Below are 240,690 nucleotides of genomic sequence, written 5' to 3' on the forward strand. Positions count from 1 at the left end.
AGTAGTCAAAATGAACAAATTCTGTTCATTGATTTATTGGGAGGTCAATCTTATATTTTAATGAATTACTTCAAAAACCTCGTGTGACCCACATGAGTGTTTACATTCCAATCAATAACCCCTTAACAACTCATGTTAAAATTGCAGACGAAAGTTTATGTTATTAAAATGACAATATTCGGCAAATGAATATTCCACTCATATTACATATCAGTTACATAAATAGACTTGAATAGCGAATTCTGATCGCAGATCAGGAAATACAATGCTGACATTCAATCTCAGAAGCTTCACGACAAACCTAACAACAAGCAGTTCACAAAACAGCTTAAAACTAGCGATATAAAAGAAAGAAATATTTTTATTTTGTTACAAGTATCATGCATTCAAAGTTTAAAAGTAGCATTATCTTAGAGAATTGTCAATTAATACACGCGGATGAATATGATTTTATTTTCTAATTCGCTCTGCTTAACCGAAAATAAATTATTTATCACCTAATAAGAGTTGTGAAACCTTCAGTCTTAGGCAGAATAAACAACAACACTCAAGTAGGATAAAGGCCTTCGCATTGTTTCAATATCGTTGTATACAAATCAATACAAATAATAACTGGTATTTCTGTGAGTTAGATGGATCCATATATCATAATCTCTGGACATGCAATCATGGAAGCTCACAACCTGCGGAATAAACTATTATATCGATTATTTACAAGTTGATTCAAACAAACAAACACTTTTTCGCTAACAACCAATCAATGGATGCGAAAATATGGCTTAATAAAAACATTACTTTGGGGTGGGCGGGTGGGATACGATGTGTTCAATGCAATGCGAAGTCCTCGAGTGGCGATTTACCCGCCTTTCCATATCAATACCGGCGAGCACGAAATATTCGTGCTAACTATGTCATACCTCACTTAACCGGACAATTATAACTCTTAACCTGCAATAAATACATTTAATCAATGAAAATGCTATTTTAGCGATGTCGATTACCGGATACGTCAGAGCGTATTACAAATCTGACTGTCGAGTAGTGGAATATATACATGTCGGACTGTTTCGGCTAAATCATTTACATCAATGTTTAAATAAACAACAGGTACTGTGCCGCTATGATAATGTGAGAGTGACGTTGCAATTTTTGTGTACACAAAAGTTTACAATCTTTGTCTGAATAGGTAAAACAGGGTATTTAGAAGTGAATATGATTTAAAATCAGAAATAGAATTTGAAAAGTCTCGATGGCAAAGTTGGTTAAGTCACTAGGATGCCATACAAGTTAAATTGTATCATGAGTTCGAGCCACACAAGTTGTCAAACCTTTTTTTCCTTTTTCTTTCCCATTTTCATTTTTACATGAGATGCAAATTAATTGGAATATAAAGGCAGTTTTGTTATAATTTCGAATAATTTATATATACCGGAAATAATAATTTTTATTCTGTGTAGTGTGTAATATATATTAGTAGTACTTTTGCAGCGCATAAGTTTTTCATGCCAACTTAACTATAGTTGAAACAATTTATGTACATGTATGCATTCCGTATCAGGCGTATCAGGTTGCACCAACTTGCTAGGTATAGCAACATTTAAAAACAAAAGTGAAATGAGAAGTTAATAGAAAATAACACAGCGCTAATAATCTTTACAAGAAAAAAAGAAAATCTTAATCGATTGATAATTATACAAAAAAATTTGGGACCGAACCTGGCTGTCTTGCATTGATATGTAACTAAAAATTTACCACACAACTTAACCTACTGCGTTACGCCGCTAGTTGGTAGATTTGTCGATATTTTAATGTATATGGCAAGCCTGCTTGACTTAAGATATTAAACACAATATGATAACTGTTTTACACCGTTAAAGTGGACTTGACCACCGCGTCACTAAATAATTATCCGAAACGCACAGTATATCCACAGTATATCATGAACAAAATACCTCGAAATTAATAAGGATCCTGTATGGACATTTTAAAATTTGAATCATTTTAGTTTATTCGGACTGCGACTGTTAAACGTCTCCGTGGTTCAGGGTTAACACGCTAGTTTAGGGTGTGAGAAGAAGGGGGTTCAAATCCCTTTTTTTAAAGTGCTTTTTTTAAGGAAGTAGTCACGATATGCAAGGATAAAGTGTGGCTGTCATAAAAAATGAACATAAATGATTTTTGATGCAACTCTAGCCATGCAAAATTCCGTATGTATCAAACTCAAACTGTTATAGTAAAAAATCCAAAGGCAGTCGCTGCAACTCGGTGCCCTGCAATGTGAATTTTAGTTTGATCAAAATAAATTTATAACAGGAAAATACATAGAGGATATTAAATGAGTGTCAGTTCAATACTGCATTTATCGCACTCGTTGAATAAAATTATTTTATGAGAGCCTCTGGTGAGCATAATGTTATTTTATTCAACGAGTGCAATAAATTCAGTAATTAATGAGCTGCACGAATCTAATATTCTTTTCACTATGTTTTTATAACGCTGATGACGTCACGTCAAAATGTATGCACGACCGTGCAATACCATAATTTACGGAGTCGCAAAATCGGCACGGGTGTGTGATGACTAATAGAAAGAGCATCGAAACACGAGGCTATCTGATTTGTACGAGGGGGCCTAGCCCCCGAACATGAATCAAATTGCAGAGTGTTTTGATGTTCCTTCTCTTTTGTATCATAGTCTAATATAAAATCACGCTCCCTGTTGTTACAATATGAAACCCCAGAAAAAGGAAACAATGACCGAGCATCTGAAAATGACATTTCTATCGCTTTCCCTTTCTCTCCCGTCACAATAAGTAACCCAAGCATATACAAGTAGAGATTTTGATGCTAAAGCATCAAGTCGCCGGATAGAAAATACTGTATTATCATAAATATAAAAAAAATCAGTTTAATTAATGGTTCAGGTATAAAGAAAAGAGGAACAATATGTTGAGTAACTGGTTATTCACAATAAAACATCATATATGAAGCAAACTTGCTTAGCAATATTGTCAAGGAACTGCTATGATTATTAAATAAGCAAGTATTTCGTTAGTTTACGTAACGTATTGTAATTTATGCTAAAGATTTTATTGATAGTATAGATTTCGATATCAAATCAAATAATATTGCTCGATGACGTACAGGTGGTAAGTAGGACGTCAAGTTGTGACCTAGTAGGCCAAATTCAAATCTTTGAAAATCCCTTTTGCAGTTTTCATAAAACTAATTTTTTTATTATTTCTTTTAACTATATGAAACATAAGTTGATAAATCGTGTTTCATTTCTAGCATTTTTTATTTCATAATTTTGATTAATTTTGTAAGGCGACTGATATTCTTGTAATTCTACTTGTAATTCTATCTTATACATATACCGTTATACCAGACATCGAAATCCGTTTTGTATATCCGATAATTACCGCCAAATAATCAAAGGTCATCGAATATTTGAAAATATATATGATGAAACAATGCAATTCTACCGTAAAATTGGTATCTGCATACATTTTTTTGCGCTATCGAAAAAATAAATTACTTAGTTGAAATCAATATTCCTGTCGTTACATACCATATAGTAAACGTTTAATTGCCTTTCATTTCGATAAAATATTAACAAAAAGATATTTTATTAGTTTTCTTTATTATGTATCTTGTATCATAGTTTGAGTACCTTTCTGTTGAAAAAAGTGTCAGAGTTAAATCGTATACATATACATGCACAGTGCGGTAACTGGAGTGCGGGTATCAGTTACCCGCACTCCAGATAATGCCCGTGGATTGGTTCATTTTTGCCGGGGTTTACATATTGTGACGGTAGAGAAAAGGGAAAGGGACAGAACTATCATATTCAAATGCTCGTTTATTGGTTATTTTTTCTGGGGTTTCATATTATGACAACAGGGAACGTGTTGTCATGTTTGACTATGATACAAAAGAGAAAGAACACCAAAAACACTCGGCAATCTGATTTATACTCGGGGGCTACGCCCCCTCGTACAAATCAGATAGCCTCGTGTTTCGGTGCTCTTTCTATTACTTATACGATCCGTCATACAGTTTTGGTAACCTGCGCGACGGAAATCGACGGAATATAACGAATACGACGATTACCACTATTTATTTCAATTAATGTGCCTCTTTAGCATAAATCTATTTTGTGATGTTCAACCTTTACTAAACTATTGAACGTTAACCCTGTACCAAAAAAAAAAAAAAAAAAAAAAAAAAATGAAAAGGTTTTGAAAATTTATTTAATTCTTTAATGTGCTAATTATGAGTATACAGACCTTTCTAATGATATAAAATATGAAACTGATTAATGAAAGATAACTTTGTAAATATTCATACATTTGCATCTCATTAGCCACCATACCGTTTTCCAACTATTATGTCTTATCAGCAATCTGTTACTATAATAGATTCTATAACACTAACATACAATGTGTAGTCACGTGATTCTTACAATAGAACAGGGAGAATATGTTCCTAATTAGATAAAATATTGAAAGATAATAGGTCTCATAAGATATAAACAAAACTAATAATTTAAATGTGTCATTTCAAATATCATTCATGATTTATCAATCATAAAATAGCAACGCTTGACACTTAGAAAATAGTAAAAAGTATCCCTAAATTCAATGACTGGTCCAAAGGGATACGTTATTAATTCATTTTATGAAAATTGTAATGTTGCTTTTTATATTTGTATATTTCATTTCATTTAGCAACGTTACTTTATTATTGAATTTTTAAGATTATGAAAAATAATTGTGGTCCGTAAATGTTCAGTAATTGATTTGCTTTTATATTCAGATTTTAAGGCCTTCTCCTACCATAGATCTAGATATAATATTGAACTGTTACAAATATAGTCGCCGGTTTCTACCGGCGACTTATAAACATGTAGTCACGTGATTCTTACGAAAGACCAGGGAGCATTTGTTTATAATTAGATAAAATAATGTAATATAAAAGGTCTCATAAAAATAAACAACCAAATAATTCTAAAGTGTCATTTCAAATATCATTCATGATTTATTTATTATAAAATAGCAATGCTTGACACATAGAAAAAAGTAAAAGTATCTCTAATATTCAATGACTGATCCTTAGGGATACGATATTGATTCATTTTATGAAAATTGTAATGTTGCTTTTTAAGACGTCAATATGTGCAAATTTCATTCTACTAAGCTAGTTATCATATGTTTGATTTTTTGTGATTACTGAAAAATAATTGTTGTCTTTAATTGTTCAATGATTGATATGCTTTTATTTTCAGATTTTAAGGGCTTCTCCTACCATAGGTATAATATTAAACTATAACAAATGTAGTCGCCGGTTTCTACCGGCGACTTATTAGCCAATCAATAGGCATGCTCTGGAGTGCGGGTAACTAATACAGTAATACTTGCACCCCAGTAAGTGCACTGTGCATGTACACGATTTAACTTTGACACTTTTTCAACAGAAAGGCCTCTAAACATTGATACAAATACAGATATTCAGTACGATTTAGATTAATACCATAGAACTTGCAGCCCTTTGGTATATGGTATACTACTTCTAGACCTGTAAACCAAAATAAAAGCGACATCTTAAGTATGGTCTAAACTTGGTCTTTTAAATATTCACGGTGCAATCAGGGCCGTAAAAAACCGGAGAGACCTACGGAAGAGACAAGTTGTATGATACAACAATTCGTAAAAATGGGCGACTTAATTTTTTGCCAAAGATTTATAAAGAGTGCAATTAATTGTTTGAATATCTTTCTGCAAAATTCTCTAGTCATAGAGCAACACGAATGACCGTTTCGTTAAACTAAACTACTTTTATAAATAGATTTTTCGGACTTTCAAAATAAGAAGCCCCACAGTACTCCTGTAGCAGGGCCTCACTGGGCTGATGTATATACCCGTCTGGACATGACATTGTTCCGGGGTGTGATACACTGAAAATTCTTTGCTAAGCCTTCCAGCACGTTCATATTGTTGCAGTCTTAAGATGGAAACGGTGCTACAATAACAAAAGTAAAATCTTATTTATGGCGTTCTGTGGGCAGGTTTTATACCTTGTATACATGTATTGTTGAAACCCATGAGCAAATCGAGGCATTCTGGTAGACATTTTAAAAACATTCTTACACAAAATGTTTTTTCTCATCTGCTGACAGAGTCAAAATAGAATCTTTACAACAGGGTTATTTTAAATACCGACCTTCTTATTTAGAGTCATATGTATGGAAAGCATTGGCTGTCTTATTATTATAGAAATAAATGTTGTTATGTCACTCTTTCTTTATACAATTTGCACTCATGAATATATTATGTGGAAGCATCCATATATGAATTCAACTGAACAATATATGATGCTACTGTGTTTAATTTTACATGATGCCAACCTATCATTATATGTTTTACATTTATAAATATATTATGTGGTAGCATCATTATACAGTGTAAATTTATCGATATATGTCAATCTTTCATTATACGATGTGAATCTATCATTATAAACTATGCCAATATAAATTTATTATGTGGTAGCATCATAATATAGATCTAGTGTCAATTTATCGATATATGTCAATCTTTCATTATGAAAAATAATTGTTGTGATACGGTGTGAATCTATCATTATAAACTATGCCAATGTAAATATATTACATGTATGTGGTGGCATCATTATGTAGAGTCAATTTATCAATGTTTCATGCCAAGCTTGCATTATATGGTTGAAACTACTATTTTACGATATTATGTGGTAGCATTTTGACCCTATATTAAGGATGATTCCACACAATATAGTCGTAAATGAACATCGTACAACGATAGATTGACATCATAAAAGGACACAATGACATCATATATTGATAAGTTGACTGTTTATACATACATGTAATATATTGATATGTTAACCTTTATAACAGTGTATAAGAATATTATTATTTTGAAGACATTGTTATTAATATGAAGACATTATTATTAATACGTTGTAATCATTATACATAATTAAGATGTTGTACTTGCTGAAGTAACTCGAGTTCTTATTGAAATATGCGAATATTCAATTTACACTTCAGTTCCTAGGCTGTAAACATGCAAACTATAATCAGATATTTAATTTGCTGGCTTCCTTTATTTGAATTTGCTTTCTAGAATTAATTTGACTTACAGTGTTTCAGTATTTATTTTACAAAAATGATGGTAATTTCAGTCCCATGCTGCTTTCGAAACAGCAGTTTGCAAAGCACACTTATAATTCAGAGTTACTTAAGTTTTTGCGGTAGAATAAGCCCTTTTAATCAACGGGGAATAATTGTTAAAAATGTAAAAAATAATAACCGCTCCTTGAACGGTGTTCACAAATCTGATTCTACGAAACTTAATCCGATCATGTGGAGGTTAATGACTACCAAATATTTCCCCCTATATATAACGTGTAGTAAAACGGCTAAATCCGCCGCAATCAGTATGCCACATGCGTACCTTTTCTGACAGATCATCAAAAATGAGTTGATTTTAAAAAGAATAAAATTGATATGTTTCACATTATGCAAGAGAGAACATGTTCGTTGTTGTTGTATTAGTGGAGCGGGAAATAAGGTCTCTCCTGTCAAAATAGTGCAAATTGTGATACAAGCATGAAACTTTCAGGAAATCATCTTTAGACTAAAGAGATTCCAAAAGAGAAGTGGGCCCAAAAATATCTCTGCTCACCCAAGATGGCCGCCATTTTCAAAATGGCCGCCATATAAATTTGTCATACATATTAGCTCATTCAGTGAAATTTTTGTACAGACCTGAAACTTACACCAAAGCATGTATAAAGTTTCTCCTTTACAAAAATTCAAATCTTGAACAAAATCAGCGTTCATACCTCTCCAGAATTCAAGATGGCGTCCAATATGGCCGCCGATTTTATGCAAAACTGATATATCTCTTTTGTCATATAATATATATCACAAATTATGCATATTTCGATAGAAGTGTGTAAACATATAAAAAATTATCAAATTTTATGTAAACCACAATGTAAGTCAAGCTTTTTAAGTTATTTATCCAAAACATATTGTTAAAAATATTAAAGAAAAAGTGCCAATATTTGCATATTTCTCTAACATGGTTTTCTAGGTCTTTGTACAAAACTCAAAAGTTACTTAGTTCCTTACAGTGTATATGATATTTTATTAACACTATGTGTTTATTGTAAAGATATAATCTGTAGGTTTTATATTTTGCCAAAGTGGTTGGGGTAAATATATCTGATAATTGAAAAACAAATACAACGAAGTTTGTAAGTTAATTTTATTTCTTTGCTTTTTGATAAACTTTCTATGAATTCTTAGGAAAGTATTTTCTGTTATTTTTTTTGTCTTCATTCAGGTCTAGAGGGTGTGCTAAAATGCACATACATTCATGTGTATACAGTCAGTTGTAAAATTTGTTTCCAAGATATAACTTGTTTCAATATTTTTAATATTATCAGTTAATTGTGACGACATTTGACTGAATATACATCAACAAAACATGCGTTAAATATTGTCTTAATTACGAATACAATTAAATCCTTAACAGTTTCTTTACGAAAAGATAAAAATCACTTTAAAGTCAAAACAATGAGAAAAATGAATTTTGCGTCTTACTGAAGGTCGTTACAGTACGATACAAAGTAATATCTACTTTCATGTCACTGTAATAAAGAATAAGCACTGTTTATAGAATAACATTTCTAGACATGGTATTTTCAAAAGATACAAAGTAAAATTAAGACTGATACATCATATGATCTATGTGTAGTGAAATAAGTATATCAATAACTTCGCTTTGACCAACATATATTTGCTGATGATTTGAAATATAAACTAAATGTCTGTCAAAGATTATTCAAATTTCATGTTATCCATTAAACAATCCTTGACCACTCACCTAAGATCCACTGCAGGAAAATTGCCATAACTCTTTAAAACAGAAGTAAGATAAGATCATGTTAGGAGTATGAATTTTTTTCACCACATACAGTTATGATTTATGAACTATTTGTGAAGGTTCGCTTCAAAGGAAACATACCCAATATCTAGGTACTCATAGGAACTGTTTCACACAAGAAAAACTCATATAAAGTGTAATTATATTTCTATATGAGTCCATATGAACTTAGTGATTAGGTCCTATGCCAATAATTCATAATTTTTATCGAGTATCACAGAGTGAATTTTCATAATAATTTTTTTGCTCTGGGAACTTTAAGTTTGGAGAAGATTTTAAAAACAGTTTTAAGGCCATGCAAACATTAGTAACATACCAGGGTGCCATTTTAGACTGCAGGAGCATGATTTATAGGCCTGCCAATGGCTGCCATGAGGGGCACTAAGTTTTGAAAGACTTATATAGGAAATCACATGTAAGCCCTCTTTTGGAGAACTACAATGCCTAGAACTTAGATATTCAACATACCAGTAATATTGTCAAGTAGAGAAGACCTCTTTAAAAGTTACATAAAACTCTCTGTTCGTCACTTAGTGTACATAAATTTTACATAGTAAAATGTTTTAAAAGTCTTCTCAAAAAGCAGAATGCACAGAGCATAGATACTATGCGTGTGCCATCATCTTGTGTCATGAATCTTGCTCATAGAGCCACCCGCGGGATTATTAGACTTGTTTTAGGAAAACAAAATAAGAGAATTTCTAGTGTTAAACTAAATGCAATAAAAAATTGAATGATGTCCTGCCAAGTTAAAAGGTTTAAAATGGAATATACTCATTTTTACACAGACATTGTAATAAAATTTGTATTTCTCTACAAATTACATTAAACCAAAAAAAATTATGTACCATCAGAATTTAATACTCTACAAATATATAATAAATCAATGGAAAAGATTGGGTCAAAAATTTAATCATGCCCAGGGGTCTCACTAAGTTTTAATGGATCTCATATAGGAATATAAATAAAATTATTTAAGTCCTCTTATGATAAAAATTCGAGAAACCCTTGATATTTAAGCCTGTTTTCTTTAAAAGGGCATCCTTACAAATCATATAATGTTAATGACAAAATTGATACACCCAATAACCTACGTTTATAAAGAATTGTGACCTTTCCCCAACAATGGTGTGTGACTTAGGGTCATCATTGCCCTGTTATTGAAATACAAAATAGATATAAAAAATTATGAATTACCATTATTTTATTTTAAATCATGTAGCCTAGGTCAGGTGATATCATTGATATATCTGTTTCACAACACATAGAATGAGATGATGTGATAGTAGCCTTTTTATATATGCAATAATTATTATCTTATTGAGTTAGCTTTAAAGCCTTTTTTCATATTTTCAATATGAAATTGTGAAGGAGTTAATAATATGCGTCAATGGACAACCTTATTCATGTGCATGTTTGCTCTTTAAAGCATGTTTATTTACTTATTGTCTTCTTATGTCTTTACAATTAACAATTAATTAACAATATCAAGATATTGAAACCACTAATATCACGCAACCAAATTTAATAACTGAGTGTATACTAATGAATGTATGTGCATTTATTGATAATTAAGCTCACCTACTTGACCCAAAGAAAGACATATATTTTATAGCTTCCTACACAATCAAACTAACATAAATTTTTTATAAACCAGTCAGTGTAAATTTTGTTGGTTTTCTATTGTAATTATAGGATAAATTTACCCCACCCTCTTTGACAAAATATAAAACCTACAGTTTTTATGGTTCTCTTATATGTTAACAACAAACCCCTTTTTTGAATTGAATTAAAAATAAGAAATAAAGTTTTTTTTTCTAATTCTGCATATAGAGTTAGAAAACCAAAGAGATTTTTTTCTTGATATCTTTAAAGATATTTTAGACATAAACTTAAAAAACTTTACTTTCATTATGATTCACATATAATTTGATTATGTTTGATATGTTTAAACACTTTTTTATAGAAAAAAACATAATTTGTCCTACAATTTATACTATAGAAGTTATATAACAGTTAAGCGTAAATTCGGCGGCCATATTGGACGCCATCTTGGATTGAGAAGAGGTATGAACGCAGAAAATTGTAAGATTTAAATTTTTGTAAAGGAGACACTTTATACATGCTATGGTGTAAGTTTCAGGTCTTTACAAAAATTTTGACTGAATGAGTTATTTATGTACGTCAAATTTATATGGCGGCCATTTTGAAAATGGCGGCCATCTTGAATGAGCAGAGATATTTTTGGGCCCACTTCACTTTTGAAATCTATGTGGTCTTAAGATGATTTCCTGAAAGTTTCATGCTTGTATCACAATTTGCACTATTTTCTCAATTTCCCGCCCACTATATATAGAGAATGAAACAGCTTTTTTCAAGGCAGGGTATCACGATGTTTGATCGAATTTTTTCCATGAGGTGATTTTTACGTCCGCAACGAAAGGGATCAGTGAGTATTAAACAGCGACCTCTTTCGTAAGAAAACGCACTACAAAAATTGGTTCCCCGCTTCGTTTTTATTTGTTTGGGTCGTCAGACCATACAAATAATGGTAGAGAAATTTCAGAGTTTAATGCTATTAATTGCAAATGCCGAAAGAAGTCCACTTTTTTGAAGCGGTTACTTCCCTTAATATGTACACTAACGCCGAAATATTCAGCGATGTCGACTAGCGAATTCTTCACAAACCGAGTAGTGTAGATTATATATAATATAGAATATATAGATTCTACATGTCGGACTGTTCTGGCGAGAATATTTTCGCTAAATTATTTACTTCAATTTTAAACAACAGGTTTATCCTGACCAAAATACCTCGAAATTAATAAGGATTACAAACCCAAAATGCAATGGAAGTTCTAAATTTAGAATGACTTGATGTTATTCAGACATTGTTTGTATAACTTTTAACGCGCTCGCTTAGTCAGTGAGAGGTCTGGAGTTCAAATCCCAGTCGAGAAAACTTTTTTTTTTAAATTCTTTTTTTAGTGTCTTTGTTAAGGAACTAGCAATGATATGCAAGGATGAAGTGTGGCTGTCGTAAAAAAACGAACATAAATGATTTTTTGATGCAACTCTCGTTATGCAGAATTCCGTATGTATCAAACTCTGGTGCCTTGCAAAATGAATTATACTACATTAAAATAAACTTATACAGGAAAATACATACAGATATACAGTACGATTTAGATTGCAAAGATCATAAAATACCACAGAACTTGCAGCCCTTTGATTCTTTATTAATACACATACTTCAAGTAAGCTCAGGGATTATTAACATTGTGTTAAACAACAGTTAAAGTCCTTACAAGCGCTAATTTTTCTTCAGGCTGTTCACATATAAATTCACCGTGGCTGAAGGGTTTTCGAGCTCGCTTAGGTAGCGAGAGGTCTAGAGTTCAAATCCCAGTAAAGGCAACTAATTATTTTTTAAATTGTTTAGGTCAAATACACATTGGATTAAACGTCAGTGTTGCAATTAGTTTTATAGCCAATTTACTGCAATTAAAACACTGGAAAGCATTGGTGGCACTTTCTTACATTCTGAGACCCAAACAAATTCAGCGCCTTCTGTGCTTTGATTTGATAACGTCAACATAATTATGAAGTATGAAGACGATTTTTTAATGAGTCAATGTTAAGCAGCATTTTATACTGCGAATGATGTTTCGATTGTATTGATTAAATGCTGAACATTTTATCACAAATGAATTAACACATATTTCGAAGCGTCCATACGCTTGATACCTAATGTTGATTTTAATGTGTGATTTTGAATTAAAATGTATGAAGAAATCATACCAATTTTCAGAATGGAACAAGAAAAACATGTACAAAAATAAAATTAACGTATTTCAAAATATCTTTAAAATTATAAAGATACGACATACACTGAGTCAAAATCTACCCGCAAAAGTAATCAAAGCACAGGTAATCTGAGGTAACTCCTTTAAAAGTAAAGAAAAATATAAATGAGAACAACAAACAAACAAAACAATTTATTTCGTACTCATTTTTTTAAGGCTCAGTTTATTTTTTACCGTCTTGTAATTCTTTTCTTTCTATTATTGTGAATGTCGTTTTAGCTCAAAGAAAAACATTTAAGTTATTGAAATTTGTTCCAATCGTAATTTTAATTGAAAATTTATAGATGACAATGTTTTTTCGAAACAAAATATCCGAATCAACAGATTTGCAACACATGTTGAAATAACGAAAGAAACCTTAAATCCGAAAAAAAACGAAAGAGAGCCTTCTTATCTAATATACTTTTGCAAACATTTATTATAAACAAACCATTCAATCGTTAGCGGTTAAATAAATACTTCATTAATATATATGTAAAGACATGAAAATTATAAACTTTGTGTATAACTGATAATACCAGATAAATTCGTTTTCTTGTGCGCTTTGCGAATGAGTAAACGGGAAAGTGGACGAAGTTGAAAGTGGTGGTTTTCACTAAAGTGTGACAAAATCTGTAACTCGATCGCGAAAACAGCGTAAAATAATCTGTAGGATACACTTATAATGTATAAGAGAAGGCATGGTTAAACAGAACTTAAGTATTTAGAGTTGTATTAAGGTCATCCTTTAGAAAATATTTACATCCCGGAAATTAATACAAACCAATGAAATTTTTAAATGTCTAATTTGAATAAAAAAGAATTAATAAACTGTATGAGAAGCTGCGTTCCCTATTACGGGACATGTTTAGTCGGTCCTTTCTAAAAAACTGCCTATATATATTTTTTGTGACCACCTATAGTGTAAAGAACTTTAAACATGACTTTTATGCTTTATATCAAGTCAAAACTGTTTATTTTATATATTCAAAGAGACTTTGTAACAATTTTGCAAAAATCTAATAGAAAATTTGATCATAGTATATGTTTGAATTGAATGTAAAATAACTTAATAAATATGTAAGTGGTAGATATATCGTTTTCAGACAATCAAAAAATTAGACGCGTGTATCTTTATGTTACAAAATGAGTTGGTTAGAGTGACCTCTTCTGATAGCACTGCAAATGGCGTAAGGGTTCAGTAACGGTTAAAAAGGTAGGTACATGCTGCGCTTATAGTAAAGTCGGTTACAATGACTTCTCACGATATAATTATGCCCCCATTTCGAAGAAAAGGGGGTATATTGCTTCGGTCCGTCGGTCCGTCGGTCTGTAGACCAAATGGTTTCCGAGTGATAACTAAAGAACCCTTAGGCCTAGGAACTTCAAACTTGGTATGGTGATTGGCCATGACCAGTAGATGACCCCTATTGAGTTTGGGGTCAAGGGGTCAAAAGTCAAGGTCACATTGACCTCTTGGGTAAAAACGGTTTCTGATCAATAACAAAAGAACCCTTAGGCCTAGGAACTTCAAACTTGTTATGGTGATTGGTTATGACCAGCAGATGACCCCTATTGATTTTGGGGTTAAGGGGTCAAAGGTCAAGGTCACATTGACCTTGTAGGTAGAAACGGTTTCCAATCAATTACGAAAGAACCCTTAGGCCTAGGGACTTCAAACTTGGTATGGTGATTGGTCATGACCAGCAGATAACACCTATTGATTTTGGGGTCAAGGGGTCAAAGGGCAAGGTCACATTGACCTTGTAGGTAAAAAAGCTTTCCAATCAAAAACTTAAGAACCTTTAGGCCTAGGAACTTCAAACTTGGTATGGTGATTGGTCATGACCGGCAGATGACCGATTGATTTTTGGGTCAAGGGGTCAAAGGTTAAGGTCACATTGACCTTGTAGGTAAAAACGGTTTCCGATCAATTAACTAAAAACGCTTAGGCCTAGGAACTTCAAACTTTGTATGATGATTGGTCGTGACCAGCAGATTACCCCTATTGAGTTTTTGGTCAAGGGGTTAAAGGTCAAGGTCACATTGACCTTGTAAGTAAAAACGGTTTCTGATCAATAACTTAAGAACGCTAAGACCTAGGAACAACTTCAAACTTGGTATGGTGATTTGTCATAACCAGCAGATTACCCCTATTGATTTTTGGATCAATGGGTCAAAGGTCAAGGTCTTATTGACATTGTAAGTAAAAACGGTTTCTGATCAATAACTAAAGAACGCTTCGGCCTAGGAACTTGGCATAACTTGGCATGGTGATTGGTCATGACCAGCAGATGACCCCTATTGATTTTGGGGTCAAAGGTCAAGGTCACATGTTAACTGATTATTCGGAACATCTAAGACAATATTTCTTGCTGTCATAAAATCTAATCCTAATATTGCATCTTCCTCTATGTCAGAAACTATAAAAGAATTTGTTGAACTTTCACCATTCAATTTCAGATCTAAATATACCCTACCTTTAATTTCTAACGGTTTTCCAGAAGCATTTACAATGTTCGTAACAAACGGTTCTAAATTTAGTGGAAACTAACATCTATCTATAAAACTTGAAGAAATCATCGAAAGTGTTGAACAAGTATCAATTAAACAATTAGCTTTGATGTCATTTATTGTAGCTTCAATAAATAACCCTGAACCACACGAATTAGACGAGTTTTCACAATCTTTTTCCAACACATTAATTTTTTGTTTCGATCTGCCACTGAACTTTCGACAATTGAATTTATTATGACCTTCCTGACCACACTCATAACATTTCAAAGACTTTGCATTTGACCCATAAGCAAATGTTCTTGAAGACATTTTATTATTTTGATTTCGCTTTGATGTATCTATGTTTCCTTTATCAAAAGTTTAAATATTATTTTGGCGTCTAAACATTGATAACATATTCTTCATTTCCTCTACTTATTTTGTCAGGCTATCTAACTTGTCATCTTGATTTTTCGGACTATCATATTCGTCAAAATTTAATTTTCTCATAATTTTTTATAACCATGGGTTTCATTGGATTTTCGTTCCGCTCTGTTGAAAGCCTCAAGCCCAACAGCATGTCTTACTGCTTCATTCAAGCTAGTAGGACGAGCTTGTTTAATTCTAAGCCTCATATCTGCGTTGACCAAAGAATCTTTAAACTGTTCTTTCGCTAAAGTTTCTTTCACATCTGATGGTGCTGAAGGGTATGCTAAATTAGTCAAACGTTTTATGTCCTGTCCCATTTCAGATAAAGATTCTTTAGCTTTTTGTCTTCTTTCATGTAGTTGAATTCTATATAATTCAGTTTGATTGGGTGGTGAAAACCTTTCTTGTAATGCTAATACAAGTTCATCATAATTGGGTGATTTGCTTGTCAGATTTCCAAATACACCTTGAGCTTGACCTCTTAATGAAACAGATAAATAAAGTCCCTTTTCTTTGTTTGTCAATTGATTTATTTCTGAACATGCTTCAAAATGCGTTTTATAATCTATCCATGAGCTAGTTCCATCAAACGTAGCTGGCTTCACCATAGCACTTCGTTTTGAATTTGAGTTTTTAGGGTCAGGTTTTATTTCTGTTGAATTTGAAGTATCCATTTGTATGTTGCTGTGTAAGGACTCTGTTTTATTTGCTGGTTGTGATTTTCTCTTTCGAAAAGTAACAAATCGATCTCTCGGATAATTTGAATCAGAGCAACAAGAAGATTCTGTAAACCTTTGTTTTTCAACTAATGGGGTTAAGACACTTTCTATTTTAAAGGGCTTTTTATCTGGGGCCGGTGGTAATAAACGTCGCCTTCTTTCTAAAAGAGGTGTTGCATATTTTCTTGTTAAAAATAAAGGTGTCGACGTTTGTTTGTCTTCATAGTTTGAGTCATATTGATTTTGAAAAGACAACTACATACTGTCAATCTGTTTTTCAAGTATTGATATTTCATTTTGCAATTTCAAAGCTCCATTTTGGTGCTGTAATTCTCTAAGTTTTTCGTGTAACAAAGTAAGCTCTATATCATAACTATAATCTTTACTCTCAGCCATTTTAACGAAATTTATTTTAACGTGTGAGTCTAGATAATGGTGTTTCTATCTATATTATCCCACCGTCGCTGCCACCAATTTTTGTAACGTGTACCAACCGGATGTGCAACGAATATATAATAAATTTTTCTTTGGGCTATCTGCCGTTTGATTAGAAACAAATGATTATGAATTTATCATATACCATAAACAATCAGCTTGAATCAATACTCCAAAATACCCTATTAAATTATCAAAAGTCACAATATAGTAAAAATGTTTACAATATAACACTATAAAATTATTGAAAACTATAGATATCACGCTGCAACCCGATAATTTCCTATAGTCCAGCAACTACCTCTCTATCTATGAAGCGAGGCTTCTATTTAGATAGAAAGATAAGCTACTGGCAGGGATTTACTACAAAGTACCAACTATTTTATCTATACAAACTTATTTGTTATAAGTATACCTCTGGTTTTTTAATATCTATATGTTACCAATCCCCTGATAGCGAAGCTTTCAGGAAATGTGGTGGTCTAATCAATTGAACATGACATAAAATGTAATTTGTAACTTAGAATAATTCCTATTTCTTGACTTAACACGAATAACAAATTAAATAAAATCTTTCAAAGTTGACGGTGTCATATTGATACCATTAAAATATACCTTTTTACTCAATTATTGTACATATTTATTGTTTTTTTTTTTTTTTTTTTTTTTTTTTTTTTTTTTCCGAATTGTATTTTTATGTAAAATAATAATCAATAAATTTGATCTGTGTTTATAAATAATTGTCATTCATTTTGGAAAAAAAATATTTATCTGTAACGATATCAATTAATATCTTCTCCAAAACCGGGGAGACCGAACAATAAACGTGTGATGCTATTCGCCGGTTTCTAGTGAATGCCGGTCAATATAAACCGGAAGAGACCGGGAATTACCGATACAGACCGGCGAATAGTACATCCCTCTATGAATAGATTTTCGGACTTTCACAATGTTAAGGTCATGACTCTATTTACAGCTTTCGGGTACATATGTATACCATGTACTAAAACGCGGACGCCAATAAAGAAACGAGAAAATGATGCAATTAGCTAAAAACGATGGAGTTAATGAAAAGTGTACATTCTTTTAAAATAAATAGAAAATTTGAGAAAAATATATTTTGAGCTTATTTATTGATACAAATTCTTTATTTGATGAAAGTTCTTCACTTACTGATAAAGATCATTAAAATCCCTATTGATCCTTCAGGGTACATGTTTTGCGTCTATATAATACTTTGATGTTTGTTTACCATTATCTTTGACTACAATATATTATTTAAAACATAATGAAAATTCATATTTATGACCCAAAAGTGCGGTCGTTTGTCTGATGTTAAAAAGTGCATATGTACCTGTTTAACTCACTTTGGGGTCGAAATTGGACCCAAAATGCGTAACGCACTCTGGAGTCGGACCCCCAAAATACGTTCGACCCCAAAGTGCGGTGTTTCAAAGCATGTTAGAGGATAATGACAATATAACGATAATGAAAATGTAAAATTGAATAAGCAATTTCAAAATAAGAACATGGAAATTGTTTTGGTCATGTTAGGTTGATGTTTTCTTGCAACCATTTTCCAAATGTGGGACGATTAGGAAGTGTACTTCACACATGTATTTAAAAATGATAAGGCAAATAATGAAGTCTGTCTGTCTAAAAAGTATATAATCATGACAGTATATGTAGTTCTATATGCTATGTTTAATATTCAAATTGTAACATTTTTGATACAAAAACACCTCTAAATGTTTGTAGATTAGTCTGTCTCAAAACTTAAATGTGCTGAATCAACGGCTATAACATCACAGGGTTATAGGAAACTATAACAGATGATACCGATATAATTAATATGCCTGAATTATGATAATGTTATATGGAATATTTTGTTGAACTAAATGATTTAAAATAAAATGTGTTTAACATCTAGTCTTTAAATTTTCTTATTTTTTATTATGGCATGAACATTTGGAACATTTTGAACAATATACCTTTAAATATTCGTAATGTTAATAACCTTAAATGTTTTAAAGAAAAATACAAAGCATATCTTGATGTTCATATGAATGAATGAGTGAGTGAAGGAATGAATAAATATATGAACAAACGAATGAACGAACGAACGAATGATGCAGTATACGTATATGTTTAACAAATTGTTGAGTGCCTGTCGAAAGTATTTGAGTTGTTTTATTCTAAAAATTACATATTATACATTCATTTTTCTACCTATGCATGTCCTGTTGTTGTTGTTTTCTATTTCAGAAGGCCACATTGGAAATAAGATATATATGATTGTTATTGTATGTTCTTAATGTGTAACCTTCTTTAAATAAAGATATTATTATTATTACTACTATTAAGTATGACCTTTCTATACACATTTATTTGTTTTTTAAAATGCATTTATTTATATTCAAAAATGTTTTCACTGAAATATAATTCTTTGATGTATAAAGTTATAAGTTATATTGTCACAAAACAGCTTAAATTTGTATTTAGGTAAAAACGAATGTGTTTTCTCTATGTCATTTAAGTTTCAATAATTTATGGTATACAATGGTGCATTATATACAGGAAGTAATTTGTATATAAGCAATAGTAGATATAATGTGTATTTTATTTTTAGGTACATTGAACAGCCACTAAAAAACTTTCTTTACCATGCGTTTTATTTATAAACATATGGACAGTTGTACATTAATAAAAACCTCTACCAGTGTATAACAACAAACTTATCCGCGCTTGGTATAGCTGTTGTTGTAGAGTTTGTTGAGATATGCCGAAGTCCAAGTTCTGTCCCACACGTTTGCATAACCACCTGAATAAATATTATAAAACAAATGATAGTTTTCGACAACAATAGCAATTCATTTCTGTAAACCCAAATATACGAGTAATTTATAAAAAAAGATACGTGGAAAACAAGCACATGACTACGCTTTATAGGGAGTCAAAGCTGGCGGAAAATATGGCAAAAAATAAAAGGAAAGTGACGATAAATAACACGTCATCCCTAGTTAGTTTCTTTCTATATAAAACATGAAAAATATTAATAATTTCGAAACTGCACGTCAAAGACAAATGTACGTGATGTTATTTTACCTGAAATCCGTTCGGTTCACATTGCAGAAATACACCAGCCACTGTTGAACCCCCGAACGTTGCCGTAGAAGCCGCTATTGCAGCATAACGGGGAATTCTAGGACAGTTCTTCATGACCTTTTAATGAAAGTTATTGGTTACTTTGTACATTATAATCGACTTACTCGGAATAGAATATGTTAAGTTAGCCCAGCTAACTCACGATTTCTTACACTTTTACTGTAAGAATCCTTAAAATAAGAGCAAATGGTTTATTAATCAATTTGGAAAGGTACTGAACCATAAAGCTATATGTGTACCGGGGTTAGATGGGACAAGCTTAGCTTTAACAAAGGGAAATACTTAGTTGCTTAAACACTAGATTGTACATAATCTAGCATCACCTTAATTGCAAGATGTATACTGAAGGCAGAGATCCAAGTTAAATAAATAAGATGTAAGACTCAATAAGTCCACTGTGTAATTGAATTGTTATTGGAGTCAAAGACAACCATGTTCACAATCATTAAAAATATATATATACATATACAGGAGAGGTGAATAAGTAAGCTGTAATTTGCTATTCAACTTAAAAATATTGATGACATTCCTTACATTTACTCCTGAAGCCCACTGTGTGACTGAAGGAGCACCGCAATACTCCTGAATAAGGGCCTCGCTAGGTTGGTGGGTACCGTCCGGGCATGGTTGAGTGCCAGGATGTGATACGCTTACTCCCTTTGCTAGACTTTCCAATACATTGAGATTGTTACATCCTTTTGATACAATTTGTTCTGCAAATTTCAATATACGTATTAAATGACCTTTATTATAATGCTGTGGGAGCAGGTTGATTGTCGCCGACATCGAAAATTATTATTATTATTTTATTTAACATCCGCAAACAAATATTCGCGTGTCAATGTGCATAATGCTCGAATTCAGCGAAAATCATTTGTTCGCGAATATCTGTTTCATACAGTATCTCAACAGCATAAAGACTTCTTAGTGTTGTTGAAAACATTTTATAGGAAGTAATGCCATTAGTTTGTTTATTTTACAAATTTGTTACAAATATTACATGTGTATTTCTGCTATTTCTACATTGATTTGAAAACAAAGATCTAAACTGATTTTCTTGTATTGTATAAGATAACGAATCTCATGTTAAATTGAATAAAAAAAAGTTATATCATTATATAAAATAGATATTTTACCTGTTGTTGTTGCTAATGTTGTTGTTGTTGTTGTGGATTCAGTTTTTTGGGTTGGAGAGGAAGTTGATGGTTTTTGTGTAGTAGTTATTGTTGTTGTTCTTACAGTTGTAGGTTTGGGCGCATGCGTTAATGCGGATTTGAAATATTGAGCTAAAATATGTACAATGGTAGTGTAGCATTTTTCCAGTTTATTGCTTAGATAGATAACATGCATGTGAGCTGTGAACGTTCCGAATTGAATTGAATTATTAGGAGTATATCAGGCACATATCCATCCTAACATAATCATGCCTCGAGTTTGATCTAGACATAATTTGGATATCTCAATTCCAAACCTGTTTTTATTGCGGACATGGTTGTAAGCAAAACAACAACAAATAACTGCTATCGAAACGAGTAATTGCAATTACATTTTTGAACTGTTTTTAAGAGAAGTTGTAATTTACGAACCCAAGACATGAAATGTACATGTATTGACAATATCTTGTTAATATATAAATGTGCTGATACGGCATTAAAGTCCTTTTTAACAAACATTTTTAAAAAAAATGTATTTTGTAAATAAAAATGCAACACTATTTTGTCATCCCAACGAGTTTGCATTAAATTAATTGAATAACCGTCTTATTGCTAGGTACTGATTGTAACTAAGCTAGTGTGCAGGTCAACAAGGCCGATGGTTCATTCAGCTAGCTGTCTGCTTGTACCAGAGTGCACCAGAAGTCTTCTTCAACAATAAAGTTAGAATGTCGCCAACTCGCCCATATGGCTAATATATCATCCATATTGTCTGTGTAACTTAAAATACTCCATACTTACAACATGTAGTTTGATCACAGTTCGTTGCGTAACAGCATTGCCTACACACACCGGTATGTGGAGCTGAACATATCTGATGATTGAATTAAGAACACATAGAATAAGATAAAGATGTTTTGAGAGGGGAATCTATGGTGGTTGTTTTACGCCATGTCGTATTTTCGCTCCTTCGCCTCAAAATGCGAAAATGCGAAAACACGAAGGGACGACAAATTTGGACTTTGTCGTTCGCTTTTTTTTCGGAATTTCGAGGCAAAAAATCGGAAATACGACACATAAAATATATTCTCTTTGCAATACTTTAGATATGAATGTTATGATATCAGTTAAAGTTAATGATAGATAAACCTTTAGCATCATATTAAATAAGAACGGAAAATATCAATAAAATGCATGATTATTGTTGCCTTAACAGGTTTTGTTTACCATCTTATTGGAGGGAGAAAACTGTCGTTTTTTTCTAAGTGTAAAGTGACAATATCACAAGGCATGTTAGAATTCTTTTAAAATATTACGCTCGGAAATATATGATTTATAATTACGCTTACGTATTGTTTATATCTCACCCCGAACATATTGTATATAAATATATATGTATATATATATAATATATGATTATTCTGATGCACATATAATTTCTTTATTATTGTATTAATACATTTAAAATGAACTTAGTTTTGTCTGTAATGAGATTTTAGAATTGTTACATATTGTATGTAATAACATCCACTATTATCTCATTTAATAAGAGATAAAAACACGGCAGGATAGGCCTGGAAGGTGATAATTAATCGTCCCGCATGATGAATAATGGCCCGACGACTTCAGCCCGAGAGTAGAGTTCTATTCAGGACCGATTATCACCTGACCCATGTAAGACTTGTATTAAGAGATTAATACACGACAGGAGAGGGCCGGAAGGTGATAATCGGCCCGCAAAATGAATAATGGGCTCGAGGGCTTTAGCCCGAGGGCCATTATTCATTCAGGGCCGATTATCACCTTCCGGCCCTACTCTGACGTGTATTTATTAATGTCATTAATACACATGGTAGATCTTACAGTAGCATTTAAAAAATGTGTTTGTACTAAATACGCTTAAACTCTCATAATCAAAATAAAGCGATTCGTGCTGACAACCTTCTTTCACTTTTAACTGTTTGATGACGTTAAATATGACGTCATTGTTTCAGTTTGTGCACGTGCACATGTTCTGCGGTCGGCCCCGGGCCACAAACTCATAAAATGTCACGTGACACTCATAATCAGTTGAAATCATAGGTAATTTTGTTACTATATATAGTAACAAGTGTATTAATAAAATTTTATATATTTATCATAATTATGATGTTTACTTACATGTTGTTGTACGCAGTCATATGTGAAGAGGTATTCACCATGATTTGACTTACGAACTCTAGTTATACAGGACTGAAATGATATTAAACATGTTTCTCTCGTCTAAAGAAGACAAATCAGTATCGTTATATAAATGTTAAAGGTTGTTTTTTTATTATAAAAAGTTTAAGTAAATATTTTTGCAAAATTCATTGCCGACTAACATTTTCTTTTGACTATTTACTTTCATTCCATGATTACGGTGGTAACATTTTTAAACAACTGCAAAGCAAATGCACAGTGTGAAGATTCCTTTTGCCTGTACTGTTGAACTGTATCATTATCAAAACTCCTGAAGCAAATGAAGTAACATGTAACATACATCATGACAATGAACGAACTTCGTACATTCTGATGGGTGTCTCACATCATGGCATTGTCGACATTTCAGTGATGCCCCTTGTACTGTTACACCGGTCGTAACTGAAAGATAATTATATTTCTTTTATCTAAAAATATGATATCTTACCTACTTCATCACTTAGTTATGTTTTAATGCTTTGATGTTTGCTTACCTTACAACAGTGTGTCCTTCCCTTCTACGTACGTTGCATATTTGTACCTGTTGCTAGTTTCTTCAAAATCTGTCTCCATATATTATGTTTCCATAATATTTCTTGTTGGTCACAGTAATGTCTCGCACATGCATAACGCCAGTGTATAACAACCGTAAAAATAGCTTATGTAAAGCGTGTGTATGGGATAAGGCATTCAAGAATATGAAATCTTTGTAGGAGCTCATTTGTCTCGGAGCACATTTGTCTCACGAAGTGTGACCCATGTGTTCGTAAACATTTTTATTTACGACAAATTGGAAATGAGACAGATGTGTTCGACACACAATAGAAAGGACACTCAAAGCACATTTGTCTCACATTTTTCCATACAATTATTTTAAATGTTATAATTATGCCAATCTGTATACCGGCTATCAGCCCTTGTTCTGTGTTTTCTGTATTTATAATAACGGTTTTAGGTCACTTCCGGTCTGTCAAAAAACTACCTGCTTCTGCATAGGAGCCATAAATTAAATTAAAGAATATCTCTGTTCTGCATGTCACAATGAAAATTTCTACAAGAGCAGCATCCAGAACCTAAACACATATGCAGCAAGTCTTTTCTTATCGTTATTCATTGTGGTACGTTTATTTTCAATGCTTAAAGTTTTATAGATGATTTAGGGCACTAGAAATATTTTAGCAAAAACAAGGTAGTATCTACGGTGGCATAAAGGGGACATAGAATTTTCTTACTTATTACCTGCGCACACGAGAGCTCTTACGTGGCCACGTGATACTATTACGTGCGCGCGCGATAGTTATTACGTGCGCACGCGGATATGTATAATTTCGCATTTGAACCCTGACCGGGATCCTCGCATGAATAGTTCGACGCCCCGTGTATGTGTTGAATCTACAGGGCTTAGGGGCAGGTGGTTTTTTGAAATCACTCGGTCACTGAGTCCCTTAAATGATATATGGAAGAAAATAAGAAGACCATTACAGACGTATTTTGTTTTCATCAGAAATATATGTATAAAAATCGTCATTTTCCAATAATTGCGGCTTTCAGATCCGCCATTGAAAAAGCACTTCAACATGGAGGAGTTCCTAAAATAATCCGGGTAATGCCATAATTATGGAAAATCGGGCCACTTAGAATCAGGCAAGACACGACATTCCGATGAGACACGAAGCGAGGCACGGTATTGTAACACGAGATCTTGCAACACGAGATCTTGCAATGTCGATATACCACATACCACGAGATTTCAGAAATGAATAAATTTTTACTTTTTAAGATAGGGCAAATATGAATCTATTAATATTCAAGTAATGATTTCTGAGAAAGTAAGATGCTTGTAACGCACAGAAATTCGCGATAATGATGAAAAAATGCGTCATAAAAGTAGCAAAATGTAAACGAAGTAGTATTTTGACTTCAATACAAAATTCTAAATCACTTCAACTGTACAAACAGCAAAAAGCAGCAGATGAAAAATGCTTGAGGTAATTAGCTAATGAGTATTTGTTGGCTATAAAGTGTACCAAACATTTAAAACTTCTGGGGAATACAAATAAAAGCATTTCTAAGGCATAATGGGCCGTGATTTTATGTAGACTATAAAGGGAATACTACTTAGTGGTACTCGTATATGACTTGGAATCATTTTTTTGTCTAACGTCGACGAACGAGATGCGAAGCGAGACGCGAGATTTCGGCGAGATGCGAAACGAGTCACGATATTGTATCATTCAATATCAACCGATTATGGTGTTCCGTTCGGACATAAGTAACATTTTTGTCTCCGAACTTAAGTAACAATTTTGTCTCCTTGAACAGCTATGCACAATGGTACAAAGGTGAAATTGAGATGGTACGATGATACGATGATTAAAACACGATAGCACGATTGTGAAATCACGATGATGCGATGACACGATAGAGAAAATAAAATCGCGTTTTCATCATCAATCCATCACAGTTTTATCATATCGTACCATCGTATTTTCACCATAGTATCATAATGTTTTCATCATCGAGCCTTCGTTGTTTCACCATCGTACAGTCGTTGTTTGACAATCGTACAGTCGTTGTTTCACGTTCGTACCATTGTGTTTTCACCAACGTACCATCGTGCCATCGCGCTGTTGCAATTGTACGGGATTTAGTATGTCTACCGTAGTATACGCCTTCAGGTTAAGCCAATCAATTTCTTGAATTAGAGATCATATTATAATTAATAGTTCATTAATAGTTCATTAAGATTTTCATAAAGAAAGCATAAGCAAACTTATTGATGATTACACTTGACATGAGTTAAAACGGCGAACCTCGATCCTAAAAAAGAATTTCTGCCGTCTGGAAATATGTGACAAATAATTCATAAAAAATGACATGAGACAAATGTGCTTTCCTGTCCCTTAAAAACACACGAGACAAATGTGCTTTCTTGTCCCTTAAAAAACTTGATCGGAGCACATTTGTCACACAAATGAGGTTTTTGGGGAAGACATTTGAGGTCCCATTTGTCTCATGTGAGACAAATGAGACCGCATCGGTCTTACGTAAGACAAATGTGCTCCGAGACAAATGTGCTCTTACAAAGCTTCAGTATGTTCAGCTTCAGTTAAGTAAAACATGAGTTTACATTTCAAATGTGTGTAATTCCGATGGGTACAAAATATAAAGTTGTAAAATTAATTTGGTTACAGAAGATCAAAGCTGGTATTTATTTGAGACAACAAAATATTACATATTCCAACAGGTGCAGCTATTTTTTTTAAATAAGATATGAGGTTATCCTTATCCAGAAAATGTCAATTAAAACGTTTCTGTTTAATAGCTAAATATATATATAGTTAAAGAAGATATAACAGAAGAAAATACAATTTACCGATTAGAAGAAGAAACAGAACGCCGACTTTCGCCATTTTACTGTTCCTTATTGATAATATATTAGTAGGTCAAATCCGTTGGCATAGATTTCTCTACTTATATCAAATGTGGATATGGAGACCGTGAAGGGACATGACTTGACTCATGACTTTCTTGTCTGTCAGCTTGTTAAGAAATGCACGATTCAGAGTCATTATATTACATTTACAACTACAAGATTTTAACTGTAGTACCTTTTTCTATCTCATAATTTTGAACATTTCATAAAATTAACATCATGACACAAATTATGCGCTTGTTGATGCCTATATTATACCTTTTTTTAACCTTTATTGACACTAGACAACAAACAAGAAAGCATTTGTGAAAATTACACCACCAGCAATAAATATAATGTTAGTCTTCATCATTTTTATAACTTATAACTTTTATAACACATCAGCATGAGTATGATAATTATTATACTGGTGAAATGCAAGTACTGTCCTAAGATGATAATTTGGTCTTAACAGTACATGAGAAAGTCCAAAAACGGGGCTGTCTGGATTATGATCCGATTTCGTAAAAGTAAACACTTACATTAATAATAATAATAATGATAATAATAATAATAATAATAATAATAATAATAGAAATAATAATAATAATAAAAATAATAATAACATAATTATTATACTATATAGCATTATTTTTACAGTATCGTTGGTGTATGACCGTTATGGCTCTGTCGGTAGATCGAAGTTATTAGCACTTTTAGTGTTTTCTACTCATGGGTTCGAACCCCACTTAGTGCCATTTTATAACCAGTTTTTTTCTTCTTGCTCTGTTTTTTATCATTATTGTTTATTTATTTTTCGTTTTTCTTTTTGTTTTCATCTTACAATATATGTTTTATAGTATATATTTATTTTTTTGATTTTATGCTATTTTCTTTTTGTATTTTTTAATCGCAGTGTAATAAAATATTCGATCTCATATTCATGTATGTATATGAAAAAAACTTTTTCTGAACAATTGACTGTTTTCTAAGGTAAAAAAGAAGTGTCTTACCAGATTCTTCTGCCTGTACGGGTAAAACACATTACTGACACGGTTGCTCTACCTACTGCGCTAACAAAACATATCATAACGTGTAATTTTATTTTCATTTTTATAGGTTATGGCATTGATCTGCCTGACCTATTTTTGGCATTGTTATTGGTCTTTGTTTTGTAAACAAAGTCTCAAGTTATCATCCTAGGACAGTAAAACACATATTAACTGATAGATACAGGACTTATTTACATTAAAGTTAATCAAGAAAAAACCTAAAATGAACGTTTGTCTCTTTCTATATTCCGTTGTTTTTACATTGACACGATTCTTGAGGTCAATTAACTATAAGAACTCAGTTGGTTAATTCGTGATTTATATTTCTTGTGTAACAAATGCCAAACTGTTTTTCTATAAAATAGTTACTTTTTAATTGGTTTTTAAATCATTTGATTTGCACAAAGTGCAAATTTGTTAATTTATTTTCTTTTGATTATATGATTATAAACCAGTTTTTATCACTATTGTCAAAATAAACAATGGTCTTAACAATTTAAGCGTTTGATTCATATTTGAAATTGCAAAAATGCTTTTGTGTCCCTTCAATGAGAAAAATACTATAGACCTACATGTTTTAATTTCCGACAAGTATTTTATTCTTGTGTTTTTTTGCAGGAAGCATATTGATATTGTTGTCATATTACGAATTGTATGGCCATATATCCCCGGCTATCGCGTCGTTTAAATCATCTCCTCAATATTGTTTTTTCTCTTATATCAGTTATTAATTTGGTCTTGATTATGACACCACTTATACTGATACACGTTCCCTGTTGTAACAATATAAAACCCCAGAAAAAAGCAACCAATAAACCAGTAGTAGAATGTGGCAATTCTATTGTTATTCCTGTCTCTGTCCTCACAAAAGTAAACCCAAGAAAAATGAGTCAATCAATTGGCATGCTCTGGAGTGCGGGTAACTAATACCTGCACTCCAGTTAACGCCCTGTGCATGTATGTGTCTGAAACAATTTCAACAGAAAGGTCCCCAAACTATGATACAATAAATGTTGATGATTTTCATAGAAACTTGTTAAAAATTTAATGATTTTTCGGTGAAAATGATATAGTTTAGTTTTACTACAGATAAGATCAAAGTGCTGAAGGCACTAAAAGTACCGGATAAACTAGTGACTTTAAGTAACACAATTTCACTCCAGTTTCACAGGTAAATTAATTCTTTACGTCAGGTTTTACGTCTTTATATCAGTATACCTTTGCGTTTTGAGACTTTTTCTTTTGAAAATAATCCAACCGAGTAAAATAAGCCCTGTTTTAGGAGCAACTAATTAAATAAGTAGCATACCTGATTTCTCTTTCATAAATTTGCTTTATCAAATTTTATTCTATTCAAATATTCAGAACATTCTGTCTACTACTTGAAATATTCCTGGGTATAAATACAAGGGTGCGTTTTGTTTTGTGAATCTAGTTATCCTGACGATAAAGATTTTGCAAGCAATCTGGTGTACCTCTCTTATTTTTTAGTGCCAACACTCAGTATTAGATTCCAAAGAAACTGTCTGAGGGGACCTTTTACGTTTAATTACGGTATAATCACTATAACCGAAATACTTACGAATTATTTGTTATGCTTGTAGCTGTGAAAATTTTCATTCATGTGTTTAAAATACTAAAGAAAGTAGCTTTATAAATTTTCGAAACGATATCCAGTATTTCCGAAAGAATTTACAAAGGATTTTGATACACTATCTCATACATCTTCGTATTACGAGTACTATCCACCTTTTTCCAAGACATACATAATTATGAAAAACAAGATAAAAAACGAATGGTAGCATTAAACGAACGCAACACCTACACGACCAAGCCAGAAAGGGTGAAAGCTTAGTTATCCATGAAAAAATACTTCAGGCTTTCAAATGGCAAATAACAAGACAAAACAAAAGAAAAACAGAAAGAGAGAAAGAATAGATAAAAGAAGAGTTAAAAAGACAGGAAAAGTAAAGATTTCAGTGCTATATAGCAGGGAAAGTAAAGATTTCAGTGCTATATAGCAGGAAAAGTAGGGTTCTTCTCTTAATTTATGCAATCAAATGCACCAGATCGATATTTATCCATTGCATTCTTTGAAACAAATCACTCGTGTCTTAACAATATAGTCGAGAAATGAACCTGAGTTTTTTTTTATCAAATCAAAATATTAACAAAACTATTTACAATTAGTATGTCATGATAAAACAGACTATTAGGAGTAAAAACTCAGGTAAAGATATGCACCGCCCCTCTTCCAAGTTTGTATACAGTCTAGGAATTGGAAGTGTTTTAAAATATAGTTTAAGCAATGGTTGTTGTATGAGATGAGGTTAATATCTTACCGAGTTCTTAAAATTACTTTTACTTACCTGTGCTTTACTTTTGTCTTGCAAGTATCATGATTTTGTTTGTTCGTTTTATTTGAAAGAAAGTTTGGGTCTAAAAACTACAATTATATGTTATATGTTTTAAGTTTACTAGTATTTCAATAGTAACGACAATAACCCTGCTGTGGTAGCTCGAGTGTGTCGTGGACTGCGTCCTGTGAATTTTGTCGTCGCCTTGTTGATCTTTATTCTTCTTTTGTTTACTCTTATCCTGCTTTCAATTTCTTTTCCACCGGGAAGCTTCAATATATCGATAACATTAAAGCAGAGATCAATTGACCCATAACTAATACAGAAATTTTTCAAGATATCTGCTTAAGCATACAATCAATACTGATGACAATAATATTTATACAGCCAGGGTGTAACTCTTTTCCGACCTTCTTGATAATGTTCATCGTGTGCTATTAAATTTTGCATGGAACAGGTATTAATTTCCTATAGTTGTGAATATCCTGATCAAAAAACGTAGTAATCAAAATGTAAAATGATAAAAATACAATTTCAGATCTATCTACTCTAGCAATGCACATCGATTTTTTCTTGTAGAATATATAGTATATGCACTAGACGCACATGAAAAATATTAAATAATAAAGTTGATGTCTTAATGTCCTATTATGTGGCCCGGTTCATTCCTTATGTAGCCAGTGCTTTCAGTGCTTTGAGCAGAGTAAAAGAGAAAACGAAAGCGTTTTCTTTGTATTGTGCAAGTGTGTGCGTGTGATTTTTGATGCTTACAATACTCAAGGCCTTGTTCGTTGTGCAAAAGGTATAACGGTGTATTTTCTTAACGGATGTCAGATAAACCAGTGACCTTTGAAAACCCATCACACTGTCTTGATAAAAGAAAACTTAGCCAACAAAAATAATACATAATATTTATTAATTACACGGTCGCACTCAATTTAGAATATTTTAAAGTTTGTATGTCAGTTTCCATCTCTGTACGTTTAGCCAACTTCATCATTGTAACAGAGTAAATATACATGATTACAACAATACAATGCTTTAAATGTATTGAAATTGCTTTTGAATAATTTTTCTCACAAGAACATATGTTCAAAACAAGAAATTTAAAAAAACAAATCCATAGTTTGCTCTTAAATTGGTATATTCCGCTTTCGCATTCCGTTGCTCCGATACACAAAGAAATACTCCGTTTCGCTTTTAAGTCATCCCGAGACTCGTGACGTGACCGTTGTTTATGTTCAGATTTGCAAACGCTTTTCCTACGAAATTGGAAAAATATATATTTTAAACGAATTGCCAAGCCAAAGAACACATATCAATGTATCACTGATTCAGTTTGAATGCCCCTTGCACGCAGGTAACAAAAATTATCGGTTCGTTCTTTGTGACATTCGACCATACCTCAGTGGAGAACCTTTAAAGCTCAGTGACATGTTGTACATCAGAAAAGCTATTTTTATTAGAAAATTGGAAAACAGTGTGATTTTGTTAAAACAAAAAAAAAAAAAAAAAAAAAACACAACACAACACAAGCTAAAAATCCCCTTTTGCTGCAATGACGAATACATTTAATAGACACTGCGTACCAGTCGCACGATCTATAAATGGAATCTACCTCAGTTTATGCCGGTATGCTCGAAAGATTTTCTTGGCTCGCGTGGACGTACGAGATGCGAAGACGCGAGATTCCGATGAGATGCGTCACGAGTCACGATATTGTATCTTTCAAATATTGCCTGATTACGGTGTTCTGTTTGGACATAAGTTACATCTTTTGTCTTCCTGAACCGCTATGCACGATGTTACAATGGTGAAAACACATTGGTACGATGATGAAAACACGGCGACACGATGATGTAACAACGTTGCCACGCTAATGGAGAAATCACTATGATGCAATGACAAATACGATTGTGAAAATAGTAATTATCGTACCATCGTATTTTCAACATCATAACATCGAGTTTTCACCATCGTACCATCACGTTTTCATCATCGTGTCTTCATTGTTTCACCAGAGTACCATCGTTGTTTTGCTACCGTACAATCGTCGTTTCACGTTCTTACCATCGCGTTTTTATCATCGTACCATCGTGCCATTGCGCTTTCACCATTGTGCCATCGTGAACGGGATTCCGTATGTTTCAGTGTAAGCCTCCACATTCAGCCATTTATATTTCTTGAGATATTAAAATTAATAGTTCAACTGTAGGTTTCATTAGCAAATCTAATGAAATCAGAATCAAAAACACCAGTTTCATCTGTTCTTTGTCTTGTACTTGTACTATAGTTAGCTATCTCTTTGATAGCGTTAGCTATATTTCCAGTTTTCATTGTTTATGACCTCATTTCTTTTCTCTAATATAAGTGACTTCCAATAAATAGGGTAAAGCTAGTGACCAGTAACAACGACAAAACGACCAAACTATAAGCACCGAACAAAACTATTTTCCTTGCACAAAAATATCCCTCCTAAACTGATTTTAGACAAAGATCATTTAAATAAGAAGATGCAAAAGATGTAGGGTATGGAAAGTTTAAATGTGTTGTCATAATTTTTGTTAAATATATTTTGTTAGCAACTAAATTGTATCAATTTTAAAAAAAGAAAACAATTGCTCACAGTGTTTGACTTTGCAACTCATTTATTAGATAATATATTAAGACCAAGACCTTATAATCCCTTTCACCCCTTCTATATTGAAGTGTTGTATGGCAATTAAACACAGAAATGTGATATTTTGTGAAAAATGTCTACTGATAGCAAAATAGCAATACTCATTCTAATCAAAATATATCTGAGATATAAAATTATATACCAGAAATCATACTATATAGTACATGAACATGTACTGAATAATGATCTTCACAACTCGATGATATCGTGCATCCTAATGTCAGATCAGATCACTATTTTCAAATGCACATTAAAGTATTATAACCTTCCTGTTGATATTCGTAATTCTCAAAAAATGACCAAAAATTCTCTATACAAAATTAAACAGGACAGAAAAGATACCTACTTTTGTAGCGTCTTCCCTCAACAACTGGTTTGTCCAAATCTTAACTCATATATGATACCAGTAATTTTCTAGTTATTTTTAGCTCACCTGTCACAAAGTGACAGGGTGAGCTTTTGTGATCGCTTTTCGTCCGGCGTCCGTCCGTCGTCCGTCCGTAAACTTTTACTTTAAATGACATCTCCTCATAAACCACTAAGCCAATTTCATCCAAACTTCACAGGAATGTTCCTTTGGTGGTCACCTTTAAAATTTGTTCAAAAAATTTAATTCCATGCAGAACTCTGGTTGCCATGGCAACCGAAAGAAAAAACTTTAAATATCTTCTTTAAAAAAAAACATAAAGATAGAGCTTAGATATTTGGCATGAAACATCTTCTAGTGAGTGTCTACCATGTTTGTTCAAATAAAAGCCTTATTGTCAAAATTGGCCCCGCCCCAGGGGGTCATTGATTTTCCCTATATGGATATAGTAAAAACTTAAAAAAATTCTTTTAAAGAACCCAAAAAGCTAGAGCTAAGATATTTAGCATGAAACATGTCCTAATGGATGTCTACCAAATTTGTTCAAATAAAAGCCCTGGGGTCAAAATTGGCCCCGCCCTGGGGGTCATTGATTTTCTCTATATGCATATAGTAAAAACTTAAAAAATCTTCTTTTAAAGAACCTAAAGAGCTATGGCTAAGATATTGAGCTTCAAACATGTTCTAATAGGTGTCTACCAAGTTTGTTCAAATAAAAGCCCTCGGGTCAAAATTGGCCCCGCCCCAGTGGGTCATTGATTTTCCCTATATGCATATAGTAAAATCTTAAAAAATCTTCTTTTAAAGAACTCAAAGAGCTATGGCTAAGATATTTAGCATCAAACATGTTCTAATAGGTGTCTACCAAGTTTGTTCAAATAAAAGCCCTGGGTCAAAATTGGCACCGCCCGGGGTCATTTATTTTCCTTAAATGTGTATAGCAAAAACTTAAAAAATCTTCTTTGAAAAAAACCCAAATAGCTAGAGTTAAGATATTAAGCATGAAACATCTTTTAGTGAGTGTCTACAAAGTTTGTTCAAATTAAAGACATGGGGGCAAAATTGGCCCTGCCCCGGGGGGTAATTGATTTTCTTTATATGTGTATAGCAAAAACTTAAAATCTTCTTTGAAAAAAACCAAATAGCTAGAGTTAAGATATTAAGCATGAAATATCTTCTAGTAAGTGTATACAAAGTTTGTTCAAATAAAAGCCCTGCGGTCAAAACTGGCCCGGTCCCAGGGGTGTCATTGTTTTTTTCTATATGTGTATATTAAAAACTTAAAAAAGATCTTCTTTTAAAAAGCCCAATGAGCTAGAGCTTAGATGTTTAGCATGAAACATCTTATGGGTGTCTACCAAGTTTATGCAAATAAAAGCCCTTGGGTTAAATTGGAGCTGCAACGTGTGGGGGGTCTATATACAGGTGAGCGACCTCAGGACCATCATGGCCCTCTTGTTTCTTTTGTTGCTAGTTTAAGGTTTGATTTAATTTGGTTTTAAGTAATTATTTAAACATACATATATGTATGTATGTGTAAATGATTGTTCGAACACATTACCTTCGATAAAAGAAATTTATTTATTTATTGAAATGCTAGTAAAATACATATATGCATGCACATTTTATTGTTTAATCAATGTTTGCTCAAAAAAAATAATGTTATGTACCGGTATTTACGACAAATTCAAAGTAATCAACATGATTCATCAGGGGGACAAACATAATTTAAATATTTTGAAGAAAGTAATTAAGCATAATAAACACAATAATATCATTTTCGATATATATCTATTTATTTATTAAAACCTTATACATTAAACAGAACATAATGATAACAAAAACTATCATTTTTAATAACTTGAAAATTATGAAGCATTTGGTCATCGAAAAATATCAAGAACAATAAAGACTGTTTACGTTCTATGAGTCAGGGTACTTGTTAGCTTGGTGTTGTTATAAATCATTTTTTCTGTTAAAAAATTATTTTGGAAACAAATTTGTCAATACTTTTTTACATTTTAATTTATCATTGTATTATTAAATGCATATATAGTTTATTCTAGATGTTCAATGCTGTTGTTTCTATATTTAGTAAAATGAGCCGCGTCACGACAAAACGAACATAATGGGTTTGCGACTAGCATGGATCCAGACCACCCTGCGCATTCCGTGCAGTCTGATCAGGATCCATGCTGTCCGCTTACCAATCCCATTACAAATAGAGAAACTGGTAGTGAACAGCATGGATCCTGATCAGACTGCGCGGATGCGTAGGTAGGTCTGGATACATGCCAGTCGCAAACGCAATATGTTGGTTTTGTCGTGACGCGTCTCACTTTAAATTTATACACAAAATCCACAATGTTTTGGACATCTTAATTGAGCGAGACTGTAGCCGGCCCCTGCACTTGGATCACAGTACCCAAAGTATTTCATATCATCACAAGTAAATCCAGCGTCCGCTGAATCTACACAATGTTGTTGCGGTGTTGTTGTCTTCATTAAACCTGATTCAGAAGAAATAATGATGTCATAACTTAGTAATACTATTTCAACAAACACAGTTAAATTTGTAATAATTGCACATAAACATAACGTTTTTTGACTTCATACAGTTTGCGAAGTTTTTTGTAAAGCCCCGTCATCTCCCGAAAATGCATCCACAAATTCCATAAAACCTAGTATGTGTAATTATAGCGAGAAGTTAGTCATTTGATACAGATTAAAAATTGTATTTCTGTAGTCTTTGTGAAATTTCAATGAGCGTATGACTGTCTTTGAAAAATTTTCAAATGTTATGTTTCTTTAATAGTTATGAACTTTCATATAATCTTCAAAATAAATTGACCTATGGAGTGTAAAATTTTTCTTTACGTACTCGATCAGCTACTGAGAAAATAGAAAAAAATGAAAGTGACCAGCGAGTAATTTGAGACAGTGAATATGTACGTCAAAAACTAATAAAGGCAGGTTAATAATGACGTCACGTTTAGTGATGATGACATAAAATGTTTACTGTGTGATGAAGTGGCAGTTGCTCCAGCAGTTGTCGTTCGTTCTGTAGTTGTTGTGGTTTGTGTAGACATAGACACATGGGCGGTTGTCGCTGTTGTTGTTGTTATATTAGGTATAAATTTGGCTGAATTATAAAACAAGCTTTTCAACACAAATATACAATGTATAACAATTGTGGGTTTTTGTCAACTTTTCTAAAAATCAAAAAAGATCAGAAAGTGGTAAGTTTTAGATCTAAATATTAAACAAAAGCTTCTTTTTAATACTTCAAACATAGTTAAAAACATGTTATAGAACATTTTAATTAAAATGCTACCAATAATATAAATAAGCAAATTACGTACAACATGAATGTTTGTCACAAAGGTTTCCATGACAGCATTCTTTACACACGTGTTCTTCATGATGTCCGTGATGATCCGGTTTATGATGGTGATGATTCCAGTCATCACATACCTACACTTGCAACAACAAAAAACTGTCGTGACGCTTTTTATGCGCGTTCTTTAAAACATGTGTATTTCACGTCACTGCCTGTCCGATAAATAATTTGAGAAGGAATGAGTCGTGGTTTATGTGTCTTGGTTGGGCAATTGCCCAAGTACAGATAACCATTGCCTTGAACAACAAAATTACTATAAAATGCTTTGACATCAGTCTTAAGATTTGATGTGAATGTTAGTAATTGCTAGAAAATGAACTCTCTTAATTTATAGCTCAATAAATCAAAGGTCAAGGTCACGGTGGTATCGGTCCGGCCACTTTTTTTTACAGTCATAAGAGTGAACGTGTAGGCTGTCCATGGCTAATAATTGATGACCCCTATTTATTTTGAGGTCATTCGGTTAAAGGTCAATGCCGCAGTAAAGTGGATATATTTCAGTTTAGAAAAAAACAACAACAACAGAACTTAGCGGGGACATTGCCCATCAGCAATAGGCCTAAATCTATCAACCTTTATAGGAACATTTCAAATGCCTGAAGAATCAATTGACTCTGTGGTCATAAGGTCATGGTCACAGTGACGCATGAAACGGTAAGATCAAGAACAAGTTTCCTCTGTTTGTGGCTTAAATAATATTATATATACATTGTATGATACGAATCAATATAATGTTTAAATTTCATAAATTATTTATGAAAGTATATAAATATGCCATTGTGAAAAGTAATGAAATATAGACATACGCGTCCTTTAGACTTTCTTTATTCCATAATTTGATAATCTAATCTTGAGAAAGGCATGTTCTGTTCAACATGAAATACAAGTATTACATGTCTCTCATTTTACCATGCACAGGCAGTTCCTATATATAATGACCTTGTTTCTTGAGTGATGTTTGTATATATATACTTACAGCAATAACATTGCAAGAATAACTGAAAACATATTGTCCGTGCGTGTGGTGCACATCGGTCACACAAAACTGAAATCAAATAAAATCGTATTCAAAATGAAACATTTTCTCCCGTATACTGATTTTTCAACGGCGAACTCAAATAAATTTACATCACAACTAGTTATCTATTTCGCGGCAGTTCCCTCACAGGTAGATTGTGTATATTATTACGAAATTCGTCAAAGAGTTTTTAAAAGTTGCACCCACCCACTAGATTACTCAATTGAAAGTGAAAGTAAACTTTAGAAATAAAATCAGATATACTGCAAAAAACAGTTGCGTAAATGCAACTTATGCAGATAGCAGTTCAGGACATCGCAAAGTAAGTTATTTTGAAGTAATAAATTATATCGTGGTTTAATAAGAATTATAGAAGTTTACATCGTTTAAATGTATTACTTTTTCAGACTTTTAAATAAACGCAAAAGCATGTTTGGGTATTATATTTTTTCTGAAAGGAAACTGGTAAATAGTAGAGGGAATGAGCGCCGAGGACTAGTTCAACATGCTTAAACATAAGATAGATTACAACAAAGGAATGATACTTTGTCAAATAAAGACTCCTAAATATTTCTTTAGGTATTGTCTCTAACACTCTTTACACATGACTTTAAAATAATAAAAGAAGACAAAATTTGTTTGATGTTAAAATTATTTTGACATAACTCACTGCCTGGCAAGGTGCATGTGTCATGCATTCTGTGGGGTGATGGACTTGGTCACATTGCCGGCACATCATGGTATGGCCTGGTGCGACCACCTGAATCACTGTAACACACAAAATGCCATGCATGTATATTTATAGATAGAACAATGTGCTTATGTTTCTAGACTGAAGTGAACTATTCGTATTGCGCTTCTCCTTATTTTAAATACATGTCATTCTTTAAAAATTAATTAATTGACAACGTAAAAATGAAAAATGTCATAGTAGGTCATTTTTTAATCTTTTTTATTTAATGCTTTTATAAAATATAAAATTATATTTGATAATTTCACAGTGAAAATTATCAAAATATCATTTCACACTTTTCAATGATGCGACTTTTTAAGATTTTCCCCATGCGGTACCACAATTTTATTATTGTTGACAATTTTGACATTGTCAGGGCTGTTTAGAGAAAAGCAAAGCTGAAATAGATAAATAACTGAAATTTCAAAAGTAATAAAAAAAAGACAACTTACTTCAAATCATTCAAATTACAAATCACCAAATATCAACTCTAAATTTTTGTTCATTTTTAAATTCTGATAAATACAAATTTCTTTCATGTGTAAAACTGCTTTTCATGAGATTTGGCATATTTGAGTATCCTTCGAGCAATTAAAGCCTAATAACTTGAAAATCAATGATGACAGACCTCTGCCAGAAGAATAAGTAAACAACACGGCGTTCGTGTGGCAGCCTTTCACTGTCAACACTCATTTATTGTCTGTAACAATCGTTGAATAAGTTTTATTTCTTCTAAAAAGATGTATGGCTACGGCACTCGTTAGAATACAGTTTTTAGAGCTCACTCGATGAAATATAATTTCATCTCACACACAAACAAACAAATATACTCTATATAATAATATGGAGTCTAACAATATCTTTGTTATGTATCTCCAGGATATACTGTTTTCTGTTATATGCTTATGTCGTGTCCAAAATGAAATTCGATGCACTGTTTAAGTTGCTTAGTTAAAATTTTATGTTATAATAAAAAAAAGTAAGTAAGTTATTCAGACTTTTATAGAATTATAGAAGTTTACAACGTTTAAATGTATCACTTTTTCCGTTTTATGACTTTTTAATATACGCAAATGCATGTTTTGGTATTACTGGTATTTTTTTTCTGAAAGGAAACTGGTAAAAAGTACAGTCCTCGGCTCGCATTCCTTCTACTATTTAGCAACTTAAACAGCGCATAGAATTTGCAACAAAAATATAGATGATTGCCTGGTAATCCTAAAGTATACTTAGCGGCTTTGTAAAGCCACTTTTGAACGTTTTGATACCCACTGTTACGTACACAAATGTCTCGGTGCTAAGTCCTTATGTTCTAATACAAAGAAACTTAATCCTCATTCAGAGTGAGTTATGAAAGGCCTTTTAAGGATAGCAGAGTCCTAATTACTCTAATTGTAAGAACTCCAAAATATTGCTCCATATTATATAGAGGATATTTGTTTGTGTGTGATATGAAATTTAATTTCATCGAGTGAGCTTTAACTGTATTCTAACGAGTGGCGTAGCCATACATCTTTTAGGATGTATAAATGACTTATTATGACTTTTTTATTTCATGCTTTTCAGGGGAATACTGATTTATCCCAGAAAATTATTGTTATTAGTAGTAGTATTCTTATACGCCACACATGAGAATACTGTTTTTAAAGCTCACTCCTCTATATAAAGTTTGATGGTTCCACTTAGCATTATGTATATATATTATAATATAGAATGTATAGCATTATTATACATATATATATAAATATATAAATATATCAAGTTTTACACGCGGACGCTAGAACAAACAGGTCCTTCAGAAAAAGGTAATCAAAATGTACATAAAACTGTCCACAAAAGAAGATTCTGACATATGGTCAATGAGTAACTTTTTTGAAACTGTAAACTGAAAAATAAAAGTTATATAATTTTGAGGGTTGGGAGTTTAAAACTACTTAATATACTAAATATTTCAATTTCCAATTTATACTTTGTTTTAAACTAAGAGTACTCACGAGAGGTTAAAAATAAAACAGTCAGAAGCATATCCGTGTTGTGCTTTTGATGTTCACACCCTATACACATTATGTTATCTTCAAAATAGTTCCCAATATGACTGAAAATCTGTATAGGTTCACATTATATGAACCTTCAGATAAGCTCGTTTGTGAAATAAAAGACAAGGACATTTTCTGCATTTCTCAAGTTTGCGTGAAAATACACAAAGTGTTAAGTTCGTCAGTTTTGAACAGGGCGTCAGCATGTATATTTTATTTTTGTTCATAGTATATATGTTCTATTGATGTGAAACTTAATTATTTACTTATTTACTAATTTCAAAGTAAAGTGAATTAATATAAATTATAAGTCACGGTTCAATATTTTCAAACTATTATCTTTCTTCTTTTTTGAACGCTGTCGGTGTCCCTCCGAGTTTTGATATATCAATATCTGAACTAAGCAACATCGTTCACGGGTTAATATATTATCAAATTAAAATCGTTCAAGACAGATACGTATACTTTTACATTACTCCATACGATTTCATCTATATAAATATCTTTGTCCATTTGCTTTATTTCATGGATTCAGTATGGTGACTTTTTGATATGTTTGGTGTTGACAGTTTTTGAAACTTTCAGTGACTTATTTTAACTGTTTAACTATTAGACTTTTATAGAATAATATATCAAACAGCGTTTTATACAGATTAGACATTTGGGGAACTATTCTGGTCTATGGCGATATCGGCGAACTTCCGCTGCAGACATTATCTAGTAACGTTTGCCGAGTGGAAAAGCCTCGATTAAGTTAGGTGCTTATGGCAACCTCGAAGAGCATAACGGTAACGCAAGCATCTTCAAATAGTGGTTTTAAAAACTTTTGCCGAAAGAACTTCAAAATTATTGGTAATTTTCTCCCTGTCCTATTATTGTTGGAGCATGCCAGGAATTAGTGTTACAAGTACCAAGCGAATGTACAATGTAACTATATTTTTTTTCTTTGGGCTTTCTGCCGTTTGATTAGATACAAATGATTGATAAATGGTCAAATATCATAAACAATCAAGTCAAATAAATAATAGCGGTTTTCTCAAATAAACTCTAAAATTCTTACTTAAGTGAGCAAGTAAACAATATTTTCACAGCCTAATAAAACACTCATTTAACCAATATAATATAACTATCTAGCCGCAAACCCAATAATTACCTATAGTCCATCAACTACCTCCCTATCCATGAAGCGAGGTTTCTATCGGATAGGAAGATAAGCTGCTGATAGGGATTTATAACAAAGTTCCAGCTAGAATATATAAAATATTTATATTGTTTTTTATATGTCTCGATTTTTAATACTTATACGTTACCAATTCCCTGATAGCGAGGCTTTCAGAAAATGTGGAGGTTTATAAGTACCCGGAGTCCAATGCAATTTTGCAAACTTTAATATAACGACACTATATCCATGAAGCGAGGCTTCAGTTGAAAATATTTACTTTGGCCAATTAATCTTTTATATGCTTCAATTAGATATAGCTCTATGTATGAAGCGAGGCTTCTGTTACATAAAAGAACCTGGTCCCGTTGAATTCCTCTGCAGACTATATTAATGTGTTTGGTTTATTTACCCTCGCCACCAGTATAAAACCATATGGGCGAGTATACTGAGTAATTTTTTTTATATTTTTTTTATTTTTGTTTTGATGCGTTTATTTAAGGTCGCCGCCGGAAAGCCCATATGGGCGACCGTACACTCAAGTCGGGCCATTCTAGAGCATCTCGCCGAGATTTTTCGTCGATTTTTTTCCAGCTTTATTGGTGGAGGAAGATCCCAGGTGCCCCTCCGGGCATTTATTATTTCAGGCACGAGCGGGCACCTGGGTAGAACCACCGACCTTCCGTTAGCCAGCTGGATGGCTTCCTCACATGAAAGAATCCGACCCGAGTGAGGATCGAACCTACAGTGGTGAGGGACCTGTGATCTCAAGTCAGCGACTTTAACCATTCGGGCACGGAGGCCTGTTAAATTTGCATTAGTGGCCGTATTTATACCTGCTGAGATTATCGCTCGAGCAAGACTTTATTTCATTGGCTGATTAGAATGATCATAATCATTGAGACGTTTATTACATTATACGATTTCAAACGTTCATTGAAAAGACTTATACCAAACGTATATTGTAAAGTACCGTAAACTAAAATACATTGTTGCAATATAAACAAATAACATTAGAGTTAAGTAACACTAAAGTCATTCAGTAAACGATACTATTTATTCAAAACAAGCAAATTATAAATATGTCTAATCGTTACATGAACTATTATCCCATTATTTGCATTATTAAGTATTATAAAGTTCCCACTTAAATTGACCTTCCTAAAACCTTGCCCATTACCATCAATCTTAATACTAGTATAAGATTCGCGAAGGAACTTTTCCTGAATGGGACTCTTAGCGCGTTCAAAAACAATTATTTAAGACGTAAAATTTGACTCATTCAAGTATATTGATAGCCTATGGTTTGGTTAAAACATATTTATTTAAGCTTAATTGCGAAACAAGTTCCTGCAACTTATATTAATCACTTTCGAATAACTTATGATAAAGAGTAGGCAAAATAATTGCATTCGCAACCTTATAAAAAATAGAATAAATAGACATAGACGCCGAGGCAATATCAACTTCCGGTAGGGTCCCATTTCACGATATCCTTATCCCGAAATTATTTAATTAATCCAGAAATTTGATTTTAAGTTAATTGAATATATTATCCGACGGGTGGGTTCAAGTTTGATATTAAATAAAACATGAAAGCGTCATATTTCAAACTAAAAATTAGTGTATAGAAGTGTTGAGTAATAGCGTAAATGCGTATATGTATGTAAAATAAATTCTGTCACTGAGCTCGCTATGAGACTTGCATTACTATATTTTCCAAATAACAAAGCGAGTTCTATACACTATTACTGTTTTATGGCACTATCAACAAAAATATGAATTTTGTTTAGGCATGAACCTGTATTTGAATCACTCTACCCTCAATGAATGAAATTCTTAAAACTTTTACTGGTGTAATTGTATACAAGTAAATGAGAGATTTTTGTTCATCTGGTTGTCCATCTAGTCCATCTCCTGTATCTGCCAAAGTCTGATCTCTGTTTCTCAGTGTAATGTAAAACTTTTTCTGTTTAGCAGGGTCTTTTAGTCTTGCTGTATTATTTTTTTTCAATGCTTTTTTGATTTCTTTGTGTTTTTTTCCGAAGATGGATTCTTACTTTTGCTGGTAAAAGATGATGATCACTAGCAAATTTGCTCCTCTGCAAACAACCACATTCTCAACATTCTGTTAATAATGATGTGATCTATTTGGTTACTGTCTCTGCTATTTGGTGATACTCATGTCTTTTTGTTTATTGTTTCTAAGTTGGAAAAGTGAAAAAGTGTTCCGCCAATGACACAGTTGTTTAATTCACATATAACTGCTACCCTTACTCCATCTTTAGTAATGGAACCACAGCCATAATTTCCCATAGATCATTCTCTTCACTCATTTGAGCAACCAACTTGGGCATTTAAATCTCCAATAATCAAAATTATGTCATGTACTGGCACTTTATCAATGGCTGTTTGAAGATGTTGGTAAAATTGTCAAATTGTTCTTCCTCTGCGTCGTTTGTAGGAGCATACTAGTAACAGACAAAGATTGATGATTTTGCATATCTGCCATTAAATCTTGCTTATTTTAGTCTTTCATTTATTAGAAGCCATTAAATAAGACTTTTCTTTACCTTAGGTGCCATGATGGTAGCTACATCTTCTCTATGGTTGTTTTCTTCTCTTCCTGAATATACTATAGTGTTTCCGGAGTTGGTTGTTATCATCCCATTTCCATTCCATCTGCTCTCACTTAAGTATTTGGATGTTGTATTTGCCTTGCGAGTATGTAATCATTAATACAGTTAAAATGATTGCCTTGCACGTATGATTTCGTTTGTTTTCTTTTTCTTTTAATGGACTCAAAAATGTGTTACTAATTAGTAACCATATATTATGCAAATGATTGCCTTGCGGTCATGTTATCACTAGTAAAGTTACAAATGATTGCCTTGCCAGTATACTATTACAGATACAAATGATTGCTTTGTGAGTATATAATCACTAGAACAGTTACAAATGGTTGTCTTGCAAGTATATAATCACTAAATTTTCAATTTCTCGTCATTATTTCTCCAACAGTATTACACATTCAACTCAAATGTGACGTATGGATACGTCAAAGGAATGCACAGGCCAAGTTCGAATTTGGTCATGGTTCAATGATGGTTTGCAGAGTAATGCCCCTTTCACTTTGAAAATAATATACAATTTTCAGTTTCTGTCCATTATCTCCCAAACAGTGTTACACATTCAACTCAAATTTGATATATGGATATGTCAAATAAAGTCACAGGTCAATTTCGAATTTGGTCATTGTTCAATGATTTTTGGCAGAGTTATGTCCCTTTCACTTCGAAAATAATATGAAATTTTCAGTTTCCCTTCATTATCTCCTCTAGGGTATTTCACATTCAACTCAAAATTGACATATGGATACGTCAACCAAATGGGCATGTCAAGATTAAATTTTGTCATGGTTCTTGGCAGAGTTATGCCCCGTTTACTTTAAAAAAGAGGAAATTTTCATTTCCCATTCATTATCTCCCCAACAGCTGTACATATTCAAATCAAATTAAAGATATGGATATGGATATGTCATAAGAATACTTTGGTCGATTTCGAATTTGGTCATGGTTTGATGATATCTGACACAGTTATATCTCTTTAACTTTGAAACAGATCAGAATTTTTTAGTTTCCGTTCATTTTCTCTCCCAATGGTTGTACACATTCATCTCAAATTTGATATCTTAGGAATAAGCAGTTCAAGTTTAAATTTGGTCGTGGTTCAATGATTTAGGACAAAGTTATCCCTCTTGAATGTTGGAAAAATTTTGAATTTTCAGTTTCAGTACTTTTGTTGAAATGTATATAGCCATTACTTTGGCTACAAATATGCAATATGCAATTTACAACACTGAATAGTTTCAGTGCATTGAGCTCTGTATAAAAATGGCTTATGTAAAACTGGAATAGTTTTAAGGGCTTTGAACTTGAAATGAAAAAAAAGTGTGCAAACAAATTTGGAACTTAATATCATAACATCTGAAATTTGGCTGCATGCAGGGGCATTCGTGGCGTGAAGACTCATTTCTAGTTTATTTAAATTTAAGACATGAGTTTTGAACATGAAAGGGGTTCATTGAAAGAGTCCCACTGAGGCCCAAAACCAAGGAAATTTGAAAATCGTATAACTAGATCAATTTGAACACTTAAAGGCAGACACAGGCAAAAGTTTCAATTTTCTTCGTTTTGAGATTTTCATTCATCTTTCTCTAAATGTCCTCAAAATTAATAAAATAGGCAGTCATAGGAACAAAATTTTATAAAGAATAAAATTCTGGTTTCCTAACTTGACCCGCGTGGGTCAGGGTAGAGCATAAAGAATTCACAGAAATTGCCACAGTGAACTATGGAAACATTAAAGAACATATCATCATATCAAATGAATGACTTAGACTTGTTTCAATTAATTCAATGTTCACAAAATATGTTATTGTAACTGCCAGGGTTTGTTCAAGTCATATGGCTTGATTAAAAAAATCGGTGATTATGTCAGCGGTAAATTTCGTTATCCATCCACCTTATTCATTATCCCTCATGTACAGACACAATCAAACCGAGTCTGCAATTCTTATGTTATTTTGTTGTGATTAATGCTTCCGAGGGTTCACTTTGTTTCCAGAATTTTTTTTTTCGTTCATTACATCTAGATATATTTACGCTTCAAACCCAAAATAAATAGAATTTAAACAGAATTTCATGCTTGGACTTTAGAAAATGTCATTTTAGCGTGATTTGAGTACATTAAATCATTGTGATATTTTTGTCATTTATTTGCCTGAGTATCCCTTTAAAACATAATAATAACGTTAAAGGAATAAATTCATGTTTATACACGAGTTATTGGAATAAATCAACATAAAATGGTAAACAAGTTCTCAGAACAATTCTAGTCCTGTACTAAAGTGAAGTCCACTTGAGGTTAAATATTGTGAAATGTAAAATTTACTTTATTATTGTTATAGTAATAGCTGCCCAGTAGAAATACAGCTATAGACCAATGGAAACTTGTTGAAAGAAATTGGATGACGATAAGTTAAGTAAATAATGACATTAAAATTATTGTATGGTTTGAAAAAAGATATTCTTTCATCATATAATTGTCAATCGCTGTTGCCTTAAATACGTTTTCTTGGAATAATCTTCATTTCTGCGAATCGCTTTTATTTTTCTTATAAGGGAATGTTGACAATATGTTTGTCTTTGATGTAGCTTTTACAAATTCATAATTGTATACTGTTTGTTTTTTTGGCTTTGAACATCCGGATATAAATTAAATAAGTTCATCTAAATTGAGACAAATTTAGTTCATAATAAACTTGTTGCCTTGATTCACCTTTCTTTTAGGTTTATTTGCTCTGATAAAATGTTTTGATGACATGATTGTAAATATTTATGTTCATCTTCTTTCATACACTTATATATATACAAGGGATGTATGTATTGCTAAATCTATCTGCAGACTTCAAATTTCGAGAGAGCTCAAAAGTGCTCATTTCATGCTCTCGAAGTACACCCCATGGCTAGAAATGCAAAATTTCATCTGATGTACCCACATCTTGAAGGCGTCACGATACGCTGATTTGGGCACTGTAATAAGGTACTGATGAATGGCAGATCCAAGTGCTTGTCGGGACTTGTATTTCAAGGAAGCATTTCAATTTCGGAAACAGAAAGAAACAAGTTTGCTTCTTTAAAAAGAAGCATGCGAGAGGTATTTTTGCTGCTGTAGAAGATTTGTTTAATTCGAAAATATTTGGGGATATTATATGGCATAAAAGACACAATGAATGGTTATAAATTACAATTATAAAACAAAATAGAATTTATTATATATATTGCAATTAAAGTTTGTTTTACACTTCATCTTTTTTAATGTTTTAAAATATTATATGCCGGAGTAATAGACTTTTTTTTCTTGGCGCATTAGGGATACTTTTTCTACAAATAAAATGTAAAATTACTTAATGTAAATTAAATGATATATATCATTTAAAATTTGTATTTTAAATTCAGTTCCCTTTGTAGAAAAAGTATATAATTATATATTAAAAGTAGTATCAAAATAAAAGTTTCTAGTAAAGTTCAATAAGCAAGTTTTCGGTCACTGTTTTGTTAAATATAATGAAGCATTTCCTCTACATTTTCCAAAACGGGTATAAAGTATGATAATCAAACAATTTTAGTCCTGGGTTTGCATAAAAAATGTTAATATAATTTGATTGGAATAAACAGTATATACTGTTATATACTGTTATACTGTTATATACTGTTTATTGGAATAAACAGTTTATAAAGTTGCATGCCTCCAACCACAATATTAGAAGAAAATCAAACTTGAGGTTGAATTTGTGCCATTTGCGCAAAAAAATCTCCCTTTGCGTTATTAAGACATACCGGTTCAATACACGGTTCACTCGGTCATATAATATATTTTTTTGTTGTTTGTTTCATTGTACGCCTTTTCCCAACAGTATTTTAGTCATATAGGCGGGTAGTTTCCTAACCATGGATAGTTACACCAGTACTAGACAACCTTCCTCCACGCTAAACTAACAAAAAAAGCATCTCTCGGGGATCGAACCCACGCCAGAGAGTTAACTTGATAAAAAGTCATAAACTCTAACCCCTCGACCACGGAGGCGGTATATAATGTACATGTTGATATTGTAGCTATAATGTTTACTGTAACTATTTATCAGAACATGAAATAGTATAGAAAACAATACGGTAACCGATTTATACAATTTAAAAGATTCAACGGAATGAAACATCAACGTAGTGTTAAGTAACGTAAATAAATGATATTTTCCGATTTTTCTATGTACCGACTTGCTCACTTCGATGTTAATTTTTCGTTTAAGTTAAGTCGTATTTTGAAAAGGGGCATGCGCAAAACAATTTTTGTAGACTGCTCCTAATGATTTTACGCTTAAAATGAGATTCATCACTGCAATAAGATACGCAAAAATGATTTAGATTTAGATTTTATTCCAAATACATGTGGGTATTATACCCATGAGCACACAGCATATATACAAACATACATACATACATACATACATACATAAACATAATATCAAGGTCATTAAACATATACAACATATATTTAACATTTACTGTATATTTGAGTCATAAGTTTGCTTTAATATGAACAGAATAACATATTACAGCAAGGTTTAAATGAAGCACAGGTTTTGCATAATGGTATCAATTAAGTTACATTACATTTACCTTCCTAGGTACTATAATTTACGAATATTCAACATTTGTTCTTAATTCAAACATTTTAAAGATAAACATTGATAATTTTCTTATACCATTTTCATTTTGAGATGTTAACAATTCAATAAATTTTGGTATATTTGTTTTTTTCCAATAATATTTATCTATGAGCTGTTTTCTCAGAACATTGTATTGTGGACATTCTAATAATACATGAAATTCATCTTCTAGTTTTAAGCAAATACTACATTTTCTTTCATTATAAGGAATTGCTTCAGGTTTATGCCATCTACCAGTTTCTACTTTTAATCTATGCGAAGAAGTCCTGAAACGTGATAAAGATTTCCTAAATTTTTCAATATTAACCATTGACAAATATGACTTAAAACCAAAATCACAAAATAATACATAACTTCTTGCTCTTAGTTGCATACCAATTTTGTATAAATGTATCTGTTCATCTTTGTTTTACTACTGCTACAAATAAATTTATATCACCAACGCCCTGATTAATCCATACTTCATTGAAACCTAAAGATTGTAACAAAATCGTAACAGACTTAGCCCAGGACTTTGAATTCGGTTAAAGTTCTAAATTTCTACACATAAGATCATATACAATTTTGACATATTTTGTACTACTTAACTGAACAACTTTTAACCAGTATTATATAACATTAATAGCTCTCATTATTTTTAAAGATGTCCTTCCAAGTTCACCATAGATAAAATTGTTTTGTGTTTGTCTTTTAACTCCTAACAACTTCTTACAATACTTTAAATGAATATTTTCTAATACATGACTATCAAGTAAACCCCATATTTGTGATCCATAGTTAAAAATTGGTAAAATAAGTTTATCAAATAAATCCAGTTTATGTTTAACTGACATACAAGGGAATCTTATCAGCTCTTTTTCAAGTTTATACAACGCCTTCAATGCTTGTCCAGAGAGTATTTCAAAAGTCATATTAAAAGATCCACCGACAGAAAAAACAATGCCTAGATATGTAAACTTTTTAACTATTTCAGTTGACTGACCTTTATAATAAAAATTCAAATTCTGTCTAAGTCTACCCCCCTTTTTAAAAATCAAAACCTTTGTCTTTGTACAGTTAACACTTAATTTCCACCTATCACAATATATTTCTAATAATCTTAATCCTTTTTGTAAGCCCTCCTCTGTTTCAGACATAATCATATGGATGCCGCCAGCCGCACAGTCAGTCTGAACACTATGGAGAGGTCTGATGACCTCTCCAATCACATGGGGCAAGGTCTGGAGGATACGGGGGTGAGGCAAAACAGTTACTTTTTCTTTTTACAAAAACGCCAAAACTATTGCGGAGGTATGAGCGGGGTCATGTACAGGACGGATATGCTTAAAACCAGTGACAGGGCGTCGTTTCTTATAATACTTTCTCAGTTTCTTAAGCACTTCGTCTTTGTAGTACTTTCCAGTGATACTTTTGCCCTTTTTCACCAGCACAATTATTGCGACACCTTCAGAAAGGAAGAAAATTGCATACAAAACCTTCCTTGCACTTGCAGACCGTTTGGCAATTATTGGGCGTTTGTTGTGATAAGTGGCTCAGATTTTGCTGCAAACTTTCTGTTGGGCTTAAAATAATGGCACAAGTTTCATCACCTGTGACGACATTGGCAAACTAATGGGTTTTTTTGTCATATAAATAAATTAAAAAAAAAAACCCTGATATTTTCCGTATTTTATTGATAATAGAAAGGACAAAACTTTCTGTCTGTGTTTTTCCCATTGCCTGAAAAGTAGGATGATACATCTTCTTAATAAACATACTTATAATAGTATGATCATCAGACACAGTTGACATGTATGACTCTTCAATGACTACCTGTATTCTACCAACTCATGACTTTCTTTAAAATCCTAAAAATGTTTTTTGAAGTAGGTAAAATATTTTATGATTATATCAGTTTAACGATCATACACTAAATTTCAGAATAAAGCTTTATTATATACATACACGTATATTAAAAGAGATTATTGTCGTAACTTTTCATGGTGTTCTTTTTCCAAATGATTAAACCGAGGTCTTTCAATTTTTTTTCATTTTTCAAAATATAATTAAATAAAAAAAAGAAGAAAAATCATAAGCAAATTTACATTTAATTTTATCTTGACAATTATGTACAAAATCCACATGTTTTTTGACATCGTTTCTGTGCAAGAGCGTAGCCAGCACCAGCATTAGGATTACAATATCCAAAATAGGTCATATCTGCACATGTAAATGTTGGGTCATCATGGTCCGCACATATTGTAGTTGTATTTACCACTAAAATTTAACAAAACAAATAAAGATTTCGTAAAATATGTAACATCAACATGATTTTAATCATAATGGTGGATAATTTACATTGTAATCGGATTTGTACTATCGTATTGCACTTACTGTCCATTTATTGAAGTAATTGTCGGTGCATATTTATTCCGAAGTGTATTGAAATCATGGATTAGAAACAACATGTCTATATGAGCATTTACATTATACATTATACAAGTGTGAATTGAGCATATTTAAGTCTTTCAAAAATATTTTATTGCAAAAGGTAAAATTCATTATAATTATAGAAGATTGTTCTATGAGGTTATATTCTAGAACTCCACATCAAACATAGAAATACAGAAAATTAATCTGGAAACCACTGTTTATACTAATTCACACCATACAAACAAAGAAAATATATGATAAGAACGAACTTGCCAGCTTATATAATGTATATAATATCAAGAAGTCGTTTTCTTCTAAATTTATTTCTAAATAATGTAGTGAATCAAAATTAATCCAACATGATGCCTGAAAATGAACGTAACATTGGCTGTGTTATCATAAATATAAAACGTTTACTCGTATTAGTTGTTGCTGAAGGATTTGATGCATGTGATGTTATCATAGATAAAGTTGATGCTGTTGTTGATGCAGGAGCCACTGTTGTAGTTGCTGGTCCCCTATAATAGGCTGCAATTAAAGTTAACATATTGACAAGACTTTCATTGCTTCATATTTAACACTATATGAAACTTCTAAATGTTTGTGATAAGAAGAAAATAACACATTTGTTAATAAAGCAAGACTCTCGCTCAAAATTGACAGACAAACGAAGACTTCTGTCACACGGGACTTTGCACACTTTTATAACTACAATATTCTCTTTGGTTTAATACCAATAAGAAAGTTGTGGGTGAAAAACAAAAAACAAAAAAACAAAAAAATCGCTTCACTATTAAGCTGTATAATGTAGAACTTACGACATAATGACTTCTCGCAGCCGGTATATGCACAACACTGCTTGCATACGATAGGACCATATTCATTAAAATGATTGTGAGGATGACCAGAACACTCCTGTAGATAATAACAAAATACTTATATTAGATTTTGAAGTACTTTATATCGGACTGTATCAATATGTCCAACCAAGTTACAGTTTAATACTTTCACAGACCTGACTCAAAATAGGTTAAGTGGGAAAGAGCAGGACAGAACATTGTTAATCAATCATGAAAGACTGAATGATTTTAGCAATTTTAGTAAAGGATCATTTCTGTAGAGTTTTATTTGAATTTAACTAGCAAGTTAGGAAGAAATATCATTTCAAGATGATTTCTGTTTTTTATTTATGGTGAACATTTTGTTCTTTAGATTAGAACCAGCTTAGCAATGTTTGTAAACGACAACCTATGGATCATTACTGTACAGTTTATAACAAACTAATAATTAGTTCAAAGTTTTTTTCTATATTACGCTCCGCTGGACATCTTGTAAAGCAGCAGACCAGATCCATTTGAGCAATATCTGCAGATGGCCACATAAGGATCATCATTCTTGTATAGTTTCATCAAAATTTAAGTAGTTGAGAAGATGTCGTTTAAAAGTGTTTTTTTTTTCTTTTTCATTTTAAGCTCATCATATCATCTTGTTCAGCGGCAGTTTTTGTGAGGACCACTTACGGATCATTTCCATTAATGTCATCACTATTGGCCAAGCGACTTAGGCGAAATTGTCATTCAAAGCTAATTTCTTTTTTAAGCTCTGGCGGCTATCTTGATCATAAGGTCTAGGCAAGTGTTGTAAAAACTTTCTAATAAGTATTATTCCACAAGTTCATTAAAATCTGCCAAGTGGTTGACGTGCGAATATCGTTTTCAGGTTTGTTTCTATTTTAGCTTTGTTCCGGAAACGACTATTAGAGCAATTTCAGTAAATTATCATCCCTGTGTAGTTTCATAACTATTAGTCAAGTGACTGAGGAGGAAATATCTTTTAAGGCTGCTTATTTTTTTTTGTTTTGTTTTATTTGGAGGCCATTTTTAACAACAGACCATTGTTCATTTGATGATAACTTGTTACCTAATGCTTATTACTGCGTAAAGTTTATCAAAATCTACAGAGTGATTGTGGAGATGAATTGTTTGATTTTCTCTTACAGCTTTTTTGTTCAACGGTCTGAAACCATTTGAGTTATTGTTATAGAGGACCACACAATGGGCTCAATCACTGTTGCCCGAGCTTTTTAGGGGGAGATGTTAAAAACAGATGACAGACGCCTGACAAGTGACTATTACAATAGATCACCTTGGGAACCTTGTGCTGGAAAGAACATGAAAGTAAATAGTTCTTTCTTTTCTCACTTAAAAAGATGAACACTTAAAAGTATGATTTCAACTTACTTTTTCATCTCCGCATCCAAATCTGAACCAATTCACACCATTAAGCTGATGCACCTCTACAAAGCAATACTGTAAGAAAGAATGTAAGCGAAAAATTAAGGTTTTACATCGTATTTATTTTAAGTTTTGTGTGCAATATAATTTAATGAATTGATGTGTTACATATAAAAAAGTTGCGCCAAAACCATAATGAATTTAAAGTGATCGAAAATGACAGATAACAAGCGCCTTGATCAGAAACAACGATTTTTAGCTCACCTGTCACAAAGTCATGGCAGCCAAAAGAAAAAACTTTAAAAATCTTCTTTTAAAGAACCCAAAGAGCTAGAGCTAAGATATTTAGCATGAAACATGTTCTAATAAAAGCCCTGGGGTCAAAATTGGCCCTGCCCCGGGGGTCATTGATTTTCCTTATATGTGTATGGCAAAAACTTAAAAATCTTCTTTGAAAAAAACCAAATAGCTAGAGTTTTGATATAAAGAATGAAACATCTTCTAGTAAGTGTCTACAAAGTTTGTTTAAATAAAATCCCTGGGGTTAAAACTGGCCCTGCCCCAGAGGTGTCATTGTTTTTTTTACTATATGTGTATCTTCTTTTAAAAAAACCAATGAGCTAGAGGTTATATTTTAAGCAGGAAACATCTTTTTGTTGGTGTCTACCAAGTTTGTCCAAATAAAAGCCCTTGGGTTTAAATTGGCCCTGCCAAAGGGGGGGGGGGGCGAAGGTTATTGTTTTTCATTATATGTGTGTAGTAAAAACTTAACATCATGAAACATCTTCTAATGGGTGTCTTCCAAGTTTGCTCAAATTAAAGCATTGGGGTATAAACTGGCCTCGCTCCGGGGGCCTATATACAGGTGAGCGACCTCAGGGCCATCATGGCCCTCCTGTTATTTTTACTCTCACAATTAATGTTAATCTAAATTATTATTATAATCTATTTAAATATGATATATTTCTTTTTGGCAAAATGTGTACGACAAATTGCCAAATTTGAATAAATTTTGTTTTAAAATCAATATTATTACCCCTTGACAATGGTGATAATGTGTGCATCTATTTGGATGTAAGACAGGGTTACATGATAGACACGATCTAGAATTCCCAGGTGCCGGAACAACCTGAAACACTGCAATAACAAAAATCTTATTCGTGATGATAACCAATGAATTACTACTTATGACTGACTACACAGTTATCTTCTTTGGGGTAAAACAGAATTGTAACACAAATACACAAATCTTTAAAAAAAGAGTTGTTTATAATATCCGAAATGACAATTGTAGATATGTTTCCCATAATGTCGAGATGTCGTGTTTCTATAAAATTTTCGATTATTATTTAGATGATTTAGACATTTATATTGAACATAGTAATTATGCATTTATACGTTGATATTTTGTTAGGTTATCACTTGTATACATATGTGACGTTAAATTGATAGTTTACGTCACGTTTATTTCTGATGTGACATAAAGTCATATCATATTCTGATTGTATGCAAATATTGAATAGATTCAATTTTAACGTGACATGTACGTCTAACACGGTATATATTGCAAATAAAGACTGTTTAAAGCAATGAATGTAAATTACACCTTTTCACTCATTGTTCAAATATTTAAAAAAAAATTTTAGCTCTTGAAAAAACAAACAAAACAAAAACTGACACAAGATATAATGATAAAAAATAAAAACAAAAAAAAAAGACATTAAAAAACTTACAGCAGAATAGCATGAATACTACTACACAAAGCGCCATCTTGCTTAGCTGAAAGTCAAGTTGTAACAAATTAAATGATAAGCTAGCCTACTGATCACGTAAAATCGCGCCATCTTGCACGGACAATTCTAAAACAGGGAATGCACAGCAATTATGGTTCTACCCAGTGTAAAATCTGACGAATGGTAATAAAATTATATATTACATTTGGATAAACTTATGATTTTCAAATACAGCTCTAAAATCGCATTTTCTGATTGAATTATTGGTATGATTAAAAGAAATGACAATATTATATGTGTTAAACTGAAGTTGAGCGTGTATGTTATATGTTCATCAGTTATATACGTATATATACTGGTATAATATTATAATAGCATATAATATATAGCACTGATTATAAAGTTGATAAAGTGTTTAATTTAATAAAACCACCAGTTGCCTACTGATTATTACGGTAGAGTAGTAGTGCCAAGTGTATGTCTTTTACTTGAAATTTCGAGTTACTTATCTCGACTTATTAACTCGAAATTTCGACTAAGTAACTCGAAATTTCGAATTAATAAAAAAAACACACCTGACACTAATGCTCCTCCGTAGATTATACATTCAGTACAAACGATATATTAATTTTCGATGTCCATCTAAACAATAGTGTAATTATATTTCAAAACTCAGAATTTTAAACATTTTTCCCAACATAAATATAAAAAAATGTGAATTCTTGCATATACACGGTATACTTAGGTATACAATAACGGAAAAGAACGAATATAATCACGTGAGCGTCCCTCCTTGCTTCATTTTTTTTATGCAATGACGGCCCCGTTTATAAGAACATAATTTTCAAATGACATCACACTAGCAAGTGTAAAGAATGTTTTTCCTTATAAAAACGATAGAAAACGTAACGTGGAATTACTGAATTCTACTTTTGCTTTGCTGCAAGAATAGCGCATCTTTTTCGTGCATTAACATCTGTAGAAGCCCTGGACTTTAATATTAAATAACTCGTCCTGTGGACTCGGGCTTTGAACGAGTTTCCGTACATCTGCGGACAAATATTCATCGTCTACGGAAGTCCTGAAGGGACATATTTATCATTTAAAGATTATTACTTATGACATTATTTCTAATCTTTGAGACGATGAGAGAGAATATTAGTTACAAAACGGAATCTATGGAAGAATATTTATTACTTATTATATATATCTCATTTCAGTTGAATATATCATACATGTGTTACATGTAATAAATACATAGGTGATAAATAATAGGTAATATATATGTTCTTCTAGAGCATCCGTATGCATACCCTCTCATGTTCTCCTCATCGTCTCAATGTAAACAATTTCCCGCCAAAAATAGCGCGGTTTAATATTGAATATAAGTAATTAATGTCATAAGTTATAAACAATAGGTAATAAGTAATTATTTTTAAATAATAAATGTCCCTCCAGGGCTTCCGTAACAAATACTTATTTTGAATAGAAAAGAATTAAAAGGGAAAAAAAATGAAAATCAAAAAATAATCAAAAAAGTCTTACTGTTAAATATTCAGCCACATTAAATGTTTGGAAATTAAAAATAGTTTAAGGAAAGATAAGGGGTCATGGCCTTCCTTTGGCTAATTTGAACTCATCATAGTTTGTTGAAAGTAATTAACCTTTAACCAGTGTGGTGTCCGTGTAGATGTAAACGTCCCCGTTGACTTATATCTGTTTATAACATCAACAGGTTATGAAAATCTAGCAGGAAGTAAAACACATGTTGTTTCACAGTGTTAGTCTTTATCAGCTTTTGTTTAACCTTCCAGGTCAGAGCAATAGTTTGTCAGGTCACGTGTCATCCTTACATATTCAACAGTTTACTTTGTGTGAACCATCTAAAATAAACAAACCAGCATATATAAAGAGAGAAAAAATAAAGTCATACACTTTATGCGTATTTTATTTTGACTACATTTTACATAGTAACTATTACAATAAGATCTGTCATTTATCAACTGTAATTGTCATTTATCAGACAGCCAGGTAGGCTGTAATTGTTATTTTATCAGACAGCAAGGTAGGCTGTAATTGTTATTTATCAGACAGCCAGGTAGGCTGTAATTGTTATTTATCAGACAACCAGGTAGGCTGTATTTGTTATTTTATCAGACAGCCAGGTAGGCTGTAATTGTTATTTATCAGACAGCCAGGTAGGCTGTAATTGTCATTTATCAGACAGCCAGGTAGGCTGTAATTGTCATTTATCAGACAGCCATGTAGGCTGTAATTGTTATTTTATCAGACAGCCAGGTAGGCTGTAATTGTTATTTTATCAGACAACCAGGTAGGCTGTAATTGTCATTTATCAGACAGCCAGGTAGGCTGTTATTGATATTTTATCAGACAGCCAGGTAGACTGTAATTGTTATTTATCAGACAGCCAGGTAGGCTGTAATTGTCATTTATCAGACAGCCAGGTAGGCTGTAATTGTTATTTATCAGACAACCAGGTAGGCTGTAATTGTTATTTTATCAGACAACCAGGTAGGCTGTAATTGTTATTAATCAGACAGCCAGGTAGGCTGTAATTGTTATGTTATCAGACAGCCAGGTAGGCTGTAATTGTTATTTTATCAGACAGCCAGGTAGGCTGTAATTGTTATTTATCAGACAGCCAGGTAGGCTGCAATTGTTATGTTATCAGACAGCCAGGTAGGCTGTAATTGTTATTTTATCAGACAGCCAGGTAGGGTGTAATTGTTATTTATCAGACAGCCAGGTAGGCTGTAATTGTTATGTTATCAAACAGCCAGGTAGGCTGTAATTGTTATTTTATCAGACAGCCAGGTAGGCTGTAATTGTTATTTTTGTGTCCTGTTACAAATTTCGAAAAATTTCTTGTTTACCTTCACTTGCTTCTTTTGGATATACATGTAGTTATTTAGTATTGTGTATGTAAATGTAAATACAACTTCTTTCTTGTACATTTTTGAAAAAAATATTTCACATTAAGCACTTCTTACTTCCGATGATATGTACCTAATTTGCTTAAAATCTGCTTGTAAAATATTACTTAATTTGCCATTCCTATAAACAAGAAAAAAGTTCATTTCTGAGGCATAATTAGTCTTTAAGCATTTACAGAAATGTACATACTGGATGTTCTTTTTAGAATCTGAGTAGCATTTTTTATTAACAATGTCTTTAACTAGTATACACTACTCGAAATATCCAAATATGAAATACACGATGTGAAAAAATGAATATATATACGAAAGTGCAATAAAGCTGGTTTAAACATATTTATTTAAGCTCGATTTTGAAACAAGTTCTTGCAACTTATATGAATCACTTTCGAGTCCGCTTCCTGGAACCAACCAGTACTAGTGTCAAATGAAGAATCATGGTCGTGACCCGAGTAGGGCTCGAACTCATTATCAATGGGTTGAGAGGCATACACCTAAACCACCAGTCCACCGCTCCCCTTTAAAACAAATTCATTCAAAGGGAAAAAAAGAACAACAGCAATTTTATGATACACAAAAACAAAATAAAGCAACAGATTGAAATAATTTGAATAAATCAATTTTGCCTGATGGCCTTGACCCCAGTGATGTCCTTGATATAACAGTGTGGGGTTGTAAAGCTCTACTGTGTCTATATTCTATATATGTATTTCAAATTTGATAAAGGTTTACTAGGTGATGTTCAACATGAAATACATGAACTCTATCTAGCCTTTATGATAACAATTGAAACGAATTTCTTATCTTCATGTTTATAATTTTTCATGCAGGTTTTCATCAATGATTAAATTGAACTACACTGTATAGCTACACTTATAAAATTAAATATTGTATACCAGATTTGATCTTATTTAAACCTAATCACACACTGAAGTTTTACAACTAAGAAGAAGAGGCTCATTCTTGCTTATTGTAGTGGTAAATTTGATTGTATATAAATAAGTAACCTACAAAATATTATACTAGTACTTCAAATATTTCAAATCCAAAAATAACCAAAATAAAAAATTGTGTTTTTAACTAGTACAATCTAAACTCTGCACGCTGTAGAGTTGGTAGCAAATAGTTTTTACAAGTTCACTTCATAAATTTATCACACACCCGTGCCGATTTTGCGACTCCGTAAATATGGTATTGCACGGCCGTGCATATATTTTGACGTGACGTCATTAGTGTTATACAAACATAGTGTAAAGAGCGCTAAATGTTAGCGTTATACTATAGGCGCATCAATGAAAAATGGCTCTCATTTAACTTTAAACGGTCTTTATTTTGGGTATGTGATAAATAGAATATTAAATTCGTGTAAGTTCCATACTGGTGTAAGTTCCATACTGAATTTATTGCACTTGTTAAATAAAATGACATTATGCTCGCCAGAGGCTCGCATTAAATAATTTTATTCAACTCGTGCAATATCCTCTATGTAAGTGATTTGAGTTACCCCCTCTCTCCTTTAAAGCAGGGTAACGCTCTCAGTAGGGTCGACCAGGATATGATACATGTCGAATATTTATACTTAACGCATTATAGTTTTTCCCCCTATTTTACACAAGAACACTGAAAAGTCTACAATGTAGGAATAAAATTTGGTGGTCACGAGGTACAATTCAAAAGCAATTATGATTGGTTGTTAATAAACTGATAGTTTTACCATTAAAAGCATTTTCAAACTTTTTATACTTAAAGTGTCTGGTCATGTCCTCACGCTGATATTTTGAAGGGCAAATTATTGTCATCTTAACTATTGTAAACTCCGGGTTTGATAACTGGATACGTTCAGTTAGATATAAATGAGCATTTTGAAACGCAGATTTCAACATTTTGAAAGAAGGTGACCTACAAATGCTCGATAATTCAGCTGGCAAACTATTCTTTCAACATTAAGATTGCTCACCGCCCTTTTTATTCTTTTAAAGTACAATTTTTCAATTCCTTTATTAGGGCTTTGGTTAAAATAATGTGTGTATTGCGTAACACATTTACTCGCCGCTTTCTCTGACTGTTATTTCCATAATACGTAGCCAATCAAATATGCCGTTTCGATGTAAAGTCATTTAAGCAAATTGACCTTGAAGGAGATTCACAAATAGACTTCAATCTTCCCCTCGGTACGTGCACATGGACAAGGCAGATGATTTAAGAACCACTTATACCTGTAAGATGGTAAGTTTGCTTGCTTTCTTCAACTCAGGGTTACCTTATACTTAGTCTGCATAAAGTCAACTGCCGATGTCCTGACTAAAGCCGGGGATGTGGCCCTAATATGTTGCAATGACGAAGAGGAAAGTGTGCTAGGATATGTGAGCCCGTAGCATTGATTTACGTCTTTAAAGGCAGGCCCTTTGCTGGACAAATCTTCTCCTCTTTCATTTTGTTCAGGTTGCTTTACATTTAGGTTTTCATTGGCCGCTGTACTTTGGCACAAAATTCATATCTGTGACTATAACTCCGTAAAGAAATGGCATGGATGAGAATTACCACAACTTGGTATTTCAAAATAACCTTTTCAATGCATGACTGGTAACTGGTACGTACTTGAAGGCGAATTTTTATCCTTAACGGGCGGATGGACGTAAATCAATCAATCAATCTATCCGTCCGTCCGTATGTACGTACGTACATCATACATACACAATATGTTCAAGTCAAGCGGAGAAACACTTTGATATTCAGATTTAGATTCAGTTTTTGAGATCTTTATAATTAAGAAATCTTGTCATGCATGCAGTAAGACACAAGGAAATAGATCTATCATTACCCATGTATACTTAGAAGTTAAAATTAAACTTGTTTGATAAAGGAATCTTTATAATTAAGAAATCTTGTCATGCATGCAGTAAGACACAAGGAAATAGATCTATCATTACCCATCTTTATAATTAAGAAATCTTGTCATGCATGCAGTAAGACACAAGGAAATAGATCTATCATTACCCATGTATACTTAGAAGTTAAAATTAAACTTGTTTGATAAAGGAATCTGTAAAAGATAAAAAACAGTCGCACGAGGACATAGTTTTATTTGTAACATGATCCATTGTAACGAAAAAAACAACTCCCTTGCTGATGTTAACACCTGAAAAAAGAGCACACATAATAAATGTACGGCATAAATTAAAAGAAAAACCGTTATATCTTTATTTTGTCTTTTGTTTTAACTACGAAAATCATAACAAATGATATAAACGACATCATACGATATATATTATTATATTATTACAGGAATTATCACCGAATTATTTATGGAATAAATTTGGTATAGATCTTTACACAACTCTGCCGTTTAGACATCAAAAGTTACGTACAAATCTCTATTCATTTCCGCTAGTATCAATAATTTTGTCGCTGCTTCACGTTTTATATTTATTATGAATATAGGTAAGAAAAGAAGTGTTACATTCTACATGTATATATAATCTTGTATGACGTTTTGACCAAAAACAAACCATCAACTGTTTTGTACTAGTATTTCAAAATTTGGCGCTATTTTCGGTTACTTTCAATGGCCTGATGCGTGTCGATGCTGTTTTTCTCGCATGAAAACTATTTTACGTTTCAACGCTATTGTTTCAGTGTAACCTAAAGTAATTTTTATTTATACAAAACATAATGTGGTTTGCATGTTATTTAACCAGTTTTAATATCTTGAATTATATTGATAGATAATACACGATATGAAGTGTTGCGATAGAAATGCGTTACAGTGTACATGTATGTGTGATCGCATGTCCGTACATGCATGCTATGTTTTCAATTATGTTAGCTATAATAATGAACTTATGCACGTACGTCTGTGTATGTTAGCTATAATAATGAACTTATGCACGTACGTCTGTGTATGTTAGCTATAATAATGAACTTATGCACGTACGTCTGTGTATGTTAGCTATAATAATGAACTTATGCACGTACGTCTGTGTATGTTAGCTATAATAATGAAATTATGCACGTACGTCTGTGAATGTATAAGTAAGTGTATAGTTTACGCCTTAGTATTGTATTTCTTCGAGATTATACAGAATTAAAAGAAAAACTGACACAAAAGTCTCAAACATCGCTAAATTGAATTTTTATTTCATAATCAAAATAAAAGTGACAAGCATAATTGATACAAATTAAAACTCAAATGCTTTAAGATTTGGAGATTTCGCTTATTTACTGAAGATATTAATTTAGGAGTAGAACAAATATACTACAAGTTATTTTTCTACAATATCAGCAAAACACACTAGTTAGTTAAACAGTTTCGGTGCTGCCAACATAACCGTTTTCTTGTAACATAAGCAAATAAGTGTTTTATTAATCAATTAAGGTTATGTTAAAAACACAGTGTATCTGACAGTGCCAACAAACGTGCGCAATGTTAGTTAAAGAATTAAATAAACGAAGCAAACAAAAATGGTAGCTGTTAGGATGACGCAATAGTGTGTTTAAACATGTGTGTGTTTAAATGGTGTCGCGCACAGATGCTTGGGTGTCAGAGATCCTGCCCCCAATGCGATACCCCCCTTCAAACACTCTATCAAAACTATTTTAATATTTAAACACGAATGGGAAATCTTTTACAAACAATAAAAATGGTTTTCAAACAATTTTCACATTAATTATATGAAATCAAGTCTAAATAAAGTAGATTGCAGACTCCATTGGGCTGCCTTCGATTGCACACTTTCGACACGGGTAACAATCGAACAAGGTAGAGTTGAGTATTACGTCATCAGTTTTGCGTACCTGAGTTACGCGGGTTGGACACTGCCTATCAGCTGGGTAATAAGTGTTAAAAATGGCGACAAACAACGTTGAACAGGAGTAAGTGAGAGGATTTTTATACTTTTTCTGCTTTTGTTTGTTAATAGAATCTAAAATAGCCTTTGAATTTATCTTTACTTTATTTATTCATATAAAATATTTAAAGTAATTCAAGCACTATTTCCTCCGCCAAAAGGTGCAAATAATTCCCTGGGCGCAGCCATATTTGTTTACAACCCGATCAACTCGTGCTTGTTCGAGTGCTATTAAAGGTACGCATGCGCATATGAGCTTTTCCGGTATCGACACTACTTACACGGGTTAGGCAATTGAAGGTAAAGACAATTACCTTGGTATAATAAAACCTTTAAAGATCATTATCAAATAAACCTTACCGTGACTTTTCCGGCGTAAATCAATAGAAAATAGAATTATCTCCTAGATTTTTATTCTATATAATGTACAATAAAAATGTTTGAATTTGACTTTCGGGTTTGAATCAAATGAGATGTATAAATGTTTATTCTGATTGCATCTAGGAGATAACTCTATTTTCTATTGATTTACACCAAAGTTTATTAAATAATGATTTATAAAGGTTTTACTATACTAGGGTAATCGTGTTTACATTGAGAGGTATTTTTTCATATATGTTAAAATTGTTTGAAAATCAATTTATAATTTTTATCGTTGTAATAGATGTCCCATTCGTGTTTAAATATTAAAATAGTTTTGATAGAGTTTTTACAGGAGCGTATCACATTGGGGGTAGGATCTGACCCCAGGTGTCTTTGGTGTCGCGCTAATGTGGATTACCCTCATTCATCTTAAAACTGTATGTATCTGAATTATGTGACTTAAAATTTTGATGAAGAATATTATTATTAAATAAATTCGTGATTATTTTTTTGTATTATTGCATTAAAATCAATACAAGGATTGTATCATAGTTTAGGGACCTTTCTTTTGAAATTGCGTATACATACATGCACAGTGCGTTAACTGGAGTGCAAATATTAGTTACCCGTACTTCAGCGCATGTCAATTAATTGGTTCATTTTTGTTGGAGTCGGCAGAGAAAGGGAAAGCGATAGAAATATCATATACAGATGCTCGTTCATTGGTTACTAGTACTTTTTCATGGGGTTTCATATTTTGACAAAAGGAACGTGTCTTTATATTTTACTATGATACAAAACATAAAGAGCATCGAAACACTCGACAATCTGATTAATACTCAGGGGCTACGCCTCCTCCTACAATGGTTCGATGCTCTTTCTATTACTTAGAGTTCGTTAATCAACTCTTTCTATGTGTACGTATTATTTTACTTTTCCAATATTTTGCAAACTTGGTGGGTTACGATAATAAGCAATATCTCCAAATTTATCAAAGCATTGGTCTGTAATTTAAAATTAATTTGCACGACATTTTCATTTAAATGTTATACCGTGTATATCCATTAACACCGGAATTATCTTGAAAAGTAAGCAATACCGTGGAAATTCTCGCACATTTTTTTCAGTTTAGTAATAAAAAAATATTGGCCAGTTTACTTACTGCGTTGGAAATTCTGTCAGGTATCAGTCATTTATTTGACAATTCTGCGTTTCTTTTTGCACGGATCGTGCGTTATTTTCATATTCCGGCGTTACGGGATATACCCGGTGTATTAAGATGTGTTCGTGGAAACTCTTTTAAGGCGTTAGGAAATTAAGTTATAATTTACCTTATTCATAATTTGGCTTGGTGTATTAATTGAAACAATAAAGACAAGTTTATATTGTTAAGTACTTCTTAATATTAAAAATAAACCTATATTTTTATGTTTATACATTTCACTTTAAGTAGACTAACCTTTACTAGCAAAGTTTGCATGTCTTTTTGCATGTTGTTTTAGCCAGAGAAAACCCTGCACCTGAATCTGGGGAACAGAACCCATAACGCTCAATATCGGCACAAGGTAATGTTTGTTGATCACTGTCCACGCAATCAGCGCTACCAGACGTAACGTCAACGTTCACAATGGCAGGTGTTATGTCAACAGAATCTAAAAGATATTTTTTTTTGCACGAAATGTGAGCAGTGATGTTTTATAAGAAGCTGTCATGTAGCCACTATATGATGAAAAATAAAATAACTCACTTGTTAACATACAACTTAACCACATGATGATATACAACTTACGTGTAAAGACCACATGGTGATAAATAACTTACATGTAGAACTACACGATGATTAAAAGAAACTTACGTGTAGACACCACATTAGGATAAAAAAACTTCAGTGTAGACACCACACGAGGATGAAGAACTTACGTGTAAAATTACTTGTAAACACCATTTGATGATAAAAAAAACTTACGTTGAGACATAACATGTTGATAAACAATTTACTTGTAGACACTACATGGTGATCAAAAACTTACGCGAAAACACTACATGAGAATAAATAATTTACATGTTGAACCACATGATGAAAAATAACTAATGCATAAACACCACATGATGATAAAAAAAATCACGTGTAGACATCTAGTTGGTAAACAATTTACCTGTAGACACCACATCTTGATAAAAAAACTTACTTGTAGATACCGCATGAAGATAAATTACTTCAGTGGAGACACCACTTGAGGATAAATAACTTTCGAGTAAAACCACATGATGTTAAATAACTTACGTGTAAACACCATATGACGATATATATCTTACTGTAGACACCACATGGTGACAAATAATTTACATGTCGAACAACATGATGCTTAATAACTTACTTGTAAACATCATATTATGATAAAAAATACGTGAATACATAACATGATGATAAACAACTTACGTGTAGACACCACATTGTGATGAAAAAAACCTTTCGAGTAGACACCACATTATGATAAATAACTTCACTGTTGACATCGCATGACGATAAACAATTTAAATGTAGAACCACTCCATGAAATATAACTTACGGGAAGACACCACATGATAATAAAAAAACCTTTCGACTAGACCCCAAATGATGAAGAATAACTTACGTGTATTCACCACGTGGTGAAGTATAGAACTTACGTGATTAAATAGAGCGTATGCGTAGGCTTTACATGAAAATAAAAAAAATCTAAGGTGTAGTCACCATATGAAGAAAGTTGAATTATGTGTAGACAAAACATGCTGTTATAAGGCAATTAAGTGTAGACACCACGTGGTGAAGAATAACTTACGTGTAGCATATTTAAAACAATTACACACAACCTGTGTTATATATTTTGCAACAATCTTCTTTTGTCTTAAGATGAACGAGAAAATATGATACCTTTAGAAAATGTTTTACCATGATACCTTTAGAAATGTTTTACCATGATACCTTTAGAAAATGTTTTACCAGTTACAATAACGACTGGACGTTGTGTTGTAGGCGCCGCGGTTACGGGACTCAAGTTTCCGGATGGACTGCAAAAGCCACAGTGCTTTGCACATTTCTCGTGTGCGATGGCATATGCCACAGAGGACTGGTCTGAACAGAAATTATACTTATCAAATTCTGCACACCGGAACGTCGCAGTTTCATAGTCTCTACATCCATTATCTATATAGAAATACAAAAAGACAATGTGAAAATACAAACGGTCTAAATGATCAAACAGGACAACTTATAGAAAGTTTCCTATATGTCAGAATTTGCCTTTTGTTTTTTGGCTGCGTTTTAAGGGACATATTTTAATACCGTATATCACTTTCTAATTATGCTAGCAATTAAAGATCATGTATACCTCCCCTTGCACTATATAATGAAGACAAGCATTTGACTAGCTTTAAGTAAGTAGGATACTAAATCCCTTTACGTGAAGCGAATGAAACGCACAACTTTGTAACTTCACTAAATCAGGCCATATTTATCTGTTTCCTCCAAAGTAAAAATTTCGATCAAATTCGACTCAACACTTCAAATGCGAAGCTTAATACATTTTTTCATTCACTATTACATTGGTGCCGTGTCCAGGATTTTTCATTAACTTACAATAAATATAATTTGTTTACTTTACTCAACGTTTTATTTCATGGAGTCATCCATTATGATTGCCTTGCCAAGTGCATTATATAAGAAGTGATTTGATTGGCACTTATCAATTATGATAAACGAATCGATTTTTATATTATCTTTATGAATAACCAATCAACTGTTTGTTTATTGTCTGGAAGCAAATAAATAGCCGAAACTTGTCATTGATAGTTAGTTCGGTGCTGTACAAGGCTCAAGCCTTGACTTTAAAGAAAAACACCGGTCTTAGAGTAAACACTTTCAAGTGTTAATATAAATCAAGTGTTTCTATCAATTTATTCATAAAGCTGTACTATTCATAGATAGGAATCTTACATTTACTTTAAACTTATTTAACAAGGTTAGCTTTTAAAAAAGCTAGTAGCGACTCGCATCGTTATTTTATTCCAGGGGCGTGTTTAAATGTAACAAGAGCTGTCACAGGAGACAGCGAAGCTCGACTAATAAAATACTGGACGCAGTAAGGAGGACAAAACTATGAAAGAAAAATCAATTATGTATAATTATGTATTAAGTAATAGTAAAAAAAATAATATTTGTTAACATAAATTCCAAGATCAAGGGGAATAATTCTAGAAATAGTCATGCTAGAGTTATGGACCTTTTCACACAACATTTGTGTAATGATAAGAAATATATATTTGAAGTTTGAAGTAGATACCTTAAAAAGTAAAGAAGTTATTATATTTCTTAAAGAAAATCCTAAGTTCAAAGAGAGATAAATCTGTAAATATTGCTTTAAGAGTTATGAACCTTGTCACATAAAATGTAATTGATGATAAGGAATAAGTATTTGAAGTTTGAGGTAGATACCTTTAAAAATAAAAAAGTTATAATAAAAAATAACATTTTTCTAGTAAAAAAATCTAAGTTTATGGGGAGTTAATTCTTGCAATATTGGTGCTAGAGTTATGAACCTTCTCACATAAGATGTGGATGATGATTACGTAAATATATTTGAAGTATGAAGTTGATCTCTTTAGAAATAAATAAGTAACAGTAAAAAATATTTTTTATGGAAAATTCTAAGTTCAAAGGGAGATAAATCTGAAAATATTGGTGCTAGAGTTATGAACCTTGTCACATAATATGGGGATGATGATAAGGTAAATATATTTGAAGTATGAGGTCGATCCCTTAAGAAGTAAAGAAGAAACAGTAAGAAATAGTATTTTTTAAGGAAAATTCTAAGTTCAAGGGGAGATAAATCTGTAAATATTGGTGCTAGAGTTATGAACCTTGTCACATAAGATGTGGTTGATGATAAGGAACATATATTTGAAGTTGATACCTTAAGAAATGACAAAGTTATAGTGAAAAATATTTTACTGCACCAAAACTTTAATCTAAAATCTGGACGCGGACGCGAACGCCGACGCCGACGCCGGGGCGAGTAGGACAGCTCTCCATATACTTCGTATAGTCGAGCTAAAAATGACAGTTCTGTACCCGAAGAGACTCCAGCGAACATCAAAATAAAAGTGACATATAAAGTTACGGAAGCCAGTTCTCTCAGTTTAACAAAGGGGAATATGAGTATATATGAAGATGCGTGTAAACAGATAGAATGAAGTCCCTATGTCTATGCACATTTACTATATGGCCTGTTGACCTTGACCAAAAATGTTAGATAGGTAGAATTCATAAAGATGCCTCTTTATACAAAGTTAAGTTGTAATATGTTATTTAGTATTGGTATGAGTGACAGACACAAGTCCTATACAGGAATATATTACTGCAGAACTCTCTTGGGTGTGGGCGAATTTAGATTCATGTGGAATGATTATTTGATTTGTACAAGTTCTCAAGTCTCATAAATCCCGGTCAAAATAGACCGGGAGAGACCGGAAGCGACCGGACCGGAGAATAGTATATCCCAGTAAATACATACACAAAATACCGGAAAGGATAAAATTACCGGAAAAAAAGAAAAAGAAAATATGCACAGAACCAGATGCACACTTATGTTAATTAACCAATTAATTGTTAATTATTTAACTTACTACAGAGAAAACAGGTGAAATCGCTAAATCAAAAGTCAGTGTAAATATGATTTATTGAAAAGAATTCATGAAAACAAATATTTTATCATCATTATCATCTTTGCGCTCAAAGCAATACTTGTTCCTTTTTAAAAATGGCGTGAAAATTGAAGGTTTTTTGACGCTATGTAAGATCAAATTTGATTGGCTTAATTATTTTGGATTCCAGCCCAGACAGATAAATTTTGTAGAAAGCTGGAAGCCAAGCTTAGATTAAATTTTTGGATGGATTCGGAGTTTTAGGTTGTTTCTCAGTAAAATCCTAACGTAATACCGGCTCGCCGTGGCGAGCCGGCATAAACTTTCATTATATTATATAAACAATTGGGACTTGATTAAAAGATTATTGTTTATTTAAAATTACTTAGTTGTTATTTGTATCCCAACAACAAATACGCGGAAAACATGTTCCTTATTACGGCCAAATTGTGATCGCTATATGTCCGAACGAATCTCATTTAAAACTGCCACTATTATATTCTGAAGAACAGTAATCTTATCGCACTTTAAAATTATTTAACCGTGAATAAACTAACACAATGGCAACAATAAATTTCTTCAAACTATAAGTATGTAAATACTATTACATTGTATATATTTAATTAAAGTGACCACATAATATCTAAACTTGATCACCGCTGTACCCAATTTAATTTTTTTCAAGTAAACTATTTAACTATAAAACATGGTGGCACATTTCTGCCACCAGATAACTTGATAACTAATTAGTTGATTAAGATGTTAACTAGTTACGTAACACGTTAACTTCTTAATTTACTAGTAAGTTAAGAGATTTACTAGTTACTTAGCTAGTTAACCTCTTAATTAAATAGTCAGTTAAGTGATTAATTTGTTACGTATTTACGAAGCTGATAACTAAGTAGTTATTTAAGAGGTACACTAGTTACGTAACTAGTTAACCTCTATATCAACTTATAAGTTATCAGGTTATCTGGTGGCAGAAATATGCAACCATAATAAAAAAAATGCATTAATAATGAAATTCACAAGACAATTTTCGACAATAATAGCTATGAAATATTTAATAGTAAAAAGATATAGTGTTAAAACCACCTGTAGTTATTTGAGCTGGGACAGATGTTGCTCCGTGGTCTATATACTTTGCTGAAATAGAAACATACTTATAAGCTTAAACACACTTATCTTTTGATGGAATCAACAAATGAACGCAAAACATTGTCATTCAAATAATGAGAGAAATCACATGATTGTTCTTAATTTTTGAAATAGATGAATTTCTTCATTTTCACGGCGCGTCAGCTACCTATAACAATAGAATCACCAGCAACAACGGCTCCTCAGCTTGCTATAACAATGACATCACCAACCAACAACTGCTCATCACCTGGCTAAAACAATAACATCACCAACCAACAACTGCTCATCAGCTGGCTATTACAATGACATCACCAACCAACAACTGCTCATCAACTGGCTATAACAATGACATCACGAACCAAAAACTGCTCATCAACTGGCTATAACAATGACATCATCAACCAACAACTGCTCATCGCCTGTATATAACAATGACATCACCAACCAACAACTGCTCATCACCTGTATATCACAATGACATCACCAACCAACAACTGCTCATCTCCTGGCTATAACAATGACATCACCAACCAACAACTGCTCATCAACTGGCTATAACAATGACATCACCAACCAACAACTGCTCATCAACTGGCTATAACAATGACATCACCAACCAACAACTGCTCACCACCTGTATATAACAATGACATCACCAACCAACAACTGCTTGTCACCTGGCTATAACAATGACATCACCAACCAACAACTGCTCATCACCTGTATATAACAATGACATCACCAACCAACAACTGCTTGTCACCTGGCTAAAACAATAACATCACCAACCAACAACTGCTCATCAACTGGCTATAACAATAACATCACCAACCAACAACTGCTTGTCACCTGGCTATAACAATAACATCACCAACCAACAACTGCTTGTCACCTGGCTAAAACAATAACATCACCAACCAACAACTGCTCATCACCTGTATATAACAATGACATCACCAACCAACAACTGCTCATCACCTGGCTATAACAATGACATCACCAACCAACAACTGCTCATCACCTGGCTATAACAATGACATCACCAACCAACAACTGCTTGTCACCTGGCTATAACAATGACATCACCAACCAACAACTGCTCATCGCCTGTATATAACAATGACATCACCAACCAACAACTGCTCATCACCTGGCTATAACAATAACATCACCAACCAACAACTGCTCATCACCTGGCTAAAACAATGGCATCACCAACCAACAACTGAACATCAGCTAGCTATAAAAATGACATCACCAACCAACAACTGCTTGTCACCTGGCTATAACAATGGCAACACCAACCGACAACTGCTCATCACCAGGCTATAACAATAACATCACCAACTAACAACTGCTCATCAGCTGGCTATCATAGGAACTCGAGAACGGGACCGCAGATTGCGGCGTATATTTTCGATCGTGTAACGGTTTTTAAAAACGTTTCTATTACATCTATATATCTTTTAGTATTATCCGAGTGTATGGACTCAGAAAATATATTATCAATTGAACCCAATCTGTATCTTTTAAAACTGGTCAAATTTTACGGTATTATAAAGAGTCAAGGAGTGACATCCGCCATTTGCCGCAACGTTTTCGGCATGAGTTTTTCCCCTTTGGCTACAATTGATTACTATTTTCTCAGAATTTTGTTCGCGTTATTTTTGTCAACTATCAGGTATCGTCCGGATATAACGTGAACGGTTTATTGTTTACACGTGTTGACATGTATAGGCGGCATTATAACGGGCGTATGCGTGTATTGATTTGTTTAAATGGAGAAAACAGACACTTTAGTAATATGGTCCAACTGATTTTGCCTAACTGAAAAAAGGAATTTTAAAACATAATCCATAGATAAATATTTTAGGTACTCATCTTGTATTCATTACTAGAAAAATTAAAACAAAAATCAAGCATATCAAGGGGGATAACTTACACCGAACGTTGCGGCAAATGGCGGATGTCACTCCTTTTCTTTTTTCAATATACCGTAAATTTGACTGATTTTTAAATTAGCAGATTATATTATATTGAGATTAGATCATTAAAGACTACCCGCTCGCATAATATGAAAAGATATTTAAAGGTCGGACAAACTATATGTAAAGCCGGTAAGGATTCGGATTTATGCGCCGCAATATGCGGTCCTGTTCCAGAGTTCCTATGCTGGCTATAACAATAACATCACCGACCAAAAACTGCTCGTCACCTGGTTATAACAATGGCATCACCAACCAACAACTGCTCATCAGCTGGCTATAACAATGGCATCGCCAACCAACAACTGCTCATCAGCTGGCTGAAACAATGGCATCATAAACCAAAAACTGCTCATTACCTGGCTATAACAATGACATAACCAACCAACAACTGCTCATCATCTGGCTATTACAATGACACCACCAGCCAACATCTGCTCGTCAGCTTGCTATAACAATGTCACCAACCAACAACTGCTCATCAACTGGCTATAACAATTACATCTCCAGTCAACAACTGCTTATCGCCTGGCTATAACAATGACATCACCAACTAACAACTGCTAATTAGATGGCTATGACAATGACATCACCAACCAACAACTGCTCATCATCTGGCTATAACAATAACATCACCAACCAACAACTGCTCGTCAGCTGGCGATAACAATAACATCACCAGCTAACAACTGCTCATCACCTGGCTATAACAATGACATCACCAACCAAAAACTGCTCATCAGCTGGCAATAACAACAGAATCACCAGCCAACAACTACACATCAGCTGGCTATAACAAAAGAATCACCAACCAACAACTGCTCATCAGCTGGCTATAAAATTGACATCACCAACCAACAACTGCTCGTCAGCTGGCTATTACAATAACAACACCAACCAAAAACTTCTCATCAGCTTGCTATAACAATGACATCACCAGCCAATGATGTTCAGCAACTGGTTATAACAATGACATCACGAACCAACAACTGCTCATCAACTGGCTAGTACAATCACATCACCAGCCGACAACTGCTCATCAGCTGGCTATAACAATGGCATCATAAACCAAAAACTGCTCATCACCTGGGTATATCAATGGCATCACCAAACCATCAACTGCTCATCAGCTGGCTGAAACAATGGCATCATAAACCAAAAACTGCTCATTACCTGGCTATAACAATGACATAACCAACCAACAACTGCTAGTCAGCTGGATATAACAATAACATCACCAACAAAAAACTTCTCCATAGCTGGCTATAACAATGACATCACCAGCCAATGATGCTCATCAGCTGGCTATAACAATTACATCACCAGCCATTAACAGCTCATAAGCTGGCCATAACAATGACATCACCAACCAACAACTGCTCGTCAGCTGTCTATTACAATGACTTACAAACCAAACCCTGCTCATCACCTGGCCCTAACAATAACATCACCAACCAACAACTGCTCATCAGCTGGTTATTACAATGACATCACCAACCAACAACTGCTCGTCAGCTGGCGATAACAATGACATCGTCAGCTATCAACTACTCGTCAGCTTGCTATCGCAATGGCATCACCAACTAACGACTGCTCATCACCCCGCTATAACAATGGCATCACAAACAAACAACTGCTCATCACCTGGCTATAAAAATGACATCATATACCAAAAACTGCTCATCAGCTGGCTATATAAATGAGATCACCAGCCATCAACTGCTCATCGGCTGGCTCTAACAATGACATCACCAACCAACATTTGCACGTCAGCTGGCTGATACAATGACTAACTAACAAAACCCTGCTCATCACCTGGCTATAACAATAACATCACCAACCAACAACTGCTCATCATCTGGATATTACAATGACACCACCAGCCAACATCTGCTCGTCAGCTTGCTATAACAATGACGTCACCAACCAACAACTGCTCATCAAATGGCTATAACATTTACATCTCCAGTCAACAACTGCTTATCGCCTGGCTATAACAATTACATCACCAACCAACAACTGCTTATTAGCTTTCTATAACAATTACATAACCAACCACAACTACTCATCACCTTGCTATAACAATTACATCACCAGCAAACAATTGCTCGTCAGCTGGCTATAACAGAGACATCACTAACCAAACCCTGCTCATCATCTGGCTATAACAATGACATCACCAACCAACAACTGCCCATCACCTGGCTATAACAATGACATCACCAACTAACAACTGCTCATCAGCTGGCAATTACATTGACTGACTAACCAAACCCTGCTCATCACCTTGCTATAACAATAACATCACCAACCAACAACTGCTCATCAACTAGCTTTAACAATGACATCACTAACCAAACCCTGCTTATCACCTTGCTATAACAATGACATCACCAACCAACAACTGCTCATCAGCTGGCCATAACAATGACATCACCAGGCAACAACTGCTCATCAGCTGGCTATTACAATAACATCACCAACCAACAACTGCTCATCAGCTGGCTATTACAATAACATCACCAACCAACAACTGCTCATCAGCTGGCTATTACAATAACATCACCAACCAAGAACTGCTCATCAGCTGGCCATAACAATGACACCACCAGCCAACAACTGCTCATCAGCTGGCTATTACAATAACATCACCAACCAACAACATGAATAACAATCACCAACCAACCTCATCACTGCTCATGACCTGGCTATAACAATGACAATAACACCAACCAAGAACTGCTCATCAGCTGGCCATAACAATGACATCACCAACCAACAACTGCTCATCAGCTGTCATCAGCTGGCTATTACAATAACATCACCAACCAACAACAACTGCTCATCAGCTGGCTATAACATCACATAACAACATCACCAACCAAAAACTGCTCATCAGCTGGCAATAACAATGCTACATCACCAAGCTAACAAAACTGCTCATCACCTGGCTATTACAATAACATCACCAACCAACAACAACTGCTCTTCAGCTGGCTATTCTACAATGACATCACCAACCAAAAACTGCTCATCAGCTGGCAATAACAATAACATCACCAGCCAACAACTGCTCATCAGCTGGCTATTACAATAACATCACCAACCAACAACTGCTCTTCAGCTGGCTATTACAATGGCATCACCAACCAACAACTGCTCATCAGCTGGCAATAACAATAACATCACCAGCTAACAACTGCTCATCACCTGGCTATAACAATGTCATTACCAACCAACAACTGCTCATCACCTTGCTATAACAATGACATCACCAACCAAAAACTGCTCATCAGCTGGCTATAACAATAGAATCACCAGCCAACAACTACACATCTCCTGGCTATAACAAAAGAATCACCAACCAACAACTGCTCATCAGCTGGCTATAACATTGACATCACCAACCAACAACTGCTCGTCAGCTGGCTATAACAATAACAACACCAACCAAAAACTTCTCATCAGCTTGCTATAACAATGAAATCACCAGCCAATGATGTTCAGCAGCTGGTTATAACAATGACATCAAAAACCAACAACTGCTCATCAACTGGCTAGTACAACCACATCACCAGCCAACAACTGCTCGTCAGCTGGCTATAGCAATGACATCGTCAGCCATCATCTGCTCGTCAGCTTGCTATAACAATGACGTCACCAACCAACAATTGTTCATCACCTGGCTATAACAATTACATCTCCAGTCAACAACTGCTCATCGCCTGTATATAGCAATGACATTACCAACCAACAACTGCTCATCAGCTGGCCATAACAATGACATCACCAGCCAACAACTGCTCGTCAGCTGGCTATAGCAATGACATCGTCAGCCATCAACTGCTCGTCAGCTTGCTATAACAATGACGTCACCAACCAACAATTGTTCATCATCTGGCTATAATAATGACATCAACAGTCAACAACTGCTCATCGCCTGTATATAACAATGACATCACCAACCAACAACTGCTTGTCACCTGTATATAACAATGACATCACCAACCAACAACTGCTCATCAGCTGGCCATAACAATGACATCACGAACCAACAACTGGTCATCAACTGCTATAACAATGACATCACCAACCAACAATTGCTCATCACCTGTATATAACAATGACATCACCAACCAACAACTGCTCATCGCCTGTATATAACAATGACATCACCAACCAACAACTGCTCATCGCCTGTATATAACAATGACATCACCAACCAACAACTGCTCATCGCCTGTATATAACAATGACATCACCAACCAACAACTGCTCATCGCCTGTATATTACAATGACATCACCAACCAACAACTACTCATCGCCTGTATATAACAATGACATCACCAACCAACAACTGCTCATCGCCTGTAATAACAATGACATCACCAACCAACAACTGCTCATCGCCTATATATAACAATGACATCACCAACCAACAACTGCTCATCGCCTGTATATAACAATGACATCACCAACCAACAACTGCTCATCGCCTGTATATAACAATGACATCACCAACCAACAACTGCTTGTCACCTGTATATAACAATGACATCACCAACCAACAACTGCTCATCAGCTGGCCATAACAATGACATCACGAACCAACAACTGGTCATCAACTGGCTATAACAATGACATCACCAACCAACAACTGCTCATCGCCTGTATATAACAATGACATCACCAACCAAGAACTGCTCATCGCCTGTATATAACAATGACATCACCAACCAACAACTGCTCATGACCTGGCTATAACAATGACATCACCAACCAACAACTGCTCATCACCTGGCTATAACAATAAAATCACCAACCAACAACTGTTCATCACCTGGCTATAACAATGACATCACCAACCAACAACTGCTCATCAGCTTGTTTTAACATATTTATTATTTTTTTCATTTTATTTATAATAAATGTTTGTTCCTGTGCAGATCATCACTTTTTTTACATTTGTACAAGTATTACATTATTAAAGCCTTATGTTTATTTCGTAAAAATAGTGGTCAAGAACGTCATTTTGAATAGCGTAATAACCAGAACTTACCAACATTACTATAAGCCCTAGTATGTCTACAAATTCAGCAAGTAACTAATGATACAGTTGTTTAGGCAGTAGCGGATAGCTAAGGAGATCGGCGCTGCTTATGTCTTAAATAATGATATTCAGAAAATCAAATTGATACCTTTCAGTAGTCAAACTACTTCCCTTTTTAAAATAAAATGTTTTTTTAGCAGTATCTTTGACATTACATGTAGTACTCTTTGTTTATGTTTGGCATATAGTTCAGTTAGTAGCGGATAGCTTTGGGGAGTATGGGATAGGTAGGTGAAGGTAAATGAGGGTGAATCTCAAAATGTTCTAAATTTCGTATTTACAAAGTACATGTCACAGAAATATGTTCTGGAGTTACTGGAATGAAAAATGTTACATTTGATAGTAATCTTTCAAATTTTTCTACATGTAAACCAAGGATATATATTATATTACACATGATTTTATAACAATGTTTATTCAGATCAATGATTAGCATTTTCTCTTAAAACAAAACACAGACAAATCAAACAAAATCATATTAAACATCAGTTCTGGAGTTTTATGTCCATGGCACTTCCGTCTGACATAATGGGAAGTGTGTCAGATAACATATGAACAGTGTCATCCAAATTATCAACAATAAGTGTTTAAAAAACAAGGTATAACAATGCCACCATCTTTTTTTATTTTAAATTGTCCACTGGAAAACTGGGAACTAGTTCACCTGTTGCAGTGACAAAGATTGATTTTTCCACCACTGTTAAGTACATTGCTAAAGCAACTTGCTAAAATCTTTGGTGCACGGCCAATAGGTAGCCCTGCAATATCAGACAACATTAAGTTTCTTTGTTTATCTGTAATCAAAGTGTATGTTTTTCAAATGATGTTTAATATTATTTATTAATAATGATGGTATATTCAAAGTATAAATACAACTGAGTTATAATTATAAAAAGATAGAATAAATAATATTATAACATTTAAACTGGGATATTTTTTGTTAAAAGTGTGCTTTTAATCCACTTTTGACGGCGTTTTGACAGATAAAGTAAATTTTGAGACCACCCCCAAAAGTAAAATCCGTTACTGACAGAAGCACTTGCTATTCATTTTCAACAATCTTTAGTGTCAGTACGTGTTATATCTGTAGAAGCTTTTGAAAAATTATAAATAAATGATTTTTACACCAAATCATGTCAATATTTCATTACTTTACTAGGTGTTGATAAATAGTTTTCTGTTTGTTTCTTTTGAAAGCGCTTATAAACAGTCTCACGGTGACAACATCCGGTTACTCTCGTTCTGATTTATGTAAGAAAAACTCGCTGTGCAATTTGAAATAAATAAAACAAAATTAGCGACGGATGGGAAATATATCAATCTTTTTGATGGCATAATTGTATCATTTTGAAACAGGCATATTTGATGGAAAGGAGCATTGTTACTACCATGTTATCCGTTATACCCTAAAATCCGCTACTGCCTAAACAACTGTAACATTACTACAATTTGTAACGCAATGGTTAGTTAGACTACAAATTACGAAAGCGTCCTGGTGCCAATTCATAATGTTCTATCACTTACAAAGTCCTGCGTAGGAGTTTAAAAGTCCTGCGTAGGAGTTACAAACTCCTAATTAGGCTTTTTTATCTCCTACGTAGGAGATTATTTTTTTTATAGAACATTATGAATTGGCACCAGGACGCTTCCGTAACAAATAGTTATCAATGGATTTTTTTCTGAACGCACCCATTGTTTACAATACATGACCGGTTAAGGATATTATATGTAATAGTTATAGAATATATACGAGGACTTTACCGGCTGGTATCAGCGCATGGGGCGAAAACAAGGGTCAATCATAGAAAATTAATCGAGACGGAACGTCGAGATTAATTTCCATGATTGACCCTTTTTTGTCGCCCCATGCGCTGATACCAACCATCCGTCGAGATTAATTTCCATGATTGACCCTTTTTTGTCGCCCCATGCGCTGATACCAACCAGTGAAGTCCGAGTATTTATTCTGTAACTGTTTTATCGCATGACCATCACGACTTTTTTCTTCTCTCGTAATATTTGCTTTATTTAAACATATAAATATTTTAAGAAATACCCACAGAAATACAATCATTAGATGCCGTTGAAGGAACTTGACATTAATAACCATTTCACGAGGTACATGTAAGTTGATGCATTTTTTCTAAATGCGAAATAATAATCATCTTTCCAGCTCATTTTCAAAATATAATTTAGGACATATTGTCGATAAGTATCCCGGTGTATATTTCAGAGGTAACAATGTAGTGATTTTTATTTAAAGGCACATTATGCCTCAGAACTCCTTTTTTATTAAATTCTTTAGAAATGTAAAGCACATGTTTAAAATGTTTTAATAATGGATTTAGAACATGTAGGATCTTTAACAGCTAAAGAAAGTAGTGCGTGCTGAATGTGCAGTAATGTGTTGTAAAGGTAGCAAAATGTAAATACACATGTAAATAGTATTTAAATTTGACTTCCATACAAAATACTAATTCATTATTATTGTATCAATTGCAATTTGCCAGCAAAGCAAAAGATAGTTCATTTATATGGCAGATCAGTTTTTTTGTGAAACTTGTAACAAGACACCAAATATTTAAAATTTTGAGAAATAAAAATGATAGCATTTCTGACGCATAATGTGCCTTTAACACTACTTACATCTAATAATAATTACGCTAGAATATTATGTTCATATACGTGTAGTGATGTACTGAATGATTAACTGGTCTGAATCTCCTGTAAAACGAAGGCATTATTTAAAGCAAAAAAAAAAACAGAATAATTTAATCATTGTTTGAGATTTGTCCACGAGGTCAGGATGTAGAAAATGGCGATTACTTTCCACTGGAGTCAACATCTTTATAATAACTGCATTTTCAGGTTTTGAAAAAAAAGATCGAGATGATATATAAATATTTTTAAAAAAGCTCTGTAAATCGTGTAATGTTTTGTTTTGCTCTTTTTCAGGTATGCTCACTTTATTATTTGATATAAATAATAAACTGGGCATGCGCGAGAAAGTGTACTGATACCTCATTTAGAGCACCCCAAAGCGTACTGATACCTCATTTAGATCACCCCAAAGTTTTCCAATACCGAAATTTAGAGAACGCCTATCTTCAAAGGAAAGTTGTGGCGGTCATGCGATAATCATAGCAACAAAGGAATGCAATTTCAACGGTCAGCTGGGTTTTTTTTCTTTATATATAATGAGTTAAGCAATTCACAATTATGCATATAATGTGAACAATTTTGCTTTTGGCCGTGTCTGAACATTCAGAAACTAAAAAACTTTTGTCTGTAAATCTATAATTTGAAAAAAAGAGTTTGTAAATATTAATAATGATTGGTTAACAACATAGTGTTGTGTGACTTACTACATGTGTGCAGATCACAGCCAGTTGCATGGCAGCACTCCTGACAAACATGTGTCCCTTCATTTCTTTTCCCACGGCGCCTCTTGCCGACAAGATCGGGCGATGCATGGTGATGGTGTCCACAAGTCTTTAAAACAAAGAACTTAAGAATCAAGTTGAAAACTTTTCATATGGTAATTGAATTATTATACTTTTCATTTTGTCAAGTCTGCGTGATTCAATTTAATGTATATGTATTAGAAAAAAGGTACCATGTGTTCGATATATTATCAACTTTTTAAACATCCAAGTTTGTGGATGAATAATTGGCTCCAAATTAAAAAACCAAATAAACTTGTCATTCTACATGAACTATATTAATGATGTATAAACACACAGTTTCTTATTTCGTACAAACGTAAACATCTTAATCAACCAAAACTAGTAGAATTACTCGAAAGATAAACATTATTGTATGCTCTAACTTAAGTATACCTCTCCCTCGTGTTTGCAGCCATAGTTAAAACTGTGCGTGCCATCTGCCATTTTAAACACATCAGTAACACATACTTCCTAAAACAAATAAATAAAGTTATGAATCAAATAAATATATTAATAAATGACGAAAAAGATCCATTAAAACAAACAAACGTTGAAACAGTTAAACTTTAGATTTAACTAAACATGTATTTATGGCATAGAAAAATAAAGTATATTGGAGGGAACGTATTGCTTTCGTGAATGCAAGCTTAAAGATTAAATACAAGATTCCTACCCCATGACCACAGTGAAGTTTAAACTGATGACAGTCACCTGGTCCCTTCACATTCTTACATTGCCGACACATGACAGATCCATGAGCACCAAATGTCTGGTGAACGAGCAAAACTGAAAAGTTGAAATGTTAAGCCTTAAATGGTATTCCCTTCAAGAAAAGAAATTTGAAAATCACCGAGCCAACTACTTTATGAGAGCTATAGCATCTAAAAATGAGCAAGAAGTTTGTTCATTAATGGATTAAAGGATTTGTCACAGAAGGTCAGAACTTTTTTTCAATAAGCTGTTTAATTTTAATGTGATGCTCAGTTTCAACATAAGTCTTGTCTTGTAAGACGTAGCGTTGTCACTAAACATAAAATACTTGTCATCGCTTTACTTTGGCGCCTATACGATACATGTTCAACTTTTGTTACACTTTCTTACAAATATACTTATAAGTGATGTTCTTAATGTCGAAACAACTTGAAAGTAGAACAATGAAAAGAAATTGATTTCTGAAAAAAAAAAGAATAACAATAAAAAAAAAAAAAAAAAAGCAACAAATTTCGCATAGTTATAGATTCTGGGTAAGTTACTAGTTTACACAAAAGTTGGGTAGCCCATATATATGGATGGAACATTTACTAACTTACCAAAAGTATTTCAGTGATTATTGATGTTGAGATAACAACATAATTATTGTCATACCTACTGTACAATAAGAATGTTTGATCTCAACATCGCCTGTTCTCTAAACCATAAAGGTGGTATATAAGGAGAACACATTTATTTCAGTTCTATCTTCAAAATAATTTTTACTAGTATCGGTAATATGCAAGTTCCACCAACATAGTTAACGTTGCCAATCACGTATCTTCTCCGATAAGTATCTTGATTATATGTATATGGGTTTAAGGGACGACCATTTCTCCGAATAGACGCCTAACAATATCAAAACTAAAAATACATTTATTAACTGTTATGCATATTTCTTAGATCTGGAAACATCATACATTTTACAAATATGTTTTAATATCTTATTAACAGAATATTTTAATTTTTATGTAAAAGCCAGTTTTAGTACTTCTTTGACTGTGTTTTCGCGTAGTATAGTCAAACTGCCATATACATGTATCTATCGATAAACAATATTTTATTTTTCAACTGTGTAAATTTGTGGTTGAAATGCTTATTTTGAATTGAAACAAAAAGTATTTGGAATTTATTTCCTTTAAAATTTAAGTGAAATAACAGTTATGCAGAAACATCCCACGTACATCATTTTAGTGTTTTTAATGTAGTTCTTGAAGTTATGCCTCTCTATACTTGACTATATTTATCGCATATATCACATTAGCAGATAGACTATCCGTATTTTATACCCGGAATGACATACGTATAATGAATTAGGATCGGACGTAGAGTTTGAATTTATTAAAATGGTCATTATCTTGATAAGATTACCGTGACCTGTACTTAACGTTAATGAATTGTACTAAATCATATAACTCTTGACAAGGAAGCCCTTCGTAAGATTTCGATCAAGCAAAATCCAGCCAAAAGTCTCGGTTAATAATCCTATTACATGTGTTCTTTGATTTTCAATTCAAGGTAAAGTCGAAAAACAAAATATGATGTCTGAATTGTCTGCTCAGTATTCCCTATTTCTCAATATTTGGACTTCGAAAGTCAATAAGGTGGTAATGTTATTAGTTCAACCGTAAAGAAAAATCATTTCAAAATTTGTGCTCATAAATGTTCTCACGAAACTTGAGTTTGAGATAACCATTGTAAACTTTTATTTGAGGTACACGGTCACTTATCTGGTGCTTGACTTTATCTTCGGAACAAAGAAAGCTATATTTTTTGCGCCCCAGAGGTGACCACTTTTTCTTTTCTTGATATTTACTTTATAGTTTTTTCCTATTATCAAACATGTATCTTTTTACCGTGTCATTTGTTACATTCTCTATTACCAGCCAAAAGATATTCTATAAATTAAATACTACATTGACTTTTATATTATTTATGCTGTCAATTTGTTAACATTTCTGTTATTGCGACTTCTATATTGTTCTATGCAAGGACATATAAATAAAATATAATTAAACTAAAATAACCTTTATAGTATTTTATTTATATGTCCATGCATATAACAATAAAGATACAAATGGATTGGGTCATGGGTTATAGCAACATAGTACCGGTTAATGACAAGTCGCAACAACAGAAATGTTAAGTTAACAGCATAAATAAGTAGCATTTGCCCTCCGGTTAGCTCAATAAGTAGAGCGTTGGTCTCTGAATCGGGCGGCCCGGATTGGATTCTCGGACGGTGCAGGTCAGTTTCGTTATGATTGATCATGAAATCCTTTCTGCAGTCATATGAACTGTAACTCTGTTCTGACATGTACAGAAGTTTCAATTCCTTGCGAAAGTTGAAGACAACTTATACTGGTAAACTACTTTACAGCCTGTCCAGGAACAATGCGGTGGTTGAACTATACTCTTGTAAGTTCAATGTGGTTTACTGTCGTGATCCGGAGTGAAAGCTACAGACAACACCTGAAGTAGCCTTCGATTCAAATAAAAGGATCACTTATACCCAGTATCTCAATTCTAACTCGCTATCTATAAGTAATTTAGATTGGAATTGCGTTTGGATCGAATTAATATTTTATAGCACTGGACCATTTGGTCTGCTTCACTGTTTTCTACTAACATAATATGAAAACTAAATAGAAGTTAATGATTCTAGTAAATAAAATCTCCAAATTGATCAACACAAAAAAGAGTCAAAATATATTTCTGTTACTCTAATTATAGTAACTTCACATATAGAAGGCATAATACATGTATATCTTCTTCATGTATAACTTACACTTAACTCAACATAAAAAACATATACTTACAACATGTAAAAATGAACAATATGGTGGCGGTATCCATCTTTCCTGCAATCATGATGGACGACTTTTAACAAAGTATGACCTGAATTGTTGCACCTTATCTGATAAGGTTAACTGTTTAGTGTAATTAAGTTTAAACACAGTCTAAAGTAGAAATTATGCTATAGATGCAATATAGGGAGGGCATGAGTTTATTTCTTCTTTTTTTCAATATGGTTTAACACAGCATGTCAGAAATTTTTGAACACCTCAGATAAATTTAAAATCCTCGTCCAAAATACAAATAAACGACCTCCAATCTCTTCATGATAATAACAATGATAATAATGATGAAATCTTTATTTAAAAAAGTAACATGTAAGTGTGCAAATCTAAATGAAAATCAAAATACATCTTATTTTTATATAGCCTTTCAAAGAAAGAAATGTTTTTTGTCTTAAAAATAGTTAGAGTTTAAGTTAAATAATAACACACTAACGGCACATATGAAAAAATCGAGATTTGTCTGTGCGTGATATATATACCTCTTTAGTCTATTATGTTATTATGTAATAGCTTATATTGTCATGTTATTCATGAGCTGAGTATTAAATAAACATGTAAACTAAAAAAAATTAAAATCAAGTAACTATGTACTAAATTATTCATTCATCAAGTAATTAGTTTACCAATTTGTAATTGAGTAACTGAGTTCCAGATATGGTGACTTGATTTATTGTACTGATTGAATACATAGGAGTGGTGGATAAGGAAAACATGTAAGGTTCTTTCACCTTTTTGATATAAGCAAACGATTAGTCATCGTTAAAGTTTTTTATACTACCTGTCGAAGTCAGAAATGCAGAAAGCATCTGCATAATTAAGAAAAAACTAAATTCTACAATTTCAAAAGTACCTATATACTATTACCACGTTATACGTAAGTCCCAAATCTTATACACGCGTCTTAGAACCCATTGCAGCATTCTTGAGGATCTCTTTTCTTAAAGCATTATTGATGATCCCTTCTGTCACTGCGGTGAGATTGAAGATTCATGTCACATTTCTTTTAATTATAATCAATTTTCCCTTCAGAGGACAGCTTCAATAAATAACAACAGTAACATTGTCAACATTACTCTACATGGCGACATAGGCCTCAGCGAGGAAGCAAATACAAAAGTATTTATACTTGTACATAAATACATCTCTAGCACAAAGCGGTTTTGTCTTGCCTAACTCGTTATATATGTGCTGCATAATTCAACATTCTTTTAAATTCATTTTTTTACTATATCATCATGTTTTATACTTTGCCGCTTGTGTAACGATAATAGTAAGATACTAGGTCTTATATCTAAGATAAAAATACTTCTGATTATCATCTCACTCAATGGCAATGGCCACATCTCGCTCTCTGACCTCTATCCCTATAACTATCTTTCTATCTACTATAATTCTTGTGTATTTATAGATTAAACATCAATAAGTAGACCATATTTGTTTTTATTCTATGCTTTTCAGTGGAATACTGATTTATCCGTGAAAATTATATTTGATAATTTCACAGTGAAAATTTCCAAAATATAATTTCACACTTTTCAATAACGAAACTACTTTTTCAAGTTTTTCCCCATGTGGTACCTCAATTTTATTTTTGCTGACAATTCTGACCTTGCCAGAGCTATTTAGAGAAATGCAAAGCTAAACTTGATAAATAACTTGAATTTCAAAAGTAATAAAAAGAAGAAAACTTACTTCAATTAATCTAAATTACCAATCACCAAATATTGTCTTGAAATTTTCGTTTCATTTTTACAGTCTGAAAAATACAATTCCTTTCACATGCAAATTTAAGTATCCTACAAGCAATAACTGCCAAATGTAATATGAAAACTTGAAACGCAATGGCAGCCATCAGCCCGAAGAATAAGTTAACAACATAGCGTTCGTATAGCAGCCTTTCAACAATTCCATGTTTTCCTATTTCCTAGACGCTTTTTGAATGTTTACACATCTGTCAACGCTTATTTATTGTCTGTAAAAATCCTTAAATAAGTTTTCTTTCTTCTAAAAGATATATGACTAACTAATCCAAATGATATCCCTCTGAATTAAACACAATTATTTTCTTCCAGTGAAATACAAAACTTTTATAAATAGCGGCCGCTTACATTTCACAAGGCCAGGTCCAATATAAATTCGCAGTAAGTAACGGAAATAAGGTCGGATGACTTTTTCTTCTACTAAAATTAATTGTTTTTATTATTAAAACAATCGATTTATCACATTCTTTTAATAAAATGAATAATATCACTGCCATTTAACGTTGATTTTCGGACTTATTTTTCAGCTCAAGACTTCTTGTTTTTTATGAGAAATCCGACTAAAATGAGGCTACCAGATTTTAATATTAAAGTTAACTTTAAGAAAATTTCGTTTTAACTTGTTTTTAAGCATAAAATAAATAGAAAATGTGTTTGTTTGTTGTGTAAGATGTAATTCTATTTCATCTCTCGAACTTTAAAAACAGTATTCTCACTCGTGGATTTTAAAGCCCGCTCGATGAAATAAATTTCATCTTACACACAAGCAAACAAATATCCTCTATATACTTAAAACCGACCTTTTTTATTACGTACCTCCTTATATATGCAATTCACACAATAGTTGTTATTTTCACTTTATTCTTCGTTTGTTGTATTTTCATTACTTATTTCATTCTTTTTATGTGTAATTATGTAATCATTTCATGTGAGTAACTAGTGTACTTGTGCGTTCTGTTACACCCCAGTTACACAGAGCCATCGGTGATTGATCGGTAGTTTTTTTAGCCAACTTATGGAGTGAACCGATGACAACGTATTTATCATCGATATCACCTATTGGTCACCAATCTGTTTTCCGCCTATCAACTGCTATTGGGGAAAGATAAGTTTCATCGGTGAAAAATTACCGATTGGGATTTTTAAACACGTCTAAAATTCTCGATCGGTGAAAATATTTTAAAAATTACCGACGGCAACCTATATCACGAGATGTGCAACCTCTTAATCACCGATATCGCCGATCGGACAAAAATAACCAAATATGAATCACCGGCAATATCTGACGGAAAGTGTTTAACCACTGATGACTAGCTATCAAACACCGATTAATCAGCGTTACGCCCGATTTAGCTCCGATTTACAAACGATAAAAACCAAAAGTATTTCAGTATTTAATCATCGACCCATTCCTGTTTGAGTTTGCTGTCTGTCACCGATGGCCGTTTACACAGAAAACCAGAAATAAAATCACGCATGACAACCGATCATAACAGCGAGTAAATTTAAAATTAAATGACCGATTGGGGACCGACCGTCTGTGTAACTGGGCCCTACATTATAACTTGCTATACATTAACAATTTACAGGAAAGAAATCTACATAAGTCTTTGACTTCCTTTTCAATCCTGTTTTATGTAATGTTGTTGAATCATAATTGTATATGTTTGTATTATATGAAATAAAAACTGTTTAAACCAAGTAATTTAACATGATGAGTAACTTGTTTTGAAGGATACTAGTTATTTTACTCACCAGAATGCATGATATTGTCATAAAAACGTATAGAAAGTTGATATTTTTATAACATTTGAAGTGTGAAATCAGTATTTCATCATTATTTAAAAATGTACCGATTAAGACGTTTAAATTGTTGTTTGTAAAACGAAGAAACAAGATTTATCGAAACGGTATTATCTTCGGAACATAACTGTGCACTGACCTGTATAATTTCTGAGACATGTATTTATCATATATGGGAATTTCTTATATGTGATCTTTTCCACTATGTCTAAAGTTGAATGCCATTTGAAGGCCCGTAAAATTTTACAAACATGATTGTACAAAATTACATTTAAGTTTATAACTGCATTTGTGATATTTTGAACAGTATCTTAAATAGGTCAACACAAAGCTGAACATATATATCGATCAGGCACTGACTGACCTAACGTTGATAAGTCCATTGTCATGGCGTTAAATTTTGATGTTCTATAAAACAATTTTTAAAAACTTTAAACTCTTATCAACAGAAGGAATAGAAATATTGTAAAGACTTTATGAACTTGTAATTACATCATTAATGTAAACGCAGAAGTACATATAATTCAGCGTCTACTTAAGAAATCATTTATATTTGTCATGTTCTTCTTAATGATATATTTTATATTTATAATTTAAGAGGTAACTGTCTAAAATAACATGAAAATATTTTTTTGTATGGTTATATCTAATAGTTTGTTACCACAAGGGAGCCCGATTTCAATAACACGGTGTGATTACTAACCGATTTATATTTATTGCTCCGGAGATATTTGCGTTTACTACTTTTTTGTCCATAGGCTTTTATCAATTAATCCCATCGATTTACAGCTAAAAATAAATTCGGAGTCAAAAACTCCTACCGATTTCTATTATGTAGACATATATTGGTTCCCCCTTCTGTGATTTTTAATTGTACATGAATTCGAAAGCTTTAAATAGGTAGATGACATTAACATTGTAAAAGTCCGAAAATCTATTTACAGAAGTAGTTCAAGTCTTAACAAAATGGTAATTCGTGTCGCGTTATGGTAATAAATAAAACCCCTGTCACACTAGGGCGGCGTTCTCACGGCGTCCAAAGAAAATTTAGAACGCCGAAGTAAGCGCAGTAAGATCGCAAACATCGCCGTAGCATCGCCACAGCATCGCAGTGGCATCGCATAGAACGCCGACCAACGGCGCGCATTTTGAGCAGGCTCAAAACAAACGCCGTCATTCGGCGTTCTGATAAAAGCGCAGTGGTATCGCAGTAAACAACTCAGTAGCATCTCCTACAACGCAACAGGAACGCCGTGAAAGCGCAGAAGGATCGCCGAATGAATGCCATGGTTAGCCACGGCGCTTGTACGGAGATTGTGCGGCGTCTCTACAGCGCCTTTAATACGTGTATACGGCGCTAGCACGGCGTTTGTACGGAGCTTTATTTTTCTAAAGCGCTCTTAAACCCCTGTCACACTAGGGCAGCGTTCTCACGGCGTCCAAAGAAAATTAAGAACGCCGAAGTAAGCGCAGTAAGATCGCAAACATCGCCGTAGCATTGCCACGGCATCGCAGTGGCATCGCATAGAACGCCGACCGACGGCGCGCATTTTGAGCAGGCTCAAAACAAACGCCGTCATTCGGCGTTCTGATAAAAGCGCAGTGGTATCGCAGTTAAGACGCCGTAGCAACTCAGTAGCATCTCCTACAACGCAACAGGAACGCCGTGAAAGCGCAGAAGGACCGCCGAATGAATGCCATGGTTAGCGACGGCGCTTGTACGGAGATTGTGCTGCGTCTCTACACAGCCTTTACTACGTGTATACGGCGCTTGCACGGCGTTTGTACGGAGCTTTATTTTTCTAAAGCGCTCTTACTGCGACTTTACGACAGTCACGGCGACCATTGCGTTCTCAAGGCGATTCTACTGCGTTCATCTGAAATTGCAGAATACAGCACAGTAAAATCACTACTTAATACCACTCTGGAATAAAGATCACCCCTGCATTAAGACCAATTTTTAAAAGAACGGAATTTTCTGTTCTTTATGTTAATGGTATCAAGATCCACAATTAAGACCACTACACTTATCCACTTTTAAGACCGCCAGTTTCACTTCCAATTCATTGTTTTATTTATCTGTCACCACTATTGAGATTACTGATATTCCAGTCAGTACCTATTCAGATCACCAGTTTATTTTTATTCATCTGCTTGAATTCTCTAAAGCATGACACTTTGATGAAACAATGTGTTTCAACTGTTATGATTAGAAAATAAAATTGAATGAAGGTAAGAAAATAAACTTCAGAGTGATTTAATGCTATTTTCTGCAATTTCATTTTGTGAAAAAAATATTTCTTTAATCAATAGGTGAATTATAATCAGTTTATAGTAATATAAAAAATATGAAGGTTATAATATAATTGTTTTAACATGTTTACACATAAAATTCAAATAAAGTGGTCATGAAATATATGCTTTGATAATTATATCTATATCCATAATTAGGACAATCCGCAATTAAGATCACTGTGACTTTAGTCCATTCCTTTTTGTGGGGTTCCACTGTATATATAAAACGTGTTTGCAAGTAAATTTCCTTTTAATCATGGATGATGAACGGCAGCAAGAATGTAGTTGTAGCAGGTTCACGACTATTCAGAATCAGTTAACGCTGGTATATGAAGCATGATTTAAGCGCAGTGTGAACGCCGCGAGAGCGCCGTGTAAGCGCTGTGAAAGCGCAGTGGAAGTGCTGTGAAAGCGCAGTGGAAGCGCATAAAACGCAGAAGAAGCGCAGTCCGAACGCAGACAATCGCCAATTAGAACGCCGTAGGAACGCGTTTTAACGCTGTTGAAGCTCCGTAGCAACGCCATGATCGCCCTAAAGACGCCGTGAAGTCTCCATGTCATCAAAAATATCAGATTTTTCTTGCGATGTCGCGGCGCTTTGCTAAATTAAACAACGCCGTGCAATCGCAGTAAAAGCGCAGTCTAGTGTGACAGGGCCTTTACTGCGACTTTACGACACTGTCACGGCGACCATTGTGTTCTCAAGGCGATTCTACTGCGTTCATCTGAAATTGCAGAATACAGCACAGTAAAATCACTACTTAATACCACTCTGGAATAAAGATCACCCCTGCATTAAGACCAATTTTTAAAAGAACGGAATTTTCTGTTCTTTATGTTAATGGTATCAAGATCCACAATTAAGACCACTACACTTATCCACTTTTAAGACCGCCAGTTTCACTTCCAATTCATTGTTTTATTTATCTGTCACCACTATTGAGATTACTGATATTCCAGTCAGTACCTATTCAGATCACCAGTTTATTTTATTTATCTGCTTGAATTCTCTAAAGCATGACACTTTGATGAAACAATGTGTTTCAACTGTTATGATTAGAAAATTGAATGAAGGTAAGAAAATAAACTTCAGAGTGATTTAATGCTATTTTCTGCAATTTTATTTTGTGAAAAAATATTTCTTTAATTAATAGGTGAATTATAATCAGTTTATAGTAATATAAAAAATTATGAAGGATATAATATAATTGTTTTAACATGTTTACACATAAAATTCAAATAGAGTGGTCATGAAATATATGCTTTGATAATTATATCTATATCCATAATTAGGACCATCCGCAATTAAGATCACTGTGACTTTAGTCCATTCCTTTTTGTGGGGTTCCACTGTATATATAAAACGTGTTTGCAAGTAAATTTCCTTTTAATCATGGATGATGAACGGCAGCAAGAATGTAGTTGTAGCAGGTTCACGACTATTCAGAATCAGTTAACGCTGGTATACGAAGCATGATTTAAGCGCAGTGTGAACGCCGCGAGAGCGCCGTGTAAGCGCTGTGAAAGCGCAGTGGAAGCGCTGTGAAAGCGCAGTAGAAGCGCATAAAACGCAGAAGAAGCGCAGTCCGAACGCAGACAATCGCCAATTAGAACGCCGTAGGAACGCGTTTTAACGCTGTTGAAGCTCTGTAGCAACGCCATGATCGCCCTAAAGACGCCGTGAAGTCTCCATGTCATCAAAAATATCAGATTTTTCTTGCGATGTCGCGGCGCTTTGCTAAATTTAACAACGCCGTGCAAACGCAGTAAAAGCGCAGTCTAGTGTGATAGGGCCTTTAACGGACTGAAGAATTTTGCAGGCAATGAAATGCAAACATATTCAACAATAAATTGCGCTCTTTATACATTTATCGAAAAAATTTAAGAAGACCAATTTTACGAATTGTTATATCGTGTGATTTTGAAATTGACTTTTCTGTAGGTTCTGTCCTGTATATATATATATATATAAGTCCTTTCTTTTTACGGCCCTGATTGCTCGTAATCGACCTTTATTTCTCGAAATTTCTCTGTAAGAAGTTGATTATATTATGTTTAAAGGCAATCGGTTTTATGGTGGTTTTGAGGGAATGTTGATTTGCCGAACACTGTGACATTTTAACAACAGAAACTTTCGTCTGCAGTTTGAACGTGAGGTGTTATGTTTTTAGGAATGTTAACACAGAGGGTTTTGAAGCAATTAAACTAATTATTTTTTGATCTCCCAATAAATCAATTAACATTATACATATTACAAATGTCAATTAACTTTTATATCTTTGACTCCCACGAACATGATGTTAGTGAATTTCCTCATACCGGTCTAAACTTCAGGTGACAGTCTTCAATTATATTGATAAATAATGTATCAGCATATAACGTGTATAACGTGGTTTTTTTCCATTCCAAATCTTAATCCCAGGTATTAAAAAAATACATTTTTTTAATTTGACATTAAACAAATGCATGTAATACTATTTTATTAGTCCCTTTTGTTACCACATTAACTTGTATTTGTATATTTGTAACAACTATAATAATGAATGAAAAAAACAACAACAGAATTTGTTAATTTTGACTTTTGTTTTGTATGTTCCAAAGAAATTACATTTAATGTTCTAATCTCTAGCAAACCTACCAAAATTCATGATGAACAATGTCTTTTGTCCTCCCGATTATCTATGATTTACAATTCTGGTAAAATCCAATTAACACTTTATAAGAATATCTAGTCATCAGATGTCTACAAGTTCACCGTCATTTGCTGCATGTCTTGCTTGGACGCCCTTTGATGCTTTGCATCAATGCTTTTCTTGTTATATCATGATATACCATTTGCCGCGAAACATGCAAAGGACATTTTGAAAAGTAAAGTCGATGAAAGTTTTTCTTTTGGCTTACATATAGATTTTTATATTTCCATGATTTTGTAGAAAATGAGCAGGATTATAGGTGAAAAAGAATATATAGATGCTTTGATATTTTTATCATTTTATATTACTGACTACAGTAGTGACACTGTTGCAATACTGTCATGTCACATTACATTTACAAGTCTTGTAAGTCATTTTTGTATTCAATGGAATTACTTTCCTTAATTGGTTGGCATCATTGAAAGCATATATTTTTGAAAATTTGATATCTGGTCCCTCTCTAATGGACAGTGCATACGAAAGTATAATTATGCAAAAAATGACTTACAAAACATTCGGAATAATGTACATGTACAATAGTACCTAATCTGAATATAACATGACCTGTGCGTAGAAATGATTTGGGAAGGTATCAATAATGAGCGCATTTATTTTTTGCGCGGAGCTTCTCAATTGCTGCATTGCAGCAACATTTGTACTTGTTGACGAAGATTTGCATTACTCAAATACAACATCTGAGAAGCAATTGAGTTAATAAATATACAGTGTAAACTACCTACCTAAACCGGAAACACTGAATTCCGGAATTCTTTACAAATCATTGTTTTTGTTGTTTTTTGTGGTCCCGATTATCTCTTTCTTTTTATTGTACAAAAAAAAGCCGGAAATGTTATGTTTAATCTACTTTTTTAATTTGTCCTTTTATTTTCATTTTGTTGAACATAAAACATCACAATAAAACTTTATAGCTTATTTAATTACCTCCCTGGCCGTCAAATAAGTGATAATAAACTCAGGATGAGATAATAAATATATATCTTACAGCGAGTTCAGAAGACGACTGTTGCAACAGATATGCACCTTATATAATGCTGCAACTTTAAAAGGCTCTAAACGATGTTTTTCGGAAACTACTTAGCCCTGGATACTTTCAATTTGAAATTGATTATAAAAAAGAATCATAATCACAAAAGCACAACAGATTAAAAACAAAATCTATGTTTAATAGATTGACAATGATAAGGCAAAGAAAACATACTGATTCTACGACACATTGAACGTGTATAGAGAAAGATAATTTGAAGATTTCATAATGAAGTCCCGTTTTAATTTTTTATACAACTGATGGGTTTTAACTATTTTTTGGTGACAAAAATCATCTCAGATGAGTGAATGAGATGTTTACAAATGACGCAGATCTTTGCAATTTTCAATGGAAAGACGTCCAAAACTTGATAACATTCACTGTCTGTTGGGCAAATATCCTTCACATAATATTCATTGTTATCAAATGATGATACATTCATATATATGATGTTAAAATAAAATAGTAAATATACTGTCCATCCATTTTTCGTGTTTCCGAGCTTACATTTGGATACTTATGTGGCTTGACTATACTTTCTCTTTAATGTCATTCATTTCATAAGACTTTTATATGACTATTTTCCTTTATGTGGCTAAAATTAACAATAGAGAGAACAATAGAGTAGCAACTCGTTTCGTTAGAACATACGTCCGTCTGTTCATCTATCACACAAATAATCCGGACTCCTCCTACTGGTGTAAATTCATCCGAACTTTACAGAAATGATCAGTAGTATCAAGTCTAGTTGTGCATATCATTGGCGTTTTCCAGTTCAATGATTTTTGTCAGAGTTAGACCTTTAATGACTTCTATTTTTTAAGTTTGAATAAAAAGGCGTTATGGTCCGTTAATGATTTTTTGTTGCCTCTTACACAGTAGCTGATAATGGTACAAAGTAGTTACGGCTCGCTTTTTTGTCGTCAGTATGTCTGTACATCCGTCTGTCTGTCGCAAAACTTGTCCAGACGAAACATCAAAAACTACCGGTACAATTTCATCCGAACTTTACAAGAATGTTAAGTTTAGTTTGCATATCGTGGGCATTTCCCCCATTTCAGTATTCCATTAGAGTTTGGCCCCTTTAATTAAATTTTTTTTTAATGTTGTCCGACTCTTTCTGAAAAGTTATGTAATTTAAATTGAACCTTTACAGGGATGATCCAAGCTAAATTATTTTTATATTGCAGAATTTTTCCCCGGGTTTTAAATTTTTTTTGGGCGCTATAATTATTGTTTAATCCTTTAAAGTAGCACGATTTTTTAAGGGATACTTTTTTCATCTATTACTGTCTGTCTTTTTAATCTGCCCTTTCTACACAAAATTTTGTCCCAAATTTTAATTTTTAAAGATGGTGAAATTTCATTCAACCTTACGGGAAAATTAACATCCCCCAAATCAGCTTTTGCAAACGTAAAAATTTTTCTTTTAAATTTTTTGGGCAAGTAATCCCTTTATTCTTTTTTATTATCTCTTTTTTTTATAATTGCAATTTGATGAAAATTTACGGGTTGGGGAAATTAATATTTTTCCATTGAAATGTTTTGCTTTTGGGTATAGCCCCGAATAAATACTTTTTGGTTTTTTTTTTAGTTTTGTCCCCCTGCCAACAGCATTAACGTAAGTACCCGCGATATTCAGGAACAAATGGTAAACACCCCAAACTGCATAATTGAGTTCATCAGGCGACACAGGTGATATTGATTTTCTAAAGGTTCCAACCCTGTAAATAAATTTTATGACATCAACCCGGGCAGTTTAAAAATTTTTTATTTTTAGAGCAGTAATTTTTAAAGGGTGCATCTAAAAAGGACCCAAATTTTTTCCTCATCAAAAAAGGGGGTTTTACTTAATTTTGGGGCAATGAATCTTGTAAAAAGGTTTAAACCCTCCTTTATTCCTTTTGGGTCTTTTATTATACAAAGTTTTTATTTCTTATTTAAGAAGAACTCGTAGATAATAAATTTAGTATCGTTTTATTTCAATGAGCCTGTGACTTTAAATACAAGCATAACAACATCTGTTTGTCTGAGCAACACAGCCTGCAATGTATTTAAGTAAGACATAAAATATGTTTGACCTTAAACAGATACCCACAGGTGCAATAGCTTAAGAAAATTAAATTTATTGTAAACAAATTATAGCCCAATATCAGGTATTTTGACATGTTGAACTATATCTTAATATATTATACTATGTTTAAAGACTGATTGTTCAAAGTAATGAATTTTTATTTGGAAATTGGTAAATATTCTTTTAAGTTCAACAGTTAATTTTGTACGCACTTTTGTTGCGAAGTAGTTTAATTAGGATCTCTTACTCTTCACACATATAGGTTAAGATCTAACTAGAAACGTTGGATTCGTTTAATTGGCTGTTCTAATGTGTCCGTTCATATACTAATGTGCTATTGAGGTCTTTTTTAACCAGTAAAGCTGTAAAGTCACAACATACCATTTACAGTATCGGTATCACTTTATTTCCAACCAATATAAATACAACTCACATCGATCTAACAGAATTGGCACGTTTTCCTGCATCGAAGTTGGGCGAATGAGTAACCAGCCCCTGAAGCAGGATCACAAAATCCAAACCGTAACATGTCAGCACAAGTTAAAGAAGGATCATCATCATCCTTACACGAATCAGTCGGTGCTGTCACATTTACCTCCGCAACCATAGGTGTCACAGAATCAGGGTTAGTTGTCGTCCAGTCCATTGCTGAAAAATCATTTCTTTTAATTTTACAGTTATTATTGCTTCTATCTATATTTAATTCATTAAAAAAATAAAACGTTACCAAAATAATTATATACAGGAGCCATATTAACATGGCCATCCCCCGCCGAATGTGTTTGCTCATTGGAAGAATATATATGTAGTAGAGCAGAACAATTCAATTTTAAGAGGTCTTTTGGAAATGAAAACTGATGCCGAAGTGATAACAGATTTGAAACCTATGTGAATACTGATGGCTGAAAATAACAAAGGGCAATAAATGAAAAATATTTCAGGGTAGGATATCATTCTTGTGTGCTGCACACCTCCTCAATGAGTTCTATTCATCTATGAAGTTTCAAGTTGATACCTCTAACACTTTTTAAGATAAGCTCCGGACAAAAAGTATGAAAAATAACAAAGGGCAATAACTCAAAAATATAATGAGTAGAATTATCATTCTTGTGCACAGCATTCCTCATCAATAAGATAAATCCACCTATGAAGTTTCCATGTTGACTTCTTAAAGACTTTTTGAGTTATGCTCTACACAGGTAAAAAATAAGGACAATAACTAAAAAATTATGAAGGGTAGAGTTATCACTCTTATGCACTGCACACCTCCTGAGTGAGATATATCCAGCTATGGGCGCATTCCTCCTCAATAAGATCTATCCACCCATGAAGTTTCCATGTTGACATCTCAAAGACTTTTTGAGTTATGCTTCACTCTGGTGAAAAATTAGGTATGAAAAAAGAACAAAGGGCAATAACTCAAAAATTATTAAGGGGAGAGTTATCACTCTTGTGCACTGCACATCTCCTGAGTGAGATATATCCACCCAATGAAGTTTCATATTGATATACCAATGGCTTTTGAGTATTGCTCTGGCAAAAATTAAGTTTGAAAAAGAACAAAGAACAATAACTAAAAAATTATGCGGGATAGAGTTACCATTCTTGTGCACTGAACTCCTCCTCAGTATGATCTATCATCATATGAAGTTTCAAGTTTATACTTCAAACACTTTTTGAGATATGTTCCGGACAAAAATGTCGGACGGAAAGACGGATGTTCTAACAGGAGAGTAATAATGTGGCTACTCTATTGTTCTCTCTATTGTTCTTTTTAGCCACGCAAAAGAAAATAGCCACATAAAAACATTACGGAATGAATGACATCAAAGGGAAAGAACAGTTACCTATTGTCCCTCTAGCCACATAATTACTGTCCTGTGAGTGCGGACGGACGGAAGGATGGACGGACAGAAGGATGGACGGACGTTCTAACGGGATGGTAATTATGTGGCTACTCTATTGTTCTCTCTATTGTTCTTTTATAGCCACGAAAAAGAAAATAGCCACATAAAAGCATTACGGAATGAATGACATCAAAGAGAAAGAACAGTTACATATTTTCCCTCTAGCCACATTATCATTGTACCGTGAGAGCGGAAGAACGGACGGACGGAGACAATTTCTTTATCCCCCGCCGCCTTTCGGCGGGGGATAATTAAACATTGCTTAGGTCATTTTGTGTATGCCAAGTCAACAAAAATATTCTTACCGTAATGCAATTATAATAGCAAGTATAATCAACATGATTAAAAAATTTTATGCACCACTTAAAAGTTAGAGCATACTGGTTTAGTCCGTCCATCCGTCCACCCGTACGTCACTGTCACCACTTTCTTGTCAGACCAAGAACGAATTTAAGGAGGAATAAGTCGTGGTTTATGTAAATTGGTAAGAATATGTCCATGACCAGTAGATGACCTTTCTGATTTTCAGGTCAACAGGTCAAAGAGCAATGTTACCCTAGCATTAAACAGTAGTCCGACCAATAACTACAAGTACAGAACACCTTGTCTTATAGTCCTAAGATTCGGTTTGGGGGGTTGTTCATGAACTGTAGATGATTGCTTTTGATTTTCAGGTCAGTAGATCCAAGGTCAAAAGCACCATGGTCTTGACCACTATAAGCTTGGCTGACTAATAACTTGAAAACTTTAAGGTTGACAGTCATTAAGACCATTTTGTGTAGAGACTGGTCATGGCTGACAGAAAACTCGAGGAAGTTCTGGCGTACTGAGCTAAGATTCAATGTTGAAGTTGGTTATGAGTAGTAAATGACAATGTAGTTTTTGAGGCAAGGCTACAATGGCCTTGACCAGGAAAAGCTTTTCCTAACGAACGCTTTGGCTACCAGTCATACGCTGCAACATAAAAATCAATCATGAGTAGTAGACGAGTTCAATGTCTCAATACGACTTGAAGCTAGTGCGGCTAATAACAACAAGTTTTGTGATGACTCATATAGTTTTTAAGCTTAGAATGTCAAAGGTCAATGTAACTGTGTCATTTAACACTAAAAGCGTGTCGGATCAATAAGGATGATTATGACTAGATGACACCTGTTAATTTGAGATCAACTGAAAGTTTATAGGAATAATATCAGAGCACCTTTTTCTACACAGTCCTTTTGTATAGTGAGAGGTTGTTCATATATAACACTTAGATGACTTATCATCTTTAAATTTCCAGGTCATTAGGTCAAAAGTCTATGTATCAGTGGCACTATGTGTAAATTCCTTGTCCCATCAATCAACCAAGAATATGTAAGTATAAATTCTTTATCCTTCTACTCGTCTTTTGTTTGACAAAAGGAATTGTGAAAAGAATGCAGTGTACAACGATGATAACTCAAAACTTAAAAGATTTAAGGTAGGAGTGCAGTTTCTTAGACTCTGAAATTCATAAATGTTGTGCTTTATCGTCCTTTATCGTTTTTTGGCATATTTTTCAGGATAATAAGTTGAACAGAATATCAACTTGATAGTTAATAATATTAAAAATAAAAAAAAAACTAATGAAATTAGAATGTAAATTATTTATTGAGCATGATATATTCATTATTTCCGAATATAATCCCTGCATGTCAATCCTTATATACATAGATAAATTTTATAATGACTTTTGTATAATCTCAATAAAATCCGATAGAAAAAATATTTTATTGTAAAACTCGTTTTTACTGCAAAACCCGTTGTGATCAAATTGCAATAAAATTATGTCAACGCAACGAGTTTTGCAATAAAGTTATTAGAAAACTCGTTTTTATTGCAAAACTGGTTGTAACAAGGCTCTGTTGTGACATTGCCATCGCCTGTGTTTGATTTAATGTCACAAGGTCAAGGTCACACTTGCATGAAATACTTTACTTATTGTCAGTTTGTGAATTTTTTTAGTTTTTATACAATGAATAAATATTTATAAGGTATTAACAGTGGATTTTTTTATAAATATACATAAGTATGTAAAAATGTCACTGTAACAGCAAATGAAAAGGGGTCGTGAGTTTCCTATGGCCGATATTATTAAATTTTGAGTATGTTATGATAATATCGCGTCTATTTTTATTTTCTTTGTGACGATATGATTAAGAAAAATATACATTTTAGCAATATATAAAGATAATCTTACTTATTGTCAAAGCTGGAATATCTGTCAATGGCGCCATGGAAGTTGCAGCGGGAGTTGTTGTAGTTGACGCCGGCGCCATGGTAGTCGGAGCGGGAGTTGTTGTGATTGGCGCTGGTGCCAGGGTGGATGTAGCTGGGACCTTTGATGTAGCTTCCGGTGCCACTGTGTTTGCCGAAGTAGTAGTAGTGGCGGCAGGTCCAAACGGATTACAAAAACCGCAATACTTTGCGCATTTCTCGTGCGCAATAGCATAAGCCACAGACGTGGTGTCTGTGCAGAAATTATACTTTGATAGTTCAGAACACTTGAATGTTTCACTTTCGTAATTTCGACAGCCATTATCTGTGTTTACGAAAAACATTATTGTCATGAGATCCTGCACAAATAACGAAGGCTTAAGAAAATTGTAAATTAATGATAGATTTTTACTGGAATTTCTACTGGAACTATAAGCTTGTTTCTAGCAAGTCGTTTCAAATAAAGACGATAACTGTCTTGTATAATCTGACTGTTGATAAAATAAAAACATTAATGTAAGAATCTCTGGACGCGTGGGTTCAAACCTCGTCGTGGACAAGTCGTTGAATCCTTTAGCATGAATCTTTATACCCATTGATTAGTACTAGTTGGTTCCAAAGACGTTTCAAAAGAGTGTTTAAGCTCATATATTTCTACACAATCAAACTAACAAACTAAGTTGCACATGTGCAGTATACTTGAAACTTTTTGAGATATACCACGTGGCTTATTAAAACTCTTAAGCTGATGCAATTAGGTATAAATCTGGCGTGATTCACCAAAATAATAATAGGTTAATGCAATAGTACAAAGGAAATATCAACCGTTATCTTAGTTTACAGTAAATATACACATGCAAAGGCATAACAATTTAGCGACAGAAGAAATTAATTGACTTCCTTTTTAGTAAAACTCAAGATAACTGTTATTAAAATACTATGTTTTAACAAATCGAAACATAAAATATCAAACGTTCATTTTACCCATTAATGCGAATAAAATAACAATCAGTGTTATTACGATGAACATTTCTTCAAGAGTTATGATAATTTTATCGTACCGTTTACCGTGGTAGTGGTCATTGATGCTGTTGTGGTCATCGATGCTGGTGTTGTTGTCCGGCTGAAATATTTTGCTGAAATAGAAATGAAATGCAGAATAAAAAACAGCTACGGTATTAGCTGAAACTGGCTGAATTGATAAATAAATATAGAAGATGTACTTACAGCAAGCATTTTCCTCGTGAGCCTGGCAGTTATGAAGAGTGCAGCAATCTCTACAAACAACAGCACCGTGTTCATGAGGTGCTCTTTTTTTACCAACTATCTCATTACGATGCTGCTCACATTCCTACAAAATTAAACTATCATATCGTTGAAATAATTAAAACAATATCAGCATCCTAACTTTGTGACTTTCATATCCATTTAACTAAATCAGACATTGTCAATAAAGTTTAACTTCAATAATATGATTATATAAATACGCGCTTCAGCAATAATCCAGTGTCCTTGATAAATGAAAAGGTAGCATAAGCACAAATCACTAATTCAGACAATAGTTGTACGTCTATTAAAGCCAAACTAGAACGCAGCATAATGTACAATATTTGAAAATAAATACAGACGATTCTTGAAACCATATTACCAGACTTTCATCAATGAATACTAAATATAAATAAAAACGCAGCCTTTAACATATCCAATGTTTTGTAATTATAATGACATTGTATTATAAATATGTGTTCGTTGCACCCGTCTCTTTTTCATTCCGATAAATAGATATTCGCCGACAATTATCGGGCTGACATAGACTTCTGATTTTCATAGGAATAGGGATGGTGATCGATTACTGTCACATATAATCGATTCCTAATAAATTACATGTATACATTTTATATGATTAATTAATAATCGATTATACTGATAAGGCTCTGTAATGGAATACTTTCGATTACTTTGGCATATGTAATCATAATTACGTACTGATTACATTCTATTACATACTTCAATCTGTCAACTTTATTTTTATATCATATATATTATATGTATATATGTGTTTTATATACAGTTTATAAATATATAGTTATATCTTACAATTAACACTTTCTGTGCAAATTTATTTTAACAAATACATATAGACAATAAATTAAATTCAAACGAAGGAAAGAAGAACAAACTATTATCTTTTTTAAAGTAAGTGTAATGTCAAGTTCTTGAATCCTCAAGGACAGATCCTGCACGAATAATATAATATTTAGCTAAGGCACAATTTAGCATGTCACATATATTATATCCTGAACATTGAATGCTATTTAATTTAAGTGTGCCTTCTGATGGAAATGGGTCTGGAATTTCAACTGATTAACTGAATACAAAAGTAAATATTCTTTTTTTTCAGATTTGTATCAATATACCTCTTTCTTGTACTAATACATTAGGAATAGTTATACTCCACATTTCTTATTGAATATTTTAAAAATCGCTTCAAACTGTATACATATGTGTAATAACTTTATGTGTGGAAATTATTTTCGCTCTTTTAACAATTAAGATAAGTACGTTACAATGATAACTGCCCTTGTCGGGTAGAGGCATGGATTTTCAGCTCTCGTTATTTTTCGGAATAGTGTGTTTGTTTTTTTTTTATTTTATTCATTTTTTTTTTTTTTCATTTTACGCCTTTTTCCAACAGTATTTCGGTCATATAGGCGGTCGGAATAATGTGTAAAACAAAAGGAATTTTAGTGATATTTTGTTGATGTTTGGACAACCTTATAATTAATATCATGCTACCGAAAATTGAAAACGAATTTCACTTTTTGTTTACATGTTCACAATATTCTGACCTTCGCAAAAAATATCTTAGACGCTTCTATTATAAATGGCCTACATTACAGAAACTTAGTAATTCATTATTGTCCGAATCTAAAATAATTGTAAGAGATCTTTCTAAATATTTAAATATTTAATTAGAAAATAGTTTTACAGAACTTCAAACTTGTCATTATTATAAATTCATGTTTTACATTGTATTTTAGTGCTCCTTGAAAAGTCCATGTATTCTGCCGTACAAATATGGACTTTTTAGCCGTTGAATATGATGTAATGAAAAAATTAATATTGTCCGAGGCGATGGCCGAGGTGAATATTAATTTTCAGTACACATCACATTATATTCAACAGCTAAAAAGTACATATCTGTTTTATTATATAATTTATAAATAGCTTTTTTATGGCTTATGAAATTTGCCGAAATCGTTATTTTTCAGCTTGTCTACTTTTTCCATAATTTAGCCCTTTCTTTTAAGTGAGCGCATTGGCACGCTAATTCATATTTTTCTTTAAAATGTTAAAAGACAGTAACTGAAATAGACTAATTTGACTCTTATTTACGAGTCATTCAATGTTGTTTTCTGAATAATAATAACAAACTCACGTCATGTTCTCGCGTCAGAATATATTCTGAAAATCTATTTTTAGGGAAAAAACAGTGAATATACTCTGATATTGACCTGTTATTTTTTTACAAAAAGCTGCTTGTTAGGCAATCAGGGAAATGCATTTCAAAGTTATTAAAGTTCACGAGATGAAATAAAATTACATCTTACACAACAAACAGACAAATTTTCTTTTTATTTTATGCTTAAAAACAAGTTAAAACGAAATTTCCATAATTTTAACGTTAATATTAAAACTGTTTCCCCCATTGAGAGCCCCATTTATTCGGAATTTCTCATTAAAAAAAAGAAGTCTTGAGCTGAAAAATAAGTCCGCCAATCAACATTAAATGACGGTGATATTTATTAATTTTATTAAAAAAATATGAATGATCGCTTGTTTTGATAATAAAAACAAACAATTCTTGTAGGAGAAAAAGTCCAACCATCCATCAATATTTCTGTTACTTAGTGCGAATTTATATTAGACCTGGCTTTGTAAATTGTAAGCGGCAGCCATTTTTTAAAGTTGTGTATTTCATGGGAGGAAAATAATTGTGTAAGATTCAGAGGGATATAATTTGGATTTGTTAGTCATACACATTTTTAAAAGAAAGAAAACTTATTTGAGGATTGCAACAGACAAAAAATAAGTGTTGACAGATGTGAAAACATTCAGAAAAGGAGCTAGGAAAATGGAAAACTTGGAAACCTGCTCAAGAACGCTGGGTTGATTTAACTTATTCTTCGAGTTATGGCTGTCAATGCTTTCAATTTTTCATAAAGCATACGGCAGTTATTGCTCGTAGGATACTTTAATATGCCCAACTGTCATCAAGAGCAGTTTTGCATGGGGAAGGAATGTATTTTTGAGACTGTCAAAATGAAACAAAAAAAACGAAATTTGGTGATCGGTATTTCATGAATTTGAATGAATAGAAGTAAGTTTTCTTCTTTTTATTACTTTTGACATTTAAGTTATTTATCAATTTCAATTTTGCTTGTTCTTTAAACAGCCTGACATTGTCAGAATTGTCAGCAAAAATAAAATTGAGGTACCACATGGGGAAAATCTTAAAAAAGTAGTTTCGTCATTGAAAAGAGTGAAATTATATTTTGATAATTTTCACTGTGAAATTACCAAATATAATTTTCACAGATAAATCAGTAATCCACTGAAAAGCATAAAATAAATTATAATATACAAATATGGACTTTTTAGCTGGTGAATATGATGGGATATGTACTAAACAAATCGCCTAGGTCAGTATAAATTTTTCAGTACATATCCCATCATATTCACCAACTATAAAGTCCATATCTGTTTTATAATATAATTTATAAATGTCTGTCAATGCATACGACGAAAATAAAAAATTGTGCTAAATTTCAGCTTGTTTACTTTTTCCCTATCTTTTAAATGGGCGCATTGGCTTGTTAGCTAATCAGGGAAAGGCATTTCAAAGCTATTTATAGATTATATAATAAAACATATTATATTGTATGTTTAACGCAATAAAATTATTTGAGTTTGAGTCAGACTGTCACGCGCCTTTACAATTAAAACACTATCAGCCCGCTTGGACAAGTAAAAAATTGTCAACACGCTCAAATAATTAAGATATTGTTAGCACATTTCCACAATAAAGACATTGTCTGCTCGCTTCAGCAATCGAAACATTGTCAAAACTTTTTAACAATAAATACACTGTCAGCTCGCTGGAACATTGTCAGGTCGCTTGAACAATTTAGATACATGTATTGTCAATACTTTTGAACAATTTAGACATTGTCAGCGCGCTTCAACATGTTAAACTTTAACGATAAAACATCGTCAATACACTCAGAACATTGTCTATATGTTTCAACAATTAACACATTGTCAGCAGGGTCTTGCCAGGACACTTCAACATGATCGTACTGGGGATAGATGTTAGAACACAGTAAAAGTTAATGGTACTCCACTGAGGTTTTATTTTTGACATGATGGGACTGAAAATATTTTTTCCAGATAAATGTACCATTTGATGTAGGATACCACTAATCTTTGTGCAAAATTGCAGATCATTCGCGCACTTCGTTTTTCAAGAATAATTATTCAAATTGTAAAAAAATGACCCAAAATGAAAAGCGTCGAAACGCTTTTCACTCAAATCGGGCTAAGAAAAGCATAAAAATACGATTTTCAATTTGTTTCAAAGTGTATTTCTTTGCATATATATTTCTGTTTAAAGAGCCCCAGCTCATTAATGTAAGAAATTTAAATTTTATGTTTTTAGGCTTTTATACATCAGTGGAGTCCCTTTAAGATGTCATACCAAATAAATGAATAAATAAAATAGCGGTGAAAATTCCATGAAGATTATAAATTCTTGGCACACAACAGACAACAATGCATAAATATTTTCGTTGTACAGCTGCAGTACACAGAAAAATGACTTGCTAAAAGCAAGAAACATGTATCTATACACCAAAGTTATACTCACATGTGCAGGTTTACACGTGTAGAGAAACAAATATTCGTTGTGTATGAAATGCACTTCTGTCACACATGACTGTAATACAAACATACAAAAAGAACCCGTCATTATAAGCAATTTAATGTCGACTACTTATTTTGTAAGTGTTTAATAAATACTGGTATTTGTCATTTCCATTTCCGGTTTATAAATATTATCATATAACGTAACCTGCTATTGTTATAGTACTGTTTCTATTGTAGTTATTGGAGAGGTCATCAGACCTCTCCATAGTGTTCAGACTGATTGCTGGCAGCATCCATTTTTGCGTATCTGATTATAGTAAACGAGTCTCATTTTAAGCGTAAAATCATTAGGAACAGTCTACAAAAATTGTTTTGCGCATGCCCCATTTCAAAATACGGCTTAACTTAAACGAAAAATTAACATCGAAGTGAACAAATCGGTACATAGAAAAATTGGAAAAAATCATTTACGTTACTTAGCACTACGTGGATGTTTCATTCCGTTTAATCTTTTAAACTATATAAATCGATTACCGTATTGTTTTCTGAATAACGTTTTACTATTTCATGTTCCGATAAATAGTAACAGTGAACATTATAGCTACAATATCACCATGCACTATTATATGACCGAGTGAACCGTGTATTGAACCGGTATGACTAAATAACGCAACGGAGATTTTTTGGCGCAAATGGCACAAATTTTACCTCAAGTTTGATTTTCTTCTAATATTGTGGTTGGAGGCATGTAGCTTTATATACTGTTTATTCCAATAAACAGTATATAACAGTATAACAGTATATAACAGTATATAAATAACACATGGGTTTGTGGGTAACAGTAAAAATATCATCCCGAGGAAAATACTGTTACCCGAGGCGTAGCCGAGGGTAACAGTATTTTTACGAGGGATGATATTTTTACTGTTACTCACAAACCCATGTGTTATTTATTTTATTACCCCGAACAAAAATACTGAGATGATCTGAAATTGTCAACTAAATCTAACTGTAACAAAAATAAACCAAGAGTAACAATAACTAAACTGTCCTTACCTTTTAAGTTTTAAGTGTAATTTACTGTAGGCCTACTTGAGAAGTTTTCTTTTTCTTTTATTCTTTAAGCAAGTGATGATATTTACAAATCATAAACATACAATAAGCTAGGTTTTATTTAGGAAACAAAACACTAACCCATTTACACGGTTATGATCTGTGAAATCTGTTCCTTCTGTTTCCAGAATATTCTTAGCACGGTTTTTGACAAAATAACGATGATATCCTTAGTCCACCATATCTGTAACGTTTCACTGATTAAATTTGTTAAATAATCCTTTGTTGCATGTTTAAATCGTCTGCATGTTCCAGTTTGACACATAATTATTTACATTGCAATTGCTTCCGTTGAAAACGGATGTTCACTTTTTGACTTTTCAACCAAAAGGTATTTTATACGCGAAAAGCACACCAGGGTGCACACAACTAAATTTTATGAGTGTCATAGTGACTCCCGAGGAGAAATTGATGTCCTATCGGGGTTTAACGTTGAAAATAAGAATGAATCGAGAAAAAATGGCGGCCATTTTATTTCATTTTATTTAGGAAATAGACCACGTGACCCGTTAAAAATACTGTTACCTATGTAACAGTACAAAATTCTTAGTCACGTGGTACACTTGCATTAACAGTAAAAATAACTCCCAGAGGGCTATGGGAAATAAGCATTACGAAAAAAGTGAGGGGTAATAATATATACTGTTTATTCCAATCAAATGATATAAACATTTTTTAAAATACTTTATACCCGTTTTGGAAAATGTAGAGGAAATGTTTCCTTATACTTAACAAAACAGTAACCGAAAATTTGCTTATTGAACTTTACAAGAAACTTTTATTTTGATACTACTTTTAAAATATATATACTTTTCCTACAAAGGAAACTGAATTTAAAATACAAATGTAAATAATATATTTCATTAATTTTAGTAATTTTACAATTTTTTTGTAGAAAAAAAAGTATCCCTAATGCGCCAAGAAAAAAGTCCATTTCTCCGGCATATAATCTTTCAAAACATTAAAAAAGATGAAGTGTAAAACAAACTTTCATTGCAATATATATAATCAATTCTATTTTGTTAAATAATTGTTATTTATTACCATTCTTTTATGCCATATAATATCCCCAAATATTTTCGAATTAAACAAATCTTTCACAGCATCAAAAATACCTCTCGCATGCTTCTTTTTAAAGAAGCAAACTTTGTATCTCTTGTCATTAATGTCACTCGGTGAACCAGTGAAATAGACTTATAGGTTGCAAATAACCTGTAAGTGCACGCTTACATACTGGTCGAGTATTTCGTTGTTGTTGTTTTTTTTTATCTGTAAGCCAGTTACTCACGTTGATTTTTCCGGACTGAATTCTTAAGTATAAGGATATTGCCTGATAATAAAACACAGAAATTCCTACCTCTCCATGGCAAAGATGATATACCATACACTCCCTTGGGTCTCTGACATAATGGTCACATTTCTTGCACAGTCTCGTTCCACCATGAGGTGCTGGAACCCCTAATATCACTGATAAAAATGCGAACATGTTAAAAAAATAATATATAAAACTGTACAACGGAGTTTTAGTTCTAATCCTAAGCGAAACGCATTTAGGAGTTCATTTCTTATGTCAACAATATTACAAAACCCAGGGTGGTCGAGGATTGGTTTACTAGTATTTTGAAACGTAACAAATGCTACAAATGATAAAAAATGTACAAATTGTAAAACTAGCCATACAAAATACTAGTATTTTATTATTTCTAGTGGAAGGATGAAAATTGTGTCTATTTTTGTTAAATCGTGTAGTAATACATGACAGGTCATTGAATAAGAGAATGAATTAATCAAATGTGTCTATTGAAAATTGACCTTTATGATAAAGGTAAGATTTCCATTTATGAAAATGTACAATCAGTACATTATATAGAATGACATCATTGACAATATCAGGCTATGTTCTTTACTTAACTTAGGAAACAGATTTACATTTTGAGTGCATTGTTGTAGAATAATTCGCAGCTCGATTTCAAATGCGCAGGAATATTTATATAATCACAAAGGCCAATAGGAAATTACAAAGAATTTTGAACGGTACACGATAGTTATTATTATACTTTTATAAAAATTAAAGCCAAGTGTAGATAGGCCATTCAAAAAAAGTAAAGATATAAAATTGTCTGACATTTGTCCCCCAAGGATGACATTGACATTATACCGGAAAAAAAACGCTGGCATGGTATCTGTATATCACTTTGTTGAGTTAAATGTACGTGCCAAATTTGAATAATCCTTTAAAAAATACAGCATTTATAGAACAGACATGTAATTTCTTATATTTGACCTTCAATTTTGACTTTCACTTCATCACAATAGCACAACGCCGTGGAAGTATAAGAAACGTTCAAAGGGTATAGGACTAGAGGGCACAAGAAATTATCTGACTGTGGATTGCAGGGAAGACCAGCGGCTGCACGGGTTCTTGCACATAATCTTGCTCGTGTGAACACCTGTGTGGTAAAATGTTTTAGAGAACAAACGAACTTGCCAAACATTTGACCTCCAACTGTGATATTTCACCTTGTGGAGCACACATGGTATCTTCTAAACATTGCCTTCTTGAGATGATAATTTTAGCCCAGTTTGATGAAACTGTTCAAGGATTATAGAAGTTTTTGTAGAACAGACTCGCTGACATTTTACCTCTAAATTTGATCTTGACCTTTTGATGGCATAATCGTGACATAAATTCTGCACATCAACAAATCTTGAAACAAGCAAAAAAAGTGCTTATTTTTTCAGAATTATTCTTTGAATGTAACATGTACTACCGATGTTGAATTGTTAAATGGATTTGCAGAGGTTTAAACAATAAGGCAGTCAATAGTATAAAGTATGATATAAATCTGTATATAGATGGTTTAAATGTCTCTTTTTCTCCTGTCCTAAACCTTCTATGGATTTTTAGAATAACTGCCATCTGTTAATTCTTTATACCGGTAATGCAAATTATATGATGTGCATCTTGCTTAAGTTCAAAATTGGTTTTGATTTAATTTTGCTGCACATAATTATAATTTGGATTATTAATATTTATAATAGAGGCATGTGTTATCAGGTATAAACATAGTCAAGTTGGTATAAATAATTTTAATACACCTGGCCCATTGATATCTCCCCTACTCTGACTTTTTATTTGAATAACAATAGTTTTAACCACAAACATTGACATGTGCTCTTTTGTAACCAAATAGGTTATAGTAAAATTCTTATTGTATTCACTAATATGATTATTAGAATTAGACAGGTCAGGGATCTATGCATTAAGATTATGTGTCACCTAGGTATTAGTGTTAAAAATAAATCTGGACAAGAAACATTAATGTTAAATCAACACTAACCATTGTCCACCTGTCCATCATCCACAGCTTATCAATCTTCACTTTATTAGAATGCTTACACAAATGTTGAATGTTTTCATGTCATGCCAAACCAGACAATTTCTTCATACAGACCTCACATTATAACATGATATTGTTCTTAATGACTAAATAAGCATAATTATTTACGAGCCTTTTACTTGCATACAAACACAGAAAAGTAAGATGAATAAGCAAATAATTAAAACAAATTTAGCAGCTATTTAAAATAACTTTGTTAATTTTTTTACATCGTATCAAAAATCTGCAAAAAAAGGCATTTTTGTTCTTAAAAGCTATACTTTTTCAATATTATAAAACAAAATTAAATAACATCTGAATTTTTTAAACTTTTTAAATATTTTTCAAAAACAACAAAACTCTTTGCCACAATATCTATAATAAGATATACATCAGTTTTGCATAAAAAACGGTCAGCATATTTGTCGCCATATTGGATTCTGAAACGCTGTTATAGCAATATTTGGTAAGATTTGAACTTTTGTAAAGGAGAGACTTAATGGAGTAAGTTTCAGATTTGGAAGAAAAATATGATAAATTGTCTAACATACAGGTATAAAAGTAATTGAAATAAGAAATAAAACTTACAGCACGACAAAATGACGAAAATTCCTGCGAAAATCATCTTAACGTTCGCCCCAAATGGTCTTTTCTTTGTGAAATACTAATGCGACCTTCCGGTCACTTTTGTCACAGATAAATGATATATAACTGACACTTGTTATCTTTCTTCTAGCCTGACATAATTTAAGTCAAAGGGTTATTTGTTTAAAGTAATCATTAAGGTCATTAAGGTCATTGAAACATTTTACAGCGTTCAAACATTTTGTCTGGCTAAAATTTAAGCGTTTACTAGTTCCAAGCGTACAATATCAAGATGCAATGTTGAGCCAATAGAATAGGATTTGCATAATAGCAGTTTGACTCAAATATTGCAAGGTCGTCTTGAAGTACTACAAATACGGAAACAAGCACGAGGTATAAGTCGTATCAACACTTTGGTGGACTTTGCCTTCATATAAAACTTTTTGTGGTCAATGAGTTAAAAAAAAACAGCAACAACAAAACAGAATATATTTGTCATTCTACAATATTTAATTTAGACACTGTTTTGCATTATAACAAATATATCAATATTTGTATATGTGTGTAGTATGTAAATGCTCATTAATTAAGATTCAGAAATGAATGTAAATGATTTTAGAAAGTTTATACATCACTGAAAAAAGTTTTGAAAATCTTCATAACAAAAAACTTACTGGTGTTCACTTGTGAAACATCTTCTGTGTGATTTAGATTTTTATGATGCTTTGTTAATGCAATGTGTGGGTAACTCTGATAACTTTTTATGTATTGTAAAAAAAAGATTAACAGATCAATTCGTACAGAATTGGTCGTGTATATTAGATAACTCGAGTAGAGCTCATTTTTTAAGCAAAAATTCGACCATACCTTAATTTTATTCATGCGAAAAAAATCTGTAGTAGTGTAACAAGGTTAAGAGTATCATCTCATAGGCTTCATATTGAGATTGGTTTTTTTGTAACGTTCTAGAGGACTAATTTCATTTTGTATTGGAATGTAAATTATATAGTGATATAAATAAAACGTTCAATACCTACTTACTATTGGAAAAGACCAAATATGTCAAAACTCATAGACGGATAACATATGTGTAGCAAGTAGGTTTGTTTGGTAAATGTGTGGATAGCACTTTTAAAATTAGAAAAGAGAAGTTGTCTACAAATCGTTATCCATCTTCGTAATACCCATAAGTGTAACTTTCATAGTACATTTGAATTTGTATGTATGTATGTATGTATATGTGATGGATGGATGGATGGATGGATGGATGGATTGATATGTATATGTATATGTATGTGTATATATTCACGATAGCAAATTTTAAAGTTTCCTAAAAATTATTCCACAACTCTTCTTCCGAATAATAAATAAATTAGTGTCACGATGTAACGTTCATACGACTATACATTACAGAATAATATTGTTGTATTCTTTGTTAACTGAGCATTTAAAGAATATCTCTCTTCAAGCTGTATGTTGATCTTGTGTTTTGTTTTCGATAAGATCAGGATACTTACAGTATGCAAATTCTTACCTTAAATATTAAAGATTCATATGTTGGTCTTGTGTTTCGTTTTGACAAGATCAGGATATGACTAGTATGTAAGGACTTATATATCTAACACACATAGTTATTTTGTGACAAGGAAGAGCAGGGGTAGCTTATACAATACACCACATACATAATTTTGTAATCATTTATATATTATTAGAAATTGATTATTAATACTAAGATATTTTAACATGCAAATGAATGTAAACCTTCTCCGTTGTTGTTTAAAACTTGTTTGAAATTTATTTTTATACACTGTATAAATGTATATCGTATATCCCCACGGGCCATGTAGGCTAATGAAATTTGAATAATAAACTTATCAAACTACAATTACTACAATTTACTGAGGAAATGATCATACCTGATTTGTTCAATTTATTTGTTCAATTAGGAATTAATATGTTAATTGTCCCAACATCGTTCAAAGACAAAATTTCCTCTGTGTTCAATGGTATATAAAACTATGATAAAAACAATTATAATAAAACAATATTAAAACAACAACAAAGACATGTGTCTATACATGTATATGGTGATGTATTATTATTATTTTCTTATTATTTGTTTGAAGCCAAAGAGGTAACTCCGTTTATTGTCCCCGTAATAGGTAAAATAGGGTCGGGGATCCTCCATCCACTATTTTACCTTACAATTTATTATAATGTTAAAAAAAAATATTAAGGGCATTTATATCATACATAATTTTATAATATATACAATTTACAGAAGATGAATGTTCTATTGGAATTAAAAGTATTTCATTTCCAAAACACTGGATATAATATATTCAAACTGTAATATATGAGTAGTTTATTCAAAAAAGGTTCTATCTATTTGCTATCATATCAACTAATGAGTACATGGATTTTTTTTTAACTTTTGTATAACTAACTATTGAAGATGCTACCTTTAAACTGCAGACGAGGCATTGTAAAGATGGTATTACCCCCGTCCTCTTGCACAAGAATATATATCTTTTTTATTCTATACAAAAAAAAATATTAAATTGACATTGGTCACCTTTTTGATACCCTAAAATAAATGTTTTACAATCAACCTTTCAATCAACATTATGACATTTTAACAATTGTTACACATCTAAGATAAAAGATTTTTATAACCGAACAATTACAGAATAAATGAGATAATGTCTCTTTTTCTTCTTTGCAGAAAGTGCATTTATCAGATTGTGTCAATTTCATTTTAGACATTAAATAGTTTGTTCCTAGAATTCTATGGGTGATTCTAGTTTGAAGCCATTGAAGGTAACTATCATTAGTTTCAGTGTGAACCCATTCAAACAGGTATTTCCATTCAGTATCATCAATGTTAAAAAAAAAAGCATTCAATTTTGATATACATGTAGGTATTTGACAATTATCAATAAATACATTATATATGGTAGAGGTTTCACTTCTACATAAAAATATATGTTTTATATAAAAGGGAATAGATGGCAATAATACATTGGTATTAGAATATTCTATTTTTAGAGACTTTATGTACTTTCTAATAACTCTTTTCAAACCTTCATAAACTAAAAAATTCATATTTGTACCAATTTTTGTTTCTAAATTTTCTTTACTCACAAAATTTCCATTTTTTTGCATAATTTCTTTGATAAAAAACACTCCATTTTCATACATGGATTAAACATTCACAGGCTATCAAAATATTATTATTGTAAAACAATGGACAGTTAACAAACTGCTATATCTGTTATTTTCACAATATCTATATAGTCAATAAACGCTAACAAAACATCTTTCCAAAAGTAATTGTACATTGATTTAGATTCAATTTCTACATAAAATGTAATAAAATGGTGATGTATTAATGTTGTCGGACAACACTCGTGTTCGACCATCAATTTGAATGATGTCATTGGTTGAAAAATAAAACAATAAAATATAAGCAAATGCCAATGTACATCTAGTAACAACATTATTTATGACAAAGATTTGATTTAACATAAAATACATCTTAGGTTTTTACCAGGATATATTACTTTTCTTACGAACATTTCTTTCGGATCATTGTAAACAAGTTATTATGAAAACTTAATATTGTTGTAGGTATAATAAATGATGGGACAGATTGTATATACCATGATGAATGACACTACAAATATGACAGATAATTGATACAAAACACGTGAACACTTATAAAAAGTACTGAACGAATCACCGCCAAAGTTTGTAATTCATTTAATCCTTAACTATTACAAATGTGAATTTTTATAGCTGATGATTAACAATGAACATATAAAGGTTTATTATCAATATAAAGTATGGTAATTATTCTAATTATGTAACGATTACTTATACATCAAGTTAAGACAGGATAGATGTATGCCCATTTTGATTTTATGAAATTTATTGTTCAGGAAAAATACGTTTAAAGATGAAAAAGGTAAGTTTTTAAAATGTTTTCGTTTAATAAAGATAATTTAAAAATATAGATGAGAATATTTCTGAAAGTCACATATATTCATTCTCTTTATGCTCGTGTTAAATTTTGACACAGAGCTTATAAATTTTTATAATATTAATAGATAAATATTTAGCATTTCAAATACAGTCAATTGCCATTTATTATCGATCTATACACTAAATGTTTTAGCGCTTACGGTATATAGAAACTGCTGTACAATACAGTTTTATTTAGTATGCAATGGATGATCTTCAACTTTTATAAAATCTAAAGCTCATGTTATCCAATAAGCAATAAACACAAATAGAATTCAGTCACTGAGTATTATGTGGTCAGTTTCAAATCAAACTGATATGTAATAACCAAAAATTACTACAAAAGGTAAACGGTCAAGGTCACATCAATTGAAAGGTCACTGGAGCCTGTAATGATAAAACAAAAACAAAAATTAAAAACTGGCCATTAAAGGCCCATTTAGCCCCAAAAATGTTATTATTTTCATTTCTCGAAAACTTTCATTTGGGGATAAGTCAAATGTAGTTTATTTTAGAACAAATACTTGTGTCTTAACAAATCATGTTTTTAAAATAGGTTCGACAATGATACCTGTTGCACATAGTTATAAGTATCTTGGTTTATTTTAAATGAATTTTTGAATTTTGCTGAAATTGCTAAGAATGTAGCTCTCTCTGCAGGAAGAGCACTTGGTCTTATTATTTCCAAATGTAAAACTTTTGGTGGCTTTCAGTTCTCTACCTTTACTTTACTTTATGATTCCATTGTCAGGCCTGTCATTAGCTATGCAGGGAGATAAGTCATACTCGTGTATAAATGCTATCCATAATAGGGCAATGCGTTATTTTCTAGGGGTAGGTAAATACACCCCAAATTCAGCAGTCTATGTGAGATGGGCTGGAAGCCACTGATAGTTCAGCAACGGGGCTCTGTTATAAGACAACACTGTAGACTGTTAAATATGCATGACGCAAGATTGAATAAAGAAGTCTTTAATTGGTCAAGATCTGGAGCTAGTATTAGTTGTAAGAATAGTATTTTTCGAATTACAGAAATGTTACAGAGTATTAATTTTGAAGACCAGATTTATTTTAACACAAATCAATTGAATACTAAAGCAATTGTAACAAAAATTGAGGAACAAAAATTTGATGTAGAAGTTAATAAATGGAAACAATCATTAGAGCGTTTGTCATCTATATCAGGAAATGGTAGAAATAAGCTAAGAACATATAGAATGTTAAATAATGCTTTTGAAACTGAAACTTATGTATAACAACATTTGCCTTTTCATTATCGAAGAACTATGACATTATTTAGATACGGTGTTGCACCGATAAGATTATTAACGGGGAGGTATGAAAATCTGTCAAAACATGAAAGAACTTGTTTTAACTGTACTGATACCGTAGAAGATGAGATACATGTTATGTTACACTGTCCACTCTATTAACAATTCAGGGAAGACCTATTTAAATCTGCGAGAACAATTATTTTGACAACTTATCTGATGTGGAGAAAATGCATAACGTTTTTGTTAATCCATTTTGACTAAGTTTACAGCCAAAGCATGCTTTAATATTTTAAAACATAGACGTCTTTTACTTTATTGTAGGTAACTTTTTATCTTTTATCTTATTTAGTAGGTATTTAAGATAAAGTGTTGTGAATCTTACAGATTGAATTTATTTTATTATTATACATTTTAGTATTTTATTTTTCTTAACTTTCATTAGAATTGTTGTAAAATCAGACTAGTGAATTGTTTTATATATAGACTTCTAGACACATTAGTAGGAATATGAAAGCTTAAAATGATAGATTCACAACATTCCAAATTCATTTTATTATAAGCGTGTATAGTATATAATCATTTAAGTATGTAAATATGATCTTTTATTATATTTACCTTTAGATGTAAGCTTTACTTACACGTCTCTTATAATTCTATATTGAATGGCATATGTACCTACTTTTACCAGTTTTATTCATTTTACTGTGATATATGTGTTGTACATGTAATGAGACGTAAATAAACTATTTGAATTGAATTTGAATTTGAATATTATTTCTGGTGTCCTATTAAATTTTCGATAATGTCTTTTGCTTTTTGGCAATAACTACAGTAAGTGTTATAATGATTTGATATTTTGTATAAATTAAAAAAAAAAACTCCTTTGTTTCACATTTAGTGATACTTACTTTCGGTGATACATATTTATAATGATTTTACTGGAATGTTGAAACAAACAGTCAAAATTAAAGAAAAATCATTCCGTGGCATTAAAGGTGCACATACCGGTAAAATTTAAACTTAAAGATTTTGTCAAATTTTGGATTGATTACATTGGAGAAGTGGACCGACAATTCTTGGGTAAACTTGAAATACATGAAATAGCTAACAACATTATTGTCATATTACTATTGGTTTTTATACTTACTAAAAGTGTGTTTATTACAGAGGACAGTGTGTGTTATATTTTGTCATATCATGGTATTGATTCCGGGTGAAACAATTGGAAGCTATTTATGTGAGGAGATAATGAGTTGTACAGAAACGGCCAGAAACTCAACCGGAAATGCTATAAACGACGCTCTTCAACAGTTCATTTGGGAAACCGGAAATGTCGATTGGTTGAAGTTCAATATTACAAAGAAAGAGAAACACTTTATAAATTCGTTAATTGGAACGGTAATGATTTAAAGTAATTAAATTTTGTTCTAGGTATCGGTTAATAAGCATACCTGTCATTTAAAGCAATATCTTGTTAACTTTGTCAAAATGATATTTATAACCGATGTATTACACAAGGTGTATATAAATATTAGATAAATAGTTTTACTTCATTTCATGATGTCTTTACCATGAATAACTAAAGTAAATTTGGTATTGTATTACTAAACAGTCCACTATTATACTGTAAAACATTAAATGATAATGTTTGATGAATGCAATCTAAAAGCAGTAAACATGAAAAACTCGTCTTTACAAAGAAAAAAAAAAACATTAAATGTTGTACAATGAAACTATTAAGTTAACGTTTAATTTGACATTTTGTTAGCTACACCACCGAAGAAAGCGACAAGTTAATACAACTGTACGTACAAGACGAGAGTACAGGATGTTGTCTCATACAGAAAGATTTAATTTTCATTCAGCGATCAAAAATATGAAAACGGTAAATAATGAAACATAATTTGATAATCATGATATGATTTTGATATGCTTGTTATTAAATACAATGTTTTAGAATAGAGTTGGTTTTTTCTGTTTTTTGTTGTTGTTTTTTATATAAAAACTATATCAACTTGAAATCAAAACATTATTTGTTAAACTAACTTGTTTTAAGTTACAAGATTATAAAGATGTTAAAAGGTTGACTTATCGTTTTTATACTGAGTACTAAGCATTGCTCGTATTTCAATTTAAGTTTAGGTTAGTGTTTGATAATACGTATTGTATTTAACAAAAATAACTGCGTGAACATTGTCACCGATAGCCCCGCTCTTTCGTAGTCTTCACAGAATATTGATATAACACATCTACAAGATGTCTACACCTAATCAAGTTTCTTACATGTCACATTTAGATAAGCTAAATAAATGGCCCTTTCAACATAGAATCAGGCACATTTTTAACTGAAATGTCTTTTTTTTAATGCGTTTATTTAAGGTCGCCGCCGGAAACCCATATGGACGACCGTACACTCAAGTCGGGCCATCCTAGAGCGTCCCACCGAGATTTTTTCGTTGATTTTTTCCCAGCTTTATTGGTGGAGGAAGACCCCAGGTGCCCCTCCAGGCATTATTTCAGGCACGAGCGGGCACCTGGGTAGAACCACCGACCTTCCGTAAGCCAGCTGGATGGCTTCCTCCCATGAAAGAATTCGACCCGAGTGAGGATCGAACCTACAGCGGTGAGGGACCTGTGATCTCAAGTCAGCGACCTTAACCACTCGGCCACGGAGGCCCCTTTGAAATGTCTTATTAAGATTGCCCCGAATTTATACCTTTGTCTACAGTAAGAATACGATGTTTAAAATGTGTGAATGAAAAAGCAGGGGAAATGATGCAATTAGCTAACAACAATGGAGTCAATGAAATGTGTACATTCTTTTAATGTGAGAAATACATTGTGAGCTTTTTAATTGATACAAATTCGTTGTTTGATGCAAGTTATTCACTAACATTTATTGATATGCTCCTTTGAAAAAGAGATCACTTTATTTTTTGTGGTAGTTTATTATTCCGCTTATGCCGTACCTACATATTTTACATTTCCTCTAGCTCCTCCCTAATATTAGGCATTATTGACATTACGAATGATAAAGTAAATTTTATTAAGTTAGTACACATTAACCAAAGTAAGACTTAGCAGAAATTTGAAAAATACTGCAATGTGATTGGACAAAAAATAATGTTGATCATTAATGTTTTTTATTTGTATACATGATCATAATTCTATCTTTATTTGTTATTAAATATCTAACGTTAATCTACTTTAATAGTTAGGTATTTTTCATGTTTCGTAATTTTGCTTTAACATTGTCAACAAGTTTTATGTTCTTATGTTCCAGTCTGGTCAATACGATATGTTAGCTAATATACATCGCGGTATTGTTGTGACGTCGGCACATGGTGGATCAAACTTTCCTGGTTGGCACAGGGTCTATCTTTTATTGTATGTCCATTTTTATATTATTTCTGATTATTTGATCATGTCATTCTTTGATATACTTTTGGTTTGACCTCAAGGATAAAACGTTGGAAATACAATGTGTTGGTATTAAAAAAGAAAAGATGTCAACATTAAAAAACGCCTTTATATCCGAAGTCAATTAGACTTCCTTGAGTTATTCCGGGCACATATGTAAAACCTCCGACGTTCCGAGAGCTAGCTGGATAGCTTCCTCCAATGAAAGAAATCACAGTCCCTGGCTATATTCGAATCAACAGCGGGTATGGTTATAAACCTTAACCACTCGGATATGGGCGCAACTCAGTTATTACAAAAACGACTTACCTTTTTAAATATTATATTATTTTCAACATGTGAACTCTTTGAAATAGACTTATGTATATTTGAATTTTGACAATTGCAGTAATTAGTTCCAGGGATAACTATGAAAATGTTATAAAGTTATTATTCAAAAGATATGTTTAACGCTTTAGATTTGAGGAGGCTTTGGTGCGTATCAATCCGACATTATCAATTCCCTACTGGGATTCTACCATGGACTTTGACATGGACAACCCGTCAAATTCTATTGTCTGGTCAGCTTCTTTCTTTGGCAACGGCGATGGATTTGTAACATCAGGCCCTTTTGCGAATTGGATGACTCCTGTTGGTAGACTGACTCGTAATATTGGAGCTTCAGGTTCGTTGTTCTCTAAACAATCTATACGTTCTTTACTAAGTTTATGTCGTACAAGGGATATATTGGATCCAACTGCACAACCGCAATTTAATTTAGATTTAATACAAGGCGGAATACATGTATGGGTAGGTGGCCAGATGTCAGGACTGAATACTGCGGCTTATGATCCAGTATTCCTTCTCCATCATGCATTTGTAGATTTAATCTGGGAGTTGTTTCGAAGAAGACAGGAGCAGTATTGTGGCGTTGATCCGGCCTCCGATTACCCTTCATCGGTTGGAATGCATGCACCCGAAAGAATGATGACTGGTTTCACGACGTACAGGAATATTGACGGATATAGCAATTTCTGGACAAGATTTATTTTTAGATATGCACCTTCACCTTCTTGTTCCACTGCACGATCATTTTGTGACAGTCTTTATTTAAATTGTGACACTTCACGTCAAAGATGCATATCACTTTCCCGGACAAGACTTGGTGAATCCGGCACAAATTTTGCATCAATGCTGCGTGCACGTGCTGAAGAGTCTACTCTAAATATTGGCCCTCGTTTTAGATCACCACCTTCGGAGAGAAGAACGCAAGATTTTCAGATGAGAAGACGCCGATCTGGCTTTAACTTGATAGGTACATCAAGTAATCCAAGATCAATTCAATCGATAATGCGAGCTCATGCGCAGGTAGCAAGTATAAATGTAGGTCCTCGTTTTGCAGCGCCTCCGTCGGAACCAAGGACACAAGAAGCACGATTTGGTTTTCTGAGTAGACGATTCTAAACGAATTTTATCGACGAACATATGTAGCTATTCATGTATTTACAAAGTTGTTTTACGTGACAAATGCTACAAATTAACATAATGTCTATCATAAATGTATTTAATCTTTTTAAGACGTATGTCGTTTTAAAGATACTAGATTTAAGTTAATCTCGCCTAATTTCCCTTCTAATCGTGAAAATGCTTAAAATTGTTACTAAGCACTTAAGACAGTTTCGCACATCATTCTTTTATGTTTTGGGTTAATTAAATACATATACACAAGATCACTAACCTGAAAATCAGCATGTAAGACTTTCCCATTTTTATAAGATATAATATAATTTAGTCTACATTACGTATAACTTTTTAATGCAGAGAATAACTTGAATCAAGGATGAACAGAATGCAATTTAAACATTAGATTTTTATTCAAAATGTTTATTTGACAATGTAAAGTTTTAACTCGGCTGACATCAAATGATGATCCTGAAATAAATGAAATTGTTTATTACGATTTATCATATGCAAAGTTTATGTGTACTATTTCTTTAAGTCTAATGCCTAAATTATTGAACTAACAGTGGCAAAATATTTCGGTGTTTTACTGAGCTATATATCAAGGATTACAACCTTTTAATCATGTCTTTCGATAAAACATTTATTGCAATCTTTGCTCCGACACATGAGTCAAATGCTAAGTATTAAACTTTGTCTTACTGAATTAAGACAGTCGTTAATCTTACTAATTAAATCCATAGTAACAAATCTGACAATGGTTTGGGCATATATATTATTTCTGAAAAATCTTACATCTGATTACCTGTTGAATTAATTACAGAATCCGCACGTTTTCTGACACCTTTCTTTTGCAATGCTATATCCACTTCCGGATGTGCTTGAACAGAACCCGAATCCTTTCCATTCTACACAACTAAATCCCTGCACCTCGTTATCCGAACATAGACCGGCTGCATCTGTGACCATTGCTAGTAATAATGATGGTAAATCGGTTGACTATGACAAAGCTTCCATCCTACTTCTAGTATATATTACTCTAACACCGTAATCAGGCTGTACAATATACATAACGTTTTTTACAAGAACCCGTTGATTAAATACGTTAATCGTTATAAACACACGTAATGCATCTACCATCTTTATTTCAAATAGGCTAAGTATTTCAGTAGGGGAGGTTTTGAGACTAGGAAAAACATGATTATGTCTAATAAGTCAGACTTAGCTGTATTTTCTTACATGACTGAGAATCAAACAAAACGTTTATCGTTTGTCAACTTATACAATATATGATTAATGTCTTGCTTAATTTGAACCAAATAACTGGTCTATAATAGATTTTAATGGGAATTAATAATTTTGATATCTGCCAGCCATTGCTAGAAACCGGTGACTATAGACAGGGTGTATTTATATTTCTTGCATACTGGTCTTGCATATTGATTAGTTTTACATATACTGGAAATTTCGTATGACATTAGTAGCCAGATGAGCCAAACTAAATACTGTAAGAAAAAAGTTAAGCATAAAATCTTTTAGTCACTGCGACTAAGCATCTTAAACATGGTAGAATATGGTGGGATATGCAAGAACAGATATCTGACATTTGTTTTCGGTTCAGATTGAAATATCCGACCCTTGGTTATCCGTCTATGGGCGACAACACGGCAAGCCTCGTTACCGAATAATGGGTGGGTACCCTCAGAACAAATACTTCTGTCCTGACAGATATTATCAGTTATACAGAAGTACCTACGTTTAACTGTAGTGAGTGGTGCTCTAGTAGTTTCCCAACTTGGATGGCAGAATCCGCAAAACAGTGGACATTTTTCATATGCTAAAGTGTGTGCCAGAGACGATGGATCGGTGCAGAAGTTGAATTTTGTTAATTCGGCACATTTGAATGATTCACTTTCCGTGTCATGACAGTCAGGATCTGTGAGGAATGAAAATTGTAATACGGTATATGTTAGTCATCAGAACACAACACAACCCTTTGATCGATACTAAACACTGAGTATATAATACAAGTAACTCGATTTTTGAGCGCGATAAATTGCAAACAATGATGAAAAGGACAAATATTTTAGCGACTTTTAGCTTATTGTTACGACCTGTTATGGCCGTGAATAAGAGAAATGTTAATGAAATAAATTAAATGTACATTATTAGCAAAATTAAAGAAAATATATAGAATAGTTTAAACTGGAACGAAATAAAAAGTAAAAATTATTTTGCATAAGTCATCACGAAATATTTTTTACATTTAAGCTCGTATCAAGGAATGAATAAATATTTCTGGTTTACACAGACATGATTATTTTGAGAAAAGGTAAAAATAGTTTGCATATCAGAATTCCGTTAGTGAAACTTCGTCTTGCATAGTGCCAGATGAGTTGCGTGCTTCAAAACGATGTCAGTTTAGAGCATTTTATAAATGAAATGCGTTAAAATGGCGTCCTATCGCCGCGGATTTAAAAATAAAGCTGCGTGATATCATGAATGAAGTTATGAAATTATACATATATTATTAATATTTGCATTGTTAGAAGTAACATTACAGTTCTTTATACTCTCTGACCATCATTACCTACGTAACGTCAAATATTTCGTGCAATTTAAAACATTTACCATAATTCACTGGCTTTGGTGTCGTCGTCGTTCTTGTTGTGGTTGTTGTCGTCGTCGTCGGAACGAGGCGGTAGTTTGCTAGAAAGGCAAATCAATTCGAAAGAACTTTTAACTCAGTTTGAAGTCATTTCTTTAAAATTAAAGATAAGTGCCATGAAACCTCAAACCCATCAATGATATATGAATATATATGAATATACAAAACAAATTTTAATGTGTATTTAAAATTTATTTGTTTTTAAAATAGACATTCAATGAATGAAGTATTTAGGTAGTTTTAGCATATAATCGTTCATGAAAAAGTTGATTTTTTACTTTTTAAATAACTTTGGCAGTAACCCATGTACAAATTTTAATATTATTCACGTTTATTCTTGAATGACCCTTCTAAGGATAAAATCGCTGTAGATCGGAGCATTTTAGCTTTGTTATATTTTGTAAAAAAAAAACAACAAGAAAAACCCACAAAACAATATTTCATTCATTGCCTATCAAGTTGACTTAACGTTGAGATTTATTTAGCATTTCTGGAAGAAAATTTATTAATTAACAGCAATTCACACGTCATTTTAAGTCATGAATTAAAAGAAATATTGGTAATACATTGATATATAACTTTGTAATATTTATGATAATACAAAATTCCATCCTGATTGTAACAAAATCCTTTTTCTAGAATTGTTCCAAGACATTTTTACACCATAAAACATTCATTTTTACTCAGTTTTAAAGTGTGATGTCACTGAAAACAACGTTTTATAACATAAATACAACAATGTATTGCAGAGCTGAATATTATGTATAAGTAACTAGAATTGTGTTTACAAATAATCAGTCAATATGTTTGAAGAGAGAAAAAGTATATTTCACAGTTTGTACACTCACAGCAACCGTCTTTATTACAACTAGTACCCGCACTACAACATTCATGGCATACAAGTTGACCCTCCTCATGGGAATGTCTGCCTCTCTTCCCTATCACATGTATTGAAGAAATTGGAACATGTACTTCTGGGCAATCCTAAACAACAAAAAGTTCATAAAGGGTGTGTACACAACCCTAATTATGGTAATCACTTTCATACACGTGTGCACCTTTCATTCTGGACAAACTACAGAAAATAAGAACCCAATTGCAATTGAAAAGGTTGCATTGAGCCTGTTCATGAACGATACTGTCAAACTACCGTCCACGCTCCCTACCACCAGCTTTATCAGAATTCAACATTTATACATAAAATGGTAAAAATTGAATTTAGAATCATCTGTTGATGTGTTCTTATGGCCGTTGTCATGGAACCTTCAATGTGACACTGTGTTATTCCATGAAAAGCCACAAGTAATAGAAAACGTGTGCCTTGAACAAGAAAAAAATGGGCGCAAGTTAACAAAATTGAATTGTGGAAAGGGATCAGAGGTTATGAAGCCTGCATATCGCAAATGATACGTCAAAAGACGAAGTTATAAATAAGGCAACATATGCTAGGGGGGATTCAACATTTATATTTATGTAGCAATATTGGAACCACTCAACTAAAAAATGCCAAATAGTTTAAGCTAAACTAATAGTTAAAACCATTCATCGTTTTAGGGGAAATTTAAAATAATGAGTATATCTACTGACTGCAAACAGTGTAGACAATGCTTAGACAGCTGCATGGGTATAATCCCAGCAGCATTTGTTTTTGTCATGTGTTTTCTTTTGCAAAAGTATACATTAAATCTGTAAAAAAGCAAAATTTAAACTTGACATAGACTGCCATGGTTAATTAAGGTCAATGTCGTATTAGAATAATAAGAATAATTCAACATATCACTTCTGTTGTACATGTTGTTTTGTTAAAAAATAATCAAATCTGTAAATAAACTACAAAGTCATGTCAATCTTACAAAATCTCAATAGTTTGGCTTTCACAGGTCAAAGACAATAAGATTCAAGGTCATACTTGAAGTTTTCAACCATAAGGGTTCTTTTGTACAAGTATAAATAGAATCCGTAAATAAATAAACAAGTAATGACAATATTGGCTAAATTCAATAGTTTGACCTTGACGACAAAGATTACTTATAGGTGAAACTCAAATTTGAATTACTTAACATGTCAGTTAAATAAATGTTCCTTTGTCCCAGTATAAATCAAATTCATAAAAAAAGTTTTGACCAATTGTAGCAAAATTCACTACATTTAGTGTCAAGGTCAAAAAGGCCGAGATCAAGCTCAAATTAAATCAAATCTCTTTAAATGACTTGTCCCCAAGTATGGGCACAATTTGTTCATTACTTACAAAGTTATAGCCAATCATAGCAAACAAAAACAACAACAAAAACAAACATGGGAATTTACAATTATTTGATTTTACAGTTCATGTTACCAAAGGGAGGTAACTAGAAATTTATTTTTATAGTCTAAGTAAAAAGTTTCAATAAGAAATGAATGCATATATTTGAATGATTACAATTAATATGGACGGATATTTGCAGTACATATTTTACATATTCTTTGATGTTTAGAAATTGTTTAAGAAGCATAATCATATACATATATATAAATGTCACTTAATTAAGTGTGGTAACAATCTTAATTACAACATTCTGAATAGAAGAATAAAAATTTTATACAACTGACATTATTTTATATAACTTTTATGTGTTCTTAGATATACATGTACTATCTAGAAAATACCTTTGCTAATAATCTTCTAAACCGGATTTTGATTAAATTTAACCACAATATTATTTCTATAGAGAATTTTTTGAGCTACTTTGCTACCTCAGTATTTTAATTACTTCAGTAGATTCATTCAATTTTTAAAATACAGTATTTGGTCACATGTACAAAAGGTCCAAACTTGAAGGCTGAAATTAATCCCAAAGCCTGTATTCTACTTTTGCATCAATCTAAAATCATTTATAAAACTTTTATGATGGACAAACTAAGAATCGTGTACAGTTTGGTCAAAATGTACCATGCTGTAGAGGTTATGCTGTTTAAAGAAACTGAATACAAGGGTATTTTAGATTTTTAGAATTTTACATGTAAATAGTAAGTCAACCTTTAGTCTCTTGTAAATCTTATAGATTGGCAATGTACATTTATATTGTATTATTCCCTGCGGTCTGGAGACTGGAGGTTATTGGTACGCGTTTAACTTTTGAGGCATGGAGGAGCACGTGACCTGTTTTCGGTACATGGAGGAGCATGTGATCTGTAAACCGTATATGATTGGTTAATTGACCTTTTCGAAAACACAGCTAAATACCGTTTGCCGGTACGTTACGGATTTACCTGTAGGGAATAAGTCCGAATTACACCTAATTGAGAACAAAAATCTATTACGTGATATTTCTAATTTTCTATTATCATTTTACCGTTTAAGGTGGAAAAACTTGAATGATGTGTTTGAAAATTATCAATGTTTCTTTAATATATATCTCAAATTTTACAAACAATAAATTGTTTATACTGAAAATCTGCAAAATGAAGATATTCGTAGTGGCATCTGCCATAATAAAAAGAGATATTTTCTGCGTAAACTTGTGTGTTTACTTTATTTATTTTTTGCTCGGAATTATTCATAAAATGGTAGGCCTATTTAATTAATAATTTTCTTAAAAAGAAATAATTGTTTTATGTTCGACCTTATCCGGTCTTCAACGGTCACATGTAGTTTCCAAAGACCTTCTTCTATATTGTTCGATTATTGTCAACTATATTCCTGTTACAAAAGTGTATTTACAACCCCCCCCCCCCCCTAAATAATGTTGAAAATAGTTAAATGAAATATCTTTATATCATTAAAATGTTCACCGCAGGAAACCATTTTACTTGTATATTTTATATACAATGTATGTATTTTAACTGTGAACATTAATGAGACTGTAATAAACAATAAATTAATAAATAAATAATACAGGATCTTTAAGTAAGTTGTGATTGAGTATGACGACAAAACAGCCATAAATAACTCAATTATAGCCAGTTTTCGCAAAAAAAAAATCAATCAAACTTCAGAAACTTGGCCTACAATGTTAAGGTCTTTGATGAGTGAATGTTATAGTCTTCTAAAATGTCTTGTTCAAAGGATTGTTGTATTCATTGGTAACAAAGTTATAGTCAGTTATAGCAAATATCAAGCAAAATAAAATAGTTTGACCTTTCAAGTCAATGTCATTGATGAGTGAAGGCTATAATCATTATAATCTACTTGAATGTCTTGTCCGAAGGATTGTTATGTCCAAGTATAAATACAGTCCATTAAGAAAAAAAATAATGACCATTATTAAAGTTTTTGTATGCTGCATAGATATCTGGTTACTGACAATGTATATATGAAATACTGTCAAAGCTATTGGTTCGACATGGTATATATCATTTTCATGTAGATGGACATAATCAAAAGGTCGTCTTGACACCGGTGAACAGCCATATCAAAGGAACTCAACTAAGGTCCAAAAGCCTAAAAAATGAAATTTATATTTTTCACAATGATCAGCCGGAGCACTTACAACAGAAGGATATGCAGAAGATATAAATTAGAGATGTGCTATTCTGAGCCCGATTTGAGTGAAAGGCTTTGCAACGCTTTTCAATTTTGGGTCATTTTTCACAATAAGAATAATTATACTGGAGAAACGAAGTGAGCGAATGATCTGAAATGTTGCGCACAATTTATTGGTTTAGACGTTAATCAAATGGAACATTTATCTTGAAAAATATTTCCAGTCTCTTCATGTCAAAAAACCTCAATTGAGTCCCTTTAACTATTCTGTCTACCTGTAAATGTGATTGGAAGACTTTTTTCCTATCTGTAAATTTGATTAGAAGACTTTTTTCTTAAGCGTAAATTTGTTGACATGACATTTTTTTTACTACCTGTTAATTTGATTGGGAGAACGTTTGTCCTACCTGCAATTATCATGTGAGCGCTTTTGTCCTCTGTGGTATTTTAAGACGGGAGGGCTTTCATCCATTTTCAAAATAGACATGATAGTATATTTGAATGTTTTACAAAATTTTAAGAGGGTTCAGATGCTAAAAACTTTTTTTATCTTAATATGGTTCCGAATTTAATTCTAATTTGTCATATACATGAACTGTCTTTTGCTCCTTTAGCTCTATTGGTTATGAATATAATTATAGTGATTTAATATTTGGTCTCTTTTGTTTACATTTTACTACATTTACGGCACATTTCTGCAAATTAAGTACCACTTCCCCCAATGAAATAAACATACAGGCAAAAAGATGTGAGTCTAGGCTAGTACATTTGAGTCACAATGTTCACATTTCTCTCTAATGGCGTACACCAGCATTTTACTATTGTTAATATCAACTCAGGAAATTAAGATCATTGTACTGACACATTTTGGCTGACACATACTCTTTATGTACTAAATCTACTGTATATCCCCCCCCCACACACACACACAATCTCACAATTCAGTGTTATTTTAATGTGATTATTGTGTACTGTAATGCACTAGTTTCTCGACTTCACATATTTTCTATTGTATAGAGCACAATAGAACCAAAACAGGTCAGTATATATTTGCACACCTGTTAAGCGGTCGGTAAGTAATAGTTACCGTACGAGGAATAGGTCTGCATAGTATTTACAGACCCGGGTGGCGATTTGAAGACCGAGAGAGCGTAGCGATCGAGGTTTTTAAAAGGCCACCGGGTCTGTAAATACTATGCAGACCTATTCCGAGAGCGGTAACTATCTTACCTACATGCTCTTTTGTTTTTCTATCCATACATCAGTTTTTAGCTCAGTATTTATTAATATTACTCACAAGAAACATATTACTTATGTACTTTATCATGTTTAAGAAAGCATTCCAAAGCCAAGCAAAGATACCATCCGCTACGCTCTTGTAATTCATTCGTTCACAAATCAGGTGTTATTTGAATATTCTCGTGATTTTCGTGGTGTTTCATTAGGTAATGTACTTGTTGAGTTGAGTCACAGAAAATGAAAACAGAACTTGTCGAGTAGGGAAAGGTAAGATCATTATTTTGATATATGAATACATAACATATTAATAATATAAACAAATACTGAGGAAGATAAAAAATGTTTTTCTAATCATAAAAACGGAACACTTTATCTTTATATATAATAAATTTCATGGTAAATAGATGATCAGGCTATTTCTTATATAATTAAAATATACGATTTTTTCAACGGGGTTCTATGAATAATAATATTAGTAATACATGTAGTTACCCCGTTATGTAAGTTGGGTTTGTTGTTGTTGTTTTTTTATGATGGCTGATTTTAAATGTTCTTAGAATTTCATCCATGTTTGGAAGAATTTTCTTTCCGTGTATTCTTAATTAGCATAATCCGTTATAAGACAGCATGTAAGCACGCGGTCTAGAATGGAAGCGCAAGTCGTATTCTTGGTACTGGTATACAAAATCCAAATTGTAATGTAAAAATAACTGGGAAAAAATGATAAAAACGGTCTTATACTTAAGATGAACTATACTCTCACTGAAAGTAATATTTTGGGAAAGAAAGATGCAGAAGTTGACTTTGATTCGATATGCACCAATAATATAATCTTCGTATATATCCTATAATGCAGAATTGTTAAAATAATGCAGGATTGTGCAAATTCAGACATAGTTGTAGAAATAAATACCGAAAACTAGTATCTTATGAAGCTATATAGTTCGGCAAATATGTTAGGTATACCGAAAAGCAAACTTTAAAGAAAGGCTTAATGTGCGTTGTTATACTCATTAATATCGGCGAAACACAAAACTTCAACGCCAGAACAGTAGCCAGTTCGTTTTTCTCGCAAATAATCTGGAATATAAGTTATGAGGGTACTTACAGCCGTATGCGCTAATTTATTTCGATTAATCTTTAAAATATATATCGACATTTTCCTATTCAAAGTGGTCATTATCCCCCCCCCCCTCCCCCACAATATAGCGATATTTTACGGTGACTATTGTATACTGTAATGCACGAGTTTCTCGACTTCAGATATTTTCTATTGTATAGAGAACAATAGAACAATAACCGGTCGGTATCTATTTGCAGACCTGTTAACCGGTCGGTAAGTGATTTACTAGACCGCTTTTAACAAAGGAGCCGGTAGGTAAGTGATTTACTAGACCACTTTTAACAAAAGAGCCGGTAGGTAATGTATTTTGACCGTTAGACTATGTATAGGATATCGACCGAGTACGAGGTCTTTTTGTTTGGGAAAGATCTGGTCACGAATTTCATGTGACACAGAGAGCGCGTAGCGCTCAAAGTGTTTCATGAAATTCGTGGCCAGGTCTTTCCTAAACAGAAAGATCGATGTACGAGGCCGATACCCAACTTACACACCGTTAAAACTATATCGGTTCGAAGCATATGATGAAATGCACAAATTTTTTTTTTAACACGATGCATATACAGGTAAGCTTTTATCAACGTTCTACTTAATATACAATGTAATATATACTTTGCTTTCCCCTTAAATATAAAAATTTAAAAATGCTAAATGTGCATTTTGTCAATAATAAAATGAATAGATCTGTAATAGAAGGTATGTTTAAGAATGAATAATTATGTTCATAGTATTTCGTATCATACAATGCAGATTCTAGGACATTTGCCCACGGACAGTTGTCCCCCGGACGTATGCCCCCTTTTTTGCCGTGTGACTTGAGACTTGTCATCTCGTGTATAGATTTTATGTATGCAAATGGAAACATTTTAGTTTTATTTACTTATGGATGCTATTTGGACGCGAGAGTTTTTGAAATGTGTATTTAAGCACAATGAAATTTAGACATTAGGCGATGAATTATGGTAGCAAATAATTTAACAATAAAATATTTTTTAAAACAGGGAGTGGGGAGGGGGTACAAATGTCCGTCCCTTCCAAAGATATGAGGGGGCAAATGACCGCCATCGCAAAAAATTTTACTGTCAAGCATTTTCTTCTTGAATGTCATGATTTTTCACAGGCCCGTTATAGATTTTATTCTGTAAATTCACTCAAAGAACTTTTTAATACAATTCCATCAAAAAACATAATTGATTATTTAAAAGAGATAAACTTGTATTCTAGGATCTAATTGGCTCATTTCTATTGTCATTTACAATTTTTTACTCAATATTTTAAGCCTATTATAGCATCCGGCACGATATGGCCAGTTATGTGTTAACGTGCCGTAAAAATCCAAACAAACAAACAAACAAAGCAAAAAGGGGGCAAACTTCCGAAGGGGGGGGGGCAACTTTCCGAGGGGGGCAATGCGTGGATACCCAGCAGACCACAAAAGTATGGAAAGCCAAAGAACAATATCAGACAGCCATGGCGACTTACATCTGCATATTGTTGGCAAGTGTGAAATATATGAACTGAAACTATATTTTACAAAGCAGATTATAAAGTGTTCTAGAATAAAAAATGATCGTTCATCATAAAATGTTTTAAACTAAATCACTTATAGCTTTATTTACATTTTAAAATCGTAATGAGTATGGTGTGATTTCTGCTTTATAGTTTCATAGATATGAACTTAAATCATCCATTTTGTTATATTATGAACTTGATGACAGAATTACTATTACTTTAAAAAATGACGCGATTAAATAAATAATAGATTTGTCCTAATTTTGACATGCTATCCATTATTTTTATTGAAAGATTTAATTAAGGGATGCTGGAATAATTGCTTAGTTAAAAGGGTTTTATTTTTTATTGCATTTCATGTTTTCTTTGTATGCGCATAGGCAGGTCTACTTTTTTCCACGTGTATTTCATGACCGGGGGGTTTGCCCCAGGACCCTTGGCAGGCAAAAGATAGAAAAAGGGTTTTTTTTTTTAAACATTCATCAAAAAATTAGACTGCCCAAAAACTAGAGTAGGGTTTGAAAGGAATATATTGGGGTAAAAATTAAAACCTGGTTAAAAACAATTTTACTCTCCCCTACAATAGATTTTCGGAATATTTAGGCCTGGGGTGGCAATCCTGGGGGCATAAAAACTCCAAAACCGGTTTTTAAATAGCCGAATAACCGTTTTAGGGATTATTTTTAAACAGGACTCTTTTAAAATTTTTACTGTAAGTTTTATGCCAAACCCTGGAATTAGAAAGGGGTGTACAGAAAAGATGAGGGTACAAATTTTAAAAATTTATTTGATTTAAGGGTCTGTTTAAATTTTTTAGCTCGCCTTGTTTTTCTAAGAAATGGAGGACTTGCGGTTTGAAATTCCTGAAATTCCACAAGGTTGTATTAGATATAGGGGGAAAACTAATAAACTATATTTGTATAATGATTATTGTCGCAATGAAAGGCGATTTAAAAACGTTAAGTTTTTATTGTATGTCATGAACGATAAATTAATTTAACTTGGGATATAAATATATTTAGAGCTATTTTTAACAAACTTTAAATGCGGAAATCACAATACTTATAATTATATCCTAATTAATTGGAAAAATTAAAGACTATATTCTTTAATTGGTCAAATCCCGGGATCCCTATATGTTTTAATACGATCCCAGCTTTTCTGAAAACTATATTCTTTAACTGGCCAATACCCGGGATCTTTATATATTTTAATACGATCCCGGCTTTTCTTAAAACTATATTCTTGAACTGGTCAATTCCCGGGATCCCTATACATGTATATTTTAATACGATCACGGCTTTCCTGAAAACTATATTCTTGAACTGGCCAATTCCCGGGATCTTTATATATTTTAATACGATCCCGGATTTTCTTGATTTGTTTTGATTTGATTGGGTATTTTACGTCACATCGACAAAGTATAGGTCATATCGCGACGTTCAATTTCCGGGATCACACGATCCCGGCTTTTCTGGCTAAATTATTTGACAACCTTTTCTTATTGCATATATATATATATATATATATATATATATATACTCTTTGTGACTTCCATTGCCATTATAATTATGTACCTACAATATTAAATAAGATTTTGTGTGTGTGACATTCTGAGGTCTATTTGTTAACGCCTTTGTCTGAAAAAATACGTTAATTTTCAAGATTTTTATAACTACTACAAATCAAACTTATTTAAAAATCTCTACAAAAACATTCAAATAATAATAATAATACACCGAGAGTAGGTGGTCAGTTCCCGGGATAACTATATGTTTAAAACGATCCCTGATCCCGGCTTTTCTATAGGCGATCCCGGGATTTTCCCCTACCTCATTAATGGCGTAATTGAAACAAAGGGACAAAACTGATGGGAAACGGTTAAGGCAACAGCTAATTAAAGTCCGGCATATTTCGCGAAAACTACGAACGTGCGCCCCCCTGGTATCAAAATGTGATGTGCAAATTTGCAATTCGTATTATGCTTGCTTTCAACTTGCTTGGTGGCTGATTGCATCTTTCATTTTGTGTGGTCACATTGTGTGTATTGTTCTAGGAGCATTTTAACTGTGCAATGTTGAAATATCAAAGCTTATATACAGTCCCGGCATGTTGAAATATTTCATTACGCTACATTTCCATATAGACATCAGGGAGTAAACACCAAACAAGTTGTAACTTCCAGCATACATGGTATCATTGTCAACAAGCGTGATGTAAGTGAAAGCATGCATAATGACTGTACCAATAAGCACAATAGCAGTGTCAATGAGTAAATTGTTACAGTAAGTAGGCAGTGTATAATTGTCAACAAGCGTGATGAAGGCGCAAGCAGGCATTATGTATTTTTACCTCAATATCATTCCATAGACAATCATCTTAAGTAGTATTATGCCCATAAATGTTTAAATTTTGAGTATACAGGTAAAAAGTCAAAATAATTTTATGCTCTCAACGTTATATTTGATTATGCAATAATAATAATAATAATAATAATAATAATAATAATAATAATAATAATAATAATAATAATAATAATTATTATTATTATTATTATTATAATACTAATAATAATAATAATAACAATACTAATAATAATAATAATAATAAAATATTAATAATAATAATAATGATAAAAGAGACCTTAGGATATTTCGATAAGATCGTTCAGAATTTTCAGGTAACATTCAAGTGATGAAACGATTCGAGCTACTCCTTGCTACTGTTTAGTTGGTGTATGTATTGTATTCTAAAAGTGACATTATGCCCATCGAAGGGAATATAGTGAGTGAGCCGGTGAACGTCAAAATAAATTTACATTTTCTTATAATTCAATTCAGTTTGAGAAGTAACTACCTAAATCATTCAGTTGGCTCGAAGTCATTTTTTGAATATCTATTTTTCTTTTTTTGTGATGTTTAAACTTTTTATGTTTTTTTATAAATGTAAATCTTAGTTAAAATTGTATACAATGTAGGTAAATAGCGAAATTGATACTTACTGCTTCGTGTAGTGAATTACAGCCAAAAGAAAACGAGTAGCTTCCGTTTAAAAAGTGAACATCGGTTTTACACAACTGCAAATAAAACGGCAGTTAAACATTGTAATTGTTTAAAATAAAAATGTTGAAATCTGTGAAGCATCCTTACATTTTATTATGATTTAAAACAGAACTATAGTAGCTTTGAAAATGGTTTATTTCAAAAGTGCATTATTACCACCGGCCCAGTCCATACTTATTATTACAAAAACAATTTTAAATACAATAGCCTATTGTCCATGGTAGCTTGTTAAGATAACAGTACATCACAAAATATATATGTTTATATAGATTTGTATAAAGTACAATCTACATATTGCCATAGCAGCATGGATTCAGGCGAGGAAGATCGTGTGAGGATATTTACTTTTAACAGTCTTGCTCGTAATCAAGAAAACTTACATACAGCATTTATAGATCTTTGGAAAGCTTTTGACTTTGTTGATAGACAAATGTTATTTCACAAGTCAACGAGAAATATACAAGATCTTTGCCAAACGTTTTATTCATAATTAATGCATGAATGCAGTTATGTGTTACTTTTTAAATACCATAATACATTTATATAAGCTTAATTCATTAGTCACTTTAGTGGCATAATAGTTTCTTGTAAACGTTGGTACCTTGTTTTGTCTAAGGTTCTGATTGACCGGTACACGTGAATCAGTGGGCGTAATGTCAGTTATATTGCTATTTTCTTTATATATAAATATACATATATATAAAATAGCAACATAATTGATATATGAACATCGAAATTCAAAATTTTCAAAAGTTGAATTTCGAGTTGGATTTGAATTTCGAGCCAGCTCGAAGATCGAAATTCAAAATTTTCAAAAGTTGAATTTCGAGCTGGATTTGAATTTCGAGCCAGCTCGAAGATCGAAATTCAAAATTTTCAAAAGTTGAATTTCGAGCTGGAGTTGAATTTCGAGCCAGCTCGAAGATCGAAATTCAAAATTTTCAAAAGTTGAATTTCGAGCTGGATTTGAATTTCGAGCCAGCTCGAAGATCGAAATTCAAAATTTTCAAAAGTTGAATTTCGAGCTGGAGTTGAATTTCGAGCCAGCTCGAAGATCGAAATTCAAAATTTTCAAAAGTTGAATTTCGAGCTGGATTTGAATTTCGAGCCAGCTCGAAGATCGAAATTCAAAATTTTCAAAAGTTGAATTTCGAGCTGGAGTTGAATTTCGAGCCAGCTCAAAGATCGAAATTTAAAATTTTCAAAAGTTGAATTTCGAGCTGGATTTGAATTTCGAGCCAGCTCGAAGATCGAAATTCAAAATTTTCAAAAGTTGAATTTCGAGCTGAATTTGAATTTCGAGCTTGCTCGAAGATCGAAATTCAAACATTTTCAAAACCCGAATTTCGAGATGGATTTGAATTTCGAGCCAGCTCGAAGATCGAAATTCAAAATTTTCAAAAGTTGAATTTCGAGCTGGAGTTGAATTTCGAGCCAGCTCGAAGATCGAAATTCAAAATTTTCAAAAGTTGAATTTCGAGCTGGAGTTGAATTTCGAGCCAGCTCGAAGATCGAAATTCAAAAATTTCAAAAGTTGAATTTCGAGCTGGATTTGAATTTCGAGCCAGCTCGAAGATCGAAATTCAAAATTTTCAAAAGTTGAATTTCGAGCTGGAGTTGAATTTCGAGCCAGCTCGAAGATCGAAATTCAAAATTTCAAAAGTTGAATTTCGAGCTGGATTTGAATTTCGAGCCAGCTCGAAGATCGAAATTCAAAATTTTCAAAAGTTGAATTTCGAGCTGGAGTTGAATTTCGAGCCAGCTCGAAGATCGAAATTCAAAATTTTCAAAAGTTGAATTTCGAGTTGGATTTGAATTTCGAGCCAGCTCGAAGATCGAAATTCAAAATTTTCAAAAGTTGAATTTCGAGCTGGATTTGAATTTCGAGCCAGCTCGAAGATCGAAATTCAAAATTTTCAAAAGTTGAATTTCGAGCTGGATTTGAATTTCGAGCCAGCTCGAAGATCGAAATTCAAAAATTTTCAAAAGTTGAATTTCGAGCTGGATTTGAATTTCGAGCCAGCTCGAAGATCGAAATTCAAAATTTTCAAAAGTTGAATTTCGAGCTGGAGTTGAATTTCGAGCCAGCTCGAAGATCGAAATTCAAAATTTTCAAAAGTTGAATTTCGAGCTGGATTTGAATTTCGAGCCAGCTCGAAGATCGAAATTCAAAATTTTCAAAAGTTGAATTTCGAGCTGGAGTTGAATTTCGAGCCAGCTCGAAGATCGAAATTCAAAAGTTGAATTTCGAGCTGGAGTTGAATTTCGAGCCAGCTCGAAGATCGAAATTCAAAATTTTCAAAAGTTGAATTTCGAGCTGGATTTGAATTTCGAGCCAGCTCGAAGATCGAAATTCAAAATTTTCAAAAGTTGAATTTCGAGCTGGAGTTGAATTTCGAGCCAGCTCGAAGATCGAAATTCAAAATTTTCAAAAGTTGAATTTCGAGCTGGAGTTGAATTTCGAGCCAGCTCGAAGATCGAAATTCAAAATTTTCAAAAGTTGAATTTCGAGCTGGAGTTGAATTTCGAGCCAGCTCGAAGATCGAAATTCAAAATTTTCAAAAGTTGAATTTCGAGCTGGAGTTGAATTTCGAGCCAGCTCGAAGATCGAAATTCAAAATTTTCAAAAGTTGAATTTCGAGCTGGAGTTGAATTTCGAGCCAGCTCGAAGATCGAAATTCAAAATTTTCAAAAGTTGAATTTTGAGCTGGAGTTGAATTTCGAGCCAGCTCGAAGATCGAAATTCAAAATTTTCAAAAGTTGAATTTCGAGCTGGATTTGAATTTCGAGCCAGCTCGAAGATCGAAATTCAAAAAGATAAAATTGAGTTTAAAGAAGGTTATTGATGTGACCGTTGCCTATTTGGGTTATTTACCAGCTGTTAACTCCAGCTCGAAATTCAACTTTTGAAAATTTTGAATTTCGATCTTCGAGCTGGCTCTAAATTCAAATCCAGCTCGAAATTCAACTTTTGAAAATTTTGAATTTCGATCTTCGAGCTGGCTCGAAATTCAACCCCAGCTCGAAATTCAACTTTTGAAAATTTTGAATTTCGATCTTCGAGCTGGCTCGAAATTCAACTCCAGCTCGAAATTCAACTTTTGAAAATTTTGAATTTCGATCTTCGAGCTGGCTCGAAATTCAAATCCAGCTCGAAATTCAACTTTTGAAAATTTTGAATTTCGATCTTCGAGCTGGCTCGAAATTCAACTCCAGCTCGAAATTCAACTTTTGAAAATTTTGAATTTCGATCTTCGACCTGGCTCTAAATTAAAATCCAGCTCGAAATTCAACTTTTGAAAATTTTGAATTTCGATCTTCGAGCTGGCTCGAAATTCAACCCCAGCTCGAAATTCAACTTTTGAAAATTTTGAATTTCGATCTTCGAGCTGGCTCGAAATTCAACTCCAGCTCGAAATTCAACTTTTGAAAATTTTGAATTTCGATCTTCGCGATGGCTCGAAATTCAAATCCAGCTCGAAATTCAACTTTTGAAAATTTTGAATTTCGATCTTCGAGCTGGCTCGAAATTCAACTCCAGCTCGAAATTCAACTTTTGAAAATTTTGAATTTCGATCTTCGAGCTGGCTCGAAATTCAAATCCAGCTCGAAATTCAACTTTTGAAAATTTTAAATTTCGATCTTCGAGTTCGAAATTCAACTCCAGCTCGAAATTCAACTTTTGAAAATTTTGAATTTCGATCTTCGAGCTGGCTCGAAATTCAACTCCAGCTCGAAATTCAACTTTTGAAAATTTTGAATTTCGATCTTCGAGCTGGCTCGAAATTCAAATCCAGCTCGAAATTCAACTTTTGAAAATTTTGAATTTCGATCTTCGAGCTGGCTCGAAATTCAACTCCAGCTCGAAATTCAACTTTTGAAAATTTTGAATTTCGATCTTCGAGCTGGCTCGAAATTCAAATCCAGCTCGAAATTCAACTTTTGAAAATTTTGAATTTCGATCTTCGAGCTGGCTCGAAATTCAACTCCAGCTCGAAATTCAACTTTTGAAAATTTTGAATTTCGATCTTCGAGCTGGCTCAAAATTCAACTCCAGCTCGAAATTCAACTTTTGAGAGTTTTGAATTTCGATCTTCGAGCTGGCTCGAAATTCAAATCCAGCTCGAAATTCAACTTTTGAAAATTTTGAATTTCGATCTTCGAGCTGGCTCGAAATTCAACTCCAGCTCGAAATTCAACTTTTGAAAATTTTGAATGTCGATCTTCGAGCTGGCTCGAAATTCAACTCCAGCTCGAAATTCAGCTCTGGTTTACTTTGAATTTCGATCTTCGAGCTAGCTCGAAGTTCAAAGCTAGCTCGATATTCACTATAAACTGAATTTCGATCTTCGATCTTCGATGTCAGTGCTAACTTCTCGATACTTAAAATCTCTGTTTTTTGAGTCCGTTTAGTGACATTTCTTTATGCACATTGCATGTTTTGGACACACCAGAACCTACGACGGAAAGAATATCTCGATGAAGACTGCATATAAATCCAAAACAAAAATGGGTAATATAGAGGACAGTCAGGAAGGTAGAATCTAATTTCGATTTTCTTAAAAAAGGATTGAATTTTTAATAAATGTTTAAAAAGATGAAAACATATCCTGCAATTGACCTATTTTTCAGTCACATCTGGTGTTATGCTTCACATCTGGTGCAGCGGAAATTCACATATAATTTTTACCGATGCTCATTTTTGAGATACATATGGGGTTCCTTCCCCGTGAATAAAATCTTCTTTAAATTTCTGTCATTTATGTTGATTAATTTAATTTGCATTTCAAAGGTGCATACCCACTCAGCTAAGTTGCAATACTAGTATGCATTCATAAAACTTGAAGAATGGACGAGAAGACATACCTCATTACCACATGTGGTGTGTGTTGTACATGACGCCGGATCAGAGATATGCTTGCAGTCCAGGCATACTCTTGATATATGGGAATGTCCGTTAGTGCATAACGATTGTAGGAAAACTTAAAGTAAAAATAATGAAAGTATTATGAGTAACAATCCGTTGCTTTTTTACTGTGAATCTAGACGCTTTTTTCATAAATCAAATCTGGAGAAAATAATGTAGTATTTGACTTTAACTATAAATACATTCTTGTCTCAGATATAGGATAATAAATTCACATATATGTAAAGAATACATGTATGTATGGTAATTTTTTCTTAGCTGGACATCAGATGAAGACTAAGTTTATATTAGAGTTCATCTTTACTGTTCTATTCGAATTATAAACGTCGACGGGAATGACGTGACAGTTAAGGATGAAAACTAACTTAGTTAATGAGCTTAGTGGCGAATTCAGGCCTCGACATTAGCGGTGGTCCGTTGGTCCGAGACCACCTGATTTTGGCAAGGACCACCTAATTTTAAAATGCACTGGTCCGTCGGACCACTTGAATTTTCTGGTTTGTGCAAGGATCATTTGGGAGAATGGCGATTTGGTCAAAAACATGTTATATATATTTTGTTTAAAACCATTTGTCCTATGAACATGTATATGTTTCATTAATAGATTAATCAGATAAGTTAAAGAATGTCTTAATTCATCAATAACTTTCATATTAAGTCGCTAAAATTTTGTCTATGCAAGTTAAAAGAGTTAAGAATTTGTGATATTAAGCTAGGTACAAATTGTATTCAAATGATGCTTGTAATGATGCATCGTCGGATTACCACGCTGGAACCTTTAACATTTATGTTATGCTACATGTTAATCACACGTGGGTATCCGACGATGGTAATTATGATATTGTATGGGATACCGTATGAACTTTCAATTTCATATACATGAATAATGGCAGCAAACTAAAGGAACTTGAGAAATACATCAAGTTATTTGCTAGTTATCTTTATTTTAACTTTTTAACGCTAAGAGATCCATTTCTTCCAGAGTTAAAATTACTTTTTTTTAAATTTTTGATAAAAGGTTAAAAATACTCAATGTAAAAAATAAATATCAACCAACAAGCAACGGGGCGGTAAAAATTCTGTATTCAATAAATCTTAAAGTAATCTTATTCATAATAAATTTGTGAGAAAAATAAGCTAAACTATAGTTATATATAAAGTTGTTTTTATTTTTTATCCTTTAGATATTTCCTTGTTTAAGATAATTTATTAGTTTTTATTAAATTGTTAATCTATAAAAGATACATGTAATTATCATGATTATAAGACGTACCACGTATCAGCAATGTATATTTGAATAACAGTAAGAAAAAAACCCAGACACAAATGGTTTCACTATTCCCTAACTTGAGTTGAGACAGAAATCACTTCAATATATAAGTTAACACAAATAAGAGCCCTGTTGTGTATTTTTGAATAAGCTATGAAAAAACAACAAATAACTTCACGACAGAATACCTACTAACTTGCTCTCAGATAAAAGTATATATCTAAAATGTCTGTTTTCTTTAAAGCTTAATAATACATCTTTGTCATCAATTTTAAGCATACTTTTTTCTAAACTTACAGTAAACTGATCTAATAATAATAATTGACCACTTGACTTCTGGAAGGACCACCTTAATTTCAAATCTAGTGGTCCGGCTTACCACCTGATAAAAAAGTTAGTGTCGAGGCCTGCTTATATGAAGTCAACTGAACAATATATGATGTCAATGTGTCTTTATATGATGTCGACCAATCATTATACGATGTGCATTTATGAATATATGATGTGGTAGAATCATTATATACAGTCAACTTATCAATATATTATGTCAATCTTTCATTATAAGATGTGCATCTATTATTATACGATGTGCATCTATTATTATACGATGTGCATTTATGAATATATTATGAGGTTGCATCATTATATACAGTCAACTTATCAATATATTATGTCAATCTTTCATTATATTATGTGAATCTTTCATTATACGATGTGCATCTATTGTTATACGACCGCTGCTTTATATGAAGTGCAAACATCATTATATGGTGTGCTTCTGTCATTATACTGATGGGGTTAAATTTACCGGGTTATATCTCACTATGCACCGTTCGTGGCAACAGCGGGAAAACTCAAATTAAATTATATCATTTAGTGGTAAGCTGACTGTATATAAAGACAATTCTACATAATGTAGTGTTGTTTTGACTCTATATAAGAATGATTCCACATAATATATTCGTAATTGCACATCATATAATGAAAGACTGGCATCATATAAGGACACATTCACATCATATATTGTTAAGTTGACTCTATATAATGATGGTTCCACATAATATATTCATTAATGCACATCGTATAATGAAAGATTGACATCATATAAGGACATGTTGACATCATATAATGTTAAGTTGACTCTATATAAAGACGGTTCCACATAATATATTCATTAATGCACATCGTATAATGAAAGACTGACATCATATAAGGACATGTTGACATCATATAATGTTAAGTTGACTCTATATAAAGACGGTTCCACATAATATATTCATTAATGCACATTGTATACTGAAAGACTGACATCATATAAGGACATGTTGACATCATATAATGTTAAGTTGACTCTATATAAAGACGGTTCTACATAATATAATGTTGTTTTGACTCTATATAAGAATGGTTCCACATAATATATTCGTAATTGCACATCATATAATGAAAGACTGACACCATATAAGGACATATTGACATAATATATTGTTATTATGACTCTATATAAGGATGGTTTCACATAATATACTAAAAAATGCACATCGTATAATGATAGATTGACATCATATAAGGACGCTTTGACATCATATAAGGCTGAATCTATATAAGAATTATTCCACATAATATATTCATAACTTCACATCATATAATGGCAGACTGACATCATATAAGGACAGATTGACATCATATAAGGTTATTTTGACCTTATATAAGGATGGCTCCATATAATGCACAACGTATAATGATGGATTGATATCATATAAAAACACGTTGACATCATATATTGTTCAGTTGACTACATATAAAGATGGATCCACAGAATATATTAATGAGTGCACATTGTATAAGGAAAGGTTGACTCAATATATTGCTATATAATATAAGGACAGATTGACATCATATAAGGTTATTTTGACCTTATATAAGGATGGCTCCATATAATGCACAACGTATAATGATGGATTGATATCATATAAAAAGACGTTGACATCATATATTGTTCAGTTGACATATATAAAGATGGATCCACATAATATATTAATGAGTGCACATTGTATAAGGAAAGGTTGACTCAATATATTGCTATATTGACATAACAACATTTAGGTTTATAATTATAAGACAGTTAAGGCTTTCCATAGGGAAAACTCAAAGAAAATTGTATCATATATTGTTAAGCTAACTCTATATAAAGACAATTCTACATAATATAGTGTTGTTTTGACTCTATATAAGAATGGTTCTACATAATATATTTGTAATTGCACATCATATAATGAAAGACTGACATCATATAAGGACATATTCACATCATATATTGTTAAGTTGACTCTATATAAGGATGGTTTAACATAATATATTGGAAATTGTACATCGTATAATGAAAGATTGACATCATATAAGGACGTGTTGACATCATATATTGTTAAGTTCACTCTATATAGGGATGGTTTCACATGATATACTGAAAAATGCACATCGTATTATGATAAAATGACATAATATAAGGACGCGTTGATATCATATACTGTTGACTCTATATGAGAATTATTCCACATAATATATTCATAACTTCCAATCATATATTGACAGACTGACATCATATAAGGACAGATTGACATCATATATTGTTGTTTTGACCTTATATAAGGATGGCTCCACATAATATATTCAAAAATGCACAAAGTATAATGATAGATTGACATCATATAAAGGCACGTTGACATCATATATTGTTCAGTTGACGGCGTCCGTGGTCGAGTGGTTTAGGTCGTTGACTTCAAATCACTTGCCCCTCACCGCTATGGGTTCGAATCCCGGCATTATTTGGATTCTTTCATGTGAGGAAGCTATCCAGCTAGCTTACGGAACGTCGGTGGTTCTACTCAGGTGCCCGTTCGTGCCTGAAATACTGCACGGAAGGGCACCTGAGGTCTTCCCCCACCAGTAAAGCTGGAACGTCGCGATATGACCTATACTGTGTCGATGTGACGTAAAACTCAAAACAAACAAACGAACAAACATGTAAAGATGGATCCACATAATATATTAATGAGTGCACATTGTATTAGGAAGGGTTGACTCAATATATTGCTATATGGACATAACAACGTTTATGTTTATAATTATAAGACAGTCAAGGCTTTCCATATCTAAAGCTCACGGTGAATAAGTCTACGAAAATTAAATGTAAAATAGAAACAAGAATGGTTGAATTTTAAAAAGCCGGTAATAATCCTGTTATTCGAGGACATTCAGATGAAAATACCCCCGCACTACGGCTAGAAAAAAATTCGCAAAATAAAAAATAATAACAAACCAAAACCACAGCACTGATTCATATAAAGAAAATTATGTTTTGACGTAATTGTGTGATAAGTTATAGTCTGATAGGGTAAACTGCAGTTTTATAATTTCTAAATATCCTACGTGTTGTAAGATCGAGACCTCGTAAGTCCATAATTATACTTTTCTTATTCATAACTATTTTCAACATTATTGAAGCTATGATGTTTTATGTTGTATTTTTGGTTTCATAATATGTTTTGCACTGATTTTGGTAAAGACTATTCCTTTTTTAAATAACATAGTTTTTAAAAAGATTAATATTTAGAATTAATTCGGATTAAAATCAATAAATGTCATTTCAGTGTCGTAAAATACCATACAAAACGTGACAAATCAGTGTTTCTAAATTGTTTTATATCCGTGTAGACAACTTTTCAAGCACTTGGCCATTTTCATTAAAATGTTTCTTAAAAAATAGACAGTGTAAAGGTCTAAAAACAATGACAAAAGTAGTGATAGAACCACTGACTTCTCATATATGAGGTAATCACTTAACCGGCTGTGCTATTGAACATATACATTACGCTAGTGTGAATTTTCCAAACAATAGTTATTCAATATTAATTCTAGTAAACTAAACGGACAGAACAGAGGTGGAATCCAATATTTAAATAAGTGCTATAACGTATTCATAAATGACAGGTCAATAAAATCAGACTATATCATAGTCAAACATAAAAACACGTTCCCTGTTGTCACAATATGAAACCCCGGCAAAAAGGAACCAATGAACGAACATCTAAATATGATTTTTTATGGAACGCCTGGACTGTCTTGTGTTAAGAATGAATGATATACCTGGTTAAATGTCTTTCTGTTGTGTCCGAGATACAAAATGCTGGGTGGAAATCCTAATATGCTCAGTTATTGAAGTGCTATGTTGTGTGCTGACTGTATTTTATTCAGTCAAGTCAATGTATTGTCGGGTGCATAAGTCGTTATGTTCAGTTCTTAAAACCAACAGGCATGTGGTAACACAATTATGTTGAGTTAAAAAGATATGTTGTAGGGTGTTACAGTTATTATATTCGGTTATAATAATATACCAATTGGTGCTCTTCTCATTATGTTCAACCATGAAAATAAACAGTTGAGTGGTACTATGATTTTCTTTGGCTGAGGCAGTGTATTATTGGGTGATACTTTTATTATTTTCAGTTGCAATGACATGCTGTTGGGTGCTTTATTTCTTCTGTTCAGTCGTGAAATAGAACTGTTAAATGGAACAATCATTATCTAAAATGGTACTATCATTATCTTGTGTGCTGATTATATCTTCTTCAGTCAAGTCAATGTGTTGTTCGGTGCAAATGTCGTTATGTTCAGTGGTTTTTTGGTACTATCATTATGTTCAGTTCAGATGATAAACTGTTCGGTGCAGAGGTCATTATGTTCAATAGTGAACACAAACTGTTATGTGATACCACAATTATGTTGGGTTCATTCGGATATTTTCGGGCAACAAGATGGGAGCGACTAATTTCCATAGGCCATGTCGAGGCTAATGACCACTAAATTGCCAAAACAATTTTCTTCCCTGTAAATATTATCGGGGGCTTAAGATCGTTATTTTCATACATTGGACTTTGAAATACCCAATGGGTATTTTATTTAGTTAATTCATGACTATACTATACTGTTACAGTCATAATGGGTACAGTATATATAACGTAAAAGATGGGTAAGGGTAGCCTGTTAAAGTAACACATGACCACCGTAAATATAACTTAAAATTTATCTTTTTGGTAACCTATAAGAGTCACAAATGGACACAGCAAACGAAATTTAAAATATAAAACATCATATACAAGTAAGGGAACCCTATTTGAGTCACACATGGCCACAGTATATGGAGCATATAAGTAAGGGTAGCCTATTAAAGTCACATATGGCCACAGCATATACAACTTAAAATATATGTGTTGGTAACCCATTTGAGTCACACATAACCACAATAAATGGAACATAATATTTAAGTAAGGGAAACCTATTTGAGTCACACATGGCCACAGTATATGGAACATTAAATATATTAAGTAAGGGTAGCGCAATAAAGTCACACATACCCACATTATGAAGAACATTCTTTATAAGTAACGGTAACCTAATTGAGTCACACTAGGCCAAAATATATGGAACATTATGTTTAAGTAAGGGAAATCTATTTGAGTCACACATGATTAAAGTATATGCAACATTATATATAAGTAAGGGTAGCCTAATAAAATTAGACTCAAATACATTTCCCTGACTTCATAACCTCAGATCCCCTTTCAAAATTCCATTTTATTTTGTTCCGCCCATTGTTTTCTCGTTTAGGGCAAAAGCATTCTTTTACATGGGACCTTACGCCACTTTTCATGGAATGGCACTACTGTGTCACATTGAAGGTTCCATGATAACCGCCGTATGAACACATCATCTTCGGATGTTTCTAAATTCAAAATTTCACTATTTTCGTGTTAAATGTTGAATTCTGCTTAAGCCGGTGCTAGGGGGCGTGCACGGTAACTTGCACTTTCCAGTACAGTCCATGAACAGGCTCAATCAAACCGAGTCTGCAACATTTTCAATTTTGCAGTGTTGTGCTTTCTTTAGGGATTCTGTTTTTCTCTATTTTAAACATTATGTCTACTAATATATTGTGGCCATGTGTGACTCAATTAGGTTTCACTTACTTATATAGAATTTTCTTTATATTTGGCCATGTTTGACTTTACTAGGCTACCCTTACTTATATATAATGTTCCATTTACTGTGGTCATGTGTGTCTCAAATGGGGTTTCCATACTTACATTTAACGTTCCATATACTGTGGCCATGTGTTACTTGTATATTATGTTTCATATTTTAAATTTCGTTTGATGTGTCCACTTGTAAGTCTAAAAAGTTACCAACACATATATTTCAAGTTTTATTTACGGCGGTCATATCTGACTTGAACAGACTACCCTTACCCATATTTTAAGTTTTATATACTGTACCCATTATGACTGTAACAGTATAGTATAGTCATAAATTAACTTGATAAAATACCCATTCGGTATTAAATATTCCATACGATCTGTCCAATTTATGGAAATAACGTTTTTAACCTCCCGATGGTATTTACGGGGAAGAAAATTGTTTTGGCAATTTAGTGGTCATTAGCCTCGACGTGACCTATGGAAATTAGTTGCTCCCGCCCGCCATCTTGTTTGACGCGAAGATATCCGAATGAACCCAACATAATTGTATGACCACTCAGCGCATTGTCAAATGACTTGTGCGCCGAACAGTATATCATCTGAACTAAAAATAATGACTTCTGCACCGAACAGTACATCATCTGAACTGAACATAATGACGGTATCACACAACAGTTTGTGTTCACAACTGAACATAATGACCTCTGCACCGAACAGTATATCATCTGAACTGAACATAATGACTTCTGCACCGAACAATTTATCATCTGAACTGAACATAATAACGGTATCACACAATAGTTTGTGTTCACTACTGAACATAATGACCTCTGCACCGAACAGTACATCATCTGAACTGAACATAATCACGGTATCACACAACAGTTTGTGTTCACTACTGAACATTATGACCTCTGCACCGAACAGTACATCATCTGAACTGAACATAATAACGGTATCACACAACAGTTTGTGTTCACTACTGAACATAATGACCTCTGCACCGAACAGTATATCATCTGAACTGAACATAATGACTTCTGCACCGAACAATTTATCATCTGAACTGAACATAATGACGGTATCACACAACAGTTTGTGTTCACTACTGAACATTATGACCTCTGCACCGAACAGTACATCATCTGAACTGAACATAATAACGGTATCACACAACAGTTTGTGTTCATTACTGAACATAATGACCTCTGCACCGAACAGTATATCATCTGAACTGAACATAATAACGGTATCACACAACAGTTTGTGTTCACTACTGAACATAATGACCTCTGCACCGAACAGTACATCATCTGAACTGAACATAATCACGGTATCACACAACAGTTTGTGTTCACTACTGAACATAATGACCTCTGCACCGAACAGTATATCATCTGAACTGAACATAATGATAGTACCATTCAACAGTTCTATTTCACGACTGAACAGTCTAAATAAAGCACCCAACAGCATGTCATTGTAACTGAAAATAATAAAAGTATCACCCAATAATACACTGCCTCAGCCAAACGAAATGATAGTACCACTCAACTGTTTATTTTCATGGTTGAACATGATAAGAAGAGCTATTTTAACCGACCATAACAACTGTCACACCCTACAACATATCTTTTTAACTCAACATAATTGTGTTACCACATGCCTGTTTGTTTTAAGAACTGAACAGAACGACTAATGCACCCGGCAATACATTGACTTGACTGAATAAAATGTTATCACCACACAACATTACACTTCAATAACTGAGCGCATTTGGATTTCCACCCAGTATATTGGGATTTTGACCAAGCACATTGTATCTCGGACTCAACAGAATGACATTTAACCATGTATATCAGTCATTCTACACATAAGACAGTCCAGGCGTTCCATAATTTTTCTGTCGCTTTCCCTTTCTCTGCCGTCACGATATGTAAACCCCAGCAAAAATGGGCCAATCAATGGGCACTCTGGAGTGCGGGTAACTAATACCTGCACTCCAGTTAACGCATTATGCATGTATGTGTATGGAACGCCTGGACTGTCTTATGTGTAGAATGACTGATATACATGGTTAAATGTGATTCTGTTGAGTCCGAGATACAATATGCTGGGTCAAAATCCCAATATACTGGGTGGAAATCCAAATGCGCTCAGTTATTGAAGTGTAATGTTGTGTGCTGACTGTATTTTATTCAGTCAAGTCAATGTATTGTCGGGTGCATAAGTCGTTATGTTCAGTTCTTAAAACAAACAGGCATGTGGTAACACAATTATGTTGAGTTAAAAAGATATGTTGTAGGGTATGACAGTTGTTATGTTCGGTTGAAATAGCTCTTCTCATCATGTTCAACCATGAAAATAAACTGTTAAGTGGTACTATCATTTCGTTTGACTGAGGCAGTGTATTATTGGGTGATCCTTTTATCATTTTCAGTTGAAATGACATGCTGTTGGGTGCTTTATTCAGACTGTTCAGTCGTGAAATAGAACTGTTGAATAGTACTATCATTATGTTCAGTTCAGATGATGTACTGTTCGGTGCAGAGGTCATTCTGTTCAGTAGTGAACACAAAATGTTGTGTGCATACCGTTATTATGTTCAGTTAAGATGATATACTGTTCGGTGCAGAAGTCATTATGTTCAGTTCAGATGATGTACTGTTCGGTGCAGAGGTCATTATGTTCAGTTCAGATGATATACTGTTCGGTGCAGAAGTCATTATGTTCAGTTCAGATAATATACTGTTCGGTGCAGAAGTCATTATGTTCAGTAGTGAACACAAACTGTTGTGTGACACGGTCATTATGTTAAGTTCAGGTGATATCCTGTTTGGTGCAGAAGTCATTATGTTCAGTAGTGAACACAAACTGTGGTGTGATACCGTCATTATGTTCAGTTCAGATGATATTCTGTTCGGTGCAGAAGTCATTATGGTCAGTAGTGAACACAAACTGTGGTGTGATACCGTCATTATGTTCAGTTCAGATGATATTCTGTTCGGTGCTGAAGTCATTATGTTCAGTAGTGAACACAAACTGTGGTGTGATACCGTCATTATGTTCAGTTCAGATGATAAGCTGTTTGGTGCAGAGGTCATTATGTTCAGTAGTGAACACAAACTGTGGTGTGATACCGTCATTATGTTCAGTTCAGATGATATTCTGTTCGGTGCTGAAGTCATTATGTTCAGTAGTGAACACAAACTGTGGTGTGATACCGTCATTATGTTCAGTTCAGATGATATTCTGTTCGGTGCAGAAGTCATTATGGTCAGTAGTGAACACAAACTGTGGTGTGATACCGTCATTATGTTCAGTTCAGATGATATTCTGTTCGGTGCAGAAGTCATTATGGTCAGTAGTGAACACAAACTGTGGTGTGATACCGTCATTATGTTCAGTTCAGATGATATTCTGTTTCGGTGCAGAAGTCATTATGGTCAGTAGTGAACACAAACTGTGGTGTGATACCGTCATTATGTTCAGTTCAGATGATATTCTGTTCGGTGCAGAAGTCATTATGGTCAGTAGTGAACACAAACTGTGGTGTGATACCGCCATTATGTTCAGTTCAGATGATATTCTGTTCGGTGCTGAAGTCATTATGTTCAGTAGTGAACACAAACTGTGGTGTGATACCGTTATTATGTTTCTGTTCAGATGATATCCTGTTTGGTGCAGAGGTCATTATGTTCAGTAGTGAACACAAACTGTGGTGTGATACCGTCATTTATGTTCAGTTCAGATGATATTCTGTTCGGTGCTGAAGTCATTATGTTCAGTAGTGAACACAAACTGTGGTGTGATACCGTCATTATGTTCAGTTCAGATGATATACTGTTCGGTGCACAAGTCATTTTGACAATGCGCTGAGTGGTCATACAATTATGTTGGGTTCATTCGGATTTCTTTGCGTCAAACAAGATGGCGGGCGGGAGCAACTAATTTCCATAGGTCACGTCGAGGCTAATGACCACTAAATTGCCAAAACAATTACCTATTTGAGTCACACATGGCCACAGTATAAAGAACGTTAAATATAAGTATGGAACCCCCATTTGAGACAAACATGACCACAGTAAATGGAACATTATATATAAGTAAGTGTGGCCTAATAAAGTCAAACATGGCCAAAGTATAAAGAAAATTCTTTATAAGTAAGTGAAACCTAATTGAGTCACATATGGCCACAATATATTAGACATAATGTTTAAGTCAGGGAAATGTATTTAAGTCTAATTTTATTAGGCTACCCTTACTTATATATAATGTTCCATATACTTTAGTTATGCGTGACTCAAAAAATGTTTCCCTTACTTAAACATAATGTTCCATATATTTGGCCTAGTGTGACTCAATTAGGTTTCCCTTACTTATATAGAATGCTTCTTCATAATGTGGGTATGTGTGAACTTTATTGCGCTACCTTTACTTATATCTAATGTTCCATATACTGTGGCCATGTGTGACTCAAATAGGTTTCCCTTACTTAAATATTATGTTCCATTTATTGTGGTTATGTGTGACTCAAATGGGTTACCAACAAATACATTTTAAGTCGTATATGCTGTGGCCATATGTGACATTAATAGGCTACCCTTACTTATATGCTCCATATACTGTGGCCATGTGTGACTCAAATAGGGTTCCCTTACTTGAATATGATGTTTTATATTTTAAATTTCGTTTGCTGTGTCCATTTGTGACTCTTATAGGTTACCAAACAGATAATTTTAAGTTTTATTTACGGTGGTCACGTGTGACTTTAACAGGCTACCCTTACCCATATTTTAAGTTTTATATATACTGTACCCATTATGACTGTAACAGTATAGTATAGTCATGAATTAACTAATAAATACCCATAGGGTATTTAAAAGTCCAATTTATGAAAATAACGTTCTTAAGCCCCCCGATAATATTTATAGGGAAGAAAATTGTTTTGGCAATTTAGTGGTCATTAGCCTCGACGTGACCTCTCCCATCTTGTTGCCCGAAAATATCCGAATGAACCCAACATAATGGTTGTATCACACAACAGTTTGTTTTTTTCACTATTGAACATAATGACCTCTGCACCGAACAGTATATCATCTGTACTGAACATCAATGATAGTACCAAAAAACCACTGAACATAACGACCTTTGCACCGAACAACACATTGACTTGACTGAAGAAGATATAATCAGCACACAATATAATGATAGTACCATTTAAGATAATGATTGTACCATTTAACAGTTCTATTTCACGACTGAACAGAAGGAATAAAGCACCCAACAGCATGTCATTGCAACTGAAAATAATAAAAGTATCACCCAATAATACACTGCCTCAACCAAACAAATGATAGTACCACTCAACTGTTTATTTTCATGGTTGAACATGATGAGAAGAGCACCAAACAGCATATTATTATAACCGAACATAATAACTGTAACACCCTACAACATATCTTTTTAACTCAACATAATTGTGTTTCCACATGCCTGTTTGTTTTAAGAACTGAACATAACGACTTATGCACCCGACAATACATTGACTTGACTGAATAAAATACAGTCAGCACACAACATAGCACTTCAATAACTGAGCACATTAGGATTTCCACCCAGCATTTTGTATCTCGGACTCAACAGAAAGACATTTAACCAGGTATATCATTCAATCTTAACATAAGACAGTCCAGGCGTTCCATATATGTGTATACGATTTAACTCTGACACATTTTCAATAAGTAATAGAAAGAGCATCGAAACACGAGGCTATCTGATTTGTACGAGGGGGCGTAGCCCCCGAGTATTAATCAGATTGCCGAATGTTTTTATGTTCTTTCTCTTTTGTGTCATAGTCAAATACAAAAACATATTCCCTGTTGTCGCAATATGAAACCCCGGAGAAAAGTAACCAATGAACGAGCATCTGAATATGTTATTTCCGTCGTTTTCCCTTTCTCTGCCGTCGCAATATGTAAACCCCAGCAAAGATGAACCAATCAATGGGCATGCACTGGAGTGCGGGTAACTAATACCTGCACTCTAGTTAACGCACTGTGCATGCATATGTATACGATTTAACTGTGACACATTTTCAACAGAAAGGTCCCCAAACTATGATACAATACAAATATATATGGCAACAGTACGATACCGCGATGGTGTTAACGCGATAGTACTAGCACACTTATGTATTGTCGCCATCGCACTATCGCACTGTCGTCATCGCGTTATCGCACTGTCGAATTATCGTACTGTCGTCATCGCGTTATCGCACTGTAGTCATCGCACTATCGCACTGTAGTCATCGCACTATGGCATTGTCGTCATCGCACTGTCATATTGTCGCCATCGTACTATCGCACTGTCGCCGTCCGCATATTAAAGTATAATCACGATGGCTCTTACTGTAGTCCGTATCTGACTCCTCTATATCCATCGGATTTTTCATGCGGTATCTGTGTTGTTATTCTGTCGTCGTTGGTCCTTGTCTGTCCAAAATACACAATGGGTGCAAAGAAAATTTAAAAAAAACGGACTTAAACGAAATGTTACCTTAGAACGATGCTAAATATTAAAAAATAATGAAATATTATTGGGTTCCAGACCGCTGATGAGGTCAAAATAAAATAAATACAATATCAACCAAAGAATACTCGTCATTTTATTCTTTAAATTGTGAATAATTTTTAAGCAAAAAGTGGTAATGGTTTACTACCGTGAAATTTCAACAGAGTATATGACAAAAAGATAAAATTGAGTTTAAAGAAGGTTATTGATGTGACCGTTGCCAATTTGGGTTATTTACCAGCTCTTAACGTTCTGGTGGTGATGATAAAAATGGTGGTTGTTGTGATGATGATTATGAAGGTAGTAATGATGAATATGGTGGCGATGTAGGAGCACATTTGTCTCAGAGCACATTTGTCTCACGAAGTGTGACCGATGTGATTGTAAACATTCATATTTGCGGCAAATTATAAATGAGACAGATGTGTTCGACACACAATAGAAAGGACACTCGAAGCATATTTGTCTCACATTTTTCCATAGAATTCTTAAAAGGTAATAATTATGCCCGTCCGTTTACCGGCAACCAGCCATTGTTCAGTGTTTTCTGTATTTATAAAACCGTTTTTAGGTCAGTCAAAAACTTACTGCCTCTGCATAGGAGTCATATATTAAATTAAAGAATATCCCTGTTCTGCATGTCACAATGAAAATTTCTACAAGTGCAGCATTCAGAACCTAAACACATATGCAAGCAAGTCTATAGTTATCGTTGTCAATTGTGATACGTTTATTTTCAATGCTTCAAGTTTTGAAAATGATTTATGGCACCAGAAATATTCTTAGCAAAACAAGGTAGTATCTATGGTGGCATAAAGGGGACATACAATTTTCTTATTTAGTACGTGCGCACACGATAGCTTTTACGTGGCCACGCGATACTATTACGTGCGCACGCGATAGCTATGACGTGCGCATGCGGATATGTATTCCGCATCTGAACACTGACAGGGATCCTCGCAAAGTTCGATTAATAGTTCGATGTCCCGTGTATATATTGTACCTACAGCGGTTAGGGTCAACTTCAAGTGTGTTTTTTTAATCAATCGGTCACGGAGGCCCTTAAATGATCTATGGAAGAAAATAAGAAGACCATTACACACGTATTTTGTTTTCATCAGAAATATATGTATGCAAAAATCGTCATTTTCCAAGAATTGCGGCTTTCAGATCCGCCATTGAAAAAGCACTTACAACATGTATGAGTTCCCAAAATAATCCGGGTAATGCCATAATTATGGAATATCGGACGACTCAAAATCGTGCGAGATGCGACATTCCGATGAGACACGAAGCGAGGCACTGTAGGAGCACATTTGTCTCGGAGCACATTTGTCTTACATAAGACCGATGCGGTCGCATTTGTCCCACATGAGACAAATGGGACCTCAAATGTCTACCCAAAAAAACTCATTTGTGTGACAAATGTGCTCCGGTCAAGTATTTTAAGGGACAAGAAAGCACATTTGTCTCGTGTGTTCTTAAGGGACAAGAAAGCACATTTGTCTCATGTCATTTTTTATTAATTATTTTAAACATATTTCCCCACGGCAGAAATTCTTTTTTAGAATCGAGGTTCGTTGTTTTACCTCATGTCAAGTGCAATCATCAATAGGTTTGCTTATGGTTTCTTTATGAAAACCAAAAGTGAACTATTAATAATAATATCTCTAATTCAAGAAATTGATTGGCTTAACCTGAAGGCGTACACTGCAACAAACTAAATCCCGTTCACGATGGTACAATGGTGACAGCGCGATGGCGCGATGGTACATGTACGTTGATGAAAACGCGATGGTGACAACACAATGGTACGAACGTGAAACAACGATTGTACGATGGTGAAACAACGATTGTACGATGGTGAAACAACGATTGTACAATGGTGAAACAACGATTGTACAATGGTGAAACAACGATTGTACAATGGTGAAACAACGATTGTACAATGGTGAAACAACGATTGTACAATGGTGAAACAACGATTGTACAATGGTGAAACAACGATTGTACGATGGTGAAACAACGAAGGCTCGATGATGAAAAGTGATGGTACCATGGTGAAAGACGATGTTACGATGGTGAAAATACGGTGGAACGATATGACGAAACTGCGATGGCATGGTGATGAAAACGCGATATTATTTTCTCTATCGTGGCATCGCATCATCGTGATTTAACCATCGTGTCATCGTGTTTTAATCATCGTACCGTCTCAATTTCACCTTTGTACCATTGTGCATAGCTGTTCAAGGAGACAAAAATGTTATTTATGTCCAAACGGAACACCGTAATCGGTTTATATTGAATGATACAATATCGTGACTCGTTTCGCATCTTGCCGAAATCTCGCGTCTCGCTTCGCATCTCGTTCGTCGACGCGAGACAAGAAATTGATTCCAGGTCATATACCGCTAAGAAGTATTCCCTTTATAGTCTACATAAAATGACTTAAAGGCCCATTATGCCTGAGAAATGCTTTTATTTGTATTCCTCAAAAGCTTTTTATTTCTGGTATACATTTATAGCTCCAAAACGTTACTCATTGGCTAATGACCTGAAGCTTTTTTTCATCTGCTGCTTTTTTGCAGATCGTACATTTGAAGTGATTAGAATTTTGTATTGAAGTCAAAATAATACTTTGTTTACATTTTGCTACTTTTATGACGTCTTATTTCACATTTATCGCGAATTTCTTTGGGTTACAAGCATCTAACTTTCTCAGAATTCATTATTTGAATATTAATAAATACATACTTGCCCTATCTAAATAAGTAAAAATTTATTCATTTCTGACATCTCGTGGAACGGGATACTTCAACATTGCGAGATCTCGTGTTACAATACCGTGCCTGGCTTCGTGTGTCATCGGAATGTCGCGTCTCGCCCGATTCTGAGTGGCACGATATTCCATAATTATTGCATTATTCGGATTATTTTAGGAACTCATGCATGTTGTAAGTGCTTTTTCAATGGCGGATCTTGGAAAATGACGATTTTTTATACATATACATTGTATTTCTGATGAAAACAAATACGTCTGTAATGGTCTTCTTCTTTTCTTCCATAGATCATTTAAAGGCCTTCGTGGCCGAGTGATTTCAAAAAACCACTTGCCCCTAACCGCTGTAGGTTCGACACATACACGGGGCGTGGAAGTATTCATGCGAGGATCCCGGTCAGGGTCCAAATGCGGAATACATATCCGCGAGCGCACGATATAGCTATCGCGTGCGCACATAATGGTATCGCGTGGCCACGTAAAAGCGATCGTGTGGGCACGTAATAAATAAGAAAATTCTATGTCCCCTTAGAATGCCACCGTGGATACAACCTTGTTTTGCTAAGAATATTTCTATAGTGTCATAAATCATTTATAAAACTTTAAGCATTGAAAATAAACGTATCACAATTATTAACGATAAGAATAGACTTGCTGCATATGTGTTTAGGTTCTTGATGCTGCACTTGTAGAAATTTTTATTGTGACATGCAGAACAGTGATATTCTTTAATTTAATATAATTATGACTCCTATGCAGAGGCAGGAAGTTTTTGACTGACCGGAAGTGACCTAAAACGGTATTATAAATACAGAAAACACATAACAATGGCTGGTAGCCGGTTAACAGATGGGCATAATTATTACCTTTTAAGAATTTTATGGGAAAATGTGAGACAAATGTGCTTCGAGTGTCCTTTCTATTGTGTGTCGAACACATCTGTCTCATTTCCAATTTATCGCAACTATGAATGTTTACGAGCACATCGGTCACACTTCGTGAGACAAATGTGCTCCGAGACAAATGTGCTCCTACAAGGCACGATATTGTAACACGAGATCTCGTCGAATTATCCCGCACCACGAGGTTTCAGAAATGAATAAATTTTTACTTCTTTAGATGGAGCAAGTATGAAATTATTGATATTCAAATAATGATTTCTGAGGAAGTTAGATGCTTGTAATCTAAAGAAATTCGCGATAAATGTGAAATAATGCGTCATAAAAATTGTAGTATTTTGACTTCAATACAAAATTCTAAATCACTTCAACTGTACAAACTGCAAAAAAGCAGCAGATGAAAAATGCTTTAGGTAATTAGCCAATGAGTAACTTTTTGGAGCTATAAAAGTATACCAAAAATACAAAGCTTTTAAGGAATACAAATAAAAGCATTTCTCAGGCATAATGGGCCTTTAAGTGATTTTATGTAGACTATGAAGGGAATACTACTTAGCGGTATATGACCTGGAATCAATTTCTTGTCTCACAAACTAGATGCGAAGCGAGGTGCGAGCTTTCGGCAAGATGCGAAATGAGTCACGATATTGTATCATTCAATATCAACCGATTACGGTGTTCCGTTTGGACATAAGTAACATTTTGACTCCCTGAACAGTATGCGCAATGGTACAAAGGTGAAATTAAGATGGTACGATGATTAAAACACGATGACACGATGGTGAAATCATGATGGTGCGATGACACAATAGAGAAAATAATATCGCGTTTTCATCATCATGCCATCGCAGTTTCATCAAATCGTACCATCGTATTTTCGCCATCGTAACATCGTCTTTCACCAAAGTATCATCACGTTTTCATCATCGAACCTTCGTTGGTTCACCATCGTACAATCGTTGTTTCACCATCGTACAGTCGTTGTTTCACGTTCGTACCATTATGTTTTCACCATCGCACCATCGCGTTTTCATTAACGTAATATCGTGCCACCGCGCTGTTACCATTGTACCATCGTGAACGGGATTTAGTTTGTTTCAGTGTACGCCTTCAGGTTAAGGCAATCAATTACTTGAATCAGAGATAATATGATTAATAGTTCACTGTAATTTTTCATAAAGAAAGCATAAGCAAACCTATTGATGATTACGCTTGACATGAGGTAAAACGGCGAACCTCGATTCTAAAAAAAGAATTTCTGCCGTGGGAATAATGTGACAAATAATTCATAAAAAATGACATGAGATAAATGTGCTTTCTTGTCCCTTAAAAACACATGAGACAAATGTGCTTTCTTGTCCCTTAAAAACACATGAGACAAATGTGCTTTCTTGTCCCTTAAAAACACATGAGACAAATGTGCTTTCTTGTCCCTTAAAAACACATGAGACAAATGTGCTTTCTTGTCCCTTAAAAAACTTGATCGGAGCACATTTGTCACACAAATTAGTTTTTTGGGGTAGACATTTGAGGTCCCATTTGTCTCATGTTGGACAAATGCGACCGCATTGGTCTTACGTAAGACAAATGAGCTCCGAGACAAATATGTTCCTTCATGGCGATGATGATTATGGTGGCGATGATGATCATGGTGGTAATGATGATCATGTTGATGATGATGGTTGTAGTGATAATGATGATTATGGTGGTGACGTAAATTATGGTGGTGATGATGATTATGGTGATAATGATGATTATGGTGGTTGTGATGATGAATATGGTTGTAGTTGTGGTTATGATAATGGTGTTGATGATGATAATGGTGTTAATGATGATCATGTTGGTGATGATGAGTATGGTGATTGTGATGATGATGAGTATTGTAGTGGTGATGATGATTATTGTGGTGATGATGATCATGGTGGTGATGATGAGTATTTTGGTTGTGGTGATGATGATTATTGTTGTTATGGTGATGATGGTGGTGATGATGCTGCTGATAATGATTGTTGTTGTTGTGGTGATGATGATAATTATGGTGGTGATGATGATTATGGTGGTAATGATGATTATGGTGATGAGTATGGTGGTGATGTTGATGATGATGTATATGGTGGTAATGATCATCATGGTGGTGATGTTTTTGTTTGTGATGTTTATGAAGATTATGCGTAGCTGATAACTTTCATTTCCGAATAAAATGGGAAAAGAAAGCATACTGTATTCAAATTTAAGGTAATACTGTTTTGCTAAGGCAATGTTCAAAAGGGACGCGGTCAGAAATCCTGTGTGGGTGTTCACATCTGCATTTCCTTTTCTATCATTTTAAAACTCGTCATATATGAGCAAGGCATTTCGTATGTGTATATATAACTAATTAAATGAGATGGCCATTTAAATAACCATTATAAGATTTCTAATACGAACAAGCCTCATCAAAAGTATTTCATTAAGGATAAAATGGCAGCAAACTGAATTATTATTGGTCGCATAAATTGTCATGATTTGAAAATCGCTCTATATATAGATACTACAGAATGAAAGATGAACATGAACATTTCTTGCATTATTATTATATTATAAAAATAAAATCAAAAGTTGCATCGAAAAACTCTGAAACCATCATTTTGTGATGGTGGATGAGCAGTGGCTATGCTTTCATGAATATTCTGCTAGGCGCTGTGTCGTAATTGGACTGGCATTTCGATGTGGTGGTATGTTTGTACATATTCTCTCACTATATATATTTATGTTACGAAGGTAATTTATCATTTATTGTCGCATATCTGTCAGTTTATCATAGAAATCTAATTTTACTTTGACCTATGAATAATAGACAGGTACAAAAATGGTTATAAACCGGACAAATTGTGACAGTTTTATTTGATAGCACGGCCTTTTTATATCATAATTATCAATGTAAGACAGTGAAAGCGAAAATGAGTAATTTACAATCATAAAGTCTTCAACGTGAAGTCTGGCCACTTTTCCTTAATTGACCACGTGCTACAGCAGTTTACAACAAAACAAGAATATTTATATAGAATATATCACATAATAATCCTAAAATACAAATGGCATAGTTATTTGGAAGGAGGCCATTTAAATAATCATTATAAGATTTCTAATACGAACATGCCCCATCAAAAGTATTTCATTAAAGATGAAATGGCAGCAAACTGAATTATTATTGGTCGCATAAATTGTCACGATTTGAAAATCGCTCTATATATAGATACAACAGAATGAAAGATAAACATGAACATTTCTTGCATTACTATTATATTATAAAAATAAAGTCAAATGTTGCATCGAAAAAGAGATCCCATTAACTTATATTACGTTTTTCTTCATACATGTATATAGAACGTTAAATAAAAAGTACACGTAAACCGCGTATTTCTTGCACTCAACAATCATCTTGTGTATAAACACGTTTGTTTAAATGAAATACATTTAAATATGGAATTTACCCCGATTAGTTATCGTTCTAAATCTAACCGGAATAATACACGATTCAAATGCGTTGCATGATTATTTAAGATAATTAAAATAACGCTGAATAATTACCACAGATCGTGAGACACAATCCAATTGAACGTAACTTAGCCGCCATTGTAGTGACAAAGACTTTCTTATCAGAAAAACTGACGATTTTAAAGACATGAGAAACTTATCGTTAGTCTTATCATGTAGTGCATTAAGTTTTCAGTGCTTAAAAAGACGGCCTTAGTTTTATAAATAGCTAAAATATGCTGATTGCGAAAGTAATAATGATATCACCTTCAATGTCAAGGTCATTGATGAGTGAATGTTACAATCAATTTAATCTACTTAAAGGTCTTGTCCAAAGGATTGTGTCCAAGCATGAAGACAATACATGCATTAAACAAAAATCAAGCAAAATTTTTGACCTTGAAAGTCAAGATCATTATCAGTCATGGTAAAGTTCAGTCTGGTCCAAATGGGTTGTGGTGTCCAAGTTTAAGAAAGGCAACGGGGACGAAAATCTGATTGTAATTACACTAAAAATGGCTCAAAATTTTGCTTCGAAAAAACCCTTATTTAAAATCTTTTAAATCAACTTATTCGGCATGATTCAGCAGTTTCCGCCACGTTCCGTAGCAAGTTTAAAAGTCCTTTCGACGATCCTCGTTTTCTGGGATCTTATTGTAAGCTTTCTATTGCTTTAAATGTGCACAGGGTACGAATTCACACATAATATTGTAACTGACGCCGTTATGATGACTGGTGTTTATAACGTCAGAAAATTCATAATCATATCAAAACTTATATTGCTATCATATACAACAATACCTCTAATATAGAACATGTATTAGTATATACATTCATTTTGACTGCTTCATACTTTATTGAAAAGTTATATTTGTCACTGTCCTTTTGCTCTTCCTGCTATTATTGTAGATATTTTCCGATCGATACACTGGGTCAATAGTGCCATTATAATTGACTTGAATTTTCCCTGACCACTGTACTAAAAAATGTATCTAAGAAAAAAGATAAGTTGGCTTCTTCGGCAAATTTTGAATTTTTTAATTTGTTTGCATAAACAAAACTACCTTTAAGTTTGTCTTTACATTTATTTGATAAAGTCCATACAATTTATTTTGGAACGGAATTGTTGTGCGGTGATTGCACGTAAAATAATAGTTATGTCATTGTGATATGAAGTGATGTCATGTAACTATAGTTACAATAAATGCTCTAAAAATGTAGAAATGTTTCAGTAACGGTGACATAATTTAAAAAAGTTAAAGCATGCAAATATGCAGACAAATTATGAAATAATGTTTATATACAAAATCCTGTCACGTCTCAGTTTATTCTGTGTGTTTTGAAAATAATGACACAAGAGATCCCTGACAATTTCTTGAATTTGGAGATGGATTCTTTTTCGAAATTCAAAGCATTGGATATAGTTATTTCTGAAACATAAATATAAATATAATTTAATTATTGTTGAACATTCGAAAATAAATTTCTAAATTTCTAAAAGATATAGAAGTAATTTCGTTCAAAGTGAAGAATAAAACGGTGTTCAAAGTCTTATTAATTCATTATGTTAATAGTTTTGCTGTGACTGGACTGAGTGATAAAATATAAACATCAGTTAAACTAAACAGTCTCGGGCGCATTGTTTTCCATGCTAATTATAGGATATAATGATTCATATTGAAAAGGAAATAAATAAAATACTTACAAAACCATGTGTATTGTAGTGAAAATTTACATTATTGCGTGGTTGTTATTATTTTCAAAGCCATTGTTGTTTCCAAATCCATTGTTGTTGCCAAACCCGTTATTGTTGTTGTCAAAGAATCCATTGTTGTTGACAAATCCGTTATTGTTGTTGTTGTTGTCAAAGAATCCATGGTTGTTGCCAAATCCGTTATTGTTGTTGTTGTTGTCAAAGAATACATTGTTGTTATCGAATCCATTATTATTGTTGTTAAAGAATCCATTGTTGTTGTTTCCGAAACCATTATTGTTGTCAAAGTTTCCGTTATTGTTTCCGAAACCATTGTTATTATTGCCAAATACTCCAACACTCGGTCCACCGCTTATCACTACATCAGCGTCATCTATTAAAAAAAAAATACAGTATAATTTGTTTTAATTCGTATATTAGCACACTTAAAACTCGTCTGCCATTTCTAAAATACATTACTTGGTTTGCCATCAATTTTGTTTCTACGCCTTTGATGGCATCAGGGTAATTATTTATAAAAAAAATCATGTCTGTATGATACTGATATCATAAAAAGGAGAGTTTCATGACTTCACTGGAACAAAATGCATGTACACACATTTTCAACACAATATAATTATGAATTCTGTATAGACAAACTATATGAATGTATATAAACAATTGTTTGTCATATAAACCTCTCCAGGACGCTCGGGTTACACATTCATATAACCTGGGCCATATAACCTTTAAACATCTTCATCATGAATTAAATCTACTGATTATAGAAATATTAAACTAAAAATGAATACAATGAATCATCTGATGCATAATTACTCTAAACTAAAAATCATACATAAAACAATATATCGCATAAATCTTTAACTAAAATATGAAAATTATATGGGGTTTAATAATCATAAATCTCAATCGTAGATATTTCTTTGAACGGAAATTTAAACGTTGGAATATCTTTCAGTAAAATTATTAAAAAAGTAATAGGACTGCAGCTTTACTGTTCACATCTTTTTACAGGAGACAAATATTTATAAACAGTGAAAAAAATCAATACAATATGTTTACAAATAATAATTCTGGACGCACGCTAATAATACAATAAATGACGTTCATGACTGACGTCGCAAAATAAAAACAACGTGTAACAAGTGTAATTCTTTCCGAAACTATCCCCCCTTAGGTAGTGATCTAGGTGTCTGAATCATGTGTGGAGATAAGGCGAGAAAAAATGGTGGCTGATTTGGAACGCTTTTGTGCATCGTGTTGGCGCTAGCGACAACAGGACAAATAGCCAAACGCCTCGTTGTCGGACTTTCGTCTTGTCATCCTGTCGCTAACGATGTACCAAACGGTGCGTTGTCGTGCGGCGTGATGTCGCTATGTCACATTGTCGCTCTGTTTAAATCGAAGGATTGGCCTGTAAGCCAAGCGACAGGGAGACATCGCGACAACGCGCGCACGACAACAATCAGTTAGAAGTACAACTTCTACAAACTTTTATTATATTTTGTATTTGCTGCGCCGGGTACGTGTTATTCAATATCAAAGGCAACACCCGTTTAGCGCAATAAACTCATTAAATTGTTGAAAAATTTTAAAGATCGCCGTGTATATGAAAATATTTTAAATTGAATGGAATATGAAATGGAATATGAAGATGTAAGACTTTAAGTCCTATTACTTTTTGAACAACCCTCGTATAGAGATATTATTGCGTCCATTGTGCAGGAGTGCTGTTTCAGAACAAAGATATAAAAACATAACAAGTGGCGGTTTGTCATTTGGTTTTTGCTTCTGTATATCCGACCCTGTCCCATCAAACAAAATGACAAATTTTCAAATATTTATGGCACGACACATTTCATTTCTCGAAACTTGAATCCATCCAATTTATCTTTTGGCTGTATTTTATAAACTTTTCTGTCTTTTTGTCTCTTCTTAATAAAGTATTAATTTAGGAGTGTGATCAGCAGTAATCGTCACAAACATTTCGTTAGTTTTCAAACATCCCTATAGCGTAAAGTTGAAAAGTCAATTCTTGAAGTTTTCGGGAATATCATATAAGAGAAACGTAACGAATCTTTATCTTATATCATATATCAGTCAACTAGATTGGTTTACACCATTTAGATTTCGTTCAAAGGTCTAGCTATCTAGAACTTATTTTAAGACTGTATTGAGTGAATGTTCATTTCTTTAATTAAGGCAATTATATCGCAACATCATTGATGAACATTTTTGAACATGCCGTTTCAACCGTATTCAGAAAGGGCAAAGCACGATAAGATAGAGCGCGGAGAACACAATACAAAAGCCCAAAGTGCGACAGAATAATTAATTATTGCAATAATTAAATATCGCTCTTTCGTGTCGCTAAATCGCAATTTCGCATCATGGTTCGACTTATCGTTATTTATGAATTAATGATGGGCAGATATTTTCACCATCAATTTATAGACCATCTTTTTTGTAGCTTGCTGTATTGTGTTTATATCACCTTCACGTGTTCTAATTTACAAATGTTTATATATTGTATATTGTAAACTTTGACTGAAGTTAAATAAATCTGTTTTGCTTTAATTTATACTTTTTGTAATGAAGACATGATAACTTTAGGCAATTTCCAGCAGATAACGGAAAATGCCGAGAGAAAAAGCAAAAATAAGAAAATGGTTTATAAAAGTGGGGTGACGTTAAAACTGTACACTACCAAATTCTAAGATTAGTATAAGTAGCTAACGAGCTTACAAACCCGTAATTATATTGCATTACTGACTGCCGCCTTGTTTTTTTTACCATTACATCTGGTAAAAATATGTATTCACAATTGAAAATCAAACATTATTTCTATGTCATGTCTTCGGCTTCCCTCTGGTAATGTTCATTTTAATTTGTTTTCTTTGCTTGAAGCAAGACAAATGTGTATGAACTACAACTAACAAATGGAAATGATATCAAATACTTTGTTAGTAATCAAGTGGTCGAACTACACTATAACTACTGTTGTACTACAAAGTTAGTAGTTATCAATTTTAGTACAAGAACTACTGTTAAGATTTGATAAAATTTATTTTTCTTGTCATCTACATGACAGAACAACCATTCATCTGATTCATACATGATTCACAGGTATACAGTATATATCTTTTTTACGATGAGTAATAATGAAATAAATAGGAAAAATGAATGAGATCAATGACTGGTTATTACATTTGTTTTCTATGTTTAATATCAACAATTTTACTTTATGCATGAGTACTAAAAAATCCACATTTCTAAAACCTATGGTAACTCTTAAGCAAATGTATGCGTTTCTCAATAAAAATTGGAAATGCAATAAAAAAAATGATTATGAAGTTATTTCTTAAAATAAATACACAAGAATGTAAGTTAAATGTCTCAGGAAGTTTGCACATCAATTATGTTAGTTGCAATGACTACGCATAAAGCATCTATATCTAATTCATGCATTTTAATCTAAAATGAAAATGTTGTACGATTACACTAAGGAAAACACTGAAATAAACTGTCATTCAAAAATCTTTTGTCTAAAAGTGGACAATATCCTGGGCATGGGAGATTTCTGGAAAATGCCCTCCTGTCTTATGACCGGTCTGTGACTTTCCATGATGCTGAAATGGAGCTTGAATTGGTCCTGTTTGAGCTGGGAGTTGAGAACCGCCGAGATCATGACCTCCTACAAGTGAACCCTGAATTCCAGACTCGATGAACCCTCCATTGTTGTTGAATCCATTTTCATGTCCGTTGTCAAAACCATTGTCGAATTCCCCGAAAGCTCCGGCTCCAGCAGCGGCACCTGCACCAGCTACGGCCCCAGCACCAGCAGCGGCACCTACGGCAGTAATACCGCCAAACCCATCGATATTAATATTTACATTGTCGGCATCGCCTGAAAGCAAAGCAGCGAATCAAAGCATTTTGTTAGTAAGCAGTTAAGATGTGGTTTACATAAAATGTGTAAATATTAGTACGATTCTACAAGTAAACTAAATATATGAACTAATTCAGAGTTGTGTAGCACAGGGCAAGATCATCTTCTTCATTTACTAAACAGTCATCTTCAAGTCACCTTTCCTCGTTCCAAAACGGACGAAAAGGAAAGACAACTTTGTGTGGGAAAGAAATACTGTTCGGCTTTTTAATGAATCGTATCCTTAAAAGGCTTATTAGTATTCTACAAGTTAATGTGGTTATTGATCTACTAAAATATGTTATGTTACATGATATTATAAAAATGAATATGGAATTCTACAAATAAGATATTAAAAGGGAAATCTGTATGGACATCGAATGTGTTTCGTCATTAGAAATGAAGTGAGAGGTGTTACTTACTGACAGAGGAGTGGAGTGCAACATCTGTAAAAGGAGAAATACATTGATTATTAATGAAAAGGTATGATGTATATTTAACAGATGCACAGTTTTCACAGTTTTAGTTCAGATATATTAACAATAGTGTAAGATTAATTTGAAATATGACTAGATATTAGTCGTTATATTAAAACTGTTGCCAATATATTCCAAACAAAAATAAATTCGTATTACATTAAGAACTTTTTTCAATCAATGGTTTCGTCTTATTATTAGAAAAAGACACATACCGATAGCACCGGCTCTAGCACCGGCCCCAGCTCCTGCAATAGCACCAGCACCTGCGAAAGCCCCGGCACCTGCACCTGCTCCGGCGTACACTGGTACTGAAATAACAATAAAGAACGTTTGATTAAAATTCGATTAAAAACTGTTTCTCTAATACAAACAAATGCGTAAATCAATTATTGCACTATCTATGAATAAATGCTAGAAACTGTAAAAAGTATAAGTGGATAATCAAAAAATTCTTAAACAAGGTCGATTCTATAAACAAGTAAGCCTTACCTTCTCTATCAACGTAAACTGGCACCTCGACTTTTCTTTCAATGTAAACCGGGACAACAACTGCAATATAAAAATTATCACTAAATATAACTGTTCTACACATTTTATTGTTTTATTATCATTATTATAAATATGATATTGTTGTTGTTGTTGTTATGGTGTTCTAATAGTAAGTACAACTTTCTCCTTGTATTAAAATCTGTACGCAGTTAAAACAAAAGCCCTTATAGCCATGAATATAATAAGTCCGATATCATCAGCAGATGTTTATGCACGCAAAAACACGTGCATAAACGCACTAACTATATTCTAACATTAAAACTAAGTAGCTACCCGTCAGTGCATTTTTTCATAATAAACTACCTGCGTATGACAAGTATCAAGAGTTCAATTACGTTATTATTTAATCAAAGAGGAAACGTAAAGAATATGATCAAATTTCAAAAGAATACCTCTTTTTGGAACTGGAACTCTCTTTATGATTGGTACATATTTCTTTTGGACAATTGGTCTCTTCATTGGAAATTTCTTGCCATGGACTGAAAACGTTACATAATGGTTTAGTTACAACAATACTTTGTTACATCTGTTTAGAAACAACTGTTTGTTGTTTTTTTTTCAGCTAAAATAAAAAAGGATATTAAAACCACTCGTCAATATGTATGAAATCATATATAACAAAAGTAGAAACCGGAAACACTACCGAGCTTCATTCTTAATTAACACAGGCTGAATCCTCTACCGATGTTTAAAATCCTGCATTTATAATTATATAATGATAACTGAAATAATAATATAATATTTATATAGTAACTTACATTTTGGTTGTGGTGGGAAGAACACTGAAAAGAAATAGAGAAAACAATACAAAAGATGGTCAACAATAGTAATTATATTGATATAAAACATTAGTTTGAATAACTTAATCACTCTTTTAAACTTAATGCCTTAACCTCGTGTTTGTTAAATGTGCATTATATTTATATCGGATGTTGTTATATTATATAAATATCTTAAAACACGAGATGCATTTGTGTAACTAGGTCAATTATGCTCATCTTGCTAGCTAATTGAGAGTCCATTGATTATACTTATGTTGTAAGACTCATATGTATATATTTGTCAAATATGTCATACTAACTTAAAAGTGGAAATAAAAAAGTAAAATTATATACACACGGGTGTAACAAAAATACATTACGGCCGCAACATATTGACAACTGCTGTTGTATGTAATATTGAAATAGAATAAGATAAATTAGTTGAATACAAAATAATATCAAGTCTAAATACACAGAGAAAAATGCAGTCATAGCCATATGGGCATAATGCTAAATTTAAACAATATATATGTTACAAAAGCAAATAGAATTTATGAATACAAGTATAAAACATAGGGAAAAGATTGAACCGAGTTACTTACTGGCTTGTGTCACAGCTGAAATATGAAAATAAAGAAAAGTTAATATGAATTGACAAAAATAATCGTGAAATAAGATTAATATGCAGAAGAAAAGATGATTTATACAGTTCTATATAGTATCAGTTTAAATACTAATTAAGAATGTAAAAGTAAAACTACATAATATATACATTTTATTGTTTTTATAATTGCCCATTTGAAAATGAAAGAAAATATTTATTTTATCGTATACAACTTGAAACAACAAGTACCTATCTCTTTTTAAACTATTGGTCAAAAATTAATCTCGCAACAAACGTATATCATTTCAAGGCTTTAAAGATAGAAGTTTATATAAAAAAAAGAAACAAAATGAAGCCATTAAATGTTTTAACTTAACAATTGTCACCTTAATGTTTTGTATGAAGAAAAATCAGAGTATGAATTAGGTAAAAAGAAGATGCACTTTTAAACAAAATGTACTTACCGAACACGCAAAGCAAAACTAGTCCTTTAGTGAACATGATTATTTTTGGTTGCTTTATTTCCTTGGCAAAGAACTATCCGAGTCCAAATGAAACTTGGCGATGAGCGATGTTGCACTGGACCCGAGGTTTTAAATACGGTCAACAAACTATGTTGAGTGACACCCCACTTTCGCCATGGACCAATCAGAATCGAGCAAATCTAATTAGTCTGGTTCTCTTTTCTCGTTAATAATTCCGTCATCTTCCTGTCTCAAATGCCATGTTAAAGTCAGTCTAGGTCATAGGTCAATGAAATAGATAGCCAAGGGGTTCATGAATACACATTTGTAACAGACAATAAGACAATTACCGGACATTACGAGACGCGCATATAGTCTGCGTGACAAGCGGTGATTTACAATGACATCATAGTCGTATTTTTGCGCGAAACTTGTCAAATAATTGCAGTTTGATATATCAACGATTGTTACAATGACATATGTGTATTATTTTTGCTCTGTTCACTTTTGTCAAGATATAGAAAATAATATATTGAATCAGTTTGAATGTAACCTATCCAAAATACAAATACCCAAAGCGTAGTTAACACCATAATCAGGAAAATGCATGCATTTAAAAAAAATAATATGCAAGTGATTTGGACAAAAATAAGAATTATATGTAAACCATCCCTGAATCAATGAAAAAAGTGTATTTATCACTGGTTATCAATAATATTTTCTCTTTCAAATGACACGTTTTTATCAAAGTTTGTCTGACTGGATTAAGATCATTCGTTCGTCGACTAGTTTGCCTTCCTCCAAACGTATAATTTAGATTTCAGTCGCAGACCGATTTTCTGAATTTCCGGCAGTGTGTTTGAAAATAACAATTTAGATATGGACATATATTGTCGTTTTTTGTATGTGTTTTTTTTATCCATTTAAAATTAATCTTGTCTGGACAACAACAGATCGTGTTTTGCAAGTTTAACTTGTTAGCGTGATTTATTCATTATATACATTATGATCTTTATAAACGAATGAATTTCGGTTGTCATAATAACAAGTTTTTAAGGTATTAGATGTAAAGTTGAAAATGTTGCAAAAGTCATTTGAATTCTAACATTATTAATTTTATTAAAAAAGTTGGTCCCCAGTATGGCTTGTACCCACATCCAGACCATCAGTGAAAATAAATACTTTTCAGGAAAGGAGGTTAGTTTAAACAATACATTTTTTATTTTATTTATAAACATTACATTTACATGGTAATTGACAAATAATAAATTGGGAAGCTTGAAAAGATTTTTTAGAAACTCTTTCCGTAATCACAAAGAGTATGTAAAATGGTAACAATTATATATGCATGTTTGTGTTAAATACAAATAACATTTTCATTATTAACTTGCTTCTTTACATGTACAAGAAAGTTAGCAATTTGCACTCTAGTTTTCCTAATCGAAACGACCTTAACAATAAAATATAGACATAAAAAAGTGAAGGAAAACCCTATAGCTCTATAGCATAAATACACGTACGTGATAAATGTTTTAACTTATCAAGAAAATACTAATAGTAATAGAACTTTTAAACATGTTTGAAAAAATTAAAGGGAAAAAAAGATATGGAAACGTAAGGAGGTTCTGCATTAGGCCTCTTATGTAAAAAATAGTGCATTATAAAGCGGACAGACATGCTGGTACATGTATATTGTTGTAAGGACCAAAATCACTCGGTTGATGTAACATTTCACAAAAAATATGTGCCTTGTCAACAAATACAACTGTAAACAAATGAAGATGTTAATTTAGCCTACACAATTTAAAACTAAAACCAAGACATTTATAATGTGCCTTGTAATGAGTCAATTGCTTTTAAAAGTGACTTTGTTTTTAACAACTTTCGTGTAAAGAAAAGTTAACTCGTAAACATTTCAGAAAGGTATATTCTGAATGAAAGGTGGTTCTAGGTCATACACATACTTCGGAAAATTGAATCTAAGTTTTAATATGTTGAAGTGCATTGAAAAAAACCAGGTATTTAACATACATATATATTTTTGTTACGGGAGGGCTATTGTCCGCCCAGTCATTTTCACGGGAGGGCTTTTGTCCGCCCTGTTATTTTCACGGGAGGGCTTTTGTCCACCTTGTCATTTTTGGACGGTAGGGCTTTTGTCCGGGAGGGCTTTTGTCCGTTCAATATAGATTGATGCCAGTGAAATAAAATACACGAAAACAGTGAAACAATACATGTAATATCCAAAAAAAAGTAAAACTATGACATGAAATATTATACATGTTTAACCATGGTTTTTACTTAAAATAAATAAGGTCATAAAAATGAAAGTAACATAATGAAAACAAATACTAGTATAACTTAATGTGTCAATGTTAATTTAATCAATATGACTTTTATTGACCACAGCAGGTGTTGAATGTAGAGAAAATGTTTCATTTTGTAATAGGAAAGTTTTGCATTCACAGATATATAAATGTCAAGATGAGACAAAGACAACAAGTACATATATAAGTTGTAAAGTCTTTCTGGACAAATATTGCATATATACATGTATATATACTGGACATATTTGCATAAATGATAGTAAAAGGTTCTTGTTTACTAGCTATGTGACACATTGAGGTGTTTAATCTGTGTCAAACGTGAAATGTGTGACATGACTTCGGCAAATACGTCATATACATGCTTCTAATATGGAGAATTTGCTTTATACAATGCATTAAAAATTCCCATAGAAATTCTATCCTTGATAAAACTTAACGATTTTGCTGCTAAATGTGTACATGTACGTATATTAATCGTGCTTATTTAGACTTTGGAATTGAAATGGAGCATCTAATAATTTAGAAACATGTTAGATACTGACTGATCCTGATATAACTGGTGATTTTTATTCAAATGTTTACACATCTTGTTATTGAAAATTACTCAAGAAAATAACATGATGGTATCTACCGTGTCAAAAAATAATTAAAATAGAAAAGTTACAAAAAATATCTTTTAATATAGAAAAAGATGCGCCAATATTGATCAGAAAAACGTACAGTTCTTTTACATTCCGTACAGTTCTTTTACATTCCGTACAGTTCTTTTACATTCTGTACAGTTCTTTTACATTCTGTACAGTTCTTTTACATTCTTTACATTCCGTACAGTTCTTTTACATTCTGTACAGTTCTTTTACATTCTCTACAGTTCTTTTACATTCTCTACAATTCTTTTACATTACGTAAAGTTCTTTAACATTCCGTACAGTTCTTTTACATTTTGTACAGTTCTTTTACATTCTGTACAGTTCTTTTACATTCCGTACAGTTCTTTTACATTCTGTAAAGTTCTTTTACATTCCGTACAGTTCTTTTACATTCTCTACAGTTCTTTTACATTACGTACAGTTCTTTTACATTCCGTACAGTTCTTTTACATTTTGTACAGTTCTTTTACATTCTGTACAGTTCTTTTACATTCCGTACAGTTCTTTTACATTCTGTACAGTTCTTTTACATTCTGTACAGTTCTTTTACATTCCGTACAGTTCTTTTACATTCCGTACAGTTCTTTTACATTCCGTACAGTTCTTTTACATTCCGTACAGTTCTTTTTCATTCCGTACAGTTCTTTTACATTCCGTACAGTTCTTTTACATTCTGTACAGTTCTTTTTTCAGCAAAATTACTTTTAAATTACATTTCCTTCTGTCAAAAAAGAAAATTATCTTATTTATGTGGAATTTTACTCCATATATCGGACTAAACTTAGTCAACGACTCCAAGCAATAAATGACTTTTTTTACATGTTAGTTTCTTAGCATAGGTTAGACCATTCTGTGTTTTGTTTGTTTGTTTTAGGTTTTACGTCACATCGACACAGTATAGGTCATATCGCGACGTTCCAGCGAAGACCTCAGGTGCCCTTCCGTGCATTATTTCAGGCACGAACGGGTACCTGAGTAGAACCACCGACGTTCCGTAAGCTAGCTGGATAGCTTCCTCACATGAAAGAATCCAAAGTCCCTGTCGGGATTCGAACCCACAGAGGTGAGGGGCAAGTGGTTTGAAGTCAACGACCTTATCCACTCGGCCACGGACGCCCCACCGTTCTGTGTATTCTAACTACTGTGTCCGGAAGTTTGACGGAAATGGCCGAGATGGTGACTGAATCACCCACAAAGACTGCATTGCAAATGGGGGTTCGTGGGTTCAAATCTCAGTAAGATCACCTCTTTCTGACTTTTTTTCTTTGTATCTCTTAGATCTCTTTGACAAGAAAAATTATGTAATTATGTTAGGTATTTATTGGCTAAGTTATGCTAAATTTGATAACAAATATTGTTCCTAATATTTTAAAGTCTAATAAAGTAAACACACAATCTGGTAAAAGTAAATAATATTTGACAAGATCAACCAATATAATACTGATGCACTTTAGACAAATAACCCTTCTAAAAATTTGTGATTTTTCGGGATATTTTGAATTAGGCTCGGTAATGCCTAGGTCACAAATAAAACGGCGACCGCCCAATTAAACGATTTTTACACCATCGTCGCCTTTGACGATTTTTCCGAACGCCGGGCGATTTTAAATCTGATATCTTGCGTGGTCATGAATGAAACTGTCGCCGGGTGATTTTTTGCCGAAATAATGTTACAGCATTCAAAGACCGGGCGGTCGCCGCTCCATGTCCGGACGTGCGATTTATAAATGGATCGGACGGTCGCCGCGTGGGCGCCGGGCGGTAAAGGCTTGGCTTTATATGATATTCTTTCAAAAATCAGTCAGTGGTTAATATGCCGGCAGTTGATAGAGAAAAGATGAAGACCAAGAAAATAATGCAACAATTGTAGGTTGCCTTTTCCTTAATACTAGACGCTCTTGCTGGACATAAAGTTTATGTTAAATCCAAAAGAATTTAAAGATACAATTTAGGCAACTACAAAAATCTCAAGTCGCGATTACAACAAACTCAAGTCCCGCGAAACGATGACCACGCGGTACCTGTGCATGAATCATCCGGGTACCGGGCGATACCCGTTCGCCAACTGGTGTCTATTCAGGCGCCGGGAGGGGCCCCGGCGATGTCTGCCCGGATGCCTTTAAAAATCGGACGGTGTTTTTGTATCAAAAACAATCGTCCGATTCAAAAAACGTCGCCCGGGCGTCGCTCGGCGACCGGGCGATCCCCGCCAGATGATTTTTTTCAACTCAATAACCCCAAAAAGTATCGTCCGGACGCCATTACTTTAAACTCGACCATGCCCGCCCGATAAGCAAAATTTTTAGCTGCTGCCGTATGGTTTGTCACGATGGCCGGAAGGATATCGGCCGTTATTAAGATATTTTGGAGAAATATACCCCGCCCGTCGGCCGTTTGTCATTAATTTTGTGATTTTTTGGCATAAGTAGAAAATGGTTAAACAATAGCGTGAACGGTTTGAACCATTTAACTACATGTAAATGTATTTTACTACTGTCACACCGTTACGCCTTATTTTAACTGTCATTTTACGTACGGAATATTTAGCGGCAACACTGTTGCTTTTAAACGTTTAAAATCAGAAAACATCTTTCAATGACAGCTCTCTAAACGCTAACAAGCAATTTATTTTAAGTTCGTATTGTAAATTATTTCTTCGATAACTTTAAATAAAATGAATATGGTCGTTCCGGTTTCTCCGGTCTCTCTTAGATCGCAAATATAGACTGTAAGATTTTATTTTTACTGAAACAATTGACCTGTTATAGATCTGAGTAAGACCGATATAAAATATGTGTACCTGTCCATCGATCTTTAATATTTGCAGTTCTAAAGACCGGATGAGACTTGAAAAAAGACATCCTGTTCAAAACATATGATAAGTCTAAATAGTTGGACTAGGTCAAACAAGAGTTTAAAATGGACGGGATAGTGTAACATTTTTATACATGTTTCAAACATTTTAAGTAGAAACAATCTTTTTACTTGTTTGATTTGTTAGCTGAATATTATTTTTTCTGTTTATTAACAATAATCAATAGGAAAGCATTTTTCATATGGATAATATTATAGAGGATATTTCTCGCACATGTACTTACGCTGAAAAACAGTATGCCACATAGATCACAAATGTGTAAATTATGGCTACAGCATGATATAACAACAACCCTTATACATGTACATGTATTCCTGTTTTGTTTTGTTATTTTATTTACTATCATTACAAATCTAGCATTGTCATTGAGAGCATTTTTACGTTTGAAGTATAAAAATGCTGCTTTTGACGTCTTTTCAAAAATATATTTTAAAAGTTAAAACAGAAGACCAACAAAAAACAAAGCAATTTGTTCATGAAATTTGGGGACAAAACTAAAGACTACACATCAAGCAAATGTTACATTAGAGCACGTGAAGTAATGTTGTCATGTTGATACATGTATATCATCATAAAAAATGACGTTTGTCAAAGAATACCTAGTCTTTATTCATTTGTTCACTGTCATATTTATAATGATACCCTGAAGTAACATATTCAGACACATAACTGAAACACACTGACTTGTCTGAATGACGTGTCTGTTGATCTTTCATTATCTCGTCATCTCGATTTCTAGTTAAATATATTGTTTTTTTTTAATTATCTATGACTGTGGCAAATCTTTTTATAAAAAATATATATTTTTATGTTTGTTTAGTTTCTTTTGTTGTTTGGTCTTGATTTGATCTTGGGTTTGTCTCGGTCGTTTATCTAGTGGAGATAAAAGACGTTGGTATATAAAGATACAAATACGTCAGTTTATATTATATAAATATGTTCAAGTGCTTACATTTTATAATAAATTGTAGACATTTGAATATTTTGTACTGAAACCTTTTGTCCTATTCTGCTAATACATGAGGAGAGGCTACTATTGATTGACAAATTAAACAAATACTGTGAGGTCTTCGGACTACTTTTTGTCATGTACGGTTATTTAAATACCTACAAAATGTCACCTAAATTATCTTTCATAAGTTTTAACATGAAAATTAACCATCTTGAACCCTCATACAGCTCCTTTTTGGTCGTTGTTTTCATGTTCCGGTCTATTTCACCAAAAGCTGTTTGAAAAAGCCTGTTTGGTAAGGATATCCAATAGTTCGTTGTTTGTATTATATTTTTACTTCGACATATTAAAGTATCTTGAACTTTAAAATTATTGCTTTGTTTTTAACATTTTTGTCTTTACAGTAACAGTTCTTTTTCCATTCCAATTGCATTAACTTTAAATCAATGCTGTCAAGTAGTTTTAACATACTTCTTGTTAAATATCTTGTTGTTTAGTTTAGGAGATGAATCAACATAAGTATCTGATACTTGTTTTCATATCCGATTCCAAAATGTATAAGAAATATATTGTGTTCGTTTCTTTTTTCTTTTCATAACATGTTAATTATATATGTATAACAAACTCAATAACATTTGTAATGTACTACCATGTATTACATTATGAATAAAATATTGTTACAAAACTTCTTGTAAATTAAACTGTCGTTGTATAAGAAGTATTTCATTGTACACGCTTCAAGTTGACACGTGAGAAGTTAACTTAAAAACATGCTATCTGTTTCAATCTGCAAAACTCAAGAAACGAAGAAATATTATTCAGGTAAAGTCAAACTGGTTAAGTTTTTTTATTCGGACAATGATTCGTTTCTGAACTCATTTAATGTACATGTATGTGTTGGCAAGGACGAGGATCATTAAATTTGTTGAGTTTGTAAAGTTAAGTTAGCTTAAACCCTTAGTTGGAAATAACTTTACAGCAGCAATACAAAGTATGATAAGAAAGCCCATCTCACTAAAATAAAGTCAGAGAAAAAATGTTAACGTATGAACATATTTAACAAAAGCGCATCCGAAAAGTAGAGATATGTTAATCAGATACAAATGTAAGTCACTAGGTTTAAAGAGAATATCTGCGCAATAAATTGTTTCATATTTTGACACTTGGACGTGCGAAGGTGTCAATTTTATTGGCCATAATTTGGCCATGATTTAGCCTAACTGTCAATCTACCACTGCCAATGCATTGTTTACTATAACATCCGTTAAACTAAATAAAAAAGTAAGTATATATCTCAATATGTCAATCAGCAATTTTTATTTCCGTATTCTATGTCATGCATTGTAATAATGAAACATAAAATGGCGGGGAGTTACCTTGTGGTGGTGTATTTCTTTATTCCAGCCAAACAAGGCAGTTCTTTAATATGTCTTACATTTCATACGAACAATTCACTAATCAAAAAGATACTTTTATTTATCTTGTTAAGATACAACACCTATTTTAGATAACATATTTAGAGGCAATAAAGTAATATGCAAAGTGAAATCCAACATATGACGATGACTTCCGCCAACATGTAAACGATCAGATCTACCATCATGCAAAAGACCCCTTTCCATGTAACGTGTAATAGTTTTCTTTAAAAATGTGCGTTCAACGCAAAACTGTTTTATACGTCGGTGTATCACAAACAATTACAGTTTGATAACCGCTACAATATTTTTTAACTTTATAAGGAAACATGGCTACCTATTTAGCGACCATGTGCACTCTGTAACAATGGCGTATTTATTTCAGAGATAGATGTAAATATAGTAAGCATTAATATTGACAACAACGAAAACCACCAGCTGACAATGACAAGACAGATTTACCTACCGAGATAAATTAATAACATAATTATACATTTGTAATTTATTCTGTCCACATTGACTCTCCAGATATATGAAAATGTGATTGGATTCATTTTATTTCGATTCAAAACGAAATCCTTGTTTTGGTTGGTAAATGAAAATGTTTCATTAGGATATATAACTTAACTTTTATATTAAAATAAAACGAAACAGCTAAATGGTATTTACAAATGATCGGTGCATTACGAAAGACAATAGAAGTCATTATACTATGCTTCGGCATACAGATTATGGCGTGCTTGTTGTGCTAATAATGACATATATATGGAGAACAGGCTTTTCATAGGACTCTCAGATATTTATTTCGGTGCTAGTTTCTATAATCAGGCCATTTTATTTACTTTTATTATAGACACTGTGTAACTTAACTTAAAAAAGAAATTTAAAGCAACTATTCGTATTCAACATTTTATTTATCTATAAATTCATATAGCATACTTTACTATTCCGATTCCAGCACATGCTTGACTGAAATTAAACTACTTATCATAATCGTAAGTAGTTATGATAGGAACTTTACAAAGTTCACCAAACGATTTTATGTCAAAAGTTCACGTAAGAAAGAACTTTACTTTCACGTGGCAATGCATATGTTGGCTAAATTCAGCAAGCTTTAGTCCGTCAGCTCTGTGTTGCTTGCTTACTTTACAACGGATTACACATTTCTTAATTGAGTTGAAAAAAGTTGTTTTGATATTTATTGTCAACCTCATTTTAGTTTTGGGCGTATTCTGATCTAAATTTAGACTGTCCATTTACTGTAAAGATCTTACTTCCTGACTTTCGTAAATTTACTTAGGAATTGCACTTTAGTATCTTGAAATGACTGCAGCATGAAAGTATCAAGAAACCAATGGGCAATAGTTTTGTAAAGCGATTGTTTATTCCCTGCGGTCTTCAGACCGCAGGGTATTGGTACGCGTTTAACTTTTGAGGCATGGAGGAGCACGTGACCTGTTTTCGGTACATGGAGGAGCATGTGATCTGTTTACCGTACCTGATTGGTTAATTGACCTTTTCGAAAACCTAGCTAAATACCGTTTGCCGGTACGTTACGGATTTACCTCTAGGGAATTAGTCCGAATTACACCTAATTAACAACAAAAAACTATTACGTGATATTTCTAATTTTCTATAATTATTTGACCGTTTAAGGTGGAAAAACTTGAATGATGTGTTTGAAAATTATCAATGTTTCTTTAATATCTATCTCAAATTTTACAAAAAATAAATGGTTTATACTGAAAATCTACAAAATTAAAATATTCGTAGTGGCATCTGCCATACTAAATAGAGATATTTTCTGCATAAACTTGTGTGTTTACTTTATTTCTTTTTTGCCCGGAATTATTCAGAAAATGGTATTTAATCATTTTCTTAAAAATAAATAATTGTTTTATGTATGACCTTCTCCGGTCTTCATGCAACGGTCACCAGTTTCTTAAGACCTTCTTCTATATTGATCGATTATTGTCAACTATCTTCCTGATACAAACGTTTATTTATCCCCCCCCCCCCCCAAACAATGTTGAAAATAGTTAAATGAAATATCTTTATATCATTTAAAATGTTCCCCGCAGGAAACCATTTTACTTGTACTGTACTTAATTGTTTTTGAATTAAGTTTAAGATGTCATGGAAATATTCCGGCATTTGGCAAGTCATTGTGTGGTGCGGGGTTTAACCCATTACTTCATGAGCATTTTGTGAAAAATGGCTGATTTCATTGAAAAGTCTCCCGTTACAAGTTCAAATTGCTATAAAACTATAAAAACTGCTTCAATACTAATCAAACAGAAGGGGGCACACCCCCCTTCTGGCATCCCACGAATGTATTCATCTGTGGACAAAATACATGTGACACGGTATATTACATGTACATATAACTTTTCTTCTAAACACGATTGCTATTAATTACTCATAAAATTGCAACTGTAAAAACATATCAGATATACATGTACATTTCGGATAGACATTGGGAAACGCCGCCACAACTAAATTTCAAACACAAGTATAAAAACTTTACGTTTTCTGTAAACTTTAATAAAATCTACATCGCATAGCACTTTCCGATTTTTGATATTTGGCGTAGAATTTACAAAATGTATATAAAAAAAAGAAAACACTTGGCTCCTGATTTTAGCGACATGCACTAGCTCGGAAGTAGCGATAGAGCGATTTACCGTATACATGTACCTCCGAAAGAGGTAGCTCTATCATTTATCATCATGCGGCCATGCAGCGCAGCTGACCATAACTTGTTTAAGGCCAACCGAAGTAACATTCTTGTAAAGTTTCATCACTATTGGCCAAGTGACTATGAAGATGTCATTTAAAGCTCATTTCTAATTGTTGATCTGGTGGCCATCTTGTTCACAGACAGGAACCTTTTAGCAAGTTTTAAAAAGGACTTACTTAAATCAATACTACACAGTTTCATCAAAATCTACAAATGCAAAATAGAATCATTTCAGATTTTTAAAGATGACCTCCCAGGAATCATTACTATAAAATTTCATCACAAATGACCAAGCTGTTTTAAGCCACTGATGCCAGGGGTATTCACAATAGCTCATCTTGAACATTTGAGCTCAGGCCAGCTGAAAGTTAAAACTTTTGTAGAATTCCTCTAAACAATGTTTCTAAACTTCAGCCATTGTAGTTTCTAACAATATATTTAAGTGTTTATAAATATTTATAATTCTATGTAAACTAAGAGATCCTTGGCATGATTTAAATAACTTAAAAAGACAACATTACAGGGTTGCCAGCACCACAGATAAATAAAATTCCCTGACTTTTCCCTGACCAAAACTACCGAACTTAAACCGCCTCCACCTCCCCTACAGCTGTCCAATCCTCCCATACTCAGATTGTCAAAAGTCATGTTAAATGAAATACAAATATAAAACTACAATGTATAACAGCATACAGCAAAAGCTATGTAAAAATAATGAGTAGCTCATTATTAGGTTCGGTCAAATTCATACATCCAATACATGTACATCACTAGGACTTTTCAAACCTTCAATTTCTTTTCAAGATGTTTCACAATTTTCATTTCTGTATCTAGCTCTTTTCTTTTCCAAGACTTCTCCCTCAGTGCATATGACTTGACTAGTAACTCAAGACTGCCATAGCGAAAAAGAATTAAAAGAAACAATAACTGTCTGAGGACAGTAACGCTCGACTATTCAAAAAGTTGTCACAAGGGTGTTTCATTAAGTAATGAATGCTTAATGCTTACCTATATGAAAACATAAAATTGTCCGAAAAGATACAAAGGCTTGTTATTAAGATGTTTTATCGAGTAAATCACTGCTTTTTTATTATGAATGCATAAAATTGCCCCAAAAAAGGCACAATTTACCTTTCAGTAGCTTACACACAAAAACTTAACCAAGAATTTCTAAGTCGAAAAAGGGGCATAATTATGCAAAAAAGCAAATCAGAGTTATGGGACTTGTGCCAATTATCTTACATAATCACAGAGAACAAGTGTGTGAAGTTTCAATCCATTCCCTTCAGTAGTTATGGAGATACCAGCTTACACGCAAAAACTTAACCACAGGGACACCAACAAATGGGTGACTGCATTAGCTAGATTATTCTGTGAATAGTCGAGCTAAGAATTGTATCCTTCAAAATTATTTTTCCCTAACTTTTTAGGATTTTTAATTTTCACGGACCAATTTTCAAAATTCCCTGACAATACCCCCCCCCCCCCGACCTTGAAAAAATATCAGATTTCCCTGACTTCAAGTTCACTGGCAACCCTGAACAAATATTCTACATGCCTGTATTAAAGATTTAATCTTAAAATATACTGTTAACAAACTTTACATCTATCATCTTTTTCAGCATATAACTTTTATAGATGTGGAGTTTTTTTCAAATCTACAAAGTGATCTATAAGGAAAGGTTGATGACATAAATTGTGGATGACTGGGGACGAGAATATTGCATGTCCCAAATCTGAGATGAGCTAAATAATTAAATAATTTAGCAGTTTTAGCTTGTGTAAAGCATATTTTTGTACAGTATCAAACAATTCTAACTTCATTGTACTTATTATAAGTAAGTGTGCCTAGGTTGTTGTATAAAATACATGTAGGTTTAAAATGAAAAGAAAAGTTACTGGTGGTATTATATCAATAATTTATTCATATCAAAAGACAAAAATGTTTAGTCTTATTACCTAATGCAACAATAAATTGTAACCAAGCCCATCGATCCTTGGGTAAGTACAGAGATAATGGTAAATACCAAGTTTTTTAATCTTAAAATGTTTGTGTCCACAATGCCAGGTCATAATGCAGTGGTTTTGATCTGAACCAAAATGGCTGCTATACATCCAAATCTTAGTAAGGGGCTTAAACTGAGTTTTATTTTCTGTTTCCTCAAAAGGGCCATGGTTACATCATTCAATTTTTACATCAGAACAACCGAAATTGAAATAAAATTATTTGAAAAAATTATGGATTGGTAAACAGGCTGTTAAATCTAGTTAAAACTAATGTGAATTTTGTAAACAGATAATATAGAATAATCCTAGAATTCCTTCAAGTAATGAAGGTCATTTGATTGAAGTCAGTTAATGTTGAATAATGTTATAAATGTATTAATAATAGCCAAATTCAAGGCTAGTGGTGACATGATCACTAGGTCAATGTATAGTTTTATCTCTAATCATGATTTTCATCATGTACGTCTATAAATAGGAATTTCAAACCAGATCATGACCATTTCTAACCTATTTTCATCTGATAAATAGACATTGTTCCAACAACAAGTTAGTACAAAATTACATGTATAAATACTAGTCTGACTTCAAAACAACTTATGTTAGGGTGAAAGTAGAATATAAATGAGCAAACAGGACAAAATATGTGAATGTACAGATTAAAGCTTCACGTTTCTAAATGAATTAACAAAGTTTTGAACAATCAATATGAAAATAAATAGATATTGAAAGTTTCTAAAATGTTTGACTTTTCCAAAATCCTTAGGTAATTCAAGCACATTTTATGACATGCTTGTTTGTTTTACATTATCAGTTAAAATATCTAAACTATATAAACAACTTCATGAATAATCTTACTAATTATCATGAGTGTAGAAGCATGCTGCTTTATAGAAAAATTCACAATATCATCAAAGTAAAATGATTTTATTTTTACATAACATATAAATGTTAACACAAACTGGACACATCAAAGAAGAGCACCACCTCCGGACCACTCCAGTCTCTGTAAAGTAAATAAAACAGACAACTTATGACATGTTGAAACATCTTATAAACCCTAAGGGTTTTGCACTAATTTGAATACTGCCAGTTCTGACAGAATACTGAGCAAAAATTTATTGACTAATAAAATAAAACAGTTGTTAGATCTCATTATTTTTAACCAAATTTATCTAGTTTTCTCAAAAAGCAAATTTGAATGTGGTTTTTGGCATTTCATTATCTTTTAATCTGAAAAATAAAGGAAAATATGAAGTGACCAACTGATTGTGGCAAAATGTTGGTAATTACATATAGAATTGTGATTTTCATTGACCTGAAGAATGTCTTACACCTGTATCTGAAGGTTTATACATGGAAACCTAGTTTCTCAATCTACAAATCAGTTGAAGAGAAACAAAGAAAAATTTCAATCTAAGAATCATAATAATATTCTAAAAAAAGAGACGATCTTGATCACCTAAAGCAATTAAACAAAAAGGTATGTGAAAATTACACACACACCTAAAAAAGTAGGTATCAACATTTTCCAGAGTATTAAGTTATAAAAGTATATATGACTGATATTAAACTATTCATAGATATCATTAAGTTAACAAACTTGCCCTTGTCATATAAGTTGTAAATGATCATTCATTTATTCACAGCTGGCATACATATGAGCTGTGTCACGACAAAACCAACATAATGGGTTTGCGACCAGCATGGATCCAGACCAGCCTGCACATCCTCGCAGTCTGATCAGAATCCATGCTGTTCGCTTACCAACTCTATAACAAGTAGAGAAAATGATAGCGAACAGCATGGATCCTGATCACAATGCGCGGATGCGCAGGCTGGTCTGGATCCATGCTGGTCGCAAACGCACTATGTTGGTTTTGTCATGACGCGGCTCATATAATGATATTGTAGTTGAAGGGAAGCAACTGTTACATATTCCTTTTGCTTGGTCATTCATTCTTCCATTTGATGAATCAATTGAATTTGATATACTACTTTATCATGCAACTGCTATGGTAACCGCCAGGTAATACTTGCCTGATTATTATTTTTGATATCAGGTCTGAGTAAACCAATGAAGAATGTTGTTCAGTGTAGCCAAACTATCAATTTACAAATTTTACACGTCTAGGTAAGCAACTCTCTGATTGTCAAATAATAGTCAGCTGCCTAACATATTGGCAGGTACAACTCTCCACTCATGCAATAATTGGTCATGACTTAATACTTTTACAGGGAAGTTGAATTTTCTTTGATGAAAAGAAGATACAAAATGGAAAATTTGTCCCAACGCAATCAAAGTGAGACCTGTACAGTATTTTTTATCATATATTGACAAGAGCTGTCTATAGGACAATGTGCTCTACTCTTCTGAGTGCTTGACAGTTGAACAAGAGCTTGAATAATGTAGAATTTTCTACGTTCTTCTACGTTCTCTAAGTTCAAAACGGTCCTTAATTCTGCCAAAATCCACGTTAGAGTTATTGACATTGGACAAAGCCCTCCTATTATGCTCTCAAATAAGTGTGTTAAGTTTCAACCCATTCCCTTCAAATGTTATAGAGATGTTAGCATGCATATAAAAACTTAACCAAGAATTTGTAGGTAGTGAAAAGGGCATAAATATGCAATAGAGCAAATCAGAATTATGGGAATTGTGCCAATCAAATTAGATAATCACATAGAGCAAGCATGTGAAGTTTCACCCAAATACTTTCAGTTGTTTTGGAAAAACCAACTTGAATGCAAAAACATAACCAAAGTGTGACGTCGAACCGATGCCTGGGCAAGTACAACAGTTTTCCCAATTCTTGGAACTCAAGCTAAAAACTTAAAGTTAGTTAACATATTGGCAATTTGAATACAGGGTATAGTAAAGCCCTCAAAACTTTTGCCCATAAAATGAGCTTGATACAGGAGTCCAAATTTCTATTTACAGTCCTTCAACTGTAACTTACAATAGTTCTACTGTAGTTATTGAGTCTAAATTGGAAATTCACGGACTTTCATATTTGACCTCAAAATCACGTGTGAAGCTTAAGTGAACACTTTAAGTGGTATTAAAGATAAAACTTAAACCAGAAATTTTCTTGCACTTGAAACTATAACTACATTTTTGAAGTTCACAAAGGACCATGATTAATTCAGATTACATGCCAAAGTTCTGGGTCTTGGAAAGGGAACAATTTTGATTAAAAAAAACCACAAATCAATCAAAATTCATGGAAGAATGATGGGCGTTGGTCAACAGCTTCCAACAATGAACCTGAAAACATTTTTAATAGTTTCTAGTGAATACTTGAAGAATGACCATACTCATAAAATTTAAGCAAGAAGTTAGGAATTTTGGACAGAGAACTCTGATTATGATTTCATGCAAAATTTAACATCTTCAATCATGTCAATGGTAGATGAAATGGAATGTTATACAAGTTGCATGTAAAACTACAACCAAAGTGATACACTAACACATGGGTGAGTAGCATAGCACTGCTTAAAGTTACAAAGTTTAATTAAATTTCAAACATACCCTTTGTGCTTCTACAAATGCCAGCCAATCAGATGGTGTTGTAGGTAATAAGCCCATGGTTTGACATTTATATACAGCCAATGCAAGACATACAACATTTCCAAACATATAGACAAACTTTTGTAAAACATGCTGTGGGCCCTCTATCATCTTGAATGCAGCTGAAGAAGGAAAAAATAGACAGTGATAAATAACAAATTGTGAAAAATAAATTTTGAAAGAAATAATGATGCTAAAGGGATATTTTAAAAGAAGACTGATGAATGACAATAGATTTTATCCTTAAATCTCACCTGAATCTGCAGGACTTTTAAATACAAGTCAACTAGAATATGCTACATGTATTAAATAACTTATACAAGATTTAAATGTGTTTTCCTATGTTTGTCTATATAAAACAAGGCAGTCTGAAGGACTAAGCTAAATCCCCTTCCGCAGTGAACATGAATGTGTACTTCTTGACCTTTTACCAACCTTAATGTTGTGTCATGCATATCATAAGCACATAGTCTCTTGATGATAATGATTTTTTGTGCCAAGTTATTTAAGATCTTCCATAAAGTCAAAAAGTTATGGAGAACATATAACCTTGACCTTGGGTGTAGCAACCTGGATGTTGAGTTCTGCAGATTGTGTCATGGTGTGGATCATTTGTGCCCAGTAATTTTAAAACCTTTGAATTATCAAAAAGTTATAGAGCTAACATGAAAAATAGACGTTTTTACATTGGACCTTTGAGTGTGACCCTGACCGTTAGGGTTGTGACTTGGTTATTGTGCTTTGCCAGTGGTATGATAATGGTGACCATTTCTGCCAAGTTATTTTAAAACATTGCAGCAGTTTAAATGTTTTGGACAGACACTAAATTTAGTCTTTATAACATTTGACCTGTAAGTGTGACCTTGACCTTGGGGGTAGCAATTCAATTATTGCACTCTGCACATCGTCTCATAATAATGATCACTTGTGCCAAGTTATTTCAAAAAAATTTCAGCGGTTAAAAGTTATGGTACGGACACGAAAGTGTTTCGGACGGACAGACAGAGGCCATTCCTATAATCCCCTTTCGGCTATGCGGAAGGGGATTAATAAGTGGCCAAAGACAGGACCATTTTTGATCTGGGTTGGGGATGGGTGGTCGGATGGGCATTTATATAACTGTTGTAAGACCAAAAGCTGATGCTACATGCCAAATTGTGTAATACTTTTGCTCTGGGCACTCCAGTTTTGGAGGGAAAAAAATCTATGTTTATATGTTTACAATTAAGACTACGATTATTTGTATGAAAAAATATTGTATCTGAATTATCCTTAAGATATTCAATGAAACCCCAGGGCAAGGATTTTTTTACCCTAAGAGCATGATTCACACTACTTTTCTATTGGCCTACATTCTTCTTCGATTAAAATATATACAATGAAGTTCCTTGTTGACTGAATTATATGTGACATATGTGATGATATCCTGTACGAAATTTTCTGCACGGAAATGAGGCGGAATTCAATGGCAGATTCCGCCCAGAAATTTAAATTCTCCCCCAAATATACAAGTGTTAAACCATTTGCTTTTGGCACGGATTCCGGCCGGATTCCAGGCGGAAACGGGACGGATTCTGGGCGGAATTGAGACGAAATATGCAAATGAGTTGGGGCGGAATTTTGAAGCGGAATCTTGGGGCGGAATTTTGAAGCGGAATCTTGGGGCGGAATTTTGAAGCGGAATCTCGGGGCGGAATTTCGGAACGTAATTTTGGAACGGAATTGTCGAACAAAATTCTGAGCGGAATTCTGGGACAGAATTCATGGGGGCGCAATTTTTATGAGTTTAACATGATCACATTTTTTGGGGATAAAATTATCAATAATGTATCACATTAAATTTTCTTTCACAAAATTTAATACATATCCTTTAGTCCAAATACAGAATAGAATACCATACATTCACTATAACACAAACAGTTTTTTTCTACCTGCAGGTTTTGGTAGGAACTGGTTTTCTTAGAATCCAACACTTTGTTTTTTTGCAATTTTTTTGCTGAGTGTTTCAATCATAAATTTGTTTCAAATGTTTCTGATTATTTAAATTACTATTTCTTTAATTGATGTCTGTTTTAAGTCCACTGCCTGTGTTTCCAAGAACTTCTTGTGGTTGTGCTCACCTTTAATAATAAAATTAATAATTAATTAAACAAAAATGTAGTAATGAATTATGTTTGATTGCATAATTATATGCAGTTATATTTCATTTTTTTTGATAATATCAAATTTTATGTTTCAACAGTATCAAATATTAACAGTGCTTATGCATATTCAAAGATACTAAAGCTTACGCAGTATTATCTTATTTCAGTGCACAAGTGTTTAAGAATTGCTCTGTGTAAGAATTAATGAACTGCTTTATTTGTGACACTATTTATTGCTGGTTATGTATTTTTTCAAGGAAAGATGTTGAATAGTAAAGTATTGAGATTAAAAAATATACCTTTTCAGGATTAATACTGCACATCTTTATTGAAACACCTTGCATCTCACAGTCAGCACTTAACTCCCAGTCTGAAAATATGAGTGTAAAATGTAATTTTAGATTGTTCCATTGGAAACACAACACATACATGTTAAATAATAAATGATTATGATGACCCTGTTCAGCTGTACAAAACTTCTGAATTTGTACCATTTATTCCTATTTAATCAAATTGACTTAATTTGTTTAATTTCCAGGAAATGAAAAAGATCTACTACATGCTATTAATTTATACAATACACACAATCATTATATAGAATCATTGAATAATTTATATTTTACAGTCATTAAACATGTAATAAAGATTTAAAACAATTATCAGAAAAAAACAAATGTATGAAGTTGAAAATATAAAAACAACATTGACCTCTTGTTACAAATTTTAGTTTGCTACCATTGATAGTTTGATATAAAACTTGTTTCAGCATTAATGTAACTAAAGGTTTATAATTACCTGATTATGTTGTTCATCTCCTTGTCCCATGTTTTCACACTTATTTATCATACCAATACTAAAACACTTTGAGATCTTAAACAAAAGTATATCTCCAAAATTGTTAAAATATCAAGTACATCCTCTGTTATTTGCACTCTTTTTGCTGACCCAGATATCTTAGAATTCAAAATTCACAACTGTATAACTGCATGGACAGGTCAATCATTATGTAAAACAGGGTTAATTTACTCATCATCTCATTTTTTTTACCTCCATTCATTGAATGTAACAAAAATTCAAGTAACAAATAGATATATATATAGAATTTAAAAATCATTACAAATTTCTGAACAAAAAAAAAAATTGCAATGTCCTAGACAAATTCTGCATATGAAATTTATAATGTTATCTCTCCCCAAAATAATTCAATGGAACAGCCTGATCTGTTGGAATGACCAGTGGAGTAAATTAGTCATGCAAAGAGTTTAAGATGGTGGGAAACTGCTGGTCAGTTGAGTTTTATCAGAGCTCTGATCTGTGTAGTGTAAAATCTCAGTGGATATATATTGTAGTATTTATTTACCTAAATGAAAGCAATTATTGGGCATATTGGCTGATCAATTCTGTATAGATTAAAAGGGCATACTATATGAGATTATTTCATGCAATGTTTTTGTTTTGTTTTTGTTTATTTTTTTATAACAAAATCATGATTTCTTAGAGTTTAAAATGGCAAGCACACTATCTTGTCCTGTGGCTGTCCTGATATTCAAATTTAAACAGCATTCTTATTTCAATGTTGCTTTTTATAAACTTAAGCATTTTGGAGGTGAATGTTTTCAAGTTCTACACTAAGATTATTACAGTTGTTTTTCAGTACAAAAAAGATTTGCTAAATTAGTCTGACAATATATCATTTGCCACAATATTTAAACATTGTATAGGCATATTTTAATGTCTAAAAAATAACCCTATTTATTCTAAAAATACATCTGTAATTATTGGTCAAGTATCATGCTTCAACAAAAATAATAAGTACAGTTGGTAAAATTTCAATGTCTGCAAGTGCAAAAACAAGAGTTAACAATTATGATTTAGACATCTTATATGTGAAATTCTGTTCAAGAAAAATGTTTAAGTATAGAATTCCGCCCATAGTGAAGACCATTCCTTCCCAAGAAAATTTCAAAGTTGAAAATTCTGTCCAAGATGAAATGTTTAAGTATAAATTCTGCTCCAAATAAAATTCCAGCCGGAATTTTTCTAGTTTTCCGCCCAGAAAAGTGAACAAAATATTTTTATTGTGAGACGGAATGATACAGGAAATTGCGTTTCCGTTCCTGGTCCGCCCAGAAATCACTGATTCCGTGTCAATTCCGTGCCAATTCCGCCCAGAATCCGTGCCAAAATTTCGTACAGGATGTAACATTTCAAACCATACAATTTTGGATTGGTCATAAATACACCTGCAATACATGTTCATGTTTTTGCTATTATAATTCATATGTTATGCACATTGTACAGTATAGAGTAGGATGCCCTCAACCTATATACATGTATACCTATTGACCAGGAAATGAACAAATGTTATACAAACTAGAAATGTCTTCACGGGTGCCCCCACACTCCACTGTTTTGTCAATCTTATAGTTTCGGAGTTATGTCCCAGGTAAAATTCAAAGTGTAAAATGAAACAAAGGGCAATAAGTCCAAAATTAGACAAGGCTGTGTTTAGGTTATTTAGCATTGCAGTTCTATCCAATGAGATCTATCTACCTACAAAGTTTCATGTTGATATCTCAAAAGTGAACAAGAGGGCCATGATGGCCCTGAGGTCGCTCACCTGTATATAGGCCCCCGGAGCGGGGCCAGTTTAAACCCCAGGGCTTTTATTTGAACAAACTTGGAAGACACTCATTAGAAGATGTTTCACAATGTTAAGTTTTTACTACACACATGTAATGAAAAACAATGATCTCCCATTAGAAGATGTTTCATGCTGAAAATCTTAGCTCTAGCTCTTTGGGTTCTTTAAAAGAAGATTTTTTAAGTTTTTACTATATGCATATAGGGAAAATCAATGACCCCCTGGGGCGGGGCCAACGTTGACCCCAGGGATTTTATTTGAACAAACTTAGTAGACACTCACTAGAAGATGTTTCATGCCAAATATCTAAACTCTAGCTATTTAGGTTTTTTCAAAGAAGTTTTTTTAAGTTTTTACTATATGCATAGGGAAAATCAAGACCCCCCGGGGCGGGGCAATTTTGACCCCGGGGCTTTTATTTGAACAAACTTTGTAGACACTCACTAGAAGATGTTTCATGCTTTATATCTAAACTCTAGCTATTTGGGTTTTTTCAAAGAAGATTATTTAAGTTTTTGCTATACACATATAAGGAAAATCAATGACCCCCGGGGCGGGGCCAATTTTGACCCCAGGGCTTTTATTTGAACAAACTTGGTAGACACCCATTAGAAGATGTTTCATGCTGAATATCTTAGCTCTAGCTCTTTGAGTTCTTTCAAAGAAGATTTTTTAAGTTTTTACTATATGCATATAGGGAAAATCAATGACCCCCTGGGGCGGGGCCAATTTTGACCCCAGGGCTTTTATTTGAACAAACTTGGTACACACTCATTAGAAGATGTTTCATGCTGAATATCTTAGCTCTAGCTCTTTGGGTTCTTTAAAAGAAGATTTTTTAAGTTTTTACTATATGCATATAGGGAAAATCAATGACCCCCTGGGGCGGGGCCAATTTTGACCCCAGGGATTTTATTTGAACAAACTTGGTAGACACTCACTAGAAGATGTTTCATGCCAAATATCTAAGCTCTAGCTCTTAGGGTTTTTTAAAAGAAGATATTTAAAGTTTTTTCTTTCGGTTGCCATGGCAACCAGAGTTCTGCATGGAATTAAATTCTTTGAACAATTTTTAAAGGTGACCACCAAAGGAACATTCCTGTGAAGTTTGGATGAAATTGGTTTAGTGGTTTATGAGGAGATGTCATTTAAAGTAAAAGTTTACGGACGGACGCCGGACGGACGGACGCCGGACAAAAAGCGATCACAAAAGCTCACCCTGTCACTTTGTGACAGGTGAGCTAAAAAGTATAGTTTTAGAGTTATGTCCCGGACAAAGTTCAAAGTGTAAAAATAAACAAAGGGCAATAATTCAAGTATAAGGCAAGGCAGAGTTACAGTTCTTGTGCTCTGCACACCTACTCAATGAGATCTACCTACATACAAAGTTTCATGTTGATATCTCTTATAGTTTTAGAGTTATGTCCCAGACAAAGTTCAAAGTGTAAATTAAAAAAAGGGAAATCATTTTTAAACAAGGGTGCCATAGTCACAAAATACGCCCGTTTACGAAAGCTTTAGATGGAGATGGGGGCATTATGGATAAGTGTTATCTAGCAAGCAAGTTTTTATCCTTGGCACAGCCGCACTGTGTTGTTAAATGAACCTTAAAACAAATCAGTAGGGAAGATAAAAAGTACATGTAATTGTAATTTAATAACTAAAAAATTCTGATTTAAGATTTTATTCTAGGGAAATACATTTCATTACAATTCTTAATCTTTGAATGAGCTGAACTGATATTTACTTGAAAATTAAAATATAATTAAATTTCTATGAGAAAGTATTTACATTTGATAAGGTAATTACTGTATGATCTTTATGAACAAATACCAAGTCTACAGAACACCATAGTTATCACAGTTAAGAATCTTGACCAATGAATGAAACATGTGTAAATAAATGTTACATTCTTTAGAACATACTCAAGTCCAAGAAAGAGGATTATTTTATGCCCTTTGATTAAATTCTATTTTTAGAATTGAAAGTGAAAGTAGATCAAGGGGAGTAATTGTGTAAGTCATTTATGAACAAAGTAATAACTTTGTTGTTGCCCTTTGATTAAATTCTATTTACAAAATCTGGATATTTCATCATCTTTAGTGACCTTGACCTTGTATATATTGACCTAAATTATATGTTTCACAGCCATAGTCTTGATAATGACAGTTTGTGTTACAATCCCTCAATAAATGATGACTAAATGGTCCATATACACATCTTCATATTTTTATCTGAACTTTGACCTCTATGTGTGACCTTGACTTTGGCCGCAAGGACCTGAATCTTGCACGCGACACTCCGCCTCACAATGGTGAACATTTGTGCCAAGTAATATTGAAATCCCTCTATACATGTGAACATTTCTATGAAGTTTCATTAAAATCCCTCCATACATGTAGGAGATATGCTCCGGACAAAATTGGACGCCCGCCCCGCCCGCCCGCCCGCCAGGGGCGTTCCCATAATACGTCCCGTTTTTCAAACGGGCGTATAAAAAGGCTAGGCAGAGTAACGGTTCTTGTGCACTGCACACCTACTCAATGAGATCTATCTACCTACTAAGTTTCATGTTGATACCTCTAATAGTTTTAGAGTAATGTCCAGACAAAGTTCAAAGTGTAAAAATAAACAAAGGGCAATAATTCAAAAATTAGGCAAGGCAGAGTTACGGTTCTTATGCACTGCACACCTACTCAATAAGATCTATCTACCTACAAAGTTTCATGTTGATACCTCTTGCTGTTTCAAAGTTATGTCCCGGACAAGAAAAGCGGACGGACAAAGCGGGACTATATGCTCACCCTTCGGGGGGCATTAAAATTGACTGACTTGACTTAGTGACCAAACAAGATTGCATTTGAGAAAAATGCTATGCCACCGCATGGTTCAAATTTCATAGCTGTACATCAAAGGACAAGAAAGTAGGTCACATCATCAAAATCTAGGTCACCTGATATCAAAGTTCAATTTTACAACTAAAACTGTGCACATGGTCAAAATTTCATTGCTGTACATCAAAGGACAAGAAAGTAGGTCACTGTCCCCTTGGGCAAGGCAAAATTTTGACCCAAGGGTTTAATTCAAAACAATCTTGATACAGGTCCACCAAACAACATTTCAAGTCAAATATCTAAGCTGTAGCTTTCTCCCATTCAGAAAACATTTATTTTTTGTTTTTACTATGTGTACATAATGAGAATCACTGCCCCCAGGCAGGGCCAATTTTGACAGCAGGGGAAAAATTTGAACAACTTTGGTAGAGGACCTATAAATGATATTATATATCAAACATCAAAGCTCTATGCCTTGTACCTTCTGACAAAAATATTTTTTATTTTTTCACTATATGTACATAATGAAAATCAATGACCCCCGGGGCGGAACCAATTTTGACCCCAGGGCTATAATTTGAACAATCTTGGTAGAGGTTCACTTGGCAAAAACTCATGCCATATATTTAACCTCTAGCCTTTGTCAATTCAGAGAAGATTATTTTTCAGGAAAACTATTGCCTCTGGGGCAGGGCAATTTTTACACTAGGGGCATAATTAAAACAACTTTAGTAGAGGACCCATAGATGATATTATATACCAAATATCAAAGCTCTAAGCCTTGTACCTTCAGACAAGAGATTTTTTTAAACTTTTTACTATATGTACATAGTGAAAATCGATGTCCCCTGGGGGTGGGGCCAATTTTAACCCCAGGGCTATAATTTGTACAATCTTGCTAGAGGTTCACTACACAATGTTTCATGCAAAATATCTTAACTCTAGCCTTTGTAAATTTAGAGAAGATGATTTTTTAAAGTTTTTACTATATACATATAAGGAAAACCTTTGGCCCCCGGGGCGGGGCTAATTTTGACACTAGAGGCAAAATTTGAATAACTTTGGTAGAGTACCTATAGATGATATTATTTAACAAATATTAAAGCTCTAAGCCTTGTACTTTCAGACAATAAGATTTTTTACTATATGTATATATTGAAATCAATGACCCCAAGGGTGGGGGCAATTTTGACCCCAGGGCTATAATTTGAACAATCTTGCTAGAGGTTTAATACACAATGTTTCATGCAAAATATCTAACCTCTAGCATTTGTCAATTACTAGAAGAATTTTTTTTAAAGTTTTTACTATATACATATAAGGAAAACCAATGACCCTTGGGGCGGGGCCGATTTTGACCCCAGGGCTATAATTTGAACAATCTGGGTAGAGGTCTACCAGACAATGCCTTATGCAAAATATCTAAGCTCTAGGCCTTTTGGGTCTTTACAAGAAGGTATATTAAGTTTTTACTATATGTACATATAGTGAAAATCAATGACCCCCGGGGCGGGGCCAATTTTGACCCCAGGGTTATAATTTGAACAATCTTGTTAGAGGTCTACCAGACAATGCCTTATGCAAAATATCTAAGACCTTTTGAGTCTTTACAAGAAGATTTTTTAAATTTATTCTTATAATTCCTTTTGGTTATACATGGCAACCAGATTTCTGCATGGAATGAAATTCTTTGAACAACTTTGGAAGCCCTTCACCCAAGGATCAATCCTGCCAAGTTTGGTTGAAATTGGACTAGTGGTTTTTCACAAGAAGTTTTTAAGTTCACTGTATAATCTATATAACACACACACAAACACACACACAGGTGAATCGCTATATGCCACCGCATAACAGATGCTGCGGTGGCATAAAAATCAATAGGGGTTATCTACTGGTCATGACTAGTCACTAGGTGATAGTGACCGTAAAGGTTGTATCAGAAATTTTATGATAAGTTATCACAAATCTTACCGAATAATATATGCATAAATTTCATGAATTATGTAGGCCTCCTTAATGACAGCCAAATTGTTATTTTACATTAGACCTTGAAATGTGTATACAAAATGCATTTTTAGTTTAACAAGAGCCAAGTCAACATGGCCATCCCCCGCCAAATGTGTTTGCTCATTGGAAGAATGTATATGTAGTAGAGCAGAATAATTCCATTTTAAGAGGTCTTTAGGTAATGAAAACTGATGGCTATAGTGATTACAAATTTGAAACCTATGTGAATACTGATGGCTGAAAATAACAAAGGGCAATAACTGAAAAATAATAGAGGGTAGGTTATCATTCTTGTGTGCTGCATCCCTCCTCAGTAAAATCTATCCACCTATGAAGTTTCAAGTTGAGACCTCAAATACTTTTTGAGAAAAAAATTGAATTGAAAAATTAAGTATGAAAAATAACAAAGGGCAATAACTCAAAAATTATAAAAGGTAGAGTTATCATTCTTGTGCACTGCACACCTCCTGAGTTAGATCTATGCACCTATGAAGTTTCATAATGATATCTCAAAGGCCTTTTGAGTTATGCTCTGGACAATTAATTTTGAAAAATAAACAAGAGCTGTCCGTAAGACAGCGCGCTCGACTTTTTTATTGCTTGCCAATAAAAAAAGTTTTTGCAGTAAAAGGCAATACAAGAATCTCTGTATTTTTAAAGTGAACAATGGCCATGAGCATTAAGATATTTAGTGAAGAATTATTTTATTATGACATAATTTATGGTAAAGTGAACAAGTGGATAGGAATGAATTTTTTTAGATTTTTTAAGTTTTTTAGTGCTTGCCTATAATACAAAACATTGACAGTTAAGGGCCATAATTCAAATAAAATCTTTGACAGAATTACCTTCTCCTGGACATGTTTGGGAATCATGATTGTAAACAAGTATTCCAACTTTCAAATTAATATCTCAAACAGTTCAGTCAAAAAGTGGACTGGTACTAAAAACTTAACCAAGATTCTAAGTCGATAAAAGGCCTTAATTTTTAAAACAAATCCTTGACAGAGTTACCTTCTCTTGCGTACAGATGGGGGTAATGATGTGAAATAGCATTAAAAGTTTCAAAGCAATTTCTCAAAGGGTTAAGGCAATAAGTGGATTTTACCCATATTCAATGTATTTTCTAAGTCAAAAAGGGGCATAATTCTGTCAAAAACCTTGACAGAGTTATGTCCTCTTGTCTGTTGATGAAGGTCGTGATGGTAAACAAGTATGGTCAGTTTCAAAGCAATACCTCCAATGGTTTTGAAATAAAGTGAGGTGGTACAAAAAACTTAACCAAGCTCAATACACTTTCTAAGTCAAAAAAGGGCCATAATTCTGTCAAAAACCTTGACAGAGTTATGTACTCTTGTCTGTAGATGGAGGTTATGATGGTGAACAAGTATGGTAAGTTTCAAAGCCATACTTGTAATACTTCTGAAATAAAGTGGGGTGGTACGAAAAACTTAACCAAGGTGTGACGCCGACGCCGACGCCGACGCCGGGGCGAGTAGGATAGCTCCCCTTTTCATAGAAAAGTCGAGCTAAAAAAGGGCAATAACTAAACAATTATGCAGGGTAGAGTTATCATTCTCATGCACTGCACTCTTCCTCAATGAGATCCATCCACCTATGAAGTTTCAAGTTGATACCTCAAATACTTTTTGAGATAAGCTCTGGACAAAATAGTATGAAAAAGAACAAAGGGCAATAACTCAAAAATTGTACAGGGAAGAGTTATCATTCTTATGCACAGCATTCCTCCTCAATAAAATCTATCCACCTATGACATTTCATGTTGACATCTCAAACACTTTTGAGTTATGCTCCACTCCGGTGAAAAATTAGGTATGAAAAATAACAAAGGGCAATAACTCTAAAATTATGAAAGGTGGAGTTATCATTCTTGTGCACTGCACACCTCCTGAGTTAGATCTATGCACCTATGAAGTTTCATAATGATATCTCAAAGGCCTTTTGAGTTATGCTCTGGACAAAAATTAATTTTGAAAAATAACAAAGGGCAATAACTCAAAAATTATGCAGGGTAGAGTTATCATTCTTGTGCACTGCGCTCCTCCTCAATGAGATCCATCCACCTATGAAGTTTCAAGTTGATACCTCAAATACTTTTTGAGATAAGCTCCGGACAAAATAGCATGAAAAAGAACAAAGGGCAATAACTCAAAAATTGTATAGGGAAGAGTTATCATTCTTGTGCACTACATTACTCCTCAATAAGATCTATCCACCTATGACATTTCATGTTGATATGTCAAACACTTTTTGAGTTATGCTCCAGTCAGGTGAAAAATTAAGTATGAAAAATAACAAAGGGCAATAACTCAAAAACTATCGAAAGGTAGAGTTATCATTCTTAAGCACTGCACACCTCCTGAGTGAGATCTATGCACCTATGAAGTTTCATGTTGATATCTCATAGGCTTTTGGAGTTATGCTCTGGACAAAAATCAATTTCGAAAAATAACAAAGGGCAATAACTCAAAAATTATGCAGGGTAGAGTTATCATTCTTGTGCACTGCACTCCTCCTCAATGAGGTCTATCCACCTATGAAGTTTCAAGTTGATTACTCAAATACTTTTAGAGATATGCTCCGGACAAAAATGTCGGACGGAAGGAGACTATTTCTATATCCCCGCCGCCTTTTCGGCGGGGGATAACAAGGCAGTCTGAAGGACGGCTAAATCCTCTTCCGCAGCAGACATGAATGTGTACAGTACTTCTTGACCTTAAACAGACCATGACCTTGATTTTGTGCCATGTATATCATAAGCACATAGTCTCATGACAGTAATTATTTGTGCCAAGTTTTTAAAATCTTCCATAAAGTCAAAACGTTATGGAGAACATTTAAGCTTGACCTTGGGGGTAGCAACCTGGATGTTGGGTTCTGCACATCATTTCATAATGGTGATCATTTCTGCCAAGTTATTTCAACATTTTTTCAGCAGTTTAAAGATCCTGTGTTTTTTATGGTTTTATATCATAAATATAATGCTCAAATGAAGATTTATTAATACTGTAAGTTCCAAAAAGCATTATTTGTAAAGATATTACCAAATTTACATTTTCATGTTAATAAAGGGAGGTAAATTTATTTTCCATAAAGTCTAAGTCAAATTTTTCAGTAAGAAATGAATGCATATATTTTAATGATTACAATATAATGTGGAAAAATATTTGCAGTACATATTTTACATATTCCTCAATGTTTGAAAATTGATTTAGAAGCATAATTATATACACATATAAAATTTCACTTAAATATGGTAACAACTTTAATCACAACATACAGGATATTAAAAAGTTATGGAGCAGACAATTGTAATCACAAGCACAGATGGACGGACGTACAGATGGACTGACAGACAGAGGCAATTCAACAATATCAACAAGGCAACTTTAGTAGTTGTGTTATTGGTCGGAAACCTTTTTGACGTATAAGGTCAATGTAACTTTGACATTTGACCCTTAAATCAATAGCGGTTATCTACTGGCCAAGACCAATGCACCTGTGAAGTTTGAAGGTTAAGGACCCATGAGTTGTTGAGATATTGATCAGAAACTGTTTTTACCAATTAGGTCAATGTGACCTTGACCTCTGACCCCTTGACCTCCCAAAAAATCCATTGAGGTCATCTTCTGACCAAAAGCAATACATTTGTGAGGTTTGAAGTTCAATGGTCCATGGGTTGTTATTGATAGGAAACTGTTTTGACAAACAAGGTCAATGTGACCTTAACCTTTGCCCTAAAATCAATAGGGGTTATCTACTGGCCTAGACCAATGCACCTATGCATTTGAAGGTCAAGGGCCTATGGGTTGTCAGGTTATTAATGGAAAATCTTTTTTACCTTTAAGGTCAATGTGACCTTGACCCCTTGAGCCCAAAATCATTAGGGGGTCATCTACTAGCCAAGACCAATGCATCTACAATGCAATGTTTCAGGGCTAACAGCCCATGGGTTGTCAAGTTATTGATTGAAAACCGTTTTTAAATACAAGGTCAATGTGACGTTGACCTTTGACCCCAAAATCGATAGGAGCTACTGGTCATGAACAATCCCCATACCAAGTTTGAAGTTCCTAGCCCTAAACGTTCTTTAGTTATAGATCTGAAACCATTTGGTCTACGAACCGACTGACCGACCGACCGAACGAAAGACAAATGCAAAGCAATATACCCCAACTTCTTTGAAGAGGGGCATAATAATACTTACTATTAGAGGCTGACATAAGAGCTTGTATTGGTCTGAAGAACATCATTCCAACCATCATGATGGGGAATATAGAGATTGTGTTACCTGCCATCCACATAATGAAAAAGTTCATTGGAATTTGTTTAAGAGGGCCAAGAGCAACATCCCAAGATTTCTGGAAAATAAAGCATTGCAATACTGAATACAACAGCATTTTTTTTACTTAAATGAGAAATAAGATGTTTTGCAGATCTAATGTTAGAAAGATTAAAAATTCTATAACTGGCGGAATACAAGTCTATTACTGTTTGAAATAAATTCCATTATCTGAACAATCATGCTATTTTCATAAAATTGTAGTCTTTTTTTTTCACATAAAGGCCAATGAATATTATGTTTTCATATAACATGTGTTGCCTGATGCTGAGGAGAAAATGGACTGTTTGATCCCTGCATGTCGCAGCTACTTTGTAGTATGTTGCAGCTTCAGGAAAGCACAGGACACACATAACAGGCGAAAAAACACCATTTTTATTCAATTGTCCTGTTGCTTTGCCAATTATTGATATACAAGTAGAAATGTTTTCATGCCCCAGCAGAATATTTGTTTAGCTGATCAAATATGACTTTGAGCTTATTCTATGACAGGTCAAATAAGCACAATTGAGAATTTTCAAATGAACTCCCTATATTGTTTTTTTTTACTGTTCACAAAGTTGATTCACAAAATGTCATAGTTTTACAGTCTTTGGAGGCTTGAAATCAAGCTAATATGCCATATTAATTAGTTTTCTAATTTAAATAAAGTCTTTAGATTTAACCTGTTGAAAAAGCTAATCTTCAAATTATTATAGCACACTATCAATTGGAAAACAGGTAACAGTCGTTTTTCATGAATACGGTATTGTAACAGAGTTGGACTTTTACTATGTCTGATATCATATGAATAATGGCTAACAGCAAGGATTTAAAAATGTAAAAAATAAAAAAAAAAATAATGGCAGCTTATTTTTTTTTAACGAAGTTTAAAAACATTTGTTAAAATTTTGCCACTGGGAATATAAAATATTATTAGTCAAGTGTAGTTTTTATATACATGTAATTGCAGATTATATATAGAAGGGTTTTTGTCACAAAAACGTTTGTCTCCAAAAACTATGTATGGTCACTCATGTAAAGTTTCATTAAAATCCCACCAGTAGCTTGACCTGTGAAAGCTGGACAATAGTTTTCTATTTTTAGCTCTGGCAGCCATTTTGTGCAGCAAAGCGGAACGTGCCGATGATGTGCATAGCTAGGAATGGTACTGAAAACTCCTGTAAAGTTTGGTTTAAATCCCAATGATCAGTAGTTTGACCTGTGAAGGCCGAAAAAGATTTTTCTTTTTTTAGCTCTGGCAGCCATTTTGTGCAGTGAGGCAAAACATGCTGTTGATGTGCACAGCTAGGGGTGGTACTGATCACTCCTGAACAGTTTGGTTGAAATCCCCTCAGTAGTTTGACCTGTGAAGGTCGAACAAGATTTTTCTATTTTTTAGCTCTCAGGCAGCCATTTTGTGCAGCAAAGCAGAACTTGCCGGTGATGTGCATGACTAGGGATGGTACTGATCACTCCTGTAAGTTTTGGTTTAAATCCCACGACCTGTGAAGGCCGGACAAGATTTTTCTATTTTTAGCTCTTGCGGCCATTTTGTGCAGCGAAGTGGAACTTGCCGTTGATGTGCACAACTAGGGATGGTACTGATCACTTCTGTAAGGTTTGGTTTAAATCCCACCAGTAGTTTGACCTGTGAAGGCCGGACAAGATTTTTCTATTTTTAGCTCTTGCGGCCATTTTGTGCAGCGAAGTGGAACTTGCCGGTGATGTGCACAACTAGGGATGGTACTGATCACTCCTGTAAAGTTTGGTTGAAATCCCACCAGTAGTTTGACCTGTGAAGGGCTGACAAGCTTAATGCGGATGGATGGACAAGACAGATGGTGAAGGCAAAAACAATGTCTGGAGACACAACAATAAATGTTTTTCTGTAAAAATTATCAGTTAGTAATCTTATGATTTTCCATTACAATTACCACAGTTTAAATGACTGAATCAAAAGGCTTTATATTTTAATTCATTTCAAATAAAAAACTCTGATATACTCTGTCTGTAAGAAACACACTTTATAAAAAAAAATTGAAAAGAAAATTTATTCTGAATGAAATGGTTTTTAAATGTTTTGCAAAGGGTGTGGCTATTTTAAGTAGAAAAGACTTAAAAGATATTAGAATAAATTTTGTTAAAACTGATGACTGGAAGTTTTATAATGTTAAGCATTATATTGAAATTGATAAAACATTACATACATTAACTAGAACTATCACTAAATGTGATTAATACCCCCACAAGACTGCTTCGGAAATGAGGATGTTACTAGTAACAGAATACCTTGTAAAAGAATTGAAATATAGAGTTATGGTTGTGGGTAGTTAAAGATAGTTGTGGTTCTTATATGTTGCATTTCCTTTCAATGTGGTTGGCCATTGATGAAGTTTAATTGAATTACTCTGTAATAAGTCCAGAAAGACAAAGAAAAGGTACAAAGGGCAATAACTCTATAAATACTGAAGATAGAGTTATAGTTCTTGTGCACTGCACTTCCTCTTATTGTGCTTGACCATTGCATGAAGTTGTTTTGAATTCCAGCCAGTACGTTTTAAGTTATGCTCCTGACAAGGAAAAGTATCAAAGGGCAGTAACTCTGTATTTTGTCAAAATAAAGTTATGGCTCTTGTGCACTGCACTTCCTTTTAATGTCCTTGACAACTGTATGAAGTTGTATTGAATTCCAAACAGTAGTTTTCAAGTTATGCTCTGGACAAGGAAAAGTAACAAAGGGCAATAACTCTGTATATAGTCAAGATGGAGTTATGGTTCTTGTGCACTGCACTTTCTCTCAATGTGCATGACCATTGTATGAAGTTATATTGAATTCCAACCATTAGTCTTCAAGTTATGGTCCGGACAAAAAAAGCAATGGAAAAGTAACAAAGGGCAATAACTCTGTAATAACTTTAGATAGAGTTATGGTTCTTGTGCACTGCACTTCCCCTTATTGTGTTTGACAATTGTATGAAGTTGTTTTGAATTCCAACCAGTTGTTTTCAAGTTATGCCCCGGACAAGGAAAAGTAACAAAGGGCAATAACTTTGTAATTAGTCAAGATGGAGTTATGGTTCTTATGCACTGCACTTCCTCTCAATGTGCTTGACCATTTTATGAAGTTATATTGAATTCAAACTATTAGTCTTCAAGTTATGGTCCGGACAAAAAAAAAGCAATGGAAAAGCAACAAAGGGCAATAACTCTGTAATTACTTTAGGTAGAGTTATGGTTCTTGTGCACTGCACTTCCCCTTATTGTGTTTGATAATTGTATGAAGATGTTTTGAATTCCAACAGTAGTTTTCAAGTTATGCCCCGGACAAGGAAAAGTAAACAAGAGCTGTCCGTAAGACAGCGCGCTCGACTTTTTTATTGCTTGCCAATAAAAAAAGTTTTTGCAGTAAAAGGCAATACAAGAATCTCTGTATTTTTAAAGTGAACAATGGCCATGAGCATTAAGATATTTAGTGAAGAATTATTTTACTGAATTGTGTGATACCCTTGAACACTGCAGCAAAGTTTGAAATGTTTAAGTCAAAAGAGGGCTGGTAAGAAAGAAAAAAAAACTAGTTGTTTGATACCCTTGAATATTACAGCAATGTTTATATGACATAATTTATGGTAAAGTGAACAAGTGGATAGGAATGAATTTTTTTTAGATTTTTTTAAGTTTTTTAGTGCTTGCCTATAATACAAAACATTGACAGTTAAGGGCCATAATTCAAATAAAATCTTTGACAGAATTACCTTCTCCTGGACATGTTTGGGAATCATGATTGTAAACAAGTATTCCAACTTTCAAATTAATATCTCAAACAGTTCAGTCAAAAAGTGGACTGGTACTAAAAACTTAACCAAGATTCTAAGTCGATAAAAGGCCTTAATTTTTAAAACAAATCCTTGACAGAGTTACCTTCTCTTGCGTACAGATGGGGGTAATGATGTGAAATAGCATTAAAAGTTTCAAAGCAATATCTCAAAGGGTTAAGGCAATAAGTGGATTTTACCCATATTCAATGTATTTTCTAAGTCAAAAAGGGGCATAATTCTGTCAAAAACCTTGACAGAGTTATGTCCTCTTGTCTGTTGATGAAGGTCGTGATGGTAAACAAGTATGGTCAGTTTCAAAGCAATACCTCCAATGGTTTTGAAATAAAGTGAGGTGGTACAAAAAACTTAACCAAGCTCAATACACTTTCTAAGTCAAAAAAGGGCCATAATTCTGTCAAAAACCTTGACAGAGTTATGTACTCTTGTCTGTAGATGGAGGTTATGATGGTGAACAAGTATGGTAAGTTTCAAAGCCATACTTGTAATACTTCTGAAATAAAGTGGGGTGGTACGAAAAACTTAACCAAGGTGTGACGCCGACGCCGACGCCGGGGCGAGTAGGATAGCTCCCCTTTTCATAGAAAAGTCGAGCTAAAAAGGGCAATAACTCTGTAATTAGTCAAGATAGAGTTATGGTTCTTGTGCACTGCACTTCCTCTCAATGTGCTTGACCATTGTATGTAGTTATATTGAATTCCAACCATTAGTCTTCAAGTTATGCTCCGGACAAGGAAAATGCAACGGACGTCTGGACCGACCTACCGACCAACTGATCGACCGACAACCGGGTGACTCCTATATACCCCCCCAAACTTCGTTTTTGGGGGAATAAAAACATATGGGCAAAATACAGATAGTCCTAGTTTCTTAACCCTTTACCTCATGAGCATATTGTGAAAAATGGCCGTTTTCATTGAAAAGCCTCCTGTTACAAGTTCAAACTGCTATGAAACTATGAACAAGAGCACCACTAGGCGAAGCATTATATGCCCGAAAGTGTTGGGTTTTTTTTGTTAGTAAGGATGAAACATTTGTAAGACATGGGAATTAAATACAGTATTACCTCCTTCAAAAAGCATTCTTCCTTTATAGCTGAAGAACCTTCATTTATATATATACAGTTGCTGCTTTCAAAGCACCACCATCAAGTTGTAATTATGCTCCAGAAACCACAACTTTCAGTGTAAAGATCATTGTGACCCTGACCTTTGACGTTATGACCCTAAAATCAATAGGGGTCATGTATTGGACATGGCTGTTCATCCTATAAAATTTTACAGCTGTAGGTTATTGAGCTGAAACTGTTTTCAGTTTTAAGGTAATAGTGACCTTGACCTTTGACCCCAAAATCAATAGGGGTCTTCTACCCAATATGGACAATCATCCGATGAAGTTTGAATACTGTGGGCCAAATGGAACTTAAGTTATGCTCTGGAAACCATTTTCAGTTTCAAGGTAATAGTGACCATGACCTTGTGACCACAAAATCAATAGGGGTTAATTTTGAATTTTCAATTTTGAACCCAGGGCTAGTATTTGAACAAGAGGGCCATGATGGCCCTGAAGTCGCTCACCTGTATATAGGCCCCCGGAGCGCGGCCAGTTTAAACCCCAGGGCTTTTATTTGAACAAACTTGGTAGACACCCATTAGAAGATGTTTCATGCTAAACATCTAAGGTCTAGCTGGTCAAGTTTTTTCTTTACACATATAGTTAAAAACAATGACACACCTGGGGCGGGGCCAGTTTTGACCCAAGGGCTTTTATTTGAACAATATTAATTTTGTAGACACTTACTAGAAAATGTTTCATGCTTAATATCTAAACTCTAGCTATTCAGGTTTTTTCAAAGAAGATTTTTAAGTTTTTGCTATACACATATAAGGAAAATCAATGTCACCGGGGCGGGGCCAATTTTGACCCCAGGGCTTTTATTTGAACAAACTTTGTAGACACTCACTAGAAGATGCTTCGTGCTTAATATCTAAACTCTAGCTATTTGAGTTTTTTCAAAGAAGATTTTTTAAGTTTTTGTTATACACATATAAGGAAAATGAATGACCCCCGGAGCGGGGCCAATTTTGACCCTAGGGCTTTTATTACAACAAACTTGGTAGACACTCACTAGAAGATGTTTCAAGCTTAGTATCTAAACTCTAGCTATTTGTTTTTTTCAAAGAAGATTTTTTAAGTTTTTGTTATACACATACAAGAAAAATCAATGACCCCCTGGGGGCAGGGCCAATTTTTACCCCAGGGTTCTTATTTGAACAAACTTGGTAGACATCCATTAGAACATGTTTCATGCTAAATATCTTAGCTCTAGCTCTTTGGGTTCTTTAAAAGAAGATATTTTAAGTTTTTACTATATGCATATAGGGAAAATCAATGACCCCCTGGGGCGGGGCCAATTTTGACCCCAGGGCTTTTATTTGAACAAACTTGGTAGACACCCATAAGAGGATGTTTCATGCTAAATATCTTAGCTCTAGGTCTTTGGGTTCTATAAAGAAGATTTTTTAACTTTTTACTATATGCATATAGGGAAAACCAAGGACCCCCCGGGAGGGGCCAATTTTGACCCCAGGGCTTTTATTTGAACAAACTTGGTAGACACCCATTAGAGGATGTTCTTTTTCATGCTAAATATCTTAGCTCTAGGTCTTTGGGTTCTATAAAAGAAGATTTTTTAAGTTTTTACTATATGCATATAGGGAAAACCAATGACCCCCGGGCGGGGCCAATTTTGACCTCAGGGCTTTTATTTGAACAAACTTGGTAGAAACTAATTAGAGGATGTTTCATGCTAAATATCTAAGCTCTAGGTCTTTGGGTTCTTTACAAAAAGATTTTTAAGTTTTTGCTATACACATATAAGGAAAATCAATGACCCCCGGGGCGGGGCAAATTTTGACCCCAGGGCTCTTATTTGAACAAACTTGGTAGACATCCATTAGAACATGTTTCATGCTAAATATCTTAGCTCTAGCTTTTTGGGTTCTTTAAAAGAAGATTTTTTAAGTTTTTACTATATGCATATAGGGAAAATCAATGACCCCCTGGGGCGGGGCCAATTTTGACCCCAGGGCTTTTATTTGAACAAACTTGGTAGACACCCATTAGAGGATGTTTCATGCTAAATATCTTAGCTATAGGTCTTTGGGTTCTTTTAAAGAAGATTTTTTAAGGTTTTACTATATGCATATAGGGAAAATCAATGACCCCCTGGGACGGGGCCAATTTTGACCCCAGGGCTTTTATTTGAACAAACTTGGTAGACACTTACTAGAAGATGTTTCATGCCAAATATCTAAGCTCCAGCTCTTTGGATTTTTTAGAAGATGATATTTAAAGTTTTTTCTTTTGGTTGCCATGGCAACCAGAGTTCTGCATGGAATTAAATTCTTTGAACAATTTTCAAAGGTGACCACCAAAGGAACATTCATGTGAAGTTTGGATGAAATTGGCTCAGTGGTTTATGAGGAGATGTCATTTAAAGTAAAAGTTTACGGACAACGGACAGACGGACGCCGGACGAAAAGCGATCACAAAAGCTCACCCTGTCACTTTGTGACAGGTGAGCTAACAATCTTCATATAAGTCTACCAGACACTGCCTTATACAAATATCTATGCTCTAGGCCTTGTAGGTCTTTACAAGAAGATTTTTTAAATTTATTTATATAATTCCTTTTTGTTGCCATAGCCACCAGATTTCTGCATGGAATGAAATTCTTTGAACAACTTTGGAACTTGGAAGCCCTTCACCCAAGGATCAATCCTGCCAAGTTTGGTTGAAATTGGACTAGTGATTTTTCACAAGAAGATTTTTTAAGTTCACTATATAATCTATATAACATACATAAATACAATACATACATACATGCAATACATACATACATATGCACACACGAACACACGCACACACACACATGTGAATCACAATATGCCACCACATCGCAGATTCTGTGGTGGCATAAAAATATTTTAAGATTTTTCTATTTTTAGTTATAGCAGCCCCTGAAAGGGGCCAATCAATCAAATTTTAGCAAACTTGATAAAAGGCTACCTAAGAATGCTACAGACAAAGTTTGGTGATCATCCACCCATTAGTTCAGTAGAAGATGATTAAAGTTTTATTTCTGTTTTTAGCTTTAGCGGACCCTAAAAGGGTCCAATCAAATTAATATGAGCAAATTGGATAAAAGCCTACCTAAGAATGCTACAGATAAAGTTTGGTGATCATCCATCATTTAATTTAGTGGTGTTTTTTAGCTCTGTTGACCCCTAAAAGGGGCCAATTGAAATGACATGAGCAAATTTAAATGTGACTGTCACAAGGATGCTACAGACCAAATTTGAGGTAAATCTGCCCAGCAGTTTCAGAGAAGATAATTGTTGACGCATGAAGACGTACGATGGACCATCCCCCTTTGATACTCATACCTTGAACCTTTCGATTCTGGTGGGCTAAAAAGCACACTGCCATCACAAAAGTTTGCCTCTGACAACTTTGTCTTTTTGAAAATTTGTATAAAACTGTAAATGATTAAAAGTTAGTGACACAGATCAGCATAATCCATAATTATGTAAAAATTTAGTCAATTTACCTTTACTATAAGCTGAGAATCTGCTTCTTTTTTATCCACTTCTTTAACATTTACATTTTCTGCATATCCATAAGGCCTAGCTAGAGTTGTCTGTGATGGTAGAGCTAATTGTTTATCTCCTTTTGATCTGAAATACAAAAACAACTCTGAAGTCAAAATTAATGTCATCAAGGGGGAGAATCACACCATTCGTTACCCAAACAAACAAGATAGTGGATGCAGCCGAAAAGTAAGTTTTTCCTTTTCTTCTCTGAAATTCGCGATGTTCTTGTGTAAAGGTACATATAGCAGCCTTTTCCACAATTTTCCGGGCACAGGATTTTATTTCATGATGTTTTGTCCCGTTCTTCTTTTGAAATGTGGGTCACTAGAATCGAAGCGAGAGAATTTTCCACTGGTTTGATCATGATAACGTACGGCTTCTTCTCTTAAATTCACTGTTTCTTTTACATGTATGTATATTAACTGAAACCACTGACTTTAAAAAATTGATGTCGTCATCTAAGCATTCATGCCGTTTTTGGCTTGATTTACCGCGTAAATATTAATATCGGGTCATTTTCCGGAAATGATAACATACGGCCCATTTTTCTCATTGGTGGATTTCCATTTGTCCACTCACCTGATAATAAATTATTTGTGCCTATAGAAATGACAGAATCACCAAGTAGTTTTAAAACTAGTCATGTGACTAGCATGACAAACACACTGGCAATAACAAAAGTTATCATAAGAACTCTGTGAGATCTTCATTTGAAAAATCGGGTATAAATCTGTTAGCCAGTGCTTTATGTTTGCAAGTTTGTATAATAATTAGGTAATTATGTATGGCAAGGATGAGGACCTGAAATAAACAGGTCAATACTTGTGAATTGGCAAATAATTTGGAAATTTTACTCAAAACTACCAGATCTTAAATAGGAGGTGATGAAAAATGGCCTATGAATTAGTTTTTGACACATAATGACAAGCTTAATCATTAAAGTTTAATTTAGCACCTAAAACTTATTTTTGAAAGTTGAAAATAACCATTTTTGATGAGTGTTTTTGTAATTTATACAAATGTTTTTCGACGAAATCCGTGACAGTTATCACAAGAACTCCTGAACAAGTTATCATAAGAAAGTGCTGTGGGCAACGTCCCAGGGGACGATGACCGGATTATATATATATAGCGGCGATATAAAATATTCGATCATTTCTTTTGCCTTGTAAAGGAAAGCTTTCCTGGGAAGAGGGTTTTCTTGGGGGGTTCTTTTATTTTATAAAATGGGGCTTGGTTTGTTTTGGGGGGAAGTGTCTTCCTGACTTTTTCACAAATTTTCTGTGTTTTAAAGTATTTTTATAACTTGAAAGTGCTGTGGGCAACGTCCCCGGGGACGATGACCGGATGATATATACACAGCCACGATATAAAATATTTGTCCTTTTCTTTTTGCCTCGTAAAAGGAAGTTTTCCCGGGAAGAGGGTTTTCTTTTATTTTATAAAATGGGGCTTGGTTTGTTTTGGGGAATGCATCTTAATGACTTTTTCAAACAAATATATGTTTTTATAGTAATTTTCATTACTTGAAAGTGCTGTGGGCAACGTCCCCAGGGACGAAGACCGGATTATATATATATATATACAGCCGCGATATGAAATATTCAATCATTTCTTTTGCCTTGCATCATGTAATCCTTACGGAATGAACTGAATTTAAATTATCATTTTGCATTCATTCTGTGAAATATCAAATATACACGCAAATTAATCATAAATTTTTTGTAATATTTACGGAATGAACTAAATTGGGAACTTATTGTTTTGCATTAATTCCGTTAAATTTAATATATTGATCTTAAATTTATTAACAATCTGATGTGATCTTTTTGGAATGAACTAAATTTGTAGTATCATTTTGCATTCATTCCGTAAAACTAAATATTGAATAAAAATTTATTAACAATCTATGACGATCTTTACGGAATGAACTGAATTTTTAGTATGATTTTGCATTCATTCCTTAAAATTTAATATATTAAACTTAGATTTATTTGCACACGGATATGATATTTACGGAATGAACCAAATTTGAATTATCATTTTCCAGTCCATAAAATATTATAAATGGAACCTTATTGATTAACCATTTGATGTGTTCTTTACTTGGGGATGTATCGATTTGGATGTATCGATTTGCATTCATTCCGTAAAACTCTATATATGAACTCAAATTTATTAACAATCTGATGTGATCTTTACGGAATGAACTAAATTTGAAGTATCATTTTGCATTCATTCCTTAAAATTAAATATATTGAACTTAAATTTATTTGCACACGGATGTGATATTTACAGAATGAATCAAATTTGAATTATGGTTTTCCAGTCCATAAAATATTAGAAATGGAACCTTTTTGATCAACCATTTGATGTGTTCTTTACTTGGGGACGTATCGTTTTGATTCATTCCGTAAAACTTTATATATGTAGCCAATTTTATTAATAATCTGATGTGTTCTTTACGGAATGAACTAAATTGGAATAATCGTTTTTCATTCATTCCGTAAAATATCACAAATGGAAGGAAATAACATACAATATGATATGCTCAAAACGGAATAAACTGAATATGAATTATCGCTTTCCATTCATTCCGTAAAAATTTGTAGATGGAAATAAAATCATTTACAGTTAGATAATTATGTTCTTTATGGAATGTCACGATGGACTGAATTTGAATTATTCCTTAAAATACATGTTATTTCACATTAAGCCTAAGAAGGCGACTTGGCAAGTACGATTTACAGAGATAATGCGCGCGCATCATGAGTAATAATTTGTTTCTTAAATTAATTCAAGCATTTACATGATACTTATTACATCTAATGTAAGTCACGCCAAATATAGTAACTTAAAAAAAATTGTCCCCTGGGGGACGATGACCGGATTATGCCGACCTCTTTACTGGGCAGCTGCATGCTTTTTACCAGTTCTAGAGTGGTTGAACCAATGCTCGGCGCATACCAATGCTCGGCGTAAAATTTTTTTTTTAGAATATCTGAAAATGTCTTGAGTTATCTCCGATTAAGGTCACTGGTGCTTTTATTTACATCTTTCACCATTTTATCCTGGTGTGGTTCACTGCTGGTAAAGTCATGTGACAATGCTAATAGCAGACGAACAACCGTATACATGTAATCCCCAACATATAAATTATTAAAATCTTTTAACACTAGAGTTCTGGGGCTGTAAAATTTAAACTAAAAGTTGGGTACTTGTAAATGTATGAACCTAATTTGGTTGTTACAATTTATTCAATATGTTTTCTTCATAGGATAAAAAAGAGATTTTATTCGAAAAACAATCCTGCATCATGTAGTATTGTACGCCGAGCTATGGTACAATTTCACGCAAACCACTCTTGTTTATCCGGACTATCTTTAGCTCCAGCCATGCACATCAATATGTGATTAGCAAATTTTACACAATGGCTATTTAAAACAATATCATCGGTCTTGAAAATGGACATATAACATTGAGGTTTGTTGACGTTGATTTGAATTTGCCATATCAAATATAGTATTATTACGCCAAGCGTTGGTCCACCCCCTTATGCCAGCTTTGATTTTAACTTTTATCTCAGTCTTGTAGTTCTTTTTAACTTGCTTTTACCTTGTCTCTATAAATTTGCACTTAACATATTTGTTTCCACACGCCTGCTTAATGTAATCGATTACGATTTTTAAGCAGTATGATGTAGATGTAGATAGATGTCAGTGTTCGAAATTAGCAATAGTCCGATAGCCCCTGACTACTAAATTTCTCCTCGGGCTACCAACTTTTTACAGTAACAAGCCCGACCAGACTACTGTATTTTCAGAGGCAATATAAACAACTGTTTTGAACAAATGAATCGTGCTAGTGAAATTTCTTTTGGGCTAGTGAATATTCCAATCTGGTAGACTGACCGGCCTAGTGGATTCAAATCCGAATTTCTTACACTGAGATGTACATTCCCGGTAGATAGTACAACCAGGAGGGTTTAAGTGAGATTTTTGACGAAAGTGAGCGAGTGACTTTTAAAATTTGAATTGTGCCATTTTAATAGAATGAATTTTACATTAAAATTGCTGTTTGTTGACATATATTATTAGCCACTTATAATATATATTATAATAAATAACCATAATCATGATTTAATCGCCATTAATTGCCCTTATTTCTATATACAAGTTCAGCGATCTTCCTTTCAATGCATGGAAAAATACGAAAGTGACTTGTAAAGTATTAAATATTGAGTTACGATTAAATCCTCATAATGATTACTTTAAAAAAAAAAAATTATATATTTCTGATAATATACGCCTACAAACTGCAAATTTTAGTATAAATTTCAATTTAAACTCTATATTTAATATTTTACAAGTCACTTTCGTATTTATCAAAGTGAGCGAAAGAAAGATCACAGAACTTGTGAATAGAAATTAGGCCTATCAATGGCGATTTAAGGTGAATCACCTTAATCATCATTCACGAATACGAAAACCTAGCTAAACGCCGTTTTCCAGTACTTTCTGTACATAGCTCTGGGGAATTCACCTAATGGAGTGTAATAGCGATCTCGATGTTTTCGGTCTTTTTTAAATTAAATTGAAATAAAACAGGTATTTCTTTATAACAAATTAATTAAATATCATTATATGAATAATTCCATACAAAAAATAAAGTAAATACACAAGTTTATGCAGAAAATAACCTTATTTATTATGGAAGATTCCACTACGTCTGTTTAAATTTTATTGATTTTCATCATAAACAATTTATTTTTTTGAAAAATTTGCAATGGATATTAAAGGAATATTGATTATTTTCAAAAACATCATTTTTTTCCACCTTAAACGGTAAAATAATGATAGAATTAGAAAAATAGAAATATCATGTAACTGCGTTATGTATTTCATTTGGTGTAATTCCCCAGAGCTAAATCCGTAACGTACCGGAAAACGGTGTTTAGCTAGGTTCTAGTTCTACACCATACTGCTTTAAAATCGTTTACGATCACTCTAAGCAGGTATACATTGTAAACATTTTTTTTTAAGAGACAGTTATGAGATACAAGGGAATCCGGGAACCAGCCCCTAGCTCTTATTGAATAGACCCCTTGGTTCTTTTACATGCCCAGTGTAGATATATAGCACTGATAGTGATACATGCGAGGATTACTGGATTTCTTACCAGTACACCTCTAGTTAGGTGGGAAACACTGAAAGTGTCTCTGAAAAATCCCAAGGTTATAACCCAGGATCGAACCCGGGACCTCAGGAGTGATAATCAGTGGTCTAACCAACTGAGCTATCGCGCCACCGAAAAGGTCAATAGTGTAGAGCTGTCATCGATATCGACAATATCGATGTATCGTTGATATTTTTTTGCCGATCAATAATCGATACACATTTTAAAAAATCGATACTTTTGATTTAAATTTTATAAATTAAATGTCTAGAAATTATAAAATTCAGCAAAAATATATACAGAAGCAGTTATTTATATGTAATGTTATGCTTTTGTTTTAAAGTGGAATTATTTCATAGCAATGGTGACAAAAAATATTGTCTGGAAAAAATCATGCAGTGGACAAGACACTGTACAGAACATGTTTTTGACTGAAATCATTGAAAGATGTATGAAAGTGAATGACATACAAGTGAGTATAGGATATTATTGATATATCGGTGTGTCGTTGATTTTAGTCACTTGATATCGATATATCGTTGATATACTTTGCACTGAATCAATGACAGCTCTACAATAGTAATTATTTTTTATAAGAAATGTTATTAAGTTTCTAATAATAAACGTCTACAAACAGAAAATTCACTGTAAATGTCTATAAAAACGGTGCAATTTAAATTTTAAAAGTCACTTTCGGTCACTTTCGTCAAAAATCTCAATAATTTATACCGCAACCAGGATAGATCCGAAACGCATGATAGTTGTTACCAAAATTATTTTCAAATATGTACGCGAAAAGGTTTAAAAATTTCTGACTTTGATCTCGTGATTTCATGTTTTAGTTATCTGTTGGAAATTATTATGTAGAATCGTTTAATAACCTATTCGCTCCTGTAAAATCTATTGTCCATTTATGAAATTTCCTGCTTCTTGACGCCATGTTGGGTTGAGTATAATGCACCACAAATACAGGCTGAACACCACAAAAGAATGACCCCAAACCGTTTCCTCCCCTGACGGTTCTCTCCCATATTTGAAATATACAGACAGTTTTCCCCCATTTTTTTTTAATGCAGACAATTATGCCCCATTATTTTTTTTATAAGTTATCATTTTATTTTTTACTTAAAGCAGTATGTCTCCAGAATCATGCAAATTTTCATGACAATTTTTAAAATGTATTTTTAAAAAAAGTAAAATACAGTAGTGTGAAGTGAACAAAAAAATACACATTGTATCCCGAAACAACCAATTTTCAATCACAACCTAAATTCAAACACATTCTTAATTCTGTGGCGCTGATGTCATGTCTGACTAAAGTACATAAAGTCACTTGTTGTATAAACTTAAACACTTGCAGGAATGCCATACTTGATTAATTGTCAGATGTTATCATAAAAACAATAAGAAATTGTTTATTTTAAGTGACACAATATAAATTGCCCAACTTTAACTATCTCAAAATAGTCATTTGTTTAAAATAGTGGTAAAAATTGTTCCAAGCAAGTTAATTTTTTTTATAAAGTATTGGCTACAGAGTTTTACCATTTACCTCAGTCTTCGGTGTATTTAAAACATTTATTTATATGATGTAACGTTACCACTTATTGATAAAATCTTAAATTGTAATCAAGTTTTTTTCAGGTTAATCTTTGTAAGCGATACCATTTGGCAGATCTAGACAAGTTTCCATATTTGGTATAATATTATAAAGTGGGGAAGGTACAATGGCTGTAATAATTGGATGCATTTATCATTTTGCACCCCAAATAAAATAGCGTACTGAGAAGTGACACATTAAACTGCCCTTTTTATACACATTAACAGTAGTCATACCATACATTGTACATACTGTACATATGTTAATTATAACATTAAGTGTAAGTTTTTTAAAATCCTGTAAAAACTGTTGAAAATCATTGAATAGACTGTTGTGAAATTTTCTACAATTTTTAGTAGCCCTGATTTATCTTGAACAAATTCTTTAGTGGTGATTACCCTGCTGTTTGAATTTAGGTTAAAATATTCTTGGGAGTGACCTGAGTGGGTCATATCGTTTTTATTGTTTTTCTAAGAAAGATTAAGACATATTGAAAATGAATAAATGTTGATAGATGCATTGATATCTAATATGAATTTAAAGCATAATTCCCCCATCCATTTATTATTGGCTAAAAACAACTTTACCGATTGAATATTGGTTATTCCGGGATACACGTCTTTATTGCCTCCGAATATTCGAAGATATACCCCGTCAAAATATGCATAAATACCTCTTACTGCGTTAGCAACGCAGTAGAATTGTAGTGATTGATACTGCAAAATCAGTCATTAATCACACATAACATGTAATTAATTTATTAAATATCAAATTTGTTTACTTTTTCTTAAGACCTTAATACGTTTTTTATTTAAAGATTGAATTTCTTGAAATATTTTGGTTCATCTGGAGGCAGCTTTAATCTAATATTTTTTAATGTAGATTATTGAAACAATTTGTTTAATTAAGTGCATTTTATGTTTTATGTTTGTCACAAGGTGAGAAAAAAGTGCAGCCTGACCGGGACTCGATTCCGGGACCCTCGTAATACCGTATCGCGGCTCTACCGATTGATCTTTCCGGCCGCTTACACATCATCTCCCCTAATAGTGAACAGTTCTGAACCGTAACATACTCCCCTGCTATATTGAAATTCGTCCTCGAATTTCACAGAGTTGCAGAGCAATGTGAATTAATTCTGAGCTATATATAGTTACGGCCCTACGTTGGGCGCCAAATGTCACAGGGTGAGAACAATGTGCAGGCTGGCCGGGACTCGAACCCGAGACCCTCAAAATACCGTACCGCGGCTCTACCGCCTAAGCTTTCCGGCCGCTTCCAGATCACCACCCCTAATAATGAACAGTTCTGAACAGTGACATGTTTATCTTAAAAGTGTTTGTAAATTTAACACCTAGTTGCCAGGTATTTTAATCCTATCAACACCTTCATTGTGAGAGATTAAGATTATTGGACAGTGAATGATACACACCTGTTATTATGTAGAGATCTAGTGATATTCATTCATTTGTTAAATAGCGAATAAAATCCCCGACTTCCCTTCGCGGCGTGCACGTCGCTCGGAGGGCATAGGTCACCCCAGATGGGTGACCGAAGTATGTCACGTAGCTGGTAAGACGTTACCAACGGCGAAGGGCGTGGCCCTACAAACAGCTACGCATGGTCCCGAAAGAGGTGCGTTTCTTCCTATTGTCTACCGCGTTCAAGATGCGAAGATCTGGGTCCTAGAGAAGATCTCTACAACGAAAGACGGCATGAGAAGACCTCCGATCAGCGACGTTGAAGACGAACTAAGTCCTCCGTTGCAGGCTCTACGACCAGCGACGTAACAGAGGCCGATAGTCTGGGACATATGGCAAAGCCGGCGCCATGTATAAATAACACTAAAAAACACACAATAGCAATTAAGGTGGTAACAAGTATGTTCAAGTAAATAAATAAGCAACAAATGGTATGCAATCACATTTCACATTTACTTTTACACAAAATTGATAAAAGAACAGTCATTAACATAACACAATATTATAATACCAAATAACTAATAAAAATACTTATTCATCAACACCTTTGAAATGACAAATATTTAAAACTAATCAACACCTAGATTCCGGAGCAGAGCCAGATAAACTTTCTCCATCCACGGCACCAATCTATTATTCTATTTATCCTGTCACCGTTTTTTTAAAAGAATTTTATTAGGCAAACTACCTTTAACCACACTATCGGAAATGTTTTTAATTTAATAATAAGAAGGCCCGAAGCGTGCATTATTCTACAACAATGCACTCGCCGTTCTTATAGATATCATCTCCCTATGTATTTTCACATTGAGGGCGCCATTTTGTTTGAAAAATGTGATAAATAAAAACAATTTTTTGTCGAATTTTGTTGTGAAAACTATCTAGAATGAAAGAAAATGGTCTAACTAAGAAAATGAATTCGAACACCAATATCTTTTATTCAGTCGTTAACACTGTACAGACGTTTAAAGTATTGTTTACGTGACGTCACAATGTAGCGCCTTGAACAGCACGTGCAAAACAATCAAATCAAGTACGCTATTTTAATGTCTCAAACGAGTTAAGTTTTACATTTATTTCACTTTCAATAATTTTTATTTCGCTTGAAAAAATTATAGAGTGAAATAAAATAAATAAACAAAGTTTTATCAACGTTTCCAAAATTCGTTATTCTACACACAGAAGATTTAACGACAGTTATTTTCATACCACTGAAACGGCCTGTAAAGAACGTTTCTATTGGAAACTCTGAGGCGAAAACAAATTTAACCACCAAACATAAAGTTCAACAATATAATAATAATTATATTTTTTCTTGAAAAGTAGTCCGGCAAACAGGTGCCCATTCATGCATACCACGTGAGTGCCGTAGATCAGTAAAAATATACGGCACCTTGTAATCGGGCCGAAATTGACACAAGTGACAGGATAAAACGCCAATGACGTCACGTCAAAATATATGCACGGCCGTGCAATACCATATTTACGGAGTCGCAAAATCGGCACGGGTGAGTTATAAACAAAAGTATGAAATTTAGCAATTAAAATTCATTAATACTTTTTTCTTATAAATTTTATTCTTATTTATTAGAAGACAAAAACACAATAATTAATATTTATCACACACCCGTGCCGATTTTGCGAGTGAAGGATACCATACACACTGTAAAAATCATCAATTCTAAATGTAAAATAATCATTTCTTCAATCCTACCTAGAAGAAATGTCAACACCATCATCTCTGAAACCAACAACCGGTTCAGAGATCTGTGTGCAGATGGTGGTCACTGTATCAACCATGAATCTTACTTTACCCTGCATGGTACTCCAGACAAATCGCTGTATAAAGACTATTTACATCTAAATAGAAAAGTTTGAAAAATGTCTGGAACAAACATGAGGAATGATATAAACAAGAGCCGATTGAACCGGGTGATGCTCCCCGAATAGGTTTTGGACACAGGAAGGTATACCTCTTGTAGTGTCAGAGTTATGTCACAGACAAAGTTCAAAGTTTAAAAACAACCCAAATGTTGTGCACGACACATTGTCTCAATATGGTGATCATTTCTGTGAAATAGTTGTAAAATCAGACTTCAAATAAGGAAGTTATGGGCTAGACACGATTTTGCTGCAAGGTCATGCTGTGACATTGACCTTCAAGGTAGCACCCTGAATGTTGCATGTGACACATCTATTCAATATGGTGATAATCCCTGTGAAATAGTTGTTAAATCCGACTTCAAGGAACGAAGTTACTGGCCGAACGCGATTTTGCTGCTAGGTCATGCTGTGACCTTGACCTTCAAGATAGCAACCCAAATGTTGCGCGCGACACATCATCTCAATATTGTGATCATTTCTGTAAAATATTTTTAAAATCTGACTTCAAATAACAAAGTTATTGGCCGGACAAGATTTTGCTGCTAGGTCATGCTGTGACCTTGACCTTCAAAGTAGCGACCCAAATGTCGGGCGCGACACGTCGTCTCAATATGGTGATCATTTCTGTGAAATAGTTTTAAAATCCGACTTCAAATAAAGAAGTTATGGACCGGACACGATTTTGATGCTAGGTCATGCTGTGACCTTGACCTTCAAGGTAGCGACCCAAATGTTGCGCGCGACACGTCGTCTCAAAATGGTGATCATTTCTGTGAAATAGTTTTAAAATCCGACTTCAAATAAAGAAGTTATGGACTGGACACGATTTTGATGCAAGGTCATGCTGTGACCTTGACCTTCAAGGTAGCAACCCAAATATTGCGCGCGACACGTCATCTCAATATGGTGATCATTTCTGTGAAATAGTTTTAAAATCCTACTTCAAATAAAGAAGTTATGGACCGGACACGATTTTGATGCAAGGTCATGCTGTGACCTTGACCTTCAAGGTAGCGACCAAAATGTTGCGCGCGACACATCATCTCAATATGGTGATCATTTCTGTGAAATAGTTTTAAAATCCGACTTCAAATAACTAAGTTATGGACCGGACACGAATTGGGACGTACGGACGGACTGACGGACAACCCGACGACTATATGCTCCCCCGAAATTTTTCGGGGAGCATAACTATGTACTAGGAGTATCTAAGATGCCATCTGATGACTATAGAAATATCAAAATGGAAAACAAGTCTCATTTTCAGAAAGGGAGGTTTACAGGGAGGAGATACGAGAACATGATCTACATGCCAGTACCAACTTCATGACTGAGGATTCAGAATCCAATATGGAGAAACCAATGTTAATTTGATTTTTAAAATTGTAAATGACAATACTATAAAACTATATATGACCCCTTATAAAAATAGTACATCTTGGTACACTTATTAAAAGCTAACATTAATATTTGTACCCGAAATTAGACAAACTCAAAATTATAATTCACAACAAAAGATTGATATACTCTGTTTATGTGAAACATTCCTAAATGTAAATTTTCTAGACATTGAACTACAGTTGGACACTTCCACACTTTTACGCAAGGACAGGCCTTCCAATTTATATTGAAGACTGTTTATCTTCTGTACATAGTTCTGATTTAGAATTAAGTATTTCTATTGAATCCATTTGGTTTGAACTTCAACAGCCTAAATGCAAATCATTATTTTTGTGTTATGCATACAGACCATCATATTCTAAAGTTGAGAGGCTTGATAATTTTGCTATATCCTTAGAAAATCACATTTAGAGGACAAACAATGTATTGTTATTGAAGATTTTAACTATGATCGATGTTTTGAAGCATGATAATTGTTCTAAATTTAGATTTAATGCAGTCTGTAAATTTTTTCTCAGCTTGTTGAAAGTCTTACCAGAGTAACTTCAAGCTCTGCTACATTGATAGATCATGCGTTTTCTAACATGCCTCAAAATATAGCCGATGTTTTTGTACCTTCCTCATCCATAAGTTACCATTTTCCCGTTTGTCTTACAAAATATCTTTTTAACCGAATTGTTAGAGCAACCTTGGACAAAAGTAGTATCTGTAGAACATCAAGATAACTCTATAGATTTGTTCACTGATACATTTTTGTCTGCCCTTGCAAAACATGCATCAACCAGAAAAAAAAAACGAGTGAAGAGGTCACCAAACCAAACTGGATTAAATAAAGCATCATCGATGCTATTAAAACAAAACATCAGTTTCATAGAGTTAATGATACATATAACTACAACATATGGAAACAACACGTTATGTCTCTCATATATGACTCTAAGCGACAGTATTATAATTAAACCATTAATCAAAACAAGCACATCCCAAAGAAATTATGGACTGGTCTAAATACAAAATTCAAGGTTCAAACACATTTTATTGATAATGATAATGATGGCAACCCTTTTACTGACCCTTTTATCACTGCAAATTTATTCAACAGACAATTTGCGAACCTCCACGAATCCCATTAATCAGACTGGTTATTAAAATCCTGAGCTTGTTGAACTAAATGCATCTAAACTTCTGCATATATATATTTCCATTTGGTTTGAACTTAAACAGCCTAAATGAAAATCATTATTTTTGTGTTATGCATACAGATACATAACAAGAGGGCCATGATGGCCCTGAAGTCGCTCACCTGTATATAGGCCCCCAGAGCGGGGCCAGTTTAAACCCCAGGGCTTTTGTTTGAACAAACTTGGTAGACACCCATTAGAAGATATTTCATGCTAAACATCTAAGGTTTGGCTCGTTGAGTTTTAAAAAAAAAGATTTTTTAAGGTTTAACTATACACATATAGTTAAAAGCAATGACACCCCTAGGGCGGGGCCAGTTTTGACCCCATTTGACACTCACTGGAAGATGTTTCATGCTTAATATCTAAACTCTAGCTATTTGGTTTTTTTTAAATCAGATTTTTAAGTTTTTGCTATACACATATAAGGAAAATCAATGTTCCCCGGGGCAGGGCCAATTTTGATCCCTAGGGCCTTTATTTGAACAAACTTTGAAGACACTAACTGGAAGATGTTTCATGCTTAATATCTTAACTCTAGCTATTTGGGTTTTTTCAACGAAGTTTTTTTAAGTTTTTGCTATACACATAAATAAAATCAATGACCCCCGGGGCGAGGCCAATTTTGACCCAAGGGCTTTAATATGAACAAACTTTGTAGACACTCACTAGAAGATGTTTCATGCTTAGTAACAAAACTCTAGCTATTTGTTTTTTTTTCAAAGAAGATTTTTTTTAAAGTTTTTGCTTTACACATATAAGGAAAATCAATGACCCCGGGGCAGGGCAAATTTTGACCCCAGGGCTCTTATTTGAACAAATTTGGTAGACACCCGTAAGAACATGTTTCCTGCTAAATATCTTAGCTCTAACTCTTTGGGTTCTTTAAAAGAAGATTTTATAAGTTTTTACTATATGCATATAGGGAAAATCAATGACCCCCTGGGGCGGGGCCAATTTTGACCCTAGGGCTTTTATTTGAACAAACTTGATAGACACTCATTAGAAGATGTTTCATGCTAAATATCTTAGCTCTAGCTCTTTGGGTTCTTTAAAAGAAGATTTTATAAGCTTTTACTATATGCATATAGGGAAAATCAATGACCCCCTGGGGCGGTGCCAATTTTGACCCCAGAGCTTTAATTTGAACAAACTTGGTAGACACCCATTAGAAGATGTTTCATGCTAAATATCTTAGCTCTAGCTCTTTGGGTTCTTTAAAAGAAGATTTTTTAAGTTTTTACTAAATGCATATAGGGAAAATCAATGACCCCCGGGGGCGGGGCCGATTTTAATTCTAGGAACAAAATTTGTACAACTGGTTTTGGACCTATAGATGATACCATAGACCAAATATCAAAGCTCTAGGCCATTTACTTTCAGACCAGAAGATTTTTCAAGTTTTCACTATATGTATATAATGAAAATCAATGACCCCCGAGGGCGGGGCCAATTTTGACCCGAGGGCCATTATTTGAACAATCTTGGTAGTTGTCTACCACACAATGTTTCATGCCAAATATCTTACCTGTAGCCTTTGCCAATTCAGAGAAGTTGATTTTTTTATGTTTTACTATATACATATTAGAAAAACCTATGACCCCCCGGGGTGGGGCCAATTTTGACACTAGGGACAAAATTTGTACAACTTTGGTATTGGACCTTCAGATGATACCATAGACCAAATATCAAAGCTCGAGGGCATTTACTTTCAGACCAGAAGATTTTTCAAGTTTTCACTATATGTATGTAATGAAAATCAATGACCCCCCCAATTTTGACCCGAGGGCCATTATTTGAACATCTTGATAGAGGTCTACTACACAATGTTTCATGCCAAATATCTAATCTGTAGCCTCCGCCAAATCAGAGAAGAAGATTTTTTTTAGATTTTACTATATACATATAAGGAAAAACCTATGATTTAAACATATTTTATTGCCAAAAATAAGACATATACATACATGTAGACAGTTACAATACAATGACATGACATATTTGGCAAAAGGGTTGACCCACAAGTTCTCTCAACATTAGCAACGGGTCTTCCCTGATGCAATAAATTACAATAACTTATTTTACAAGAATGACTATCAGTTAGATAGAAGTAACAAAACTCACACATATATAGTACTTGGCTTTAAAAATGATTTTAGGTAAGAAAGAATAATAAAAATGATTGGGTGTACATGTTCTCTAGCTTGAATGGTATTTAACGATGTTAACTGATTTATATATATTTTGCGTTACAATGACTTAGAAAACATGTACATTTGCCGAATATACCAAATTCAAAAATAGATTTTGAGAAAATGAAATATAGAAGAAAAAAAAAAAAATAGAAGAAGAAAGAAAAGAATCTTGTCTATTGTTTTGCAAAAATGAAAGAAAAAATACATTAACATTTATTGAGATTGTGCTGGTTTGTTTTCAAAATCAAAAGCGTTTGCTTACTTTTATGAAATGCTGAACAGTCAAAAATATTTTATTATTATTTTCTAAAGACAACTCTTTGTTATCAACTAAAAGTAATTGGACATTTAAAGGGTGAAATTGCCTTAATTCGTTAAAAAGATCGATTCTCTCATTTCGATATTTCGGACAAGTAAACAAAAAAATGGTTAACATCTTCTATCTCATAACCGCATGAACAATTTGCATCCTGTGACAAGTGATTGCAGAATAAGTGGAAATTTAAGTTACTGCATGCATTTCTCAGTCTGCAGTGTAAAACTGAGAGTTTTCTTTCACCTGTAAGGTACCATTTTGGTGTGTGCTGTAGATCGAAAGGTTGATTTCTTTAATAGAGATTTAAAATGTGACAGAGTTTCTACAGATCTTGTTTCAGGTTGCAAGTTGTTCCATAGCATTACGGACGAAGGCACAAAAGAAGAAGAAAATATATGAGTCCGTCTGTTTAAAGTTGCAAAGTCATCTGAGTTTCTAAGATTGTATGGTGTTGTATATGAACTCTTTCTGGAAAAATATTACTTAAATAATCAGGAACGTCTCCATTATGAATTCTATATGTTAAAATAAGTTTTTGGTACGTTCTTCTATCAGATAGTGAGAGCCAATTAATTTCTTTATATAAATTTTGGAGAGAAACTGAACGGGTTAGGCCGCTTACGATTCTGGCTGCCTCATGCTGTATTTTATCTAACGTATCTTTTTTATAATTTGTACACCCATCCCAGACTACAGAAGCATATTCTAAAAGAGGTCTAAGAAATGAAATGTAAATTTGGTTTAGGGTTTCCCTGTTAAGGGAATATTTCAGTTTTCTCATTGTACCTAGTAATTTAGAAGCCGATAATGTTATACTTTTAATATGATCGTGCCATTTTCCATTAGAACTAAAAGTTAAGCCTAAATGTTTATGACTTTCAACAAATTTTACCGGTATGCCATCAAATTGTAATTTTGGATTGTTAACGTTGGATTGTAAAGTAAAAATAATCGCTTCTGTTTTGTTAGGATTAAAATCTACAAGCCATTTTTTAGACCATAAGTTTATCAAAGCTAAATCATGATTAATAATTCCTTCTAGATCGAATATTGATGATGTTGTACAAGACAAAGAGGTGTCGTCTGCAAATAAGCGAGTTATACATAGCAAATTTTCTACAATATCATTAACGTACACAAGGAAGAATAATGGCCCAAGCACCGAGCCTTGGGGGACCCCTGCGTTTACAGTCAGTGGTTGTGATAAAGAAGACCCTACAAAGACCTTTTGACTTCTATTAATTAGATAACTTTCAATCCATTTCAACAAGTTACCTTTGATACCATTTTTCTGAAGTTTCAGAAGTAAAACCCTTGTGCCATATGTCACACAAAACACTACACAAGTAAATGTTCTATCATCTAAAGATTTAACTATTTGGTGATATATATCTAATAATTGAAAAATCGTTGAATGACCTTGAAGGAACCCTGACTGTTTTGAATAAATCAAATTATTGGCTATTAAATGATTGTATATATGTTTATAAACAATTCTCTCCATTAATTTTCCTATACAACTTAATAAAGAAATCGGACGATAATTTGAAGTTAAATTTGTATCACCTTTCTTAAAAAGAGGCATTACAATAGCGGATTTCCATATGGAAGGAAATATACACTCTGCTAATGACCTATTTAGTAATAAACATAGGGGTTTACACACAGTACTACATATATTTTTGAGCAATTTATGACTAATAAGATCTTCACCGACTGCCTTATTTACATCTAAATTCCTTATAATATCAATTACTTCATTTTCGGTTGTAGCTATTTCAGAAATAATAGAATGCGTGTAATCATCTAAAGTGGGAAGGGTCTTGTCCGTATCGTTTAAATGAGAAATGGACGCAAAATATTGGTTTAAGCAATTGGCCTTCTCTAAGTCTGAGAAATATAATGATTCTGTTCCATCGTTATTTGTAGTCTTTAAAGGCGGAATAATTTCTGAACATCATTCTGTTTTTATGAACTGGCGTATTAACTTCCAATATTGTTTAGGATTATTTGCATTTGTTTCTATTAAAGTGTTCTCTAAATTAGAATAAAACTTTTCTTTGGCATTTTTCTTTAGATTGTTTACTTTGTTCCTTAAATGTTTATACATTGTCCAATGGTTAGTATTTTTTGTAGAAATTGCTATTGATTTTTGTCTATCCCTTTTTCTTGAATATAATCTAATTTTAGAGTCGTACCATGGTTTATCATACGGCCGAATTGTTACTTCTTTATGTGGAATAAATTTCTCCGTAATTTCGATTAAATTTTCTGTAAATAGAACAGCACCATCGTCAATATTCATATTATTAATAAAATTCCAATTTGTATTTGATATACAGTTATTTAAACTATTAAAATCAGCTTTATTGTATAACCAGACTTTTCTTTTTATTGTTTTATGACATCTTAAAGGAGATTTTAAAATATATTTGTTGCTTTATGGTCGCTAATGTTAGAAGGAACTGGTAAAACGTCACTGTGTAAACATATTAAACCATCGGATATGAGTATAGGGTCTATAAGTGTAGATGTTGAATTTTGTTACTCTAGTTGGTGACGAAATAACATTTGTAAGATTGTATAAAAAGCATGATTTGTTTAAGATAGGTATTGTCTATTAGTTGGTTCTCATTTATGTCACCTACAATTGCTATGTTTTCATATTTATCTAAAGCATTGTCAATCATTATTCCAAAATCATTCCAGAAAGCTACGGGTTTGCTGGGAGCTCTATATACACAACAAAGTAAAAAGGAAATTGCACGAAACTTAATTTCTAAACATATTGCGTCAACAGAATGCATTTCATACTCTACTTTTCTACATGAAAGTAAATTTTCAGATACATAAATAAAAATTCCACTAGAATGAGCAGTTACATCTCTACGATAAAACACAAGTGTGTGAAACTCTCTAGTAATAACTCATTGGTTCCTATACTGTCTGTAAGGTGTGTTTCAGTAAAACAAAAAATATCGTAGTCTTACAAGTTTTCCTTTATAAAATCAAGTTTGTTTCTAATAGACCTAATGTTAAGATGTAGAATTGATATGCTTGATTCATCAGAAGTTTTGAACTAGAGGACCCGGATTCGTTTCAACGTCTCCTGAATTTATCAATAATATCATTAAAACAAAATACAAATTCTAGATTTAAGACGCATGTTAAAATTTTCCGTAAAAATATACTGAAATATAACTTGAGAGTAATAAGTAAAGCAAAAATATTTTCAGTCGAAATATCAGGGAATAATTGAGATAAATATAATTCATTCTTATGAAGCTTTTGAATTCTACAGTTAAAAAGTCCAATGCTCGGAAAAACCTATGACCCCCCGGGGCGGGGCCAATTTTGACACTAGGGACAACATTTGAAAAATTTGGTAGAGGACCCATAGATGATACCATATACCAAAAATCAAAGCTCTAGCCCATGTACTTTCAGACAAGAAGATTTTTTAATTTTGTGATTTTTGAAATCCTTTTCTGGCCCTATGACCTACATATGCAACAGACCGGAACCATTTGAACAACTTTGAAAGGAGAGCACCCAATGATCATTTCTGTAAAGTTTGGTTGATGTGCAATCATTGGTTTCAGAGAAGATGTTGTTAATGTTCAAAAGTTGACGACGCACGACGCACGACGACGGACGAGGTCTTGTGTATTCCTCAAAACACAAGCAAAATTATATTTATGAACTTCGTATAAAACAGAGCAAATTATTTGTAGCTCCAGATCTGAAGAAAAATTATTGGATATTACAGTTAATAACACGTGGCGTGTTTTACTTCAAAAGATACTTTTCTTATCAAATTTGTGCGAATTCATAATTATTGACATTATAAAACTGAGCGAATGCACTAAATATTTCTGTGTATACATTTCGTCAACTATAGCTTGGTGTGTAAATAATTTTGTCACGTACATTTTTAGGTAACTGTCATTTTTTCAGGATTCGGCTGTCAGAAAGCCCCAAATCTTTTAAGAATAGATTGGACACGAAACTGCTATGGTGTACAGTCTACAAAGGATAAAAAGGTGATAGACTATCTTCAGGAAAACCAGCGGTCACCTGTATTCAGCAGTAACATGGCTTAAACCGCCAAGCGAAAATTGTTAAAAACTTACACTTTTTTCTCAGTTACATGTTTTAAGCAACCGCCTTTCTTAAGCAGACAATATATAGTTGGGCTTCCCCCAAGAAGCAGCTTAGTAATTTGTGTCATTTTATACCATACACAACAAGTATATAACTGGGATACCCTTCACACCCATGCACCCGAAACGTATGATATTTTTATACATAAAAAATCAACCGATCACTACCGATCTCTTCAACAGATTTGCACATGCCCTACGGGTTCGAGCGAAAGAAGTTCGATTGTTTTATAAGCATAATCACTGCGGTATACCGTACCCCGGATATTGCTCGATATTATGAGGACTTTCATCCCATTTCGCGACTTTGAACGGGGAACGAAGGTAAGTTCAGCCACGATATTTTCCAAATTTATGGCTATTTCATTTATCTCAACGGGTTTTATATATCTAGAGGTATTTTTGTAGCTCTAAAAGACGTAAAAGTATTACAGGTATTTGTAAAATTGATTAAACTACCCCTAAACGATCCGCTGCTCACTAGAAAATACTGACCGCGATACTGTAGAATCGTTAGAAATTATAATGTTACCAATATAAAAAAAATTGAATCGAGCAATTTTTTTATTCACAATCCAAGTATGCTTTGTCCAAATTTCAGGCAAAAAGTGTGAAAGTACAAAAAGATACAGGCCAAAAAAGATACAAGAAAGTGTACCGAGTATTGATTTTAAGTGTACAGAGTATTGCAAAATAGCCCAACTTTAGTGTACAGTGTATTGCAAAACAATATGAGCACATTGGTATGGAAAATCGATATTTTTGTCCAATTTTCACGTCTGTTCATCGATTTCATAATATTTTGCTGATAATGTACTGTTTATTTGATATTTATTCAAATATTTCAAATTCAACAATGCATTTTCAGTGTTATAACTGTTCATTTCCTACGGGCAAATACAGAGATTTAATTTCCCATTTGATTGAAAATCACACTATGGATGAAATAAAGTGTGTGCAGGGTCGGAAGCAGGGTCGGGAGCAGGGTAGAACCATCAAAATTGACGATAAAAATCTTTAAATACATGTCTCAAGAAACTGTAATCAAGGAGACACATCTCTGAAAAGAAAAAGAATAACAAAACACTTTTAGATGACATTAATAATAGTTTTTTTACAGGGCAAGTTTGTCTTAAGAAACATATCGACACACTTAGTGAAATATTGGCCCGAGTGCTTATGCCGTCCAAGCATGCCGGTATCGTCTTAACCTTTTACTGCATGAGCATTGCGATCATTGAATTAAGCCTCTTGTTACAAGTTCAAACTGCTATGAAACTATAAAAAAATGCTTCAATACTGATCAAACTGGGCACAAATGTTGGCTGGACCATAGCCTGTGGAATAGCATGCTCAATTTAAAATTTCCAGTTACCATGGCAACGGGGGGGGGGACGTCTCACAATTGCCAAAAATCTCTATTTGGAGTTTTTTCCCCCCCATCAAAACTGATTTCAAGGCGCAGCAACTTCTAATTGATTGAAATAAAGTCTAAGGTTTTCGACGTTGATTACACGGTACCTTTAAATCGGCCTGAGGCCATTTTAGCCCCCTCCCCCACAAGCCCCAAATCTTCTCGGCGATAAGAGGGGCTACTGTCCGACTTCAAACCCCCAAACAGAAGGGGGCAAATCCCCCCTGTGGCACCCCCTTGATGTACCTTTTTAATGGGGGTGGCACCGAAAAAGTGATCACTCTTTTGAACAACATTTCAGAAACGAAAAAACAGTGTTTGGGGCCTAAATAGCAAATGTTTTCCTCAAACTGGGTGGGGTGTAAAGCCTTCAAAACACGCCTTTATGAGGTAAAAGATTATAAGGAACATAACCTTTTTATTGCATCTGCTGCCCTTTATCATAATCTTATCAAACTCCATAATTCGGTTTTTTGAGCTGTACCCGCTCGGCAGTCATACGGTAACTCATTGCTAATGACGTAACAAATTTCACGTGCAGACGGTCTGCCGTTGCTAGAGTGCATGAGCAAAATGACCGAAAGTTACCTTTATATGGATATTTGGCATAGTAGGATGCATTTTTTTGCTATTTACTATTTAAAGTGAGATATGCAATAATTATTAACACATTCTGGAAAGGTTGATCCTTCGATAGCAACGAGAACTTTTTAAACACAGAAAATTGCTGAGATTATTCATGAGCAGGATTATTCGCAGATGTTTCCAGTAAAGTACCTCCGAACTCTGTATATTCTGCACACATATAGTGTAAATAAGTATGCACAATAAGAAATATTTGAGATTAAATGTGGTAAATACTCTGTGTTTACTACTTGCATTTACTCTATATTGATAACCAATACTCGTTACACTAAAAAGCAATTCTCGTGACACCGGCGGGCAACTCCAAGGCAATACTCGGTACACTGGCATGTGTATTTATTCTCAAAATGCACTGTCATCTGAGGTTCTATTGTTGATTGAACATTTACAACATAAATATTATCATCATTATCACATTTCACTCGATTCAAGTTTTTTCTTTTAAGGAAGTATATGCACAAAAACATCAAATTTGACTGATCCGAACTCATTTATCACGTGAGCAAAGAGACGAATTTTACCTCCTAATTACATTTCAAAGCTATTTCTCAACATTTTTGGGTTTTCAGTAACTAGGGAAATTATCGAAGTATTCTTTTTTCTATAAAGTTTATATCAAACCAATTCAAAATGACTAAATATCGTCACTGAACTTACCTTCTTTCCTCGTTCAAAGTCGCGAAATGGGATGAAAGTCCTCATAATATCGAGCAATATCCGGGGTACGGTATACCGCAGTGATAATTGTATACATATATAAAATTTCACTTAAGTGTGGTATACAGCCTCAATTATAACATACAGGATCTTTACGTATTTTAATAATTTGAATATGTTAAATTTAAATTGTTCCTTGTTGAGGGCCTCGTGGAAGATTAATATGTTGTTCAAATGGGGTCTCTTGTTAAAAAAAGTCTATATCATCCTCATCATCATCGTTGTCGTCGTCGTCATCACTATCATTATTATTATGATCTTCATCTTTTACCACACAGATAGGTATACCACACAGATATGTTTACTACACAGACAGGTAAACCACACAGATAGGTATACCACACAGATATGTTTACTACACAGACAGGTATACCACACAGATAATTATACCACACAGATAGGTATTCCACACATATAGGTATAACACACAGATAGGTATACCACACAGACAGTTATACCACACAGATAGGTATACCACACAGACAGTTATACCACACAGACAGTTATACCACACAGACAGTTATACCACACAGATAGGTATACAACACAGATAGGTATACCACACAGATAGGTATACCATACAGATAGGTATACCACACAGATAGGTTAACCACACAGATAGGTTAACCACACAGATAGGTATACCACACGGTTAGGTTTACCACACAGTTAGGTATACCACACAGATATGTTTACTACACAGATAGGTTAACCACATAGATAGGTTAACCACACAGATAGGTATACCACACAGATAAGTTTACCGCACAGATAGGTATACCACACAGATATGTTTACTACACAGATAGGTTAACGACACAGATAGTTATACCACACAGATAGGTGTACCGCACAGATAGGTTTACCGCACAGATAGGTATACCACACAGATAGGTATACCACATAGATAGGTATACCACAATGATAGGTATACTACACATATAGTTATACCACACAGAAAGGTTTTCAACACAGATAGGTATTCCTCACAGATAGGTATACCACACAGATAGGTATACCACACAGACAGTTATACCACACAGACAGACAGTTATACCACACAGACAGTTATACCACACAGATAGGTATACAACACAGATAGGTATACCACACAGATAGGTATACCATACAGATAGGTATACCACACAGATAGGTTAACCACACAGATAGGTATACCACACGGTTAGGTTTACCACACGGTTAGGTATACCACACAGATATGTTTACTACACAGATAGGTTAACCACATAGATAGGTTAACCACACAGATAGGTATACCACACAGATAAGTTTACCGCACAGATAGGTATACCACACAGATATGTTTACTACACAGATAGGTTAACGACACAGATAGTTATACCACACAGATAGGTGTACCGCACAGATAGGTTTACCGCACAGATAGGTATACCACATAGATAGGTATACCACAATGATAGGTATACTACACATATAGTTATACCACACAGAAAGGTTTTCAACACAGATAGGTATTCCTCACAGATAGGTATACCACACAGATAGGTATACCACACAGATAGTTCTACCGCACAGATAGTTCTACCGCACAGATAGGTATATAAACTGACATATGATGTATTAATTTTTTTTTAAAAATTGTGACCTTACTTCATAGTTGTTTTTTGCACCTGTTGCATCTGCCTATTCTACGGAAATACCGGTATTAAGTTACACCCTCAGGTACTTGAAACAAACTATTTTTAATGTTCTATATAGGCTATATAGTCTTAACCTTATTTAGCACAAAACACAAACACAGTTTTGCAATGGGCAAGGCTTACGATTGTTTATTATTTGAGCAGTGTGTACAAGTACATGTTATTGTAAAACTTCGTTTTCATACATACAAATATACATTATGATACGACAAACCGTATACATATAAAAAGATAAACAATTTCACTTGTATATTATCGTTTTGTGAATATCCTTACAAACTATATTAACCAAGATATGATAAGTCAGGTTAAAAACCAGAGATTAAACAATCAGCCCATTATAAGGAATGTTAAAAGACTCTGGAAAACTGTTCCTATCATACCAGGGTTAGTTACAGTATACCTATATAGCTTGTTACAAATATTTTATCAACATAAATGATTGTATGACTGTTACATATATTTTTATATAAAATCTGTTTAATGTCTTATGTTTCCGATTTATCACAAATATTTATTACAAAGCCATATGCAACAACTGGCTGAAATACAATATTCGAATTTGAATAAAATTGTCCTTCACAATCGAAACCGAGCGTAGAACTGATTTCCACGAGCATTTTACCGCCTAAAACCACATGACCAATCACTGATCACGTGATATACGCATCAGTGATCCGCGCACTAGTTTATGTGCGACATAACGTTGAGACATACGTTCTGCGGCTATACTACGTAACGCGCAGAACTTAAAAGTCTTAACCTTATTTAGCACAAAACACAAACACAGTTTTGCAATGGGCAAGGCTTACGATATAACCTATACAAATGTTAGAGGAGGATATTCAAATTCAAATTATTCTCAACAATACAGCATACAATTACAATTTTAACTGTTTAGTAACAAAAAGTTTTTTCTCTAAAGAATCATCTATAAAACCGTCTTTGGCCAAATCAGATTTCCAACGACTATGTCGCTTTAAACACCTATCTGAAATACGTTCTGCATTAGCAGCGTTGGTAGCACCGCTTGCTCTCAGTGAATGCGTTCCTAAATGCAAATCGGGTGCAACAATCTTTAACTAAGAAACAATACACTCTTTTGCACGAGTGTAGCTCAACTTTTTATTTTTATGAATCAAAAAACATTTTTGACGTGACCTACAGGCAGGCCTAAAAATGTAAGAATCAGAATTAAACTTCTCATTGATGCAGTCTACCTTTGTAACATAGTTACCGGACAGGCTGAAGTTTGACCTCTAGAAATAAGAACTTCTTTGTCACCCCTGTATATATCAGTTTTACTTTTCTTAATTGACAAAGACAAATATTCACTCTTAATACTTATATCATTACGGCGTAAATTGCTGACCTCATCAAAACGCAAAAATCCTGCATAACTTAAAAAAATCATAGTTAAATCCCGGAGCACAATAACATCTGATGAATCTGAAAACATGTTACACAGTTCCTTTAAGTGATCAGAACTTATAATGTCCTTCTTTGTCCTGGGTCTAGAGTTGGTACGCTTTGCACACTCTAACATAGATTTTACTATAACGTCTTCTGTCGGATCTGCGAAGTCATTTATATTATGATACCATTTAATGCCGTAAAATGCTGCTGTAATTACACTGTCTGATTTACCAATATCGATTAAATTGGATAGATACATGGCTACGTGAATGGAATGTGCGGGATTGCACAAAAATCCCTTCTGTGTACAGAAATCTCTAAACGCTTTTACTTGATATGTATATTTGTCCACTGTGCTATCCGCCCTAGAATCTAATATATGTACAGCCATTCTGTCTATAACACGTTTTTCGTCGTTTATATTTACACCGGCATCATGAAACTTGCTTTTGAGTGTTTGTCTCAAGCCAGAACCTGAAAGCATAATTCTGAATTAATAATTCTTAAAAACTAAGAACATATTAACAAACTAAACTGTCGCTTATGACGAGTCACATCTCAATGCCATCATCCTGAAACTGAAAGGTTCCTTATTAAAAACTCCGTTGTTTCCTTTTCCCTTCGTTACCGCACCTATCACCGGTAAAACATAAAAATCTTTCACAAACGTTTTAAAACTACCATTATCGTCTTTTAATAATGGCCAAAATGCTGAAGATTTCCACTCAGGAATTACTAAAGTACCTTTACATTTTTCCTTTTCTAACTTATCTATACACTGGATAACCATACTAGGCGGTGGAACTAACCAATTGTTGTCGTTAGACCAATTTTGTGTTAAACAATTAACTGCTTCCGTACCTGGTACCCACCATCTAGAATTAAACCTTTTACAATTGTTATTGCAATGTGTAGAAAACCTATCAATAGTAAATGGACCCCATTTAACATTTAAATATCTAAATACATCTTTATTTACAGACCAGTCATCACTATCAAAACATCTGCTAAGATAGTCAGCTTCTGCATTGCCACTTCTTGGTATCCATACAACTGTAAAAATATGCCATTCGAATCGCAAACATTGTGTATTTTTAAACAAATTTCATGTAAATCATCAATGAAGCTGCCCTTATTCAAAATAAATTTGACATTCATATTGTCTGTGTAAAATACTAAATTATTTTTGTGCAAAATTTGTAAATTGCTTCTCAACACTCTATGAATAGCCTCAAGTTCACGCCAAGTTGAACTTTTTTGCTTTTCAATTTCGGTCCAAGAACCCAACCGTGTACATTCGAACCATTCAATCTACAATAACCACCCGTATAGAATACGGTGCTCGCTTCCGGGAGCAACAGTGCACTAGACTCACTTCCGGGAGTATTTTTCTGTAAACAACCCTGATAATCTTGCTCACATCCGGGAGCTACCATTTCAACCACATCCACATCCGGTGGGAACCTTAAAATGCGTTCAAAACTCTAGCCTGAATTTTCTTCCAGATATCTATTACAAAAAGGTGCGACACGTTCATGATTAGTAAGAATATATGAACCCTTTGCATTCTCATTTTCAAGAACTGACCGATTTTCTTTTGATATATAACCTCCGTATCCGTCGGAGCTTGCATCGGTTGTCATACTCAAACTAGATGTAAAACATTTCTTTATGTGCTGACCCTTTGTATTCAAAATACGTGCATTATCTAGCCAAAAATGCAGCTCATTTAAAGCTTTCTCGCTTACCTTAACAGAAGCATTCCAACTTGCACGTGCTATAATACACTTGTATAGATACCTGGTTCTCCGACACAACGCTTTGAAGAGAAATTATTTGCCCTACAACGGCAGCTAAACACTTAACATGTAACAAATCTAAATTATCTGTTGATAATTGAAAAATGACTGATTTTAATGACGATTCTAAACGAGCAATTCTTTCTTCTGCAATAAACATACAATTTGTGTTATAATCAATTGTAAAAACATGGTAACTTTATGACCCAAAGATCTCCAATATTTAATGATAACCCGAAGTGTTTTTGTAAATATATGACCAGCGGTGGATATTCCGAATGGCAATGAGTTATATACATAATATTTTTCAATCCCATTTTCAATATAACAAAAACCTAAATATTTAGTATGTTCCGGAAAAATATCTATGTGATGGTAAGCACTCTTTAAATCGAAAGAGTAAACAAATGTATTGAGGTCAAACATATTTTCTGCAGTGTTTATATCCTCAAATTTTATCTTAAATTTATGTAAGCAAGGATTAATATGTCTGCAATCTAACACTAACCTAGGTTTACCCACTTTATTGTAAGCCACTGTTAATGGGTTTATAACATAGGGCCTCTCTGTTACCTCAGAGATCACACTTTTTTCTAAAAGAGACTTTATCTCAGATTTAACGAAACATTCGTTTTCCCTTGCCGATTTGTTGTTTTTCAGATACACTTTTTGCGGCATATAACTAAACGGTAATTTGTAGCCATTTTTAACAACGTCCAAAATAAATACATTTTTAGACACATTTTCCCACTTACCAAAATTCTGCTTTAACCTGCCAACTGGGGAAATAGGATTATCTTTACCTTTTGACCCCGATACATTTTCTCCATTATTTACTTGAGCACCCGTACATGATTCATTTTTACTTACTTCCAACCTTCCCAAACATGCCATATCTACATGCTCATCTGTGCCTAAGACTAACTGTGAATTCTCTAAAATATCAAAATTACAAGTACTTAACTTATTGTTCTGATAAGAACTGTTCTGCACACATTCGTTTTTCCAGTGACCGGCTTTGCCACACAAGAAACACATACCTGGCCTTTGTCTTGTGCCCTGTTGAGTCTGTGATGACGATCCTGAAGTCTCCAGACGTCTATACGGCCTGCTGCTTTTTCTCGCCTTTTTTGTTTTGTCTGCTTTAGCCTTCCTGCTAGCACGTGCCTCAGCCTTGAAAATCCGCCTCTCATCATCGCTGTCACTAGCGATAGGGTTGGTTTCGTATTCGTTCACCGTTTTCCAGCCCAAATCTGAAGTGTCGGCAAGCAACACCAGTTTTTGCCGCCTTTTCAATAACTCCCATGCTGAAATATTTACACACATGTGTCAAAAAACTAACAATAAAATAATCCTGCCTACCAAAGTAAAGCACGGGCGAAACATGAACGATTAAAATTAAACGGTAGACTCCCGACAAATAACGGGAAACACTGAATGCACGTGACATTTTTCGTTTGTTATTAAAATATTTTCAATTTACCTTGAATAATAGAATCTTTAGCAGACGATAAATCCTGTGTTTCTACGGCTGCTTGAGCGACTGCTAATTTGTCAATAACCTTTGCATTAAGTTTAAATTGTTCTTCATTACTTTTACGTTTAAATTTTGGCACGTTCAAAATTGAAATAGCAGAAGAAGGTTTGTCACTTATCTTCGAAAGCATGTTACTTATGCTTCCCAGAAGCTCCTCGTTGTTTGCTTTTACAACCTCTTTAACTTTCTCCTCAATAAACCCCGACATCTCCGCTCTATTCATGGCTGCTCAAAATTGTCCTTCACAATCGAAACCGAGCGTAGAACTGATTTCCACGAGCATTTTACCGCCTAAAACCACATGACCAATCACTGATCACGTGATATACGCATCAGTGATCCGCGCACTAGTTTATGTGCGACATAACGTTGAGACATACGTTCTGCGGCTATACTACGTAACGCGCAGAACTTAAAACTATAATTGTCTTATTATAGTATATAACCTTTATAGAACATTAAAATAGTTTGTTTCAAGTACCTGTGTTTACACCCAAAGACATTTTTCTTTGCACGAAAAAAATGTTGCTTTAACCTTTAACTTTTAAGGCATGTGTTCTGTTTCTATAAATATATGTGTTATTTTACAGTTATACGACATCTTTATTCGGAAGCATTTGATATTATTGTTTAACTTGGATGTCTTAGTCCGCACGAATTTCACACGAATTTTTTTATTTGCATAATCACATACTACATTTACTACTGAACATTTTGATAAATGACGACCTTTGTTATACTTTTTGTGACCATTCAAACCAAGAAACAAGCTTCTGCCTGCGTAATAGTCGATCATTATTTAACTTGCCTGAAAAAAAATCAATATACATTATGTATGCAAATACTTATGTGCTTCATTTTGCACCTATCATTTCATATTGTGTTACTTTGTTTACTTCATTCGATATTCTTTTTGAAAAATTTAACTTATTTTCAACTCTACAGATCTTTTTACGACACGCTCTGTTGCTATGCCAAATCAGATAATGCACCCTTTTCTCGCGCATACGGAACCTGCGTAGTGGAAAAATATTATTGCCCAATACAGAATAATATAAAAGATTGTCATTTAACATCAGCATGGATTTTATTTCTATTGAATAAGATTCGTTCTACAGAATTAATGCATTTATTCAATTTTGCTTGATGTCACTGGAACTTGAATATGCTTGCCTTATGAAATTTAAACCTGCATTATGCTTGATTCCTTTTCATTCAAACGTGCGTAGTTGCTAATTCTTTCAATGAGTGATGACTTTTGAACTTGCATTTATAAGTCATTTATCGTACTGTTTTGAAATATTAAAATTTTAACGTCATATACCTTGATGTAATATCTTCCTTTCTTCGTCCTCTATACCAACTATTTACAGTTTTCATCTTTTTGTATTTAAAGTCATTCAAAATCGACTACTTTTATTTCCCACTTCCTTTTGTACACCGAAAATTACACGATGGATTTCTATGGAACGCCGTGACTGTCTTATGTAATCAAAGTTTTTGTTATTTTGTGAAACGATGATATTATTTTGTCTTTTGAGCGTGTTAACATGTGCAATTTACATCATGTCTTGTCAAAGGAACATGCTGACTTGTACAAACAACATTTTAACTTGTCAAATGATTATGATGACATGTGCAGACAGCATCCTAACTTGTCAAAGTATCGTGATGACTTGTGCAAACAACATGTTAACTTGTCAAAGTATAATGATGACTTGTGCAAATGACATGGTAACTTGTCAAAATGTAATGATGACTTGTGCAAACGACATGTTAACATGTCGAATTATTGTGATGACATACGGAAGCTTGTATGTACCCCCGCTATGAAGACATGAAGTCGTCTTTCTTGACTTGTTGAACACAACAAGTCGTCAAAATTACGACGACAAGTTTATATATACAATGTCATTTTGACAAAATATATGTCATCATGTCGACATACGGCATCCCGACTTTCATACATAGATAAACTTGTCGGCTTGAAGTAACATGTATGTCGACCTCCATGTTACTTCTAGGCGACAAATATATTAATGTATGAAAGTCGGGATGCTGTATCGCGACATGATGACATATATTTTGTCAAATGACATGGTATATATAATCTTGTCGTCGTAATTTTGACGACTTGTTGTGTTATATTAGTCGAGGGAGACGACTTCATGTCTTCATAGCGGGGGTACATACAAGCTTCCGTAATGACATGTGCAAACAGCATGTTAACTTGTCAAAGAATCGTGATGACTTGTGCAAACGCCATGTTAACTTGTCAAAGTATAATGATGACTTGTGAAAACGACATGTTAACTTGTCGAATTATCGTGATGACATGTGCAAACAGCATGTTAACTTGTCAAAGTATCATGATGACTTGTGCAAACAGCATGTTAACATGTCAAATTACCATGATGACTTGTGAAGACAACATGTGAACTTGTCAAAGAATCGTGATGACTTGTGCAAATGACATGTTATCTTGTATCATGCTGACATGTCAAAACGTACTGTTAACTTGTCAAAGTATTATGATAACTTGTGCAAATACCATGCTAACATGTCAAAATTCCATGATGACATGTGTAAACAGCATGTTAACTTGTCAAATTATCGTTATGACATGTGCATACAGCATGTTAACTTGTCCAAGTATCATGATGACTTATGCAAACGACATGTTAACTTGTCCAAGTGTAATGATGACTTGTGCAAATGCCATGTTAACTTGTCAAAATTTCATGATGACATGTGCAAACAGTATGTTAACTTGTCAAAGTGTCATGATGACTTGTGCAAACGCCATGTTAACTTGTCAAAGTATAATGATGACTTGTGCAAACGACATGTTAACTTGTCGAATTATCGTGATGACATGTGCAAACAGCAAGTTAACTTGTCAAAGTATCATGGTGACTTGTGCAAACAGCATGTTTACATGTCAAATTACCATGATGACTTGTGAAGTATGGAAACGTATATGGTACACCCTGATGATGTCATTTCACGTAAAGATGTGTTCTTGTAGTCCGAAATGATTACGCCAAGTTTTCATAAAATATAAAGAATGATAT

At 33.4% G+C, this 240,690-nt stretch overlaps 10 protein-coding genes across 11 annotated transcripts; 1 reads left to right on the forward strand and 9 right to left on the reverse strand.

The window, feature by feature from the left end:
* Positions 1-19,569: 19,569 nt before the first annotated feature.
* LOC132730541 (uncharacterized) lies at positions 19,570-26,933 on the reverse strand. The gene is made up of 8 exons (XM_060716495.1): positions 26,832-26,933; positions 23,757-23,857; positions 23,396-23,467; positions 22,037-22,109; positions 21,218-21,367; positions 20,616-20,794; positions 20,022-20,138; positions 19,570-19,737 (listed from the first exon to the last, which is right to left on the reverse strand). Exons 1-8 carry the CDS (start codon positions 26,866-26,868, stop codon positions 19,630-19,632), a joined length of 837 nt encoding a protein of 278 aa, XP_060572478.1. The 5' UTR covers positions 26,869-26,933; the 3' UTR covers positions 19,570-19,629.
* An 8,165-nt stretch (positions 26,934-35,098) lies between these two features.
* LOC132730542 (uncharacterized) lies at positions 35,099-40,589 on the reverse strand. The gene is made up of 6 exons (XM_060716496.1): positions 40,472-40,589; positions 38,415-38,512; positions 37,703-37,771; positions 36,689-36,800; positions 36,346-36,468; positions 35,099-35,836 (listed from the first exon to the last, which is right to left on the reverse strand). The coding sequence occupies exons 1-6, from the start codon at positions 40,539-40,541 to the stop codon at positions 35,673-35,675; spliced, it is 636 nt and encodes a 211-aa protein (XP_060572479.1). The 5' UTR covers positions 40,542-40,589; the 3' UTR covers positions 35,099-35,672.
* A 10,024-nt stretch (positions 40,590-50,613) lies between these two features.
* On the reverse strand, positions 50,614-56,990 carry LOC132730538 (uncharacterized). Its single transcript, XM_060716493.1, has 8 exons — positions 56,885-56,990; positions 55,340-55,385; positions 54,643-54,743; positions 53,613-53,681; positions 52,191-52,287; positions 51,790-51,900; positions 51,045-51,216; positions 50,614-50,679 (listed from the first exon to the last, which is right to left on the reverse strand). Exons 2-7 carry the CDS (start codon positions 55,374-55,376, stop codon positions 51,065-51,067), a joined length of 567 nt encoding a protein of 188 aa, XP_060572476.1. The 5' UTR covers positions 55,377-55,385; positions 56,885-56,990; the 3' UTR covers positions 50,614-50,679; positions 51,045-51,064.
* Positions 56,991-61,359: 4,369 nt separating this feature from the next.
* LOC132730543 (uncharacterized) lies at positions 61,360-84,568 on the reverse strand. 2 transcript variants are annotated; one of them, XM_060716499.1, is made up of 8 exons: positions 84,437-84,568; positions 81,541-81,653; positions 81,261-81,338; positions 80,787-80,913; positions 70,281-70,331; positions 66,487-66,690; positions 64,963-65,155; positions 61,360-61,432 (listed from the first exon to the last, which is right to left on the reverse strand). In XM_060716499.1, the coding sequence occupies exons 1-7, from the start codon at positions 84,486-84,488 to the stop codon at positions 64,968-64,970; spliced, it is 813 nt and encodes a 270-aa protein (XP_060572482.1). In that variant the 5' UTR covers positions 84,489-84,568; the 3' UTR covers positions 61,360-61,432; positions 64,963-64,967. The 2 variants fall into 2 exon arrangements, with proteins under 2 accessions (XP_060572482.1, XP_060572480.1); XM_060716497.1 differs by having other exon boundaries at positions 70,278-70,331.
* Positions 84,569-96,035: 11,467 nt separating this feature from the next.
* LOC132730539 (threonine-rich protein-like) lies at positions 96,036-111,438 on the reverse strand. The gene is made up of 8 exons (XM_060716494.1): positions 111,300-111,438; positions 108,689-108,798; positions 106,220-106,288; positions 101,521-101,644; positions 101,355-101,429; positions 100,277-100,618; positions 96,582-96,796; positions 96,036-96,117 (listed from the first exon to the last, which is right to left on the reverse strand). Exons 1-7 carry the CDS (start codon positions 111,334-111,336, stop codon positions 96,588-96,590), a joined length of 966 nt encoding a protein of 321 aa, XP_060572477.1. The 5' UTR covers positions 111,337-111,438; the 3' UTR covers positions 96,036-96,117; positions 96,582-96,587.
* Positions 111,439-115,009: 3,571 nt separating this feature from the next.
* Positions 115,010-122,239, forward strand: LOC132730533 (tyrosinase-like protein). Its single transcript, XM_060716485.1, has 5 exons — positions 115,010-115,263; positions 117,761-117,991; positions 118,362-118,478; positions 119,877-119,980; positions 120,472-122,239. Exons 1-5 carry the CDS (start codon positions 115,255-115,257, stop codon positions 121,454-121,456), a joined length of 1,446 nt encoding a protein of 481 aa, XP_060572468.1. The 5' UTR covers positions 115,010-115,254; the 3' UTR covers positions 121,457-122,239.
* LOC132730534 (uncharacterized) lies at positions 121,848-161,730 on the reverse strand. Its single transcript, XM_060716488.1, has 8 exons — positions 161,573-161,730; positions 140,383-140,498; positions 135,456-135,530; positions 124,970-125,105; positions 124,085-124,162; positions 123,210-123,389; positions 122,259-122,424; positions 121,848-121,924 (listed from the first exon to the last, which is right to left on the reverse strand). The coding sequence occupies exons 1-7, from the start codon at positions 161,616-161,618 to the stop codon at positions 122,267-122,269; spliced, it is 789 nt and encodes a 262-aa protein (XP_060572471.1). The 5' UTR covers positions 161,619-161,730; the 3' UTR covers positions 121,848-121,924; positions 122,259-122,266.
* A 4,549-nt stretch (positions 161,731-166,279) lies between these two features.
* LOC132730535 (uncharacterized) lies at positions 166,280-170,166 on the reverse strand. The gene is made up of 8 exons (XM_060716489.1): positions 170,018-170,166; positions 169,552-169,566; positions 168,947-168,970; positions 168,581-168,667; positions 168,129-168,188; positions 167,852-167,947; positions 167,583-167,606; positions 166,280-167,139 (listed from the first exon to the last, which is right to left on the reverse strand). Exons 1-8 carry the CDS (start codon positions 170,052-170,054, stop codon positions 166,778-166,780), a joined length of 705 nt encoding a protein of 234 aa, XP_060572472.1. The 5' UTR covers positions 170,055-170,166; the 3' UTR covers positions 166,280-166,777.
* A 12,712-nt stretch (positions 170,167-182,878) lies between these two features.
* Positions 182,879-215,232, reverse strand: LOC132730544 (ER membrane protein complex subunit 4-like). Its single transcript, XM_060716500.1, has 5 exons — positions 215,070-215,232; positions 208,971-209,097; positions 200,409-200,562; positions 186,513-186,673; positions 182,879-183,986 (listed from the first exon to the last, which is right to left on the reverse strand). The coding sequence occupies exons 1-5, from the start codon at positions 215,126-215,128 to the stop codon at positions 183,951-183,953; spliced, it is 537 nt and encodes a 178-aa protein (XP_060572483.1). The 5' UTR covers positions 215,129-215,232; the 3' UTR covers positions 182,879-183,950.
* Positions 215,233-232,965: 17,733 nt separating this feature from the next.
* LOC132730536 (integrase/recombinase xerD homolog) lies at positions 232,966-238,033 on the reverse strand. Its single transcript, XM_060716490.1, has 3 exons — positions 237,563-238,033; positions 237,120-237,386; positions 232,966-234,754 (listed from the first exon to the last, which is right to left on the reverse strand). Exons 1-3 carry the CDS (start codon positions 237,837-237,839, stop codon positions 234,081-234,083), a joined length of 1,218 nt encoding a protein of 405 aa, XP_060572473.1. The 5' UTR covers positions 237,840-238,033; the 3' UTR covers positions 232,966-234,080.
* Between the last annotated feature and the right edge of the window lie 2,657 nt (positions 238,034-240,690).

The sequence above is a fragment of the Ruditapes philippinarum genome, unplaced genomic scaffold (assembly GCF_026571515.1).
Source record: "Ruditapes philippinarum isolate M1 unplaced genomic scaffold, ASM2657151v2 ctg185_1_1_1_1, whole genome shotgun sequence".
NCBI lineage: Eukaryota > Metazoa > Mollusca > Bivalvia > Venerida > Veneridae > Ruditapes > Ruditapes philippinarum.

Bases quoted from the DNA above. Each gene is read 5' to 3' on its own strand.
- LOC132730541 (XM_060716495.1), bottom strand. From the start codon at position 26,868: ATGGCGAAAGTCGGCGTTCTGTTTCTTCTTCTAATCG. The intron at 20,795-21,217 runs GTAAAATATCTA...TGAAATTTGCAG, and splicing joins AACATTAGCAACAACAACAG to AACAAATTGTATCAAAAGGA. The intron at 20,139-20,615 runs GTAAGGAATGTC...TTTCATTAAAAG, and splicing joins AGTGGGCTTCAGGAGTAAAT to GTCATGAAGAACTGTCCTAG.
- LOC132730542 (XM_060716496.1), bottom strand. From the start codon at position 40,541: ATGTGTATAGGGTGTGAACATCAAAAGCACAACACGGATATGCTTCTG. The intron at 36,801-37,702 runs GTAAGTATATAT...TTGCAAGTGTAG, and splicing joins ATTCTTGCAATGTTATTGCT to GTATGTGATGACTGGAATCA. The intron at 36,469-36,688 runs GTACGTAATTTG...TTTATAATTCAG, and splicing joins TTGTGACAAACATTCATGTT to CCAAATTTATACCTAATATA.
- LOC132730538 (XM_060716493.1), bottom strand. From the start codon at position 55,376: ATGGCGCTTTGTGTAGTAGTATTCATGCTATTCTGCT. The intron at 54,744-55,339 runs GTAAGTTTTTTA...TTGTTATTGCAG, and splicing joins AGTATTCATGCTATTCTGCT to TGTTTCAGGTTGTTCCGGCA. The intron at 51,901-52,190 runs GTAAGTTCTACA...CTTTAATTGCAG, and splicing joins CTGCGAGAAGTCATTATGTC to CCTATTATAGGGGACCAGCA.
- LOC132730543 (XM_060716497.1), bottom strand. From the start codon at position 84,488: ATGATTGCAGGAAAGATGGATACCGCCACCATATTGTTCATTTTTACA. The intron at 81,339-81,540 runs GTAGGAATCTTG...TATTTGTTTTAG, and splicing joins AACTTCACTGTGGTCATGGG to GAAGTATGTGTTACTGATGT. The intron at 70,332-80,786 runs GTAAGTCACACA...TTTCTATTTCAG, and splicing joins CTGTGATCTGCACACATGTA to CAAAGTATATAGACCACGGA.
- LOC132730539 (XM_060716494.1), bottom strand. From the start codon at position 111,336: ATGATTTTCGCAGGAATTTTCGTCATTTTGTCGTGCT. The intron at 108,799-111,299 runs GTAAGTTTTATT...CATTTTTATCAG, and splicing joins TTTCGTCATTTTGTCGTGCT to TGATATTAGGGGTTCCAGCA. The intron at 101,430-101,520 runs GTAAGTACATCT...TTTCTATTTCAG, and splicing joins TCACGAGGAAAATGCTTGCT to CAAAATATTTCAGCCGGACA.
- LOC132730533 (XM_060716485.1), top strand. The intron at 118,479-119,876 runs GTAAATAATGAA...CTTATGTTCCAG, and splicing joins CGATCAAAAATATGAAAACG to TCTGGTCAATACGATATGTT. The intron at 119,981-120,471 runs GTATGTCCATTT...TTAACGCTTTAG, and splicing joins CACAGGGTCTATCTTTTATT to ATTTGAGGAGGCTTTGGTGC.
- LOC132730534 (XM_060716488.1), bottom strand. From the start codon at position 161,618: ATGGCGGCTAAGTTACGTTCAATTGGATTGTGTCTCACGATCTGTG. The intron at 135,531-140,382 runs GTATGTCTTCTC...TTTTATTTGCAG, and splicing joins ACACCACATGTGGTAATGAG to TTGTGTAAAACCGATGTTCA. The intron at 123,390-124,084 runs GTAAATGTTTTA...CATTCCTCACAG, and splicing joins ACCAAAGCCAGTGAATTATG to ATCCTGACTGTCATGACACG.
- LOC132730535 (XM_060716489.1), bottom strand. From the start codon at position 170,054: ATGTTCACTAAAGGACTAGTTTTGCTTTGCGTGTTCG. The intron at 168,189-168,580 runs GTATTCTTTTGA...TTTATATTGCAG, and splicing joins AGTTCCAGTTCCAAAAAGAG to TTGTTGTCCCGGTTTACATT. The intron at 167,948-168,128 runs GTAAGGCTTACT...TTGTTATTTCAG, and splicing joins AGTTTACGTTGATAGAGAAG to TACCAGTGTACGCCGGAGCA.
- LOC132730544 (XM_060716500.1), bottom strand. From the start codon at position 215,128: ATGGCGTCAAGAAGCAGGAAATTTCATAAATGGACAATAGATTTTACA. The intron at 209,098-215,069 runs GTTATTAAACGA...TTTGTATTTCAG, and splicing joins GATTTTACAGGAGCGAATAG to ATCAAAAGGAGATAAACAAT. The intron at 183,987-186,512 runs GTATGTTTGAAA...TTTACTTTACAG, and splicing joins CATTTGTAGAAGCACAAAGG to AGACTGGAGTGGTCCGGAGG.
- LOC132730536 (XM_060716490.1), bottom strand. From the start codon at position 237,839: ATGAATAGAGCGGAGATGTCGGGGTTTATTGAGGAGAAAGTTAAAGAG. The intron at 237,387-237,562 runs GTAAATTGAAAA...TAAATATTTCAG, and splicing joins TAAAGATTCTATTATTCAAG to CATGGGAGTTATTGAAAAGG. The intron at 234,755-237,119 runs GTATGTGTTTCT...TTATGCTTTCAG, and splicing joins GGGCACAAGACAAAGGCCAG to GTTCTGGCTTGAGACAAACA.